The following is a 208,158-nucleotide window of genomic DNA, read 5'->3' as shown; positions in this document are numbered from 1 at the left end:
CAACGTAATTGAATTTGCTGTCGTCGCAGTTTCACAATTGCTTCCTGGAAAAAAAGACTTTTAATTTAACTCCCGTCTCTCCGACCATCATTGGAAGCGTGCGTGCCTAAATGCATAGTGAGCGCAGCAGAGATACCGCAAGACACGTACGAATCAAGACTAGAGTTTAAGACTAGAATTAAGAGTAAAATTCATCAGACCATTTGGTTGACAGACTTCATGATGAGGAAAACAAACCCATTTGTAACAACTTTCTGTTTGAGATGCTGCTGAAGTATTTAGCGCCATTTAGTGGAGAAGAGAAAAGCTGAGTAGTGACACTAGATGGAACCCCGTCGTGCTATAAATCATGCTCTTATTAACCCGCGCAGTGGCAAGTGAATGTAAAGTCACACCGGCCTTTGGGGTGATTCTTTGAGCCTTCAGCCTCAAGCTCAGGCTTGAGATGATGTCCTGGCCTCACAGCTGAGTTAAAGATAAGATGAATCAAAGAATTCATTCTTTTAAATTCTATGTAGTATTGAATTGTACAAAAAGAAAAAAAAACAAACAAACACGGATTGTAGAAAAGCCCAAAACACACAGAATAATAATCTTGCGATCTCTTAGATTCATCTTGGGACCCCTTGTGAAGGTCTCAACCGCTGTCTGAAGCAGGAGACCCCTAAACGTCTGTCTGACCGATGTCTGTTAATGACTTTGTGAACCCTATGGCCTTTTATCTAGTGCCGCCATGACGCCTTTTCCCAAATCCCAGATGACTTCTTAGACACTCCAGCTTTCCCTCGTGCATTAAATGTCAATTTTGTCCACACTAATTTAATAGGCGGCCAAGAAGTTTCCAGAGCACACCCATGCTCCAAAAGGGATGAATCCTTTTGATGTGAATTATCATACGGTCTCGGACAGACTTCTGGCGCCGGCACAATAGTTTTGTTTCAGCCAAACACTTGCATATTGCAGTATTCGCATCTGAGATGAGGCACGCCATCCTGGAGCTCAGCCTTGGGTCCGAACGTTTCCGCCTGAACATGACACGTTTACCAACATCTGGACTTGCTGTCGTCACCGGGAACAGCTGCCTGCTGCGGCCGGTTTATAGGAGCAGTAGGAGTGAAAAACAAAACATTGAGCTGAAAGACACTAAAACGCTCGGTAGAGTGGAGGGGCGACACCTATTAAGTTAAACGTGCTCACTTGTCCCTTTGTTAAAATAAAGCGATTGATTAGTGCAGCTTTAAAACAAATCTGAAGAAGTCAAAAGTGTTCTTCTGTTTCTGTCGTTGGAAACAAAATAAACACATAAGCAAGGTGTGTTTAGGAACGCACTGTATGATCTAGTAGCCGGGTGTAAAATCCACAAAGCAGCCAGCAGCTAACATTAGAACTAGTTGTTAGAAGCAGGTTTGTCCACCTGAAGATTGAGTTTAGTTTACCCCTTTAATTCCTGTACACACACACACACACACACACACACACACACACACACACACACTCCTTTCTACCTGCCAATATATCACAGCCTCTAGGTAGGAAGATTGATGGCATTAAATTGCTTCTATCCAGGTTTTTTATCAGGATTTACAGGCGTCGCTGTACCTAGAGCCTTCCAGCACCACTCCCTTCCATAAATCATGCTTTTTCACCTTACCACCACTCTCCACACACACACACACACACACACACACACACGCACACCAACTTTGGGATATGGCTGTAACAAGATGGATGACCTCCTTGCCGTCTGCTGCCAAAACGAACCTTAAACCACACACACACACACACACACACACACACAAACACGGCAACTCAGATGGAGCAACACATGTACATTTTGACTCTGTAATGGAAAATGTCAATCTCTGTCGATGGCGGGCCCTGGGAACGCAGTGACTCCTTCCCTTCCACCCATCGCTCTCATTATAGGAAAATGTCACCTCATTTCCCAAGTACACGTCGCCTGATTAATTTCTGAAAAGGGGAACAAGGGAGACAGAGACGGCGAGATTGGAGAGAGGTGGCATCTGTCCCCGAGGCTGTCGACGGGGTTTCTTTCGGGTGTAAAAGTTTTTTTTGTTTTTGTTTTTATAAAAGCGTAAAGTGGCTGTGTGTGTCCGACGCTGACCCCGACCCCGTTCGGTCTGGGGCAGTTTAACCCCACGCAGTGACAGCAAGGTAGCCCGGATATCCTTCTACCCGTGGGTCATCCTCAAGCGCTCTCCCCCCCCCCCCCGCGGGAATCCCAAGGTGCTCCCAGACAGGGCGGGATATATGATCTGGGCTCTCTTCACGAGTAGCTAAACACGTCACAGAGCTGTGTTTTTGAGCTCACATAGATTCAGTTATGATTGATCGTCATTGCTCTCGTCTAACTGTAATATACGAGAAAGCATAGAAACAAACCGAACGTCGGAGTCCTTTAAACGGTGCCGCCTACCTGTGACTGTCAGCAGTGAGAGGCGCCGACGATGCCTGACAAATGAGGTGGAGGCAAACGGGAGAGGCAGCGACAAGTGTTTTACAGCTGCTAAATAATTAGAATCAGATACCACGGTGGCATTCTCCCTCCCCGCCTGTCATAAACGGGATAATGCAAACAAATGACCCTCAAATTGAAAACAGCAGGACCTCAACGGAGAGTACCCTGTCTCATCAGAGTCGCACACACACACACACACACACACACACACACACACACACACCTTGGGGGCACGGGAAAAGACACAGTTTACAATCCAAATTATACTGTGATGACAGTCCAATTCTTTTCAATTTAAATACTGATTAAATCCCCCTGTTGCTTTTTGTTGTCACCCACCATGTACCTTACGTCTGTGTGTGTGTGTGTGTGTGTGTGTGTGTGTGTGTGTGTGTGTGTGCACTCAGCACAAAATTGAATATTGAATCACTGTACCTTCAATCAAAAAAAAAAAAAAAAAAAACAGTTCCTGCTGCCTTCTTTTGAATACCAATATTCCATAATTATTACCAGCCTAACGCCGCTTCACTGATGTTAATGAACATCATTTGGAGCTACTGACCATGTCGCAGAGTAAAAGTATGAATGCGTGAGGAGCGGCTGGGGTAATCACTCGCCTGCTATCGTGTCGTCGAAATCTGAGGTTTAAGAGGCAGCAGATGGTCAAATTGAAGTGTTTCTGAGAGGGTTTAAACTCAAATGCAATATTGAGGTACTTGTACTCAAGTATTTTGTTTTTCTCCTCTACTCTTTCAGAGGGAGATATTGTACTTTGGACTCCACTACCTTCCTCTGACACCTGAAGTTACCAGTTACTTCCCCCGCTGCGATTTTGCCGCTGCGTTGATTCGAATTGAAAGCAAAAATATCCTCACTGCAACGACAGACATTTTCGCTTCGAGACGATGTCACCACGAGGTCCATTTAGTAGCTTGTACCTTTTTTTTGTAGATGGGAAAAATGTCCATTTTTCGGAGCGCTCGAAGGACTTCTTGTTCATGTTGAGACTGAAAGCTCCGTTGCAGCTACTAAATGGCTAATATGGCTAATGGTCGAGGATGGAGGTTTTAATCTGAAGACACTGTCCCCCATGGGGGTATAAACCCCAGAAACTTAAATAATGAACTTCACAAAGTTTTTAAATCTCTACTTAGTCATTTTAGAGAGCCTCGAAACCAACAGACCTGTGCATCGGCAGGTGGGGGCCGTGCTGTGGTGTGTTCATGCTGAGAGAGAAAAGCTGCGTCCGTAGAGTTGCTGAAAACCACTCCCTCCTTCCTTCAGGACGAGCGACTTCACAGACTTGTGACTGCTCGCCCGGCAGATCGCGAATGGAAGGCCGCTCCGATATGAAGAGAAAAAAAAAAAAAGGGACATTTGGAAGAGCTTTATTCATTTTGTTGGGTTTCAGCCGAGCTGACGGTGACACTTCTCTTTGTTCTGTCATTCCTCTGCAGCCCTCTCTCCCTTCCGTGCGCTCTCTATCAGCTCAGTGGTGCAGGGACTGTCGAGTGAAATTGAAACACCGACAAAAGACAGAGAGATTTTAAGATGAGTTTCCTGCATGTGTGTGTGTGTGTGTGTGTTTGTGTCAGAGGTGAAGAGTCTGGCTTATTTGCCAGCCCTGTTCCTCTTCCTCCTCCTCCTCCTCTCTCTCTCTCTCTCTCTCTCTCTGTGTGACAGATGGGAGTGTTACCAGCAATAGATGCTGCATTTTCTTCTGCTTAGCAGGAAAATATGCCAAGATGGAGTTTTTATGTTGGGGGGGGGGGCAGCATTGCTTTCTTTTACAGAGACACACACACACACACACATGCATGCAGACACATCTGCATCTAGAGAAGTAGATTAACATATTTTCAACAGTGAATTGTTACTACTGGCATCATATTTACCATTGATTTTTATTCAAAAGCCATATCGTGATATTAATTAATGCTGAATATAATTATTAAAATATCGATTACGACTGCTGCTTGGCTTTAATCGGCTGTAAAAATAAATATTGTCACGAGACCTCAGGAAAGACAAAGAGGGCAGAGCACATGAATTGGAACCTAAAGGACAGTAAGTCCGGCAGGATTCTATATTTCTTCTTAATATCTCACCACTGATCTTTAAAAATGGGTCCCAGGTATCTAGTTTAATCTTTTAAAAAGCCTAAGTGTTGTCACAAAGCAGCGGGGCATGTATGCTTTTGGTAAGAGTTACTTAAACAGTAAATTATGAATTTCTTGGGGACTACTTTCAGCTGCGTATTAATACCCATTTGGGGCCCTATTTTCACGGTGGCTCAACGACCAGCGCATGTAGCGCCCTGACCGTTATTTTCCCCTTTCCCTGTTTACCTCCATTAAATCACGCTGCCACAGAATATTCACACACACGTCAGACATCCTGTGCACCATTGCCTCCTTTCCAACTTTTTTTTTTTTGCTTGAAATGCATCACGAAATATAGTTAGAGCTATGACTGAAATAGAGTCAGATTGAAGGGATTTTGACTTTTGTGTGTTCTGCACCACCCACACAACAATATGACTTCCTGGAGGAAGCCACTTGTTTGAACGTCATGAGTCACTGTGATTGGCTCAGCTTCTTCAGAGACACAGACAGTACATGCTAGTGGACACATTCATTGTTGGTTTTAGTGTTTTCAAGGGATCTGTTGACAATAAGTGCGATTATTAATATCTCCAGCCTCATCCTTTAACCCAAACACGCTCAAAAGGTGGAAACCACGGGAAAGACACAGAGAGATGGTAGTAGCATACGTTTCAGCTCAATCTTCCCTTCCCGGCAGCGGAGGAACATCCAGAGGTTTGTTAAAATGTGTAATCAAACATATATTTTTTTTTTTTTTGTCACAGCAGACATTTTGTCACAATAGGGAAAGCACATTATATTTGAGTGTCGCAGTGAGGCAAGCACGCACAATAGCAGGACAAGCTAAAAGGAATTCGGCCGTTGTTACTTTTATTACTGGCACCTGTGCGTCTCTGAAAAGGGCCCCTGTCAGGCAGTAAAAACACGAGAGGGGAGGCCTGAATTCCATGTTTGCACACCTTAATCTCTGAATTAGCGATTTTTTTTTTTTTTTTGATTACTGGTTTTTTTAAATCATTGACACGCTGGATGTGTGCCAATGATAAAAAAAAAAAAAAAAAAAAAAAAACATTGTGCAAGGCAGCATTCATCCAAACATCCACCTCATCTACACACCTGCGTGCTCGCGGCCTTGTGAAAGGAGACGACCTGCTCTTCAGAGACATTCAAATCGGCACATGTTCAGTGCTTAATGGAAAGACTGACACTGTCGGGAGCTATTATGTACTGCGTGTGTGTGTGTGTGTGTGTGTGTGTGAGTCGCGAGGGCTCTTTGTAGGCCAGAAAAAGGTAAATGTCACCTTCCCTTTGGGGTTGCTGCTCTCAGACATGTCGTTCCACTGAAGAGGGAGTGCTGACAGCCTGACTGTCTGTAAAGGTTGAAAAGGTAAGTCTGTTCTCATTGTTCTCCCCTTATCTCCTCACCTCTGATTCTTTCTTTCTTGTATGCCACCGACCCTCTTTGTCACTCGCGACCTTGTCGGCAATTCACGGCATCTTTAAAACACACCGATTCGCCTCCTCCAAACCATTAAACGTCGCTCGGAGCCGACCGTGGGGAACGTATAAACGCTCAGAAGCGCGAGGGGAAGCAGCCACTGGTAACAAGGCCTTTTTCAGGTGGCGGCATTTACATGCACCTGAAAGCCACGTCAGTGAGTAAACAACAGAGGGCGGAGTATTTCTGTCCACCTGCGGGGCCTCAGCTGCAGATGAAACAGTCCGCCCCCACAAAGCTCCCCACCACCAGCAGCTCCACTCTTCCAATCAAGTCATGTTTACCTCTGACGCGGGGAGGAAGAATCACTGGAATCACTGGTTCCTTGTGTTTCGGAATGGTCATCAAAGCGTTATCTGTCTGGTAATATTAGAGCCAATCTAACCTCCAACTTCAAAAAAATGCTTATACTCTATTTTCCCACCACAAAAGAGGCAGAACACATAGAAAGAGGAAATAGTCTTGCATGGCTGACGTGCGTTTCTGCTGCTGTCACATAATCAAATACGCCGTGTTAAACATTTGTAACTCGCATTTAACAATACACGCTCATTTGGGGGAATTTGACACCTCGCACTTTGATGGAAAATCAGCACACACACTTTTGAATAATTCCGTTGTCTCACTCTCTCGCACCCTCTCAGTCATGAGAATGGCAGCCTTACTGGGTAGATTGCGATTACAAAGTGTGCAGATCATGTCATTTACACTTGTTCCACACACGCACGCACGCGCGCACACACACACACACACACACACACACAGGCCAGATTGCTTCAGTGGTGTTGATTTGTTTTTCTTATTTTAGAATTCAACTTCCTCCCCTCCTCATCCAGATCTCATTTCCTGACACTTAGTCCACTGGGAACTCTGTGTACAGACGTCCGTTTCTCTCTGTGTGTGTGTGTGTGTGTGTGTGTGTGTGTGTTTTACCATAGCGATGCACGATGCACAGAGGTTTCATTCCAGACAGACGGACAGACGAGATGTTTATCCGACCTCAGCGGAGAAACACAAAACTCAAAGAAAGCTCACCCAGAGAAATGTGTCCATTTGTAACCCAACAAATTACACTTTCAATGGCAACTCACTTGAAGCAAATTGTACATTCATTGACTGCACAATATATGCATACCATAACACATATAAAGGCTAATAGCATGTAGCAGATTTTTGTCTTTATTTCCAATTCATAACAGTGTCTATTTTTGTATTGAAATTACACTGATATGATGCCTCATATGTTGACTAGTTATTATGATTCTTTATTAGGGACTGTGTGGAAATTATTGGCTTATAAAAAAGCAATAATAATTAAAAAAAAAAAAAAAGCTATTTCAGGAACCAGTGAGGCCCAGAGCTCAGAGGGCTGCACTTGGAGTTACAGTATGTAACTAACGTTCCATATCTTATAGGTTATCGCTAGTGGGATAAGGGCCAAGCAGGATATAGTCTATATATATATATACCCTTACTGGTACAAATGGAGACATTAGGAGCCTACAACAACAAAAAAACAACTATAGAGTGGGGGAAATCACACACACAGATGGTGCTATCTAGCTGGCTACAGCTGACATCTGTACAGTCAGCGCAGTGGCTGTTTTGTGGCAATTAACACAGACTTAGCGGTCAAATGGACATGAATAACGCAGGAGGAAAACTCTCTTCAAGTTCCAGTCTGAACGCACTTGAAGACGTTTAGCGGTATGACAGCATCACAGTACGTTGCCTTTGCTGCTGAGAGCCTTTCATTGGGGGAAAATGTGGACAACGGTCATTTTTAGCTCGTCGTTTGTCTGGTGAAGACAGCGTCTGCACATCCTCCGTGGCTCCATTTAAAATCTATCTTCCGTTTTTCCCCTCCTTCCCCCACTTTTCACCTCCTTCATAATAGGATTCATAGATCCAGACACATGTCCCATTCAGTCCAGACAATGGGGGGACTCTCAACACCCACCAGGAAGGAGCGAGGACTCTGAAGAAAATCGGACTTTCTGACTCCCAGTCAGCGCCTGTGTGTGTGTGTGTGTGTGTGTGTGTGTGAGGAATCTCACTGGGGTGTTCTGAAACCACACACACACACACACACACACACAATGCCCCAGTACCCTATGATATCATCACAGTTGCCTGCCCAATATGACAAATGTGAGGAGACAGGCTATAATGAGAAACATTGGTGGAAGAGGGGAAAAGAGGGTCGACTGAATGTGTGTTTGTGTGTGTGTGTGTGAAAAAGAGGGAGAAGAGATCAGAAGTAGAAGAAAAGAGGGGGGTGGGTGGGTGGGAAAAATGACAGGGTGAGAAAAGTCCCTCACAAATACTATCAACAGGCTCCTCCTAATGACTTTCTCTTTCCCCTCATCTTCTCCCCATGTGCTCGCATCAGCCCTGTAACTCGCCAGAACTAATATCCAGACGACTCAGAAAGAAGGTGAGGAGTGTCTCTGGGCCTCCTGACTTCCAATTATAAGTCCATTTGGTCACGGATATTTGAGGCGCGAGCGCAGAGAGAGAGAGAGAGGGAGGGAGGGAGGGGGAGCGATTTGAATATTTGGACATTCCGCCAGTTCGTTCCTCTCTCCGCCGCCGATCAATTTCCCATCCCGTAACCTTGGGAACTCTTCAGGGTCAAATCAATGAGCGCTCTCCCACTGAAAAAACGGAATAATCATCCGAACTCGACGAAACGGAGAGAGGGTTGGTTATGATTTATTCATGCCTTTTTTGAAATGTATTTATTTATTTTTTTTATTTCATTGAGGCAGCGCTGCATAATAGAGCCGTAACGAATGAGATGGATGCTGACGGCTTTAAAAGAAAATAAAGAGCGAGAGATGAAAGGAAAGGAGAGGCCGGCTGTCAGGAGTGATTGAATCACAGAGACCGATGGGAAGGGGAGATGGATGTAAGGATCTTACAGTTTTCTGTCTCCCTCTGTACTGCAGACAGATATGATGGAGTCACCCAAGCCACTCGTTTATTAGCCGCTTTTTGGTTCTTTCTTTCTTCCTCTTTTCTTCTGTTTCTCAGATACATGCACGTTCTAGGCTCCGTCTCAATGCAAATTGGTAACAGCTGATAACTTTATACCAGTCGTGCGGAAAAGAAAATTGAAATTCACACTTCAGTGAAATTGGAGATACTTTGCCAGAAGAAATGACAAAAGTGAAAGTTAAGCAAGTAAGCAAGTCAATTCTTAAATCCCGTCTTACATTTTCAGGGTTCTGGTATTTTCCCAGTTTCCGTCAGTCGGTGTCGGAATATCTCCAAAGCAGAGAAACACAAGCAACCTGTAGCCTGTTCGACCGGGTTTCAGTTTGAAGCTAACGCTAGCGCTGGGGTTGAATGTTGTATTGCTTCCCCCGACCACCTGGATTTCTCACAGCTGCACTTTGATTTTTGGAAAACAGAACTTCAGAAAACTTCATTCTAATGTTTTTCTTGTCACTCTGTAAATACTGTATTTGGCGGATTATACACGCGTTCCTGGGCTTTGGCTTCCCTCGTGTTAAAACAGGAGACGACCTATGAAATGCTGCCTTGTTGTGTGCACCGTTACATTTGGTGATATGTGAATTACTTGCCCTGCAATTCGCTCTCTTTGTGATGTAGGAGATCTCAGAGAACGGTCCTTTAAATATCCTCCAATGTGCTTTACCCAAACGTGGAACACAGCCACAGATAATTTTGTCAGGAACGTCCTCATGGACACCTGAACCAATCCCGATTTCACCGTTTCACGTCACTTAAAATCCTTCCGTGCCTTTTGCTCTCCACCTGTCAGGGTTATTTTTTTCATGTTTTTTTTTTTTTTTTTTTGTGCTGCCTGACTTCCTCTGACATCAGCAGGAACAGGGATCCATGCTCACTGTCCAACAAGTACAAATGGCTGCGAAGCGGTATAGCTCTCTCCTGAGGGAACCCATGGATGATCACATCCAATGACTAACACTGACCTGTATTGATCACAGTGGAGACAAGGCCCTTTAACATGCTCTTACAGAGAGGAGGGCTTTGTGTGTGTGTGTGTGTGTGTGTGTGTGTGTGTGTGTCGCCCTGGAAAGATAAAAAAAAAAGTCGGCGTCTGCTGCAGAGAAACAGTCTGCAAGATATTATTATGGTCTGGACTCCCTGTTGACAGCTCTTTACAGACAGGAGGCCTTTCCTCTGACTCACGTCGCATTCAGATGGAACAGAGGCAGCAGACAAAAGAGGAGGAACAAAAGAATGAATATGCAGGAGTCACATATTTATCCGCTCGACTTTATGCACCTTTATTGGCTCACTACTAACACACACACACACACACACACACACACACACAGACACAGAAAAGTGACACACCTGCAGAGAGTCTGGGGAAAAGGGAAACATCTAATTCAGACAGGAGAAGAGAAATGAGAGACAGGAGCGCATGCTACGACGTCGGGACATGCAAATGGGAAAAATTCTCTCCGCGGGAAGCTGAGGCATGGCCGGCGTACACAAGCTTCACAAAAAAAAGCTTTACAAAAGCCAAATTAAGAACACTAGACCTCGTCCACACGAGAATATCTGTCTCTAATAAGTTGTATTTAAGTTACGTTTGAACTGCCGACAAGAGCCAGTCATCAAACAAGCAAAAAAAAAAGAAAAACACAACAGGAACTATTTGTTGATAATTTAAGCGCAAAGGCTTATTTGATATTCATCAGGAGCATTTTTTCACAGCTCGGAGCTGCAGTAGGTGGTGGTGTTGGTCTCAGTAGTACTCTTAACTCTTAAACGCCATTGTTATACGTATGATATATATGATAATATGCAGCTATCTCCCTTTCTCCCGCACACACACACACACACGCACACACACACACACACACACACACACGCGCACACACAATGTTTTACAGGCTGCAGGGACCATAATAATGCATCATAAGAGCAAAAGGAGAATTCCCCAAAGCAAACTGAAATGAAAGCCATTGTGGCTCACACTAAATCATCTGTTGGCTCTGGTGGTTTGCCAGACTGTGTGGAGAAACGGAAAAGTGCACAGCGAGAAGAGGAGGGGAGGGGAGTGAAAATAGCTCACTCTTAATGGAAAGTGCTCCATTCCGGTCTCATGAAGTGACAGATTTGAATGAGACTGAAATCGCTTTATTTTGACGGGCCGCGGACAAACCTCAACACTGTCGGATTCGACAAGCTGACCGTCAGTGAGAGCTGTTGGAACAGGAAGTTGGCGAGGGATTTTTTTCAGTTTAAACCACCTCTAATTTCCATTTCTGAGGTTTGCGGAGAGCCATCTGCTTTGGCCGAAGGTTGTGATGAAGGTTAGACAACGTCAAGCCTAAAATCAGAGTTAGGCTGAAGCATAGCCAAACGTGCTGATTTACAATTTCATTACAATGCGTAGGAAAGACAGATAGACGGACCAAAGACGATACAGTTTATTGACTGGTATATCAGATTATGGCTTATTTTCATTAATACCTATACGGCTGTTTCCTTTTTCCAGTTTTCCATTCATTTACTTACAATAGTGAAAAATCCCAGAGCCTAAAGTGACACCGTAACAATTGATTTTTTTTCTTCCTTCTCATCAACAGTGCAAATCCCAAAGATATTCAACACACAACCACATGACAAGGAAAAGTCCTCACATTTAGTCATTTCAAAGGCGAATTTGTTAAATCGAAGTCCACTCATTTTCTGTTGATCGACAAATAGACGAATGAACCAATCGCGTCGGCGGCCGCCTCAAGATGACGATAAGGAGACAACTGGTAACGACACTCATCTAGAACGAGCGAACGTTATCACATCTGTCAGGGTGGCTACGAAAACTATGAGGTCATTACAGCAAATCTTACATAACCTGATGCAAAACACAGTATATGCATTTATGAACACACGTGCAAATGCTTCCTAAATGAATCGAAATAGGCATTAGAAGAAAAACACAGCACGCCTGTGTATCGCTAGCAGAATACATCACCACACCGGTTGACGCGTGTGCAGTTTTGACGTCGTTATTTACATTGTCTGGAGACGTCGCATGAAAGGAAGGCAGCCCCTCGTGGCCACGCGTGTCATATCAAAAGAGGAAACCAGGAGAGAAGAGAGACGGGGTGAGATGAAGGCCGGGTGGGAACTAGAAAGTGAGATCGGGTGATCGTCATTATTGCCTCTGAGAGGTGGGAGGAGAAGAAAGGTGAGAGGGGAAGAATCGATGAAAGGTAGATGAAGGGAGCGACAAATGAGGAGCGGCAGAGGGGATGAGGGAGCTTCATGGAAAGATGGTTGAGTGGCTCACTCATGGTCATGGGAACAACCCTCCATACTGTGGCTGTGTGTGTGTGTGTGTGTGTGTGTGTGTGTGTGTGCATAACTTACAGCATGTTTATGAACTCTATTCATCTCTGTCTGAAGTTGATGCAATCGTTTTAACTTCTGTTCTTCGGGGTAAACTTGGCTGAACTGCGAGCTCTTTTCCCAGCTGCAGCTCACTTCCTCAAATATGAGTTGCATTTCATTCTCTTTGACTCATTCACACGTGGAGCCATGCGTCGCTTGCCGGGCCTAGTTTGAAACAACATCATCGTCACACAAGATTCGTTTTCTCCTTTTCCAAGTACGGCTGTGAACAAACGCTTTTAGTTTCATCGTCCAGGCCTTGAAAGTAAAACCTGGACAAGAGAAGGTTAGCAATCGTTCCGCTAGCTCTGGAAAAAAAAAACGGGATCATCCAGTCTTTCTGGGGCTGTTTTCACACTGATGTAAAGCAGCAAAGTTAAGCCTTGCTCAGCACCGAGCTCAGGACAGCATCATACGTGCCCTTCACCGTTTCCTTCACGGGACCGATGCCCGCGACACATTCGTGCAATGAACGCGTGATGGAGGCTGAAAAGGTTGAAAGAAAGCATCTCAAACAAGCGGCTCGTGCAGAGCAGATGAATAAAAGCCCACTCGCCTGGGCATTGCAGAGACGATCAAGTCCTCGCAGCAGGGCTTTCAGCTGGGCGGCGAGCTCCAATTTCAGTGTTCTGGGAGGGGAAGCCAGCGAGGGGTCGCGACCAGTCTCCTACTGGTTAAATATTGGCACAAAACATTGGTAATGGGCAGGTCACATGGATTTTTTTTTTTTTTTTTTAATCAAACTCTTTGCAACAGTTTGATAAAAAAAAAACAACATTCTTACCTTTTCTAGGAGATGTGTTTAGCCAGCTGCTCAGTGTGGACAAAAACGCTCTGGCTGAGGGCAATCGCTTGATCGTAAAACATCAACAACAAAAAAAACAGGTACATATATATATATATATATATGGACCATTACAAAGAAAAGATTCAAAGAACTGGAGAAGTAAGGAAGGGTAGACAAGGAAAGGAAGCAAGAAAGGGTGTTGAGACCTGGCCTCTTGTCTTATAACATAACATCTCTTTATTTTATTTTTTTTTATTTTCTCCACACAGACAAGAACTGCTGCTGAAAATCTACAATAGTGTACAAGAGGCATATTGCCATTGTCTCTGGGTGTTTTTTTTTTTGGGGGGGGGGGGGGGGGGGGGGTAGCAGCTGCAGTCTGGCCCGACCCAGAAGAAGACAAGGTCTTGTCCACAATGTGTCTTTACTGTACATACATAGCCTCCAGAGAATGCATCCTTTGACTTCTGAAGACAACCTATAACCCACAGAACTCTTTAGCCTTTTGTCCTACATTGTACTGTATACTTCTGCCAACAGTCCAACTTCCACAATAAACTTAGCTCTTATTTTATTTATTTTTTTATTCATTCAAACACATTTTGTTCGTCAGGTCCTTGTACAGTTGTCAAACCATGCAACACATATAGTGCGTCCGTGGTCAGGACCGTCTTGAATGTGTCCAGGTCTTTGTTGCATGTTAAGTCCATGCATTCATATTCACGTGTATCGCTGGTTTGCACAGTCACTCTCTGTTAACAGTCACGCATACAGAATCAGTGAGGGGGGGGGGGGGGGTTCATAGAGGTATGCAGTTAAATGCCTTATGCGTACCTCAGTGTTTTATCATTTTTACTTCCAGTGCATGTGTGAGTTTTCCTTTATAGCCTCACAAATGTTCACATTCAGTGTGTGTATTCTTGTCACGGCCTTTTGAACAGGAAACACACGCACACGAACACACACACACACACACACACACACACACACACACACGGCCAGATCCTCTTACTTTCTCTCTGTCAGTGATTTGGTGTGTATCCTTGCGCATTCACAGCTTCTCAATGTCCCTGTATTTCTTCCTCAGGATGGAAACCTGGTCCCTGAACAACACCGGGTCCAGCCTCATCTGGGAGTGCACCAGGGGCATGAAGCCCAGCCAGTGGCTGAAGGCGTTCATGCAGGTCTGTCGCTGAGCAAAGTGGTCTGGGTCGGCCCACCGAGACGCCTTGGAGCCCTTTAGAGATGCAGCGATGTAAAAGAGAGAGAGAGAGAGAGAGAGAGAGGGAGGGAGGGAGAGGGTAAAAGTATTAGAGCAACCAAGGAATCAATCAGCTCAGGAACAGGTGATACTGTAACAACACCAAGAGGAATACTGCCGGTAGTCCTGACTGTGTAACTGTGGTATCCACCAGCGCTATGATGCATCCGAACCCGGCTCTCATTTCCTCTCAGTTGTCGGTTTTTAGAGGTGTGTCTCCTTGGCTACGGGGGTGAGATGTCATTTTGATTGTAGCAGCAAACAGCTATTTTGACTGATCTTATCCCGCGGTATAATACGATGACACATAATCTCCGTCCACGTACGCCGGCGTGGTCCTCTCGAAAGACCAGCGAACGCAGCCAAAGCATTTTGATGGGTTCAGGGCACCGTCGCAGCGCCTCCAAGCTGGTGGAGCTCCCACTGTTTGCACCACCTGCTCCTCCAGAGAATGCAGGTTCGCCATACTGACAGAGCTGGTCGACCCGACCCGACCAGCGAGTTCCAGTTCTGGTGGGTCGCTGAGATATGTGCCGTTGCGTGCTGCCCCCCTCGGCAGTCCAAGCCTCTTAAGCTTCTTGAATCGCCGAGTCGACTCCATGATGCTATCGTCTCCTGCTGCTCTGTCTCCTCACCTGGTTATCTGAGACGGACAGCGTGGGGGGGGGAGGGGAGCGTGGTAGATGAGTTTGAGAGGGGGCAGTTGAGGGCAAGGTGGTGGCGGGCAGCAGACCCTTTGATAGCCTGTGACACAGGGATGTGGAGGTGGAGAAGATTCATCTTGCTGCAGGAGGGTTGGGCTGGGGGGGGGGGGGGGGGGGGGTGCTGAGGGTCAGGTAGAATAATGAGTAATGGAAACAGTTGAATGAAACACGACTAAATGATAAAAAAAACCCCAGCCTAAATATATCAGTCATGACTTCATCAGAAGCGTTTCTGCTGGTCAAGGTTTCCTTGGAGATCTATCCACTTTGCTTGAAGCACAGTCACAAATCAGAGGTGAGAGAGGGGGGGGGAGGGCCGGAACAGAGAGACACTCAAAAAAGGATGAAAGAGAGAGCGAGGGGAGGTGGGGGGTGGGGGGTGGGGGGGAGTAAATCTAGGTCTGCCGTGCTGCCTTCACAATTAAGACATTAATCACTGAGTCCATACTGCCGAGTCATCGTCCTGCCTGTGGTCAGGCCATCAATCAGAGCCTGACATTGCGCTGGCCACACGAAGCAGCACACGCACACACACACACACACACACACACACACTTTCACACACACACACACACACACGCACACACACACACACACACACACGCACACACACAACATGTACATGAAGGGATCTCCCAGGGAGAAGGTCAGGGCTGTAAGTAGCCCAAAGCGTCCCCACTATTGCTCATTCAACGCACAGGAGGCCAATCTCATCTTCTTCATCTTCCTCTCTACTAAACTATTAAAACTATTAAACTCTTCTCTCTTCAAAATACGGTCTTTAAAACCACTGTCAAGCACTCTTAAAGGTAGTTTGACGATTAGTGGCAGCGACACTGAAGACACTGGAGCCCAAATAGCTCCCGATGGTTGGCCGGCAGCCTGCGCGCTGGCTTGCTGCCAGCAGTGTATGAATGTGAGAATTACCATTTACTATTCATTATTCCGCTGATCAACAGTTGGTGTCAGGGATGTTTTTTCTGGTCGATGTGGGGGTTGAGGGAGGGGGCTTATCTCATGTGCAGCATGATTTGCTTTTAGTGGATTTCTTTTCTCAACCTTCAGCACTCGGGCCACCTGTCTTAATGGAAACTTCATTGAGAAAACACACTACTTCTGAGGGTGACAACTGAGTGAAATTGAATTAGCGGGAACGTTTTTCGAGGATTCGTTATGCTGTCGGGCTTCCAGACCGCTCTGAAAGCGTGATGACACCATATATTGAAGATTGTTTTCGAGGTTGTATGCCTCTGCATTCTACGCGGGTCATTTCCCACATGGCATTCTTTTTTTGCAAATGACCACAATTTTTTTTTTCAAATTACTAGCAGTCCCACAGTGCTAGCATCCTGGTAAAAACCACAGTGTCCGCAAATCACCAGTCTTAAACTACAAGGACGACCATGTGCTGGTGTGTGTGTGTGTGTGTGTGTGAGCTCTATGATGTGTATTATTTGATACTAATCATAAAAGTAGTCTTTTCGTGAAATGACATGCGGTACAAAGTTGCCACGTATGCAATGTTCCAGGAAAACAACTAGCAGATGTTGGGGCACCATAAAGATAAGATGTATTCCAGGTAAACAACTAGCAGATGTTGGAGCCCCATAAAGATAAGATGTATTGTTGTTTAGACGTGGTCTTCTTTGGTATGTGATAGGTCATTCTGAGAGGTCTCTTTTCCTGACCCCTAGATAGGAAACAGAAGTTTACAGACTCGTGTGTTGTAGTAGGACCCCCATGTATGCTTAAAGGTATAAAAGACGGGCTTGAACGGCGTTCGGGGCAGCAGTACTGATTCGGCTACGGGTGCTGTCCAGGTCAAGATGCGCACGCCTGTTGATCCTGATCTTTGATGCAAATAAAGAATATTATGTGAAAAGTCAGTATCAGCGGAGTTTCCTTCCATCACCGGATCATCGCCTACACCTGGGGAAGGAAGAAGAAATGAACAACATCTACCTGGCTCATCATGGTCTCCTTGTACTGCTTCTTCTGCGTGACTTTGATCGGCGGCTGCCTGGTAACGGCCGAAACCAGGAAGTTCATCAGGATGTCCTCGCAATTGGCCATGCGGTCCACCGTGGTCAGCAGGCTGGCCGGGACGTAGTGGGTGAACAGGTAGTGGTAGTATCTGACGCGCAATAAGGGGAGAGAGAGAGACGGGTGGAGGTTAACTGTGTGTTTATTTCTGTTTTATTTTTTATTTTTCAAAGCTGCACTTTCCACTCTGTTCCGTTCTGTATGGTCGCTGCGTTGCACTCTCAGCAGCATGGGAGCACTAGATCATTGTCAACCCTGTTCCCTCCCTGCCAAGGCCTGCTGTCCCTCGCACGCTCTCTCTCTTTCCACCTTTCCTTCTCAACCGCTGACTCATTTTCTTTCTGCCTCGCGTCGGCATTTGAGATTTTAAATAACAAAAGGACTAAAGAGTCGCACAGAGCGGCCTAACAATAGAAGAGCGAGAGTGCTGTTTATCTGCGTGACGAGATGCTTCAAATCCCTTCGGAGAGCAAACGCTCACTCTCCGCTCAATTTACCACTCGGCTAAATACTTCAGTTCACCGTTTCTTCTTTCAGCCTCGGCGTTGTGTCTTTTGACAATCGTTCGTTTACGAGACAACAACGAGGTGGAGAGAGATTGTGTTATGTATTGTATTTCCTTTTGCAGAAGTCCGCCAAAAACAAAACAAACAAAAAAAAAAGGAAACACGGCAGGTGAGAGATGACTTTTAATGTGGTTTGTATCTTGTGGCGAGGGAATAAGTATTTCTGTGAAGTTGGAACAGATCAACACGCCAGGTGATGCAGAACAACTGCACCGCAAAGCGAACTGGGAGAGCAGTCGGACGCATCATTAATTCCGATCAACAGCAATGTTAGATCATGTTGTCACTGTGCTGTGTTGCAGGCCTTTAAATGACTTTAAATTAGAAATGAGCCAACGTTTGAATAAGCGCATAATAAGAATACAAAGCAATAAAACGGCATTACATTTACAATCTACTCAAGTTAGATAAATAAACAAAACTGATGACCTCCGGCTGATGATCAACATCGTAACAAACAACATAATCAGACATGTATTTTCATTAAAGTATTTTTTTTCTCCCGTGATCCTTACACGTCTTAATTGGTCTCACCAAAGTTAAGATGTCAATTTGACCTCACTTACTTTATTTTTTATTTTTATTTTTTTACAAATGCAAGAGAATGACAGTCATCACCACCATTACTTCTGCATGAGTGCTGGTCCCCGTGCTCAGGATTAATATCCTCTAAATGGCAAAAATGTAAAAACATACCTACAGTACGCGACCACGGGTCAACTGTGTAGGCTTCGTGCACATAACTTAAGCAACTTTTCCCAGTTCATCCCCTCTGGATGTTAGATTTGGATGACCCTTCTGCTGCATTCATTTTTACAGCAAAACATGAGGGTGCTTCGCAAAACACAAAAACAAGACAACCAGAGTTTCAGGCGATAGCATGCAACAAAAAAAAGAGTATATATCGCTTTAAAAATCTGTCTCCTCCGCACCACTAAGATCTGGTCTTTCGATGCATCTTTGAATATAATGCATGTAATTCATACCATTTGTGAGATGACGTGACTATCGGCAGTACCTGTGGTAAAAAGCCGCCCCCGTAAGGACCATGGAGTAGTCATTGGTCCATTTGGAGGTGTATCCCCAGCGGGATCTGGAACTATCCCAGTAGTGGCTCCTTGCTGGATAACCAACGATGCGCTCCGGAAAACTTTGCCACACAATGAAGGCGAAATCCACCTGAGGGAGCGGAAAGTAAAGAAAGAGGCCAGAGGGGAGAAAAAAAACGAAGAGGAGGCCAATGGAAAAGGAAGAGGTACGATAAGAGAGAGGTAAAAAAAAAAAAAAAGAAAAGAAAGAAAGATTGAGGAGATATGGCAGGAGGAAGAGGAAAAGTGAGGAGAGAGGAAAAGCACAAAGTAATGTAAAGAGGCGACACATTTTTCAAAATCTCTAAGGTGTGCTGTCTGTTTTGGGATTATCCTCCCAAAAACAACATGGGAAAGAAGAACAGGAGACCCGAACGGACAACACTTTACTGTGAAGGAGCTGCAGGAAGTGTTGAGCTACCGCCCATGAGGATGTTTCAGGTTGGTTAGTTCCTGAGGTTACAAACTGGTTTTAATGTACAGTACATACATAAATGTTATGTGATCTCGAACACACACCGTCATGGCGTACAAATGGAATATACCACCGGTATAAGATGGTAGGTCCGGTTCAAATGCAGTCCATGTATGTCCAGGGAAGGTCCAGGTCTGGCTGTTTGGACCAAAAACCAGGTTAACAATGTTCATTGTGACCGATGTTGACCAAAATACGAAAGGCAGACTTTCTGATTGTGATTTAAATGCCTCAGTTTGTGCCACCTATAGCAGATCCACGTCTGTTTGCTTCCGCTCATGTCTCCTCATCGACTTTATGGGCAAACAGCCATTTGCATTTAGACTCTAGAATTCTTAAGTGCGCACACCGAACACCTCAAGGCATCCACATGCTTCACGAGTGTATGATTCTCCAATACAGTCATGCGCCAAGAGGGTGCCGATCGCGAGCTGCATATCCTTCATCCGTCCGTCAGACCACGTCTGTCCTGCTCCGCGTCCCTCTCAGGCTCCCTGCTTCCCCAGTAAAGACGCCATTTCCTGCGGGGTTGTCTGGAGCATCTGGTGTCCTTGAAGGAGCTTGAGCTACCTGAGGAAGCGCCTCTTTTGAATTCAGAAACACCACTGAGACGTGCAGACAGACACACAAGAGAATAAGGGGATCAGCACATAATGAAATACTTGGTAATACACACACACACACACACACCACCTCAGGAGCCGAGGGAGAAAATTAATTACCAGAGTGGTAGAGGTAGAGAGACGGAGTCGGGGAGGGGAGCACCGAAAGTGGATGTTCTTTAGCGATACCTCGCGGCTTCTGTCATGAACCGCGTGAGCAATTACTGTAAAGCGCCGGCGCTAAGCCGAGAGAAAGGTTGGAGCTGCCATTCTCAGCGTAGCCCCTGATGAACGGACGTGTTAGCTGTGTGTGTGTGTGTGTGAGTGTGTGTGTGAGTGCGTGTGTGTGTGTGTGTGTCTGTTTGTACACGAGTTTGTATGTGAGATGCGTCAGATGTCTCCACAGCTGCGCTGAAAGGATTAATGATATCATGCAAATATAATTTTTGCCTTCAGAGATTAAAAGGCTCTTTATAATGTGAAGTGGCGTGTGTGTGTGTGTGTGTGTGTGTGTGTGTGTGTGTGTGAGAGAAAGCGACAGAACCCAGATTCTTTGCTGTCTTAATTACAGTTTAAAACAGAGGCCTGATGTGGCTGAGGAATTCAAGGGAGGACTGAAAGTTGAACAGAGCCTGTGTGTGTGTGTGTGTGTGTGTGTGTGTGTGTGTGTGTGTGTGTGTGTGATACATACTAATATATTCTACAAGGCCAAAATTGATCCGAGGACTAGAGGGTCAATCCAGCAATAGATCTGTCACAAATCTCTCCTGACATTTGGGTTTAACATGTCCAGTGTTATGAGATGAACAGGAGTTACATCACATTTTAGAGCCCTGATCCCCCCCCCCCCCCACACACACACACCCACACACAGTATGTGGTCTTTTCCAATGTGTTTTGAGAAGCTGTGTTTTCAATTTCTATTTTCTTTATTTTCATTTAGCTCCGTTTGATGCGACGCCACTGCGGTGCGTTCACTGTCAATTTCCATCCGATACCAGGGTGATAAAAGTGGGGGAAAATACGCCTTAAGCTGCGCTTGCTTGCATCCAGCAGCTTTGGAGTGCTGCGGCTTTGATGAAGTTTCACCAACAGTCTCAGTGTGACATCCGAGACATCCAGCTGGGGTCTGAGGTCCGCACTGGGACCACAAGCCTCTACAGAAGGTTTGCAGTTTGAAACATCTTTTGAATTACAGCTGCTCTCAGTGCTCTAACGTTTATACAGAAAACTCTCTCCTGTCAAACTGTCAACCCCCTCAAAATGATCAAGAGTTTCTTTCGCTGATTGTTTAAGGCCCCTTCTATGACCACAGTGTGCTACTACACCCCCATACCTTTAAACATGCTAAATATCAATAAAATGCACGTGTGCGCCTTGCATAGGGTTAGGATTAGGTCACATCCGCTTCCATGACAAGGTTAATTCACACGTGCAAGTGCATGCAGTGTACGTCAAATGATGATATCTACAGTATCTACAGAAAAAAACAAAGTTTGTGAACGTGCAGGATAGATTTTGAACACCTCGGGGAACAGATTCAACACATTAAACTGTGTGAAGCTCCCCATGGTGCCTTCAGTGTCCCTGGTTTTACAGCCCGAACGCAGGGACTAAATGAGTGTGTTCGTGAAACCTCGCTGTTCATGTAACTTGTGCTCAAACTCTAAATAGTTTATTCTTCTTAAGATAAGATAAGATAAGATAAGATACTCCTTTATGGATTTGCATCGTTGCAGCAGCCATACAGGATAGTGCAGTAACAAGAGACATAAGTAGGAAATCAAGATATAATAAATGAAAACAATAAAGCCGCTAAAACGCACGGCATTCACAGCCATGGTCCAGTCCTGCATGTCAGTCCAGTATACTCGGAACACCTCCAAAGGACCACCTCAACCGGCTCCTTTAGACGAGAGTGAGCAGCACCTCTACTCCGAGCTCCCTCCTGACGTCTGACCTCCTCACCCAGCCACCCCTACAGAAATCATTTCTCCCTTTAAACCAAAAGGTTTTCGTAAAAAAAGCAATAATTGCAATAATGTAAATTAAAACGGCCATTGAGTTATTCCCTTTGCCATGAATTTATGATTACATAACTCCAAAAAATGATGAATCCCTCTGAAACGTGTCCAACCTGGACACAGGCCCTTTAAATGAGAAGAGGATCGCAAATGCTGCCGTCGCTGCTGAAGAGACTATTTCCACACCCAACCATATTGAAAATGTCTTCCAAAGGGCACAACGCAGCGGCAATGCTTGGCCGCCCGATGAGAGACAAAAGCTTCGTCAGGTTTTTCCAGTCGTATTTCGTTCTCTAATCTCTCTGCGTGGAATAATCATACGTTTAATGAGCTGAAACAATGTAATTATGGAATTGGCACGGCCATTCTTCCACCGAGGTATTGTAATATGAAAAGTCCCATTAAAAGCGAAATGTTCTCTCTTGCGCGTTTCCACTCACTTGACATATTTCATCTCCCTTCAGTAAATCCCTTCGCCATGTTAAAAGGGCAATTAGAGCATCGGGTTAGTGAGCACAGCAAAGATGCGCTCCACTTCCTCTTTATGATTCCTCTCTCTCTCTCTCTCTCTCTCTCTCTCTGACATCTTCTTCTTCTCCTCACCCTCATTTCATAAAACAAGCCATGTGCCCATAAAAGTTTGGTTGTACAGACTGGCATCGCCGCGCCACAAATCGTAGCCGCCAGTGAAGTGCAATTGCGATCCCATCAGCGTAGAAAAGGTGAACGGCGACTTGCTCCCATCAATGAAACATCTCGGGGGGGGGGGGGGTTTAAAGATATATATATATATATTAAGCTCTCTCTTGGGCTCGCCTAGGCCTCACAATCCATTATGGATGGCGTCTTTTACTCGCTCGAAGAGCCGAAGAGAGACGAGAGTCGCCGCTCGCGATGCCTCTCGCAGCAGGTGCGGCTCATTTCACCGACTTTAAACGTGTGAAACTAGCAAAAAAAAAAACACTGGTGACTCATGTTAAACGTGGAGACCGTATGAACTGCAAGACAGCCAATAACAATAAAAAAGCGGCTGAATCGCAACGCGCCGCAGCGGGTTTATATTTGGCACTTTTTTTTTCCACCCCCTCCGAGTAGTTTACAACTCTGCTAACATGTCAGAGTCTTGATTAAAAGGGAAAAAAAAAAAAAAAAAAAGGGAGGAATAGAAAGATCATTTCCTCTCTTGACAACGCTGTAGACGATCCACCGCTTTCTAATTTGCTCTGAAACAAGTGTCAGTGGAACAAACCGCCGGGGTGTCTCCCGCCCTCCCGTTTAAGTAACAAGTGAGGCTTTAATCAAAGAGGTGCTCTGTGTTTTGACAGCGTAATGATACAGACGGAGAGGTAATGGCTCTCGTAAAACTCCTGACTCCGTGAAAGCACTTTGTTTTTCATCATACCCTCTCCAGTCCGCTGCTCCGCCCTCCTTTCCTTGTTTCCTCTAGCCTCGATTTCCCTTCGCCTTCCGTCCTTTTGTCTGCTTCTCTATTCCCTTTTCTTTCCCTTTCCTTCACGTGCCATTTCCCCCGTCCCTTCCCTGCGTTTCCGTCTTTCATCTCTTTCCCTTTCTTGTCTTTTCTTTAACTTTTCGACCCCCCCCCCCCCCCTTCCTTATGACTCCTCTTCTTCCTCTCCTCTCTCGCCTTTCCTTCCCTCAGTGTTAGGCTTAATTAAAAGAACACCATCTTAATGGCATCCATCCTAACACCACACGTTGCACAGTAATTTAATTAAGGCCGGGTCTCAAGCATCAACGTGGTAAATCACTGGGCCGCCACCATATTGACGTCCGTAATCAGAACTCTTTGTCTTTGTATTTGAAATCTGTCGCCTGACTTTGTCGCTTTGCTAAACTTCCTGCTCGTCCCGCTTAGTTCACTTTCGTCGGACGCATTTGGAATCGCCCTTCAAAGGCGAAGCACATTTTCCTCCTCGGGTTCGGTGGCCGTTGCAGCGTTTGGCGGAGTGGGGGCCGATTCATTTGCAATGAATGGTATTCATGGCCGTGCGTGGACTGACTGCCTCATTTCAGAGAGGATCAATACTGCGTTAAGACATCACCGCCTTTTTGCCACACGGGCTGACGTGAAGCCATGCAGACTGGAGCTGGTTGTAAAAACATCTCCAGGGGCAGGATTTCGGCGGGAGGAGCCATTCAAGAGCGTTGAGATCCGTAGAGAAACAACTCTAGAAATGTCTGCAAAAGCACATAGATTAACCTGTTTGTGCCAAATTACCACAAAATATTGAACAGTTAGGTCAACATGTTATTGGATTTGGGGAAAGTTTACACTCCAGGTTCCCCCACCTGGCGTCCTTCTAATACTCATGAACATGCAGCTTCAGCCTCAACCTTTGGAAGCATGATACCATGTATGTGGCCATCAAGACACTTTATACAGGGGTCTCAGCTGGAGACGTTATCGAGTTGCTAGTTGCTAGGAATTGTTTCAAAATGTACTATGAATTCCCAGTGGTAATTATGTTTAGAAGAAAACCCCCCAGAAAGCTTGGCATTTGTAGCAACAGTAGCTGAGGGCTGGCTAGCGAACGGTCACTTATTTCAAGATGTTTCTAATCGCAACAATTTGACATAGAGAAAGTGCAGCTTGTCAGTCTGCCTTTCAGCGGGCAGCCGTGGTGAACTGGTTTCTTTCATAAGCCGTTCGGTGATTAATTCAGTAATTGAGATTCTATTCCAGATGCCTGGTAATGGTGTCGCGGCGGCCTTGTGTCTGGGGGAATGTGGTCGCCTCACCTCATTCTGTTGATAAAGCTTCGGCGTCTCAGTTCACCAGTTTGTAAAAAAAAAAAAAAAAAAAAAAATCAAAAACACGCGGCGCCGATTGGTTGATAAGTCGTCAGCGGCTCACCTCATTCGTTGAGAGGACGGAGTCTTCGTCCAGACTGAGAACGGCATCAGTGAGGATGGCGTCGTGGGGGAAAAAACGACTGCTCATCGTCTGGAGAGAGAGAGAGAGAGAGAGAGAGAGAGAGACAGACAGAACGAGATGAACATTGTTAACAAGAGTCTGTCGACGTGAACGTCCCATCAAAGGCAACGTGGCTGACGCTTTCTTGAGGTGCTCCATGTGGCAAAAACCATCAATGATAGCTGACCTGCAGCCAGTGCTTGTCGAGCTGCTTAGGTCCATGATTTTTAAATTGAATTTAAAGGCCAGATGCTTTTTATTTTTGTAGTATAAGTATCGAAAGAAATATGTTTACGTCCATAAGCACGTTTGAAGGCATAGGGTTGGTAGAGAGGAATGAATAATCTAGGCAAAATAAGCAGCCAATGATCAAATGTGTTTGTTTCACACCCAGCTGTGGGTCGATCATCGATCATCCTGCTGATTTAATACATTTCGTGTGAGTCTTCATCAATTCATTGCCTAACAGAGAGTGTAGCGGTACCTTGATCCATCAGCCCGCAGAGGGCCGCTGATGATGCTATTGACTCGTAATTAAAGTGTGAATTATTTAACCGTCGAGTGGCTGAAGTTCAGCTAAGAGGTTTCGAACGGGGGGGGGGGGGGGGGGGGGGGCACCTCCCTGAAAACATGCAAACGGGGCCACAACTGAAACAGCGGATTGAAGGTAAAGTGTCACTTGGCTTATGTCATATCATTAAAAGGGAACAGTCAGCAGAAAAGTCGACTGTGTGAATGTAAAGCGATGGTTAAACATGAAAGGCACAAGCTGAGGCTACACAAACGTAATCTTTCGAGGTCAGCTCTCTGGCATTGCTAAGTTGAACTGATTCAGATAATACCTGCATGATTATCTCTGCCTAAAGTTGGAGCAAACTGGCTGCAACTCTATGTTTTTTTCTATGCTTTTATCTTGGTCAACTAAGAACCTCCATGTTAACTACTGTCACCGCAGCGACATTTAACTGAAATAAAGTAGATTGAATTTACACCCCCCCCCCCCCGGGGGGTAACATTAAGAGGCTTATTTTGCAAAGTAAGACCACAAATATCCGCGAGGTTAATGTCTACTTCCATCTCAGCTTAATGAGTCGATGGAGTGCAAATTCATCAAGAAATGAAGCGTAACATCAAACAAATTTCAACACAAATCCCCTAAATTCCTCCAATTATTTGAGAGTGCCACATAAAAAAAAAAAAAAAAAAAAAATAGTATTAAATCACTGCTTCAAGTGAGAAAATTGTACTTTCTTTGGATGGATGCCCGATAATCAGCAGGCAGGTAATTAGTTTAGTCGGGATGGTGTTCATAGTCGTGCAACAGTCTCCCAGCTTTCCACCATCACAGTGTAATTGACTGTAAATTGGCCACTTGCCTGATAATCAGCTGCATTCATCCCGGACTAATGGTCTGAATGTAAGAAATTCATAATATCACAGATTTGCACGAGCAGGGAGAAACATTTGCCCAATCACATGCACAGTGCACACACACACACACACACACACACACACTGCCATGGGCCATGGAGTCTTTACATTATGACTCCGCCACAAGCCTCTTGTTGATTACCTATGTTTGACTGCTAGGAGTTTTTCTCTTTCTCGCTCTTTCATCAAAGTTTTGTGTTGCACCGGTTTGCGCGCATTTGCTGCTTTGCTAATACATAACATCAATGCCTGTTTATTGCATAATTGACCGATGTTGCATTGGTTTAAACCTGGACTGAACCTAAAGGGACTATGTCCAGACCTTCTCATGCATGCTGACATTTTTACAAAACAATCTGAATCTTGATCAACTTTAGTTTAGTTAACACTTATAATTGCTAATAAGCAAATGTTCAGCATACTAACACAATAAGCTAAGATTGATTAAATGGCTGCATTTACATAGAGCACACACACACACACACACACACACACACACACTGAAAGCAACAAACTAACATGCAAAGGTCTGAGAAATCTTTTGGGATTCAGTATCTTGACCAAGGAGACCTCAACATGTGGATCTGGTCTACCCCCTGGGATACCTGCTTAACATCAGCACGTTAGCATTGTCACTACGAGCGTGTTAGCGTGCTAACATTAACTGTTAGCCTCGGAGAGCTGCGAGCATGGCCGCAGACCTTTTTATCATGAAAATGTCAAAATGAATTCACATCGCGTCCATTTTGAGATTGAAACTCTAACTCCAGTGCAATAGTGGCCTCCAGGTTTTGATCGAGTTATACGGTAATGCCCCATGATGGCGGTGCCACAAAAAAACGTTTTGGCCTGAAAATGGCCAAACTGAAAGATAATTAAATTAAAATGTTGCCCATCAGCATCGGCGGCTCAGTAAACATCAGTTTTGGCACGGATCAAAAACTTCGTAATGGCTACTGTATGTCTGTCTGTACCAGTCTGGGTGACAACCCCCCCCCCCCCTCCACTCCATCCATCCCTCCCTCTGGCTGGTGTCAATGCCTTTCTGCCTCTGGACAGAGATTAGATCCCACTGGCAGTTCAATGGGTCTGAACCTTATCTTTGTCGCTCTCCTTCCACCCATTTCCTCTCTTTAGATCTGCCAGGACTCCTGCTTCTTCAAGGCGAGCCCACAATAAAAATGTATTACTACTCATTTATAGCCAATGACTGGATGAAGCCTGTAGACCGCCTTTTTTACCGTCTAATACAAATGAAAATAAATAACTAAATGGTGTGCTGAGGTCAGCACAAGACCATCAATTCTACTGTAAGTGTGCTGCCCCGACCTTCTGTTCAATCAAGCCTCAACATTAGGTCCAACTTGACCTTTGAACTCTCCACTTTCATGCTCCTTCGGTACAATTGAAATGCATGCCGAAGGAGTCAGGATCAATGTTTAAGATTAACTTATCAATATAAAATTCAGGGTGGGGGTGTGTGTGGGGGGGGGGGGCGAGGCATGCCGTACTGCGAGGTGATTGATGAAGGTGAGATATGGTCGACATATTAACAGCGATTGCGGGGAGTCAATAGGTCACTCCCTTTGATCATATTGATGCGTGGGTTGTAAAATGCTTAACAAGCAGGACCTCACGTATAGCAAAGGCAGGCAAGCTACGGGGAGGCGGATTCTTCTGATCCGCCATGTGCTTTACTTGAGTATTTCCAATTCTATGCTACTTTATACTTCTACTGCTACATCTCAGAGGGAAATATCGCACTTTTCACTCCACTGCATTTGTCTGACATCTTCAGTTACTGTTCAGAGTGACGTCTTGCGACGAATGCACGTCCTCTTTCAGACGCAAAGCTGGGCGTAGCGACGGCGGATGGTTTTGGTGAACGACGTGTGCGATTTTGACACTGGAGACTACGGTTCGCTTCCCGCCTCCTACCGACAGGGATCGCTGGATTATGACTGGTCTGTCCTTAAAGGGCAAGCAACCTATTTTTCGCATTCGGGTGTGAGGGTGTGTGCGGGATGTTAGCAAAGAGCAGATCTCTTGTCTCTAAAGAGTGAAAGACCTGACTGAGTGGAAGCAAACAGAGTTACAGAAGTACATGAAAGAGAGAGAGAGAGAGAGAGAGAGAGAGAGGATGTAAAAGCTTGCTGATGGAGTGTATCCACTCAGTATTACAGAGTACGCACACTCATAACCAACAGCAAATGGCTCTGCTGCTGCGCTCTGTCGAGGCAAATCACAAACTTTCTTTGTGTGTGTGTGTGTGTGTGTGTGTGGGGTTATTATAGTGGGAACAAACACAGCGAGCGCTTGGAAGGAAATACACTGAAGAGCATCTGTCTGGGCTGTACGACAATATACCACACGACTAATTATAGGACCATAGACGCTGTTGGGTACCGGCACACACACACACACACACACACACACACACACACACGCGCGCATGTGTGCGTGCGTATCGCTTCTGAGACGCGTTTTATTGTCACCGGTGGAAACATTGCTATTGTATTTCAAGGGGGACACATTCACGTGTAAACAAACAGAAGCAATTAAACCACAAAGCATCAGGGGTAGAGAGAGAGAGGTTGGCGCGCGTGTGTGTGTGTGTGTGTGTGTGTGTGTGTGTGTGGGAGGTCAGTGAGTGAGTGAGTGAGTGCATTTTAGGAAGAAGCGCAATTGTTTAAATTGTGAAACATCACATCTAACTGTTGTGCGTGCGTGACTGCAAACGAGAACAATCCCGACAAAGTCACACTCCCGGCTTGAATCTAATAGCTGGCGATCATAACTCACGTCGCTTCAATCTCACCATCAAGCGTCTACTTGCGCCTGAAATAGCACGGCATTAGAGTCAAATTAGCACGGGAAAGAAATGTCTCTGCGTATAGCCGAAACCAGCGGCGTCTGACATGCAGGGTCCATCAGTCGACAGCATGTCACTGGAAACTTTCTTCAATACCCGACAGTGACTGTTCGCACGTTGCAGCGGATGCATTCATTGTTAATCAATCTCATTTTTTCGTCTTGCACCTGAAAATGAATTTGCATTTTAACCCTTGGCAACGGGCCCAAGCCAGATGGTGGCACCACCCACCCACCCACCCAAAAAAAAAAAAAAACAGGAAACGCTGTTTTAATGCCAAAAGTGTTTCACAAGTCAAAACGTCCACTGCGAGAGGAGTGCACGGGACGGTTTTCAGGAAGGCAGCCAATAAACACACAGGTGTTGCCATTTTAAATGGGTGCAGAAGGTGTAAATCTTTCCTCCCTGACAGGTGTGGCAAACCTAACAGGAGTCAGCGAGGGAGGTGTCAGTCAAACACACACTCCCTGTCCTGTGGAGAGGTTCAATCAGCCAAAAATAATTACGAGCACCTGTGAGACTAATCAGGGCCTTTAAAATCCATCTGACTATACCACTTGCAAAACACTGGACTTTATGCAGTAGATATACAATATTCTCCCCCACATACCAGAACCAGGACACTTCTAAGCAGACCACGGAATGAAAGACTTTAGCGTTTGTAAGTGCTCCCTGAGCAGAAATGTCTGCGGAAAACAGTAAAACGTGCTCAGTGGACTGAGCGCTTACATACATGTTGACGAAAGCCAAAGAGAGTTGGAGGCACTCTGCAGCAGCAGAGCAAACGAAAGCTTTTCATTGCCGGTCGACAGTTTGAAAAGTTACAACTGACTGATAGCGCTTCAGCCTCAGCGAGATCCTTCATCAGGGTCCGCTCTTGTTTGTCTTTGGGTTTTAATATGGTAACAGCCCGCGAGGGGTCTGAACATCTGGTGCTCCCAGGGGTATTTGTTTTTAATTTCCTGAATCATTTATCACGAAGCGAAGCTCCAAACGGCGCAGAATTCCCCTCCATCACGGGATCGTTTCAGCTCTGTTTGAGCTCTTTACACTCGATGACTCTGAGGTTTTGCAACTCAAGATTTTCATGATTTATCTTCATTTGATGACTGTCTTTTAGGCTTTGACCCCCTTTTTGTACTTTTGAAGCTTTATTATATGACAAAAAAGCTTACATTCGCATGTTTTCATCCTTCCTTTCTAATGTCTTAAAGTTTTGGGTGTGTTCAAAACCGCTACGAGCCAAAGCGCTGAATTGCTGGTGCAGACCGCCAACAAAACTTTGGCCAGAGCACCTTTGAGCAAAATCCGCTGTCATAAAAGCGGGAGATGAATGTGTTCCCTCTTAAGGCAACAAATATCTTTTAATACATAATGGATGCAAAAAGCCAGCAGCTGTTACCTTGGTCTGTCCTTCAATGACAGTGAGAGGCACGCTGGTGGAGGGCCACTTGTTCCGAGGAGGTAAAGGCTTGTCGCAGTTCCATAAAACCACAATCTGCACGGGGAGAAGCACATGAGGTCGGTTAACATTGCGTAACCATCAAGTTGATACGTTCGTTTCAGCTCTCTCTCTCTCTCTCTCTCTCTCAGGTGCATTTTCCATCTTTGAGAAGCTTCGGGTGAGTCAGGGTTTCCTTCTCACACACACACACACACACACACACACACATTTGTTGACGAGATCATCAGATCACAGTAAAATTACAATAAAAACAGGACGGTTAGCAGGACGGCAGAGTGCGAGGGCCGCTGCAAAGAAACAGAAAAGTCAAAAATCATACGGATGATGTCAAAAAAGCATTCTTTGAAAAAAAAGTCTTGATTTCGTGTAAAAGTCACATTATTACATTAAACGTAAAAAGTCAATATATGTCGAGAATAAAGGACAAAGTCATTATGAGAACGATATTGTGAGTAAAATGTTGCGTTAAGGAGTTTTTCCTGACTTTCTCGCATTTACTGCGCAGAGACTATTTTTCAGTACTCACGCCAATAAAGTGCTTATTGGCGAGACCGTCGCGAGTGATACATCTCTCTGATAGGATAAAAAAAAAAAAAGACACCTCTTGTGTCTGAATGTCCATGTTTAATACTTTGTCGCACGGTAGACGGAGAAGCACTTCCCACCTGTGCACAGAACTTGGACTTGGCTACGGCGATGATGAGCTTCACCACGGGGGAGATCTGGGACTGCAGAGGAGTAACCGTGTGGATCACAGCTGTGAACTGCTGCAGCGGGCTCTTACCTGGACACACACACACACACACACACACACACACACACACACACAGTTGTTTAGGTTTTTAAACACAGATTTGTGCAGATGTAGCTCTCCACAGAGCTCCATGACGGTTAACTGGACAGAGAGCGCTCTGTGCTGTCTTTCTGATCCAAGGGTGAACGGTTTTGCTTTGAGCGTCCCTTTTAGTGAATCGTGAATCACGCTGATTTGTTCCTTTAGGGAGCAATTGTATTTTCTACAACCTCGCAACAAAAGCAGCTCTTTGTTAGTTACTTCTTCTTCTTCTTCTTTTCTTTTTCTTTTTTGCATTTTATGGAGGCAAACAAGCGAACCAAAGAGGACAAAAAGAGAAAATTATGAAGCGGAACCAAACTTTAAATTACTACCTTCGATAAATGACCGCCAGCACGCGGCACAATGGGTGAATGGGGTTGAGGAAATTGATTCCCCCCAGTGGCACCCTGCGCTAAAGAAATGAATCAATAATATAAAGCATCGGATTCCACGATTGGATTCCATTCTCTGGATACACTTTCTGTTCCATAACAGCGTCGGGCAGTCGGTTGGCGCACAATGCACAGCTACGCGTGACACACCGCTCAGTGTGTTTTTTCGTGCACGCTAATAGATTACAATCAGATGACGAGGAGGTGTCATGCCTCGTCTTGACGCCGGTGTGAACGTATGATATTAGGGGTATCAGGGCGCTTTGATTCAATTATTCATCCGTCTTTTCACCACGGCACGTGGCACGCAGAGCGCTGGGCGGGGCCCGGGGACGAGGGGATACGCATCCTCATGGAGAAGTGGAGCCTGAGTGCTCTTCTGTGTTGCTCTATCCATCTCTCTGACACTGGGTCCCCTGACCAGCCATCTCGGGCGGGCTTGGCGGTATTTATGGAAGCTGGAGGTCTGTCCTCGTGGGGCGGGGGGGGGGGGGGTGGGGGGGTTCACAGAAATAGGCTCGGCCCTTCTGTTCTTTCTTTGGAAGAGCTGAGCCACCTTGATTATTTATCAAATTACGTGCATTTATTTGATTACCGCAATGTTTTGCAGACAAATTGTTCTCCCATTTAGAATCGCTCACTCTTCGGCGGAGGTCTAACGAAATACCAATTGCACTGTGGGAAGTGTAGGACTCAGCATTTTTGGAGCTTTACCCTCTTCGGAGGTATTTGCCTGTAAACAGCGGCCTCGGCAGCATCGATTTTGACCATTATCTTTTTTTAAATCTGCCTCTCGTGAGTCCCAAAAAACTGTATATCTAAAAGGTGCACTAGACTTGCTTCAGATGCTCTGTTCAGATTGGTGGGCCATTTGATCTGTGTTTAACCTCTGTGGGGTCGTGCACATCTTGAGCGTGGTTTGATGAGTGTGTGCCACCTGGCTGTCATGTGAGAGCTGTTGAGAGTCACATGAATCAATGTGTGTGAATGGGCCTTAAACGGCCGGGGGAGGAGATATCAGGACGGCACTGTGGCTGATAAGTGCTGCCATTTTCATTTGTTTTTCCTTCTTTTCTTTTTTTTTGTGCAGCTTCTTGTGCAGCCCCCCCCCCCCCCCCCCCCCCCCCCCCCCCCGTACAGACCTTAAATGAGGTAGCGGAAGTATCGAGGAGCTATTCTCCGTGGGAGCAAAAGCAAGAGAAAATTAAACTTCGGAACTTTTCACATCATTCTATTCGGGGAAAAAGGAGAGATTGTGTTTGGCAGATGCTCGGTGATTAATGCAAGAGCCTGCTTTTACCACGTTGGTTGATAACGTCATAATAATGGGCATGTGGCTTGTAAAATACGGGAGACAATTTAGTGGTTAGCTCAGCAAGCAACAAAAATGCACAAAAATATTCAGGTTTGGCCTCGGTTATATATGTCACTGTCTAACCGACAGAACGGTAGTGAGTATAAAATGATCAATATGCAGGCGGGATGCACTGCACCTCAGCGCCACGGCGAGAGACAGACACTCTTCAGCATTGGTGGATGTAAAAGGAGATAGACGGTCTGAATGCTTCAGGACCCCGGAGAGAGAGAGAGAGAGAGAGTGCAGCTGTGTCTTTGTTCGTTCAGTTTCCAGATCCTTCCCGAAAGTTTTGTTCCCCCCCCCCCGAGCTCTGAACTTACCGCGCGGTGCACTTGCTCGCCAAATGAGATGGTCCCAAGACTAATGGCGCATGCCGGTGGTCATTCAAAGCCATTTCACACAAAAACAAATACGTTCCAGGTTTTTTTTCTCCTGGAATCTAAGGCAGGTTCTAAAGCTGGGATCTTTCACTTTCACACATGATGGGAAAAAGTCTCTAAAAGTCAGAAAACTGTGATCAAAAGATATCAAAACCCCATGGCAAACAAAATGATGGCGTTCAAAGTGTGGTCACCTGTTTTTAAGCTTGAAATATGCTTTGAGCTCAAGCTGTGACGAAATTGAAAGACTCTAAAGTCAGTCTGAAAAAGCAAACAAACAAATACCCTAATTACGTTTAACTGCAGGCACATTCGGCGGCCAGGTATAATGTGTCTAATCTGCTACAATCCAGATGTAAAATGTCATATTCATGCGCCTAAAGGGAGGCTTCATGTATCGCTTCACAGGAAAAATAACGGTTATTTGGCTCTACCCAAATGCAATTTACTTCGACGGATGCTTCCAACACGCAGAGACAGATAGTGGACGAAGAGCGTGTACATATTTCAGGTACACATTACCTAGAAAGGAAAAAAAACAACAACTAGCGTATCTGAAATGGGCACTGTCTCAGTCAGTGAGGTCCCAGGTCTTCGCACTCTCCTCCGTGAAGGGCGCTGTGCAGCCTTAAAGGCAGTTGAAAGAGGATTGTGGATCCTGGTTGTTGGCTGGCAAGGGTTGCTGACGTGTGTGTGTGTGTGTGTGTGTGTGTGAGTGTATGTGTGCCAAACCAAGTTAAAGTAGCTCCACAGGACACGAAACAGCACAGCTTTGCACAAACTAAAGTGAAGATGTAACTTGAGCCATCAAATCAAGATATTCTCACAGCTCCCGAGGCCACTGCGTCTGAGCAGTGAGTCAAACTTTTTCAAACTGCCAGGCAGCGGCCGCAACTGCTTTGCCATCAAAAGTTACGGGAAGGTAGCCGAGTGAGACCGTCGTACACACAGCAGCGACGGCGAGTTACCCCCCCCCCCCCCCCACCCCCACCCCCCCCCGAGCAGCAGCAGCAGCAGCAGCACTGGAGATGGCAGCAGCTAAAATAGTGATTTACTGCTGTGGCATAAACCAAAGGGCCCCTATCTTCCCCCCCCCCCTTCTTTCTCCCTTAACCCTTGTGTCCACAATTCCTCGGAGAAAGACAAACATCGATCTGAGTTACAGCCTCAGTCTGTTGAGAATCCCTCCAGTCTGTATGCATATCTATACTCACCCACGTATACAAACACACAAACCAGGCCACTCTCTCCTCACTCTTTGCCCGCAGCTTCAAGTTCCTTGTTTAACAGCGGCCTTACAACAAGCATGTACATTTTAAAAATGTATTATTGTACATTTCGCTCATTCCAAGTCCGATTCAATGCAATCCAGATCAATGAGGGTGAGCTCGTGCGTTTGCTGTTCCAAACAACCGGCGACCAGCCTCTGTGTCCTGAGATGAGTCCTGTCAGCGCAACTAACAACAGATTCCAGGCAAGCTCTTGGTGGCAGAAACAACGGCTTACTTGGAATAAATTGAAGAAAAAAAATAAGATTTTTGAGCTACGTTAAGAGAAAATCACCTGCTGATTGACAGGTGATCTCTGGCAGGAGCGGCGCAGAAACATCCCCGCAATTTCTTAGCGCCAAAGATGAGGAGAAAATGAGTTTTGTGTGAAATGTGTGAGTGTAATGTTGTCATGGAGTCTGTTAGTTAGCTGTGAGCTACAACTTGAGCCCTGTTTTTTTTTTTTTATAGCCTGTATTTGTTTACATTTTGGAGAATTGGCACCATTAAATGTATGCCAAATTAGCTGCTATCTGTTCCCGTTCGCAGCGTGCCCAGACAACTATCACCGGATGACTTTGACACTGAAGAAAACTTGACAAACGTGACTCGTGAATTTGGCGACACTTACCCAGTATGGCATGGTAAAAAGGGAACTGGGCGGGGTCAGTTGAGTACTGGGGGAGTGCATAGAGACCTCCAGGTAGGGAATTCCACAACAACCGGTTTCTGGACACGTGGGAGTCCACGCGGTCCCGGATGATCTGATGGAGGTGAAAGCATGTGAGGAGAAAGGCGAGGAACAAAAGAAGGATTTGAGGTCTCTTTATTTCAGACACAGGTGCCAGTCACAGAGTATCAATACATCCACACACTGTATAATACCATTAAACCACAGAACATCATGTCCAAAGAAAACCAGGTAGCTCTACGTTTCAGATAAACCTCTTTTTTTCCGCTGCTTCTTTTGCTAAATTAACATTTTAAAAACCGTTGCGTTTGCTTAATAATGTGTTGTCACGAAGCTGAAAACAAGTCTTACATGGCCAACTTAGGAATAAACAATAATGGAAAATGCATGATGTAACTATTATATTTTTTCATTTTCCATGATCATATCTGATCCAGAAACAATAAATTGGCTGTATGAGCACAAGGACACATCGTATGGCTAATTCAAGCTAACACAACCCCCCCCCCCCCCCCCCCCCCGCAGACGTGCGATAACAGTTGGAAATAAAAGCAGCCAGCTGTTCAGCTGCAGCTGGTGCTTTGGGAGCTCTCCAGGAGGGGGATGCCTCCACAGAACAGACCTGAGATACTTGAACTCCTTCACTTGGGACGTCAACTTGCCCCCAACATGAGGAGTCCATTAGTCATTTAGCTAATATTATCCATCTGGCTTGTTACCAAAGGTCAGGTTAGTTGGTTGAGTCTTTGGGGAGGCCTTAGAGGAAGACCAATGACACAACTTCAACCTGCTGCTGGGCCTCCGAATGCACAGAAGTCTGAAGTTCAGCAACAAGGAGGTCATTTGTTTCCTGCAATGATGCTCAGGCTTCACTATTATTAAGTAGCAGTAGAAAAATTGAACTTTAGTGAAAGTGTCTGAGTGTCTTCCCCAAATGACATGTTTCAAGAGCCCTCTGGCTGCCATAGTTATTATGACGAGAGCACGAGAGGAAGTCCAGTGGCGTATTATAGAGCGTCAAAGTCTGCAACAACAAAACATCGGACTCTAACGTTTCCTGTTTAAAACCGACAGTCAACATTTCCAAAAAGAAAGAAAAAAAAAGAAGCACGACCGGGATCGTCCTCTAACCTTAGCCACATGTTTTTCATTGTAGCCACGATGACGAAGATCCCCTAACAATAGCAAAATGTTTCCCCAAACCTAACCAAGTCGTTTTCGCGCCAAAACCTTTTACCAAAACTAAGCCGCGGCGTCATAAAACAGGATATGGACTGACGACGTATTTTGTAGTTTAATTTGGAGGTAAGTATTATTCGCAAAATGTGCTTAAAGTATCAAAAGTAAAAGTAAAATGGCCTCTTTAAAGAGTATAAATATACTGTTATATCACTGGATTATTATTACTGACGTGCATATTGTAGAAAATGATATCTCCACGTCTTGTTTGATTATAAAGCAGGTCTGGGTGCTGCATAAATACTGTGAAAGGATCAAAACACTCCAGTCCGCGGAGAAATGCGCTCAGCCCGCACTCAGAAACTGTGATGTCATAACTATACAGTCAGCCACGCCCCCCCCCCCCCCCCCCCCCCCCCCCCAGCAGGTCATCTGCTCCAATCACAGCACCACCCACCAAGTACAGGGACGCTCATCCACCCGCTAGAGTTAAAGTGAGCATAATATGGGACCTTTAATGTGTAAGTAGTATTTAACTGTAGTTAAGTAACAATGAAATGGACACACTCAACTAAAATGCGAGTACCTTATGCGTCATACTTGAGTAAATGTACATACACACACAAGACGCAGGTTTCTTATGTCATGGCAGGAAAGTAAGACCGTGTTAAGAAAGTTAAGAGTGACAAACATGCTGCAGCTGTGAGTCCTATTACTGAGGGATGAGCGGCGGCGACTGACGCCGGCAGAAGGACGACGGCGTGGCCGGCCGGCGGGATGACAAGCTTTAGTGGGATTGAATCTCATAACCACCAGCTCTGTTTTCCTCTTTACTTCCTCCCTCATTTAATTCCATTTCTCTCCACTTGTCACCAATTCAGGCAATGGATCCCCCCCCCCCCCCCGCGGACGCCTTTATTTACTTAAAAGGCGCTAAAGGAGTGTTTTTTTTTTGGTTTTTATGCTGCCAACAGCCACTGGAGTGATTTCCTTATTAGTCTGTATCTGTCTTTGTGCTTTACAATCATTACAGCTTTCTGATTTCCTCATACATATCTATATACAACTCATCAAGAAGCTACTTATCGTCCTCCCCTTTAACATCGTTTGTAATCTGTTTATTGATATTTAATATTTTGCGCTATTTCTATTTGCACCCCTTTTTCTACTTCGTGCTGCTAATGCTGCACAACAGTTTGCCTTAAAGTTCTATCTCATCTATCGATCTTGAATAAAATATGTTATTAAACATTTTCAACTATACTTCAACATCTATTTCCATTTAAATAAACAGAGCTACTAGAGAACAACGTATTTTCTTTTTCCCCCCCTCTTCTGACTCCAGAGCTGACTACTGATCTGCAGAGAATTGGCTTGGCACTTGACACAGCCAGCTCTTAACACACGCACACACACACACACACACACACACACACCTCCTGACACCAACTGTCAGGCTCGCAGTATGTGGGACACTACAGTTATCAACAACGCCTCATTTCACCCATTTAGCCTGGCGGCGTGCTGGCTCTGAGTTTTTAGCACATCTGGCCAGCAGTGCACGGCTGTCAGTGGGCTTCTGCCTAATTTCATACCCTGCTAGCACCGGGCATCAGGCGGTGTCCCTAAGGTCTTGTTTTCGCCGCGGCTTTAAGGGAGAGAAAAGAATGCAGACTTAAACACACGCATTCTTGCTAGAATGACACCCGTTCTGATCCGCTCAGACGGTTGAATGCATGACAACAAAGCCTGATCTTAATTTTCACGTGTCATAGCTTTGATTCATTTTAATCTTCATCTCTGATTCTCTCCTGGTCTCAAACTGTCAAAACTGAAGGCGAAATTAGTGAATCGGTTGCCACTGTTGACGAGTTGATGCACGCTTCTGAAGGCCACCTACAGACGTACCAAAATAAATGTAATGATTCTGATCCTGTGTTTTGCTTAGTGTCCGGATTCATTATCACCAAGTAAACACATTCAACTAAATCCACGTGTGTCTTAAAGCGAGAGTGTGTGCGTTCGGAAAGCACGTTGATTCTCTTTACAAATGAAAAGTTGAACTCATAACCGCAAAAAAAAAAAAACGCACCCCCTGCTCAGTCTAATACACTTAAGGGGTTTCACTGCCGTAGTCTTAATTGGTCCGGTGTGAACAGTAGCTTTAAGTGGCCGATGTCAGCAAACGTAAGTTAGATATTGCCGTGTAACTCATTACTGAGCCAGCCTGCCGACGCCGCGGCACCATATTTTAGCATTTAACGCTATCCTGTAATTGCTACTTCAGGCTATAGTTGCAGAAGTTCAGCCAAAGTTACACAGCTTTAAATCATCGAGCTCGGTTGATCGCACTGGGTTTAATGTAAGCCACTTAAAGACGCAACGTGTAATGTAAGAAAATATGCTAAAGGACTGTAATAATTCAATATAAGGACTAAACACCAGATAAAGGGTTCTAATTCTTTTTCCCCCATTCGTAATATTCATGATTTATGACTAATAATGATCTCAAACTGCTGGTTTTCCATCTCTTAAGTACAGTTCTTCAAAATATGTACTGTATGACAATTAACTTCAAATTTACGAGGTGCAAATTAAAGATGAAGCTAAAAATTCCTTTCCAACACTTTTAGATCACATCCCCAGGTTATACTGTGCACCTAACACCTGACAATGTATGCCCCCCCCCCCCCCCAAAAAAAAACATTTGCATTTTTATACCACAATCCAATTTTTTGCTAACAATAATGTGTGCTACGAGAGAGATCGCAGTGATTGTGCTGATGTTTATGCGATGATGACTACGACGCTGCCGCTGCTGATGGTGGTAATAAAAGAGGATCATTATATTCCGCGTCCGTATTCAAAGATGCTACAGAGAGCAAATAGTCTCTGAGGGCTGAGTCAAGGCTGTGTGGAAGTGAACCGACAGCCACGGAGAGTAAAACGAGAGGGAGGCGGCTCTTATGCACCGATGAGGCGGGTTCATCTTCTACACTTGAGCCCCGCGAGGTCATTTAATGAGCGAGCCTCAAGCTCTCTAGTCTTGGGAACAGGCAGATACACACCCACCCACACACACACACCGCACACACACACACACAGTGCAGCCTCTCTAACCGGAGGGTACAGGCCTCCTTCACACTGCCTCACATTGTGTTTGCATTTCAGGAATCCAAATGCTTGTTTCAGACTTCATGTTATGTTACAATAAATGTTGCTTTTCTTTGTCAAGGTTTTTCCCGATTGCTGTGTGTGAATCAGCGTCCCCCCTTTCCTGATATTTACCAGGGACGCTGGTTGTGTTTCATTAAATATACCTCAAATTTAGTTCTGAGGGTGTTTTAATTCTCGCACTTCGGTATGCGGCGTGTTACAGGAGCAAATGTCTCAAACGTTCCCCTCGGCTCTACGGAGTATTTTTGGTTTTATGGCCTGCCGCTTTACTGTTGTGGTTCAGTGTTACTGCTCTCGTCAAACCTTGTTTGCTAATTGGGATGTTTTAAGCTGAAAAAGCGCCGATAAACCGACTGCGTTCCACCTGCCTCGCACCAGATGGCACACAACCAATGTTGGGGACAGGCTGTTGAACATAGTAGAGCGTTTAGCAGCTGGCGGCGGTTGGTGGAGACCAAAACGGAGGTAAAAGGGGCTTTGAATGAATGCTGGATGTATAAATAAGCAACTGCTTGACTAAGCAACCTCAGATCTGACCGTTCAAGGGTTGGCGTGTTGTAATCAAGACGACAGCTATAACGTTTAAGAGCTGACTGGAAGTTTTTCTTTATTGCAGATGTCTGACGTCGGTTGAAAAATGCAGATTTGTGAAAAGCAACTCAAAGTAACAAACTCCTATTACTATGACTGGGGGGGGGGTCAGTTATAGTGGTTTAACTATACTATACGTATTGTTTGAGGTTATGTTCTGAGAAGCCTGTGGGTGGAAATGTGTGAATATAAGGCAGGACAGAGCGGGCACTTTCAGCTAACCTGTAAAAGTAATATAAAAACTACAACCGAGAAAGATTCCTTTCACAAGTTTTCTCTCGGAGAGGTGATGCATGGCCAGCAGCAATGTGTGAGCGTAGAAACAAAGACGTAGCGGTTTGGTTGATTAAATAAAACTCTCCTGACAAAACCGAGTCACAGACGGCCATTGAGCCAAATGTTTTTTCGGGCTTACCTCCAGTGTAGTTAAGACGATTTTGGCTACAGAAGAAAAGTAGGCGTCCCAGAGGAACTGAGCCTGCTGGCGGAGAGCCAGGATCCTGTCATGGCCCACAGACCGGGTAATGGAGGGAACCTGGAGGACGAAAAAGCAAGAGGACAAAAATGACAGTGAGATAAACTGAGTTAGATTTTAGACAATGTTGAGCGAGGGGATGGGAATCGCGAAGCCAGGCAGACAGCCGGCGGAAGCACGAGTCATTTTGTGGACGTGCGGAGAAGATTAGAGGGAATTCTTCCTTCCCTCAAGGCTCTTTTACCCCCACATCCTACTCTGGCTATCAGGTAGCGCATCCCCAGGACGGTACTGTGACTGAACCACCTGCCGTCCTTCTCTCATACTGCATTCACACCTTATGGTAGTGAGTCTACTAGAAAGGGCCAGTAAAAACAGATTCAGGATATGCAATATTTTTCATACACGACACGATGACGGTGGTGGAATTGATCGATGTTTGGTTCAGTTTGCTTTGATGCTGACAGGAGCTACAAGCATTTATCTATCGCTATCTGTTTCAACCTGCCTGCGTGCTCGCTTGACCGGCAGCAGGTGGTGTTCAGGTGTTACAGCAGACTCAGGGCGGTGGCTCCTGCCTGTTGTAGCTGGCAGTTTGCTGGTTTTTGTGACAGCAAACATAGTAAAGATCTCACTTGTTTACTTTTCCTTTTAAACTCAAATGTGTGAATGTGTTATATATATTTTTCTTATTCGTTCGACAAATCGCCGAGTTGTGTATTTGTGCCTCGACCTGTTCTGCTTCACCTGCTTCAAAGCAGCTCTGGCGGCAATGTGCCAGCAGACTCTGCAGACCCTGTTCCTGGCGCACCGCGAGCGAGCCGAGGTCCCAGCTCGCATTGTCATGGACGACGCGAAGCAGCTGGCTCGTGGCTTGCAGCAGCAACGCCCTCGGGGAGTGGCAGCGTAGAGGGATGAAATCGAGGGAGGGTGAGGATCCCGCCAACCTGACCGGGGAGCTAAAAACATCCCGACGTGCCAGGAAGGCGGAGCAGGGTGCTCTCTAAGTGCTCCGTTTGGAGAAAAAACAAACTACCTCCTTAGATGAGGCCGGACGTGACCTTAGCTGCGCCGCTCAGATTGACAACGTAGCTGAAAAAGGGAATAAACAAACCTTGTAGCCAATGTTCCTGAACAGCCTCATCAGTCCTCAAGGGGCGGTGGATTTTTGGAGCACCAGGACCCTGCTGGTGTTCTGGCCACAAACCCAAAACCTCTTCACTGCAAGTTATAGTGCCAGCCAGTGTCGCTAAAAAGCCACTGCGGTCCAAAAAGAGACACTGATGACTGATGCTGCCGGTGTTAGTTTGTCGAGAACGACCGGAGCTGAAACACTGAGGTCCCGGCCCAGGAGGAGGTTTGGAGACCCTCGATCAAGGAGCCCTGAGCTGCTCGGCTCCGTGGCTCATGTTGTGAGCGAGGAGCTTCTCCTCAAGGACATCTTCCTTTGCTGATTCTCCACTACAAAACACTCAGTTGAAACCAGTTTTCTCCTGATTTCGTGTCCCACTCTCAACGCGCTCAAAGGATTGCTGTGTTTCCTCGGGCCGTCGTCAAGTTCCAATGAATCCAAACTAACAAGGAACCCGCGCAGCCCGTCCGTGAACACTCTGCGGCTGTGGTCCTCCTCCCTCCACTGAAATGTCAACGTTTGCTTGTTTGCGTTCTGAAAAAATGAAATCGTGAAGCTCTCCGATACCCAGCCAGTTTGAGAGGGAGTAGGCTTGACCTCTGATTCTGATATTTATATTCATATCCTTGTTTAATATTTGATGTTTGATATTTCCAACCTGTGGAATGCTGTTGTTTGCCGAGGCCCCCCCCCCCCCCCACGTCCTGACTGCTTTTTGCATCAGCATGTGAGTACATTTTGCTTGGTCACGCGAGTCTTACTATTCATCATCTTACTCTATGTCGCAGCCATGGCAGCCCAGGAAGGCAGGCAGGCGCGCAGAATGCAATCGAGGTGCACCAAAGTCCCTTTAAGGAAACGCCCTTTAAACAAAATATCTCGGGTTTGATTCTGTTGATTCGTTTGCCCCTTTTGTAACTACCAAAATAAATACGACAACTTTCCAGCTCTGACAGCGAGTCACATTCGCCGACAGAGTGTGCAGACGCAGTGAAGGCGGCTGTGCTGCTGCTGCTGCTGACGTCACTGGGGTCTGCCGACAGCAGCAGAGCGAGCCTTAATTGTTCAGCTCTCTGAGGTGGAATATAAACAACACCAATCAAATCAGCTCAATTCTCTTCCCCTCGATTGACTCTAATAGTGTTTATGTTTCTCAGCAGGGGCGTTGTGCGCGTGCGTGTCTCCTCTCCACGGGGGGCAACAGAAACTCTACATATTAAACAGCCAGGTATCGCCGTTCTCGGTGATGTAATTGGAAGTAATGAGATTCAACTCTCTCAGCAGGTGCTGGAGCTCCGGCGCGTTGAGCAAGTGAGCCTCTGTGTGAGTGCGACAAAGAGACGACGAGGGCAAGCATCCAGAATCGGTTCACCAACCAGGAGCGCGCTTGTTTATTATTGTATTTTCATTATACAGTACAGATGCTGTAATTAAGACCAAATAATTGAATGATTTCTGGGTATTTTAACGCTCTTATTGACTTTTTTTTTTATTTTTATTTTTTTTAAGCTGTTTAATTGACTGTGCAGAAAAAAGCCCAAAGCCTGAGCCTGGAGGAGTCTTTTCTGACACTTCCTTTCCAGAGACTGATTGAGCTCTCGCCACCTTGCCAGCTGTCTCAGTGCTGCAGGAAACACATTAAGCGGCTTGAAGGTGTCCTCAAAGTGAAGGAAGCTTTGTTTCATAAAAAAAAAAAATAAAACCCATGAAAAACCATTAACCTTTTTTTTTTTTTTTTCAATGCCACACCTATTAACCTGCTCTGTGTTTAGCTTAGAAAGAAAAAGCACACGTGAGTGTATCACGTGTAAAACGCCTTTTCACGTCGAATAAATCAACAACTCTTTGTGCTGCTTATGTAAAGAAGAAAAATGTTACATGCGAAATATATTTCTTATGTGAACACAGGAATGTTTGACGCGCTTTTTGGGGTAAAACGTTATTTTATGACCCATATGTTTGATATACTCTTTGTGGATTTGTTTTTTAAATTTTTTAATATTACGCATAAGAAAACAACGAGAAACGTCCGTCACCATCTCCCAGAGCCCAAAGTGGCGTTTTCAAATTGCTTGTTCTGTCCGACCAACAGTCTAAAGCCAGTAGATCTCTCTCATCGCCTCTTGTTCTTCTCTGTAATATATGAACGTGCAGTACTTTCACTGTAGAACTGTCACGGCGCTTTGATTGTAATGTCTGAAAGTATAAAACATGAATATACATAGTTTCGCCCTGGGTGTCGCCAGGGGAAAGCTTGCCTGGGCCACTGAGTGCGCCAAATGAATCATCGAAATCTGTTTCTTTCAGTGACTCGTGGGTTAATCAACTAATTGTGCAATAGGCTCATTCAATTAGTAATGACAACAAACAATCTTCACCAGAGAGGGTTCAAATGTGCCAGAGGTTGCATGGTGTGTGTGTGTGTGTGTGTGTGTGTGTGTCTGTGCTCACAAATGTCATGTTTTATCCTGAAAGCCTTTGAATTATTTTGAATAATAAATGTGAACACCCTCAGTGTTCCACCCGTCAAAACATAACACTTGCTACACGCTGCACACATATTATCTTAACCAACGATTAGCACGCTTTCAGATAGATTGCCTTTGTTTTGTTGACGGAAACCCTCGAACAACGTTAGAGCATCTTTGTGGGTCTCAGTAATGTTTAATGATTAAAAAAAAAAAAAAAAAAAAAAAAAAAAGGCTTCTTTATTTCATCTAAAAGCCAAGTTCGTAACACGTTTAACGATGGCTCGTCTGCTATTGTGTGATTCACAGGGAAGAATTAAATCATCATCATCATCATCATCATCATCGCTAGGCGCTTATAGGAGACCAGGGACACATTCATTAAAGGGCGACACATACAGACTCCAACCCCCCAACGCACACGCATCCAAAACACACACACACTTTCACACCTCCGCGTTGCCGTCCAGGGTTCGAAGGTAAATATCACAGCGCTCTGCCCGCTGCCGTAATTAAAGGGAACAGAAGGAGGATCGAATTGTGGAATAAAGCCGTCTCGGATAAAAATAGCTCCTGGCGGAGGAGCGAGCGACTGTGAATATCGCAGCCGTCATGTCAGAGGAAAATAAAATTGACCAAAAGCAATTAGACTTCCCTCTCTTCTCTCACTTGAACTGAAAGCCTACTCGCCGTGTGTGACGATAGATGCTAACAGCCGATTATGCTCTCTAGTTTCTTACTAGTCCCCGCAGAGCCAGACCTGTCTCCACACGACCCATTATCACTCTGGGATGAGCCAAATGACCGTGAATGATCGTCTCGGGCTTGTTTTGGTGGAACATCAATATGGTTAACGCCACAGAAAATAGTCAACGACGTATGTAGACTGTGTGATGCAACTTTTTTTTTGGTTTTTGGTTTAAAAAGACCAACATAACTGGTCTGAATGATCATCGGTGAGAGGTGGAGCCTGTCTGTACCTGTATTTAGCTCTTAGCTAATTATATCAGGGGAAGACGTTGGCATTTCAGCGGCCAGACGCTGCATTAGCCCCCCGCTGAAAGGGGCACATGTTATCTTTCGATGCTCTGCAGCGTGAGGAAGTTCTGCCCTCTTCATCCGGGTTGCTGACTGTAATTACATAATGTGATATTGATTCTTTTTCTTCCCTTTTTATGTCCCTTCTTATTTTCATTGTGTTTTTTTTTCCCCCCTGTTCAGTCTCCTGTATACGTACTTGTATTATGCACTGTGTAGTATACTACATGTATCATATACTACGCCGTACTTTATTATATCCTGTCGTCCGTGCTATATTGCCACGTTTCACCCAATGTTTTATATCCCATACTATGTTGTTGTTAACATGTTTATTACATAATGCACTGCATCGTCAACAAAAGTATGATTACTTGACTATGTCATATATTATTCTGGTGTACGCCGTTAAAGTAGATGGTATGTCACTCTTACATATACTTCACTGTGCTGCTACTAATCGCACCGTTATGTCACTGTGCTTGAGACGGCACTGCACAGTTATTCGCTTTTAAGTTTGAGTTCAATTGCTCTTGTATGGTTCTTCTCTTGTTACTTCTAATTATTTATTTACCTGGACTTGATGTCCTTGTGCTGCTGGGACACCTGAATTGCGCCTCCGGGGATCAATAAAAGCTGATCTTATCTTATCTTATCTTATCTTATCTTAAAGCCCATCCATTCATTCAACCGTCCGTCCCATATCCTTCCACCCCCCCCGCCCCATGATGTTTCAGTACCTGTAACAGCAGTCTCTCATCTCCAATGATGGCGGCTTTCCTCCAGTCGATGACTTCAGAGAAGGGAAGCTCCCAGCCGTTGCTCAGAATCACCGGGATACAAGCCGCCTGTTGAGTGAGAGACACGCGAGTTCAGCCAGGATTACATCCTGAAGTCTTGTTCTTCAACACTCTTAAAAGTATCCGATGTTACATTTTGTAACTCTGCAACAAATCACATATCTCGGTGTTTTTCTGTCAAAAAAAAAAACAAAAAACAGTTTTGCCTCAAAGAAGAAGTAAGAAACATGTTCTCTGTTGACAAGTTCTCACAGCTTGAGAGAGGGCGAGGAATCCCAGCGACACGTAAAGTCGAACCAGAAGTTTAAAGCAGAGCGCCGCGAGGGATCTATTTTTCCCTCCACTGAGAGATTTATCCTCTTAGGTAGTTTCTGTCTGATGAGACACTTTCAAAGTGCTCCGAGTGAGAGTTTTGCTGGAACAAATGGAGTTGCCAAAAAGATTAAGGACAAAATAAAGTCTATTTATTTATTTTCCCCGCATGCGTCGATATTTGGAGGATTCATTAATGTGACTTAATTCATCAGGAGCTGTTTTCATTTCCCACAGGAGCTCTCTGCGTCGCTGTAAATTCATTTTACGATGAGGCTCTTGAAACTGTTCATCATTTGTGGTTAATGGATCGGACTTGATCGTGCACTCCGCCGCGCTATTAAACCGCGTTTTTAAAGGGAAAATATGCTGTTTTCTGGACAATTTCTTTCACTTTGTGGTTTTTTTTTATGCCTCATCTATAAGCCTGTGGTGTACTTTCATTTTATTCTCATCTTAAATTACATAACAGATATTAAATTACTGGGAATGGGACTCAGCCGAAGGCTGTTTCTTATCTAAGAAAACAGGTTTTTATGAAAAACACTGTAAAATCTGATACCAGGCTTTTTCAGCACAGTTGAGGCTGCGCTGAATGGTAAAAGTATATAAAATGGAGAGTGGGGGGGGGGGGGGGGGGGTTTGCAAGGATATGGAATGAGGAATCCAGCCTGAAGGAGCGAAAGCCAAACATTGCAGCAATTAGTTCACTGTCCAGTCAGGTGACAGCGTGCTCGTCACCTGACTTTGCGAGGCACAGCAGTGCTGCTGAGTCAGCGCCAGCGCACCCTCCTTAAAAAGATGAATGATTTCTCTTTTTCTTTTTGCATTTCAGCGCTCATCATCTCCAGTGGGTCCTTGTCAGGAGTGGCAGAGTTATGGATGCTAGTGGGGAGTTCTGACCACTGAGCCCTTACAGGCCTGGTATGTAGAGATTGAAGGGATGGTTTGCACAGGTGCAAGCAGGTATAAGGACACTTTAAAGGGACGTTGCTTCCTTTCAGGCTTTTAAATCCCTTCTATTTGAAGTGGAGGGAAGCCGATTTAGCTGCCAGTGTCTTTCTGACAGTTTCAAACTTTCACTGGAATTACATCTGTTTAAATCTATCGTGTCACTGGGTTTTATACTGCTAGTATAGCTATGACTCCTCATTTGTTCTTGTGTCTAATTGCGTGTCACCATGTGTGATTACAGCTGTTACGCCATCATCGAGCAAAGACACGTCATCTGTAAGCCAAAGAAACACGTGTGAATATTAAAAGTGAAAATCGACGCCATATGCTGTCTGTGTGAATTCCGCCTTCACTTTGATACTGTAACGGTGTGATGCAGTGTCAGAGAAGAGACATTCACCAAGTCTGGTATTTTCATTTAAAGTTCCAGTTCTGGACTGGATCCTCAATCAAGGGAAGCTGAGAGATTAAAGGAGAAGTGCGTGATCAGTGACCTGCCGGCGCACATTCTCACTGCCCTGATTAGTCTGGCTTTGTGAGAGGACTTCCTCTTTTCTTCTCTCACTGTCATCCTCTTACACGTCTCTTTGTTTTTCTCTCGTCTCATCTGCTGCCCTCTGAATTTTGATGATTGGTATACACTTTGCCCAGGGGACCTCTTTTCCTTTTCCTTTCCTTTTCTACTTTTTCTTTTCTCACCTGTGATTTGCTGAAAGAGTCATTAAAATAATTGCCATGCATTTAAAATTAAAGTTTAATTCATTTTTTTTTCCTGCCAATCATTCTTACTATTCCTTTGTGCATCTTTTTTTTTTTTAATTTATTTTCCAATGTCACCAGAACATTCAGCCTCTACTTGCTCATTACTTTTGATTAAAAACAGTATAAGTGCCAAAAAGTGCCAAATACAGACTACAGAAAGGTCGGTGGCACCTATGTATTATGCGTTTCTTTTAATGTATAATCTGACATATTTACATCATATTAATGTGTGTCGGCCCCGATAAATAAACAGCTGACTCATTTTTTACTAAACTCTTTACAGCTAAATGTTGAAATCAGTGTAATGCAGGATTTTCGAGAGGTATTCCACTGAGTAAAACATGTGTACAAATACCGCCTCGCTCTTGCTCCGGATGAGTCCCGAAGGTGGAAGCGAGCTCAACCTATTTATTCCTAAACTGACGCGTGCGGCCCGTCCTCAACAGAATATATAATTGGAAAGTGAGGAAAAACAAGAACAAGGGAAAAAACAAGACAGCCAGAGGCAGGAACAGGGCCGAGCCAGAGGCTTGATGTCAAAACAACACAGAGACAGACGGAAACAAGGTGCTAATGAAAGATGAACACATCTGTGGTTTGAACGTCCTCTTCCTACAGGAGCAGGCCTTTTCTGTGGCAGGGAGATGACAGATTGTCAATAGTAATGAGATAAGCTGTTGGCGAGAGGAGGCCGAGGAATTGTTTGATTCCTCCTCGTTCCCAGCTGGAGACCCACAGGCTGTCTGAAAAGCCTTTAGCAGTCATCATGAGAGTTACAGCGATGGGGAATCGAAGTAGTTTACGTTTACTTTTCTTTTTCTACACAGTTTATGTTCTTAAACTACACAGAAATGACATAATGGTGGGTTTTTTTTCGAAGGCCGGATTCGGATTTGTTTTAGAGTCAAGTATCTTTAGATTTGACTGTTTTTAGGCATTACATATAGAAACGTAACAACAGGTTGGTGTGGAGAAACATTGCACTGAAGCAGCATTTAGACCTGCAATTGAGGCCATAAACATCACAGAGATACAACTGAACGTTGAGCATGTGACACTTTCTTAGGCAGTTTCTTAGGGTTACATTTTGGAAATTTGGACTTATGACCTCAGTGTTTCTAATCTCCTGACTACAGCCCAGGCTCCAAATAGCAACTATGCAGTCAAAGGTCAACTGAAGAAAACAATGACCTCTGAAAGGAGAGGCTCTGTAGGTTTCATTAATGAGCTCAGTGCAGATAGGGCTCAATGGAAATACTTCAGTTACGTAGTTTTGGGTCTTTCATTACGCCCAGGACACCTGTGACTTGACTTGTGTCTCTATTGACAGACAAATATGGAGAGTTTGGAGACTTTGCTAAAGGCCTCAGTATGCTTAAAACGAAGTGCATGTGAGATTGTGTTAGAGACGCGCCAAAATCTCGAAATGGCGGCAGGTTTTTTTGCCCAGCCTTCGACTGTTCAGAGCAAGTATACAGCAAATACTTTTGCTTTTAGCTGTATAGATTCAACCTAGTTTGTTTCCAGCATACTGAACCCTTTACTCTCACTTATTGGCCTGTAGCATCTTCACACCTGGCACACACCCAGACAGATATACAGTGCAGTGTACACACACACACACACACACACACACCTGCAGGGCCTCCAGGAAGCGGAAGGATCCAAGACGTCGGCCCCGGGGCACCAGGCAGAAACTGGAGTTATGTAGCAACTCCTGGTAGTCGAACCTGCACACACACACACAAACACACACACACACACACAAATGAAACATCAGTTTAGATGATGAGAGAAGAAAACCTCAGCAAGCAGAAGAAGAAGAAAATTAGTACAAAAGGAAAAGGGTTTCGTTACATGAATAAACCTTTCCTTGTGTACGAGCTCATCCAATGAGCCACGAGAGAACGCTCATACACTCTGAGCTCTGAGAGGAAAAAAAGCTCTAATTTAGACAAAGACAGAGAGAGAGAGAGAGAGAGAGAGAGAGGAGGGTAACCAGACTCCCAAGAAAGCACTCGAGAGCTCTTATGGCATCTTGGAATTTCTTAGAATCCAAAAGGTGAAGGCATTTTCAGGAAACTTTGCAGGTGACAATAAGGTCAAGACAGCCGAACGAGACAAAGGGGCAACGTGAAAAGTGATGGTCAAACCCAGAGTTTATGTTTCCACGTCGCCATTTCCTCAGAATCCACACACATGCATTTCAAAAGACCCAATGGCTACCAAGGACTTTCTCCAGAACGTGATAAAAGGTGTTCTTGCGGAAGGCAGAGTGGTAGCTTCTTGTACATCAAAAGATACACGGTGGATAAATAATGAAATGTGATGGGATGGAAAAAGCAGTCCACAGCTGTTATATAATCACACGCCAGTGGCCCTTAAACGCATTTCATCTGACGGAGGTATGTGAAGAGAGGATCCTCCACCTCCAGGGTTACCGTTAGCGAAGGTTTAGGGAAGGGGGCGGGGCAGGTTTCACGGAAGGGTCAGCTGATTTTGAGTGATGCTAGCTCAGGCTGCAAAGCTCAGAGGAATGCATCAAAAATCTACTTCAAGTACCGAACACTCGTGACCCGTAAGCTTGTTCCCTCGCGGAGCACGGCAGCTTGGGTCGGTAACAGTGGATTTCAATGTTGACCCTGGGTCACGGCGAAATAACGTGTCAAACCACATCGAAGTGTGAATAGAAGCTCCTGAAACTCCTGAAGCAAATCGCTTGGACAAGGCGTCTAGAATGCTATAGACTACTTACTGGACGTAAACAAAACCTACTTTTACCTCGCCCAAAGTGATCGCCATCATAACATTAACTTCCTGTCAACGGCGGAATCCAGTTGGATGTGACAGACGTGTATTTCCTCTGCACTACATACACAACGGTAAATACACTGCTTCCATGTCGCCCTATTGCCTCCTCACACTCTCGCCAAGGCCCAACAAAAGTTACAGGCTGTTCTTATTGATGATTCATAACGTGCTGAACATACGCAATCACAAGGAGAGAAGTGGATTATTATTACACACTTAAGTTAAGAACAGCTGCCGAATCAGGTGTTCAGTCACCCGCTCGGCTCGAACAGCCGCCAAGGTTATGAGCAACAGCGCATCCTTTCCGAGGCTGCCGGGACCACGTTTAGACTTGTTGCCTCGTTTTTTTTTTTTTTTAAAAAGGCCGTTGCAATTCTCAGAGCACAGCGCATTTCTTTCAAGTTCAAACACAAAAAAGGTTCCTACACTCCTGACAGCAGCCTCATATCAGCCCATTGATAGCTGGACTGTTCCACACGCCGCCTCAAAAAATGTTTTTTTTTAACTAGCAAGTCACTTCTGTCTGTCCAAAGTCTGTGACTTTAAAGCTCTGGTTGTACTGTGTGTGTGTGTGTGTGTGTGTGTGTGTGTGTGTGTGTGTGTGTTTGTGTGTACACATGATCTCAGGGCTGGCCTGAGGAGATTTCAGACTGCAGCTTAATCTGTCTGGGGATCAACTGTCCCCACAACCTCACCACTAGACACCTGTGTATATACGTGTGTGTGTGTGTGTGTGTGTGTCCACCTGCCTGGAAAGCCTGCCTCTATAATGTGTGTGTATGTGTTTGATAAGTCTTTGTGATGAGAGGACGTTTGGCAGATCACTTGCTGTCACTGCACCTGTGTGTGTGTGTGTGTCTGTGTGTGTGTGTGTGTGTTTGACGAAGACGAAGAGAGAGCAAAATAAGATGTCAGGTGTCCAGTTTGTCACCCAAAGACAAGGTCATTCTAACACACACACAGGCGGAGACAGCCCTTCACATATAAAGACGGTTATTTGGGGAATAACAACAAACAATTAAATCTCGGCCCCTCTGTTTGGTGGTGGTCTTGTGACCTTGATTCAGTCCCTGCACGACTTACCTTTCTGTGACGTCCTCTTCATCTGTGATGGGAATGCTGTCTTGGTTTCCAGCCACGTCTGGACGGTAGCATGAGAGCAGAGCTGCGTCGTCCCGAGCTGCAGCCTGCGCCCTGACTCTGGAATACTGAGCACCCCGAGGGCCCGCGGCACATAAACCCCCCCCCGTGATAATGATACCGATCTGGATGCTGAAATGGTAGCACTGGGGTTACCGGCAGGCGTGGAGCATGGCCACATCCCAACGTTATATCAAGTGTTATTGTACTATATTTCATGTAACCCCTGACGTTGTTTTTGTCAGTTAGCTAGTTCATGTAGCTACGCAGCAGTTACACCTGGCGGTCGCCGGGTGTAAACATTTAGGAACAGCTCATGGTGGAACCCATTTTAATGTAGTGATCGCTATATGTATATCTCGACTTAGTAAACACTAGACTTAGTGAAAAAGAACTGGTGCCGCCGGCTCCTGGCTACTGGGCTATCACTGGCCAGGCCAGTCTTTACTGCCGTGGTTTGCATCATCATCATCATCATCATCATCATCATCATCATCACCACCAGTGGCATCAGTGTCCCCGACAAGCGTTGCAAATGTGGAATGAAATCAGCCAGACGGGCCAGTTGAGTCATGGGGAGCTGACAAAGGCAACCCACAAGGTCTGCGACGCTTCCCTTGCCGCCGTGCCCTGTTTTTAACGGTCTGGGTGAGGGGGTGGTGTGTGTCGGAAGCTTTGGACCGGATACTGAGGGGACTCCAGCACTCCCTCTGACAAAGGGCGCCACAAGCTTTTGCCAGGGCTCGTGCACTGATTGATTCTGCAGCTCCAGCTGTCACAGCAGCCTCCTCCTCCTGCCTGTATTTCCCCAGCGTTACCTCTCGGGGATTCTTTTTTTCAGGTGGCGCTGGCTCTGCATCTCCAGGAAAAACTTTCCTCCACCTTCCCCTCCCCTCTTCCGGTCGTGGACGTGACCTGGCAACAAATGCCCTACACACACCACCTGCTTGTAGAGCAGGGAGCGGCTTCAGGGTAGTGCGCGCTCTCTTGGATACAGAGGACACTGTCGTATTTTTTGTTTTTGTAACGGTCTCCGTACAATAAAGCTACCATCTAAATCTAACGTAATAAGCTCAAGATGGTCCAATTAAAAACAATACGGGGCTTAACGAAGATGAAACAACACAGTGGTATCTACTAAATCTGTACCCATTGTAGTGACACAAGGTATTGCACTCTAAGCTTTATTAATTAGCAGTCAACAAAAAAAAAAAAAATTGGTCCTCAAAGCCACTTGACCAAACAGCATTTTCCCAGCAAGAGCCACGGTCTGAAGGCAGGGATCACCTGCAGAAATAACTGAGGCCAGAACGGCTCGCTGCATTTGTTGACCCACCCTGTCAGACCGTAGACGGCTGGGGGTTTTAGTGAAACCTCTGTATGCTCTTTACCCATGCTATTTCGCTGTCCACTCGCTCTCCACACACTGTGTTTAGAATTGCAAAGGTCAGAAGCTTTTTGCCACTGTTCTGGCCTCCATGGGGGTATGTGTGTGTGTGTGTGGGGGGGGGGGGGGGGGGGGGACCATCCAAGCTTGTCTAAGAGGGAATCCCAGGACATCCCAAGTGGAGCCGGTTAAAGGTACCGAAGAAACGAATGTGGGCTGTTTCTGCACCGCGTCACCATGACCCTGACCTAGATGACGGCACCGTGAAGCTCCCAACCGTTTGACAGCAGCGCTCCAATGAACCTCTGCGGGTGGATTCCCCGTAGCATCGAAAACTGTTGCTTAAGGATTAAGCGTTTATCTCCTTGTAAGCGAATCACGATCAGATGTATTAACTAAACAGGGGAGAGATAAAAGGAGGAGTGAGGATGAGCATCTCGGAGCACATTTTCTCCGCTCATTTATCTCACCCATGTGCATTTATTGCATGTTGGCAGAAGTATGTGCTCTTTAAAGTTTTTGAACATGTGTGAGGAAAAGAGCGTTGTTGCATTTAATTGACTGCATGGGATTATGTAATTGTTTCGTTTTTCAAAAAGATAAATATCTCTGAAAAGATGAAAATGTGTCTGTGTGCAAACTGTCTGTAAACTCAAGTCGTTTCAACATAACTCCGTGTGGTCTTGCTCCTCTGTTTCTGTGATAATGTGCATGAAAGAAGGCAAGACAAGAGAAAGACGGCGTTGGATGACAACCCAGTAAGGGGGAATTAAAAATCAATACGTGCCACAGAGAATCACTCAGAACATTTTAGCTGAAAAACAGAAGAAATGGTGTTGTTCGCCATAGAGTGTAAGGGTTCTCTCAGCAGAAGACACTAACTAGTTTCAGGAGTGACGGATCAATACGGGGGCCCTCGCAGAGCAGGCCCGGAGGTCCGGTTCACGCGAGTGAGAGATGTTTTCACGTCTCAAGAAAAGACAAAATCCACGGAACTAAACGTCTCTCCTCACGAACAGGTGGACAAAAACTGATTGTTGGCTAATTGCGTGATGGACGGCGGCGAGTATCGGCCCGTCGTTTATTGTCTGAATCGGAGAACGTCTTGTCTCTCGGTCAGAAACATCCCCAACATCGTCTGTGGAAAAAAGGTGCTGTGTAAATGTATCCACAGACGCAAAAATGACCAGCGTGTGACTCTACTGCTGCAAAATGATGATGATGATGATGATGATGTGCAAGATGAGACTTAAGACTTCCTTTCCTGATATGATCTTTCCTAATTTTAGACTGTATTATATAAACATGCACAGATCTTGTACGGCTGCCGGTGGTCAGACGATATTTAACACCGAAGCGTTTGGGAGTTATATATATATATATATATATATATATATATATATATATTTTGTTATAGAGGTTTCAAGGTTTTGCAGATAAAGAAGGTGTGGACCACTTGTATCAGTACACAGGTAGTCTGTGAGCAGGACACTTATCTAACCTTACTGAAGTCTGGGGACTCCAGGCTTCCAACATTTATCTTTATAAATGCAGTGTGCTATGTAAACTCTAAATGGCATCACCAGTAATTACTACAAACAGGCGCCTTACAGACACACACACACATTCAGGCAAAAAAAAAAAGAAAAGGATCTGAAGGCTTTGTCTTACACCCAGACTAATAGTCCCCCCCTGGTGTAGTTGTTCAGTGTGTGTGTGTGTGTGTGAGGCCTCACGTGCATTGTGTGGACTCATTAATTATGAAGGAGACACACACACACACACACACACACAGGGATGTCCTTGAAGAGAAAAAAAATGTTTGTTCATAAAAGAGCGTACGTGGCTAAAATGTTGCTCACTTGTGCAATTTACAAGACAATGGAAATAAATTGAACAACTTGAACCGCACGGTGAGAACTGTTGTCCTCAGAGCAGCTGCAAAAAAAACAACAAAAAAACAGGAGAGAAAACGAGCAAAGGTGATTCAGAGACGCATTAAAACAGAATATACAGGAGGCCAAGAGTGAAAGATGCTCTCTAGAAAGGGCAAGACCACAGACTGTATATAAAGGTGGACGACGTGACAGCTCCCCAAAACGTCTCGATCGCCCCCCCCCCCCCGGGTGGCGGGCTGCAGTATAAGTCATAAGCCCCGCCCCCTCTGTCATTTCAGGTAGCTCTCGTCGCGCCGATGTTTGTTCAAGTGTTCGTTTTTTTCTGATTTATTTGATGCTATTAAAAGGGGTCGAGGCGTCGCGATTGACGGCTGTGATCGACTGTGGCGTGCTGGCGGTTGGGGCCGCGATACCTCGAGACTCTAATGGCTCCAAACGGCGTCACCGGTGCAAGACGGCAGCTTGGTTTTTCGTACAGCGGGAGGAAGTGGAGACTCGCCGTCCGTCTTTGATATACAGTCTGCGGGTCCGAGAATCAGGCGGCGAGGTCTTTAAACGCACCACCAAGACATTGGTCCGACTGTCTTTTGAAATTCCAGCGGCAGAAGAGCAAACTTAAAGACACGCTGTGAATGGGACGAAAGATGAATTCATTGGTACAATTAAGTACAGGCAAGGCTGATGATTAGTTAATGACTGACCTTACTTACTGATCTTAAGTAGAGTTGCAGTTGTGGGCAGTCAAGAAGCAGGAAACAGGTCACTGCCTGTTCACATTATGACATAACTAATAAGAGTGTAAACATCTAAACAAACTCTTTAATTGAAACTGCGTAAAGACGTAAAATGAATTACGTTGAACCCCGTCATGTGTCACAGCGCGTGTGTCTGATTGTGTATGCAGTGAGGCAACGCGCAACGGTCACATTATATTTGCGCAATTTCCCTTCCCGTCTCCACAAATCTGCCGCCGCCTCCTCCTCGCGAGCGGGGAGCAGAAACGGAGGGAGAAGGCGAGCGGGGGGGGGGGGGGGGGGGGGGGGTTTGATAAAGTTGTTTTAAAAATGGAGAGGTCACAAGGAGAGGCACCCACGGCGGCACAAGATGAGAAGCAGTTGCCATTCGTTAAGTCAGGCCAGGAGGTGTGGGACTGTGTGTGTGTACACGTGTATGTGTGTGTGTGTGTGTGTGTGTGTGTCTAAGACGTTGATTTGGTAGATTCCCGGGGCGTTTGTCTCATTGAAAACACTTCACTAATGTTATATCCCCCGTGTTGGCTGCAACAGTTACTTTATATGCAACTGATTACTGACAAGTGACTTTAATATTGTTCCTTTTAATCACAGAAATTAGCATAATACAATTCTACTGCCTTTCGGAGGGACAATAGTCTGCTAATTGACAATGAATGAACATGTGAGTGGCGTCGCAAAAGTACTTATTTCTAAGAACACAGCAGATTTGAGAAATCAGCCGGGTCGGATAGATTGATTCGTAGTTTAAGTTATACTGTATGTTTATGTCAAAACAACAGAAATAACAATGAGGAATGTCAGCCAATATCATGTTTTCTGATTTTTTTTTCTTCAAATCAACATCTGTTCCACCGTCAACGAAAAAGTCAGGCTGCATTTTGTAACACAGCTAGTGCCTTTTTAAAGGTGTATTAATCCATTTGTGGCCACTAGTGGGCAGAAAAAAACATCATGTCCTCGACTTTCAGCTCCGTCACATTAGAAGTTGTTTGGCAAGTTCTAAATAAATCAAATGCGTCTTTTGCGGCTGTATTTTATTTTTCTGTTTTGAGCAGCGTTTTCACGCAAATGTTGTCTTTCTTTTTTCTACTTCGTCATCTCAGTTAAAGAACCATCTGTGGGCCTAAAACAACACAGGCAGGTGTTAATAAAAAAAAAACACATCAGGGGGGCAAAGGACGGCACAGGGGTTTTCTGGGTCGCTGTGATTTCCCTTCGTTTTTTTTTCCTCAGCTGACTGAGGATTGAGAGGAAAATGTTTTGCACAAGCATGAACGCCGTCCAGGTAAACCACACCTAAAGGCTATCGAGACACATGCAAATGAGGCTGCTGACAGAGGACATTCAGCATTCGGTTATCGGCTTTTTCTTTCCACAAAATGGAGGTAAATCTATGCTACTATGAGATTCCTGGAACCTTTGTCCACTAATTAGATCCATTGATCAGTTTGTGTCATATATAAGCGGACAGGGCAGGAGTTAGTGTCAATTAAAATGCAAAGTACAGTAGCGTAGATGGTCCCACAGCTCAGTACAAGTGAAGAAATACTTCGATAATTATACAGTTAGCTGTTCCTGCGTGAGGCGTGAGAGCAGAGGCGGTCATAACTCAGGACACCGAGGGGAAATGTGTCTCACTTTGAAAAAACGGAAACAATTCAAAGCACACGGTCGAGACTCTGTCTTGATAAAACCAGGAAAAGAGCTGCGGTCAAGGCGAGAAACCGGCTGACTACAGCATCCGAGCCAAGTCCGTCAGCACCTGGCTCTTTGGAGTCTGTTGGAAGCTGTTTAAAACCTCGTAAAAGCATCAACAAGCTATTTAGTCCGCCATCAATGAGCGTCTGTGCGTTTAAGTGTGTGTCAGAAAACAAACGGCTGCTTTCTGGCAGCTTTCTGGTTAGTCCTGCAAATGCGTCTGCCCACATTAGTGCAGAGGCGTGCTTGTGCATTTAAAAGCACGGCCATTGTCTCCGATCTGTAGTCGACAAATCACATAATTCGGAGGCCATATGGAAAATGTTTGACGCTTTAATGGCTTATGCTGCAAACAATGGGGAAGGCATGGGGGGGTCTGCTTAAGTGGAGGGACCATTAGTAATTTGAAGCTTTCCAGCTTGAGTGAATGTATGCGTGTTTTCCCCTTTGTGTAGCCCAGGTGTCCCTGCAGGAATAGAAAAGATGTTAAAAGTCAACCAAACTGGGAGGCTTAGGTTGGGCTTAAGAATGTGCCGGAGGGGGTTAAAGGTCGTCGTATCATCAAACAGCTAGAAACACTTGCTATGAGTGACGATAAACCTTTCCAATGTACTGCTCCTGGGCGTGGACAGGTAAGCCATCTCTGTTATCACATATGACACTTCGTGCCACTAATTTCAAATGAAATGAAAAAAACACTTTTCAAGATATTCCCGACGTCGAGCAAGTTTTTTGTAACTTTTTCCGAAACCGACAATCAGACAAGTATGTCCGCTTCGTGTACGGCAATCGACCAGTGTTTGCTGGAGCGAGACAGGATTGAACCATTTCTCTCTAGCTTTCTTTTTTTTTTTTTTGAAGTTAAATTCAATTTTATTCATAAAGCGCCTAATCACAACAAAAGTCAAGTATCAACACAAGTTTATGCAACAACTTTGGAGCACACTGAGCCCTTAAGGTTAGTGCAGATTTCAGGGAATGAATGTTACCAATGCCGTGATAAAGGTATGATAAAGGTGCTGTCACACTGGCGGTTAGATCCCAATCTGGGAGTGGTTCGTGGAAAAATAAAACAAAATTGTCATCTGAATGCGTCTTCCGAATCATGAGGCAGACACAAGAAACTGTGTCCACCTGAACAGGGCGATCTGAGATCAGTTAAAGTCAGAGAACATTGCCATGACAACATCCTGTCATAGTGTTAGCTCGAAGACAGGGCAGATAAAGTGCCATTTTGAATTCCTTGTCCGTTCGAATGTTCACGCTCCCCGTCGTTCTGATGCGGTTCTGCATTTCTCCGTCTTCTTCTTTTTCTTCTTCTTCTTCAAAACGGCCACTCGCACGATATACCCGGCAACGGTGAAGACCGTCCTCACGTCGTTGATGGAGGGACTGCGCGAGCTGACCACAAACAGCTAAAAGCAGCTCACAAGCGTGAAAGCGGACCGCTGGGGTCAGAGGGAGGGGAAATCGAACTTTGTGAAAACAGACAAACGTGTGTGTGTGTGTGTGTGCCTCTGTGTGCCGACACACTGGGAATACTTGCACGCGACTTTCAGTGGCGTCATTTTTAACCTTCATATCCAAACAACGGCAGCACAGGAGGGCCCGGCAGGCAGAGGTCTGGGAGCCGAGGAGTCCCCCCCCGAGGAGGCTCCTCAAAGTTTATGTCACACCGAAACCACTATGAAGCTAAAATACTGTTATTATGGGGGGTCTGCTCCCGTCACGTTTCATCAAAATACCAGAAGACAGATGGCACAGCTTCACAGAAACACCTGAGCTTCAAGTGTGTGTGTGTGTGTGAGGGAGGATCATTTGCATGTTCATTGCTGTGTCGGTGTGTCTTTGAGACAGAGAGAAATTTCCATATTTATCACTGTGTGTGTACGTGTATGTGTGTGTGTGTGTGTGTGTGTGTGTGTGTATGTAAGCATCACAGTTGAGACTGTTCCCTTCTCTTGCTGAGTTGAAACACAGGTCTCTGGGCTGGTATTAAAGCTTAATGTTGCAGACTGGTCTGGCTCAGAATATTAATGCACACTCACTAATACATACTACCTCACACTCTCTCTCTCACACACACACACACACAGGCAGAGCTAACATACAGAACGCTCATGCGGAGGAGAGGTATCTGTACGGTCGGAAAGGAAACAAAAACAAAGTTGGGTAGTTGCAAACGACAGCAGTTGTTTTAGTTACGACTAATTTCACTCGGGAACCGCCAACCCAACATTTTTCTCCTGGTACCAATTCCAATACCTCCACCGAGTATATCTGCCAATACTGAGCACCGAGTTGTTTTTTTTTTCTCCCAAATTTAAACTCTGCACTGGACGCCTGACTGCACGGAACTCAGTGAAATCGCTTTTATGAAAGGTAAAACGAGGCCAGGGATTCTGCTCCGACTGAATAAACATAACTGAGAGAGGAAATACGCGGAATTGTATAATTGCACCGACAAAGAGGGACTGCGAAGTTCCGTAAAGTTAAAGGATGAGGCCGGTTATATTTCTTTTTTTGCCAGGAAATCCCTTGAAAACACCAAAATCACCAATACATGTACCGCCTGCGTAGCCAGCCTGCCGCAGCAGCCACATTAAAAAACACTGAGCCACACTGTTGTACTGGCTGACATGTTCCTTCATCACTATGAACGTGTCGTTTATATTGAGTCGATCCCACAGACCCATACGTACTCAGCCGTGCACCCAATCCTCAGTTGAAAAAAATAGATGCGCTACTTATTTTGTACTGCTTGCTGTTTAAGGACATTTTTTTTTGTTTAAAGAAGGAAAGTAGCGTTCGTGACCTGTTGTTAAAGAGGTTCATGGTCGGGGGGGGGGGGCTTGTTTTGGTCTTTTCATGGGATTTGTTGACAATAAGAAAAATAAAGAACAACGCAAGGCTTATCCTTTAGAGGGGAGAGGTCACGGCTGATGTCCAATCGGCCGACAGCGACAAAGCGCAGCCCTTAAATGGAGCCATTTTATGTTCACGCTCGTGTTTACGGCCGTCATTCTTCACCGCGGAGCCCACATCTTCCCGAAAGCTTCGTAAAAGATGCTGCTCAGGAATGAGATCCACAACCGGCTGCAACACTCGCTGCGCACCGGCCTGTCGTACGGGAGAACCTGCGTTGGAAGGCGTTGGTGATTTGTAATACGTGAAATTCTGAAGGGAGCACTCCAAAACAAATGAGCCGATCACATATATGTACTGCAGCTGTTGTTATCATCGCGCATATATTATGTTTAATGGAATCAAGCCACGGTCTGCATCAATAGAGCTGCGGTAAACTTTACGTCGGACTGTTGCATTATAACAAGGAAGCAAAAGGGCTCACATATTTCTTTTTTACTACTTAATACTCTGAGTTTACTAACAGTCTACATCCGACGACAGCTCCTTTTTTTTTTTTTTTTTTCTTTCCATTTTCAGTGGCTTCAATTCAACATTTCCTTTTTAATTCACCAGAGCGGCAGCAGCCGACTGTGTCCCAACAACAAGAGACTATTTGGCCTTGGGTGCATCTAAAAAGAATTTAGCGGTATCCAGTCTCATTCAAGTGCGCTGAACAAGAGATGTTGTCGTCGGGTAGACATTCCTGCACAAAACAGGTAAAAGCTTTCTGCTGTTAACCAATCAACTGTGACCTTTCATGGTCGACATCCTCCTCCCGCTCCCTCAGCACCACGGACGAAAATCCCTTCAAAGTGGAGAAATAAAAAGCGGCAACAGTGCATCTTTATTTCTTTTTTTTTTCTTCCCCAAGCACAGATCAGCAGGTGCTGGGTTTGACATTTCCAAATCACAGAAGACGACTGTTATTGTGTGCGTTATCAGCAGGTGTTGCGTGAGATTGTGTGTGTGTGTGTGTGTGTGTGTGTGTGTTATCAAACAACATATTTCTCTTTTTTTTTTTTTTTTCAAATCCCATCTTGCAACACAATTTGCTCATACCAACGGAAGCATTGTTAAACATCTTCATGGTTATGTTAAGGCCCTCACAGCACTTGGTTAAGGTCAAGGAAACATCATGTTTTCTGGATTTTGATACAAAAAAGAAGGTCTGCAGCACGAGATGAACATTTAACCACCTGACCGTAACCAGCCTGAGCGGACACAAGGGACTCAAAGTCCGGAATAGGGCTGCAGCTAGCAAATATTTTCATTATCGATTAATCTGCGGATTATCGTCGCGATTGATCGATCAGTCCCCCAGAGCCCAAAGCAGCAAATCCTCACATTTCACGATTATCAAACTAGCTGGCAGCTGACTTCCCTTTCGATCGAACAATGGATTCATCGATCCGTCGCTGCAGCATTGTGCGGCAACCGTACACTTCTCTGCAGTACGTAAATGTATATATGTAAAGAGGGAAAAAAAACACGCTCCTGCCAATGCTTTTCCGCTGATCTACAAGTGGCGGTAATGTGCCGAGACACAGAGTGATGTGCACAAAGGTGTTTAAAAAAATAAGCTTTGCAAATGCTCCATCTATCTGTCTATCTGTCTATCCATCCATCTCTTTCACTGCCTGTTAGCTTGCCAGTTGCCTCTGATGAGTGATGCTTCTCTCAGACACACACACACACACACACACACCCTGAAGGAGTGTGTGGATGTATGAGAGTGCTGTGAGGCACCATTAGCACCCTCCCTGTGCCCCTGCAGGTTTTAGAGGGCGGGTCTGTGTGTGTGTGTGTGTGTGTGTGCGTGTGTGTGTGTGCGTGTGTGTGTGTGCGTGTGTGTGTGTGTGGCAGCAAGTGTGTTAAAGCACTTAACACGTCAGTCCCACTCCCTTTTCTCCTCTTGTGGTCTGCGGTCTTTCCTCTTTGTCTCATCTGCTTTCTGGGATGCAGTAATAAGTCGGGAATATATGGAACCAAAATATTCCAGATATTTACAAGGACATAAATTATTGAAATACTAAGTTACATTACAACAAACTCCGGGCTCGAGTATGTGCGCCACACCATATTTTACGCAGTCATATAGTGGTGTCTATGAACGGGGAACCTTGGGCAGTCATGTATGGGTTGAAATCTCATACGTTCAAAGAATTTGCTTTGGTGTTTTGGGACATAACAATAAACATAGTAAGTAAGAAAATATAAAGAAAGATAAAAATAAGTACGTAAGTAATAAGTCAAGAAGCATATATATGAAAAGACGTGAAAAATGATTATTAAATAATCAAAAAACATGTACAATAAGCGGGTGTTCTGCTCCCACGTGAGGTCCTCACAATCCGCAACCATCTCCGCTGTCTTGAGAGTTGCTGTGACGGGCACCAGGTCCCCACATGGTGACCCACCCGCATGGGGGAACTGAGGGTGGTGTCATCCGCGAACTTCAGGAGCTTGGCAGACTGATTACTGGATTGAAAGGACACAGCCTTGAGGGGATCCGGTGCTGATGGACCGGGAGTCAGAGACATGTTTACCCAGGCTCACGTGCTGCCTCCTGTCAAACAGGGAGGTCTGTGATCCACCCGCAGGTGGAGTCAGGCACACTCAACCGGGATGATGGTATTAAAAGCAGAGTTGAAGTCCACATACGGGATCCTGGAATAGGTTCCCGAGGAGTCCGGGTGCTGGAGGATGTGCCCAAGGGGGTCTGTAGGGGGTCCAAGAGGGGGTCAGTAATGGATTTGAGGTGTGACAGTACATGTCGCTCAAATGACCTCCTTACCACAGAGGTCAGGATGACGGGTCTGTAGTCGTTAAGTCCTGTGGTCCGTTTTTTATTTGGGGGGGGGGGGGGGGGGGTGATGGTGGAGGATTTGAAGCAGGCTGGACACAAATATTTTTTAATAATAATCAGCAAAAGCATTTCAAATAGCCCACAATGCCTTCCCAGAGAGCCACGCCAATGTCAAGTCTTTCCGTCATCAAAAAGCAGAATCCGCCAATACATAGCGAGAGTCCCCCCTCCCACGTTCAATGGGAGGTACGCAGTGTAGTGAAAATACATAGAACAATATTCTACAGCTCCAGTACACGCAGTCAACATTTCAACCGCAGGGTAACGTCTTTAAATGTCTTTTTTTTCGGGTCTATCCGATTGTCTGAAATATGACTGTACGCTGCAACGTCGAGGTTGTTTCGAACCAAGGAGCCCGAACCATGAAAATGTATGCGGGCCACATACTTATACAGTAAACGTAGTGAGTGTTCGTAACTGTGACGAACAGCAGAAACAATCCCAGCACCTGACGCCGTCCTCTCCTCCTGCTTTGCTTTTTCTTTGTCAAAATCAATCGGAAGTGTGAACCGCCTCACGTGGATTAAAGCTCAAAGCCTCGGTGTTATTCGGCGTGGCGGGCTCCGGTCTGCAGTACGCAGAGATCCACCGATGACCGCAGACACACCACACACACTGTTCAACACCGGCACCGTGGTGCAGAATAAACTTGTGAGGTGAAACTCGGTGCAGGCAGCCCGGGAATCAATAATTCTGAATACACGCCACTTAACTCGCTCTGCCTCCAACTCGCCCTCTCCGTCTCTTCTCCTCCCGGGGAAAAAAGGGGAGAAAGTGAAGAAGGGGAACAGGCAGAGTCAAAGTCACCCCCACCACCCCCCCTCCACCATGCTGAACACTTCCAAGTCCTCCCTGTTTCCAGAGATAGCGACAGGCGTTAAACAACATCGGGCAGGAAATCGGAGATGCGACGACGTCTTCTGCTGCTGAATTATTGAGCACTACAAAGGGTAGCTGACGCCAACACACACTTCAATGCGCAAACACACACTTATATGGAATTTCATGCAGGGAAACTGATGATGACTTTGATAAGAGTTGGCCCAGGCAGCATGATATTTATTAATTCATTTTTTTTTATCAACTCTCTCTCTGTCTGTCTCAGCTTTAGTGTTACAGAACTGCTCCGGCGGTTTCTGCACAAACACAGTCGCTCCCTCTCAGCAAATATCACCGGACGCGACGACTATTATTAAACTCGTCAACGAATGGACTGAATGGATTTTAACTGGAATTTAGTGCGTGGTGCTCAAAGCGTTGAAAAATGGCGTCCGATCTTGGCGGAGGATTCCATTGGTCTTGACTTCACAGTGACTGTTAGCCGCGTTTGTGAATCTGGGATGTCAATGATTTGAGTTAAAACAAATAAGAGGAAAAACCCATCATGCTCTGTGGCTGTCTATAGGTCGCGCGGTGTCGACGCTGCCGAACAACAATGCCCAGCTCTCCCCTATTCAACTCTTGATTTCTTCGCCATCGCATGATGATCATTAGTCATTATCGATGGGTTGGGAAACACAGATGGTGAGGCCGAAGGCGAGAGATCGAAGGCTGTTGCCCTTGTTGGCTGTGGAGTGATTTATACCCAGTCAGTGGATGGTAGTCAGTTTATATACAGTATGTGTGTGTGTGTGTGTGTGTGTGTTGCCTGAAGACAGACCAGTTCCTCAGTGAGGAATGAAAGGCCCGGGACGTCATCAGTTCCCATATTGATTTTCCTGCTCAAATGCTTAATTGAAGTTGTTGGGGTATACATAATTGAAGTTGGTTCTCTCAATCACTCCCTCTCTCTCTCTCTCTTCCCCTCAAACATTACCCCCCCCCCCTTCCTGCCTTTGTCTCGTTTCTTTTCACGAGACAAGTGTTAATGTGGAGGCCTGTGGCTGTGTAGTTCTGATGGAGTGGCAGGCTGCGTGTGTTGTGTGTGTGTTGTGTGAACATGTAAGACTGTGTGAGGAGGGGTTTCTCTCCCGACTGCAGCTGGCCTCATAAACAAGACCCCCCCCCCCCCCCCCCCCCAAGGGGTCAGTGCATGTGAAACAACTCGCTGCAACATACGTGCAATACGCATGATCCATACCCCGCTTATATAATGCAGTCAGACATATATCAAGTTAAAGAAAAGGCCCTTTTAGAAGTGCTTCTCTCTGGAGTTTAGTGACAGCTATCTAAATTCTACTCTTTTCTTTCATTTTATTGACGTGCTTTGAACAGGGCTGCAACTAAGACTCACCCTCAGTAATGATTCATGTGCCATTTCTCCCCAATTAACCAAGAGACATGTGTGAAATATGCATATGTCCTAATTTCCCTGAGGTCAAGGTGACGTCTTCACATTTGCTTCGTTTTGTCTGACCAACAACAACCCAAAACCCAAAGAAATGAAATGCGCTATTATGTACGACAGAGAAAGGCAACTGGGGACATGACTGAAATGAATATATGTTATCGGAAAAAAAAAAACTGCCAACTTGTCAATTAACGCCGTCCAACTTCATGAGAAGAAGAAAAACCCCAATAAGCCCAGCTGTGGTCAGAGACTACGACTCAGTGGACCCGATACACTGAGGCATTTAAACACGCCGTTGTGCTTTGAACAAGGAAAAGGCCTGCGTAATGAAATGAGCAGTCGCTTTTATAATTAAACGGAAGAACGTGAGCAAGATAAAGGAAGTAAACTGCGAAATGTGTTCCAGTGGAAGAAAGCCTCGTTTAATGCGGAGAATCAGAGGCGCAGCTTTACTGTAACCTCAACAAAGGCTATTAGAGTGGTCCCTCCTCTACCTCAGATCTTCTTTCTTTGAGAAACCCCCCCCCCCCCGCTGGTCTAATTCATTACTGTGAGGGGGGGGGGGGGGGGGAGCTGCCACGATGATAACAAGCCTGCTGTTGCCATGGTTCTCATTGATTCACTTCTGAACCCGGACGACAAACAAGGATCCGAACGAGTCATCTGCGACCGCACCGCTGCCTCATCCATTTCTCTTCGTTTTTATCACATAAATCTGCTTCATTTGCCGTTGGCTATTAGCCACCCTTTGTTGATGGAGGCTCCTCTCTGACCGCGGCCACATTAAAGCTGCTTTAGAGTTGTTTAAGAGGAATCTTTTATCCCCGAAGTGGAAGCCCCGTCTGATAGAAAGTGAGGGATACACAGTATGACTAAATCTAGACACTTTATGACCCATATCTGGGTGGAAAAATATAAATAGACGCCCCGGTGTAGCCAGTTTCATCGATTCCAGTGGAAGCGCAGTGCTGCAGCGTCCGCTTCCTGTTCAGTGTGGCCCGCCCGTAACCCTGTAAATGCCTGTCGCCCTCAAATACGACGGCCTTTAGACACAGCTGCCGCAAAAATATCAAAACGCAACACCGGACGAATGTGTCTTTGCTAATTACTCTACCACCCAGGCAGCGCCCTTAAGCAAGTAGAGATCAGTTGCAGCGTTGGCGTGATTGAATGAGGAATTTGCTTCTTCTTTTTCTTTGCTGTAAAGAGCTCAGGACCAGATTAATTGGTCCAAGTGTTAATTTGCCCGCCCGCCACATGAACGCCGCGTGTCTCCATTGATTAAAAACGAGCCTGTGTTCTGCTGCTGCTCTTTCTTCGTTTAACTGCGTAATTGATAGGGCCTGTTGTCTTCCTGTCCTCTGTCCTCCATTCCCTCTCATCCTTCCTTTCTGTCTTTTTATTTTTTTTTCTCTCTTTCCTTCTCTCCTAAACGCTCCTGTTTGCCAGGGGCCTAGCTCCTAAATCATGCTGTTTGCAAGCTGTCTCCTCGGGCAAGAGTGTGTGTGTGTGTTTGTGTGTGTGTGTGTGCGGAGACCGTGCACACACACACAAGCTGTGAGTACCCATTTCACACACTAACATTACTGCCTGCCAGTATTTGGTTTGGTTTATTAATCCTGACTGTTATATATATATAGGTCGATATAACATGTTACAAATAGGAAAATAATAAGGTGCCGGTGTTCCCTGCGGAGCTCCAGCAGCCTTGTCTGGATGTGTCTAGTAATTTCCTGTAGAGTGGGACACTTCTCGGGCATGCCGAAATGGGTGCTGAGGCGACGTCAGTTCGTCGCGTGTGCCCTTTTCAAATTTGAACACCAGCACTGTAGAAGCATGGCTGCAAATGCGTCTTCTGAATAAGCTACGAACAGCTAAACGGACGAGTGTGCCGAGCCTGTCAGGTCGGAGAGCTTTTTTTTTCCCATATTAACAAAAAAACGTACGGTTTGCGATGGCGAACAGAACAGCGGAGAGAAAAATCGTGAAAATCTCCCCAAGAGCCATCGTGCGAGACCAGCAAGTTAGCGGTCAGCTCTCCAGCTGCGGCTGTTCACCAACTAGCCCTGTTAGCATAGTCACTACGTCACCTTTATGCTGTAACTTAGTCTTAGTCTAAATCAGTCTAAAGCTGTAGACCTGTAGAGCTGTTTGTTTGTAGAAAAAGGAACAGTTCAAACTGTCATTCTGTGACCACGACTTCGCTCTACAGTGTCTTTTTTTTTTTAATACTACCACTAGGAGGTGCCAAAGTAAAACAAATTAGATTCCACACATGGTGGCTTTAAATTAAATTTTCCCCAAAGAAAGAACATTCACTGAACTTTTTTTAAGCCTCCACTATTTTCTTCACGTTGAGTACTTTTCACTCTGTTAACTGGGTTATGTATGAATATGGTCTGATTGATTTAAAATCACATGCTGCTGACAGTGTTGGAATTGCAATAGGAAAATCGAGTATAAGATGGTCAGAGGTGTAGTTAGTAAATGTGGATTTGTCTGACACAAACCATTTGTTGTTGTTTCCTACTTGTTGTCACTAACTAAACCTGTTTCTATCCGTTAGTTTTGCGTTTCACGTCAATAAAGCTTCTTCAAATGATCTAACCCAAGACAGTATAAAAGCAGAGCAAGACGGATACAGACAGTGAAGACAGGAGCCATATTCAGTCCATTACTGTAAACTTAGCAGGCCTATTTATCAGCAGGCTCCACCACACAGACTAACCCCCCCCACCACCCCCGGGAGCTTGTCCCTGAACCTCAGACAGCTCAGCAGTGTGATTAATGAAGCAGGCCATGATGCCAGCGCACCAAACAGACATGGAAAATGTGTGACTAGCTCTGAGACATGCTGATGCCAGTCACCAGTGTGTATTTCAGTTTTTACTGTATTTTCATGAGCTGCACTGTGGACTTGTTGGTTAGAGATAGGCAACTAAACCACAACTCAGCAGACCGTAGCTACAGTTCTCCAGTTCTCCAGCACCCCGACCTCCACCCGTGACATTAAGGACGCACTACTTCCTGTACTGGCATTGAGCGCTTGCACTTCGCGGTGGAGGAAGTACTCAGATCTTTTGGTCGATCTTGAGACAAATATATTCTAAACTACCTACTGAAATCCTCTTTTAATACAGTTCGAGTGTTAGTTGCAGATTCAAGCTTCGTTTAAATCGTTGTTCATGAAGATGTGGAAAGTCCTTTTTTGTTTGAATACCACTAAGATCTCCCGTGGCGGCTCCAACGCACATCTGATCAGGTTCAAATGTTTCTCAGACCCGCAGCTGAGAGCTGAGCTGGTGATCTGCCAGTGTTACATCACCGTTCCTGATGCAACCACAATGTTACCGCTCTCCGTGATATCTACAAACACGATTTCTGACTTCCCGCCGTGTTCGCAAGAAAGATTTGAAAACGAGACAAACAAAAACAGCTGCACGTCCATTTATATTGCATTAAACTCAATAATGCATCAAACGCGGGCGCACAGACTCGTCTCAGGCGCACCTCTGATCTCACAGACCACGTTTGCAGCAATGGGTTAACAAAGAAATGACAAAGCACGACCGCTGCATTTCCTGTTCGTATTAGGATACATGAATACACTTTACTGGACGACAAAAACACCACCCACCAGGTCAGATTGTTAAACTGATGTCTAATACTGCACATTGTTGGTAGAGGATGGGGAACACAGCAACAAAACAAACAAAAAAAACAGAGTAAATCTGCAATTTATGTTTTTGTGAGCGCAGGAGAAATCAGAGACGTATGTGAACAACAGGTGCGAGTGTAAAGAGCTAAAGTTGGGACATAAAGAGGATATGAAACACATTCTGACATCACATGGAAGTGACTGGAGTCACGAACAGCACATTAGTCACGCTTCCAGCGAGCCATAGCGACGCACTGCGCCGCGTTAGGGCAACAGACGGTCACCTCAGGGAGCAAAAAAAAAAACAAAGGCGGGTGTAACACTGTGTTAAAATCAGAATTTTAGGAATTGGAGAATCAGAATCTGCCCCGCCGCTGTGAGAATGTGCGAATACTATTTCACGCATCAGCTCGGGCGGGCTGTCTTTTAGTGTTTTTTTTAAAAAAAAAATGTATTTATCTATTAGCTCTGTCAAAGACTAATTTGCATCGCCTTGTGATGGAAAACAAAGTACAAAAAAAAGAAAAGAAAGAAAGAAAGAATCTGATCTCTTATAGTGTTCTTCAAAAAACACGAGACGCGCACAGGGCCAGATACTGAAATACTTTAACATCTTAAGCAACGACCACAGGGCCAACATTCTCAGTTTGTAACCTCCCAAAGTTAAAAACAGCCGGAGCTGCCGGCGGTGGTGATGGCGAGGAGCAGCAGGGTTTCTGTCGCAACGGAAAATTCTGAGCGGCGTGTCGTTCAATCGCTAAAGTCAGCGCATTTAAAATGAAGTCGCCGCAATCCGGAGGTCCGTTTTCCGCCCGCTAAACAAGCCGGGTGGCTTGGCTGTGTGTGTTTGTGCTTCAGGCTAACAACAGTGCGAGCCACAAGCCAAGCAGACTGCATAATAAAGTGTTGAGGGGCAGCGTTGAGTAAAACTATAAAAATAACATCAACTTGCCCTGGGCGCTGTGATGCTATAAGCACACTTTGGTATGCCTTTGAGTTGTGTGTGAATATATATTTGTCAGTGTGTATTGGCCACAGGCTTTGCTGGCAGACTCCCTGGTCTTTGATATGCCTGCCATTCACCGGGGAAGAACTTTAATATTCCAACAGTAGCACCGACACACACACACACACACACACACACACACACACACCATGTACACAGGCAGTTGGTGGTGGGTGGCCTGTTCATACGCTGCCTCCAGCTTCTACAGTGCCGGCGTCCCACAGGGACCCCGACAGGGAGAGAATCACAATCTCTGGAAACACACCGGCAAACAGAAACCAGCGTCTCTGCATCACATTTAGAAGCAACTCAGCCACTTTGAATACGCTTAGAAAACTGTGGTTTAACCGAAAACATTCACTGCGGCTGGAATTACACTATTCTTACAGGAAGCTGTCCTCTCATGTGACACTGTGAACAACTTTTAAAGGTTGGGGGGGGGGGGGGGGGGGGACCCCTTGGTTCTCTGACACCGGTGTTACGGGGGAAAAGGTGAAGGAGTACAAAGGCTGAAATTGACGGTTGCTTTCAGCCTCTATGGGGGAAAAGAAGTTTCGGTTCAGTATAGACATTTAAAACGAGTCGAAATCAATTAACGAATTAAGTCGAAATCGAAACTCAACCCATCCACCGGCACGGGTCCCTGGGTATATTATTTCCCAGGTGGCACCTGAAACGTGAATCTACACTGCACATGAAGCCTAGAAGCTGCAAAGAATAAAATATCAAATTGATCAAACGAGGCCGCTTTAAACAGGCGCCGAAGTCATGCAATATCTCTGACAGATGGCTCACAAGGTTCAGGTCTTTAGGTTTAATGGGTTCACTTTAAAGCTAAGGGGTGAAGCCTACACAAAGTAGAATTTCATCAGTGAGAGTCTTCGCAAGTATAGAGGGGTATGTGTGTGTGTGTGTGTGTGTGTGTGTGTGTGTGTGTGTGTGTGTGTTTTTTTTCTTTTCTTTTTCCTTTTGGCCCGCGGCCAGCAGTTCACTCGGCTGGTCTGAAGCAAAACAAGGAGACAAGCGGAGCGTGCTGGTGGCAACATTCAGCTGTCACTCTCAATATCCCAGTCACACACACACACACACACACACACACACACACACACAGTCAGTCAGTCGCGCACACACGCTGAGAAAAGCTCTCGTATTTCTCACACACAATGCTCTGCCTAATTAGGGTTGTAATGTGAACAAAGGCAGCAGTCCTATCTGCCACAGCAGACCTCTGAGCACTCAAGTTCAGACAGGAAACCTCTTAGTGAAGTCATGTGGGGTCTGTCATTTGTCTCTTTCTCTCTCACACACACACACACACACACACACACACACACACACACACACACACAATCATGCACAGCGACATGAACAGGCGGACACCAACAGGGGGACTTGAAGTTGACGTCAACATCTTTCTCCCTCTGTCTTGGCCTTTAGTCCACACTGAGCAGGTGTTTTTTTTTTCGAAACCCAAAAAGTGCATCAGTGGCTCCACAGGACTTGATCAAATCCCCATTTCACGTGCTCCCAGTTTAGGGTACAAATGTGTGAACGAGAGCTACTAAATGCAGTATAGATGATCACAGAGAGAGCGTGTAGACAGACTGGGAGGTTTAACCAGCTGTGTCTCGACAGATGTTGACGGTGAAGCACATTTCCTTTTTTGGGATACACACAAGAGGAGGAGGAAGTAAGACGCTCGGCTGGTTTCCGTCGTTCGGGTGTTTTAATGTGGATGGGGAGCTTCGCGGGAAAAGAATGATAGCGCGATAACGCACACTGATTTCAGGTCCCGATCAGTTTATCTTCACCAATGTGCATATTGATGTTGAATTACTTGTAAGCGCTCATGACTGTGCAGCAGTAGACCCCTCGTTTTTAGACTTTTTGTACAGATTAGAAAAACTATGGAGCCAGGCTAGCCAGTCTAAGCCGTGCTAAGCTAAGCTAACCAGCTACTTCCATAAAATATTTACCATAAAGACCATGAGAGTGGAATTGATCTCAAATTGAAGTCAAATTAAAACAAATGTGTAGTGGGTGAGGTCTGCATTGTCAGCCAGCCATGTGTTCAGTAACTAGTAACTGCTTATGTGTGTGTGTGTGTGTGTGTGTGTGCGGATGCACTCTATTCCTTTGTTTACCTGATATAAGATGTTCAAACACCCACCTCCGTGCATTGGGAAACTATACGAGTTTCTCATGAAACAGTGGGATGGGCTTGGTTAACTTTTTGGCTCACACACACACACACACACACACACACACACATACTGGGATACTGTAGGAAAACACACACATACGCTCCCACAAAAGACGCTCTCTCTCTCTCACACACACACACACACACACACACACACACACAGGCGCGTCCCTGTCCTCCTGCCAGTAATGAAGCAGATAATAAGCTGCTTCACGCTCTGCTGTAGCAAAACCAAAATCAAAACACTGTTGATTTAAGAATCAAAATGCGTACACTCATGGGTTTTTCATCTTCCATGCTCTGTGGCAATGATGAGGTAGAGCTTCAGTGTGTGTGTGTGTGTGTGTGTGTGTGTGTGTGTGTGTTCAAGCTGTATATCAAAAGCCTGAGGAGCAGGCAGTGGGTTTGCTAGGCGGCGTTGAGAATCCATTCCTCGTGCCTCCAGCCTCATTTCAGCTCCCTGTATTTCCAAGAAGTGATTCTCTGACTTTGACACTGATGGCGTCACCGAATGAGTTTGTTTGTTTTTTTTAAATTTTCTGAACTTGTGAAAGAAAGAGGGGGAAAAAAAAGTTTAGATTTTTGGAAAGGGCGCCAAAAAAAAGAAATGACATGATATAAATGGGAATTGAGGCTGTGGTTGTATCTGTGGCGGCAACGTTTGTAATAATAATGGTAATGTTGAACCGTAAAATGTTACTGTTCTAGTGTTATGCTCCAAAATAGATGCCTGCACGCGTGAAGAAGTCCACTGAGGGGGTGATTCCACATTTAAGCATTTTACTCCCTTATGTATTCTCCCCATCACATCTATATCTATGACACGGAGGTGTAAACAGCTAAGAGAAGCATTTTAAGCTTTTGCGCTAAATTCAGAGAAGCTGCTGCTCAACAACAAGTCTATTTTGAACTGTCGGTGTAATAAACGGCTTTTAAAACAAACAAAACTACTGTCGCGCACATGAGTTACATTAATGACCACGTTATCCTCTCGAGGGAGCCTCCGCGCTGTGCATAGCATTCTTAAGCAATGACACACGCCAACGATCAAATGCCGCGAACGCGTGAGTGCAAGTTCAGCCATAACTGTAATTATATCAGGGGTTTGGTGATCCAGAAAAAAAACACGTGTTGTTACATATATTGCTTTTGAAACTGTCTCCCGATGTCGACGTCGAACATAAGAGTCCCCTCCCGTGTTTGTACCTGCTCCTCTCTCAGTGACGGCACCGAGGATGCCGTCGACAAGCGCTTTGGTTCCTTTGATTCACTCCTTCCCATGTCGCAGCAAGTGACATTTGAAAGAGAGGAAACACATTCGAAAGCAACATACGTTCACACGAGGCATCAAACTTGTCTCGCATGTGTTGCTGTTGGATCGAGGCAGCTGTTGATGCTGGCTTGGCAGCCCACCAGGCTTGCAGACACATATATTATAGACAAACACACACACACACACATATATATATATATATATATATATATATATTTTTTTTTATTGCACTTGCATGTTTTTTGCCGTATCTCAGTGATATGTGTCTGTTGGTGTCTGTTTATACCTGAGATGTTTAAGCGCGTGTTTGATTTATTTTGGAAGCATCCTCATGGACACAGTTATCCTATCGAACCTATACATATACATATATATATATATACATATATACATATATATATTTTTTGTCATCTCTGCCCTGACATATCAAGCAAGGTCCTAATGTTCAGAAGTGAAACAATAATTGTATCTCATTAGCAGAAGCTTCTCAAACCTCTTATCAGACAGCCTGTACCTTCGTGGGGGGGGGGGGGGGGGGGGGTCTAGATGGGGTCGGAGTGTTGTACTTCATGTAAATGTCGGATTAATAACCATTAATAGCTAATATAATTACTCGCGTTACCGAGTAAAGAATGAACTTGATGCTGATAGAAAGACTTGGTAGTCCATATTAAATGGTGTATAGTCCACATCGCCAAGTTTCATTGAATGCACCCAAACGCTGCAGACTGAAAAATCGACTCCAGCGGTCGAAAAACAAGCCGAAAACGGGCTTCAGTTTGAATATAACCACCAGGACTTCGTTGAGATTGTGGCTCTTTGTTTTTGTATCACAAAGTGAAGCGTTGCAGTCCTCTAACCAGCAGGGCTAACAAGCAGTACGTCCCTCTGTTCCATAACCCAGGCTTTTAATTGGTATCCTCTCCAAAAACCCTCGTGGATTAACTCACCAAAGACAAATCCTTACCAGCATTTGGCACTTGGCGGTTGGTCAATTAAGATCCTGCAGCCACTTATTCCAGAGTCCAAAATTCTACCGTATCACGTCTGCGCGACTCCCCACTTGAAAAGTAAAAACTATAGAAGTGGATGAATGTCAACCGTAAAAGAGGCACTCGTCCTCAAATCAATGTCACTTTAGGCAGTAAAATCCCCGCTTTAAATGTTATATCCTGATTTCCTTTAAGCCTGTGTCATTATTCAGTTCCAGTATGTTGTTGGAACAGCCACTCAACTCTGGCGGCATTAATCCAGGTGTGTGTGTGTGTGTGTGTGTGTGTGTGTGTGTGTGTGTGTGTGTAATGCGCCACTCGCCTGTCTCCAGCGAGGGTTTAAAGAGGGATTGAATTAGAGGAAGGATAGCTTTCAAGTGGGGATTAGGCTAAAGCTGGGTCTCTCGGGGTCATTATTCAATAGCCAGTGAGTGGCATCAGGACCCCTAAAAACCCAGCAGAGAGCAGGCAGAGAGTGGCAGCTCCGTCTGTAATGAAAGGAAGGGCTCACGGGAGTGTGCGTAGGATGAATAGCGCATTGTTATAGAATAGTCGGGTACAATAACAGCCACAACTTTGAAAAACTTGTCTCTGGGCGCACGCATTGTCTCACGTCTGCCTCTCCAGTCTGTCATCTCTAACTGTAAATGTTGGGTTTCCAGGTTGGACGCTCACATACCAAGCCAGCCCCAAGACGCTTCGCCTCGCACCTGCGACAGAAAAGCAGAACATCGTACCGCACCTTGTGTGTGTGGAAATAAGACGTCGTGCCCAGAGATGACAATAGTCCCCACAATGTCCCCAAAATGGACGGCCTAACGTCACATTCAGTCGCTATGTCTTAAAAACCTGGGTTCTTGCAGTCGGCTCTAATCGTGGACACGTCACGAGTTCACCTCGACAGAGACCACCTCTCCTGCTTTTTTCCCCTGTGTTTCGTCATTAGTGGCTGCAGTAGCTGCAGATGCTGCCACGCCCTCCTGCCCTACAGTTACTGTCCCTGTGCCTTCGCCCGAGCTTCCCTGCCTATCTCCCCTCCTGGATCTCGTTACCTTCATCAGCCATGTGCCGGCCCACATCCACTCACCCTCTGCCAGATTGTCTGGTGTGTCAACCCTAGCTTTCCTAGCAATTCCCTGCCTGCCCGATCCCTTGCCCGACCACCCGTTTGAAGATTCCTTGCCTACTCCTCTTTGGTTTTGTCTGCCTGATCTGTCTGCCTGCCTGCCTGCCTGGTTTTTTTTTTACCCTTGCCTGTTTTATGGACTTGATTAAAAGACCCTTACCTCACTGCCTCTCAAGTCGTGCTTTCGGACTCTGTAACACGTGATCTTGTGACGCGAATCGCTTTTAAAGGACCAGTGTTACCTCTAAACCGACAGTTTGACCCAATAGCTGACCACATGTAACGCCTCATATGTGCTGTCAGTCATCGGTAACTGCTCCATTCTGCCCTTGAGTTGAAGTGGCCATAAGTGGTTTTAAAAATTAGACGCAGGGATTTAGTGAATTGATATTGCTCATGCTGGAGTAAGCTTTTCTTCTCTAACTTCATTAAGTTGTAACTGCTTATGACGCATGCCAATTTATGGCGGCAGCGGCAGATTATTCCGAAAATCCCATTAGATATGGCTGCCACTGTAGCTTTCTGGTGCCTCCGGTTCACTGTAGCCAAGTCCTGTGAGCAGCTTGGGATTGTCATTAGCGAGCTGTGGAGCCAGTGCTGAAAATGAATATTGAGCAGTGAGAGAGAGAGCGAGAGAGAGCTGTGTTTCTTCTGCAGATAGTATGCGCCGATGTCACTTTTTGAATGTGCAGAGCTGCAATGTTCAATGTGCAATCAAGTTCGTGCTTCTATAGATTTTCTGCCGTGTCAGAAGCTGAAACCAACAGTTGAATTTGATTAAATAATGTTTTGTTTTGTTTTGTTTAAAATCTGTAACTCAATAAGCAAACTTTAAAAACTGCAATATTAAAAGGTTACTACCGAACCACCAACTTTTATTAGGCTGTTAGTTGCATTATTCAAAAGCTACATGGCTGTCAACAATGCTCGCTTGGCCTACATTTTGCACTTGCGACGTAATAATGAAGTGCAGTTCAGAATGGCTTGTTCAACTGTCATCCAACCAACGAGCGAGGAGTAAAGCTTCATACTTTAACAAAACTAAATTACATCTCAAACAGCACAACCCCCCCCCCCCCCATAGTAAACAAGTCTTGGTATTATAGAAAAGAGGTGGACAGAAGCATTAAAGCAGAAAGGAATAAATCGAAGTGCAGACAACCGAAGACGGTTGAGCGAGTCTGTTTTAGCTGATGGTGTGAATTTGCGTCCTTCGGAGATTTTGGCGCTACAGTAAGACTTGACTGAGTTCTCTGAGACAGCAGACAGGGGCTTACGCCGGGATCAAACATAAACCCTCGGCTCGTGGCTCCTTATTGTCTGTTGGTTTGCCGGGATCAACTCGGGACGCTGGTTTCTTGGCATTCGCAGCGGTAACGTAAACACCTCAGACGTCTCGCTGTCTCTGCTGTCGCTTGAATGGAACCAAATGGGAGCGCGGCTGCATTTTTTTTGAACATTTCTCCGTTAAACAAAATGGAATAATGCTGTATTTGTTAGGTTCAGATACTGTAAAATGTGGTCAGCAGAAAGGTTTCATCTTGCACAAACGCTCGCCTATCTATCGTTCCATTTTCATCATGGCCTCGGCCTAAGTGACTGACAGCCGTGATTGACACTCAGTTATTATTCATGTGCTCCTTATGGATCAATATTACAGAAGGGAAATTGTCATACGAAGATGGAGGAAACATAAGAAAAAAAGAAAAAAAAAGAAAAATGGAAATGGGGACAGTGAGGAGCAAAAAAGAGTCAACACAAATTAAAATATATTGATCATTAACAAACGGCACAGCAGAGACAATATTATCTCTCTATATATTCTTACAGTATGTATTTTAGAGAACGTCCACCTTGTCATGGACAGAAACGCGTGCGCTTCCGATGCCTGACATCAATAATAGAAAACATATTTTTGTTAAGCATTTCATGGAAGGTTTTTACATTTGCTGTTTTAAACATTAAATGTACAAAAGCTCTTTCCCAGGGAATAAATAGATATATATTAAAACTTGAGCAGCAGTGGAGACAAGCACAATCAGCAAAACTTCCAACAGAAAAAGAAATTCATTTAAAAAATATATATCAGTTTTTACCCCCTGTTTGTTTGAAAAGTGACCTTTTTATAAAATTGCAGGACGAACAACACGACGGCAATGAGCAGAAACGACGGAGGAGAAGTGAAAACCCATGCGTTATCACTTAAAATAATTGGGATGAACTTTTGCCACGCAATCCGAGGCAATTAAAGAACGCTCTAAATGGCGTGCGCTTCGACGAAAAGTGCCGAAAAGAATTCAGCATCAAGCATTTTCCCCAATGTTGCTTGTCTTGTGTTTGAACTTTCTCACCGTTGGTTCCTCTTAACTGGCCAGAGAGGAGGAAACAGAGCGTGGGGAAGTGATAAGATAATAATCGAGCTGTTAGCGCTGATACGGCAAGGACTTTGCATTGTCATTACCACACACGAACTCACAGGCACACGTAACCTCACAGAAAAAGAACAAAAAAAAAAGGCCTCCGTGGTTCCAGGTTTGGGTTGAAGAGACCCATCATACGGTCACGTGATGGAGGGTAGCACGTTTGATGAGAATCATGGCGGTGGTGCAAGGATTCAAATATCATCCACCCTAGAGCAAATACCCTAAATGCTGTTCCCCTTCATGTCAGTCTCAGAAACAGAAACAAAGGCTATAGGAGAATCAAACCACAAGAAACATAAGCAGGCGAGATTAGGGGTTAAAAAGAACGTTTATGGCCCCCTGCAATGGCTTTGCAGACATTCACCTCTTGTTAGCACTATGAAGTTGGTCATATGCTTCCATATAAGCACTCCAAACTATTAAAGCTGGTAACAGGATACGCAGCGAACTCTTTATCCAGATCAGAGATACTTTTTTTTTTTAGAGGAATTGTATGAAATAATCTGGCCATACTATCATTAATTATCCACAGTTCTTGTGTTTTAAAATCAAACCTCGACCACGGCGATATGAGATAATATCTTTAGAAAATCTTGGGGAGAGAATTATTTTAAAGTCACGAAAATGCCTGCAACCCATGATAGGAATACCATTAACAATGCACAGAGTAGGGGGTTTAGAGTTTATTTTTAGCCCCCACTTCTTTACAAAACTGCTCAAACTCTAACAACGTGCATGTGAACAGCTGGGTTCGGTAGCACTTTGCGTCACACCAAGGTAGAGGTAATGGGAATCGAACCTGGGCCTCTGCGGCAAGGACTCAGCGTTAGCACATGGTACGCACTCTACCAGGTGAGCTACTAGGGTTATCTTTTAATAACTACCAGTTATTAGTTAACTGTTGTCTAATACTAGAGTCTAATCACTCATTCACTTGGTTTAAACTGAAACCTTGAAAGTGAGGAAGTGATAAGGGAACAGTCTGACCTGACTTCGTTTTGGTGGTTGAGATTGGGCTGATAACCCATCTGGCCCTCAATGCAAAGAGACCTTCTGTTTACCCTAACCCCCCCCCCCCCCCCCCCCCCCCCCCCCAGCAATACAACAACAAACATATTACGCAATTACTTAATTAATTTGGTCCTGCATATATAAAGAGAGAGGTACCAGTCTACCGGTAGGCACAGATACTTACAACCTGTAAATCTCCCCCTGCTCTGTTTGAGAAAAGCCTTTTTGTCTTTGACTCAGTGGAAAGGTCTAAACATTTCAACCTAATTTACTACTTTTAACAATCAAAAAAAATACTGTTAAATTTGTCCATTGATTGATTTTTCTTTTTCCTTTGTAGGATGAAGTGTATCGTGGTCTTCCTTGTGCTGTCCATGGTCGTTCTCATGGCTGAACCTGGAGAGTGTTTCATTGGAGGGCTGATCCATGGAGGTAAAGTCAGTTGGCTAAAATATTTTGACACAACGTAGGCGGCAAAGCACACGCGTGACCAACAGCAAGTCGTTACGCAGAACAACTCGTCGGCCAACAGGGACACAGTCAGTTTCCTACAATGCAGGAAGAGAAAGCTGCGTGTTCAGTGACAATTAGGGCATTCGCTAATGGTGTTAATCACACCTGCTGTGACGTTTCAGTAATCTCAAATGAATGTAACATCATATGAATACATGACTTACTTGTGATTTACGAGCGTGCACAAATCCAGTGTGTTCATGAACTGAATGTATTCCTCTGCTGACCGTTCTGCACTACAGTCGCCATTGTAAAACTTCCTGCGATGTGTGATATAAAGCAAAGAGTTCAGATTTAATGTCATTGTTTTCTTCTCCTGTCTGTTGTTTAGCTATAAGCGGGATCCATAGGTAAGGACCCGTGCTTCTGCCATTGTCACTATTAAACTAAAAGTTCAACATTCATTTCACCGTCACTATGTGTGACCAACTTCTCTCCTCACAATGTTGTGTTTTCTGATGCCCAATCTACTCTCCCTCCACCAGTCTCATCCACGGGGTAGACAAAGTGGCAGAGCAGCAAGAGCAACTGGACAAACGTTCGGTCGGTGACAACCCAGGGCAGCCCCGCTCTGACTAGACTGAAGGGGCCGCTCTCAAGCGACGTTTTGGATGAAAATGAGTGCTTCTTGCTTTTCAACATAACAAAGAATATTTGCATTGACTTTATTGATTTGTATTTTGAATACATTCTGCAAGTCATTTGAATAAATTTGCATCATAAAACACCAAAACATTTTTCTACTGTCATATTTAAAATTGTATTTATGATGAAAACTTAAAGCCACTTTATTAAAGAAGTGCATTTGTGTGTGTGTGTGTGTGTGTATTTGGCCACAAGTGAGAGTTACAAGATAATGATGAATGCTAAAACATGACAGGGTGCAGGCAAGAATCGAAGTCCAATAAAGAACTCCAAAAGGAAGTCCAAGAACACTGGGAACACTGGAAATGCATGGGAAACAGGGACCCAAGACAAGTTACACACAGCAGTAAGAAGTAAGTGCAGAAGCCAGGTGGGATTAATGAGGGGCAGGTGAAACCATTCAGGGAAGGTGCAGACAATCACACAGGCGGGGAACACACAAAGGCAGGAAGTGAAGTAGATGGAAAAACAGTGAGCAACAAAATAAAACAGGAAACGTGAAACATAAACGACTGAATGAATTAAACACATAGGAAGCAAACTGTGACAAATATCACAAGTACAAAAGATATTGCTGTTTTGTTAAACAGTTTGCTAACTTGAGCCACATGAGCTAATGGTACTCCCAGACCAAGTATTGCACTGAGTAACAGAGTGTGTTATTGCTAATCAATTTAACTTTTTTTTAAGAGGAAGATTGTGTTATTTCCTCTTTCAGACGTTACAGCCTTGCTAAAAAAAAAAGACTGTCTGATGCTTGCAAAAGACACTGATACTTAATGTATTGCATGCACATGTGTGCTTTCTGGCGTATTTCCTCTGTGCTTTGCTGTCTCAAGTGCTTTGTTGCTAATGAGTGATTAACTAGAGTCACAACAACAAGTTCTGCAGAGAGAGTCAGTGGGAAATATTACATTTGGAATAGACAAAAAAAAAAAAAATGCCTTCACAAACCTGACAACAAATACATCGCATATAGGGAAGACTTAAAGGTGTTCCACAAGGCTCTATAGTAGGACCGATATTTCTTTATACTATTGATATTATTAATAGTGTCTCATCTGTAAATATTGTAATCTGCCATGTCCAGCCGTTACTGTTGTGCTCACTCTACACAGCTAACTTTAGAAGCTACTTTAGAGCTGCTGGGAGCTCTAAAGATAAGATTCTTGATAACCAACTGATTAAGTTATTCATTATCAAAACAGTTATCGATAATTAACTTCTTTGTTTGACTAATTCAGGTCAAGTCTAACCTGAAACTTGCATGTGAGGAAGTGATGGGTGGAGGGAGCCGTGTGTGAACTGACTTTGGTTTTGAGGTTGAGATTAGATCAATTATCTATCCCTCCCAAACGCTATGAGAGTCTACGTTTGCCCTTCCTGTAATAATACTAATATTATATAAACAATGACTATGAATCCAGCGCAGCATATATAAAGTGAGGCACAGATATTCACAGCACATGTAGATATCTATGCCACACGACTCTCTGAGAACAGCCGTTGGTCTTTGACTGAATCAGTGGAAAGGTACGAACTGAATATTTCAACCTCGTTTACTTCTGAGCAAGACAAAATATTTTATATGTGCTGAGATTTATTATTTTATATCACAACTTTGCAGCCTGCGTTATAAAAATGTTTTTTTTCCTTCTTCTTAAATTGCATTTGTTTATCAATCTCTTTGCAGGATGAAGTGTACCGTGGTCTTTCTTGTGTTGTCCATGGTCGTTCTCATGGCTGAACCTGGAGACTGTATTTTCGGACTGCTTTTCCGCGGAGTCTCTCACGGTATGGCAAATATTTTGACGCAAAACAGCTACTTTCCCACTGTCAACAAAAGGACGTCCATTTTTTATCCCAAAACTATTGAAACCACATCTATGAGCCACACCGCTGCACTAGCTATCATGTTCCTTCATTACCGTTATTCATAAAGCAGAATAATGCCATGACAATGTATTGATTGATGTGTGATATGATGTGATGAGCTTAAATTTAACATCACTGTCTTGTTTGTTTTCTTTAGTTGGCAGGTTGATCCATGGGTAAGAATTTTTTACTACTAAATATCTAATGTTGCAGTAAATATATGAAAATTGATATGTTTGTTCATACTTTCCAAAGTGAATAACTACCTAATATTTCTCATATCAATTATGAATATTACTATTACTTTTATTATTATTATTGATAACTGCTCTTGTCGTGCCGAATCTTCTTCACCTCCACCAGGCTCGTCAACAGACGCCGCCCCGCCCAGGAGCAGGAAGAGCAGCTGGACAAGCGTTCAATCGATTACAACCCAGGGCGGCCTGGTTTTGCTTAGACTAAAGGGGCCAGTCCGTAGTAAAGTTTTGAAGGAAAAACTAAAATGCTTCTTGCTCTTCAATCCAAGAAAATAAACAAGGACCCACCAAGGCAACCATCACTGAATATACATGTTTTTTTACGCTGAAGCTAACTGATTGGAATAAATCTGCCTTTTAACATTGTAAAACTATTTCTCTGTGTCTTATTTCAAGAATGCTTTTTAATGGCGATGCGAAGAGTCTTGATGAAGACTTGACTATATTCCCATAATATATTAGCTGCAATTTTACAATAATCTTATTCACTAATTAATCAGATAATTATGTGATTCATTTGAGACGTGACAAAACAGTTTTTGAAGTCACTCTATTCTTAATAACAAAGTCATCCATTGGTATGGAGTAGTGCTACTTCTACTGTTACTATTAATGTTACTATAAAGAATATTAAAACCACTAACTGATATTAGTAATATTTATAGAAAAAGTTAAAGGTAATGTGTGACAATAAATTCAGTTGTAGCAGGTTCTCATTTTCAAACATGTCAGCCAGGGAAGGTTACAAGTCAGCTGACATGTAATAGGTTTTGTTGATACATTATTGAATGAATTTAATAATAAAGTGTAAGGATGCCCCCAAACAATACTGTTGACAGCTCTACACTTGCTGCACAGCTGGAGTTGACATTAGCTTCACTTACTGATAGTACATCCTGGGGGGAGGGGGGGGGGGGTCTCGGTAAAGCCTAAAATATTGATAAGACGTATTTAAAACTTTCACTGGCAGAGTCTCCCAGCCAAAACCCAGTATTCCTTCAGTACAAAATACATGGAAGTGGCATTACTGCAGCACAAAGCAAAGCCACACCTAGAGACCCTACTGGCCTCCTGATGCTAAGTACAAGTCAAGCAAGAGAACCTACAAGGCAGATAGTATGGTACAACTTTGCCCGCACCGCAGGACTGTATGCACGTCTATACAGAAGAAACACAAGGGGCCATACAGCAGCTGTAAACTGAAGGGTTTTAACCCAAGTACTGTATAAGTAACTGTGCTAACATATAAATATATATCCACAGTCACAATTTAGAGTAAAAGAGAACAGGACTAAAGCCGGAGATAATAAATAAATGTGACAAATGTTAATGCCATGGATTAGTAGCAGCCTGGCCATCAAACAGAATAAATTGTGGAAAGATGGATATGAGCTGAAGAGTACCTCCACGTACAAACACATCATTTCGTCTGCATGTCCAAAAAAACACAAAACATTTATGACCGAGAGACAAAAGACATGAATAAGACTGCGACGCTTTCTTCAGGTTCAGGTTCGTCTTTTTCGACTATTATAACACTAACAACAAGAAATGCAGTGGTCTCTTTCTTGTGTTGTCTCTGGTCGTCCTCGTGGCTGAACCTGGGGAGGCTTTTATTCGCCACATTTTCAAAGGACTCGTTCACGGTAGTCAGTCACAGAATATGTGGGCATTTTTCACAGCATGCATTTTGACATGGCGTAGCTGGAAATGCACAGGTGTAGTGATAACGTTGATGATGGCTTTGTTTCAAAGGAGTATATCTCAGTAAGTCGCGCCAGCATTCATATTAGCAGAGCTGGCACATCTAGCAGGGTCCTTCCGCTACGACATGTCTGCTGAGGCTGGCCCATTTTATGAATGAATCAACACGATATCGATGCATGAATGCACACGTAATGTGTCATCGTGTTCACATGACCTGTGATCAAATATGAACTCGTATCAATCGTGATTTTGCTCATTTTAGACTGTATTTTCAGAGTTTGGTGCAGCTGCTTTGTGTTAAGATGAAGAAAACAGAATGCATTTTAGGAGATTGGCTCTTTTTGTTAAAACAAAAATTCTAAAAAAAACATGTAAATATTCTCTAAAGAAAGGTATTGCAAAAAAGCAGTTTTGTTATCAATACCAGAACTCAGGTATCATTTTGGCACTATTATCGTAAGAATGTTATATAGGAAGCATACCATGTACAATAACTTAATAAGTATTTATATGTAAGGCCTTACAATTTTGTTCGGACATATTTGGAAAAGGAAGGAATGTAAGGAATATGAATGAAATACATCAAATATTTAGCTTCCAATTACATTGAAACATACAATAAGATAAGAGAGATATAGAAAGTATATAGTCCTTTAGGAGTGCAAATAATACTACTTTCATTGTGTGTAATTCAGTTGTAGGGGCTGTAAGGGGCCTACAACAGGCTAGCATGTCAGCTAGCAAAAACAGGTCAATGTTGTCGATTTCTTTACTTTAATGTTTTATCACCACGTATACAACTTTGAACTGCGTTCGTATGAAACAACAACTCGAACCTGAGCTAAAGTAACTAGTATGCACATTGCATTCAAGCTGCTACATGTGAATTATAAAGGGCCTCAGACACCAAGCATTCGCAGCCGTTGTATCAGCTCCAGCAGCTGTAACATGATCCAAAACTAGACAGACCAAAGCTCTACACTAAAAGTCATCTTCGTCCGGCACATGAAGCCTGAACACGTGTATCTGATCAATGTAACTCAGTCATTAAAGGACAAAGATCACAAATGCACTTTGCAAGTCACAGAGATGTGCAATATGCCCGGACCAAAGTAGTGTTGTGACATTACACCAACACAATGTGGGTCCAAAGGCAAACACAAGTATTTGGTCCCTGCTGTTTAATGGATATTTTTAGTTAAGTTACACTGAGGGGAATTACTTATACTTAGGGAACAGGTTATACTTGGGGAAATTTGTCCTCTACACTTGACCGACCCTGTTTGTGAGCATATGGAAGCCACAGTGGTGTGGCTGTCTGGGGACCAACTCCAGGTCTGAGGCCAGTGCCTTGATCAAGGGCAACGGCATACCTGTGAGAAAACGGGAGCACCCAGAGGAAACACATGCGACCATCAAGCAAAAAAATGGCCCCGTCGGTCCTGGTGGGTTTCAAACTCAGGACGTCATTGCGGTGAGATGGCTTCATGTTGTGTTAAAACCACCGACTTTCAGTGGTTTGGTTGCCATACTGCAACATCTGTGCAACATCTCATTATCAGAGTCGTTCATGAGGGGCAATTATAGTTCCCCCCCCAGCCACGTAGGCCGTATGATCTCCAAGAACACTTGATTTTGATAGGCTCTTGGGAGGGTGCGACTTTTCATGCAACTCCGGTAACAGCGCTGACAAACAATGCACCACACCCTCCCTTGGTGGAGTGGTGTATTGCATTAATGGCCGCTGAGAAACAGAGAAGATACAGTCTGGTCTACACGTCAAGCACAAGAAAGAGGGAAAAGAATTCAGCAAATACCGTCTTGAATGTGTGAGAAAGCGTGTGAGGAAGTTGGCCAAGCCCTTCCTGTTTGATGGTGAACTGTTGAGACTGACCACTGCAGTATAACTAGGTGGGGTCTGTGAATGATAAACTCTTCTTCTTCCTTAAAAGTCTCAGGCGCCACAGACGTGAACGCATGCTTAATCATCTTATTTCTGCAAAAATGAAAGCAAATTCTGTGATCATCAATGTCACGGCTGCAGCTAACCCCGTAAATGCGCTATATGTGAGTTAATGGAAGTCCCGATGTGACAAGGACGTTAGCCAACAAAATGAACTGTTTCGCTTGAAATACAGTTGACATGGTCCTTCCCAAAAAAAAAAAACATCCAAATTCATGTAAACACGAAAGAGAAACGACGGGCCGCCATTTTCAAAGCTAGCTGGTTGAGAACGCAGCAGTGACGAGCCAAAGAATATGCGATGCGGTGCTTGGCGTTGGTACGCGACACCTCAGACTTGAAGCTAGCCCTCACTGCCTCTTCCCATGCTCGCCTCACCGATGTGTCGATTGGCTTGGTTGAACCACAGTCTCCCTAGCTAGGCAGATTTGTTTGACACGTTCAAATAATTCAACACCAAGAGCAGCAAAATGTGTAATGTCCCACGCTCGCTGGTTTCTTATCCCCACTAATGAGGGGAAATAGGAATAGGTGATGAGACGGATGCAAGAGCATGAAGGATTTCTGCTGCACATTGCCGATCTATAATAAAATGAATGTCTTTCCATTTTATGTGAGATGGCGAAGGAGTGTAAACAAAGGGACATTTCGGGTGCATTGGTTGTAGTTAGGTACTCTTGGGTCAAATGTACATAGTTCGGGATGCGTGTGCAGGAAACTGCTCCGGACTTTTTATGACACTGTGGTAGCTTCGGCTATCTTCTATGCTGTGGTCTGCTGGGGGGGGGGCAGCATGGACAGGGACAGGAGGAGGCTCAACAGACTGATTAGGCGAGCCGGCTCTGTTCTGGACTGCCCGCTTGGACTCCATTGAGGAGGCGGGGGAGAGGAGGATGTTAGCCAAGCTGACATCCATCACGGACAACACCTCTCATCACCCCCCTGCACGAGACTGTGGGGGGGCCCTGAGCAGCTCCTTCAGCAGCAGACTGCTACACCCACGGTGTAAGAAGGAGCGCTACCGCAGGTCGTTCATTCCTGCGGCTATAAGACTGTTTAACTGCACATTAATCTGCACAATCTGTACATACTTTATATCTTTCCGTGTATATATTTATTTTTGTCCCCCATATTTTTTTTATATCTGTATTTATTATTTGTATATTGTTGTTTCTTTTTAAATAAAAATACTTCTAATTCTTATTGACAACAACAAGGGCTGAAATTGGACCGTTTCAGGCAATTTTGCCAATAAAATCAATGATCCTAAAGAGTCTCATTCCCTCATATCGCTGAATGTTGGTTTTTAGATTTCGGGATGTTTTATTGTGCTGTTGTGTTACGAGGCTTCAAGCTTACATCGATTTTAACACGAGGGATGACGAGGAGGCTGACTGTGTTCCCATCACTGGTTTCTCTCAGAGACCGAAGTCATACTGATTTCGCAACAGTTTCGCTGATAAAAAAAATACTTGTCTTCCTCTCCTACAAACATGACGCACCGTCAGTAAAACCACGTCTTCAACTCCCATTGGTGACATTTAGCAAAGCCAATTTAAGTACTACAGCCGGTTGATGCCAACAATATGTGTGACATTACTGCTTATTTGATCAAATGGCAATTACATTATCCATTAGCTGCTGTTTAATTTAACAGTTGGATGCAGATGTACATGCTAAAGTGGTTATACGGAGACATCAGTTTAGGTTGCCAAATGTTATAATATATTCGATGGTGGGATAGTGAATTGAAGAAACAACATTACCAATCAATAGAGTGTCTGCTATGGATTGAACCTTGACACACAGGACCCCAGGTTTTTTTGGAATGCTCGAATCCATAAGGATTAAAAATGTATTAATGTCTAAGCCTTCGTCATTACATTTGGCACATGTCTGAATCACTACAGCACTATGTTCAGGCTGCATTGTTTTTTTTCGTGCGTCGCATCCCTAACAGACGAAGCTACACTGAGCTTGCAGCCATCGCTTCTCACGGCTCGAGAAATGTGAACTTGTGAACCAGTGACATTGGAAGTTGAGATTAGATCGGCACCTTGTCATGCACGGAACCCGGTGTTTCGCAAAATGCAATGAGGAGCACAGTTTCACTGAATGCCGCAGACACTGTTTCAACACTGGCTTTATAAAGAAGCAGGTACTTCCACGGGCGGCACAGAGATTCACATCAACTGTAGGTCTAGTAACTGCTCATGTTTCTCTCTTTTGGTGGGAAAGGTAAGACGTAAATATTCAATCTTTCTTGCACGATGCTTAATGCAAAGTCTTTGGGATGTGTGGCGAGAACTTGCTGTTAATACATATTGTGACATGTGCAGTTGCCATGAGGGTGGTTGAATTAATGGAGTGAATGTAGAGATGTGAAAGGGTGATTCTGTCCCCACTTTGTTCTTGTTTTCAGGGGGAAGTGGGTTCTGGTGTTTCTGGCGTTGACTTTGGCGGTTGCCATGGCTGAACTTGGAGAGGGTGCTTTTGGTGACTCGACCTCTTTCACTTTCTTTAATTTCGCACACGTTCACGCACAGAAAAAGATACATAGGCAACAGAAAACAAACATCAGATAAGATGGCGCTACATCAATAAAGTGCAGGGGGTTTGGCTTGGTTCTTGACCATGTCTTTCTTAAGAATATGGCATTTTCCAAAAAATAATAAACAGTTGTATGATATACAGCAAGTTATTTCCAATCTTGTCTTGACTAAAATATAGCTTTATATCAAACATATTTATTCCGAGGTTCATCTTAACTTCCTCTTTTGGAAAGTTGCGGAACATTCTTGTATATACACATACATAGAACCTGACAATTAGTGTGCTTTAGAGGAGGATTTTGTCAGCATTTCACAGTGCCATGCTAGCTGTTTTCAGTGTTTGTGCAAAGCTAAGCTAACCAGCAGCTGGCTGTAGCCTTATATTTAACAAACAGATGTGAGTATTAACCTCCTCATATAACTCTAAAGCAGAAAGTGAATAAAAGTATTTCCAAACACGTCCAAACTATTTCTTTAAGTTATCACATGGATTGTGAATGGGGTTTTTTTTGTTGGTTTTTTTCTGTGTGTAGGTTACACTACACTTTCTTATAATAACCCCTGTAGACTCTAGTTTGGGCACTAGACGGGAAGAAACGTTCTCTGTTGTCTGAACATATTTTGGATTCATTTCAACAACATTTTACTTTGAGCTACGGTAGATAAAGATGTGTAAGCTGCTGACGTGACAGAATCCTTGTAAACAAATAAAGCGTGTAGTTATTGGGAGATGCTACAGTACACGGTATCAAGTATTAGAAAGTGAGGCCTTGAAATTGTCAAATCAGTGAGAGCTGATAGGAAACACCTGTACTGACATCACTGATTAGGGTGAATTGATTAGTTCATTAGTTGAAAGCAATTCACAAAACAAAAGCCACTGATGTTCCAATAAGTATCTGAACCTGTTGTTGCGGTATGGAACGCTTATTCGTTAACTGCGGTACATTTTGTTCCGTTTTACAGAGTCACCTCTGAATCTTTGCCACAGCTTGAACAGTGTGAGCGATTAGAAACTGAAATTAGATCCACACCCACTGAGCATGCAAAAAGCACGACAAACAATACTGCTGAGTGCCACACAAATACTGAGAAACTGACTTCAACCCCACCCACTCGACGAGTCGGGTATATCTCGGCCGCGAGGTACCGAAATTCACATCAGCTGTAGAACTCGCTGACTTTGCACTCTCTGGAAACAGTCTTGTGTCTTCTGTGGGAAGGTAAACGGCTAATACTTCTAATACTAATCTTTATTTGACTTTACTTAGTGCAATGTCAGCAGGGTATGTGACGCAAACTTAATATACATCAGGACTTGTAGCCGTGTTATATTGTTGGATAAATTCATGAAGTGAGTGAAGAGATCAGTATACATGGTAAAATAAAATATACAAAGTATACTAAACATAGAAATTTAAGTTTACATGCAGAGAAAAATAAAAGAAGTCAAAGTGGAAATGAATATATACAAATGTAGAATAAAAGGAAGCGCTATAATGTTATAACGCTGACTCTTGATGCGTTTTGTTTTTCCCAGGATGAAGTGTGTGATGATCTTTCTGGTGCTGACGCTGGTCGTCCTCATGGCTGAGCCCGGGGAGGGTTCTTTCAGACGCTTCAAATCTTTATGGCGAGGGGCCAAGGTCGCGTTCAGAGGTGGCAAGGCGGCATGGAAAGGTGAATCCCGGCATCTGTTCTGTGTTGACGTCTGATGTGCGCAAATACTGCAGAACACTTGAGTCCGTCACCATAGACTTTCATTCATTTCTGTGTTTTACGAAAATCTCTTATTTAGTCGCGACGACTCAGCTGTGTTTCTTACAAAGCGCTGACCCTAACCCTACGTAAAGAGAGCATCACGACTTAGCATTACTGTGAAAACAAGATAATATTGTTATTTCATGTCATTTGTCATCTTTTTGTCTGTTTAGCACAAAGAAACATACGCAAGGTGGCTGCAGGGTAAGCACTTCTGACCAGTAATTACCATTGATGTCAATGAGGCAAATAAAAAAAAAAGTGCGACTGTGTAAAACAGCCTCAAACCTATAAAACATGGCAACCTATTACCGATTCCCAAGATCCCAAGTTGATGTCTTCAAATACCTCATCGTTCCAGCTCTAATTTGAATTCCCTTCTCTTAACTCGGTACGGAAACAGATGGCGAGACCAGCCAAGGGGCTCGCAGCAAGTGGACTACGACGAAGCCCGGCCATATTAGCTGAATCTGTTCGCTTTGAAGACGCGGTTTGAGCTGAAGCTTTTTGTGCTCTGCAAAGCAAGAAGCAAACCAATAAGCTAACAAAACGAGGAGTCTCGGGTTTGCGCGAGACGCTTGAGATACGCAGTGATTTTTGCCGCAGCTCCAATTGGTTTTGAAAAAATGTCAAATCGCTTGATGACGCGAGCTGTCCTGCTGAATAAAGCTGCAATACCAAAAGGCTCCACCTCTGCTTTGTGGTATTATTTAAGTGACTGAAACGTAATGTCAAGATTGCCAATGATAATGAAGACCATTGTTTTTATTTTGATAAATGTCTGTATTAAATTGGGTAGATCTGAAAAATCCGTTTTTTAAAATGATGCATGAGTCTTTGGGAAGGATTCAGTTCTGGCAAGGAAGTATATTTGATGCTTCTGTTATACGCAACAACAACAACAAAAAAGATACCGATATTTTCTATAAAAAATTATCTAAAATATATCATGCAAAAGAAATCACTCAAAGACTCGTCACCACACTCATTGCATGGAGGGTGAATATTAAAAAAAAAGGTCCACTCAGCAGGGCACAGGTGGCTGAAGGAAGGGTGCAGATTACACATTAGGGCTTGATTGACTGATTGATTAATGAATGAATTGAAGGAGTAATCAGCCTCCTGTTTTCTCGATTAATAAGTTAATCGTTATCATGTGTTTCTGTGAATCGATCGCAGCATTCTTTTAAAAGGCTGTGCACATCCGCAGTTCAGTCAGGTGTAAGCTGGGGGCCGCACTGTGAGTTACCTGATGTCCCCAAAACATTCTGTACCAGATAACAGGTAACAGGTACAACAAAGCCAACAGAAGAGCGCAGGAGCTGTCAATCAAGCACAGTTTGTACACGCCCACACTGTCTGGAGAATGAGGCAACATATGTGATAGACTCTCCCCCCGTGCATGTTTGTCAGGTTCAGGTAGGTGAGAAGGAGACTATGTGGGTTGTTGTTCAAGGTCCTTTTTCTTGCGCTGTGTGCAAATATTTATGCAAATATTGATGTTTAAAACCAGTCATTTGATTGGCTGCGAGTAGAAGAGGTTCTCTGTTTACATGGGTGGAGGAACGATTGGCATTGTGACTTGTCGATGCAGAGACAGGGCCCGCTTCACTGAAACCAAAAAGATGATGAAATTTGAGATGATTTGTATATTTTTTGGGGTGTTTAAAATACCAGCTGGGCTAGTGGACCAGCAGCTAGCACTATAGCAAAGAGAATCCCTTCCTTGTGCTTTTAGGACCTTTGGATATTCAGGACCGAGCAGCAGCCTGTCTCATTCATTTGATCATTAGAATCATTTTAAGTATCACAGTGGTGTGGCCAGTGTCACTAAATGTGAGCCACACTAATTTGCTCACAGTGTTGTGGGACTGCGTTGCTAAAAAAAAAAAAATATGAGCTGACCTTTGGAAAATGTATCCGCGTTATTCGTCTAACTTATTATATCATGTTAACTTCAGATCAGCTTTGGAATGTGTTTTGGGAAGGGATCTCATAAAAGCCAGCATGGACAGGAGGAACACTTAAGAGGGCGCAAGCTATCCTTTAATGCTGAAGACTTGTACCAGTCAAACCACAGTGGAAATGAGAGAAACACATGCACCCTGCGCTTTCACTCTCTCACGTCTTTGTAGAAGTGGGATTAGAAGTCGAGATCAGATCAACATCTCGTCATCCGTCTGCAGAACTTGACATTGCGGAAAAAAAAGAAAACACGATGAGAAATACAAAATTACCAAATGCTCCACCGAGAGGAGGAATTCATCTCTGTCGTCATAAAGAGCCAGGCGCCTCAGTAGATCACCTGCAGATCACAAGTGAGTCCAATTCTGTCTCTGTTACGTCAATAAAGTCTGACGTCTCGTGTGATGAGCTTGACTGTCACGTTGTTGTTGATGAATGAATGCAGGGAATGAAGAGGGGATGGTTCTGGTTGTGTGTTTTGGTTTGTGTGTGATGATCTTTCCTGGCGTCGACGCCGGTCGTCCTCATGGCTGAACCCGGGGAGGGTTTGTTTGGAGGTTTGAGGGCCCTTTGAAAGGTACGTCCCAAAATGAACACACACTCAGTTCAAACTTCAAACGAGTTGAGCGCTACTTCAGACGGTCGGCTGTGACTAAGCACTCGTGTGAAACACGCAAAAAAAAAAGGGGCTTTGTAACAGTTATCAATAATAATTTGGCGGCGAGTTTGAAAAGCTTCACTCATGAAATGGATTCTAATTGAATTTAATTAAGTTCTGTGTTTTACTAAATGCTTTATTTCGTCCTGCCGGCTCAGCTGTTATTGTTACAAAGCACTTAACTGTGAGCGTTAACAAGAAAACACAGAGAGCGTCAGTAACGCAATCATTACTTTGGCAACACTTTACTTTAAGGGGAATATAAACACTTAACGAATGGTTTCTGCCCCGCTATCATGCAGTTATAAGCAGATATAAGCACATTTTAACACGCGCAGTATTTGACAACAACTATGACTTCTGCTATAAAGACATATTTTATATCATTCATATTTGTGACTACAACTGTGTCACTATATTGTCATTCATTAACCATTTTTATCTTAAATGCTAATGCGCTTAATGTCAAGTGTTACCGTTACCTTAAACCTCCCTAAATCACCTTTAGTAATAATATAATACTTTCAACACCGTTTTGATGTTATCTCGTTCTCATCTCCTTCTCTGTTTAGCGCGACACGCAGAAGATGGCCAAAAAGTAAGGATGACGATCAGTAGTCACCGATGTCGGCAGAAATATATGATGTATACACTCAGAGGCTGATTCCGCAAACTCAAATCTACGTCGCCATTCTTTCCTTCACCGAGGTGTGGAGCCGACTGGCAATGAAACTGCAATACAAAAAGTCAAACCCTGCTTTGGTGTTACCACCTAAGTGAATATAAGCGATGGACCAGTGCGACACACCCGATCGGTACTGACGTCGATACTGACCTTATTAAGTAGATCGTGCATCGGATCCACTTTAAATACAGTTATACTGCAACGAGGTTCAGTCAGAGCCCAGTGGGTATTGTGTGTTATAATATTACTCGTTTTGGGTTTTTTTTTAACACAACAATCAGGACGTTGACAGTTCAACAGTTCCTGACGTTCACTCCTCGATCTCTCAATGCCTTATTCATCATGTACACAGTTACCGAGCAAAAAATCCATCCATCCCTCCTGCGATTAGAGATATTTTCAGGTCGCTTTAAAGCGTAAAGACGTTCAATTCGAGGTATTACTTTTCAGAGCCATCAAATAATCATCGTGCCATTTGTTCATTTCTAAAAACATGTGCCGAGCCGTCCCGTTCTTGGACGCATCGTATCTCAAAGCACAGAGCTAAGCCTGAGAGTGAATCAGTTATTAGACACGGTGCATGTATTTGCTCATTGCTATTAAAAAGTCAAGAGTCTAATCGCTCAAGCGCGTGATGCTGATTATGACCTGAGATTAAAACATCTTGTCATCTGCCCACAGAACTACAGACATTGCACAACACAGTGACTAAAGCAACGCTGCTAAATAGTATGCAAACAGCATTAATTCATTCACCCTCGCTTTTATAAAGAGGTATGTGTACGAGTGACACACGTGTTCTCTCGCGTCGACGCTGGTCATCCTCATGGCTGACACCCGGGGAGTATTAAAGCTATGTGGAGAGGCGCCAAACAAGCATGGAAAGGTAAATCACAGTCAGTGTGACGATGTGATAAAACTTCTGTTCGGCAGATTTGATTTGTTTTTGTCGGCGCCTCCACCAGAATAGATATTGGGGAGTGGTGTCGGCCGATGCCCTGTGTGTGCTCGGGTGGTTGTTTTTCTCATCAGTGCCCTGATTATTACACATCACACATCCGAAGAATGCTCAATAGAGTCACTGTTTGCTGATATTGTTTTGACGTAATGCTGGAAATAATTAGTGCAGCAACGCTACTCGAGAGTGTCATTAATGTACGGATTACTTGAAACACTGTCAAATAATAATATAAAATGATGATGAGGATGTCTTCAAGGTGATAAAACATTGCTAAAATCCGAAGAAAATCAATTGAGAGAACTTGTCAGGTTCTCCGCAAACTCAAATGTGCGTCTTCAGTCCTTCCTCCAGCTAGATACGGACCCAATTCGCAGAGGCAAGAAGGAGGCGATGCCAGCGCACCAACCTGAGGAAAATGTTGCCCCGGCTTATCGGCGGCTGAATTCGCCAGAGTTCACACGTGCAGGAAGCAAATGGATAAGCAAGCCAGCAATCTCAGATCATATCAGGTTGATGAAGCAAAGTTGTGTAATTGCTTTTGGAAAATGTAAAAATGGCTTGATATTGCAGACTGTCCTGATTAATAAAACGGCAATACAAAAAGTCAAACCCTGCAGTAGTGTGTTGCTACTCGAGGGAATAGCCTCCTGTGATTTTATATTAAGATTTCCGCTGACGATAAAGAAAGCGGTTCTTCACTGTGTTGGAAAATGTTGGTAGATCTAAAGGTTCTTGTAATTAACATTTACACAAAGCAGCATGAGCCTCCAGAACACCACAGGAGACCTCAGACGAGGTCCTGATGTTTTGCTTGAAACAATTAAATGCATACACCGCTGCCTCTCAGGGAGCACGACGCTATTCGAATGTCAAAATGAGCAGAGTTGGGCGTGCTGTTTGATAAGCCACCATGGCAGCGGTGGCCTGCTATACCGCCGTGTGAAAAGCTGAACCTGGCCCTGGGCGGTCTATCCATCGCTTCAATCAATCAACAGGAAGTTAGTTATTGCAGGTAAACCTGCTGATTCGTGCCCGGTCACCAACACGGTCAGCAGTTGGAGCGGCAGCAGCAGCAGCAGTGTGACCGGAAGCTTTAAAACATACACACACTCACATGATACATATACATTTTTAGATTCAGAGTGACTCACAGTTTCTGAAAGTATCATCATCTCCGATGTCCATCTCAAAGAAACGTCCATTAATCCGCTCAAAACAAAACGCTACTTGTAACGCCAGAACTTGGGGAGGATTCGTTTGATCCAAAAGCAGTTTTAAAATGAATGTGATGTTAGTGACAGTTAAGCCCCCCCCCCCCCCCCCTCCGCCTCCTTCCTTCACTACAGCAGCTAATTTGGCTTCAGAGTGAGGAGCCCAGGCAGGCTGAGGTGTCAAAGATAGGGATGATGAATCTCTCTCACTGTCGCCTGAAGACAACCTAAAGGGCATCATGGGCCAACCCTGAACCTGACACCTGAATCTCCCCCATAAAATAAAACAAACACACACCAGCCGAGCAGGCAACGTTTGTTTTGGGGCGGCTGGGGCTTCGCTTAAAACACATCGATCGGAAATGAGATGTGGTCAGAGGAGGGACGAGGTTAGAAAGGTGTGTGTGTGTGTGTGTGTGTGTGTGTGTGTGTGTGTGTGTCTGAGGGTCACCCGTGTCATTGGCCGTGGTTGTTTACCTAGAGGCGATTGCCGCCCTCACACACAAGCCCCCACCCAGACAGGGATGCGTGGTAAATAATAGAAGAGCTACGACAGAGGGCAGACACACACACAAACACGGATCAGCATCAAGGTTACAGATGGGTGTGTGTGGGTGTAATGGGAGAGCTCTTTATCGACACGTCATTAATACATAAGGAGGGTTCACCAAACCCAGGTTGGGGGGTGTGGGGGGGGGGGCAGAGCAGAGAGACAGTCATGTGGTCAGCGTGGATCCTGACATCTGCATATCAAATGCACGAGAGGTCTGTATGTCTCAGTGACAGTTCAGTCAATAGGATTTCTGCCGCATCGGAGAGTCGGGCGACTCCCCCCTCACTTACTCACATTACACACTCTCACCATTCACACAAACTGTTGAAGATCAGGTGTAATAATAATAACAATTCTAATAAAAAAAAAATAATAACGTGTGGTCTTGAAAAAGCCTCAAAATGCGGGGCGACAGGATATAATCCTCCAGGCGCGACCGCAGCACTGTTTGGAGTAATTCAAGCCGAAGTCAAGGTGACTTTTTAAACGCTCGATCGATCGTTTCAGACATTTATCAAGCAAAAAACACCAAACCTTCCTCAGTTCCAGCTTCTGAAATGCCAGGGTTAGGTGCTTTTCTGGACGGGAAGGCAACAGCACAAACCCCAGTTGCCTTCCGCCCCTCCCCTCCTCTCTAACTCACTCCAAACTAAGCAATCATCTGAATTCTGAAACGATTTTACTTTTTAAAGCCAAATCAAAATCAAAATTCTACCTAATGAAGGTGTGACGACTGAAACCTCCTCAATGTAATGAGTCACTTCTTTTATTTTTTTACGGTCAAGGACTTTTCATGTGATTATCTAGTTTGGAGGCTGATGTCTTTATTGTTTGTTAGCGCCTGCTGCTGTGTGTCGGCAACCAGATGTGCCGCTAAATGAACCACTGGTGCCGAATGTTTGAGCACAGCCACACCTGCACCCTGAGAGCTGCTTGTAACGAAAGAACGTAAATGCCGTATATATATAGTGAAGGTGGAAAGTGAGGTGGGGCCACAAAGAAAAATGTTTATATATTTACAGTATAGAAAGTAAGAAATTGACAAAATGAAGATGTGGCGAGGAAGGTGAGGGCCAGGAAAAGAGAGCAGGAATAAGAATAGAAGGGTTTTGAAATGAGGAGTGTGGCCGTGGGATCACGTTGTACTGTTCCAGCTGTGTGTACTGAGTGTGTGTGTGTGTGTGTGTGTGTGTGTGTGGGTGTTAAATGCACTGATCAATATGGTGGATGTCACCAATCTCCCAAGTAGTGGCCGAATGTGGATACAATCCCCCGGAGCAATTACTGCTCTCTCTCTCTCTCTCTCTCTGTCCGTCAGTCTTTGTCTCTCGCTCTTATTTTTCAGCTCCTCGCTCTCCTCAACGCGCAACCGCAGAGAAACAGACGGCCGACATTAAAAACAGGCAGGAAAACAGACAGATATACGCACGTATATATCAAAAGGGAAACCGAGTACGCTCACCGAGCCAGGTTTGGTGAGTACGAAAATAACGTGAATAAAATGCTTTCGGCCTTCACAGTCGCCACGTCTCAACCCAGTTTCACACCTCTGGAAGGTTTTGGACCGACGCGTGAGACAATGCTCTCCACCACCGTCACCAACTTGTGTCTATCCGCTGTGCCTCGGGGGGGTCTCTCTTGACCTCAATGAGGTTACCTGATTGAAATGAAGGTTGCATATTCAAATGAGGGAACGTCTTGTGGAGGCTCGCGGCGGTCTGACTCTTAAGATACCGAGACGCTTCATGTTGGTTTTTCCTTTAACTTGTCTCCCATCTACGTGGTGGGTACCAAGAAAAAAAAAAAACCCCGTCAAAAATATCTTCATTGCCCAACAAGTCTTTCTGTTGTTTCGCTGCCTCGAGGACCGTATGGGACTCACTTAATTATTATTTTCTTTTGGACACACTGACGTACGTTTCGTGTACGACGTATCTCCTCGTTACGCCCGGCAATGACTTCCCTTCCCTTTTTTTTGTTCGGCGGTAACGGTGGCGAAAAAGAGCCAAGCGGAGGGACAAGCGTCTTCACTCGATCTGTGATGTGTAGAGATCTGAAGGAATTCAGTGGCAAAGGGAGTGAACGCCAAAAAACAAGAACGACGCGAGGGAACATTTGCAGGACACGACTTCAAGCGGCATTTTACTGGTTTTTCAAAATTCACGCTCAGCAAACGAAACTGCGTTTTCTAATGACTGCTGTTCGACATAAAGATGCCCCAGTGCCCTGTTGTTTTTAAATGTTTCAGTCTTGGGTAAATCACTTCTTTTTTTTTTTTTTTTAGGACAGTCATGTGCAAAGCTGTTGACGGTGACAAATATGAGTCATTGCTCTGGCGTGTTACGTCCACTCCTCTTGAGTATAAGCAGAAGCCTCCTTGAGTTACAGCAGACAGACACACACACACACACACACACACAAACTCGTATGCAGCCTCCACCCCGCTGAGTGAATCCATTAAAAGTTGAAAGCTGGTTTTGATTCCGCCGTCTGGTTTGACTGAGCTTCGTCAAATCACTGCAGGAAGTCGGTGTGTGCAGCTGTGTCGTCCTCAGCTGTCGGCTCTGTACGTGACACAGCGAGCCAGCAGAGGGCTGTGTAACGCCTCGTGTGTGTTTTTTTTATCTGTATTCATGTGTAGACACGAGGCACACCTACTCTGTCTGCACACCCCCCCCCCCCCCCCCCCCCACCCACGCGGTGAAAGCAACACGTGTGGATGGGGAAGGAATAACGCAATGAGCTGCGTGGCCTCGGAGCACATAATGATTCTGAGATTAACTGAACTATTTGCTGCTGCTGAAAGGATGTGTCGCTTAACCAGGGAGTCAGCCGTACAGAAAACGTACCAACAACAAGGTTGATAATAAATGAGACATTTAGACACATTTCGTTGCTCTGATTGGCTGTCGGTCCGTCCAATTTTAGTCAAAAAAGATTGAGAACTGGTCCCGGCGACGCCTGGCTAGTTTTTCTGTTTTGCATCAATTCAAAATGACACATCTTCAGGATTTGGACTGAGCAATTTTGAGACGCCACTTTGAGTTTGCGTTGCTGTTTTCTGACATTTCATGAAGACGAAAACAATTGATCAATTCACCCCAAAAATACTGATGTATTGATGGTGAAATTCAGTGTGAGTTAAAAAGCGAGCCCTAAAATGCATCAACCGGAGAGTGAAGTGAGAAGTCCAACTGAGATGGAGCTGATGGCGAGTTAACCATCATAATGAAGGACCTTCTCCGAAGAGGCCACAGTTAAATGATAAAGTGCCTGAGCTAGACATTAAGGGAGGCACAGAGAGAACAGGACTAACTCCTTTTTCTTCTGCCAAATCCTCCAAATCCACACAGACAGATAGAGAGAGACGGAGAGAGAGGAAGAGAAAGGACTGTCTCTGCTCAGATCAAAGTCGAACACAAGCCCAGCGCTTGGTAACAGAGAAATGTAGCTGTGATCCCGGTGTCATGCAGCCTGATCTTATTACAAACCTCATTACGTGCAACAAACGCCACATGGCAGATTCTTTAATCCAAAGCTCATAAAACGAGAGACAGTCACAAATCGGGGTTAAGACCTGGCTGCTTCACACCGCCGGATTAAACCTATGAAGCGAAGCAATCATAACATGGCCGCCCCCTTGTTAAATTAAAACAAACTAACGCAGCCACTTATCCCACTCGGTAAACAGCTACTGGGGGGGGGGGGGGGGTGTACAGCCACGAGGGGTTTCAATAGACCGGTGGGATTCCCCATGATGGCTTGATGGTCCTCTGTGTCATATGTTGCTTCTCTACTGCCTTTAAAATCTGCAACGAGATCAACTAATGAAGGCAGGTTTTAGGGGTCCAACAGTTCTAAAAGCTTGTACGCTGGCCTGAAGGATTTGGAACTAATACCTTCTAATAAACCAGAATGAGCTTTTGGGTGCACTTTTCAAGCACTGTCAAGGTACCTAAATATGACGAAGGGGATTGTATCATTTCAAATATTAACGGGCTTTTGGTTGCGTGGACGAAAAAAACAGATATTTGAATTCAAGCACGTTCAAGACTTTGCACGGACTCCGCTGAAGCTGAGTGATTTGCAGAGAAAATATATACGCGCGCAGAGATTGAACTGCATGTCCTGGTGCATCCAAACGACGGACCTTCGTTTACCGGTTCACCTTGCACCTGCCTGCCTGCTCCAACCACCACGGCATCCATCCATCCAGCCCGCACTACGAATCCCCCCGGAACTTCTCCATTTAACGATAAATCATTGTTTCAGAACTCTGAACCTGCTCCGCCTGAATTCTTGTGTCCAGCCAGTCAGCTTTCCTAACGCTTAAAGAGTAACTGCCTTAACCTTGCTGCGGTGAAGTAGAGGAGTACTCCGGGACACCGTGACATCGCAGTCGGGTGTGGTTACAGGTGCAAAAGAAGCCATTTCCAACCACACCCAACCGCAACGCCCAGTGATGCTGGGTGCGGTCAGAGGTAGAACACTCAGTTCTCAGTCTCATCTTATGTAATAAGACGCCACCACTTATTTCCTTTGATTACATTTTGCATAATTAACGTGAATCTGCAAAGTACCTAAAGTTACCAAATACATTTAGTGGAGTAGAAGTAGAACGTAGTAGCGCATGTGCAAGTTACTTTCCACCACTGTAGTACTATTTTAAAATCCGTGTGATATTTGGGTGTCATTAAGTGTCACGCTCGCTATTTCTCATTCCAGTCCAGATTTGATTTTTTTTTATCATTATCGCGTAGAGCAAAGGTGAAGCAAAAGCTGCGAGACATGTCGGCGTAGTATCCTCTAAGCTACGCACCCCCCCCCCCCCCCCCCCCCCCCGAGAGGATTTTACAGCACAGCCTCCTATGAATAGCCGGAGATGCATTTCATCGTCCATTAGTGTAATTAGAGCCACTCCACAGACAGTAAAATGATGTTATTTTCTTGCTATTTAATGTTTTTTTTTTTTTTGCTTGATTTAGCAAACGTCTCCAGCTGGGTTCTGATTTGATAGAAATAACTGAAGCAATGTCGAACCATTCGTTCCATTAAAAACCTGTGGCTAGAGCACACTAGAGTCGTTTGTAGTTTAGCTCTTCTTTCACACTTTGAGGATCAGTGACCATACGGAGGATTCTGTGAGGAACACCAGTGCAGATTTGTGCAATACTTTACGCCTACGTCACGATGGACTGACAAGGACCGCCCTGTTTTAAAAGCTCCTCCAAACGCGGGCCGAGAAATTCAGCCTTCACTTGAAGGATGTGGCTCAGCAATGGTGACACAAAAAGTTACAGATTTTTAGCATTAATTAATCACATTTAACCCCATCTTTTTAAAATTGCCTCTGTAGGTTTTTTCGCAGGCAAAGATTAATACATCACAATGTATTTACTGCAAAAACCTACTGACATAATCGCCATAGTTTAGGACTGCATTAACGCCGGGGGACTCCGGCCGTACGTACAGCAGGAGGTGAGGGAGCGCTTATCACTTGGCAGATTCCAACATGGGTGAGTGAAATGCATCGAGGGCAGTGTTCGTTTTGCTCTCTCTTCGTTTTTCCCTCAAAGTCCGCTTCACTGTAAGCCGAGACCTGCGGGTTGTGGGGTCCAATATTAGTTAAGTATTTATTTACAGAGCCTGGCAGAGCTGTCCCGTGAATAATTCATCTTCCATGCTCGGAGGAGTCTGTTGACAAGACAGCCTGACGCAGGAGAAAGGAAATCAATGCAGCTATGATGGGCAGCAGACTCCAGCATATCTGCTTCTGACCCGAACATAGCTATAGGTGTGTGTGTGTGTGTGTGTGTGTGTGTGTGTGTGTGTGGTTACAGTAGTTACAATACAGCCCTATGTAAAGTGATCAGGTCCTGATTTGCTGATCCGAGCGAAACAGTGTCCGCCGAGGGCAGACATGCCGCAGGGAAATGTCATCTTCACGTCCCTCCTGTTATACGCTGTAGACAGAAACTCTAGCGCGCTGCTCTCCGCCTGAACCCCCCCCCCCCCCCCCCCCCGCCATGACAGACAGCGAAAGGCTGCTGGGCCGCGCGAACCACTTAGTTGTACATTAAACGGATCTGATGATAATGTGACGGGCGTTTTGAAGCGCACACCTGCATTTCGTCTAGTTTCCACAGAACACCTTTTACAACTTCCACAGGCTTCAGTTACATTTTAGGGTGTCAAATGGGTGGAGAGCCTTTGTAATGATCTATATTCCCAGATCTCAGCTGAGAATGATCATATCATTAATGATAGAAACGATAGCCAAACCGACCAAGGTAACGTCCAAGTTGCAATAAACCAGAATTATGCTTTAAGCCCCTGCACGTTAGACTGTTTAACCTATGTACTAGGCCTACATATAGAATATACAGTGCTTAACAAATGTATTAGACCACCTGTAAAAATTGTATTGTTATTTATTAGGCAAATAACAAACTGGAACAACTAAATAGTCCTGGAAAGCAGCTGCTTGGAGTGTTCGGCTCCTTGTGTGATGATCCCACTTCTCTGTGACCACACCGTGCCCTCCTCACTTTCTCCCCCCCCCCCCCCCATTGAATCTGCAACCGCTGCTGCTTGCCTGTGTCCTATTTAACATCACTCAGTCAGCCTCTCTCGCTCTCCTCCCATGCTTTAAATCTCCTCGAGTAGAATGAAGACAAACCGCGGAGATAATTGAACACTAACACGAGTCGGAGCGGGATGAATGAAGACAGATGACAAGTCTCTTTTCGAGGATGTCTTTCCTCCTCACGGGCGGATTCAACAATACAGTGAGTGAGACGCCTTTGGCTTTTCACTTCATTGATTTGAGTAACAACAGTGCCCATATTGAAGCTTCATTCTACTTAAAAAGCATAAAAGCATCTCTACTTCTTAGCTTGTAAGTGTGCTTTTTCTTTACCAGGCTTCTTTCCTTCATGCACATGTTTCTCCTGACATGTTTTAACGGTGCGCCTCTTACTTGAGGCCGTTACAGATGACAGTAACAGTCTGCATTTGTCCTTTCTAACAGAAACACCAAACATTAGCCTGGCATCGCCAGACGAATTCACGAATGCGAGTTAGTCTGGGGCCCCTCCGTTCTCTTTTTCGATTTCCAAGGGGCCAAAAAAAAAAAAAAATGTCTCCGGGCGAAATTGAACAGCCCTGCAACCAATCAGAGCAACGTCCCACATCCCCGGCAGCCATCTTGGTTGTTTACGAAAAACACCTCAAAGGGCGCTCCTCTGTCGGTCATCCTATCAATCCCGCCCCATATCAGAGATATAAATAACACATCTGTCAGGTCCGTCTGGTTTCCAGGCCACGATAACGTAAGACAATATTTTAAATAAGGATCCTCTAAATATGATTATTAAGGAATTGTGGCCAAGATATGTGCTGAGCGTGACATTTTATTGGCAAACTGCCTTCCTGCCTACAACTAACATTCGTTTCACGACCAAGTAACATTATGATTAACTCTAGCTCACTACATTATTTTGTGAGGTTACAGGTTAAGACTTAGGAGTGGCTAACCCTAACCCTGAAATGGATTTTGGGACATTTACACTCATAAATTCTAAATATTATGAACATGTCTGTCTGTATAGTGGAGCTCCACCAAAAAGGTTCAATAAAAAGCCGGCGTACTGGGAAGTTACGCGTTTCAAACCATGTTTGTATTTTTCCACATCAAAGAAAGAAGGACCAGTAGTGTCACACTTGACAAGATGGTACCTTTTTTCGAGGTTTGAAAGAGCTGAAAGAAATAATCAGCAGGCTTCCACACAGCCCTCCGTAACAACTCCGAAAATGATGCTCCGAGTACAGCAAAGATGCCAATTACCTCTCGCTGCTGGAGACGTAATTGCAGCGTGTGGAAAGCTTGTGCATCGCCGTAATGTGATGATCTTTCCACGATTCCCCGCCAGTTTACGCGACCTCATGTCACTCCTCACCTGCAATTAATCACGGGCTCACTTTGGAGCTAATAAGAGCAGAGCAAGTTGTCCAGCAATTCATCAACACGTCTCCTCATCTACTTATCCGAGCTGGATGTCAACTGGTTCAACAAAGCGGTTCTTTAGGGATCCATAACGGGAAGGGGGGGGGGGCGTTGACATCAAAGTTCTCCAAACAGCAGAATAAGCATTTTCACTGACTGCTCAAGTGTTGTTAAGGGCAACACATGAGCCTTTTGATTAATCAATTCATCAATGCTTGAGGACGTTTGCATACTTTAAGGTGTCGTCCCCGCTATTGTTAATGACAAACAACGAAGGATAACATTGCAAAAAAGTTTGAGTCAACGTCTGAGGGTGCACGTGCGAAAGAAGAAATAAAGCGACATTTTTCGTGCTTGTAGCAGGATTATATCACATATCTTTGCAGTGACTTGCGTCTACAGATCTGTTGTTAAATGTAAAAGAATCCCAGTGGAATTCAGCTGACCTCCCACAAGCCTCACGACTGCCCTCCAAAACAGCTACGCCACAGAGACTTTTTAAAAGAAATACCAAAGGACAGGATCCAAGAGCGAGCCGGACTCACAAGGTGAAATTCTAAAAGAGTTCTTAACAACTGGAAATACACTCAGACAGTCCTAAACAAATATTTATGCAAGATGAACAGTACCTGGCACGGTTTTGTCTCTTTTGCTTTTTCGCTGTGATTGTACCTCATGTGATTACACCGACGAATGCGCGTGACTGATTGCAGTCAAGTTCAATCCATCCAAACTTTGACAGAATTTTCCAGAAAGATATTGTTGTGGTTGTGCTAATTCTCGCGACGACTTCTCAATCAATCAAAGCTCTCAAACTCTCTGCAACAAGGAGAAGCAAGCACGTCTACCAAAGGTTGTCTTTGCCTCTCTGTCTGTAGAAAGTGTGTGTGTGTGTGTGTGTGTGGGGGGGGGGGGGGGACAGTAACGTGACATAGTGGCGCGTTCCTGCCGTCATGTGTCTGTTGCTCAGACGAGACGGAGGTGGAAGAAGGTGGAGGAAGGAAAACCGCAAATCGCCAGCAGGCTTCTGAGATGCAACAGTTTGTTTTTGTTTGTTTTTTTGTAGACACGAAAGGCAACGAGAAACTTTAATGAGGCAGATAAAAAACGAAAATGAAATGAGACTGTGCAGCAGAAAAAAAGATGAAGACTGATGGAACTGACAGGCGACATCTAAAAGGTGAATGAAAAGAATAAAAAGGGATTTCTGAGGAAATGATTGGAATGATCAAGGAGGAAACCAACTATATATATATTTCTGAACCTTGTGCCACTTGTATTATATAGTCGAGGTTTGTGGGGATATGGATGCTTATAGGTTATTTCATTTTTAGAACTCAAAATAAATGAGCAGGAGAACAGAAGAACACAAGAAAAGACAAACTATGGAAGAAAAAATAAAACAAGTTTAATGGAGCACAACATGTACAGACACACAGTTTGGTAGCCTTGATTAGGTCGTGCGCTTGCTCAGGATAGGTCACCGCTGTGAGTAATGTCATGTAGCCTGGGTTCTATTTCCTCGTGCACGTCCTAAAATGTGTGGTGTGTCCCGTTGCGATGGGAGGTTCTCCCCTGACAACACATGGGGGGGGGGGGAATCGCACAGGAGCTGGCTAAAATGGTTCAACTAGAGCCAGCCACTTAGCTTAGCACAAAGACTGGGAACAGGGGGAAACAGCCGGCCGTCAAACTATTCTTTTAACGTCTGACTTGAATCAGCGCCTACATCTTCAATCTGTTGAGCAACAGGCCCGCTGTTGGGCCCCGCTGATGGCCACTTCTGCTGGATGGACCAATCAGTCGACCAATCAGATCTTCTTTTTTTTTAGGAGATAAAGAATGAGGACGTCATCCTCGTTACAACATAAATAACAACAGAAACAATCAGCTGACATGAACAAAATGTCAGAATGAATAGTGAAAAAAAAAGTGAAAAGCTTGTGTAAGTACAAATACCTCCGCTGCCAGTCACACATATCGGACCGAGCGCTTCAATCAAGGTCGGAAGTTAACATTTTTTCAGCTGTTCAGCTTTTCAACATCAAGTCACGCCATTGTCGGAGTGAGTCGAGTGAATGCAGCCTGATGCGCGTCATAAAAGCGCGGCGCAGGACTGCACAAAGTGATCCGAAAAACGGAGGCGCATTGCAGAAAATGCAGGAAAGCTGAAAAGGATGGCGTGCGTGCACGAGCTGGAATAGGCATTTTCAATTATTTCCTCAAGTACGCAGTGTGGAGTAGACAGAGGGACTAAAGGAGAGAATAGAGACCATCCATCAAACAGACAGTCTGCGCAGTCAGAGCCAAAGAAAGGAAAATCAAAGGGATGGGAACTACCTCATAAGCGTCTGAACACCTCGCTCCGAGCTGATCTTAATATGCTAAATCTGTCACAACTCACAAGGAGAACAAGGGGATCTCTCCCGTAACACGCAGAGACGCGGCGCAGAGGGAACGTCTCCTTTCCCACTTTTCAACCTCAATATTTAAATCACCTCGCCGCAAACATCAGCAGGCGTGAGTTCACAGACGATTCCTGTTATCCCCCAGGTACTAAACGCTCGTCGCTGTGCTCTTTTCAGAACAACGCTTTCCAAAGGTCACGTGTCAGTCAAACAGCGTGGGCGGAACCGCGCCATCTTTTCCTTTTGATCGCTATCGCCGCCGCTCGCACGCAAACCACCCAGTTCTTCCTCTGTTAAAGCGCGTGTCGGTGCGCACCAGATGAGACCCACCGGAAGCCAATCAAAACAGGCATTTAAAAAGAAAGAAAAAAAAAGACAATGTCGAGAAGTATTGTTATATGCATGAAAACAGTTGAAGAAGTTGCGTTCAAACAACACATTTACATTGCGAGCCTTCATGGGAGTTCAGCAGTGGTCAGCCACTAAAACTGACTGCTCCGGGGACTCACAGTCAGTATCAAACCTTTTCTGACAATTTCTTCTCAATAAAAAAAGACAACCCCCCCCTCCCCCCACACACACACACACACACACACACACTACTTTATGATGTTCTGGAGTTTTCAAGAATAACTTCTAGTGGGACGTATTTGCTTGAATGTCATGTGTTTAATACGTATTTAATTCTGTTACAAATTGTAACTACAGACCCGATGGTGTTGCTGTTGTTTTCATATATTTCACCCCTGTTATCCATCAACAGTTTAGACAACACATTCCTGCCGCAGGGCTGCAACTAACATTATCCTGCTGATCAATAGCTTGATCTATAAAGTGTCAGAAAGCAGTAAAAGAACGATCAAAACGTCTTTCAATTTGCTTGTTTAAATCCTGAAACACAGAGTTCACTGTCACATAAGACAACGAATTGCTTCATGAAATCTGACGTATATGATTAAGAGATGAACATAGTTAGATGCATTTTCCGTAGATCAACTCCGAGATTAATGAATGGGATTATTTCTTGTATCAAACATGAAGTACTGTCTTTCCGAAACTAAAGTCCAGCGTAGACGCCACGTCCAAAACAGCCAATCCTCTAATGTCCTCATTACTAAACAGAACAGCTGGTGTGTTAGAGGGCTGTCCCTGATCAGGATTTTTCAGAGTAGACTCGGAGTCGGCACTACAAACTGCATCCAGCTGGGGGGAGGGGGGGGGGGGGGGGGGTCCAGTTTGTTGTGGTGCATTAAAACAGATCATAATCGGTAGTTACACAGTTTGGACATACAGTATGTAAGTATATCCACATTTTATACAAGATGTACAGTGCTTAACAAATGTTTTAGACCAGCTGTCATAAAAATGACAAAACACAAATATTTTAGAAATCTGTCAGAAACTTGTTTCAAACTAAAAATTGTATCGTTATTTATCAGGCAAATAACAAACTGGAACAACTAAATAGTCCTTATTCACATATATTAACCAGAAATCTTAATATTCTGTACGACCTCCTTTGGCCCTGATAACAGCTTGCATTCTTTGCAACCACTAAAACAAATGTTTCTGTTCAGGAATGCAAGTAAATTTAATTAGTTCCGTCCATAGTGAAAACCAGTGGCCTGTTTCTCTGGCTATAGTTTGGAAATAGCAGCTCTATTAATCTGTCCGATGGGACGATCAATTATCGGGGGGGGCTGCTGCTGCGCGCTCGCTCATAACGGAGCTGCTCAGGTCGGCTCTGCAGCCGCAGCAACATGATGTATTAATTACTTAAGTGTGCCAGCAAACTTCTCTGATGATTCCCTCTCACCCCTCAGAGTTTATCTGAAATTACTCGACATTAAAGACGGTGTGTGTGTGTGTGTGTGTGTGAGAGGGAGAGTGTGTGTGTGTGTGTGTGTTTTGCTGAAGGTGATCATTTTGAATTCTTCCAGTATGTGGCCTTTAAATGCATATTTTATATATTTTTGGCCATTCATTTAATAACGTAATTATTCTGCACATTTCACTTTTTACCTGTAGAGTTCTTTTTTTTTTGTTTGTTTACCATTATTTACATTTTATTTGTTACAAAAGATGCAGACTAAGAAACTAGAAACAGTCCATTTTTGTCATTACAGCTTAAAAAAAAAAAGAAAAAGGAAAAGACAATTACTCTGATTATCACAATTATTGCTGATTAATTTTCTGATGCGCACTCCGTTCTTTCAGTGTTGCATCTAAACTTTCAAGTTCAGCTTTTGTTTCATTTCAAACCCCAAAGGACAAGGTGGATTTGGTGTTTTTGAAAATGGCCGAATGCTTAGGGCACACTTGTCAAGAGCGGTTTTGAGATAAACTATGCATTTGTCGTTCAAAACAAACATTACAGAAAGCCATTTGAAAGGTAAAATACCGCTTTAACTCTAACAAAAAAAAAAAAAAGGAGTAAATGTGGTTTTATTTCTCATAAAATCCCAAATTTCACCATTATGAAGGAAGTGAGGAAGGTGGATGTATTGGCACACTTCCCCGCCCACACATCCATCACAGCAGCGGCCATCAAAATGTCTGGCCGTACTATATTTATTCTACATTTCAAATCCCATTAATATCCTGTGAAGTCTATTGTTGTGACAGTGATGTGAATCTCAGGACGTTAAAAACAAAACAAAAAAAAAACAGAATATTTGCATAAACGGTGGGCAGAGAGTCAGAAATTGTATTTTAGCCTCCTGGAGAAAAAAAAGAAAAAGAAAATAGCTCTGATCCATCACGCCTGGCACCAGTTGTATGGATCTGAACTATAATGTCCTCGAGCAATGCAGGGACACATTGGTTTCAGCGGTCCGGGGAGGGCAAACATGCTGGAGGGGACAGCGCCATCAATCAGCAGATAATCTGAGAAGGCACGCTGTCAATGACAAAGGAGTAATAAACAGGACAGCCGGGATGATAAAGCAAAATAGGCTTCAATAAGCCGGGACAACAGCAGAAATGTGCGACGAATCCGTCCGGCTCATTTCTCTGCGGTTGCACTACAGATCAAACATTAGCGGACGCTGTCGGTTAGCGGCCAAGTGATTGTGACCCGAAAAAGACAAGCGAGTGCCGGCGAGTGTCATACGGACAAAGGAACTGGGAAAATGAAGCTAAACTGACCTGAGGGGACGTGCAACCTTCACCAATCCTATTTTTTTTTTTTTTTTTTAAAAGACAGAAGCTCCTGCTGTTTAGTCATTAAACTGTGGAACCTTTGTGGATGCGTACACATGATGCTCCTACCCTCATTATGCAACTATCATTAGCTGCATATGTTTCGGAGAAAATGTAGGTAATCTGTAAAACATTCATATCAGCTAAAATGTCTTATTCCTTTTTCCTAACTAACTGCACGACTCTTCTCCGGCGTACTATGCTGCATAAAGTGTTTCATTTCGATGGAACGGCAGCCCCCCAACAGATACGCACAGTATCTACCTTTAACGTGAGCTTTGCAGTCCAGCAAATCGGTTTCAGCGTTTGTCCCGCTGTTGGCGCCACCACAACACTCGGCGGATGTATCGCGCTTTAGTTCCGCTTCCCCTTGTAGCCGTGTTTACATTATTTAAACTGTGCGCAGTCTACATCCAGGTATTGTCTATTTCACACTGTTTCATCACTGAACAGGAGACCACTGCCACTTTGGTACCGTGAAATGAGTGTAATAAATGTGAATTACTTTCTCCAGAAAAGAGATCGGGTGATACCGCGGAGATGTTGGCCAATAGTCCGAATTCGCCAGTTTCGGAACAGAGTGGGGTTGGCCTCTCAGGATATTAGCAACATTAGCATTCATTGTGTGAAACTGTGCTCCTGGCAAATCGGACAAATTTAAGCCCAATGTTCAATCTCACTCTAGCTCTGCTTTGGTCTCCTCCTACTCCCAAGGGAAAAAAGATCCGTCTCTTTAGCGCCACCACATATGTTGTTATTATATGTACAGCATCCTTGTCTGTCTGCAGTTGTTAGAGGAGTTGAGAGACGCAAACGAATTGAAGTTAAGGTTAAAACTGTCATCACAGTTAAATAAGAGAAACTTTTTCACTTCCACTCACAGAAGAAAACTTCTTTGCGCGAGTTGACAACTTCACTGGCAAACGCGATTAAGGTAGCGCTGCCACTCGATTTGAAAGTCGGGTGTGTTTACGTGCCTATTTGGAACCCTTAACATTGGAATGAGCAAAAAAAAAAAAAAAAAAAAATATTACCTGAGTGAATTTGTCTTATCTTCATATTTAAAGCAACAAGGCGGCGAGAGATTTATGCACAAAGGTTCTCAAATCTGGAAGCTGCCCAGTACAACAAGCTTCAAGCTGTTGGCCGCTGAGCAGCTCTGCTGAGGTGGGGATTAAATATCTTGCATGAATGCACACTGATATTGCAAAAAAAAAAAAAAAAAGAAAAAAAAGAAAAGTGACCCACTCAGCTTTTCCCAACTGGACAGAAATTGAACGAGCGACTTTCCGGCCTTAAGATCGCATGTCTGAGCTTCAGATCGCTGCCCCTCGTTATCAATCTGCAATCCATCCCCTCAGACGCGTGTTCGAAAACCAGCCTTGGACTCAGGCGTAGAGACGAGAGACACCAGAACTTTCCCCACCGTGCAGCGTTTGCTTCGTCTTCCTCTCAAACTGCGCCAGTGAGAGCGGACGTTGACTTTCGGACGAACTGAAGCGTGGGATGAGTATAAAAGGAAAGTAATGATGTCAGACCAGAGGGCAGTTATCTTAAAGCTCCGCGTCCAGAGGAACCGGGGGGGGGGGGGGCCACACGCTCTTTCAGTGGAAAAGTATAAATTAAGATGCAGGTGAAATATTCAATTTGTAATTGCAGGCTTTAATTTAAACCACAGCCTGTGGATTTCTTCAACATTTTCCCATTTCTTACAAAATCCCTGAAACTTTACTCCCTGCGTCTCCAGCTCTCCACAGTGTGTTTGTGCCCATCAACGGATGCAAATTGCGTCCCAAAAGAATACTGTGTACCCAAATAACCTCCCCGCATCACCAGATCCCCGCACACTGAGCTTAAGACCAATCTAATAAAAGCTGACTTTGTCATTAAACAATAATCAAATACCTTTTCGGCCAGTGCCTCCGAATGATTCGAGTCTCTGGAAGTTGGAAGAGATATATCCTTGGCAGAGTCTCCTATCTCACATTTGCAAGTCTGGTTGGCAGCTCTGAATGTGCAGCGATAGCAGTCATTCTGAAAGTGATCCCGCTGTGCAAAGTCTTTGAGGTTGTGGGCCTCAGAAAAGGAATTTGTTTGTGCGACAGTGATTGTGAAATTGACATTGCCAAGTGTTGGAAAACTGCGAGCTCCCTACCAGCACCAGTTCTCTTCCAAGAGAGGTGGGTCCCCTGCCAACTTACTATGTTTGTACGCTTTCCATTGTTTAAAGATTTCATCTTTTTTTTTTTTTTTTACATTTTAGAGAGATGAAGCTTAGTGAAAGTTCAGTTCGGAGGAAAGCTTTATCATCTCTCCTCTGCTCCTTCATTCGTCACTCACTTTAAGCCGTGCCTCTTGGCCTCCATCCGTCAGTTTGAAGTCTAGTCGAGTCGCAGTCGGTGGAGAATTGGAAGAGGAAAAAGCTGAAGAGCGGACGGGACGTTACACGCAAAGGGGGCTATTCTACCTGTGGAGCGGACCTCGCTTGGCTTGAAAATGATATACCTTTCTTTTTTTTTTACCCATAAGAACCCATGGTGACACCAGTGTAACACACACTTCAAAGGCCCCAGAATCTTCCTTATACAGCTTTGTGCTTGATCTCAACTCATTAAGTCCCGAAGAGACATATATATACGTAACATCCTGGTGTGGTGGTCATGTCACAGTCATGTGACTGTGGCAGGTCGGGACCTTTTCAAAATGGTGGTGGTGACATGTAAACACAAGTGAAGGAAGCAACTCATTTCAAAAAGCCTGTATTTTGATACTGAAGGTAAGTTAAAACCCATTTAACGATTTTAATACTTTAATAGTGTGTCCTGTATACAGTCAACCTCTTTTGACCATATTTCTTGAACAAATTAATATAAAACAATAAAACATGTAAATTTACCATAAACGCCCAACGTAACGTATATATGTACCATCACAGATCTTTGACATTAAGGGGTAGTATAAAAAAAAAACCATCAGAAATGTCTTCAATGTGGTCCACTTGGTCTGTGGTGTATTCCCCATAATTTTCCTTTAAGGGGAAATGGGTCTGGGTTCTTATGGGTTAATCGAACACTTGAAGCTGCAATGATCAATATTTTTTTATGTTAACAATGGAGTATTTGTAATGTGGAAGGGCTCGCTCAAAGTGATGAACCTAACCGATGAATCCACCGTGCGCTACCTGCCCAGCACCAAGCTGCAGACAGATGAAGTTAGCGTACGCACAGTGTGTTGCACATATGATGACAACATGTGCAGCGGAGCATTTAGCAGCTACAGAGACAGACACCTCCCTCAGGAGTTCGAGAAGACCACAACAGAGCTAAAGCGAGACCGAACATTCAACTGAAACTTTGCAGGAGAATCGATTAATACTGATTTTGTTTGGTTTCACAGTTTCCCTGTCTTTGCACGTACCTCCAGCCATGCACGCTCCTCCGTATTCTGCAGACAGTCCACGTTGGTCGCGCCGGGCGTGACGTCGGTCAGATGAGGTGGCTGGACTAAACTCTAAACCAGGCTTCACGTCCCGAATAAAGTCAGCGCAGAACCAGTCACTGTCAAATTTGACTCAACATCTATGTACATACAGAACATGTAAACACATTTTCATATAACCAGACGTGAAAAATATATTTCAATTATATTCATTTATATATATATAAGAACATGTTTCTGTACATGACTCTGTACAATGACAAGTGTTACTTTCTGCTTGCTTGTCATCACATGACACAGAATCTCCACAGCAATAAAAGCTTTCAAATAAAATAGGATTTAATATCCTAAATCGCTGTCTTCCACGTGATGTGTGTTTAAACACCACCGAGTCCGAATGTTGTGAATTAATTGACATAATTAGCAACATTGTGAGTATAAAAGCTTTACTTGTCTCTGTAAGGAAAACAATGTAGGACATGAAAGGGTATACATGTGATTTTTCCCTGTAATTCTAGCATAAGTTAGCATTGATTATAGTCTGTTGACACGGTAGTGGTGCACTGTGGGAGCTCTGTCAGCTGTCACAGCTAACTTTACCACAACGCAGCAGGGGGTGTGTGTGTGTGTGTGTGTGTTGCCACGACTACTGCTGAGCACACGGTGTTTTTCCTCACAAATTGGCTGTCATCAATGGCAGTTGAGACAAGAGCAATTAAATCTGTTGATAATCTAATAAAATATGGGAGGAAGAATAAAGGCTAAAAACAGAACTTGGTCAACCTCTCTTTGTTTTCACACTGCGAACATAAATCTCTGTTTGCTGAGGAAGGCGCTCGAGTATCGTCATCTTTAACGGCCTGTTTAGAGCACGTGGTGCGTTTACAGAAAAGTTTAAGAGTGTTTGCATACAGACGGTGAAGTGTTCATATTTGAGTGTATAGGCCGCAATTTTTTTTTTTAGCCTGGCTGAAACGCTGAGATTAAATAAGCTTCTTTCAGCACAGGCAAAAGATCCAAGTCGGTGTCATTTAACTGCAGACTGACAAAAGTAGCCTTTAAAATGGGAAACAGCACATTTTATTGGCTACCCCACCCACCCCCCCAGAATAAACCTTAGAACAGAGTTGAACTAATCCCAAAACATGCTGTTCTTTGCAAAACTACAAGCTGCCCAAGTGTGTTGTCTCTTTAAATGAGCTGTCTATTGATTAAATGGAAAGTGCTGACAAGTGCTAGTCTTTACAGTGTGTCTGTAACTACATCAGCGCTTACATCAGACGGTCTCCAGGGTTAGAAAAAAACGGACTAACGGACAGATGTCGTGGCTTCAAAAAAAATGCACACAACTTCCGCACCGCTAGCCAATGAATACATGTCATTCTAAATAAAGCCTTTCCAATCATGTCCCGAAGCAGATCTTTGATTGCGAAACTGCGGAGCAAAGCTTTATACACGGCGCTCAGATTGAGTCACTTCCTTTATTTCCCCATTAAATAAACGGCTACTTTCAGTAGATGACTGGAAGATGAGATGTAGCTCGATAGCTACAGCCACATTACGAAAATGACATCACCAATCTTAAAGTCACCCCCACAAAGCTCTGGCTGGTGAATTGTTCCCTCCGGCATCAGTGGGCACAGCAAGCGACATATTTCAGTGGCTGTGGGCGGCAGTTCAGGGGTCAGGAACCAGGCCAGACCAACGCCAGCACCAACCACTGTGAGTCTAAGGAAGGAACGAGTGACTGATCTCAATAGTGACTGTATGTTTGTTTCGTCTCTGCTTCATCGTTTCGGTCCATCCGTTTTTCCAAAACCCCTTCATCCTGCTCAGGGGTCACGGGGACTGGATCCCCCCCCCCCCCCAGAGGCAGGGTAAAAACTGGTGTTTTACTCGTAGGTAGAAATCTGAATGAAAAACTCTATTAAGAAAAGAAACGCATTGCTTGCTCCCATTCCACGGCAACATTTCATTTATTAAGGGCTATTATTGTAAATGTGGTAAGAGCCTCGCGCGCCCCAAACCGGAGTGACGTTAAAGGCATTTTATCCATCTGGGAGGGAGACGCATTAACCTTAAACTGATATTTAAATGTCAGGACAGTATGTGTGTGTGTGTACGACGGGCATATAGAGAATGTAACTCAATAGAGGCCTACCCTTTCCAGCTGCATATTATATCAGATTATGCAGTCAGAGATGACTGATTGCCGGGGCCAATGTTTTCATCAATTAGGCCCAATTACCAAACAGCTCCAGGAGCACCCGACCTCAACCTTCTCAATTATTCAGGGATGTTGTGTGTCTCACAGCTGAGGAGCTGTTTTTTTAAGAAGGCGTACGAGTATTGTGAGCGTGTGCACACATGGAGGTTCACGTGATGTTTGTGCTTGCAGGCGCTTCTTGCAAGTGAAAAAACATAACCTGAATTCAAGTCCTTTTTTTTTTTTTTTTTTTTTTCTAATGCTCTAGAGGTTTAGAGAAGGTGCTTTGTCATTTTTGTTTCAACTCCTGCAGCTCCTGTTCCTTTTCTTTAAAACTCACTATTGTCAGAGGACAAGGTGTTCCTTTATTTACTTATTTATTAAAACACTCCGCTGTGGCGAATCGTCCATCCAGAGAAAACGAGACACGTTATGAGAGAGACGTTTCGCAGTGGCATTTTAAGGGCTGCCACTCGCTAGTCATTTTCATGATTAAATAATCTTTTCGTCTATTAGCTGTCAGAAAATAGTGGAAAAAATGTCAATTTCAATTTCACAAGAGTCCGGTCTTCAGATGTCTTGCTTTGGCGAAAAACAAAAGCCCACAAACAAAAGACATTCAGCACATATTCACATTGGAGAAGCAGGGACTAGATCATTTCGATTTTCTTAAGCAATGACTCAAAATTAAATTAAATCTCTCATCAAAATAGTTACCAATGAATTTTCTGTCGACCAGCAAATCGATGAATCAACCCATCGCTGTGTTGTTGTTGTTTTTAAATCTCTTTATCTTTTTTGGTCCTTTACTTTATTTCTTTGCATTAGGAGCAACAATATGTGTCATTACCTTTATTGTGATTCCTATAATGTCATTGCTGTGATTGTTATTTCCTGTGTGGGCGAAAAGCCAAAAGACTATTTGGTAGTGTAGTGGCTTGTGTGTGTGTGTGTGTGTAAAGCCAACTGGACCTCATGATGGCCACTGGGAACCAGGTTGTGTCCACAGTGATTTGTTGCAGGGTTTTTGTTTGCCGCTTTAAAGTCCTTCATGTTGTTCTGTAAGTTCTATTTCTTACAGTACAGTCGGGCCGATATATTACATGTGTAAGCTTATCGGTAACTCAACACCAGGCTGAAAAGCAGCGCCCTCTCTGGTTGAATGTTGTTATGTGCTGTATGTTGCACATCTGACCAGGCCAAGAATGACTCATCGATGTGTCTGGGTGTACATGTCTGCGAAAAAGAAGTTAAACCCCTGGAGGTCAGTAAAAACCACAATTTTTTTTTAGCTGCTGTCAAGTTGCTCCTCGGGAATCGGCGTCTTTTACGACATCATTTGTCCACCAGAGAACACTTTCGAGTTATTTTCCAACTGTAAAATGTCTCACTCCCCACATATCTTACTCACAATTGTTTATAAAAATAGATCTTTGTCAAATGTGTTCTCTCAGATGTTGATATCGAAATCAAATCCCCAGAATGGGTCCTGCTTTTAAGTTGAGTGCCCTCATGGTGGCCAACTTCTCAGCATGACATGAAATCACGTTTAGACTTGAGGCGGCAGCAATTTGGGAAAAGTCTGCGGCAGCATCCTCCTGTCAACCTGTCGTATCATCCGACCCGAGCTTTTTGGTTGCATGTTGTTCCGCACAAACACAGTGATACAGACTGTCGACAAAACAGACCACCCATCTCCACCTGGAATACACTGCAATCACTGGAGGGGGGAGGCGGGGGGGGGAGGTGACAGTGGCCAAATACAAAACAACACTATGTACCAAATGCCTGGAGAGTCATTCAACCTGCTTATCCAAACATCTTATCTCATTAAAGAATGTCATTTAGGATTCTGTCATTACAGGACAGGGTTTAAGTGCAGCGGGGATTGAAATCTTATCTTTTCCAAGGGTAAGATGTCAGATCTCGCCAAGAAATCTCTTAAGTTTAGAAAATCCTAAATTACCTCTCTAAAAATAGGACACAGTCGAGCACATCCGAACTGCGGCAGTATTTTAACATCCCTCCGAAACACACCCCTGCTGAGATCTCAAGGTAAGACGCCTGGAAGCGGCCGCAAAACACTGCGAGACACACAGCAGCCGCTCATCCACGACGCGAGCATGAGCTCCTGCTTGATTTTCGTCGTCTTGTCTGTTTTCGGTGCAAAGCTTTAGCAGCAGAAGCGCTAGGACCGCACGTTAGTGCTGCCGGCGCTTTGTTGCAGCGAGCAGACGTAGCGCTACAAGCCTGCAGCCGGTCCCGTTCATTTCAACGTGCTAAGAGAGCGCGCTCATTCAGCAAACAGGGCTGTATCAAGTCAGCATTCGGCAACGTGTCAGATAAGTCAGGCAGCGTCAATCAGTCCGAGGCAGCGAGGGAATCACAGCTGAAGTGAAAGGGCAAGAGACACTCCAATGTCGGAAAAAACTTGATAAAGGTGTGGCGAAAAGCGGAATATTCAGCCAGCCGCACTACCATCTGGCGACCCGCTCCGAGAGCCGGCGTGGGAGAGTGAGTCCCCGCTCCGCCCCTGCAGCTGCATCCAGTGGTAACACCGGCAACAAAAAGGTACCACGAATGTTCCTCCATGCTTCGCTTGCCAATCGGCTCTGCGTGGGCAGAACCCATTACTGAAGCCGGTGCATTTAGACACACAGCGGCGAGGCGTTATTCGTGAACGAAGGCCTGTCGGAAAGGCGATTTTCTTACTATCAACAGACGAAGCTCGTCTTTCCTCCACACGAATATATATTGATTTCCTGCAGATGTCTTTAGGATAACTGCAGCTGAGGTATCGAACTGCATTGACGTTATATTAGGATCACACAAGAGCTGGTTAAAATGTGCCTCAGGCGAGTCTTCGATTTGGAATCAGCGACAGGTCTGATAGACGAAGCAATAGACTCAAAGCTCAATATTGCCCTGTGTGTGTGTGTGTGTGTGTGTGTGTGTGTGTTAAGTTACCATTAACACATCCAGAGCTGTACAAAGAAATAAAACACGGAAAGAGCGACCGCAGATCCTGTCAGTTCTCCGAAGAATCAATACGCTCCCCAGTTAGCCAGCTGGTGTTCCTGTGTGCCCTGAATGTCTGCTTTGTCAACATGTAGCTCTATCCAACTGAAAATATATACAAAGCATTAAAAAAGATAAGATATAATAACTACGGCTTGATGATGACCAACCATTCCAGTTTATTGACTAGTTGAATTGACGATATCGTGATCATATTGTGTTTGGACCAAACGGTGTGTGTGTGCCCAACTGTCGTTAACAGTAAAAAAAATAAAATAAATCAATTTAACATCTGATTCGGCTTTTAATTCAAGCGCATCAGGCGGCTCTAGTTTGAACCAACGTGCATTCTGCTGCTGCTTTGGTTTATTTAGCCGGACAAGTTGCTCGGTGAATAAGCAAAGAAGTGAAATGGAAAATGGAAAAATTGGAACGTATGTAAATGTAGCACAAGAGGGGCATTATGGAGGCAAATTGCTGCATTTATTTCTCATTACTGAAGACAGCCCTGGTTAACTTGAACGATTGTAAGCAAAAGGTCCGCTGCTGTAAATTTTAGGTCTTTTTAAACTTCTGTCACACCCCACTGACAAGCAGGTGGCGAGGAAGTTTTCATATTTGTGTGTGTGTGTGTGAGATGTGCACTCCAGAAGTGTGAGCTCAGCAGGTTACTCCCCGTCTGGCGGCCCGGTGCCAAAGGGTTTAACAAATAGGATCTGGCCCAGTGGTGCTGCTTATTAGCAACATTTGTATGGGACCTCACCTGTGTGTGTGTGTGTGTGTGTGTGTATCACTTAACATTTGAATGTGATCTGGGGAGCTCACCTTTGCGAGACTTGCAGTCAGCACTTCTCACACACACACACACACACACACACACACACACCTCAGCTTGGGGAGCAGCTAATGTTCCCCCTTAATACCTGCGACCGCCGCACTCCTCGCGGTGATAAGTAACTTCTCTCCAGATCACCGTGTCGTGATGACTGGAGAAAATGTTGAGTATACCTTCTGGACAGTGCCGGGGAGCTGCACACACGGCGGGGTCTGAATGTAAATGTGGATGGCAGTTTGTCCGGATTACCCTGAACCTGCAGAGAACTGCTGAAGAACTGAATATAAAAGAAAAACTGCAGATTCCGGTTTCACCAAATTATAACCTACTCCACCTGCTAAAGGACCACACCACTCTTCTCCCCTCATACACTGCACACATACATACAAACACACTGCACATAACTGTTACTATATAGCTATACTTCATACGCATTTTGGATGTTCTGGATGTTTTGGATGAATCTCACAGGGAATAAGGAGCTTTGCATGGATCATATTATACAAACTCTGCAAGATGACTGACACGAGGTCTCACATCATACTGACATTAATAACTAACCACCTGCCAGTTAGGTTTGATGTTGACATTCAGTGGACTAAAAACAAAAGATTCCAACCCTTATATTACATGCCATTTCCAAATATGTAAGATACCTTTTTTTTTTTTGATCATTTTTGACCAAATGTTTCCGGTTGTTTCCATCACTCCAAATGTGCTGTTCAGGCCGTGACCTGCTTGTTCGACAAGAGAACGCGTCCAGATGTTGTGGCAGTTTACTATTGTATTTTTTTTTTGGGGGGGGGGGTGTACAACATTGTACAATCACCGTGTTCTTTGCAAACGTACAACCCAGATCATTCAAAAGAGTGAAAACAAAACAGAATTTGCATCTCCATCACATTTTTCATCTAGCTTTATCACCGATTTTACACTTTTATACTTTTGGTCTGCAGCTCTCGAGTTCAGTGTACTTTTAATATTTGACTCGTTACCTCTAAATTACCAGGGTAATATTCATTCGGTTCATATTTGTGATGCTTTATTGTCCATGAGAACTCAGTTTCACACATTAGAGGTAAGTATCATCTGCCCAGTAAATAACTCCAGTATGTGGGACAACTAATGACGACAGTAACTGATGATGATGATAACGTTCTGACACTAAAACACTGCAGGTGAGCTAATGAAGGTGAAAGTGTGTGGTTCCTCCACTTTAATAAAAGAGTTGACTCTACTGCAGCTGGAGCTTACGCACCTTAACAATCCTTTCGCCTCCTCTGCTGCCACAACTGTTCAATGCGAGGCCGTTATGCGAGCACAACCTGGTTTCCATGACACCAGCTGCAGATGCTCGGACACAACTCGACGAGTTTGTCACGACGAAATGACTAATCCGAAAGTCCCTCTCTTGTCGCGCTCACCTGGCCCGCAGATGCGGTGTTTCACACTGCGGGTCTGATTACCTTCAGAGCAAAGTGGGCAAATTAAACCATCAGCTGAGGCCAGAGAGAGAGACAGAGAGCAGAATACAGCCACCATTAGGTTAATGAGGTATGAAATGAAATGTATTTCTTAGCCTGCAGCCCACATCCCCCTAAATATCAGCTAACACGGCTAATGAACTTTACACTGTCATCAATTACCTGTAGCCATAATGGCCAGGCAGGGTTTAATATGGAGGGTGTGGAGAGAAAGACATGCCCGCAGGCAGATGCTATGTATTGAAATGTGTCACACTGATATAGACTGACACTGATTTATGGGTAATTGAAAGACATTCTTGAATGAATGTTGACTTTGTTAGCGAGACAGCACGGGGGGGGGGGGGGGGATCAGAAGGGACGAGCAGCAAGAAGGAGGAAGACCACGGAAACTGGTGGTCAAACAAACAAACTGTTTCGTCGGGTTTCAGGCTACGGCGTCACGTCATCGAGTCTGAAGGATTTCTCCACAGCGACGCGGCTTCGTGGTGAGGCTCAGGTGCATTTTTAACAGCAAAAAAAAAAAAAAAAACTGCCTGCGATTTTACTGTAATAAGATGCACAAGGCAACTGTTTGCGTTTGAGAATCACAGCAAGAGGGGGAATGTCTTTGAACTTCAGTTTCCTGCAAATCACTACAATCAATGCCGAAGGTTATTTTAAATACATGAAAAAAAAATGTCTTTCTAACAAGTACATTAAATTGCATTGTTTTTTATTTTATAACTAAGTACATCAACATTATTAAAAATGTCCAGTAATCCAACGCCAATACCATAATGTATATATATATATATATATATATATATATATTTGGACCCACACAACGTGTCAGTTTGTTCAAAGGTTATTCAAATAACAATCACCTCCTCTGTTTCTGACATCTGCCAGCGGAAATGTTATATTCCTATTATGCCAGGAGAGCACAAACACTGAACATAGAACATTCATATCTGCTTCCCTGTAGGCTCGCTGAGTGAGAACAAAACACACGGCTCGCCGCGTTTCATCATGTGCGGTCGTTTCTCGTGCAAAAAGCGGCCGAGAAGCAGCAAAATGATGACAGCAGACAGTAACTTGTAACATTTGCAATTCTGTGAAAGCGTTTTTCTCTCAAATTGTACTCTTGACAGGTTTGGAAAGCTTAAGAATCTAATACAATAAGGCTGCAGTGAAATCCAGGACTAAAATGAAAACCCAGCCATAAATATACATGTGTACATCGTATTCAAAGTAATTCAAAGTGTTAGTTAGAGCTACTTTGTTAAGCCCTGTGTGTGTTGGGTCATGTTACTCTTCTGTTCAAAATGAACTCAAATATGTTGTGTCACCTTTTTCTGAATCGCCTGCACATGTTTGCGGTTTTGCATCTACACTCACACACACACACACACACACACTCACTCACTCACACACACACAAAAAAAAACAATGATGCACAATAAATCCAGACGGACACAAGACAGATTCTTCATTTCAATAATAAAGTTTGTCTCTCAGGCTGTTTGTACTGTACAAACAAAAGCATGTGCAAAAACAAAAAAAAAACGAGGAGTTGGCAACAGTTCACACCCAACAGTTATGGGATCACACAACAAGTAAATATAGCCACATGCGGAAATACTCGCCTTACTTTCCACTTTGTAACTCAGCCCCCGCACTTTGTGTTCCACACCGTCTTCCTCGTCCGCCTTAACTGCCTCCACCCTGTTCCCCTCCTCTCTTCCTCTTTGACACTAACAAGCAGTGAAAACTGCTGTGCGCCGGAGTTCTGCACGGCCAACAGTCACCTCAAATAAAATCATAAGGCCGTGGCGCTGCTATCTCAGCCTGTCAGTTTCAAACCCCACGGCCGCGAGAAAATGGACACAAAGTTTTTTTTTTTTTCGAAAACATTCCGATACTTCTGATGCGTGAGGAAACAGCTGCGTTATGCGATGGAACTGAACGACAAAGTCAAAGTGTATATTGGTTGTACTGGTCCTACAATTCCCTGAGCTCGAAGATAGGAACGCCGCCTGACCTGCGACGAGGAAATTGAGCTAACAATTTGGTCAAACTGAGGAGGCATCGTTATTCATGCAATTTACATGAGAATGTCATCTAATGCCAAAATGTCCGTCAGTTGGGTTCCTTTATAGGTAAACCAATATAACACTACACACCTCTGAAGGTAAAGGACTGTTCAACTTTGACGCACTTTGCTAATCGATGATGATTTGACAACAAAGTTTAAACTCCATGAAACTAGAATATTGTTGACTGAGGAAGTTATTTGATTATGAAATGATCGAAGCCCTCAGCTGACCATTATACTGTAGAGTAAAGAGTAAAATATGCATTATTTATGTGATTATACTACCAAGATAATTTGAGTAAGTATGTGACTAAAAGGTAAAAAGAAAAAAAAAAAAAAAAGGCTATTAAGTTGTTTTTTTGTTTTTTTAGTTTTTTTTTACATTCTGAAACTAGCTGACTAAAAAGGCTAATAATTACATTAGGACTGAACTGTTTAGCCTAATGGCAGAGTCCATGTTTACATCTTCAAATTGCTCATTTTGCTGGACTGACAGTCCAAAACCAAAAGAGACTCAATTCCCAATGAAAGCTGAAAATGAAGACTGACGCTTTTCTTTGTAAACGACTAAAATGACTCATCGATTATCAGCATTTTCTCACGGCTTCAGCCTTAAATGATGAATTGCTCTTGCATACTGCTCGAAAGCAGTACACCCCACAACACTGATCTAATTTAGCCCATCGGCCTACATCTAATTTTTAAATATACACATTTACTCACTGGTTGCAACAATACAGGGGAGACATAATGGTTTCAACATTGTTGTAGTTAGTGGTATTATGATATAATTACGAATGGGCAGCAAAGAGCGAGAAGGTACAGGCGAACATTTCTACGATCCCACTTCACTAAATACGACTAAAAGAAAAGAGCATGTATTCTTAACGCCAACGACGTATGTGTGGATATGCCTGCAGGTGAAAGACCAGTTGTATTTTAGTCCTGTTACCGATGCCACTTATTCTCAAGCAAAACCTGAACCTTCAGTGAGTGCGAGTACATAGGCAGCACCTTTAGACCCTGCTGTCTGGCCAGTCCTATCAGATGAGGCGAGGACAGCGTTGGTGAGGGCAGCAAAAACAAACAATAAATACAAGAGAAATAGCACTTAGTGAAGCAGAAAGATGGGGTGGCGTGAGGCCCCGACGAGTTTGGTCGACGTTACTGTGCTGTTGAAGAAGCACAGACACACTTCACCTGCCCGACGACAGATTTAGTTGTGAAAGAAGTGGAACACACTCCCAAGTTTGCTCCTGTTGACGGTGAGGTGGAAAGAAGTGTCATCGAAAAAAAGCCCGGTGTTCATTCGACATAATTCAGAAGTGAACTAATTAACTGCGTGAGCTGGAGGATTATGGGTGCTTATGTGCTCTGCTCTATTGTCTGCCTCACACACACTTTGAGAGAGCTCACCGTGACATCGTTGGATTTTCTGTTGATGAAGTCCAAGTTTGAGTCGGTGGCACTCCTCACCCACCCGACCAGCCGGTTATTGATGCTCTTGGTAAAGACAGCACAACTCATATTCCAGGGAAAGAAGTACCGAGAGCTGAGTGTTAAAGCTCTCATTGCCATTTATGTATTTGAAAGTGACTCATTACTTTAAACCAAACCCACTGATTGTCATTTCCCAAACCTTTATGTCTCCACGGGGGGAGTCCTCTCAAGTTCTCAAGGTCTCTCAATGTATATGTGGCTGTCTAACATAGAAATTCCCTGTAACACACACACACACACACACACTCATGCAGCAGTTGACTCTCAGGCCAAACGCGATTGTTAGAGGCAGAGCAATGGGAACAATTGTTTGGACAGTGTGTTGAGATATAATCCCCTCATCTGGACCCTCTCTCCCTCTGTCTTTTCATCTCTCAAACATTCACACACAGTACACACACACACATGCAATACACACACACACACACACACTCTCCCATTTGCCCAGCATGGCAGAAGACAGCGCGTAACTCTGTCACCTTCCTTTGTTTACAGCTTTCAGTCCTCAGATATCAGATAAGCCCCAAAATACAACAGAACAAAGACGATGCAGCCTACTGGTGGACCAGTGCTTCCACTGACTGAACTGGACAAGTCTCACAGGCTAAATCCCTGTTTAAAGATGAGGTGGGGTAGATTGTACCACTGGGCTATGCAGCCTTTTAAATCATGGGAATGCTAAAATGATCTGCGTGTCCCTGGCATGCTGGTGGCTTTGCTGCTTGCTAATACTTTAGCATACAGAGCTCTAAAATGGACCAGCGGCAGTCTGTTGCATCAATACAGAGGCTGGGAATTGTATATATATTACATTTCAGTACAAAGCATAAGTGGCAACATGATTACTCATTGCTTTTCCATCATATTTCATGATTATGTCCATGCTTGCATTTGGCTAATTAGAACTCTCCTTGCTAACAGGATTAAGGAAAAATAAGTAGCTGACTTCCATAGAAACACCACATGTTTATGCCACTTTTGCCATTGTAATTTCATCCAAGCGGTCTTAATCTTAATTAGCAAAAATTCAGCTATTTCAATACTTAGCCGAAGACGAAAGCCACGTAAATCCTTAATGTCAGATGTGTAATTGATTAACATAAGACAGCTGTGACGGAGAAAAACAACACGATTAAGCTTTCCTTTCCAGAAAAAAAATGTTGTTTCACTGCAGCCCAGAGGTCTTAACAGGTCCCAGATGCACATGAATCAATTTTCAAAAAAGAAGACCCAATTTGAAAGGAACTCGAGGACAGGCTCAGACCTGAGAAGACTTAACGCAAGATGTGGTCAACCTGACAGACGCTAATAGAGAGAGAACATCAAGCAGCAACATGTCGAGCCACCAATCAACAAGCAACAGCGGTCAAAAAGAGTCCATTTTTTCGTGAAACCTGCAGCAACAGAACAGGATCCTGTAAGACCTGATTGGACTGAATGTAATTTGGACCTAGCCCGACTCAGGTGCCACCACTACTGCAGCCTACATGTCCGAAACTTGAGTCCACAAAAGGATGTTTCAATTATTTTTGCCTGATGTGGTCTCAATAACTGACCAATGACCACCAGGTGTGATTTGCAGACTGCATTTCTCTCACCAGCAAAAACTCTGGGGGATAATTATTTTCAGTCCACCACTTTAGTGCAAGCTATGTTGTCTGATACCAAACTCCATGCTAAGCAATCTATTATTTTCATAGTCAATACATTTGACAATTCTTCTCTTGATCATCAAGTAATCATTCAGTCAATAAAATGTCAGAAAATAACAAAATATGTCCAGCAGTTTCCCACAGTCCGAGGTGATGTTTTCAGATGTCTTGTTTTGTCCTATAAATCCAAAAAACAAGGAGATTCAATTTACAGTTACACAAAACACAGAAAATAGCAAATACCCACCGTCAATCAACAGAGAACGCACCCAAACCCAGCTTAATATCAGAGTCAGATTTATTGCCAACTAGGTTTTCACACACCAGTAAGTAAGTACGTAAAACTTTATATATATATATATATACATATATATATATATATATGTATATATATATATATGTATAGCACCTTTCAAAACCTAGGTTACAAGTTGCTTTTCAAAAGGATAAGAGACACAAAAACACTCAGGCAGGAGAGTTTGCTGACCTGACTGCCAGGGGGAGACTCCTCCCCAGTTTGGGACTTGGCACCCAGGACCGCAAACGCACAGTCCCCACGAGGGACAAGGGATCTGTCTTGGTGTATTGGTGTATAAGTCTAACCATACTAGGTGGAAAAGATGAAGAAAGATGAAGCAAGTATTGCAAGTCAAGACAATTTACAATAAAATGTGAAAAAAAGAAAACAAATATGTGAAATACGACTTGATTAATTAACTAATCAGTTTGATATCGTTGCCTCCTTGTTAGTTATCAGTGATTGCATACATTTACTGTTAAAAATCAAAAATCTGTTAGATCATTGCCATTACATTTCAAAATAACCATATGATATTTTACTTGCCATACATTAAGGCACTTTACTGACTGACTTATTTACAGTAACTTACTTTGTAAGTGCAGCTGCAAAAAACACTGTTTCCCTGCTGTATAATTTACTGTATACATTTTTGTACATGCTGTGCACTTGGCTCGGGAACTCTTGATGAAGGCAGAAGAACGCCCCATGATGTTCTGTATCCAGGTGACATGATGCTATCATACGGCGGCTCCATCCACCTAAAATAGCACACAGCTTCCCTCTATCTGTGTTCATTATGTGGGAAAAACCTGTTTTCTGCTTTAATGAGACTCGCTGCAGCTCTGAGCAAAGTGTGTGTGTCTGTGTGTGTGTGTGTTTGAGCAAAGTGTACAAATCCAGAGAGCAGATGGAAGCATATAACAGTAGGAGGCAACGAACACACACACACACACACACACCTGTGTTCAGTGTACAGAAGTGTAAATGATAAGGGACATAAGCTCAAACCTCAGGGTCAGAGAGGAGCTAGAGGTATGCTGTAACAACCCGTCGACAAACACACACACACACACACACACACACACTTAGTCCCTAAATGAAATGTCATTGTCAGCCCGTGTGTGTGTTGCTGAATGGCTTGACAGTCAGCCATCCCATGGCTGTGTAGCAGAGGCGGCTGCTGCATTGTCTGCCATACAATGGTGATTAGGATGGCGACAGAGACAGAAGGAAAGCGAGTGAATCTTATTGTGTGTTATACAATGGCCTTTTAGAAGAGCGTAAGAGAGAGAAAAAGAGATAAAAAGAGAGGTTTTTGTTGTACAATCGTGTTTAGCTGCACGAGCTCAGAGCAGCAAAGAAGAAAGGAGGGGAGATCTAACAGGAGATTGACTGGATCTGTCCGACTGTCGCTTCAAAGCACGGCACACACACGTACACTTATGCAACATGTGAGGACTACTGATTGTGTGTTTCAAACCTTGGGTGAGTATCAAACACAGCAGCCACAGTGCGTCCGCAGAAAGACAGCGGTGGAAACGGTCAAGTATTGAAAGTTTGGCATCAAATGTCTGGTCAGATCTGTAATCTTGTGTCTTGTTCTTTTTAAACAGTGTGGTTTTTATAGGGAAAACCTGTTTCTATTCCTCAGAGCAAGATGCCAAAAACAAAAGAAGTGTCTTTCGGTGTCTATACTGTAACTCAGGTAACACTTGTAATGGCATTGAAAATTTCACGATACCCAACCCTACACATAACATGCCTGACTGTTAAACAGTATACCTCGACATCCACTTACTAGCTTTTCAAGAGCTTTCAAACACACACTGATTGAGATGCCTGTAAATAAGAATAGCATATAAACAAATCCAGCTGTTTCATGAGTATAACATTTCAAATGTGCGCCGAAAAATACAAGATCGACATCGAAATTCTGGTGTCAGATACATACAGAGAAATCTTTCCTGCGCATGGGAAGTGACACGTCCAAAATTAAGATGAATTTACACCCAAGCACTTTTGCAGCAGTCATTTGTGACTGTGGTGCGTTCAGTTTGATTTGATGAGACAGGTCGGAACAATGTTGTTTGAACAGGGGTGGCACTAAAACAGACAAGTAAGTGTTGGATCTCTTCCAGGTGCCGTCCATTCAAAGCAAAATATAATTGAAGCAAACTATAGGAAAAGGCACAAAACACAATGATTTATGGGTGTAAGAGGGATGGATGCTGACAGTCCATCATATTAACATGACAAAGTGAAGCCTGGACTGAAGCTCACATTCTGCTGTTTCCTCGGGTGGTTTTAGCCTCTGCAAAGCAGCAGAGAAGATGAATCACGGCACAGACAAGTCAAATCACAATCACCCGCAGTTACAGAGACCGAATCAGATTTCGGTTTTGTTCGCAACCTGCACTTTAATCTGACAGCTGACAGGTTAACAAAAGACTGTCCAACGGTCCGGCTGTGTGGAAATCCATAAAACTTTTCATGTTTTTCACCCGCTGTGGTTTGGACTTAAGACAAAAACTGTATGAACACTTGAAACTCACGTATTACATTTGACCTCATACATCTCATACTGATGATGGTAAATTACAAGTAATGAATGAAAAATAAAAACCTGGAATAATCTACAGTGATGTGAGGGATATGAGGAGTCTCCTAATCCTAATTTGAAATTAATTCAAGCATGCCCGCTGGGCTTAATAGTCACGTGACTGTAAAATACAAAAAAGCCTCTGTCCGTATGTATCTGTAATGATATGTTCAAATTCAAAACTCTATATCTAATCTACAATTGTGATCATTATGATTATATTCAGCCACATCCCTACCTGTCCTGCCAGATGCCCACAGACCTCCTCATTCACCTGCTCACCTGCTCTCACTTCCCTCATCAGTCACTCACTGCATACACCGGCCCAGATCCTTTGCTCCTCTGCCAGTTCGTCCTCCTCATACACGCATAGCACAGCGCATGGAAGAAGGTCAATAAAGACTCCTACGTTCTTCCAGCGACAACATTTCAAAGTTTTATTTTGGCCTCTAAAGTGTAAAAGGCCAAATCACGGACAAAGTTTAAGACGTTTGCTGTTTTAGTGAGATGGCACTGCCTTACAGTAAGTCACCTGGTAGAAAAGGCCAAAGCACGGTGGACAGGCGACGGTATGCGTTTCTTTGTTAAACGGACCAGACCAAGTGCTTTACTTTCAGCTTATTATTTATATTAGGAACCTAAATATGCGGGAAAATGTATACATAAATATAGGGAGGCTGGCTTGACCAGAGGCATCACAAGATAGTGGAATGACGCCAACACGGATGAGACTATTACTGTTTTTTGGGGGTTTTTTAAGTTAACACACAACTACACCTTTCTTTACCTCGCCTCTCCTGTACCATCTGATCACCCTCCCCTCTACTCTGTTCTCCTCTGTCCCATCTGTTATCTCCACGCAGATGTCCTCTAGCCTCCATTATCCTGATTGTGATTGAGCCAGGTTTGTCTCAGGATTGGCTCCCACCAACATCCTCCTCTTCTCCTTTTTAAAGCGACATTTCACTGCTGCTAGCAGCCGTGTCACACCGCTAGTCATCAACCTCCAACATTACTGTCTTTTTGACTTTGGAAAGCGGTGAGTATTTTACTGCATTCATGTCAGATGGGCGGGATTGGCAGACGCATGAAAGGTGCTTTGTGCTGGAGGTTTCAGCAGTGAGCCCTGGCTTCTCTCATTTCCACAAATATCAGACGTCACCAAAAGCTACGTTAGAGTAAATTAACTAACATTATCGATGCTCATTGCTCCGACACTTATTACAACTCTTCAAATGCTATTACAAGACATATGCACTTGCTTGGGGATTTGCTTTTCTGCCATGTCAAATGTCATCATCGCTACCGTGACGTCCCTCACACTGGGGGGTTGTGGGACATCCTTGTTAACCTTAGAAAGCCGATGGTTGACTGTGGAAGGTTGTCAGCTATTTTAAAACGCCTGGGCTCTGCAAAGCTATAAAGCTGAAATCCACTTCTTTCATTTTGCACCTTCCAACACTGGCACACACACATCCACACATGGCTTTAATTGCTTCCACACCCTATTTTTCATTATAGTTGACTTAACTTAAATAAAATCTGCAGCAAACGTGATTTTCGCTGACCATAAAAGATCAACTTTTGATTATCTTCCCCCACTCTTCAATGTTTTGATCATTACCAATACATTTCTATAAATGTTAAAACTAATTTTACGAGTTTTATCTTGGAAAGTTTGTTCATCACAGTTTATTCAACCAGGATCTGTCTATTCCCTAAAAGGACACAGCAAGCTTCAGTTTAACATATCATGCAAAAGGTAGAAGTGTTTTCCTTCCTAATTTGAATGACACCTACCAGAACCCTAATTGCGCTGATTCATTTCTTTAAAAAAAACAAAAGAGAGAGAGCCTATCTGAATAGGTCAGACAATAGTTGGACCCAATTCAAAAAGTGGTCAACCAAAAGGGACAAAACACCTACACTGGCAGCAGCATTATGCATCACCAATTAATAAGCAGCTCGGATGAAACTCTCACGTCCTTCCTCCTGCGATGATTGTGACGCAGCACAAGAAGACTTTGTTATTTGCAAAGCAGGATGAAAACATCAAGAAGGATGCAACTTTCATGAACACAACAAAGAGGGGAGAAGGAGGGAAGTGCATGCAGAACGTAATGGCTGGGTTGGTGTGCCTCCATTAAGCTCCTGATCATGTCCCAGCGGCCGCCCAAACCTCCTATTACAGCTTTTTGAGAAAACCCACGGCTCTCTCCGTATTTAAAAGATCAAGAGACGATGCTTTACGCTCCTTTTTACTTAATCATAATCACTCTTTTTGCCAAGATACAACATAAAAAGAGTGCTGCTGCTGCTGCTTTGAGTTTCGTTGACCTAGCTGGCATTAAACTGAAGAAAATCAACGTGAAAAATTTCACTAATCACTACAATTAGCTTCATGTAATCAGACCTAATAGTGAGTCTGCTGTTAGACATATTGACACACAGTCCAGAGACCCACAGCAGTAAAATGGGATCCTACTTGACCTGATTAGCCGTAATAAAAACTTGCTAAAGCTTGAATATAACTTGGACCTGGCGGGACTTGGGCCCAGGTCAAAAACCTGTGAAGATCTCTAACCCGAGAGCCATTCGAGCGACCCAAGTGCTGCTCTGGTGTGACTTTATGGCAAAAACTCTGCACACAGTGGAGATGCCACTTTTAATTTTCACCTCTGCTCCCATATTGCCCGTCACCAAAGTTCTGTTGAAAGAAAAATCCATCACAGTCGGGGGGAAATAAGGGTCAGAGGAGAAGATAAAAGATGTTTACCAGAAAGAAAAAGGATCCTGTAACACAGCACAGTGTGAGGTGTCGGTGATAGCTATCATGTGGCAGTTTTCATATCTCCTCTGTGGTAAACTGGCAGAAGGTCAGGGATATTGAACAGACAGGTTGCCAGAAGTTTGGCTTAGTGGATTCCCGGGGATCTCAGTTTGGCTCTTGTCAACGAGCCTATTTATAGCATTTCCAAGCTCCTCTAATACAAATCTCGGTCCATCTGTGAAAATCAAACCAGCTTGACCTTTTTCCAATTCTTGTCATACTCCACGGTGAAGCACAGGGATGATCTGCAGTTAAAGGGAGGATTGGGTCGATAAATAAGAATGGATCCCAATCTGTTTCAGATTGATTTTACTCAACTCGCTGTTCACTGTTCTTGGCCACTTTGTCCGTTATGTTGTTTTATTTTTTCTTTCAGGCTCATCCTCCTACACAATAATATATGACGCTCAGAGTGAAAGTTCTTTCACAGCTACATTTCTAAGAAATGATGCTATTCCACCAAGGTGAGGTTAACTGCCGTAAGGCTTCATTAGGATGCGTCCAACACTGATAATCTCAATGGATAAACAAGAACACAACAAAACCACAACAAATAAAAAAAATATGAGTTCAGTTCAGTTCAGTTAGCTGCAAAAACTCTACAGAGCTCTAGAGTCCTGAGGGCTACACGTTTTTGCACTTTCTGTATTTCTGTTCTGTATTTATTTGTCGAGTTCTTGTCATGAAGAATCCCAAAGATCAACCTCTAGTAGTCGTAGATGTTGAGATATTTCACTGGATGAGTGAAAATTGTACCTGCTTGTGGCACTAGGGAAAAAAAAGTCAGACGATCACCAAAGTCATTGGGATTCATCCCCCGGGGACCATGAACATCTGTATAAAAATGCATCCCAATCCATCCAGTAGTCGTCTGTTATTTCAGACAGATCGGCCAACGTATTTCATCTTTCCTGCAGCCTGGTTTTTACAGCAATCATTCCCAACTTCTCCCTGTTAATTGGACAGTGATAGACGGCGCTCTCTTGGTTAAAATGATACACACCGCACCTTCAACTTTCAAGTTCAGAGTCTCTGTTACGGGAAGCCATAACTCGTCGCACCGATAAGAGTGAGAGATCACCGCTGTCATTATTTCCAAATGATTTGCTGTAATGAGGAGTCAGCCCCCTCTGCGTATTTCAAGGATTAATGTGTTTGTCAATGTGTGTACATGCATATCTGCATGGTTGCCTGTGGTCACTAGTTTTCAGTATGTGTGTGTGTGTGTGTGTGTGTGTCTGTCTGGCCCTTATCGAAAGGTTAATGAGTGGGGAGTCACCACATTCTAACACTGAGGCTCCTCTACAGCCCAGAGTTAATTGGGACACTCTTTAACTTTATGGTTAATGATGTCAGACACCAGTCTTGTCATTGTGTGTGTGTGTGTGTGTGTGTGTGTGTGTGTGTGTGTGTACATGCATGCATTTGTGTCAGACTTCCTTTTAGCCGACCCAACCAGTTTTCGGCCAGTAAAATGGATGAAATCCAAGGAATGTGCCTGATAGAAAAGACATGAGAACATAAATTGAGTCAAGTATTAAAATAACCGCTAAGCACTTAAAAAATATGATTGGATATAAAACAATAGTCCTGCAATTAGTACATTAGTGAAGCTGCTAATGTTTTCCTTAAGACTGTAGCGAGGCGTTGACTCATCTGGTGTCGGTGGTGTTAGCCGTCGCAGGTTGTTTTTCCCTCAGCTGGAAACGCCACAACATTTTATCGTTTGGTCTTTTTGGCATGAGAGCGTGGAAACCACTGCACTGTTAAAACATTCCATTTTAAAATAAAAGTAGCTTCAAGTCTTAGAGTAACTCTCCACAGCTTCAGGGAGGCATCACACCAGTTATGGACAGCACTACTGGTCAGTATTGATTATCCAATACAATGCCGCCCAGACTAAAAATGCAAACTCAGATGCTGTGTCAATGTTGTCAGCTTCTTTGAACAAAAAAAACCTCATCAAAAGCCACGTATTGCTGCGGAGATCAGACATCCGACCTCAACGTAGCGACTGCGTGACATAAAGCACCACTGTCCGCAAGCACACACACGAACCTGTTTCAACCCCAATAAGACGCGCTACTGATTCTGCCATTAAGATCCTACAACATGAGATAGAAACGGGAGTGAATATGTATAATCGAGCCCTAAATATGGAAAATCAAGGACATGTAGCGTGTCACGCTTAATATCAGACTCTAATCAGGAAAGCTGAATTAATACATTATCTATGAGAATACTGTCTAGGCCAGTCAAGTCAAACGTAGGTGAATGTATTGATTTATTGACGAGGAAATAGGCTTGTTGCAGCAGTAAAGGGTATGAGGCAAAAGAAAAACAGAACGGAGGAACTAGGGGAAATTAAATATAGCCCAATCGATACAGCACTGGGACCTGTCGAGGCTGAATGAATGGACGAGGGTGTGACAGACAGCTTTACAGTCAATGATACACCTCATTGCATTTGTACATATGTTTATGAGTGTGTGTGTGTGTGTGTGTGTGTGTGTGTGTAGCAGCAGAGTTGAATTGTCAGTGGTGCAGTGTGATTTACACAGGCCCTTTACGGTAAAGTACCATGAAGAACATTAGACAAACGACACTGAGACCAGGAAAGATTGATTATAGGCAGATAGGCAACGGATGGGAGGGTATGTGAGGGGTTACACACACACACACACCCACCCACACACACACACACAAATACATACTGAGGAAGAAACATCGGGGCCGAAATGAGCTGTAACCGAAACTCATCCTAATGGGTCAGTTTAGCTGGAAAGCATACCCTATTAAATATGCATAATATTCAGCAAAGTCATGTAGAGTAGCAACTCACAGTCACTGAGGGAACGGGCCAGGATCATAGATAGAGCCTGCGCACACACACACACACACACACACACACACACACTTAAAAAAGAAAAAAGAAAAAAAGGCATGAGGTAAATCCTACACTTTACTTCAGCCGTGATAAGGATGAAAGTTTAATGATCCCAGTGGGGGAAACTGGGTCGTTGCAGTGCAGAGAAGCGGCAACGCGATACGGCACAAGCTTGATAGAATTTAGTTAAGAAGTGGGGAGTAAAGTGAAACAAAACAATCTGCTGCATTACAAAATGTTCAGCAGAGACACATGAGAGCAAATAGATAATAAATTATAAATATTCTTTTCTTTGTCTTGCGTAACAATAAACTGAATATCTTTTTCTTAAGTTTTAAGGCATGACTTTTCGGTGCATTGCCACGATTGTCTGACCCAAAACAATGAATCAATAAAATAACCGGCAAATGAATCAAAGATAATCTCTTCATTCTAGGTTGATGCTATCGCAAGTGGTGACGAAATGCCTGCAGATTTGGAAAGTATGATGACTTAACATCCACACAGATCCGACATAAGCTTCCATACGGTGTAAGCCACGTTTCCAAATTCAAGATGAAGGATAACGCTCGCGCTCCGGTGACCAATCTCTGCCGATTTGGACTGGCAGAACACGAACTCTGAGCAAGCTTTAAAAATAAACTTGCAGAACTCCCAAAAACTCGCACAGCTCTTTGGTTGGAAGTTATTAGCGGTAAATTAGCACATCTAAGGTCCTCACAAGGCGCGCGGAGATAAAAAAAAAAAAAAAAGTCTGCAGATGTTCGTGCGTGCGTTCAGCTGTTTAACTCATAGTTGCGTCGACGCACAGCGACCCAAAACTGTCACAACTTTTTCCGCTGCGTCTTCTACTTTTAAATCACTGAAGTTAATAGTTGCTGGGTTGGTATATGAGGCAGTAAACTTCTCGTCTTGTTTCCTCGCATTCACGCTCGACACACACAACTCCCGGCTCGAGTCCTCTATAAATCAGCAGGTAGCTGCTCGTGCTCCGGTCCTTGACCCTCGTGCAAACATGGTGAGGTGGCCACATGTCGTGACCTGCAGCAGACATAGTTTGCTTACTTGACATGGAGATGGTTTACTTGTTATCACGTGACCTATGTTGGGAACTCTGGTCACATAACAGCCGGTTGCGTCTGGTTACTGGTTCGTGGATTACATGATTAACCAAACGGAGCTCCGCCATTATTGACGGGACCGACAAGAAAGTGAGTGAATCAAGCGCCAACCTCCGGGTCTGGAGAGTGAATCCAATGCGCAAGCGCCTCAAACCTGCATTCTTTCTAATGGCCAGCAGGGGCCGCCGCCACTGGTTGCGAAAAGAAGTCCGATTGTATAGAAGTCTATGTGAAAATGACCGTACTTCTAACTTGATTTACAGACTTTCCTTGGAAATAAACAGCATTGCACAATATCAGTGCTCAAAGTTCAGTGGTTATACAAGAACTTTTCTGCATTCTGCATAGAATGCAGTTATATATATATATATGTATATATATATATATTATACTTGATGCAGGATACAAATAACACCACAAAAACATCACACTAGAATAAAAGAGTGATTAAACTTCGTGGTTACACAATTTTAAATTCATATTCAGTTCATACAACAGTAGATATATGTTTGATTATGAGTAGTATTTTAGATTAAGTAGGTCCTCTACCGCAACTAAAAGACCTTTTTCCCCCCAGAGAGTACATTTACAAGGTAACTTTGTTAGCAGCTACTTCTCACCGCGTCGCCAGGAGCCTGGTGCAGTCAGGTTACCGGTAAAGGCAGGCGTGCTTACTGTCCACGGATTCTCAGATACCCGCAGGCCAGCTGGTAAGCAACCCCCTCTACATGACATGAAGTTTTTATTTCAGTTCGAAACAGTAAATGTCCTCCTTTTTCCTGCCATGATCAACACAGAGTTTCAGGAGGTGACTGGTGGATCTGATGCGGTGTGGCAGCATGTTTGAGCGAGAACACAAATGTGAGGGTGGCAGCGAGACCACTCAGTAATGTAAATAATAGAAGAAAACTTTTAAATGGAGCTGAGTAATCTTTAATCACAAAAGCTTCCGCTGGGTGTCACCATCCCGGGCCATTAAAGCGCGAAAATGGCGGCACTTTACTTGAACTGATGCTCATATGACACTAAAAGCACATTCTTAGAGCATGATGATTATGATCAGAGCAGAGTACACCAACACTGGCAGGTTTGTATTGTAAGTGAAGCGTGTCTTCGCTTCCAGTGGGTTTAGGCAGTGATTTCATTGAAACTGCAGGTAAAGTGTTTCCCAGAAAAGCCTTACAATTTCACAAAAAAAAAAAAAAAACAACATAGCACTTTCAATTTGTGGTGCGGAACACATCCGGACACAGCTGGCGCAGTAGTAAATGCAGTTGTTGAGCAGGTGCTATCCCCAATTCAGCACACAGTCAGGTGGAAGGAAATGGACGGACAGCGTTCATTCTGCAGGAAAGCCCTGAGGGGCTGCTGAGAGCAGCCAGAGGCCGGCTCCACGCGCAGAATCCAAACAGCCAACTCTGATCCAGACACTCCGGGATTCATACTTCTGTGGACATTTTGTTGTTCTTAAAGGCATTGTTAGCTCTCCTGGCCTGCAGCAAAAGAGAGTCCAAGACCAAAACCTTGATCCGTGGCAAAAAAAAATTGCCCAAAGGCAAGACTACCTCTCACACACACACACCGACACACAAGCCTCTGCCTCGGTTGTGTGACCGTAATAAAGCTGTCTTACGGTCTGTAAGCTTTTCACTTTCCACTACCCTGAGTTAGCTCGGCCTTCACCCCTCTCCCCCCGCACACGCACGCACGCACTCGAATAAACACACAAATCGAACGCACGCTTGACAAGCACATGCATGCAACCCCAACAGGCGCACAATGCTCGGCTGGCCGTGCATTTCCTCCAACGCCCCATTACACTCCGTCAGTCAGTCGGCGCGAGATGGAGCGGGGTGTTAGGAGACTGATTGACTGTCTGGCCACACAGCTGAAAGCCTAATATGGCAAAGTGCTCCACACTGACTTAAACAGTATTCAGTGATTTCTTGTGTGACTTTTCGATAATTGCTTCAATTTGGTCTTATTCTGCAGACATTATTCATTTCTTCTGTAAACAAAAAGGAAGTCAGGCGAGGAACTGGAATGGCCCAGGCAACCAGGCGAGGGTCAGAGTTATAAACCTGTGTGACAAAAAAAGACAGATAGTAGCTGGACGAATGTACCCCCATTTCACTAGGGCTGCAACTAACAACTGTTTTCGTTGTGGACGAATCTGCCAATTAGTGTCTTGATTAATCAATAATCGTCGGGTCTGCAAAATGGTGAGAAATGTCCACCACGATTGACTTGTTTTGTCCGAAGCACAAAAGTGAGAAGCCGGAGCATTTGAAAAATGTTTGAAACAATTGATTGGATTGATTAGTTGTGTCAGCCCGTTGCTACGTGATCTAGGGGCTACGGCTGGCAATTCATGTCGTACTTAATTCATTTGTCAATTATTTTCCTCAATTTATCAGCTGTTCAGTCTTCAAAATGTCAAAAAAAAAAAAAAAAAAGTCAACGTTTCCTTTGTGACCCAGTGTGACCTCTTCTAATGGCTCATTTTGTCCAAACAACAACCCCAAGAGCCCAGAGTTCTCATTTTACTTTTACAGTTTTACCTTTTTTGCTTGAAATATCTCTTGTTTTTGTTTTTTTCTTCCGATCACCAGAGTTGTTGGTGATTGTTTTGTCAATCAGCTAGCGGTTTCAAGATGTGGTTTGAGTTTTTGACTGTTTCACAGGAGGACAAGTTTGGACAATTCAACTCCCACCGAGGTAATACGAACGCAACTTTAAGAGACTAAGTGGCTGCACAGCGGACTGGCTGACTGGCACCTCCGTGTGGTTTTTTTTACAGGCTGATTCCACTCTCTTGTGTACGGGCATGTCATCCGAGTCCTTGGCGACCCCATAAATGTCAGGTCATTTCAACGTCACTTCTCCAACATCTACTCTGGTGCGAGAGGACGTTTTCTCTAGCGAACCTGTCAGCTTTATAAGGCTGTTAAAATGATCAAAGTCCCTTTTAGAAGCCCTGGGAGAGAGAGAGAGAGAGCGATGGGGAGAGGGAGAGGGGAAGAAAGAGAGAGGGGAGGAGAGCGTGCAGACAAACATGCAGACAGGAGGCGATGGGGTGTAAACACAAAGGCAGACAGAGAGTTGAAGAGCTACAGAGTGAAATAAGAAGACGTATTAGCCCTTTGAGAATGACAGGACATGGTTATCTGCGCTGTTGCCTTTGGTACTAATTACACTTTGTAGTAAATCTCCAGCCAGACACTCTGAGTGATAATGAGCGGCACTGAAGCAAACATGATGTAATCTACGAGCCAAGGCTGGTAATGCCAAAGAGGGGTGGAAGCTGGCGAAAGGAGGCGAAGTCGATGAATGAGTGAGCGGGCTGTCGAAGGAAAGAAAGAAAGAAAGAAAGAAAGGCAACATTCAAGGACCATGTATAGCCTGCGCAAGTGGAAGTGGGATGCTTTGATACCGTGCAAGGACAGAAGGGGACCTACCAGTATCCAGCGCCTACTGAATTGTCCCCACACTGTTGTGTCAGAGATCTTGTTCTTTACTGCGAGTCCCACCTCCCTAACCCAATATCGGTAATTGGATTGTAAGGCCAGCACCTAACAATTATTTTTTGATTAATCTGTCGATTATTTTCACGATTGATCGTTTAGTCTATGAAATGTCAAGAAATTGTAAATTTTAAAAAAAAAAAACGGAGCCTAAACTGACATCTTGAAATTGCTTCTTTTGTCCAACCAACAGTCCAAAAACCAAAAAGTACCGTCATAAACCACAAATCAAATCCTCACATTTAAGAAGCTGCAACCAGTTTGACATTTTTGCCTGAGAAATTACAATACATTTTCTTGCAATCAACAAATTGTTTCTTGCTAACGTGTGAGAGAGGCTGCAGCTACGCCTGGCTGCAGGAAGCTGAGGAAGACATCGCCCTCACACTTACGGTTCATTCGTTTCGCCGTTACACTTTGCTTATTTAGTGGGCAACAGTGGGTTTTCACAGGTTTGGCGTTCGTTATGCCCAGGTAGCTATCCTCAGAGGTTGCGTTAACACGCGTGTGTGTGTGTGTGTGTGTGTGTGTGTGTGTTTGGCAATTAAAAGGGCCAAAAAAAAAAGACATGGCATGCACCAACCCTGTTCAGACAGAGGAGGAGAGGCAGGTGGAGAGGCAGGGTCACAGGTGAGGCAGAATCGTGATATGTCAGTGGTGAGATTGTGAGGTGAGACAGTGTGTGACTGTATAACAGTGGCTCATCAAGGTGCGCACGTTGTCTCACTGTTCATGTGTGTAATTATTGTCTGCCTTCATGGGTGTATTAGCTACCGTATCTATAAATAAAGGCTCTATATGACATGAAATTGCGCTCAGAAGTCTATCATAAATGCAAAAAGCTTCCGGGGCGGGGCGGGCGGGGGGGATCCCCCTGTGGATCGCTTTTATGTCCCCACCAATGTCAAGATCAAACCCCACGCCTTTGATATCATGTTTCTTTGGGCAGCACATAAAAGCAGTCAGAGGCGTTTTATGTAAATCTTCCCCCAACTAGATGTCATGAATTGACGTTTTTTCCTCTGATTTTAAAAACTGTGTCGGGATCTTGGTGATGCTGCTCGGCACCTCTGCTCGGCTCTGCTCTGCTCTGCCGTGTATTTCTGTGGGTCAGGAAAGAGCCTTCGCTCCCAGCTGTCAATCAGCCGCACACTGATTGCTACAGGTTGGAGTGAAGGGAGGAAGTGGAGGGCTGACAGCGTTTGTCCACTTGTTTTGCTTGAAAGTTGCTGCAGTTTTAAAAGTCTTCGCATTTTCTTTTTTTTTTTTTTTTTTTTTACAGAACTTCATTGGGAGAAAATAATGAGATTATGCAATAACAAACTTGATCATGTGAATAACTAGTGATGCACTTCTATATTCTGGCACATGCATTATTCTGCCAGTTTCATGATTTCTAGATCTTAAAAGAATTTCGTTTTTTTCTGCCTTCACACAGTGGAGGTAGTCATTAAAAAAACGTGGCGAGAAAGATGATTTGCAATACACGATTTGAACCAGATATATACCAGGAACCAGTCAATATATATCAATTGTACATGTGTTAACACTTATTGATTTACCGTAACACTTGATAATGTAGTCTGATGTGTACAAATCAAATAGTGTTTTTCAGTAAAAGAGAGAAACGGAAAGAAGAGAGTTTGAGAGGACACCTGTTTTGATTATTTGTTATGTACTTTATGATGAATTCACAGAGTTCAGACAGGTCAGTGAATAAATGACAAACTCCTGAATGTGGTTCAGTTTCCCCATTGCTATTTTTCCTCACCTCCTCGTGGCTCTGTTTTGAGGCTTCAGAAAATCTAGCCCGTGACGGGAGATTTTGGCCAATCACAGGCGGCTTCCAGAGAGAGGGCGTTCCTATTGGCGGAAAGTACAGCCGGAAAAGTTGGCATGGCAATTGAAGGTGACTTCTTAGATGTGTAAAAAGCAACCGGTTGACCCGGCAACCTCCTGAACTCCTGGGAAAACTGCCTGCCCCAGCTTTAAAAAGTGCCCTGTGGAGTTTTGCGCATAAACAAAAGTTGTGTTCATCTTCATAATTAGTATCCCTGTCCGACAAACATGTGACGCATGCATTTCCATCATTTGCAAAGCAGATCTTTCTTGCGTCCTTAACGTCCATGTTGAACCCTTCCTCAGTGCAGAGTCAGTATACTGCGTATTTAGTTTATGGTCCTAGATTTAGTTCCCCTGCCACAGTTCTCCCTCCCCTGGCATCTTTTCCTTCACTTAAGTACATTCAAATGAATTGCATAAGCTGTTTCCATTAGCCCAATTGGCAAGCTAAACACAAAAAAAGGGTCCATTATATCAATGAGAAAATAATCCAATCGCTAACAAATTGCTGAGGAGGCAAAGATGCTTTTTCAGTATTTCAGTTATTAATGCAATAAATCTTGTGCGGTAAACATTTGTGCTAACCCAAATGATGACGGATGTTATGACTGAAACTGGACTGCACAGCTGAGCTCATGACTCAAGACGTCAGGCACGCACCATCTCTGTTATTACTTCGATTACCCAGCAGAGGCTGCCATCTTGTTTGTTTACATCGGTCGTCATTCTTTGTGTAAAAAGGTCTACATGCAGTATGCCAGAGCAGAAGTCATATGTAGCAGTAAAACACAGGTGTGCCCCCCCCCCCCCCCCCCCCCCGCCACAGAGCTCATACTCTCTTTTTTTTCCCTGGGTTCAAGTCCCAGCAGGACTCTCTGTGTGCTTCTTCTCATTTATATCCCTCCATAATCCTTCCCTCAGCTGTTGAGGCCAATAAATAGCGCTGTCAGGGTGGAAGAATAGGCAGGGGAGTGAAAGTGTTCACTCTCAATGAGGAAAAACACTGTCTATGGTGGTTAAGCCAACATTGGATTGCTGCTTGAAGTTTTTGGTTGGCAGCGTGAGCAGGATAAAGGAGGGGGGGGGTAGCTGGTAGTTTCACTCTTAACTGCATCCACATACACACACACACACACACACACACGACATTTCACAGCTCGACAATCAACCCACGAACAGTAAACATCAGCAAAGAGCGAGCGGCAGCCTAGTGTGCATTCACAAAGCCCCCGCACACACACACACACAAAAAAAAATAAAAATCCTCTCGGTGAAATATGAATTATGAATTAACATGAATTATGGCCCTGCAGGACTGCGCCGTCTGCTCATTAATCAGTGTGTTTTCAGCGGAGAGGCAGAAATGTACCCGCGTACCCACCATGTTAATTCAAAGAACAGGTAGACGCACGTGCGGAACGTGCAAACACAAACAAACGAGCAAATTAGATTTGGAATCAATTAGGGGCTTTCAGTCAATGTGGTCAGTTACCTGCTTCCGCTGTTTATATATCATTATATATTACATTCCTGTGTGAGCAAAGCACATGTTCATGGCTCAGGTTTACGGCGTTGAGGATATCTGAGTTTTGAAAACACTGAATGAATCAAGTTATTTTAGTCATTTTTATGGTATTAGATATTTTTCAAGGTGGGATTCTTCATCCCTCACTGTGGACTGCAGGCGAGGCTAAATTACCTACTGGTCAAAGCAGGGGGCCCCAGACCTACGCACCCCACAAAGGTTTGTGGGAATTTGATTTATTGCAAATGTGTCAGGTCATATGCACAAAATATAAACTGCATTTTTACCACCACTGTCGCCAGGCGAGAGCATAAGTATCGCATGATTCTGTAGAATCCTGGATTACATTCATCGCCAACGTTTTGTCGTTTGTTTGTTTTTGTCCAATGCCAACGTTTCTCTCTGGAACTCCAGTCTGGTTCACCACAAGCCCATATGGCCGTTGTATGTAAGTCATAAAATGGCCATCATCAATTTGGATGTAATTACTCGGCTGGTGGGCTGATTTTTACCTCATCTTGAAGCCCAGTCTTGTCCGGGGTACTTGTAAAATCAAGTTGTCATACCTTTTGTTCTTTAATCAAATCCGACAGGCCGATGCCTCAGACCTGGAGCGGAGCGGCAGCAGGAGTACTGGTTGGTTTCTGGGGGTCTGGGCAAAATATACTGTAGCCTCCATGTGTGTGCAGGTAGTGTACAGGTACAGGCAACACTATGCATGTACAATGCACAGAGAGCACTGGGAGGATCAATAGGGTCCCACAGCTCAACTTTGTCCCAGGGCCCCCCTAGCCAATTAATCTGATTAGACTCTAATCTGCTGGACTCCTGCTGGACTCCTAAATAAGTGCTGCAATCCGTTAAAATCCTTTAAAAACCTGTTGTGTTTTTTTTTGCGCCTAAAATCTGTCTTTACGCCTGGATGTTGTCATTGCGTAACTTTACATGCACTTTGAGTAATTAAGCTTCAATCCAATTCGTCTCACGAATGGTTTAATCTTCACCTCTTAAACGGGGTAAGCGATCGCAATCTGACGAGCGGAGCCAGATCTCCGCTTAATCTTGTGATTTGTAAGGGTGATGTGTGGATTATTCAATCAGGTAAATTTTGGTATTTTCTAACCACGCATGTCGGTCACGGAAGCACAAGAGTCTGTTATCTTGAGACAGGGAGTCGACGATCTCATTATCTGCAGATAACAAATTGGCGGTTTTGCAGAGCGCCCTGTGCGCCTGTCGGTGCTTCCAGTGTGCAGAAAGACAAGTGTAACTGACTGTCAGGAGGAGCGATCGCAGCTGATCAACACGTTTATTTTAGGCCTTTCACGCAGGCAGAGGTTGTGATCTGATAGCAAATAAAAAAAAAATAAAAAAAAAAAGCTAACTCATTAACATGATTCATGTAAAATGTAGAGTCTCAACACGCCTGATGAGGACCATGTCTTTGGGTTGCGACAGGAATGAAGCTCACCCAGCCGCGGAGGAATAGATTCTCTCATCCTGACTGACTGACCTGCGTTTGCTTTTTAGTGACCGCCCCCGGCGGCTGAGAAAGTTCATTTCAAATGGCGCCCTGCGACATTGCCATATCAATAAATGTCACTTTTGATGCTGTGTTCGTGGCCAGCTCACGAAAAGCATTTGCTGTTTTAAACACTGGCCCTGTTTCACGAGTCGTGAGTCCTTTGTGCCCCGACATGCACTCACAGATTTCCCCTTTAGCTCCTCTCCTCGGGAGAATCCCCACTGCTGTCTTAAGTGCTCTTCCATTACGGTGATAACTCAGGTGAACTCCCTAAAATAGACCCTTCGAGCGGCAAGAGAGACTCAACAATGATGTAAACTCCTGGAGTCCATTTTGCCCAGAATTCTCTGTGATCATTCATCATTACCGGAGCACAGCGCTCTGTGGCAGGACAAGCCATGCTTATTTAATATTTAGAGCACCGCAAGAACAACAGTACAAGCAAATACTCTCCGTCTCCCGGAATTCCCTGCAAGTTGCATGATGACGTGTGGCATTATGATCGGCGAGTGCGGTGGGAAAAGGAAGGAGGAGGGCAAGGGGGTCGCTGGGATCGCTCATGAAAAGCCGGATGGTTGCCAAAGTCGGCCTGTCTCTGGTTTGTTTATTCAAAATAGAAAAAGAGCAGCAGACTGAGCCTGAGCGGTAAAACAAAGCCACTGTTCCGGTTTCCACAAGGACCGCGGTGTTAGTCAAAGCCACAGTCGGGTAACCATTTCCAATACCTGAAGCATTGTACCCTATTTAAAGGTGGAAATGCAGTCGGATGGGGCCCACATCTGGAGGTGGTCTCGCTCGCTTGTGGTCAGATGCAGTCGCTGCATTTTTGACAAAACAAAACACCCAGCAGGTGTAAAGGACACCTAACTTAAGCAGTCCCGGCAAAGTCGCAGCAGTTAGCTAGCGAGTCTTCCCTCGCTAAAAGTGGTTTAGAAAGAACTAATCTGCACACCGAGATCTGATCTCAATGCAGGCGGAAACGAGACGACAAGAAGGCTCCTGAACACCAGGTTTAAAGGCGAAGGCCCCTGGATCAGATAACGTATCCGGGTACAGATTTGCGTGTTCCTATTAGGTGGAAATACGTCCAGGAAAAGTGCTTTTGGAACAACACGCAGAAATCAGGAAATAGGATGGCCATGCTAAATAAGTAATACACAGTATCTTGCAGGAAGAATGACGAACGTGACACATGAAGACATCCAAAAGGAGACTTTCCTGGCCACAGCACTGTGCAAGGTGCAAGGACGCCCACCAAAAAACACTTTATCATCAGAAAATCCTCGGATGAAGGAGGCGACGACCAGGCGGCACGCTGCCTGAGATGGTTTCTGGATGTGTGCTTAGTAGTAGAGAAAACAAGACGCCAAACAGACGATCCCGAAGTGAAAGCTCCTAACAGCTTGCCCACAACAATTAAAAGTATTCCAAATGAATTGTTCACTCATTTTATTAAGCTCTTGATAGTGTTTTTTTTTTTTTATTAGATTCTGTACCATAACGTTGGGAAGAATGTTATCTTGTATTCTTTTTTATCTGCTTATATCTGCTGGGGGTTTTATGTAATTCATCTCTAGCTATTTCAGCTACATCCACAAAAGTGTCATTTTGCTCAGCTTCCCTTGTTAATCCAGTAATGCAGTCCCATTTGAGTCTGTGCTTATGTAATGTCCCGTGACTCTGAACATGATTCATACAGCCAGCAGCCCCCCTGTGTCATGCAGGGATGAAGAACAGGAGGAAGAGACAGGTGAGAGGTGGACGGAGAGAGCGTTAGAGGTGGATGAAGGGAGGGCAGGAGGAGGTGCAGGGGGGGCAGTGTGCTGACAGCACTGCCTGTACCGCTGCAGCTGCTGTAATAGGCTCACATCGCAGCACTGCCATCTTCACCATGTCTCCTCCTATCTATCCGGACTGACTCTGTGCCTGTCGCTTCTCATCAGAGAGGGCGAGCGAGCAACAGGACGAGATGGAGAGAGAGAGAGAGAAAGAGAGAAAGAGAGAGAGCAGCTCGGTTTTGATAAAGAAAAACAGACTGGTGGATGGGCGGGTCGGTGTGCTGACACAAGGGCTGCATTTAGATGGGTCAAAGATAATCAAGGTGGTCCGAACTTTCTGTTGGGTTTTTTTAACTAAAAAGTTTGGAGGGATCGGTAATTGGTTACGTGCGGTGGATTTGCACGCCGTTACGCAAAGTTAACGAAAATGCAATAATGCAATAAGCAAAAGAGACAGAGCTTATTTGCCTTTCAGTTACAGACGAAAGCAACTGACCTCTCTGAGGAGTAGGACTTTGTTACACCACCTGGAGAAAAAAAAAAAGTCTTATGTGTTTGTAGCTGGTGAGCTTTGGCGTTTCCTCCCCTCTGGCTTTGTACATTGTTTCATTCAGTAAAGGGCCGTTGAAAAGGACATAAAAGCTCCCTGAGCTAGCAAGCTTGCTAATTGTCCGAGCTCGGTTGCTCACAGTACAATAAGTAAGCAAGGTAGTTTAATAAAAAATTTAAAAAAAAAACATGTGTACCATTGAGCCATCTCATCTCACAAGTGTCTGCAAACCATTCCTCTTCCGTGGAGCAGTTTTTGGAGCATTTTAATAAAAGCGGACGGTGAAACGCGGCCGATAGGTTACGATAGTTTCCTCCTCTCTCTGCACTTTCGTGACGGCTGGCTGTACGTCAGTGCCGCGGATTCGTGTGTCAACTCGACATAAAAAAAACTGATTACAGCGATTCCATGAATGACATGTATAGATTTTAAAGTTGAGTGTCTAACTATTTCTGAGTGTGACAGGATAAGCAGGCCGGATATAACGTCGGGAGGAACTTGATTTGAACACCCGAAGCTTACCTAAGCGCACGTCTTATTTTGTTTCACAGGAAGAAAACATGATCATTTATTATTATTATTCATCTGTATTTTGATGGCATTTAAATTTCAACTTTAAATGCTGGCGTGACCAAGGACTTCAGGTCCGGGTGGATACTTGGCTATAGGAAGTTTGTACGCCAGAAACCACAGTCCCCTTTGAAACCGCACGACTATTGTCAGTTGCTTAAACCCAATCGTCCCTTTGTCGTGGCAGCAGCAGATGCTCAAATGAGTTGATTTTTGGAAAGGCCTGGTGGTCCACTCTGCAAGGCACTGCCACAGCAGACGGTATTTTGTCATTTAGCTATAATGGTTTGTTGGACTGTTTTGTCATGTGTGTTTTACTTTCTGCTGAAGGAAAAAAAAAGAAAACGAAGAACAATGGGAAAATCAATGCAGTGTCCCCAAACGGGGAGCCATGAAGAAGCAGAGCTCACGGACGGATGCTGGGTGTGAACGAACTGGCAGCGGCGGCAGCGGCAGCAGCAGCAGCAGCAGAGAATGAGCAGCGAGTTTGACAGCTTAAACAGACCGCCCAATGTGAGACGGCAATTACACCAGGTCAGCTGACACGGCACCTAATCCAGCGCTACTCCAACTGTCTGCCTGAAGCGGCCTTAACAAGCATCACTTCATAAAGACTTTGTGGTGACTTAAAAAGTTAGTTGGGTTTTTTTGTTTTTTTTGGGGGGTTTTCTCGGATATAAAAAGACACCAGATTTAAGTGCTGTCATCACTCAGAGTAAGAGGAAAGGTGCCGAGGAGTCGAGGAAAATCTCGGGAAAAGTTTGGACAAAATACAGTAAGTGTTGTGCCTGCTGCTGCTGTGTTGTCACACCCGTGAGGGGAAAATAGTTCAAGTTGCAATTTATGTAGCGCATTGTGTCGAGGACATCTTTACATCGCGGAGCGTGTATCCGGGAACGGCTCCTTCCCCTTCAGCTGGCTGCAGGCTCTCAGTTATTCCGACAGCCCCGGCTGTAAAGACGCTGCTGACAACCACAGTTTTCCAGATAAAATTGCTCCTGGCACTAACAACTTTATCTGGATGTTTTGCCCCTCCGGATATACTCCAAACCAAAATGCCTCGGTTACTGTCACCATCTGTCGGCTCGTCAGCGCGGAGATTTATTCCGGTGACAGACAGTCGAACTCAACGAGGCCAGACCCCGAATCCTCCTCCTCAGATGATGATGATAGTCGAGGATCGGGGGGCAGTGACAGCTTAATCTGCAGCAGTGAAGATGTTGCCGAAGCTCTTTGTTAATGTCTTCAATCCCGAGCTCTCGCTCAGCATCTCTCCCTCTTTAGGGTCTGGGGCCTTCTACATCTCTCAATATGTAGAATATGACTTTTTATTATGATCGCGCAGCAAATTCCAACTCTCATCGTGAGTGAGCATGCGCAACAAGAGCGAGTGTCAGAATAAATTCAAATGGAGGGATGAAGGATGCCATGACAGGAAGTGGAGCGGCTTAGTTATCGTGTATCAGTCCCTTATTTTGCATTTGACTTTAGTATTTTGTATATAAGTCTATTCATTTGTATATCAGTCCTTTATTTTTTGTTATTATTTCCATAACTTTGCAAATCAGTTCATTATTCTACGCATCATTTATTTGACATTTAAGTTTATTATATATATATATATATATATATATAAAACAAGATGATCTGTTTTATTTTGTGTATCAGTCTGTTATTTTATATAGAAGTCAATAACTTTGTTTATTATTTTGTAGGTGAGTCTGTTATTGATTGCTTTATATGCCGGTTCGTTGTTTTGTAGAACAGTCCATTATTTTATATTTTTATACAAGTCTGTATTTTGTTTGTTTTTCTCAGCTGTAACTTTGTATGTCAGTTCTTTTATTTTGTACATAAGGCTGTTATTTTGTGTTTCAGCCATTTATTTTATATTATAGAGTATATGTGGCCACTTATCGCAGGCAAAACAAGAAGCTGTGTTCAAATTGTCATCCACTTTTAAAGCTTCCGTGCGATCAGTTTGACATAATCGTTGGGTATAGTAACTTTTGTTTATGTTGTTACGTACCTCGTGCAGTGATTTAGGAGGCCCTGTTATGCTTCTTTTTTTTTGTGGTAGCCATGATATAAAGTGAAAATAAAGCGACACAGGAAAAAAAAAAGCAGGAGCTGACCCAGCACAGCCCCGATCCCGCCTCACTGAATTCAACATGAAGTGCTGGTTAATATTATGGCACGAGGACTGGCCGTGTAAATAAAACAGTGGCTAAGTGCCCTTGGCTGCATCCAGGGATTTCCAGGTTCAGTAGGGCTGTCCTGCTGTCAGTTACATCTCCACAACATTAGGACGTGTTCCCCGCTATTCCCCCGTGCACGCCTGTCCGATCCGATCCCGACATAGAAGCTCCGGAGGACGAGGCGGGACCGCCGGTCTCGCCGTCAGGAATCCTTGAGGCTATATTTCGTCACAGGCAGTGATTTGAACACCGTGCGGCCTTTTTAATGGACAGATACCGTGTTCGTCTTAAGCAGAGTAATGCTTGGGCTGGAAAAAAGGGGGAAAATTCACTCATCAGAGACATGTGAAACTGTCCAACTCCATTCTGCATACAAAAAATATGAACAGGCTTTGCTACTTTATACGAACAGGATATAATACAATATGTATGACGTGGGTCGTCAATCAAACTGCAGCTTTGGAAAGCGACTGCCAGGTGCTCGCCGTAGTGTTTTAAACGGAGGCAGCTCTGTAATTCGGCCTCTGGGAGCTGACAGTCAGCACAGTGAAGAGAACAAGCTGATCGCTGCAGTGACGTCGGTGCGGTTTGATTGGCACGTTGGCGAGCGTGCGGTTCGAAATTCCTAAATCATGCCTGGCTTTATCGAACCGTGGTTCCAATTTGATCAAATCCCCGCGTGTTTCATTAATATTGTATTTATGTGTCGGGTACAAAACTGAAAATCGAAGCTTTTTTTTCTTTCGTGGGATGGATGGAGGGAGGGGAGAGAGAGGCTTGTTTTGTTTGTTTGTTTTTTTTCCCGGAGAGCTGCCCTTCCAGGAAGTTGGCATGTTTGGGGGAGAAAGCAAAGTTTTGACGGCAAAGATGCTAAAAAAAAAAAGAAAAAAGAACAGAACAGAACTTTCTTCCCCTGTCAAAAAGGATTTGGTCTGAAGATGTCGTTTGAAGAGTTTGTGCTTCTCTACGTATCCAGACAATAACATGAACTGGGATACTTTTTTTGGTATTAACAAATGTTGCTTAGCATGTACAGCCTTTTTTTTTTTTTTTTGTAGCATTCCTGTTGCGGATTGTCTCCATGATTAGTTTTTGTGCCGCTTAATAAAAATAAATAAAGTTAAACTGGCACTTTAAGTCCCCCATATTTCGTATTTATAAGCATATATATTATATGCATATTTACTAAATTGTTTATAACACACTATAATATAGGCATACGCATATATATATATGAATTGTTTATTAATGTACAGTATTTGTCAACAATTATAACTTCTCCTATAAAATATATTCATATCATTACAACTGTCTTTTACTATGTTGCCACTCATTATGTTATATCATGCTAATGCACCAGCCTCCACTCACGGGTGCCCACAGGGGGAGTTGTCGCTGTTGACAAATACTTTAATAGATGCTTATACCTGCTTACAACTGCATTAGCGTGTGTTATATACCATTTATTAAATGCTTATTGTCTGCTTATGAATGCCGAATAGTGGGATTTAATTAAAGTAAAAGTTTTATTTTATTTCATTTGTATTTGCATTTTTTGGAATACACAATGATAGGGGTTATATGTTTTTTTTGTTTTTTTTTAGGTGTATATGCATTTTAATAATTGAATTTGTGTCTATTTTTAAAGCGCTTTTATGCCTTTGACTATAGGCTGCTGCTGCTCAGTGTCATTCGTGTGTCGCTGTTATTATGTCTTGTAGCGAAACATTATTTGTGACGTTACTGGAAAAAGAAGCAACAAATGAGAAGATGGTTATTTCTCAGAAACGACAGCGTTCCACTCTGTTCTCCTCCACTCTGTTCTGTTTTGTTCCAGTCTGTGCTGTTCTAACTTGGCCGCTGAAGCTGTCGGTTAATATGTCTCCCTGTCAGCCTCCACTTATCCAATAACAAAGAGCCTGAAGCTTTGCCTCATTAGTTACCATGCAAACGAGATCACTATTGATATCTCTTAACGAACTGCCACCTCGTCAGTTCGATTTCCTGTTAACTCACTCCAGACAACGAAAATCAACATCCAGCAATTAGTTTTCCGGGCCCGGGGGATCGGTCTTGCGGGGCGCCGGTACGCCGTAGATATTCATTACGCTAAATGGGGCCTGTTCTCGCTGCTGTTCATCGGTTCGGGCGCTGTCACTCGCCTGATTGGGCGTAGCGGTCCTCGAGGGCTGGTCTGAGGACGTCCACAGTGGAAACAGAGTCTTTACTTTGTTCAAACATTTAGGACTCCCCATCTGGAACATACTGAGATCAAACTGAAGAGTTTTACATGATGGCGGATATATGATCAACAACTATCCTTTACAAAAATGGCTTTGTAGAAAACGCAGGAAGACGCAATTGTTTCGGCCTGTTGTTCAATCGGGATGCTTGCCGAAATATTAAGAAATATATAGCTGTGTATGTTTGTTGCTCTTCCTCTATAGCCCTCTATAGTAATAACAAACTTTATACGGCACCTCTCAAAACACAGTTACAAAGTGCTTTACAAGGGGAAAAAGATTGAAACGTTTCAACCGAAATCAAGCAAAGGAAAGCACGGAAAATTAAAGGAAACGTTCAAAGCAGGAAAAGGAAAAATAAAACGTGATTTAGAAAGTCTTAGATCCTCATGATGAATGCTAAAGTACCTTTATTTTGTTTGTTGGCAATTGACATCCATTCACTATTGATTCTGGAAAGAATACAGGAGTTTAAAGTGGTCAACAAGTCAGTTTGAGGTCTAACGTCTCAGTGTAAGGCCAACGCATGATCTTAATGAGCTACGTGTGAAACCAGCAGGTTTGTGTCCTCAAACAGCAACGTGGCCCCATGAATGTGGAGTGAAATCAGCTGTGGCCACTTCAGTGGACGGAGTTCTAGCTTTCCGGATGCAACACCATCAAAACAAAACCACAAAAAAACGATCGGCTCGCAGGAAAAAGTTCCGATAGTTTGGGAAACGCGCGTGTTCAGATGAGAAGATCAATGCCACCGTCGTGTCGGGTTTGCACGCTTGACTCTCAAACTACTACTTAAATTCAAAATTCAAACAATCGAACTTAACCCCACCCAGTGCAGATCCTGTGGATATACCCTCTACGCCCTCCTCCTGCCCTCCTCCTGTGGTGTTGGCCTGGAAGGGATTTCTCCGTGTAACGGTGTAATATTCATGACATGCCTCCGCCTTTTAGCAGCGCTGCCTCTCTGTGTCATGTTCTATCTCATTACGGTGCTGCGGTGGGAATGACAAGGCGCAAGAGGCCAGACCTTTTCTCCCCCATCTTTGTGTCTTCCTCGCTTCCTCGTCGAAGAGGAGAAGAGGAGGAGGACGAAACGAAGACCAACGTGAGAGGGGAAATGAACCGATAATGAACAACACACTGTGCCAACGAATGGAGATTCGGTATGACCTCCTTAATACTGCGCAGCTCGCATGCCTCGTGGGCTATCATTTTATCAATTTCACGCGGAAAAAACGGGCCATTTCACTTTTAAAGTTACAGCTTTATGGAAAAGCCTCAGCTGGCACTTCTGCGACCAGCCGAAGTGGAGGAGAAAAGCTGTTTACAGCCATTTAGCCATTTTCCCCCGCTTCTCGTTTCTTATTTTCTGCTTTCACTCCATCTCCCTGCTGCTCCTTGCTTACGATCATAATAATAATAATAATAATAATAACCTCCCTCTGTCAGAAATACGACCGGCCTCAGCAGAGAGAGGAAACTAAACAGGCTCCGAGCAGAAACACAGACTACAGTATCACTGAAATTAATTGGAGTGCCATTAGCTGCATGGATGGGGGTTTTTTTTTATGCTTTCAGCAGCAAAGGTGACTACTTTCTGCCTCCGCCACGCCGCAACTGCCCCCCCCCCCCACACACACACACACACACACCCAGACGCACAGCCATTTCCATTACTGTGGCTGGGGTCAATTGCAAGTGGTGGGTCGATGCAGGTGCATGGACGCCGGCCAGGTCTGGGCTCAGATATACTAAAGCAGGGCAGTTTATCCACATTATTAAAGAACAGTTTAATAACAGGGGGGGGGGGGGGGGGGGGGACACACCAAATAAACAACTTGAAATATTCTATAAATATTCGAATAATATCAATAAATGGCTGCTATTCGTAACTTTGATGATCTCTCTCTCTTTCGCTTCCCGCTCTCTCTGTGTCCAACAAATGCAAAAGGCAAAAGGGGGGGGGGGGGGGGGGGGGGTTGGGGTGTTGGGGGGTTGGAATAGTGAAAGAATGAGGGCAGTGTATTTGTCATGGTGGAATAGAAATACAGTACAATACCACAGCTGAATAAATCTTTTCACGCGGGGAGAAAAACCTCTCGGCGATTTGAAACAATGTCGAGGCTCACTGGCCGGGGGCCATCCCCCCCCCCCCCCCCAAAAAAAAACACTGAGTAGACAATCTGGCTTTTATTAACTCTTTTGTAGACCAACTTTCTTTTCTTTTTTTTAAAAAAGCCTAAGTACTAAAGTATTAAAGCCCCCCTTGAATCCTCGGTACATTATTGAAAGTCCAACCGGAGTCACATTCAGTCATCTCTGTTTGTAGTCAGAAGTAATGTCAGCCCTCCCCGTTGTCGCGGCATTATAAATTGCCTCGTTTCCTTTTTTTCTCTCTGAGCACTCGTCCTCGTTGGCTGAAAAGCTATTTGTTCTCGAGCTTTCGATCATATCTCACGCTCTTCGTCTTCATCTTGTGGAGGAGGTTGTTTCCTCAACTGCTGTATCAAAGGTCCGGAATGAACTCTCAACCGTACGTGACTTGTAATTTAATACCAATGTTTTTTTGTGAGGTAAACTACAGGCAGCTATGACAACGCTCACTTTTTGCACAATATTTGTATTTTTATTTTGCACACCTGTCTTCAAAAGGTCCTCTGAACGCTAACATCTCAAACACGGTAGTTTTTTCCGGAGGCTGCGAATTGCAAGTTGAAAAGTTCTGGTGCCGACAACCTTTCGCGCGTATTTTCATGCATTTCCAAGCCAGACGAACTTGACAGAACACACTAACTACCATAAACCATGCCTCACGGTAAGTTCGGCAGCCCTGCATCACTTTTCATTTTCTTTTTAGTTTATTTATTTACGTAATCACACGTTAAAGAAAATCCCCAGCTCCTCATTCTTTTTTTTGCATCGACACTTAAAACGAGGCTTAATATCAGTAGCGTCAGTACTTTGAGTATTGATCTGCTCACCCCTACAGTCACTGAGGAGGAGAGGGAACTGCCCACTAACTTCATTTACTCCCACAATAGCTGTTCCTGTGATACCACCTCCTGTTTGTACAATGCGAGCCTGTAAACGGCGCTGTAATACAAGTGGCTTATTCATACATGAAACATTCTTCAAGCTGGAAGCCTGTAACAGCACCAGTCTTCATCCTTCCCCTCACACAAGAACAGGATTCGGCAGCTCCATTTGCAACAATCATTATTTCAGTCATTAGCTACTGCATTAGCCACCGGAGGCATCTCTAAATCAGCTACATATAGATTTACAACACACACACACACACACACACACACACACACACACACACAAACGCACGTCGCCGAAGTCCATTAGGGCCCTAACACGCAAATCAAGCAGGAAATAGAAACCCTTTGTGCTCCATCGCTGAAAATGAATATATGCGAAACAAAGAGCTGCTCCGGCTTTTAAAACATCAATCCGCGCAACGAGTCCGAGTTCTGAATTAAGAAATGGGATAGGGGGGACAGGACGCGAGGTCAACGGGCAAGCGGAGACCAGCAAGGGCGGCGATGGAGGGAAACTCAAGGTCAGACGTCCTCACGCAGCAGTTTGCGTGTCCGAGAGTTTTTAAACGTCGTTTTGACAGCGTGATCACGCAGAAAAAGTCCTGGTAACTGCCTATCGATGAATTAGATCGACCTTTTTAGCACAAGAATGTGGTTCCGAAGCCGCAAAACGACCCACAATCACGCACACACTTCGCACTGTGTGCACTCTAAATGCACACATGCCTGTCTCTCATCTCGGCTCGGCTTTTGCGAGGCGCTACTCTCGACAGACATTCCTGACACTCCGTTGCTGAGCAATGTTAGGAGACTCCCGCAAGGCATCGGCTCCTGCTTTTGTCTGTCTTTCTCATCTCTGTCTCTTTGCCTCGCTCAGGACATAAAAGTGGTACTTTCGCTTTCAGGCAACCCTTAGAAAGCCTGTTAGGTATCTGACTGGAGACAGCCGAGTCAAACGGAGAGAGGGGAGAGAGGAGGAATGCGAATAAATGAACTTCAGAGGCTGGAGGCATCTCGGGGAAAGACAGGGAAAGTGAGAGCCCGCAGGAAGGAGGCTAAAATAAGACAGAGGCGGAGGTGTTAGATGGTGAGGGAAAGACAGCTCAGACAGAGTCTGTCTCATTGTCCAATCCTCACCTTTTAACCTCCTTCACTCTTCACAAATCGCGCTCCCTCTTTTCAATATATAGTTTGTTTTTGTTGCCGAGCTTTTTGAAAAGTTTTATCCGAACGGAGGCTCTACTGCAGCAGAATATCTGTTATCATTACTTCTACGTCTGAGTGCGGCGGGGACCCGGCAGATTTTAATTCTGAAACGTCACTGTGAGTAAATATCAGCAGACCAGAGTCCGCTTGACATAAAGTGATGAGTTGTGAGGCTTCTTTTGAGAACATCATCTGAGGGAGCGCCGGTATCGCTGTTTCTTCAGTAGTGGCACCTGGTAAAAGACGTTCCCGGTAAAGTCTGAGGCTTAGAAATGAAGCAACTCGAATTTGTAGGGATGGAAGTTTCTCTAGGTCGGTCCGCCACACAGGTCCAGACTGAAATATGTGAAATTGAGTACAGGCATTCACGCTCCCCAGAGGATGAACCCTACAGTCTCCTGACTTTTCATTGAGCGCCATCGTCAGGTCAAGGCTTTCACTTATCCACCACCATGTTTTGCACAAATTCATTTTCCGTGAAATCTGGTCCAGACATTAATGTCCCCACTCAGGACGAAATGTTTTATGAATAATGCATTTTAGTACAGGCTCAGCTGTACTTTGTGTTAAGGGATAATTAGCAAGTGCTAACAAGGTGGCATACAAAACTGCAACGGTGCACGTGGCAAACATCAACATCAGCCTCACAGACTCACAACTCTTGGCCTTGTTCAAACACCATTTTTCCACGCTTTGTTCACCACAAATACAATTCCATTCCTTTTTAGTTGAGATTGACAGGTGTCGCAGTCTATCACAGTCTGCAGATTATTCATCCTGACTCCTCCTCATCTAGGCTTTGTCGCCGCTTTGTTGTTGTTGTTTTTTTTTAACTCACTACAACCGCATAAGCACAAGAAAACTCCCCCCCCAGAGAGCAGAGACGCACAGCCAAACCCACAAAAAAACACCTTTGATCATATTCGAATTTCCCCACTCTAATAATTCACAAACACGGCAGGGGGAGCAGGAAGGGCGCCTAAAATGTGAATTAACGCTATAAGCAAAGTGCTACCGTGTTTGACAATTCTTCGTAATGAATAAATGTTGTTTTGATTCATAAACAACAGTAAAAGGATTGCCCCCCCCCCCCCCCCCATTTGATTTGTGGCACAGAATATTTATCAGCTGATTAAAAAAAGTTAGAATCCAATCAAACTAAACAGCTGTGCTGTTACAGTATACTGGATATAAATAGTCCACCTGGGTGGCCCATTAAGAAGCACTGTATCATAAACTAATGTTGTCTACAGAGGCAAACAGCTCAGATGGCGAGGCGAAAAAAACATTACAGACTTCAGCTTCGGGCAAAAATATGCTGCCATCGGAAGGGCTGGAACACCCCCCCCCCCCCCCCCCATACACACACACACACACACACACACATTTGCACCTTTGCTGCAGTCTGCACTTGCTGAAATCATCAATTTAAACAGTTACTTACAGAGTGGGGTTTCCATTATAGGACAGTTAATATTTTCAGCCACTGTGAGTGTTAAGCCTATTTGCGAGCGTGTCCTCTATCTTTTGTGAGATGACAGTCGGTGGGTAGGGGGACGTCGTAGATGTCCTACATTTCAACTGCATTTTCTGTCTCCTAAAATAGTCTCGTGACAGATTAGACCCAAACTTTTTGCTAAGACTGGGTCCAACTGATTTATGTGACTCATAAACCTTTTAGTCAGCAAACACACCCTAACTTCTTAACTGCAGCACGAAATGAAGGGGCGATGCAGACAAAGATGGCATTAGCAATTAGTGAGAAGTGCTGTCTACGGTGGGTGAAAGTGGCTGAGCTAGTCGCGTTAGCATATGCCTGGAAATTTCTTGTATCTAAGGAGCTTACCTTTGCCTTTTTTTTTTTTTTTTTTTCTGAACAACATTGTCCTGATGATACAGACATACTGAATGTTTTCCTTGCTCGAGTGTTTACACTCTCACCTACCATCACACTTCAGTCTTGCGTTGTTTGATTCTACAGTTATCCAATGGCGAACCGTCTTGACAGTGCCGACCTGTGGGGGAACGGAGAGCCCGAGTCCAAAATGGAGGAAGCTGCCGTAGCTCAGCTGTGTTGCACCATCCACTTTCACGTGTCAGCCGTTGGGTTGCCAATTAGCCCTGCGAGCAGTCACCGCAGCATAGAACAATCTATCTAAATACAATTATTTACGCCGCACGTTTAGTAACAACAACCAGACTTGAGGTGCTGCGCAAATTGAAATGAGCGGCACCGCAGTAGCAATGGAATAGTAAACAGTAATAACACAATAACAACTAAGTAATAAATATGGTGATGGTGAATACAGGGTGATATCAAAATATGTGCACAAATGTAAAAGAGAAACAGAATAAAAACCCGTGAGATCATGAAATCCAACAACAACACTACAATGAAGTGAAAAAAAAAAAAAATTCAATGTTGACCAATGACCAAAAAACTAAAATACAGGCTTCAAACTGACCACACCTCCTCTGGAAAACTGGTGTCTGCGTATCATCAGCTGGCTGTATTCCAGTTAAGTGCAGTTTTGTGTACATTTTTTGTGGCATAAATGTAAGTCAGCAAAGCAAGAGCAACCAGGCATTGTCATTTCTCATGAGCAAAAGCCTTGACTAAGCCTTTCATGTCTCTCACACACACACAGCAACTAAACACACACTCGCGTCCCCGGTCGCTGTTATTAATCACGGGAATGTTCAAATTGCTGTTAAATTGTCCGTAGTGCAAAGTAAACCTTGAAGAAATAGAGACAGGAACGGCGCTGGATTTAAGCTGCGTGCTATTAGGGAGTGAATGTATGTATGTGTGTGTGTGTGTGTGTGTGTGTGTGTGTGCATGAATGTTTTATCATCTCTTGAGACTCGCGCACACAGCAGCCGCTTCCTCGCAGAGCTCTGATTAATTATACAATATCTGACCTCTTAATGTTCGCTTTGTTAAACTCCCTTTCTGTTTCTCTTAATCTCTTCTGATCGCTTCCCTCCTCTGAACTGAACTCCGATCTGTTTTCGGATGCAGACGATTTGCCCGGGCTACACGCAGAGTGAGACCACACCAGTGTCACGTTTTGTTCTATATTTCTGTAAAGCCACGATGTGTGACGCATTTAGCATAGACATGTGGGACGTACATAAAGTTTACATGACCTGACAAAGGGGAGAATATCACTAAGTGCTTTCCTCTTGTGCTGCTGAGGATTTTCTAGGTGACCTCCGTGGTTGCCTCCTCTTTCGGTGAGTCGGGGTCTGTGAGAATGTTCGAGACAGTTGGATGGATTGCTGCAAGCCTGTCCTCTATATACGTTATCTCTCTAATTTACGTATTTAATTCGCAGAAAAAAATATGTTGTAGAGAAAATGTAATACCTGCCTGGATTATGCAATCTAGAAAATCAGAATCAGAATCAGAAATACGTTATTGATCCCCGGGGGGGAAATTGTACAGTACCTGTGCTCCCATTCAAGAGTAGAAAGTAGCATAATTTAGAGGTAAAAGTATGTACAAAATATAAAAATAAGAAATAGAAAATAAAAAATATACACATTTACAGTATTTAAGTGAAAAATAAGTAAAAAAATATATATACAATAACAATGTATATGTATGTGTATATCTATCTATCTATCTATCTATACATATATATATATAATGTGACTCTCTTTTTTGGTTTTTGGGATTTGGACGCAAAAAAAGGACATCGGAGGCCGGGGTTCCCACGTGTTGTTTATTTAGGCTACTAAGGGAAAGATAAAGTTAAAGGTAAGCAAAGCTAAGTTAGGGAGAGAGCATGGTTTTTTGGCTAAATATTGAAAAAGTGAAGCGTTGACTTTGTCAGTACTTATCTTCCCCTAACCTCAATCAAGTGCTTTGTTACTTGACATACACAAACGTGTTTGATGAAGAGCTCTTATTGTTTTATCTTTTTTTTTTTAAATTTTTTATTGGGACCAAGACATGGTATCGAGTGGGACTTTTCACAGTTAGAAACCTATATATCTCCAAAAACCTCTATGTGTAACACCATCCTTTCCACGGTCTCCTCGGAAAATGTACTATTCCTAACAAAATGAAAGCTGCAGAGTAACGTAGCTTTGAGGACACAGATATTTAAGTGTGGATAGGATGATGTTAATTATATAAAACTGTGTGTTTCTATTCTGCATGCTTCTTTGTGAGAACCACTTTGAGGGACAGACTCGACAAAAGGCTCATTTGGAGTTACATCTTGGGTGTTTTGGGGTTTATAGTCCATGAGATATTATCAGGGGGGGGGGGGGATCATCGTTTTGCTCACAAAGTGGCCACATGTGGGTTTAAATGTGTTATTTCTACACGTACACAAGCTTCAAGCTGTTGTTTATTTTAGAGTAAACACCTGGGTTCAGGGTGCGATCAGAATTAAAATCAGTATTCAAACGTCGGGGGCTGAATAAAGCCAGTGGAAGGTCCTCCTTTGTATATAGCAACACGAAAATGTGTGTGTGTGTGTATTCGAGAGTGTGGGCCGCCAGAGAGATCCCTTACGCTCGGTTAATGTTACTCTTGTCCTTGAGTTACAAATGCAAATGACAGCTAGCTCCATTTTCCCCAACGCACAGCTGGAGAGGCATTTTAAAGCATCACTCTTCACCTCCTTTCACCTCCTCCGTCGATCCCGAAAACACACACCCACCCACACACACACACACACACACACACACACACCACTGGCACTGTAAGAGTGTGTCTGTCGTGTTGGGCAGTAATGACGAACAACTCGTATGCATTAAAAGTTTCCACCTCTACACCTCACACAGGAAGGCCACAACCTTGACTTGATTTATTTACCTCTTTTCCCTGGCTTCTGCTCCTCTAGTGTCTCTTTTTCCCCCGTTTCCGTGTGTGTGTGTGTGTGTGTGTGTGTGTACCTCTCGCTCCCTCTCTCTTTCGGGGTAAGCAAACACTCCTCGCTTTTAGGGGGGCTTTTAAAAAGTCAGCCGGGCGAGCGGTGAGATGGCCGATCTTTACTCTGACACCGAACAAAACTCTACACGAACCCTGATGGATGGTCCTGACCTCACACTGCCGGGGACGACGGTAATGTATGTATGTGTGTGTGTGTGTGTGTGTGTGTGTGTGTGTGTCTGCGTACACTCACACAAGCGGCCTTCTGCAGCAGCATGACAAGGCCATTGATCCTGGCCTGTAATTGGACAACATCAACGCAAGCGCGTCCGTCGTCCGTGTCTGCGCGCGTGTTTTTTTTAAACCCTTCTTGGCTTTCACAGGAGCGTTTACACTACCTCGGGGATAAATCATGATTCACATTCGGTACAGTGTGGACATTTCCTTTGCAATGAAACTATTGGCACGCTTCAACTGCACTCAGTTTTCAGTCCGACGTGAAAAGTGACAGAAGTAGACTGAGAAAAGAAAAGATAAATTCCTGTCTGCTTTCTCACCTCTGCCAGACGTTTCAGACATTATTTGACTATCCGAAAAAAGCAGTTGCCACAGTATTCATGAGCCTCCATGACTGTTGCTGTAGAGACGAGGCCAAGCAAAGATGCAAATCAGAGTTTGAGCTAATTTAGCACTTTGCTGTTCCAGTCAGCAACAGAAAGACCGCATCACAATCTGAAACTGACGGGGTTGTGCAAAGCACAATCCGTTTGCCATTTGTGCCATTTTAAGCTTGGTGACTGGATGTGTCTTACCACAATGCTCCTTGGGAGTTGTAGTTATCCTGGCTTTCTGAACGTGTAACGTACACTAGTAAAGGGAATTAGTTTAACTGCATCAGTTTAAAGTAATAAAGTTTGTGTAATATCTTCTTCAGGTGCTTTGTCAAGTCGCCCTGATGATTGATTGACTGATGGATTGATTACTTTTATTATCCCAAAAGGGAGATTGATTTGTAGTTTAAAAAAAAACAAAAAAAAACAGAAAACTGGAGGCATAGAGTTAATAAGATTTGACGTTTGGTGCCGGAGAGGGACCTAACAAGAAGATGCTATCAAAGGGAAATGTAGGATCCAGCCATTTTGACCCATGTGGGCCTTTGTTGCGTTATTATTATGATTATGATCATTATTACTACTCTAAACTATTAAAAGTACTCACATTGTTTGTATAGAAAATGGGCTGGAGTTTGACTTTCAGACTCAAATACACAATACACACACGTAGATAATGAGTCCAACCAGTACAACCACAGTCTTCTACCGGTAACCGCTCTTGGATACTGCTATATTTGTCCCGCATAGATACAGGGGGGAAAAACCCGACTTCAGGCTGTTTGTGCTGTACGAGTGTGCGCATGTAAATATGATCCCACTGCTGACACTGACACTTCCCACTTTCCATTTTATGCCTTCCTACTTTTCCTGCAGCATTTCTCACATTTTTAAGCTGCTAAACTTCGATATCTGTGAAACCGCAGGGTCAGACTGTGTACTTACAGCTCGTATCAACAGAGGAGGGATGGCAGAGAAATCCTTTAAAAAACATTCACAGAATTTCAAAGTTAGCCTGTGTCCCATCTGAATCCCATTAGGTGGTTTCATATCTTAAAGCCCGGGACACACTGGAGGATCATTGGGATGGCGTAAACATATTTGGGCATTTGGGAATCTGTGATCTGAAGCGCAGTTGGCACCGATGCTTATCCATCTGGTGGTAAAAAAAAACTTTTCAGATTCAATCACAAACCAAAGAGATGGAGTCACAAACTGATCGGCGCTGCCTCGATCTTATCAGACACGTTTGATATTTACAGCCCAGTGTCTGTGCAGGTGTAGACTGCTGTGTGTGTGTGTGTGTGGGGGGGGGGGGGGCGGATCACTGAGTCAACATTGTGAGGGTAAAAAGGTTTATTTGGTGCAAACAGTTTTGTTTGTTTCCACATGTTACATGTGTGCTAACGTTCTTAGCATGGAGCGTGTTATCTAGCAGGGATTTTCACACAGAAAAGAGCACTGTTTAGTTTTGTATACATCGCCTTGTTCCAAAGATTCCCTGAGCAATAATGATAGTTTTAACATTGAATTGAATGCCCCCCCCCCCCCCCCCCCCATTACCGTGAAAAGGATTCCAGCCCTGCTGATCCCACTGAGAATCAACAGTCCAGCCTGCAGCTCTGTGCAGCTTTCAGCTCATTGTTTTGGTCCTCCACACCATCTGGTTGAGCCCCAATGGCTGTCACCAGTCCTCCCCCGTAGGAATCTGTGGGCCGCAGCTCCCGGCACACAAACTGATTGTACGCTATCTGCTAAGAGCCAAATGGCAGGGAGCTGAGGTAAACAAGTTTCTGCTGAAGAGATGTAAACATCGAACAAGCTAAGGAGAGCCATGTACTTTTTCTGAGGAGTTGGTGGCGGAGCTAAATATAAATATAGCTAAATATATATATATTCTTTCTATAAAACAATGGCACTAGTAGCACATTTTACACCTGCGTCTCTTGGACACAGTTTAAATTCTCTCCTCTCAAAAACCCCTAACTTTATTCAGGTAAACATGTAAAGCTGGATTTATAGTTTAGCATCAGAAATGTACTGTTCATAGCACCTCTGCTTCATTGGACATTTTTGGGCTATACCATGCTTGAATAATATAGCCCACGTTTTGTTTTTTTTGCTGGGCGTGTGTTACAGGAGAAAACGGAAACAGCCCGAGCTGACCAATCACAGTTCTTGCTGTCTCTATGTAGAATCTCCGTGGCCACGTATAGCCACAGCACAACTTTTTTCACGGCAGCACATTTCAACTCCATAGCAAGAGTGGCTCAGTCCCATCAAGTGTCCCAGTGAGCCGGCATGCAGAACACCAGGGCCGCACTCATATGGGTAGAAAGGAGTCCAGTGCGACAGTGCGGATGTGACAGGAGTGGAGATGAACACCCCTCTGAGCTCATCTGACACACACACACACACACACATACACACACACACACACACACACACACACAGTTAGAAAGAGAAGTAGGAGGTAATAAGAATGGAGATTAGACTTTCGATTAAACTGCTTTCTTATTCTCCAGCCCTCCAACAGCTTTGACACGGAGCGTCTGAGAAGCGGCCGTAGCCAATTCGCCTTCAGCGTTTACAAACAGAAGCGACTTTGAACGCTCACTTCTGAGAGCGTGTGTCTGAGTTTCCAATCGGCAGCCATAGCACTCAAAAGGGGAATGTGTCATCGCTTGTGCTCGGGAGGGAAAATTGCATTAGTGTGTGTGTGCGTGCGTGCGTGTGTGTGTGCGTGTGTGTGTGTGTGTGTGTGTGTGTGTTTACTCATGCATATGCATATGGAACAAATACATGGCGACACGAAATAAACAAAACAACAAGGAAGCTGTCAGCAGATAGCAGACAGGGTCACTGGAGACGGTGGCGATGGCGTGCGCACGTGCTCACGCATAAACACACACACACACACACACACACACACACACACACACACTCGTACGCGCGCACAAACGCACACAAAGCAGGTCACAACTCAAAACAGAAGTTAGTAGAAAACTGCTGTCATCACATCACAGACGTGCGAGGCTCCGCGAACTGAGATTCACACTTCAGCTTTCAAAACAAAGGGAAATTTACCACAAACGCCGCCACACGTTTTCACTGACGCGGTTTCACTCGGAGATTCGCGAGGAAGGATTTTTGTGGCTTCTGGTTAACTTTCCCTTCTTTGTCAGAAGTGTGGAGAAGGCTGGCGGTGGAGAAAGTTCTTTCATGTTAAGTTTACTGAGATGTTGTATTTTCCTTTTCCCCCCCCACCCCAAAAAATGAAATCAATTGAGAACTGCATGGAAAAGGTAACTCGTAGTTTTACAGGTCTGAAATTTCCTGATAATTCCATGAGATGTTTCCTGGAAAGAACTACTTGACTTGATGCAAATTACAGGGCGGAAAAAAAGAGACAAAGCTCCAAATTACGCCGTCCTCGCCGAGAAATGAAGCATTTACCGAAGTCAAGTTCCACGTTTGTTTGAATGAAGTCTCGGTCATCTGTCAATATTTGTCGCAAAAAGAATGATACGGTTCAGACGTTTGATAAGATAGACAACATTTCTGAGAAGTAGTGTCGCAAAGGACAGTGTGTTGGGCTGGCAGTTCACACACTTCTAAAAACGAAAAACAGTGAATCACCCTGTAATCAATAAGTAAAAGTATCAGTACGAAACAGTTGATGATGTGAATTATTACTAAAATATGAAGCAAATGATTTCACCCTCGTGCTGTAGCCGCGGTAGCCTTATTGGTGTTGGTGTGACCCTTTTTTTTAATTTTCTTTATTTCCTTGTTAGACATAAAACAAACAGACCCAATTATAAACTGTTTATAAACTTGTTCTGGAGACGAGATATGCAAGTATCGCACATTTGTTCTCATTCTTAATCTCACGGGGGCACACTTCAATTGATTTTACAATACGTGGCACCCTCGTTTCATGTGCAAGATAATAATATGGACAGCTGCATAAGCTAATGCCATCCAGCATGATGACCCCGCAGTAAACACACTTCTACATCAGCGAAGCTTGTGTTTATTTTGTTGACACTCATTTTGTCTCAATTATACATGTATTTATGACAAAACCCGGGTAAAGTGCACGCGGTGCCACACCGAAGCTCATTAGTCTCGTCTATTTGTTCGATTTTGTCAGTCGCGCCTCGCTGAGCTGTAAATGTCGTGAATGCTCTGTCTGTTCTTTTTTTGCCGTAGCAGAAATATCAGAAGCAGGGAGTCTTCCCGCTCGTTCTTTGTTAATTTCCTTTTTCCTTCTGTGAGCGGTGTGAATCGCAGATGGAGATGGAGAGAGGGAAACAAAAGTTGGGCAGCAGAACATCATTTTGGAGCATTTGCCGCCGACACAAAATCTCCAGAGGAAATCTTGACAAGGTGTCAAACAGCAGCAGCAGCAGCAGCACTGTTTTTGTGTGTGTGTGTGTGTGTGTGTGTGTGTGTGTGTGTGCCACCGTCAGCAGGAACAACATATGGCTCCATTAAAAATAACACAAGTCAATTACTCGAACAGGTAAGATCTGCCAACACAGCAGCACTAACACCGACAGGAATACTTTACTTTTGTGAGTCAGTGTACACAACAGATTGAGCAAAACCGAACTGGATCGTACGATAAATCCTGACGCAAATAAATGAATATTGGGCTGTTTTTCTTGGATTTTCCTGGATTGGAGCGAAACTAAATATTCTGCAAATTGATTCGTATTTTTTTTTCCCCCTCTGTCTCACGATGTCCTTTTTCCACTTCTTGTGCCATGTTTGTCTTGAACATGGAAATTGGACATCGAAGGCTTGCTAGAAAAAAAAAGAAAAAAAAAAAAAAAGAAAGAACAAATTAACATTCAACACAATTCAAACAACAATTTGGATCAAGAAGCCGGCGGTCCGCCACGCGGTTTGAATGTCTTTATTCACTCTCACTGCTCTCCTGGTGTCATTTTTTTTTTTTTTTTTTTTTCTCAGCAAAGACGCTCTAAAAGCCAGACAGACACGGTTAGACACCAGCTGGCGAACATAGTGGAGCGTTTAGCAGCTGAGGAGCCCAAAGAGCTAAAAGGAGAGTGAATGTTGGACCTTCCGTTCGTCAGGCGGACACAAACGCGACTCCAAATGAGCGATAGTGTTGGATGTGTTGATAAGTTAACCGTAGAAATATTGATAACGGTCCTATTCCAAAAATGAAACTGACTCCTTGCCTTCCTTTTTAGGGACACAGGGGCTGGTGGGTCTGTGCCGCTGTATCTTTTGTGGACAGCTTTTACATTTAATGCTTCAGAGGTCTATGACGGAGACGTGTGCACGCTTTGTTAGTGTTTCAGTGAGAGCACGTGTTTGCATTACGCGCTCGCTCTATATTTTTAAAAGCTCTTAATCTTCATGCTCTTGTCTCGTCTCATGTTAAGAAAAATGAATTTATAAAAAAAAAAGAGAAAAAAATTAGAAGAGGAAAGCTGGAAGAAACTGGGCCACTGGAGCATCAAAATGAATAGGTAACAGCTTAGAAAATCCATTATGAATAATATAGAGCAAAAGGAAGCGGGTCTAAACATAACACGACATGTATTTACTGCAATATAAAAATATTCTAAAGAGGTCAGTGTGAGTTATATGGACACAGATACACACACACACACACACACACACACACACACACACTTATATCACATAGACAATTCCAGACAAACTAGAAATGGTCTGTCAGGAGTCAAAGGGCCTCGTACCATTTTCACCTCACCAACCCTGAGGCGATTTCTGCTCTATATTTATGACTCTGTGTGTGTGTGTGTGTGTGTGTGTGTGTGTGTGTGTGTGTGTAGGCAGCTCTCGCCTCAGGCACATCAAACTCTCAGCATGTAAGGATGAACTAACAGGCATCAAGCAGGCAGACACACACACACACACACAGCCCTTTTTCGGTCTGATCCCAACCTTGAAATGACCAGATCTCAACCTGCTGTCACGCTACGAGACGGACACCGGACCTCCCACGGTGACAGAAAGACAGAGATATCTGGGGGGTGGGGGCGGGGTAACAAATGAGCAGGTAAGTAAATGGAGAAGGGAATGAAAGGAAAGAGGGAAGGAGGACGGCAGAGCAGGAGGAGGAAAATAGACGAAGAGGTGGAAAGGGGAGCCGAAGGAGAGGAGAGGTAACAAGCAGAGGAAAGGGGGAACGACTGAAGGAAAAATAAAGGAAAGGGGGGGGGGGGGGGGGGGGGAGAAAAAGACAAGGGAAAGCAGAAGAAAGGGGGGACGGAGGAGCAGGCTGCTGGTTTGTCGAGAGTGTCAACATGTGATAAGAAGCAGCTATCCGGGCGCTATCTGCCCGGGGAGGGACACAGATAAGAGGTAATCTATTCTGATCATATTTACACACACTCACACTCAGACACACTCAGCTCTGCTGGTGTTCAGCCTTATTTCAACGCGTGGTGCGGAGGGGGGGGGGGGGGGTCGCTTGTGGTCGGCATGCCTTGACGCTGCCGGGATCAGTCCCTTAGATAAGACGCAACAGGGAGCCTCTGAAGTGCAGCGTCCCGGGCTCCAGTCCGACCCCTTTGCGGCACCTCCCTCATCTCTCGCCATCTCTCCTCCGTCAGCGATAAAGGCTTCAAATGTTGAGAAATCGCTAATCAGTCCAATCATTTGGTTTTCGTGGTTCCAACTTCTCGTACGTGAAGGTTTGCTGCTTTTCTTTGTCTTATATGAGACAATACGTTGAATATGATGACACTTGATGAACCCAAAACCAATTAAAAGCAACTGAATCGCGAACACACAACGAGCGGATCAGTCAGTGGAATGAATGACAATGATGATTAGTTGTGACGGGCTCACTCTCACTGCATGGTGCCCATCTGTACAGTATGTATTGAACAATAACATTTGGCAAAAACATGACTAAACGCACCTCTTCCCTTTCAATCGTCATGCATGACCCCGCTGCACTTACCCACCCTCATACTAGCTATGCGCATTAATCATATTATTACTTGTACGTGATGCATGTTTGACGTGTAAGTTTAAGCCTGAGGAGGTGGCTCTCTCTTCCTAAAAAAAAAACAACAAAAAAACAAACACAAGCCAGGATAAGCTTGATGCGAGTCTCCCCACCTCTCTGGATGAAGATGCTGCCGTCTGTGCCCCCCCCCCCCCCCCCCCCCTTCTCTAAACCATGACACTGCAGAAGTCCATAGGCCAAGAATAGCCTGAGGGCTTCAAGTGCAATATCACATTTTCATAATGAGAGCCAATGAGCTGTAAATCCCTGCTGACAGAGTTATGGAGCGAGAAGAGCTTATGGCGGCGATACTGAAACTATTAAACAGCCGCCTCCCTCCGGCACGTGGTGGTGGTGTGTGTGTGTGTGTGTGTGTGTGTGTGTTTGTAAACACACTGTATATTTATATGTGTGTTTGTCAGCATTAACAAGAAACAGCTGCATGTGGCGGCTCGGCGCTAAACTCCCATCATGACGCTCAGATTCTCCTGGTTTACAAGCTACGCTTTTTTTTTTTTAATTAAGCAGACCTCGCGATGCCATTGTGTGTGTGTGTGTGTGTGTGTGTGTGTGTGTGTGTGTTTGTGTTTACAGGAGCAATTCTTCTCGTCGGAGACAGAAATAGACAAAGCAGCAGATTTGTTTATGAGATGTTGTTGTTTTATTGTTAATTGAATTTAATACTGATTGTGTCAAAACTGCTGTAAAAAAAAAACAAAAAACAACAAAACAGATGTAGGCTCACAGTAAAACTATACTGCAAAAATATTTATCTTTTTTTCTTTCTTTTTTTACACCGGTTTGTGATTTCTATTGTCATCTTCTATTAATTGAACCATTTGCTTCTTGCTTTATATTCTTCTATTAATTTCTTTCCCGTCTTAAGTGCACGGGCGTTATATCTAGACCGCGCTCTAACATTCCTCATTACCGTTTCACACGTCAGGGTTTCAACCTAAAAAGCAGAGAAAATAACTAAGAACTCATTGAAACCGATGATGAATTATCGCGGTCCACCGATTGTTTCGTTTGTTTTCAGGAAAAGTGACGACGAAAGACCAAATGTGGTGATGAAATTCGTGACGGGTAATAATGGCGGTTAATTCGTCCCCGAGAGGGAGGTGAAGAGGTCAGCTGAGCCGAACCTCCGGAGCCGGAAGCCATTTGTTGTTTGGCTCAAGGACACTTTTTCTTTTTTTCTTTTTTTTTTAACTGCAGACGATGTTTTCAGAACTCAGCTTAGAATAAATGTAGCAGCTAGAAACAAATTAATTGCGGAGAGACTCTCAACTCTCACTGGTTACTCCTACAGGATGGTGCGTGCGTGTGTGTGTGTGTGTGTGTGTGTGTGTGTATGTGTGTGTGTGTGTGTTAGGGATGCCACAGTGAGGACATTTTCCCACTGGTTAGTAAGCTGGAGACAACAGGAAAAGATATTCGTCGTTGACGCTCACTATCTGCAGAGCGCTTACTTTGATCTCTAACATTAAATCTTCCCCGTTAGCGTTGAGTACGAAATCCAAAATATTGGCAAACAGGTGCTTTTGCTCCTCCGCCATCTTGTCTTGTTGGTCAACTCTACACGTACTCTCGCCACGTGACAATGAAATCTGACCCCTGCTACCCTGTTTACAGAGATTTGAAGGACACCGCATTGACTCACATTGATCCTCCGCAAGTCTGCCCTGACCTTAACGACGGACCCTCGACCTCGCCCCGCGGTGACGAGGCGCTGCAGTTCAGTTTAGTGCGCCGTGCTGTGAAAATGAACCCATGGACTGGCACGTTGTCCAAAACGTGTCCAAAATAAGGAGTTGAGCAGCGGCAGAATCAGCACAATATAGACACATACTGATGCAACTACTTAGTTATCGCTTCTTGTACTAATACAACAAACCAGCTGTCCTACTGTACTTATACCACTAACTTTCTCTCGCAGTATTTACAGCAGTACGGCTCATATGTGAATAAACTCGCTCCCTGTGGTCATCTTTGCTACACACATTTGTTGTAATTGATTTTTCTTTAGTCTTTTCTTCTTTTTTTTTTTTGTGGGAGAATTTGAACAGTTGTAATTGAAACCATTTTCAGAAGTTTAGAGGGGAAATGTTTCTTGCTGCTAACAACTCAAGCCAAAAAGACCTGGGAACCACTGGTTTAATCTTTACCTATGCATTGTGTTTCTAATGGCATCACGTTGTTTTTGTGTGTAAAATCTCAATTTCAAAAGTAACTGCTAACAGTAGCTGTCAACTAAATGTAGTTTAGTTAAAGGGTTTAGTACAAATTTGCAACCGAAACAGAAAAATCATACATTATTTTTTGTTTGTAGGGAGTAAAGACTCAGAGGGGAAGGGGGAAAAGAAAGAGAGGCAGCAAACGACAGCGGTGACTGAGTTGAATTTGCGTTTCCCGGCTCATTTTCTGGGTGCACGAGGAAAGCAAGCGATGCGGGGCTGAGTGAGAAGGCTGGCAGCGCTTCACGCGGCTGCAGAAAATGACAGCCTTTCCGCAGACAGACAGCGCGGCATCACGTGTTGTTTTCGCAGACGAAGAGGGCCGTACGAGCGGAGCATCCGGGAGGCTTGTTGTTCTTCAAAGCTCAACTTTTAAGCAATCGCAGGAGGAGAGGTTCCCCCGGGAAGTGCTCAGATTCATGGAAGGTTTGAACGTCTACGGCTCTGCAGACAACTCCATCTGCTTCAGCGACCGTCTCCTACAAATGACATGTCCACGTCGCTCATCGGCGTTCCCACATTTGACAGAAAACATAACGGCTGTCTGGTCACGGAAGCGGTACGTCTTTGTTCCGTACAGAAATTTCAGGGAGGTGGAGGTGGGTGTGGTGGACGGTTAAGGTTAGGGAAACGTGTGGGTTAAATACGGGTCACCAGCATAAGAAAATGGCCATCAAGGAGTTAAAGAGCATAAAGTTATTTTCAGCTTTACAATTCATATTCGCCCCCCCCCCCCCCCCCCCTTAACCTCGAGCTGACTTCCCAGCTATTACAGACGGGGCAGGGCTTTAGTCCACAGGCGCAACCGTGCACACTCAAATCAATAACTGTAGCACGGTAATTGAATTAACATGTTTCAACGTTTACACACGTGATTATTTCCACTGCAAACAATTAACCTCGTCACACCCTGCCCCCCCCCCCCCCCCCCCCCCCCGACCACCTGACTGGGATTCGACCCGAGCGAAGTTGACGGCTGGGTCGATAACAAAACAAACAAACAAAGAAAAGAAAGCTAATCCGCCCCAAGGGCAACACCCATATCTTGTTGCTCCTTATTATTATTTTATTTTTCTAATCACATTTTCAGCTGTTGTTTGAATAATCAAAACACAGATAATGTGCTCCAAAGCATTCGGTTCCCGGTGTTCTCACTGTATCTCAATATCTTGTGCATTGAATCCAATGAGAGAATGTCACCGTAAGCAGGTTCACAAGTTTTTTTGGTGGCAAACATTAGGCGCGACCTTAACGCGCGATGCAGTTTGGAAGCATCTTGAACTGAACGCCGAGAGCAGAAGCAAAAAGTTCGTTCAATCAATCCGACGAACGTGACGCTCACAGTGGCTCCTTTTAGCCTCTGATGCACGAACTGCTTTCTCCCCGTTTAGACTGACGGAGGGTCAGCTAAAATAAATACCAAGGCCTTGTCGCGCTAAATGCCAATCTATGTTTGGCTTTCACACATCCACAAGGGCCATTAACCTCTGTTCATCTGCTGATTGGCTGCTGCGGCCAAGTCAAAGCTGATCAATAGAGCTTCCTTTTACCCTCCAGCCAGCCTTGGCAGAAGCCTTCGATGTATCGATGAGTTCAGCTGCCGTCCTCTGCTGGCTGAGAAATGTGCAGGCGCTTAAAGGCCCCCAAGAAACTCTTAAAGATCCTGTAAGGAATCTGCAAACAGCTCCCAGTAGCTGTTCTGGAGCTTTCGATTGTGTCTCATGATTATCAGCAGATGGAGTTTGCCCAGTTGTGATGAAACTCACTCATCTGCTGGACAAAAAAAAAAAAAAGGCCTCAAAGATGAAGATCATGTGATAAGACTGAAAGCCGGGTGAGATCGCTTTCTTAACCACCGCATCAAAGGTCAGGAATGAACTTAGCTTTTAAGCCAACATGGCTGAAAAGTCCTCAGCGCAAACAGACATTTGAACATCTGCGAGCTCCATCCGCTGATGAAGATCACGTGACAGAACTGAAAGCCTCACAAACGCTACTCAATGGACCGCGTGGTGAGATTCTTTTCTTAAGTTTCTGTGTTATTTTTGGTTTAACAGATAGTTACACCTAGTTTTTAATGCATATAAATAAGACTTCAGTCAAGTCATTCACATTCATAACGCCTAAAATGACACATTTGTAAACGTACCACACCTTTTATGGTTAAACGCTCTGTTCAGATCAGGAAAAACGACACAACTTAACTGGGAAAAAAGGGGCGAGAAACCAGTAGATGTACTGTGTATATAAGGGATGATGCAATGTTTAAGTATATTCTCTGTGCAGACATCCCTAACTAGACACCCCCGAAATACACAACAAAAGCACTTTTGAAGTTCATGAGTCGATTTCCTTCTCCTGCACATGTGCATATCTTCACAAACAACCTGATTTTTTTCCTTTCTTTTTTTAATTAGGATGTTGAATCCGTCGCACATCAAAGTTTCTTAAAAGTCCCGAGTTTGTCTGTCTCTCTCTCTGTCTCTCGCTCTGAAACTGGCAGACTCTTGTTATTCCTCGTGGTGCTCTTCGTCATGACTTGCATTAAAGATGCACTGAGACAGCAGTAAAGCCTTTTTCCACGGTTCAGTTTAGCATCTGCAGACGAGAGAGGGGAAGAGGGGGACGTAGAGGGAGGAGAGCGAGGACGAGGACAGATAAGGGAGCGGTGGAGGGAGCGAAGAGCGCGGAAGAAGTGAGGGGAGGATGGGGAAAAAAAAGGAGATGAAGGTGAAGAGAGGAGGATGGAAAGGGAGGGAGATAAGCAAGACAACAAGGAAAGAGGACATTGACTTTTGATGGGCTTTAGTAGAACATCTCACAACAAGGCCGGGGAAGAAATAACCGGAAAAAAAAAAAAAAAAAAACTCCTCTGCACGTCGACAGCGCCGGCCACCCAACATGACCACGGCTGACATTTTAATTAATGCTGTCAGAGCCCCTTTTCTCCCGTCATACATATTGAATTCTGCAGCTGCCAAACACTCACAGATGTGACGGCAGCTGCGTTTCCGTCTGAGTGTCTTTTTTTTACGCACGCTGGGACGCGTCAAATTACAAAACGCCGAATGGAAAGAGCACATTATGACTAATTCATCCCGGCGCCTTTACTTGCTTATTATGAAACAATCAGCGGTGGTCGACGCGTTTGTCCAGCGGTGATGAAGAGCGAAGTGTGAGCGTGTGGGGGGCGTCCGTCCGTCGTGATCTTTCAGAGAGGCTGTGTGTATTATACGAGCGAGTGTCGATACGACGCGATATCAGACTTCGGGCTTCGATCTTCTGAGTGATCAATACTGCGGATGTGAGGTTGCCGGAGGGGATGCAGAACTTGTTTTGTACAAGGTGCATCGTTCAAAGTGCCTGTAGCGTCCGCGCACGGTTAAAGTTGGACTATGTCGACCGTCATGCAGCCAACAGTTCGGCTTGTCTGCTTGAACGATGCCACTCCGCTGCGCTGAAAAGGACTGAAGTGAGATGAGCGGACTGAAAACTTGATTTTGATATTCATACTTAAGTCACTTTCCTTTCCTTAGCTGAAAGAGCGCTAACGCTTTGCACGCAGCCATCTCCGTCTGGAGGCCTGTTTGCACGGCATGGCGAGATCTACGGTCGAAGCCCTCTCTTTACTTTCCTCTGCCACCTTTGGGGATTTTTTTTTTTAGAAACACATTCAGAACATGGCTGTAGTCCGGAGAACAGGGGAGCTTCGGTGAACAGGGGAGAGGAGAGGAGGCGACGCGCTCTTCTTCGCTCCTCTCTTTCGACCACGAGCGCTCACCTCGACAGACGTGACCGCGATCTGAATGAAGCGTTTTGGGTTTTTTTTATCTGCCGCGCCGCAAAAATTGAGCCCCTCATGCCTCCGGTATCAAACATTCTTCGGCTACGATACACTTAAGAGACAGCGAGGCTGTAATTGGTGAGGCCGGCTGTTATCTATGTACAGTAAAACAGCCCCAGTTCAATTCAGCGCCGCTCAGTGGGAGATGAGATCTCTATCTATGCCCTTCATTCACAGCTTAATTCAATTGGAGGGCAATTATCGACCGCCCGAGGCTTCAAGATCCTGTCGGTTTCTGTTCCCATCAGGGAGCCTTGCTGTGCAGGACCCCCCCCCCCTCAAACTGCACTGGGGGATGTCTGTATCGATGTGCTGTGTGTAAAACACCAGAGCAAAACAGACAAGGCTTTCTCACTCACAACCTGAAGATTCAGGCGATTGTGAGGCTGCGTTCGACGGCACGCGACTCTCGGGTACAAAACCTTCCGTCCGTGACCCGTTCCCCGCCAACCTTTTCAGCTCGCGACCCCCTTCAAGTGAGGCAACGTCCGCTCGCGACCCCTCTTCACACATTGCATTTGTTTACTGGCTGTGACCAGTACATCCAATGCGTTTTAATTAGTTTAAATGATCTGGTAATTCACACAAAGACAAAAAAAAAAGTGTATTGGTGTAGCAGAAATATATGTTTTTTCAAACATCTTACGACCCCTCAGACCACTTGTGGGAGGGGGGGGGCGTCACAAGACAACCACTGTAATATCAGATTGTTTCTACGTGGCTTAAAAACATTTAATCAATGACATGTTATTGTAATAAAAAGTCAGATTTATCTTAATTTAAGACCACGAGTGCACAATACGGAGCACAACAATGCAATCGTAACAGAACAATCACACCCAGCAGGAATGACGTGCAACGCAGATTACTTAAAAAGAAGAAGAAGAAGAAGAAGATTCTTCAAGACGGCAGCTAGTTCACAGATAACTTTTGGCTTATCTGACCGTGATAAACATAGGATGGGCGATTTAATATGGCACAAGCACGCCCAGAGGCTGTCACCGTTTGTTTGTAAGCGAATGAAAATTTGTTATTTGTTGTATTTGCTGTGCTTCTTTAATGACGTACAAGAGCAAAAAGTCTGCGTATCTTGGTGTAAATAAGTCATCCTGTGTGGAGTATTTAGCGTGGACACTTTTAGATCTTCAGCAGTCAAACCTGTGGCTCTCCACCCGCTCAGTGCTGGGAACCATTTGCTAAAAATCAACCACCCCAGTCGTGGCGGGTGTGTGTCTCTGTTTCCTTCTGATGGCAAAGTTGAAAATTCGAACTCAATAACTGTTACCAAATCAGTTACTGCTTCTTTTCATAGATGATCAACTTAATTATTCTTTTAAATAAAAAGTGAGAAAGATGGCAACCTTCAAAAGAAATATGTCTTCAAGTACACAGATTGATTCAATGCCAGATGAGAAAAACGGGGGCGGGGGGGGGGGGGGGAAGATGAGAAGAGAGAAACGAAAGCTAAACCCACAGCCGCTGTCAGATGAAGCCCTTTGGTTTTCAGGCCGATGGCAGACGGAAAACGGACTAATGTGCTGTGTAGTTAGTGAAGGAGCCCCTTGAGCACTCTCTGTTCATTAATGCACTCTATTGATTATCACCCTTCGTGTGTTATGCAGCAGACAGTGTACCGGGTTGGGTTTCCTTTATTCAGTTCTGCAAAATCGAACCTCCTCCTTTTTTTTTTCTCCATGAATTATGCTGCCTATACTGAAACCAGAACCACTGGTTTTTCTTCACCACCAACAGCTCGTGAAACCACCTTCACCAGCCACATTCATCAATACATACCGTACCTCTTCATGCACTTCATGCACCCTGTTAATATTCCAGACAGTTTGCAGTTAAAGAAAAAGCTCACATCGACGCGACACACCCGTAGAGAAAAACAAGCCACATCCACATTCCTTTATCTCAAAAAGTTGAAATGAAACAATAACTGTGTGTGTGTGTGGGGGGGGGGGGGGTGTCACTGCTGACTTTAAGCTTTAATGCGAAGGTGTTTGCGTCCACGTCAGATGAATAGTAGATGAAATGTGGCCCTTCTTATACAGCACGTATACAACACAGTGTAAGAGGACCAGGATGTATTTACCCGGTCAAAATCAACTTTAATAAAGTCATAATGCTGGTTATAGTTGGTTGTAGATCATTTGCAGGCAGCCTGCCTGTGTCACAGTCTGCCTCTCCTCATTCATAAGAACTTCGTTGGGAACCTCCCTCTCGTCCCCCTTTCCCTGCAGTCCCAGTCACCTGACCTTCCCCCCGCTCACCTGTTGCCACTTTCCTCGTCGGCCCTGCAGATATTTAACCGGCCCTTTTCCGCTCGTTCCCTGCCAGTTTGTTAAAGTTGCCGTGTGCCTCGTGTCTTTTGCCTGTCTGTGTGTTTGAACCTGGGCTGATTTGGGGGGGGGGGCTTTTGGATATGGTTGCCAGTCCGGGCCTTGTCCCGTGGTTCTGCAAACCTTTAGACCTTTGTGTTGCAATGAAATCTTTGAACTGATCCCGTCCCCCTGCTTCTGTCTGCACTCGAGTCCTATCCCTGTCGCCTGTATTCACCGCTCACTCGTCACTGCACTCGTGAAATATAAAATCAGAGAAGCGAGTCGCAGCGTTGTGCAAGGGGTTTACATGTGCAGGGTTTTTAGAGTTTTCTTCATAGCGAGGGCTTTTTGATCCTGCTCGTGTCGAGGCGCTGCGGTGTGCCAGTTCTGTCCAATTACCCGCTGCGTTTTAAGATAAGCTCGAGCTTTGCTCATCCGGAGGGAAATTGTTGTGCAGTACGAAGCAGGAAAGAGTGCAAACGTAAAATATCAACAACAGGTGCAAGTATAAAAAATATCGATAAACAGATATCCAAATATCCAATCCAACTGTTTTACAAGGTCATAGTGCAGGTGGTTGAATCAGTTTTATCCAGTCTGCATCTAGTTGAAGTGAGTTTAAAGCCACCTGTTAACCGATTCCGTAGGGGGTGGGGGGGGGGGGGCCTGGGAGTCTCCAACCCTATGAAAATGGTTATCTTCCCCATCGATGCTCTGCTGTGCTGCAGCTTCACTTCTGGCTTCATTCATTCATTCATTCATTCATTGTCGGTATTTTTGGGATCATCGTCCCGCTGCATTGGCCTAAAACTGGGGGTTTAACCTCACAGTCTTAGTTTAATTTCAGATATAATGTGCCAGAACGGAGCCAAAGCGATGAAAAGTGTGTCCCTGTCCTAATATTTGCAGACTACGCTGTACGCAGACGCTCACTGCAAAAAGATTTCACTTCCTGTCCTGCGGCACTTAGCAGGATCCCCGATCCGCGGCGGTTTTTTCCTTCGGGTCTCTCGGCAATATCTCCTACCTAAAATATGCAACGGATGACTGTGGCGCCAACACATCCAGGAAAAAGGCGAGGGGAGTCGAGAATGCCGCTCCCGCTTCGCCCCACCTTCAGTGGCTCCTCTTCTTTCAGCTGCCAGCTCTTGCTAAAAGTGTTCAAAAGGTGAACTCCTCTTCCCGTCTCGCATCACCTTTTCTCTCGACCAACTGCTGAGCTGACAAAACTTTCCTTCTCTCAACAGCCAACGCCTGCCTGCTCTCCCACTCCTCTCTCTCTCCTTCACACACACACACACACACACACTTGCATTTTGTCTCAGGAGCACGGCAACAGTGAAGCTCAACTCCCGTGACAATAGTGAAATGCGTAGATGAAAGCACCCCGCCCTGTTTCATTCAAATAGAGAGGAGCTTGGCGCACAGCAGCTAGTTCCCCGACACCCTCCGAGCGGGAGAGCTTTCACCCCAGCGACATGCACACCCCTTGCGCACAAACACCCGCTTGTGAGGAGCCGTGATGATGCACCCGAAATCACCGACAGCAAATAAGGGCCGATAATGAGATAACTGCCACATGTGCTAATGTCTGCTAAAATGCAGGCTGTCTCTGCCGGATGACAAACCAGTAACAGCCGACTCTGCAGTGACAAAAAGGCTACAAGACACTGATAAATCCTCTTAGTTGATAGATATTCAGAGCCAATCAAATGGAAATTAAAAAAAAAAAACAAAGAAAGACACCCAGAAGCAGCTGAAACAATCTAAAGAGATCGAAAAAGTAAGTCTTACTTTGAGTATTCTTCATTATCTCTGTCACAGCGGGAGTCCTTGTGTTTCTCCCAGTCTTTGCCGTGTTTACATGTGGTCAGCAGAATAATATCTTCCCCGTTGTGGATGTGATACAGAGCGTTCCTCGTCTCAGAGCCTATGCCGGTTAGGTACCGCTTCCCTTTGAAAACCAGCAGGTACTTCCTGGAAGGCGGTGCATCGTTGAGTGTCAGATAACCTATGCCCCCTCCTTTTAGCGGGTGATCCTTGGAGAATAGGGGGATGGAGATGTCAAAGTTGGGCCGGAAGTTGACCACGTCTGCGCTGGCCTTGGCCAGCATGGACTGGCCCACCTCGAAGCCCAGGTCCTCCGTGTAGTCCGGCCACGTGCCGGAGTAGAGGTTGAATATGAGGTGGTTCCTGCCATCGTTCCACGTCGGCAGGCTCTGGATGCGGAGCCTGACGTTCTGGACGTACTGGGCCGAGAGCTGGTCCCTGTCCAACGTGTCCACAGCCAGAATGAACAGGCAGGCCCGCAAAGGGTCCGTGGTGTGGAAGCGAGACTCCTTAATGGACGACAGGATCTTCTGGTAGGTCTCGGAGATCTCGTCCCCTCTCTGCGGAGGGTAGATGTAGACCCTGAAGCCCGACTGGCAGCGAGAGAAGTCGAAGCAGGTTTCCATGCGGCAGCGTTTGTTCTTGTAGATGTTGTCGCGGATGGCGCGACGCTCGCGAGGCGAGGTGTGCTGGTGGTGGAGCTGAGGGCTGTCCTCCTGCACACACAGGCACAAGCAGTTAGCAACGTCACATCTATTACACCACCTTGTAAAATTCACACATGTATGTGTGCGGTACGCGGTTCGTTTCATCAGTCCAATCGATTCCACAGCTTTCTCCGAAACATCAGCGAATGAGTCGTCTTTGCGTTCTTTAGATCTGTGTCGGCACGCTTGTTACTTCACGCTGTCAGTAGAGGAGATCATTTTAGCCGTAGTTTAAAACTATAAAAAAAAGGGGTTTCATTGCTTTGTTGCCTGACTGAGCCACGGGACCTCTGACGACACGGCTACATGACAGGCTGAATGGTGGCTCTCCTAAAGCGCCGGTTCACCGGACCAAGGCCTCTGGACCAAGGTACTCTGTTGAACCTGGTTCAACTTTTGCCGCATTACAGCGTCAATCAAATAGAAGCAAGCACACATTCTTGGCAGTTTGCTTTATAAAGGGAACGGTGTATTTCTGCCGTTGTTGTTGTTGTTGTTGTTGTTGTTGTTTTTGAGTCCCTGTGATAACTCTGCAGAATTAGCAAATCCTTCCTCATTGTGTTTGGGCATCTCCTAAGCCCTGGATCCGTTCCTCCAACCGGCCGTCCCTGATTTGCATCTCATCCTCTCACTGATGCACGAAGCAGCCCGCCCCCCACCCACGCAGGCCCATGCATTTTATTTAACGTGGCGCTGAACCGCGGGCAGCTCTCCCAAATAGTGACGTTCCCTTCTCAGATTGTGTCATTTGAATAAAAAGACGAGAGAAATATGTTTGTTTTCTCTTGTTATTTCTGTATCTGTTTAATCACCCGATTCATCGTCTTTTGCTTGTAACCACGGCCCTAAAGCTTTTAGACCAGCTGCAAACTCATAATTCATCTTTAACACAATTTTAAAACAGTGCATGAAGAAATGTATAGTCTTTTTTTTTTTTTATTATTTCTTTGATCATTTGAAAGAACACTTAAGAACAAGGCCTACTGCAAAATGAGTACTTTTACCTTTGTACATTTTTCTGAAAATACTTTCAGAAATTCAAACTTTTTACTTCTTATTTATAATAATAGCGATTGAGTATTCTTATATTGTGGTATCGGGATACTTAAGTGAGCCACTAGGTTTCATTTTTGTTGTCAGCCTACCTCTTGCTCTCCCCCTTCCAGGTACGGCTCCAGCAGCTGGGTCGACTCCGGCCAGTGCCTGGGCGGTCTGGACGGGCTTCTCTGGGGCAGGGGCTGTGGCTGGTGCACCTCCTGGCTCTGGTGGTAGTACTGGTATTCCTGCTGGTGGTACTGGTGGTATTGGGGGTACTGGGGAAACTGGTGATATTGGTACGACTGCTGCTGGAAATCCCCGATTTGCAGACCCCACAGGTAGACGAGGAAGAGAAGACCGGCCCCCACAGACACAAGCAGGTACCGCTTCTTGGCCTGCATGTGTGCTGTGGGGGGAGGAAGAGGAGGGCGTGGTGGGTTTTTGGGGGGAGAGGCAAGGAGAACGAGGGAGAGAGAGAGAGAGAGAGAGAGAGAGGACGGGGGGAGGTGAGAGGCAGATAGTGATGCAGAGGAGGTGAAAAGGGGAAGGGAAGAGATGGGGAGAGAAGGAGAAGTAATGGGAGGATAAGGGGTTGAAGAGGGGGGGGGGGGGTACAAAGTAAAAAGAGAAAAGGGAAAGAGGAAACAGGGAGGATGAGGAACTAGGAAATGATGAGGAGAGGAGGTGCAGGGAGGTAGATACAGGTCAGCTGGACCCACAGGGCAGCCTCTCTATCCACAGCTCGGCATTTTGGGATTTGGAGTCACTAAGAGAAAAAAAGAAGGCGAAATGTACTTATTATTATTATTATTATTACTATATGAATTAAGTTACCGGTTGCCAATAAAGTCTCGAACAGTCGAACTTTCACCCAGTGAATGTTACACCAATATAAAACGAAGGCTCCTCTGATGCTGCTGTGTCTTGTCAGATTTGGGGCCAAAGGCCAAACTCCGGGTTTCACTTTCTGCCATCTGTTACGAAACTGTACTCTCGAAAATGTACGTTGTTGTTGTTGTTGAAAATAAAAAAATATCTTCATAAAGGGAAAATGCAGAATTCAGATCATTTGTTCCCTCCAAGCTGTTCTAATGTGTTCTAAATGACACCAGACTTGAACTCACATTCTGTAAAAAAAAAAAAAAAAAAAGAAATGAACAAGTTTGGAAATTAAATACTTGTTCCTTTTACCTTTTAGCAAATATACTTATCTCTTATTCACTGTGAATAAAGACATTTGACAAATATCGAAGGCATTTCTGCAAAAAACAGTTCAGTGTTCAGGGTTAACTTATGTGAACAAGAGTGTGAATGTATATATATATATATAGGCGACTGCTGCAGAATGAAAGACAGATTTATTAGATGAAGACCTTATATCATGTAAGATAAGCAACGCGGCACTAAACCGCAGAGTTTGGAGCGCCGTGCGGGACACATGCGTGGCAAAACAACACGTGTGCCATTTGTCCCGTTTGGTAAACCATTGCGTGAAGCCATCATTGGAGAGCCATCACCGAACTCCGCTCTCTGTGGAACTCACCTGTTCACCGGGAGCACCTGTGGTCCCGGGAAGGGGTGTCCGCTGCTCTCCCCTCCAGCCTGAGCAGGACTCCACGGTTTGGATACACATTCTCCAGCGAGCCCCTAAATACACCTCATCTACCAAATCCATCCACAAACGATAAATTCTATTAAAGCCACGTGTGTGTGTGTGGGGGGGGGGGGGGGGGGGGCAGTCACTGAGCTCTGCGTCCGCGGGGAAGCCGAGAACGGTGCGCTGCCTTCATCCTCCACACCGCGTCCCACTCACAAACTTTCCCCGGGAAAGGACCGCGGGGTGACCGTCACGTCGGCACGGCGGGTGTCCACGCTGCGATCATCTGCCGGAGCAGCCGCGGTGACATCGACGGCAGCCATCCACAATTAACTGAGGCGTTAAACGGGGAGGCGCGTGCATCTCCGGTCAACAACTCCCCCCCTTTTAAAAAAAAAAAAATACAAAAATTTAAAAAATTAAAAAAAAAAAAAAAACCCAGAAAGAGACGATCCAAACTTTGGGATTTAAATCCACACCCCCACCTGTGCGCTGGGTGAAAGAGAAGCAGAAATCAGCATCAGCATCAGCATCAGCATCCCAGGTAAGTTGAGGAGACGCCGGCGCACCTGATCCGGAGAGACGCGCTTCAATACAATCCTATCAGGAGCCGCTTCACGGTCCGCGGCATGGCAGGCAGCAGGGGGGGGGGGGTTCCTTCAAAAGGGTTAAAAGTAACGGATCAAATGTGGGACGAAGCGCACAGGACGGGGGTCCTTCTGGGTTGTTCCACCCTGACTCCTCGCTTCCAACAGATCCGCGGTCCTCACGTCTCCATCCTCAAATCCTCAGTTGGATCTGGGCTGCGCCACCGTGCAGCGTCCAGCAACATCAACAGCAACAGCAGCAGCAGCAGCAGCGCTGATAAGCCAGACAGCAGCAGCAGGCTGGCAGACTGGGGGGGGGGGAGTCGGAGCATGCATGGGGCGTCAGTTGGCTCGGAGAAGGTGCAGGAGCTCGCCATAATTCAGCATCTCTCAGTCTGCATTTGCAGCGTTGTTTGTTGTTTCAGCTTACGTGATGAGTGAAGTCCTAAGGAACCTATTTGGCAGCCGTAGATCAGTGAGGAGTCCCAGAGGAGCGTTCAGGAATCTCTAAAATGCCTGTGTCATCCCTATTTTCAAATTTAAAAAAAACCGAACTCCATTGAGAAATCTGCCAATTTAGGATTCCTGTGCCTCATCATTACACATGGGCTTTGATAAGTTTTTAAGTTAAGTAAAACACGATTTAATAAGACAATTTAGGTATTTCAGGATGCATCTCTTGTGCAGAGTGTGGTTGTTGCAATAAGGTGTCAACTTTTACAATGAATTTGTTTCTATTTTCTTCCCACCGGTAAATAAAGTTGAGGTTTTTATTTCCATGGAGTGCTGCTTGGTACGTCACGTGTGCCGACTGGATGCAAATATACTGTATATATATACTGCACTAAATACAGGGCATGACCAGTTGTTCTGTCAGCACAGTTGCATGGCCTATAATTACCAAGATGTCTAATAGAGTCCGGCGTTTTGTTCTCCACAGTTTAAAAAACAAGAACAGGACTAGGCTTCACTTTGGGGGCTGTTGGAGAGTTTGGTGTTGGTTTCTACATGTAATCTGTCACATATGTAATATAATGTCAAACATAATCTTATTTTGCTGCACCACATTTTGTAGGCCCCCCCTTCAGGTTATGATGGTAATGATGTTGAGGGGATTTGTCGTGGCCTGTCAGGGTTTACTGACTCTTTTGCAAACCCATGCACTTTTAATTGAGCCTTAGCTCATTAAATCTCTTAATGATTTGAATATTCGGCCCAATAAATCAACTTTGACCGCTTATCTTTCCATCGTCGCTGCCTTTCAGACGCCGGTGACTGAATGCAATTAATTTGCTCGTGATTTCAAGTGGATGTCATTATCTCATAATGTTAAGAGACTTCACAGATGCTGTGGATCCAACGCATACTGTTGGGCACATCATGTGGCAAACAGCGCCATCTTGTGGCTCCTGTCGCAGGCCGCAATGTTCAATGTTCCAGCTTACACACACACACACACACACACACACACACAGTGGGTGATGTCTACCAACCTCTCGTCAAACTGTGTCACTAGTCAGGACAAGAACTATGATTTTGGGTAAAGAAAAAAAGGCCATTTCAAAAGTAAACCTTTGCCTAAGTTTAGACCTCATGTTGGTATTATCCATAGCCATAGTCAGGCATTTGAGACCAAAACCATCCTCTATACTGTATGGCCTTGAAACATAACCCACCTGCCTAATGAAGAGGCTCTCTTATACCTTCTAAAGCCTTTTTAAAAGGTGAACTCATCCATATTATTAATGTCAATCCAGTCAGGCTGTGATGCGTTATAGCTACGCGATGACAGATCTCGGTCTTGAATCTCATGAAGCTGTACGCGAGAATGTTGGCTGGATTGTTATTCAACATCCTCCAAGACGGGACCACTCACGGGGGGGGGGGGGGGGGGGGTTGATTGGTTGAGGAATGGGAATCCAAGGCAGGTCCTGAATCTTTAGAGAGCACTTCTCATGTTTGATCTCGTGGCCGTACAATAGCAGAGTAAATCCACATGGCATGACTTTGGATTGCAGGAATGCACAGACCAGCGTTTGTCTGAAACACTCCCGGTCCAGCTCAGCCTCTCTCTCTCTCTCTCTCTCTCTCTCTCTCTGCACACCGGCTTCTCGAGCTTTGTTTTCATTTACCTGTACTGCGATAACTCCCCAAGAATTGGCCGGGGACGGGGGTTGATGGCTTCATGGTCGATTGGGGGATGATAAATCCGAAAAAGGTCGCAGAGCGGCGGAGAGGGAGACAACTTAGATCTGTCTCCGGTCGCAGTCCATCGCTGCGGTTCCTCCGCTTCCTCATTTTCACCATCAATCTGGAAGCTTCTGGGAAAGTTCAGGCGACTGTGAGTGAAGGCTCCCTTCTCTTCTGCGCCGGCTATGCTTGATCTTGCTGGATTGCCTGTCGCAGTGTACCTGATGCTGAGAAGCAGTGGATTCGTGTTTCCCCGCACCTGCTGCTTTCCTTTACACTTACAATTCATTTACTGCTCATTGAGTTTGACAGACAGCTTCCGTTTCATACACCATACTCCTAGTTTATTTATTATTGTTGGCAGTGCATTAGTTTCTATTGATGGTGAGCATTTAGTTGACTTTTGTCACGCTTTAGTTCGCCTCAAATGAAGAGTTACCCGTGATGATGGCTCTGCTGATGGAGGGACATCTTGTCAGGACTGAGCAAAAGTCTTCATGGCCTTTCTCTCTGCTTGCTGTACCTCTGACTCTGCAGCGCGCACCGGTACGTACTTTGAGATGAGGCAGATGTCTTTTGTCTGTTTTTTATGGGGACCATCTCTCGTAGGCGCCCGAGAGAATGAAACAGTAGATCAACAACAGTAGATCATTTGGAACAAAGTTGCGGCAGAGGTTGTAAAGTGGTAAAGATCCGATCCAGCGTGAAGTCGGAGTTAAGGGGGGGGGTCCCTGGGGAGGAGAAGTAGGAAAGAAGAGTGGCTGATTAGTAGGATTAGACTGGGACACTTAATCAGATTAATCTCTGCACTTTATTTGGAAGCATCCAAGCAGAAACCGTGACATCTGCAATCAAATGGAGACTTTGGATCGGACCGTAAAGGGTTTAAACACCTTCAAACAAACTTTGCAAAGAGTTCTGGACATTCGGTTTTAAAGCATGTCTTGACTCATCTAGGTCTCTTTGCCATTAAAAGAAGTAGAAGAAGTCATCTATCGGGTCAGCATGTACTGTTGACACACTAGTCATACTTAAAATGATATTTAGCTTGACGTATTGACATCTTAAAGATGTAATTTAGCGGTGGATTTGCGCGCTAGTGAGTGTTTCCTGCAACAGTGTGGCTCATTGATGTGTTTTATTTAAAACATTTTGGACAACGATGGAGCTTTTGGTCTTTTCATGGGATTTGATGAGAAATATAGAATAACACTGGATTAAACTGACTGAGATTGAATAAAAGCAGGACAGAAAATGCACTTTCTCAATTCCCAGTCAGGAAACACAGCAGCTAATAATAATAATTAAAAAAAAAAAACCCCATCAAGAATAATTCAAGGAAATTACAACCCAAAGTTCAACAGCGCTTTAAGTGGCTCGTCTGGGGGGGGTTCCTGCTGAAGAGAACATACCTAATAGACTTTGAGGACGTACTTATTCTTTAAAAATCACATGGACACAAACTGGAATTTAATACTAGATAAACAATAAGTGCAGGACTTTTTTGTGAATTTCTTCATGCAACCAGCCACTGAATTCCTCAGAGCAGAAACTGAAGTTACAAGACTGTTGGGAGGGGGGGGGGGGGGGGGGGTTGAATAGTTCTGAAGATGATCAGTGACCCGAGAAGTGATTCCCGTGTGAGGGAAATAAAATGATTCGACTCAGTCTAAATCTTTGTTCAGTATGCCACGTGGAGGAGTCATCTAAATGCTAACAATGTTGACTGAGTCACATCGTCGGCTGGGAGCACATGTAGACCCCCTCCCAACCCCCAACCCAACCCAACACACACACACACACCCAAAAAAAAAAGAAAATCAATGGCTCTGGTCTCGCTTGTGATTGTTTGTTTCATCTAATGAGCCAACTCATAATGTAACACACACACACACACACACACACACACACAGAAAGCCAGCTGGGCCACTATTGCAGCTATAATCTAGTCCTGTTCTCTTCAGATGCTCCAGCTCAGGATTTGAGGCTGCATTGCAATTTTCAAACAATCCACTTTTTTTCCCCCCTGACCATCTGGTGCTGAACAAAACACAAAGTGAGGCCGCAATTATTATCCATATGACAAATCATAACGAACCAGCCGAGGAAGCTAAAATCCCTCTCCGTCTAGAGACGTGACGCATGGTGGGTTCGTGGCCAGCGGCGGTTTCACGGTGCAACCAAACAAATCAATTTCAAAACGGCATACATCATTGGGTTTCTGCGTGAAGGAGTGCAAGAAGTTTTGAATCAACCTCTGATACCCATTCGTATTAATAATACATTAACATGGCCAACAGACGAACATCTAGAGCCCCGAACTTCAAATAAAAATGAGACACGAAAGCTCTGCACTCTTGGATTGAACGCAAGTGTTCCGTGATACAGTTTTCTATCACTCGTGACCGGTGACTCAGCTTCAGGTCCGCCGGCGTCCCCCTTCAAGTGCAATAAGTCGTTTTGCTTGGAAGATGGTTCCAAAAAGGTTAGGCAACAGCTGATGGATGAGTCGTTTCATCAGATGCCCAAAGAAGACTCTGTATCCAAGGAAGAAACAGTGTGACATTATAGATTATTGTAGTCCAGTCCAGTATCAAGTCCACAGAAGGGACACATTGGTCTCTTTTTAAGACAGACAGGTACTTTATTTATGCACACAAGTATATACAAGCAGTTACTATTATCCCCTACAATGTAGTACTATTAGCCCAAACCATGATGTTTCCCTCCCCTAACCAAGTCCAACCCACCAGGCGTTAACGTTAGCGGAGCTCAGGAAACGGAATGAAGGCACTGACTAAAGTCTCAGCGCAGTGGAGGTTCATGGGATAATCACAACTTTTCCCACTGGAGACCACGCTTCATTGAGCACGGAGCAATGTAACCGCAATGTAACCGTCACTAATAAAGTGAGCGTTCTCTGCAGAGAGAACAAAAGCAACTGGATGAAGCATTTTTCATTCTTTTGAAATCACAAATCGTCAATATTTACAGCTCCCGCTCTCCTCATCAGCAGTCAACTCTGCCATGTGAAAGTCAGTCAGTTCACCTCATTACAAAAGTGAAACTTCCCTCTCGCCCTAGCTGTATCCGTGACGACAGCGTTGAGAGGATCCGCCTTCGTCGCGCTTATTCGTTTTTTTTTGGGACATTGATTTGTTTCGAAGGAATCGGCTCGGGTTGAAAGTGTGGATTATCCGCGATAATCAGGACACTGTTTGAGGGGGAAGACGCGTGGCTCATGAATACAATGATGAATTCATTTCAACATTTCGAGCGCCGCAAATGAAATGCCATTCACCTCCACCGAATTTGGGCGCTGGCAGAGATCCCTAAAGATGGGAAAAAAAAAAACCCTGGCGATTGAAACCAAAAGGTATCTGCGTGACTTGAAACCACTAGAGGCAACGCTGATCAACCGAATGCACGGAGTTACAGATGTGAATGCGATGCGACCTGCTTTTACTCTCATTGCAGTTTGCGGTGAAAACTGAATTCGAATTTTGAAACTGTTGTATGCTGAAAGGAATTAGGTGTTGATGCATTCGAAAAAAAACAATGTATCGTTACGTTTATTGTTATCGGAGATGCACGTGCGATCTACTGTGATATATGATTGAGACCATCTTTCTGCCTTTACATTTTAGATGAAAGATCCAGAAAATATGTGTTTTTGTGTGTGTAATTTGACTGATGACACACACTCATATACACATAATGTACATTGTCGGTTTTATACTGATTCTGTTTGATCAGCTCATTTGTCTGGCTGGCTTTAATCTAGATCGAAAAGCCTAACCATCGACCCGGGCTGTGAATAAGCTTCAGCTAGACGCCTTCGATAGGTTACGCCAAGAGACACGAGACATTATGTGAAGAACAAAAGACAGGACAGAAGAGACAAGGACAAGGGAAGCTCTCTTTGTTGACTCTTTTATGGGTCACTTTTATTGGATGAGGGTCCCCTAATGATACGTTTCAGTAATACGTAATTCTAAATGAGTCTTAACTGATAATACATTTCCTATCTTTGCAGTCTCGCCCTGCATCAGTCAGTTTCAGAGTCACATAGAGCTGTGAGGTGAAGGCATCCCTCTGCATCTGCAGTGCAAACTGATTTTTCCTGTCACCTCCACTCACGAGCAGTGTGTGTGCCTGTGTGTGTGTGTGTGTGTGTGTGTGTGTGCGTGCAGAGAGGGTGGCTGTACAGTAGAGGAAACATATGCGGGTCAATCGATAAAAGGGAGAGCCTCCAGGACTCAGGACGAAGGGAAGCAGGACCCGGTCCACGCGTTCGGTGAGACTTTTTGCGGCCATCGTTGTTTAACGCTCCATTTTCCCGTGTGTTAGTGCAGTGGTTTGCCGGTGATTTAAAAAAAGAAAGAAAACTGTGTGCTTAAAAAGAACTTGTTTGCGATAAAAGACACACTGGCTGCTTCACTTGCATTTTAGTTTTCCCAGTACACACGTCTGGAGCTGTAATCCCGAGTGATTTACTCTCTTTTTTTAAGGCCTGTTGGCTGCTCCGCTCCTTTTAAAAAGCACCAGGCTGCTCACAGCTTATCTCAAATTGAACTTCTTATAATGCTTTTTTTTTTTTCAAATAAAGGGGAATCCTGTTTGACCACTGGAACAAGATGACATGTAATAGACTGAAGAGATGGTTTCCTCCCGCGGGGATTCACTTCCACCGTCCCCTCTCCCACTGCATAACGTCCTCTTTCTTTTACAAAGTGCACTGTGGAGGTGACATCACTCATACAACTGATAAGAGCTGGGTCTGTCGTGTTTCCCGGGAAGAATGAAATAAAATGTGCTGGAATGGCGGTGGGATGTAGTTCGGATGCGCGTGACTCCGTTGTCCTCTTGTCACATCACTTTTCGTTTTATGCGTCTTTTGCTTTGACTCTTTTATTCTTTCCCCCTCCCTTTTATGAGTAGAATATTATTGTTTGTTTTATGATTTCTGTGTCCTGCTTCTCTCTTTCCTCTCCTGTCTTCCTTCATAAAACACACAGAGAATGTGCGTGAGTTCACGCGGCCATGTTTTTAAAACATTTTTGAAAGCCTTTCCAGAGGAGCGGAGTCTGTCGTGGAAGCAGACGAATGCCCACGTTTTTGGAATGATGAGATGTTGAACAATCACGTGTTTGGGCGTCCGCATACATTCGACCATGTAATGTGTAGATCTACAGCAAAGCGCTTAACATATCCTCATCTGTCACCTTCAACATTTTCTTCAGGGGTGGAAGAAGTACTCACATGTTATACTCAGGTAAAAGCACACAGGCAATAGCATCAAAACATATTTAAAGTACCAAAAGTGCCCATTACACAGAATGGCCCATTTGAGAATAATATATATCACTGGATTATAATACGTGTTGCGTTATGCATGTGTAAGCATCACTCATGTTGCAGCTGGTAAATGTGGGGTTATCTTTAATTGCTTTATATACTGCTGGGTAGCTTAAACCATAGTAATACATCATTTCTTTGTTGATTTATATTTTGTAGCATAAAATGGAACTGGTCAAGTAAAGTAGCCACTGAAGTAGTGTACTTTCTTACCTTCCTCTACTGACACTCTTATATGTCATTATTATATAACATGAAGTATATTGTTACATCCTTACAAGGATTTTTATTTTTTTATTTTTTTTTAAAAGAGTTGCAGTGACCGCTTTCTATCCCCGAGAGACAAAAAAGCATTTATAAGCAGAGTTAGGGACAACAACGGTGATATTGCTCCCTGCTGTCCACCGCCGCCTCTTTTTCTATTGACTCATATTGCATCTCATCTGAGTAAAAGACAGCGAGATCCTGCTGCTGTCGAGACGACTGGCTCATCCGGCGAATATTTGCTCCCTCGTAAAAAATAAAATAAAAAAAAAAACACTTTCAGCATTAATGGCTTGTGATGGAGGCTGTAAATTCGTGTTCAAATGAAGCGGCCATCTTGAGGTTTTGGCATTGCAATTATCCACAACGCCCTGCGCAGTGCGCTCTGTCATCCTGTCAACTTTAATGTTTTAATATTCTGTTTTAAAAGACTGCTCACACACACACACACACACACACACACACACACACACACACACACACAAGTTTTGATTTATAGTTGGAGCTATGCCTCAGCGACTCACCAGAGTAAAATATTTATGTGAAGCCAAATGAACGACGTTCTCATACATTTCCAAGTGAGTCTGTGAGGGGACAAGTTAGCAGGTAATCCGTTTGAGGAGCAAGCAGCCATTCAGGAGAGCACGCATCACGACGTTGATGTTGACTGTAATATGTGATTATCTCGATCAACGTGACACCTGAATGCACACACTCACATTTCACGTCCTTTCAGACGCTTAAATATATGCACTGACATGGTAAATATAGTGTTTTATTCATGTTTTTCCTGCTCTACCGCTCCGGTTTTGGCACACTCCGCCTTCGAGCTGTAATTTTTTAAATGTCGGCCATAGGCTATACTTTTCACGTAGCCGTCAAATGTTTTGTGTTTAGATGATGAAACAGATTTGCTCTCTTGATGTTTTCCTGTTATTTGCTGATTTCATATATCTTCATCTCTACATCACTACAAAAGGGTGAACAAGAAACATGCGTGGTCAGACTCTGAGACACCAGACGAAGTTGTAAACAAGGCAGCAGTTTAGCCCGATTATCGAAGACCACTTCATTTACTCTTCCAAATAAATATGACATCATCATCACCGGTAGGAATAATGGCCAAACCTACAATAATAAGACCATATTAAACTGTGATTTCCCTGCAGGGCTCCAGCAACAGACAATGCAGCCTGGACGCTACGACGCGACCCCGGGTGGCGCAAACCGCAGAAGAAAACCAGTTGCTCTGTTGTTTGCCGCTGATATCAAATAGGGAGGAGAAAAAAGAAAACCCTATAAATACATTCCACGGGAATGCATACATCGCACATTGTTACCTTTGACATGCTTCATACTGCAAATCCAATTAAAATGAGACAAGAAGATACACCACGGATCAGTGAGCCCGAACAAAGCGACGACCAGCTGCAGAGCCAGAGGTGAGCAGAGGAAACGCGCGCAATGCATCTCCACCCTCAGACCCTCCAACTGGAAATTAGTCGGAGCGCCTTTTTTCTCTGCCCGCAAACTCCCTTTTGACTGAGAGTCACCGTAATTGGCTTCCGCATCACGTCCCCTCTCATTTGCCCCCTCTCTCGTGCTCACTTAACTTGACAGGAGGAGAATAGCGGTCACCACATCAGGCTGTGTTCACCTCAGCCTTCGGAAGGTAAATGCTGCCGCGGGCGTTTCTGCTACGTGCAGGTAAGTTGTAGCTCCTCTCTCGCACTTCTCGACTTGACTCCTGGAGGTTAATGTCAGCGGGCGTGACGGGCCTCTCGCCGCTGATGACCAATGTCCTGATCTCCAATCCAATACTGCTCCTCCGAGTGAACAATTTGGACCAGGCATCTTTAATTGTGCTGTACCATCAAGTCCCATAATATCTGCAGCACAGGCCCGGCACAGGTGCGAACCTGAACAACTGAACTGTGCTTTTTCAGTGTTAGCGACACTCCTGCTACTTCCCCTCCTCCCACACGGTTGAATTCACAGATACACACCCCAAAAAAAAGCCACCTGTGTATGCAACGAAAAACACAGCTGAGTGGATGAAAAGCCATCGCGAGAACAGAGCTTGTGTTTACTGCTTGACTTGTTTGAACTGGTTAAGATGCCGCGGTTTTGGATCCCTTCACTGATACGTGCACTCAGCCACGCATGTGAGCCGCTGTGACGGTTTCTCCCGTGAGACTTAGAGGCAGCAGGAGCCCGTCCTCCACCACCTTCATAGCTCTCTCCCTTTTTCGCTCCATTGCTTCCAATACAGAGAAGATAAATCAAGTGCCACGAGTCCATTGATGTGAGGGGAAATAGATGGGCCATTTGTTGACAAAACTCATTTTCACTTCCAGGTAATAAAGTACACTGTGTTATGTTTTTTTTTCTTCTTCTTCTTCTTCTTTTTGGCTGCTGGCTGGAGGTTTGCCACCTCATCCGCCTCCCTTCCTTCCTGTGTCCCTCGTTTGTCTTGACAAATGGGTGTGCTCGGTAGCAGGCGGTTCATAGTGATTGGACTAGTGCACGCACACACACACACACACATTCACATCCACACGTTTACGTTCAGTCTGGTCCTAGTCTGCTAGAGGCACCTGCTGTAGCCCTGTGAACAGGTGCGCTCTGCTAATGAACGCAGCAGGAGCACTGAATTTGCTTTTATTTTGCTGTCTCTGTCATCCCTCTCCCCATCTCTCCTGCCCCCCCCCCCCCAACACCATTCGCTCCCGAGCAGGTGCAGCAGTTCACCGAACCCTAGGCCCAAAAATGTGCATCAAATGACTCAAAATAAAAATGTCCAGTCTGGGGGAAAATCAACGATATAGAGAATAAGCTGTAACTGACACCCCTGTGATTAGAACAAACATTTGCATCCATCAAAGTCAACACTTCACTATAAGGCGTGCATACATCCTGCTCCTTTTTTTTTTATCCATGCACATCCGTTCTCGCCTGGAGGGATGGTTTTTGACCGAATGTGTGGACAGTTTGCCGGTTACGCCACATTGATCACTGCTGAAATGAGTCTCGGGGGGGGGCTTCAGGCTGTCTGATGTCTCTCTTTCCGCTGTAATTCGATTGCTAAGAAGCTCCACGGCAGAAAATCCAGTTTGACTCGCAGCTGAGACTTTGACCGTAGACAAAATAAAATGAAAGCTTTAGTGTGTAAAAGTGAAGCAGCAGAATCAGTACTGAAAGCTGTTAAATTACGAGGGAGATTTGTAGGGAAAATTGAGAGCAGCTTCGTAGCAAGTAAAAGGGATGTTGAAGCGATCTTTTTAGCATGTAAATTGTTTTTTTTTCTTTTTTCTTCCTAATTTCACTCTTCAGTCAATCAATCAATCAATCAATCTTCAATCTAGGGTCACAGAATTGACAGATATACTAATTAATAACCTCAGCACCAAAACTTTCCATTCACAAACCTGCACACTTCCAACACCTAGTTAGCTTTAGAGCCTTTAGAGGGTTGCCGTCTCTCTCTTCACCTCCTCCACGATTAGGCCCACCTCGAGCCTCACTCCCGGAGCAGGCGGAAATGAAATGCTCCGCTCAAGAACTCTGCGGCGCGGTGGGCGGACATTTGTCAGTCGCCGTGCTCCACATTTTGTGGCCCTGCAGTTGGTTACCTGCAGGCAAGCGCAGACTCAGGGAAAATTGAATAAATGTGATGTGGTGTTTGGTTGCTCTCAAGTGACAGTTTCACTCGCATTGTAAAATGCCTGCACGCACAGGCAATTTCAAACACAACAGTGTGCGTGCTGCACAAACTGGGTACGGTGCTGCTTTTTTTCCGCCAGGTCTGAGCAGAGCAGAAGGAAATGAATGTGTCACGTTATTACTCATACGCAACTATTTCAATTCAGTTCTTTATGCGGTTGCCGTTTTTTGGAAAGTTTTCTCGCAGGGGAAATGATATAAAAGCATTACTATTTCGATTTGAAGAGTAATTACGCCTCCAAAAAAGAAAAGAAAAATGACACTGTGACTGATACACAATAAGTCTAATCACACGGATGTTTTGGGCAAGGGCTTTCCTCTATGCAAAAACAATAAATGAACCGCCCATAGGTGACATTCATACATATATAATCTAGATAAAGATGGTCTCAACATAGGAATTATGTTATGTTATGTTATGTTATGTTATGTTAGCGTCTTGGCCTTAGCTTGATCTGCCAGCAACTCCAGTCCACGTAATGTTAGCGGATTGTCCCGTTAGCTGACATTTGTCGGCAAGCGTGGCGAGCCAAGAATGCAAATGGGTCTACTCTCTAATCCCCGTCCCCACCAGCGGTTTGCACAGAGGAGGAGACCAACCGGTGTTTCAAAGCAAGCTGGATGCCAACAGCCAATTTTCAAGGTGTAACGGTAATGTAATGTGACAAATTACTGCTCCCAGGGAGTCATAAGCAGAGCTGATAATGTTACTTTTCAAATGACTCCCGTCTGGATGCAAAAGTGCAAGCACCGCAGTGAAGCGAAGTGAGCAGCGGATTCCTGGCATGGCCTCCTCAACTTTCACATCCCCTCTGAACTTATAGTGAACTTTTTATTTTTTTTCCCCTCCTCGTGGCCTGACACTAACTCATTTTTCTTTCAGCAACTATTGATCTTTCTTTCCGTGGTGCGGCTATGAATAAATCACAGGAAAGTGACAGAGCGGCTGCTGTGGCTGGCAGACGCTGAAGGACTGAGGGGGTGGGGGGGAAGGCTCTCCGCTGACTCTCCACTGGCCTGTGTGAAACGCAGGGCGCCTGGTCGCAGCTGCAAGTGTTTTGGCCTAGTTGGATGGCGCAATGACATATTATTGTATTATTATATCATGTCATGGCTGTGCTTGTATGTGAATCGGTCCCTCCCGCTGACTGTCCTATCTGCCAAATCGGCTATTTATATGTTTCTCAGTCTGTTTTACCTGAATAACATGCAACATTGCAACATTGTTTGAAAATGTACAAAACAGATTAAATGCTTTCACCTAACGGTTGTAGAAGCTACCCTACATGGCCAAAAGTATGTGGACACCCCTGCTCACATGCCTCTGTGCACTTAAGGCGTGGGGGTGTTACTCATTGTTTGGGACTCTCCGGTAAGGTAGGACTCAATGCTACAGCGCACAATGATATTTTAGACGATAACGTGATTCCGACATTGGCAAGCGCAGCCACGCGCGAGGCCAGGTCCAGAAAGAAGCTTGACCTTCACCCCATCAAACGTCCTCGAAACAAACCCGAATGCCGACCGTGAGTCAGGCCTTTTTTTTTTTGGGCCGCCGTCAACTCCAACACTCTGGAGCTAACAGCTCTCGTGGGTGAATGGGAGCAGATCCCTGCGGCCAGGTTCCAAACTCTGGTGAAAGGCCCTTCCATCCTTATAGCCGCAGATTGATGTTTAGGTGTCCGCACACTTAGGTTTTGGCGCAGATAATAGTTTTGCCTCCTTTTTGAGGTTGCTTTCTCGAGCTTCAGGTCATACATATAATATTGTATGCACGAAAACGCAACCCACCGTGGTGCTGTGGCTTATTTGTGGCGTATTTTGAAATGAACTGAATAATTAACATTCGGGTATTTCGCATCTGCGCTTTCACTTTGGCTCGGCCGTCGGGGTCAGTGGCGTATTTCATCGTCCCCTTCACTCTCATCAGTGAGGTGGATTTACGTTTGTGCTGAGTAAGCGCTTCCCCAGCCACGCCCCGCCAAATCAAATGTCACACCATCTCCTGGGGTATTAATCACACTCACACACACACACACACACACACACACACACACACACACACAATCAGGCCCAGAAAACAGCAGAGAGGAAAGGTCACTTGATAGGAAATGTGTTATTCTGGGAACATGCACTCAGACTCTCACTCGCACACACACACACACACACACACACACACCAGATTAACGTGTTAAGTTTTCATGAGCATGTTGTTTCGTGCCCTTAGCGGCAGCACGCCTCTTCCTCTTCCTCTTCCTGTGTGTATGAGAGAGTCTGAGTGCGTGTCTGTGATTGCATACGTTTCTAGAGAGCACAAACAACGACCTTCCCCCCCCCCCCCCCCCCCGTTTTTCTCGGTTTCTCACAGACCCAGCAGTAGGTCCGTCCTTACAAACCCACGCTTGTTCAAACCCAAATAATCATTGGAGATCCAAACATTTCCAGAAATGTTAAATATGTCAGGCTGAACTTTGGGGGGGGGGGATGTGTATGAAATGATGTACAACAGATTCAGAACATTTCCATTTGATTATGGACTCTTGGATTATTTCACTCAGCGTAAACATCATGTAGCGTCAATGAAGAGTTATAACACGTGGATGATACACCGTATATATATGCTAATAGACAGTATGATTTTAGAAAGCTATGAGATGCTGAATGGGAAGGGGTTTTACTTTTGTCCTGCCAGATTTGAATGACAGAAAAAGAAAATATAAGAAAGGCTCTTTTGTTTTGGCACTGTGGCTTCATTAGCCAGTTATTAGTGAAGATATAATGGGGGTGTGACCTGAGGAAGTCACTCCGGGAAAGTGTAATTGGCGGTGCAGCTTCATGGATTACGATCAGACTGATGCCATAGATGTGATGCAATTTTTATTGCGCTGTGCATCAACACTACTACTTGCTGTCCGTGGAGTCTCTGACATGTTGATCTGGGCTGCACCCAAGTGTGCATTCATATGTTTTTAACACTACGACCTTTCACGGGTGGTGTGTCTCAGGGGCTTCTCAAACCGAACAGCTGTAGCCGTAAGAGCAGATAGATGACAAACGAATGACTGACGATCACACAAGAGTGAACGACTGAAGTCTCTCTGCCAAAGAGACGGATCGTTAACAAGAAACTCAGCCTTTTAATTCAACGCAGCGTACTGCGACGGCGCCACGAAATGAAACGTTTTCACGTTAACACAAACGTGCAGACGTCTGCAATACACACTGAAAGGACGCCAACATCATGAATAAAGGAAATGGGGCGTCATACGTTGAAAACTTTTAGGACCACTTGCACGAAGGACATTCACAAGTTTTAATTCTCCCAGCGGCAGCCAGTTAAAACAGGATTCATCTTAACCACGTTAGCCAGTACAAAACAAAAGCAAGCATCAGATCCAAACCATTTGAGGGGATTTTCTGTAACTTTATGAAAATGTTTTGTGGTTCGTCAGTCAAAAATGCGAGGACAGACATTTCAAACAGAGGCAGAAAAGTTCGAGGCGACAGCTGGATTTTAAAAATCGATTTCAGTCGGCGGCGTGTGTGAGGAAGGGAGAGCACGCAGCAGGAAAAAAGTTCAGTATCAATCTGAAACGTCTGAATGGAAACCCAGCTACTCTGACTTATGGATTTTCTCTCTGTTTGTCTTTCTGCATCTTCCTGTAATTTCCCAGTTCCCCCGCCCCCCCCCCCCCCCGATGAGTTGAACAACTGTAATACAATCTTACCGTATCACTCGGTAGACAGCCACGATGTGCTACATTGACAACCTTGTTCTGATTATTTTCAGGCCTTGTTTTGAGTTTACTGGACAAACTATTTGTCAATCAGGTGCTATTTTGGTGACATGTTATCAAAGCATTATTTGCGATAAAAAGAAAGGCTATAAGGGAACTGAGGGACTCTTCCATAGGATAATTCTATGCTTTTTTCCCTATCAAATACATCATGTTGCTCTTAGAGGCGCTACTTTGGGCTAACGCTAGCATGGCAACATGCTAAAAATGAAATTCATAATGTTTACCACCACTATCTTATTTTAGGGTGTGAGCATGCTAACATTTGCTAATTGGCACTAAGCAAGCGCAGGTAACCGGTCATAAAGCAAAGCACCGGACAAATGACATTTTTGACTTGATGATCTATTATCACAATTCATCCTGAGGGGGGGCATGAATGCCTGTACCAAATTTCAAGGCGACCCATTCAGAATTTGTTGCGACATTTCACTCAAAAACCGCAAATGGTGGCGCCGGAGGAAAAGTGGGTCACCGAAGTCAGTAGGGTTCGTCCTCCGGGGACCATGAATGTCTGTGCAAAGTGCCATTACAATCCCTCCAGTAGCTGTTGTAGACAATTCAGTCTTGATCAAACAGACAAACCCGCATTGTCGTCCCTAAAGCCGCTAGCCGCTAGCTCAGCCACAAATATTTCATGATAGACTTGAAGGGATGCAAAGCCACTATAGAGAAAGACACAATACACAGAGACTAATGGACAGTAGGGATCACAAAAAGACACTCCGACAAAAACTAATCTCATCCATCTGCACAGGTCAGATTTCACACAGGAAATGGGTTTCTCTCTCTCTCTTCATTCCTCATTGATTCGCCTTTCTGTTCACCTTCTCTTGTTATTTCCATCACTCCCATTTTTCTCCCTCCTCCGCATGGGCTAATGAATGGACGGGGGGGGGGGGTTAGCTGCATTTCTTCTGAGGATATTTACGTCCCGTTATGTGGAAAAACACTCTGAGGAGCAGAAAAGAGAATAGATTAAAGACAAGTTAGCAGCTGGTTTACAATCAGTCAAATATCAATCCTAGACTAATCGTCTATTTTGGCGGATTTGGAGACATTTACGATATTCCTGAATTTGATGGCGTGAAACGTTCGTATCTTGAGTATCCGCGCATATTACATGGGAATGTTGGTCCACGCCTCCACCAAAGGAGAACTACGACCACCAATTCATATTCGTCACTATTTTGAATGCAACGCACCTCACCTACGCCCTGAAGATAGATAGATGGATAGACAGAAGTCATTTGGCATTCTCACCTGAGCAGATGTCATTGAGTTCATTGATTTCTTCGTGAACTCTGAGCAGGAGGAGGTCCTGCAAGATTTCCTGCTGCTGCCCCTCAGCCTCCACCCCGAGGAGCTCCAGGTGATGCTCCTTTAATCTCAGCAGCGCCCGGCCTGGAAGACAGGCGCGCATACGTGAGTATCTCCTCATCCACAAATTGGATTATTATTAATCAATTTCGACAAATCCCTAAATCTAAAAAAAAAAAAAAAAAAAAAAAAAAAAGGCTGAAAACATCCTCGTGTCACAAGAATCGCCTCGTCTCACACTCGTTCCAGGAAAGCAAGTTGAATTTTAACGCACGAGTTGTACCTGATATGGCGTGTTTAATTATGGCTTTATGGAGCGTGCCCATGTGGTTTGGGTGCTGATCCTGCAGCCACTCCAGCACTTCTTCCACCGACCACGACGACACTCGCTTTGACAGGCCCATCGCCCTGAAACCACGTCAGCAACGCCCTGGGAAAGCAAAACCAGGAAGATCTCATGGAAAAAAGAGGCAAGAAACATGACGGTCAGACAATCAGACAGGCATTAAACAAACGTATTTGGTAGAGAAAGCGAAGGCAAATTGTTTTATTATTTGTTGTATTATTATCTTTCAGTTTCACCTCCAAATGAAATGAAAGAAACGGGTTGCGCACAAGCCACAATTTAGCCAGGTTGCTTTTAGTGACGTCGCCGTGTCTCCAGATCTCAGGAAAACAGACAAGCAAATGTTCTGAACAGACAGAAGGCCAACTTGTCATGGCTTATTTCACTGAGGCCCTACAGCGTTGGGTTGCTAATAAAGTGCTAGCGTGATTGTTAAAGTTCACCGGAGCAGATTCAGTGACGTCCCTCTGCAGCGGCTCATGTGAAGCCCTGCCCCCGGGGCACATCAGCTGAGGACACTGCTGTCTGTGGTAGACCCTCAAAAAGTGAGGAAATGTCACTCTTCTCTTGATATTTAACGCTTTGGATCAAATTTCTCCTCTCATGTGGCGTCTTCGCCGCCTTCCTCGGCATAAGCCTGTTTTCCGGTGATTCATTCGACAACCTCCGGAACGTGGTGACAAATAGCCGAGCGTGGCCGGGGGGATTCCTCGGAGCTAAAGGGGACAGCGAGGTGAACCCGAGCGACTCTCCGAGGTCAAAAACAAAGTTCTGCTGCTTTCAAAAAGAATAGCTTCTACGCCTGAGGTTCATTTTGGCTTTCCTCCCAGCCAACATCCTCTTGGGCTGCACTGCTATAGGGCGAAAAAACTGCTAAACTGTTGATGTGACCTTTTCGGCGGGCCAGTCTAGTTATTGGGTTATAAATATAGAAATGTAATAGCCTGTGTTAATTAAGGGGGATGCGTGATTGGCTGGGGCTGTAACGAGGGTCCCGGTGGAGTGATTGACATACAGAGAGCGAAGACCTTTACACCGGGAGCAAAGACTCCGAGGAAAACTTCCCCTCAGAGTCAGCAGAGGGGGAAGAAAACCTCGCTGTTGCATACGATGTTGGTTTTAATGCCTTAGGACAGCGTTTCTTAAACAATATGACCCCAAAACTGGGTCCCCACTCGGTCTATACCTGCAGGGAAATAAAGCGACTGTATGTACGGCGTGTGTTATTTCGCTCCGAACCATTTCATTTATGTTCACACTGCCTAGTTACAACTGAACCCGGACTCATAAACAAAAGCAATGTACAGCAACAAGCAGGGTGCGAAATTGGCTTTTTTTTTTTGGTACCACTTACAGATTCTCTCACTGACGTATCACTAACGTTTACACCTTAAATCAAACGGAATGCGTTCAAGTCAAGGCATCAAATTGTGTCATTAATCTCGCAGGCGTGACGTCTCCGCGCTCCAGGTGTTCATCTGTTCACCTCGCCGTTTGACGGGCCCTGTCGAGCTTCACGGCAGCTCGAGTTGAAGCGAACGAACGTGTGAAACAGCTCTCGCCGGTTTCTGCTTGGCGACCCGATGGTAGCAAGAGGAGGACAAGAAGACAGAAAGCGAGACACCGTCGTCGGTGGAGGTTTGCGTCTCTCCCCGTGCCTGCCCGTGACTTGGGTTTTGATCTCCTGCCATCCCACCAGGGGACAGAGGAGGGTCTTGGATTGCAAGTTTGCTGTAATTTCTGTTGTGTAGAGATGGGTATAATATGATTTTTTTCAAAAAAAAAAGAGAAGAAATGCCAAACTTCTACTTTATTTGCCTAAATAAAATACAGCTTGAAATGGAGGGCATTAAGATTTAATCAGAAAATGACACAGACGCTGGTTCAGAATCCAGCCCTAGACCTTGAAACTGGACCCGACTTAAACAACTCCACAATGTTCAACAAAACAGGACACACACACACACACACACACACACACACATTGAAGTTGCAGGCTGCAGCCATCTTGTGGTGCCCTGCAGAATTACCTCATCACTTGATCAAGCTTTACATTTTTTTTTTTTTTTTTTATGAAAGGAGTTACTGTGGTCTAACTTTCGTGAGAGGGTTCATCTTTCGAATCTGCATTTCCCATGAGGATGCAGTCCCTCTCGCCACGGTGGGAGGCTTAGGCCGGTTCCTGCTCATAGTTTGAAACAATTCCAGCCAAATGGAGCCTCGTTAAAATGATCAACAGCTGCTTTTCAACAACAAACAACAAACAACAAGCACACGCTGACATCTTTACAAACTTTATGAAGGCGTTTGTTAAATATTTACCTCCGCCCCGGCCCGTTTGCTTGTAGATCGAATATTACTGGCGAGCCGTGTCTGTACCTGTACCTGTCCCCCCCCCCCGACCTGGAAGCGTTCCATTCGGCGCATTCCTCTTCCCGGCTCCGCCCGCAGAGCACTGCCCCCGCGCGCGCCCGGCACGTCCTACTTCCGCATTCACACGCACACGCTGCACGGCTAACTCGCGATGCTTTCAAATGCTATCCGAAATACGGCCATCTTTATGCCAGGTAGAAAAGGCCCAAATCAAATGAAAACATTTATTTGATCGTTGTTATTATGTCATCGGAGGACAAACAACTACATGTAAAGCTGTTTCTGATCGGCTCTGGAACATTTTACAGTTCAGACACATTTATCTCTGGAATAATGTGGCGTTTACAACTTCTTGACTTGGTTGCGGGGGTTTACGAGTTGTTCATGAAGGCATCATCTAGTTAGGTGAAGGCCAAAAACCGATTTTTTTTTTTTTCTTTTCTTCTTCCAAAGCTTTGCATCCACCTTAAGCCTGCTATCAGTTCATGGCTGTTTTTGTTTTTGTTTTTTTTAAACAATATCACTGTGTATAAAAGCCCGGTCACGTACCATCCACGCCCGACAGAGGGCGCATGCGTACAGCAGGTGGAGCTAACTGCCATCACCTCTCTCAGCTTCCCAGCTGCAGCTGGAGGTTTGCGATGGTCACATGACGATGTTGTGGACCCCCCCCCCGTCCCCCCTCCACAGAGCGGCGGACTGCCTCTGAGAGAGACAGCGTGTGCGCGGTGCAGCGCCTCACACTCCACTCCTGAGTGACTGACGGCTGACGGGACTGGACGCAGGGACGCCCCCGGGGGTTGCAGCCTTCAGGACGCAACTTGTTTTTTTTTTTTGAGGGGAATTATGAGAAACGTGGAGCTGTGACTTTTTTTTTTTTTATTATTTATTTCCAGTTGACAGCTGACAAGGTGAGAGAGGGGGACTTTTGTGACTTGTTTAATCTCATTTTGGTGTTTGTGTGTGTGTGTGTGTGTGTGTGTGCAAACTTCTGTAAAATGCTTAAATCCTCTTTTGACTGTGCTGTGACTGCACCTGTTTTAAGCCCCCAGTGGACTGCGTGACACCTGTCACTCCTTCTTAAGAAGATGTTATGTGCAATATATTCTGGGGAGGCCTTTTATTCAAAGGGTCTTTGCAACATGAGCACTTTTGGTGGTAAAATAATATTTGAGGAAGGGGCTTGGCGGAAGCTGGGTTTTAGTGATTAATGCCCCTTTTGTGTTGAGTGTTAACAGGTCAATGGCATTTGGTTGAGCTCTAAAATCACCGCATGATTTAATGTGGGGTTCACTGTGGGCCGCCCTTTGACCTCCTCTAAGCTCGCAAACGTGACTGACATCTGTGAAATGTTTATTGCAATTAGGGTGAACGGCAACAGTTGCCTGTTACTTATTGGAGCGTTGTGCTGCAGTAGCCCGCAAACAGGGCAGGAAATGCACGTTTAATGGAGCTCGTCTGCAGAAAATTGATGCTTTGTGTTTCAGCGGCCATGGGTGAAGTATAGCTGCCTTTAATTGCCCGAGGAAAAATGGGTTAATGTCGCACATGGGTGGTTGAGCAATGATATGGGATGGTTGCCCATGTTTAGAGACAGATTGTGCTTTCAAGTGCGCCAGCTAAGCTCCCTGCTTCTGATATATTAAGGACATGATGACATAATTGCACATCAGACAGGATGGTCTTAAATGCCATGCTGCTTGCTCTGTTTATGTCATTTCATGTGTCTGAATCTTAATGGCCATATATTTTTAATAACTGGTTTGCCAGAGACCCCCCACACGCTGGTTCCCCCTGTGGTGGAAAGTAAGTGCATTCACTCAAGTGCTGTATTTTACTTGTATTTCCATTGTATGCTACTTATGCTACATTTATCTGACAGTTCTAGTTACTGGTCACTTATCAGATTAAGGTTTCACGTTAAAAAAAAAAAACAACCCCCGCACGCGATACATTCATAAAATACAATCCATTAAAGATTTAAAACCAGCGGTTCCCAACCTTCTTGTCTCGTGACCTCTTGCCGAAAAACAGCAGCGTCTGCGTGGGGCCCCCTGTTACGTGTTTCAGATGTCTATGAGTTGTCAGCAGTTCCTCCAAAGAGACATTTCCCCTCTGAGCTTCTCACATGGTGTCATCCAAATAACAAGGTTAAATAAATAAGGCTCAAAGAGGAAAAATGGTCCAATATTTCACCAAGAAAAAAAGAAAAAAAGCAAAGACAACAGAAAATCTAAATATTCTTCCGTCCTCTCCCATGAATCGTCTCAACCGTCAAATTGATCTTGTGGCCATCTTTTGGAGGGGCCCGACCCCTAACGTGGGAACCACTGGACGAAACTACCCAACTGTATATCAAGATGTTAAAACCAGCTCCGCCTCGAGCAGCTACAACAATAAAATGCAATTTACACATTGACGCCTCAGTATTAACAATCTAATAATGCCACAGGGGAGATTTTACTGCAGAGAACAAGCACACTTTGCAGGAGTTTCACTTCTAACGGAGTATTTTTTTAGATTGTCGTACTGGTACTTGGACTTGACTTAGCTCACGCAGCCTGGCCAAACAAACCAAACTTGAACTGCGGATGAGGTGAAAACATGAACGGCTGGTTACAGTGCAGATCAACAAATAAACAGCTGAAAAACAAAGACATTGTACTCCAGATGTAAAAATATATTTATGGCAATTTGTGTTTTCGTGTTTGCTCCACGTAACGTCACACGCTTTTTTTAGCCCAAGCACAAACGTGCCAGAGCCATTTCAGTGATTATCAAAACCCAAATGTGTACGTGACCTTTTCATTTGGCAAACACAAGAACTAACTTCCCTAATTCTTGGCTTCCTTCTTAAACAATCAAGTAGATCAAGATATTTCCTGTGTAAACGCTTGCCGCCTTTGCCAGTTGGTACCTGTTATGTGAAACTGCCAATTTTCACAATGTTCCGGGAAATTAAGTTTACATTAGAGCTGTATTAATTGAACATTTAGCCACTCGGGGGGCAGTGGAACAGGCTGTGAAAACAACACCCACCTATTGTCACCTCAGAAGTCTGATATGGACTGGACTGTTTTTAACAGAGTGAAAAGATACAAGCGGACCAAATAACGTTGACGCCTGGCAATAAGATGGAGGAGGGCACACCGCCTGCCGCCCTTTTGAAATCTGACACGTACGTGCATATACACGGGAAACAAATCTTCTTGACGATAACTTTGATTTCGTGTGGCGTTTCCGTTATTTTGTCCACAGCTGCAGAGGTAGAGGGCGCAGACAGACCGGTGGCTCTTTGCTTTCCCACCGTCCTCTGTTGGCACCAACTGAGTGTGTGGTAGACTGCTGTATCCCACCGAACTCGGTTGCAATTAGATGATAACTCAACTCACACACACACACACACACACTCTGTAGACACACACACACACACACACACAAACATGTACGCAGGGGTGCCGAGAGTTTAGGGGGATCTCCTAGCAGCCCCTAATGGTTCCTGCCTAGCTTCAGTCTAAATGTCAACCTGACCCCTCCGTCCCCTCCGTAATGAGAAAGTCCAGACTGAGCGCTTTTTAACGACTTCGTCAAACACTCACAGATCTGCCGCCGGGGCTTGTGGGGGTTCAACGCCCCGCCGACTCCTGACCGCGGCAGATTTAATTTGGTCCCTCAGAGATGTCTGTGTCCGACGCAACCCCTCTGTCACGTCTGTCTCATCTATTTGCTCTGCGCTCCCTTTCACTTTATTCGCATGCCGGCCACATGTGGTTGACACCGTGCGCGGCGTGGGAAACTTCGAAACCCAAACCGGAAGAGCAAGTGCGCTGTTGTTCACGAAGGGAGCGACTGATTTCAGACTCATTATCAGTTAAGAGTCTTGACAAGTACAATGTGAAATTCAATGTGCTTTGAATTAGAAACTGATTTGTGCGCCAGTCAGCTGCAGCAGCTCATGCGCGGCTGCACCTGCTTTGGACGACGTCGTCGGCCGTGTGTTTGAGATGGAATCACTTCTCGCGATGATGAGTGGCTTCTGGGACGCGCTCTCCTCTTTCGGGGAAAACGTTTTCAGCAGATTTATGAGCACGTTTGGTCAATGTTTTTTTAAAAGGAGGACATGTTGGAATCCTGCCATCACCGCGTCTGTCGCCTCGCATTGATTCATGTGGTTAAATGCTTTGAGACGCATTCATCACGGCTGCTTAAGATATGGTTGCAGTTCTGGAGCTACTTTTTTTTTATGAGGCAAATGTAAGCAAGCTGTAGGGAATTATTTCAAGGTTACACGTTGATAAATGAAGCCCCGGGAGACTGACACACTCTCATGGCTGTGCCTGAAACGGGACATGAGATATGAGATATTCGTGTTCATATTCTCTCTCCAATTCATCCTCACCTGGAAGATTTGTACCACGTCTGCAGTGATTTGGACCTTCTACTCCACTGCTTATGGAAGAGGATTGAACAGCAGCTCTATGGTCTAGTGCTACATTAAAGTAGGATAAATAGCAGCGCGTGCAAGTCGTAATCACGACTACAAAGCTGCAAATATCTTGACGTGATGCTTAATAATACAGAGCTTCTTTAAAGCTAAATAAACATGGATGCCTCACCACCGGAAACGTATAGCGCTATATAGTCAGTGCACAGCAGCGGGACACGGGGGACTACTTTGCTTATTCTGCTGCCACCGCAACCCGGATAAGCTGCGGAAAATGGACATGTGAGCGGATGGATGCATCATTTCAGCCAATTATCTATCAGCTCTATATTTGTCGAGTAACCGTTTCCATTTGGGCTGGCGTTTATACGCTGCACCGTGTTTTGGAAACATTGGCTGAGCAGTTACAGTTTGTCTAAATCAGAAATGAGCACCCACTCCCACACACACACACACACACACACACACACACACACTCCTCATGGCAAGTCGATATGAAAGGTGAATCAGTTCTTTCTGCACATTCATTCATGTTTTTTTTTTTAAATATGCTGCTAAAAGGCAAACAGACAGATGGAACGGGGCAAAAGCAACAACCCCTGTCCAACTCTGTTGGCGGAGGACACACATCACATAACACTGGTCCAGAGACAGCCACAATCCTCGCACCACGAGGATTTCCTTCTGTTTGTTTAGCTTGGGCCTACGTGTGTGTGTGTGTGTGTGTGTGACTGTATTGTGGCTTGAAAAGTCAGGGCTCTCACAACTGGTTCACCTGATTCACAGCACTAGAG

At 44.5% G+C, this 208,158-nt stretch overlaps 5 protein-coding genes across 8 annotated transcripts; 3 read left to right on the top strand and 2 right to left on the bottom strand.

The window, feature by feature from the left end:
• Positions 1-14,322: 14,322 nt before the first annotated feature.
• On the bottom strand, positions 14,323-181,766 carry LOC139301840 (exostosin-1). Of its 3 annotated transcripts, none has more exons than XM_070925318.1 (13): positions 181,615-181,766; positions 181,473-181,530; positions 179,585-180,336; positions 50,185-50,278; positions 46,461-46,568; positions 41,023-41,142; positions 35,601-35,733; positions 31,403-31,521; positions 30,675-30,770; positions 24,910-24,999; positions 18,864-19,024; positions 17,199-17,370; positions 14,323-14,508 (listed from the first exon to the last, which is right to left on the bottom strand). In XM_070925318.1, the coding sequence occupies exons 1-13, from the start codon at positions 181,764-181,766 to the stop codon at positions 14,323-14,325; spliced, it is 2,241 nt and encodes a 746-aa protein (XP_070781419.1). The 3 variants fall into 3 exon arrangements, with proteins under 3 accessions (XP_070781419.1, XP_070781420.1, XP_070781418.1); XM_070925319.1 differs by having other exon boundaries at positions 181,473-181,551; positions 181,651-181,766; XM_070925317.1 differs by having other exon boundaries at positions 181,473-181,766.
• Positions 80,172-81,240, top strand: LOC139301842 (pleurocidin-like peptide WF3). Its single transcript, XM_070925322.1, has 4 exons — positions 80,172-80,239; positions 80,333-80,424; positions 80,837-80,855; positions 80,991-81,240. Exons 2-4 carry the CDS (start codon positions 80,334-80,336, stop codon positions 81,082-81,084), a joined length of 204 nt encoding a protein of 67 aa, XP_070781423.1. The 5' UTR covers positions 80,172-80,239; position 80,333; the 3' UTR covers positions 81,085-81,240.
• On the top strand, positions 82,845-83,653 carry LOC139301843 (pleurocidin-like peptide WF3). The gene is made up of 3 exons (XM_070925323.1): positions 82,845-82,944; positions 83,183-83,201; positions 83,389-83,653. The coding sequence occupies exons 1-3, from the start codon at positions 82,845-82,847 to the stop codon at positions 83,480-83,482; spliced, it is 213 nt and encodes a 70-aa protein (XP_070781424.1). The 3' UTR covers positions 83,483-83,653.
• Positions 90,638-91,951, top strand: LOC139301841 (moronecidin-like). The gene is made up of 4 exons (XM_070925321.1): positions 90,638-90,727; positions 91,045-91,184; positions 91,439-91,469; positions 91,669-91,951. Exons 2-4 carry the CDS (start codon positions 91,046-91,048, stop codon positions 91,727-91,729), a joined length of 231 nt encoding a protein of 76 aa, XP_070781422.1. The 5' UTR covers positions 90,638-90,727; position 91,045; the 3' UTR covers positions 91,730-91,951.
• Positions 181,767-198,784: 17,018 nt separating the features above from the next.
• LOC139302354 (sterile alpha motif domain-containing protein 12-like) lies at positions 198,785-202,973 on the bottom strand. 2 transcript variants are annotated; one of them, XM_070926032.1, is made up of 4 exons: positions 202,870-202,973; positions 200,485-200,655; positions 200,145-200,285; positions 198,785-199,835 (listed from the first exon to the last, which is right to left on the bottom strand). In XM_070926032.1, exons 2-4 carry the CDS (start codon positions 200,603-200,605, stop codon positions 199,819-199,821), a joined length of 279 nt encoding a protein of 92 aa, XP_070782133.1. In that variant the 5' UTR covers positions 200,606-200,655; positions 202,870-202,973; the 3' UTR covers positions 198,785-199,818. The 2 variants fall into 2 exon arrangements, with proteins under 2 accessions (XP_070782133.1, XP_070782134.1); XM_070926033.1 differs by having other exon boundaries at positions 200,485-200,631; positions 202,870-202,936.
• Positions 202,974-208,158: the final 5,185 nt, after the last annotated feature.

The sequence above is a fragment of the Enoplosus armatus genome, chromosome 19 (genome assembly GCF_043641665.1).
Source record: "Enoplosus armatus isolate fEnoArm2 chromosome 19, fEnoArm2.hap1, whole genome shotgun sequence".
Classification (NCBI taxonomy): domain Eukaryota; kingdom Metazoa; phylum Chordata; class Actinopteri; order Centrarchiformes; family Enoplosidae; genus Enoplosus; species Enoplosus armatus.
Note: the sequence above shows the minus strand (reverse complement) of the source record. Positions and strands in the feature narration are given on the sequence as shown.

Excerpts from the sequence above, each read along its gene's own strand:
- LOC139301842 (XM_070925322.1), top strand. The coding sequence starts at position 80,334 with ATGAAGTGTATCGTGGTCTTCCTTGTGCTGTCCATGGTCGTTCTCATG.
- LOC139301843 (XM_070925323.1), top strand. The coding sequence starts at position 82,845 with ATGAAGTGTACCGTGGTCTTTCTTGTGTTGTCCATGGTCGTTCTCATG.
- LOC139301840 (XM_070925317.1), bottom strand. The coding sequence starts at position 181,766 with ATGCAGGCCAAGAAGCGGTACCTGCTTGTGTCTGTGGGGGCCGGTCTT. Across the intron at positions 46,569-50,184 it reads GCTTCCTGGAGGCCCTGCAG|GCGGCTTGTATCCCGGTGAT; the intron begins GTGTGTGTGTGT and ends CTCACTCAACAG. Across the intron at positions 14,509-17,198 it reads AGGAGACCATGATGAGCCAG|GGCTCCAAGGCGTCTCGGTG; the intron begins GTAGATGTTGTT and ends GCATCTCTAAAG.
- LOC139302354 (XM_070926032.1), bottom strand. The coding sequence starts at position 200,605 with ATGGGCCTGTCAAAGCGAGTGTCGTCGTGGTCGGTGGAAGAAGTGCTG. Across the intron at positions 200,286-200,484 it reads AATTAAACACGCCATATCAG|GCCGGGCGCTGCTGAGATTA; the intron begins GTACAACTCGTG and ends CCTGTCTTCCAG.
- LOC139301841 (XM_070925321.1), top strand. The coding sequence starts at position 91,046 with ATGAAGTGTGTGATGATCTTTCTGGTGCTGACGCTGGTCGTCCTCATG. Across the intron at positions 91,185-91,438 it reads TGGCAAGGCGGCATGGAAAG|CACAAAGAAACATACGCAAG; the intron begins GTGAATCCCGGC and ends TTGTCTGTTTAG. Across the intron at positions 91,470-91,668 it reads ATACGCAAGGTGGCTGCAGG|ATGGCGAGACCAGCCAAGGG; the intron begins GTAAGCACTTCT and ends GTACGGAAACAG.